The 281,370-nt window shown below is 46.4% G+C and overlaps 7 protein-coding genes, 2 long non-coding RNA genes, 4 other non-coding genes and 1 pseudogene across 23 annotated transcripts; 2 read left to right on the top strand and 12 right to left on the bottom strand.

Moving 5' to 3' along the window:
- Positions 1–46,351: 46,351 nt before the first annotated feature.
- Positions 46,352–49,762, bottom strand: LOC146199763 (uncharacterized). Its single transcript, XM_084595244.1, has one exon. It carries the CDS (start codon positions 49,570–49,572, stop codon positions 47,395–47,397), a length of 2,178 nt encoding a protein of 725 aa, XP_084451370.1. The 5' UTR covers positions 49,573–49,762; the 3' UTR covers positions 46,352–47,394.
- Positions 49,763–56,470: 6,708 nt separating this feature from the next.
- LOC146199762 (coenzyme Q-binding protein COQ10 homolog B, mitochondrial) lies at positions 56,471–68,228 on the bottom strand. Its single transcript, XM_084595243.1, has 5 exons — positions 68,151–68,228; positions 67,398–67,571; positions 64,489–64,681; positions 62,567–62,668; positions 56,471–57,524 (listed from the first exon to the last, which is right to left on the bottom strand). Exons 1-5 carry the CDS (start codon positions 68,207–68,209, stop codon positions 57,357–57,359), a joined length of 696 nt encoding a protein of 231 aa, XP_084451369.1. The 5' UTR covers positions 68,210–68,228; the 3' UTR covers positions 56,471–57,356.
- Positions 68,229–68,398: 170 nt separating this feature from the next.
- Atg9 (autophagy-related protein 9) lies at positions 68,399–131,451 on the top strand. Of its 2 annotated transcripts, XM_084595236.1 has the most exons (20): positions 68,399–68,660; positions 81,850–81,979; positions 84,214–84,259; positions 85,337–85,399; positions 86,985–87,131; positions 87,598–87,733; positions 88,456–88,558; positions 88,983–89,226; positions 89,625–89,819; positions 90,943–91,017; positions 92,545–92,830; positions 93,747–93,926; positions 97,392–97,511; positions 98,559–98,625; positions 101,048–101,139; positions 104,026–104,240; positions 105,127–105,232; positions 113,559–113,749; positions 114,253–114,269; positions 130,663–131,451. In XM_084595236.1, exons 2-20 carry the CDS (start codon positions 81,871–81,873, stop codon positions 130,716–130,718), a joined length of 2,448 nt encoding a protein of 815 aa, XP_084451362.1. In that variant the 5' UTR covers positions 68,399–68,660; positions 81,850–81,870; the 3' UTR covers positions 130,719–131,451. The 2 variants fall into 2 exon arrangements, with proteins under 2 accessions (XP_084451362.1, XP_084451363.1); XM_084595237.1 differs by lacking the exon at positions 114,253–114,269.
- Positions 131,452–132,289: 838 nt separating this feature from the next.
- On the bottom strand, positions 132,290–169,986 carry LOC146199760 (uncharacterized). Of its 2 annotated transcripts, XM_084595239.1 has the most exons (8): positions 169,817–169,986; positions 157,863–157,955; positions 157,064–157,101; positions 156,122–156,517; positions 154,240–154,556; positions 148,187–148,420; positions 147,427–147,634; positions 132,290–132,660 (listed from the first exon to the last, which is right to left on the bottom strand). In XM_084595239.1, exons 3-8 carry the CDS (start codon positions 157,079–157,081, stop codon positions 132,418–132,420), a joined length of 1,416 nt encoding a protein of 471 aa, XP_084451365.1. In that variant the 5' UTR covers positions 157,082–157,101; positions 157,863–157,955; positions 169,817–169,986; the 3' UTR covers positions 132,290–132,417. The 2 variants fall into 2 exon arrangements, with proteins under 2 accessions (XP_084451365.1, XP_084451364.1); XM_084595238.1 differs by lacking the exon at positions 157,863–157,955 and having other exon boundaries at positions 132,291–132,660.
- Positions 169,987–170,227: 241 nt separating this feature from the next.
- On the top strand, positions 170,228–211,476 carry LOC146199758 (coiled-coil domain-containing protein 149). Of its 8 annotated transcripts, none has more exons than XM_084595228.1 (12): positions 170,228–170,426; positions 185,986–186,144; positions 190,055–190,111; positions 191,011–191,115; positions 192,918–193,040; positions 193,747–193,922; positions 197,098–197,170; positions 199,277–199,343; positions 201,142–201,274; positions 201,857–201,942; positions 205,340–205,450; positions 206,891–211,476. In XM_084595228.1, the coding sequence occupies exons 1-12, from the start codon at positions 170,370–170,372 to the stop codon at positions 207,082–207,084; spliced, it is 1,341 nt and encodes a 446-aa protein (XP_084451354.1). In that variant the 5' UTR covers positions 170,228–170,369; the 3' UTR covers positions 207,085–211,476. The 8 variants fall into 8 exon arrangements, with proteins under 8 accessions (XP_084451354.1, XP_084451353.1, XP_084451360.1 ...); XM_084595227.1 differs by having other exon boundaries at positions 190,993–191,115; XM_084595229.1 differs by lacking the exon at positions 170,228–170,426 and adding an exon at positions 179,683–179,703 and having other exon boundaries at positions 190,993–191,115.
- Positions 170,968–173,680, bottom strand: LOC146199759 (uncharacterized). Of its 2 annotated transcripts, none has more exons than XR_014705115.1 (5): positions 173,159–173,680; positions 172,850–172,989; positions 172,552–172,698; positions 172,278–172,411; positions 170,968–171,161 (listed from the first exon to the last, which is right to left on the bottom strand). It is a non-coding gene; the product is annotated as an uncharacterized LOC146199759 (long non-coding RNA). The 2 variants fall into 2 exon arrangements; XR_014705114.1 differs by having other exon boundaries at positions 172,850–172,993; positions 173,159–173,679.
- Positions 211,477–214,562: 3,086 nt separating the features above from the next.
- On the bottom strand, positions 214,563–214,726 carry LOC146199757 (U1 spliceosomal RNA). Its single transcript, XR_014705390.1, has one exon. It is a non-coding gene; the product is annotated as a U1 spliceosomal RNA (small nuclear RNA).
- Positions 214,727–215,217: 491 nt separating this feature from the next.
- Positions 215,218–215,288, bottom strand: TRNAG-GCC (transfer RNA glycine (anticodon GCC)). The gene has a single exon. It is a non-coding gene; the product is annotated as a tRNA-Gly (tRNA).
- Positions 215,289–231,830: 16,542 nt separating this feature from the next.
- Positions 231,831–231,970, bottom strand: LOC146199755 (U1 spliceosomal RNA; annotated as a pseudogene).
- Positions 231,971–251,326: 19,356 nt separating this feature from the next.
- On the bottom strand, positions 251,327–251,490 carry LOC146199754 (U1 spliceosomal RNA). The gene has a single exon (XR_014705386.1). It is a non-coding gene; the product is annotated as a U1 spliceosomal RNA (small nuclear RNA).
- Positions 251,491–251,981: 491 nt separating this feature from the next.
- Positions 251,982–252,052, bottom strand: TRNAG-GCC (transfer RNA glycine (anticodon GCC)). Its single transcript has one exon. It is a non-coding gene; the product is annotated as a tRNA-Gly (tRNA).
- A 4,483-nt stretch (positions 252,053–256,535) lies between these two features.
- LOC146199752 (uncharacterized) lies at positions 256,536–258,154 on the bottom strand. Its single transcript, XR_014704773.1, has 3 exons — positions 258,005–258,154; positions 257,357–257,398; positions 256,536–257,255 (listed from the first exon to the last, which is right to left on the bottom strand). It is a non-coding gene; the product is annotated as an uncharacterized LOC146199752 (long non-coding RNA).
- Positions 258,155–259,157: 1,003 nt separating this feature from the next.
- On the bottom strand, positions 259,158–263,931 carry LOC146199751 (uncharacterized). Its single transcript, XM_084595226.1, has 3 exons — positions 262,336–263,931; positions 261,150–261,244; positions 259,158–260,662 (listed from the first exon to the last, which is right to left on the bottom strand). The coding sequence occupies exons 1-3, from the start codon at positions 263,530–263,532 to the stop codon at positions 260,491–260,493; spliced, it is 1,464 nt and encodes a 487-aa protein (XP_084451352.1). The 5' UTR covers positions 263,533–263,931; the 3' UTR covers positions 259,158–260,490.
- A 13,791-nt stretch (positions 263,932–277,722) lies between these two features.
- Positions 277,723–279,459, bottom strand: LOC146199750 (uncharacterized). The gene is made up of 3 exons (XM_084592190.1): positions 279,446–279,459; positions 278,429–279,242; positions 277,723–277,767 (listed from the first exon to the last, which is right to left on the bottom strand). The coding sequence occupies exons 1-3, from the start codon at positions 279,457–279,459 to the stop codon at positions 277,723–277,725; spliced, it is 873 nt and encodes a 290-aa protein (XP_084448316.1).
- Between the last annotated feature and the right edge of the window lie 1,911 nt (positions 279,460–281,370).

Raw genomic sequence — 281,370 nt, 5'->3', positions numbered from 1 at the left:
AGAAACAAACGTGCTTGTCGATTGTCGAACTCAGAATGCCTGTCGCACACATCAACGCTCAATTTAAAGGCGGCTCAGAACCATCTAGATAATGTCGCAAACTGTCACTAGTACAACCTGGAACATTGCAGAAAGATGCGCGAGTGGCCGGAATCTTCGAGACAGATCTCTGTGCATCTTGCGCGACAAAGGAATCAAAACGAGGAATCAATAAACCAATTCCAATTCTAATTCCCATAAAAGTTCGTCTCGCGACATCGAGCACTAAGAAACAAAGAATACCAAATTGATGCGCGTGCCAGAATCAGAGTGATAACGCCGCATGCCAGCGGATGCTAAAAACAACAAATAAATTTTTAAAGGTTTCGCGGCAATACAAACCCATATCCCTATTGCACGTTCAGCATTAGGGACATTGTGACATGAAACTGACCAGATAGCTCTAATTCAGGTTCACCTCGCTAAGGCATTTGATAAGGTCTGTCACGATCTATTGTTGGCAATATTGCAGCATGCAAATATTCGAGATATTTTGCTCGAGGGCATAAGGCTGCACTGTGAGGAGTCTTATACGAGGCTACTTTTTAACCAAGAGCTAACCCCCCCCCCCCCCCCAAATCGATTCCACTGAAATATTGTCACGTGGTGGTGACCAGGGTCGATGACACAAATGAAGACACAGGCTTGATGGTACGGAAATTAACTCTTTATTGGGGCTGACTTGCGCCCGCAAAAGAACTAAGCAACTCGGTGGCGGCGATAGCAATAAACGTGCTCGTCGGTCATCGAACAAAGAATGCTCGTCACACTCGTTAACGCTTAATTTAAAGGCTGCACAGAACAATCCAGATAACGTCGCAAACAACTACCAGCACGGGCTGGAACATTGTGGAAAGATACCCGAGTGGCCGGAACCTTCGAGACAGATCTCGGTGCATCTGGCGCTACAACAAAACTGATAAAGGTGTGACTCGCGACATCGAGCATTAACAAACAAAGATTACGGAACTGATACGCGGTCCAGAATCAGAGTGATAAGCCTGTATGCCGGCGGCTGTTAAAAAACAACAAATACTGTTTTGAAGGTTTCGCGGCAATATTTTGTTCGCATTCTCGTCCCATCGTTTCAGCATAGTTTACGCGGCGTGTTGTTGAGGAGAACATGGAAAAACGTGCGGCCTAGCTGCACCATGAAAGTAGGCGACAAGTTGGAAGCACACACAGCAGTGTTTTTACCAAAGCGCGAGTTTGCCAAAGCGGCGCCACCCGCTGGCGCGACGGACGACGACGGTCTCGTCGTGCGCTACTCCGTCGTCACTAGGCCTACATTGTTTCGCATTAAAGGGATATCAGATGGCGCTTTGTTACTGCTGAGCACTAGAGCAAATGGCGTCTTGTGGAACTGCCTTATTGTCGCTCCTAATGTATGGATAAAAGAAGCATGTTAATTTGAGTGACGCCTTAGCAGCTGAGCCGCAGCGTGCAGACGATGAGCCGCGCCGCACCGGAAGCCATCGGTTGTGTTCAGAAACTTGTTTGTATTACATTTGTCACTTCTACTAACAACACGGTACGGTCAGAGATCGTCCAGAAAGATGTTTTTGCAGTCGTTTATTGTTTAAGTAAACAACAAGTTTTAGCGCGATCTTCTGGCGCATGGTACAAGAGATCCACCGTATCTTTGGCGCGGTGGGCTTGCGGGAGTCACGGCCAGCGCGGCGTGCGCGTTTACAACGGCGGAGAAAGTAAAATGAGCATCATATTCGTTGATACCGAGTCTCTGTTTTACACAAAACGTTCGTAGGTTAATTAAATCAGGATCGACTAGAAAGCGATGAAGCAGAAACGTATCAAAGCCGCACTCGGACTTCCACAATGTCATCGTGTTTGGCACACCACGGGCGAGGGCCACTGCTGGATATGATCGAATGTAGGGTCGAAGGTAGTCAAGCTTGTAATTCGCAATATCATCACCCAGTCGAGCTTCTTCATACGCAATATCATCGTTTTTGATATATCGAGGACGCGCCACGCCTGGATAGGATTGAATATACTGTCGAAAGTACTCAAGCTTGTCCTTCACAATATAAACGCGTTTGACACATCGCCGGCGTGATGCACACCTGGATCCGTCAAATGTAAGGTCATAGATACTCAAACTTGTCCTTACACAATATCATAGCGATTGACACATCACTGGCGCGCGCCACTCTTAGTGTCAAATATAGGGTCCGATGAAGTAAACATTGTCTTCCGCAATATCATCACGTTTGACACATAAAGGCCGCGAGCCACTCCTGGATAAGCCTTAAATTATAGGACCGAAAATATATAAGCATACTATCCACAATAACATCATGGTTGACACATCGCGGGCGCGAGCCACTGCGCGGGGTAGTTAAGTGTGTCCTTCCGCATCACTGTTGACACAGTGCGGGCGCGAGTCGCGCCTGGATAGGATTAAATTAGGGTCGAGGAAAGTCAAGCTTAACCTTCGCAACGTTACTCCATTCCCCACATCGCAGGTGCGAGCCATTCCTGGATAGGCTAAATTATAGAGTAATCAATATTGTCCTTCAACAACATCATCGCTCGACACATTGCAGGCGCAAGTGCCTCCTGTATAGGGTTGAATATAGGGTCGGAAGTAGTGAAGCTTGTCTTTCACAATGTTATCCCACTGTGCACATCGCTTGGGCGAGCCACTCCTGGTTAGACTCGAATATACGCTCGAGAGTAGTCAAGCTTGTATTTTTCAATATCGCCCTATTGGACACATCGCGGGATCGAACCACAGCTGGATAAGGTTGGAGGTCAAGCTTCTGCATCCACATTATTATCATCACTGTTGACACAGGGAGGGCGCAATTCACTCTTGGATAGGATAAAATTAGGGTCGAGTAAATTCAAGCATACCCTTCGCAACATTCCGTTTCCCACATCGCAGGCGCGAGCCATTACTGGATAGGATCAATTATAGGGTCGGAGGTAATCAAGATTGTCATTCCACAACATCATCGCTCGACACATTGCAGGCGCAAGTGCCTCCTGTAAAAGGTCGAATATAGGGTCGGAAGTAGTAAAGCTTGTCTTTCACAATGTTATCCCACTGTCCACATCGCTTGCGCGAGCCACTCCTGGTTAGACTCGAATATGCGCTCGAGAGCAGTCAAGCTTGTATCTTTCAATATCGCCTTATTGGACACATCGCGGGATCGAACCACAGCTAGATAAGGTTGGAGGTAAGGAATTGTAATCTGAACCCTGATTTGGATATTCACAATTGCTAAACAGCTTTCGATAATAGTCAAAGAAAGCAGCGAGAATACGAGGAGCATCGTTGTATGTGTAATCACCATACTGAATTTCCAATATTTCCTTTGCGAGAGCATTCTCTCTTTCATCACTCAAGGCCCGACGTGAAGGTTGCTCGTCAAGAAACCTTCGAGAATTAAATCTTATCAAAGTGTCCTTGTATCTCCGCCGCTAATTGTTGAAGCTCTACTTTTACGCTATTTATTTATCTGACATAGGCACCCGGACTAACCCTCTCTAGCTCATGTAGCTCAGTTATAGTGCGCCCAAGCTCACGCAGATGGTATCTCTTCAGGAACGCGATTTTTTCATAAGCTTCAATTGCCAAGCTTTTGGTCTCCTGTTTAAACAAGTCCCACATTTTAAAAACTGACAGATCATGTTGTGAACATATGTCTTTCAGACAAGTAGGTACAGCTCGAGGAAAGATTTCAACTGGGAGCAGACAGTTATTCATCTTCCACAGCTCCCATCGGGGATAAAGTATGTGCCGACTGCACCTCCCTATTTGAAGAGACACCATACAGCAGTCACTGAAGATGGGCCGCACCCAGTAACCAAACACATTTGCTAACGTATCTACAGAAACGTAAATTTTGTCAGAGTAGGAATTAGAGAACTGAAAATGAGTGAAATTAATACTCACGCTTTTTGCCTGCCCCGATTGACAAAATAATATTCACAAGCCAAATCGTTAAGTAATGCAGCACTAGAGTCATATCTCTTATATAACACTCATCGATCGTCATCCCTACAAACAGAATTAAAATCCTAGCAATATAATTTTGCGATCTGTGCCCAAATGGGAACTAACAACATAAAGAAAAGCCTTCTATCTCGCTGCTTTACGGGGGCGTAAACACACATAATTCGCCACTGCACACCTGAAATTTAGAGGTCACAGCATATAAGCCGCCCCTCGTCATCTATGAAATAAGACATGGCAGACAGGAATAGCATACGCCCTCCGGATAAGCCTCTCGCGTGGCTAATAAACATGTTATATTCCGGCAAAAACGGCTCGAGAGCAGCTTGTGTCTTCATCTGAGGGAAACTGTTTCCTGGATGACTGTTACAGACACGCTCCGTTTCTTTGAAATTTATCTGTAAGGGTTTGGTCATATGTGCGGCGCCATTGGGACCGTCCGCTTTTTTGGGGGTCACTAATTTAACGCCCAGCTGCGACCGTCTCCCACTTACCCTCTGGCAGGAGTCGGGAAGGAACGCAGGACGGAAACGGAGGCAGAGAGGAAAAGCAGTCTCTTCTTCCGAAGACTTTGCGGTCACGCTCGAAGACACGGGGACAGGCAGTTCGTTCTCGCCGCCGCTTCGCGCGGAGGGCCTTTTTTTAAAAAAAAGCGTTACGAACTGTTTACACCGCCGACCCCGTTGTACGCCGACTGCACCCATTGCCCGGAGGCAGCGCAGCTTTGGATCGAGCGCTTCTTCTGGAAGGGTAGCATAGTGTTCAAAGAACAAACGCTGCCAGGATGAAGGGTGTAAGGCCCTCGTCCTTGACGGAGCGGCCATAAAAGTGGAAATTGGTCGGAACAGGCGCAGTGAGTGGGTCTCTGGGACGATTCTAACCAGACGGCGGCGCTGAACGGACATCTTGGCTCGTGTGTAACAGTGACGGATAAGATGCGGAATAGGAGGGCGTGGTTTGGAACTTCTGATGTGGTTCACAATGGTGCCGACCCGGACGTCGATAATTGCCTGTAAAAGGAACCGCCAAGGGCGCAACCCTCTGAGACAGTTGCGCACGTGGGACTGCGCTTTGATATGCTTTACGGTGTTTTCTTCTTTTTTACTAGGGGGAAGAGAGAGTGTGTAACACTGTGGAAGCGTGAGGCGTGGCAAGTAACCTAGTGAGCCAATCATTTCAAAAGATGAACCTTATGGAAGTGTAGAGACATGCCACAGTGTTTGTGAACCAGTTATGGGTGGGACTGTTGTGATTGGGTGATGAAACATTTGGGCCGGGCTCTGAAGGTGGAAAAACCGGGCCCGCGGCCTGCAGTATTCGTTCTGAGCAAGATCTTGATCCCTCGGCTCTTCGGCCATGCCGGAGAGTTTAGCGTTCCATGTTATCGTGCTTGTTGTTTCCCGTGTTGTAAATATGTACATTCCTGTATAAAGTTTTCAGATCATTTTTCCCCTCAAGTCAAGTTGTTGCCAGTTATCATCGACTATACCGTCTCAGACGGTGTGGCAATCATTCACTTGTAAGGGGTCGGTGATATGCGCGGCGCCATTATCACCGTCCGCTCTTTTTGGGGGTCACTTGTTCAACGCCCAGCTGCAGCCGTCTCCCATTTACCCTCAGGCAGGAGTCGGGAAGAAGCGCACGACAGAAACGGAGGCAGAGTGGAAAAGCAATGTCTTAACTGCTTTTGCCTCCGACGATTATGCTTAACCCTAACGTCAAGGGTATCGTCTTAATGTATTCTGCGACGCATGCTATTTTCGGTACCAGTCCTATTAAACACTATCCCCTGGAATGGGATGGCCCGGGCGCCTGCAAATTGACGGCCTTTCGGGCAGACATATACCCCTTCTTTAAAGCCGCTCTTCCCATGACCTCTACACAGTGTGCCTTCTGGTCAGCACCATCGATACACACCTTATCATCTACGGGACGCTTCAATAATGCTGTGTTGCCATGTCCTCCTCTGAAACACCCAAGGCCTCGGCCCACGAACCTGAGTGGAGTACGTCGCTCGCTGCCACACTGACATCAGACAGAGAACCGCACACGCCAGATATCGACGCCACACACGGCTCACTGTTACCTTCCAACTACGAAAGAAGGTTGACGAGCATCCATTGGCAGTATTGTTTCCACTGACTCCATAGGAGGCATATCCAGACGTCCTTCGGTGACAGGTGGTTCATGTGCAGCAAGCACAGCGCTCTGAGTGGCACTCACAGGCAAGCCCATATCCGTAGGTTTTGGCTCTTCAGACTCAGACTCTAGATGGCCAGCAGCTGCATATTCTTCTATGTTGATATGAGGTGCAAAAGTCGTCTGGTCGCTATAAATTGGGGTTCACGACTCAGTTCACCGGTCACATCGACAACCTCTGACAGAGTATGATATGTTCTGACGCCACGTCATCTTTTCGTGACCACTGGCTTTGACGCAGCCTGTCAGCATAACTGATCAAGACACAGTTGTCCACATTATGCCCAAAGCGCCGGCACTAGGTGCATCGAGGCGTGCGGCACTGGCGCCGTACATGTCCGACCCGGCTGCATCGAATGCACAGTGGAGGTCTGCCTGGGATAAGAACTATGCCTGCACACCATAAACATTAAGGATGTGTGGAATTGTGCTTGCTGACACTTCGTCCTTGAGCGTCAGGAAGATTTCACGGTTCGCTGTTTTCATATGCTCCATCCCTGAGCACCACCACTTTTTAAGTTCCACAGATTGAATTGTTCCATAACGCTCAAGTTTCCACAGTCTTTCGGTGCTCCATATAGCGGGAAGCCAAAGGAAGCTTAGCCTTGACATTTTATGCGAAGCATATAAACGTAGGTTTCGGGCCTTCGCGCGATGCCTGGCGGTGGCCACCATTGACCCTGAAGTGGGGTCACGTGACGTGACGTCACGTGATGACGTCACACCGGCTGCAGATGGGGCCTCATATCGCGCCGTCGGTCGCCTCCCGGCGGTGGCCACCATTGACCTTGAAGTGAGATCACATGATGTGACGTCACGTGATGACGTCACACCGGCTGCAGATGGGGCCTCATATCGCGCCGTCGGACGTCGCCCGGCGGAGGCCTCCACGCTTCGGTTCGCGCCGTCGCGCGCGACGCGGCGGCGGCGCCACCATCGCTGCATCACGTGATATGTGACGTCACGCCAGGGATGAGCCGAAATGTAGACACGGCTGAAGAAGTTGCAATAGCGCTCGCTTGCGTTGGAACGGAAGCCAGCATAGTTATTAGTGACAGAAAAACAGCTGTCTGGAACTTTGGAAAAGGGAAGGTCTCGACGGAGGCAGCCAAAATTTTAGAGAAAGAAAAACTTGAAAGATTCGAATTACTTGGACCCCCGCGCACGAGTCCACCACCGGCAACGAGGCGGCGCACGAGCTAGCCCGAGCTCTCTACTTCCGGGCAGCCGTAGAGCCGCCTGATTGCGATGGGATGGACGAGAGGCTGCAAACTTATAAGGAAATTTTAGAACACTACAGACTTAGCAGAAGGTCCCTGCCACCACCGGACCGAACGCTAACAAGGAGGCCGTCGCTTGGCGGCGCCTGCAAGCTGGGAATTTCCCAAGTCCCGTCTGGCTTTTCCACACGCAAGTGGAGGAAAAGGCGGACGATAAATGCGAAACCTGCGGAGAAAGGGGTACTCTGGATCACATAATCTGGCAACGCCTTGATTCCCCTGGCGCCAAGAAAAACATAAATAGTAGAGAAGCCTGGGAACTGCTACTGCGGAGCGAGTCCCCCGCCAACCAGCAGCAAGCTGTCCGCCTGGCGGCTGAAGCCGCGAAGAAACACTGTCACTTCGCCTGTCTTTAGTCGCGGAGGCCCCGGCCTCCGTCCCATAGGCCTGCGTGCCGGGGGCGGGGAGTAGGGAGCCTCCTACATCGGTGGAAAAATAAAGTTCATAACAACAACAAGCGGCGCGCGCCCGCCGTCGCGTCAGTCTCTGTGCCCGCAACCGCGCCAGCGTCTTTGCGCCGGGCGTGTATGCGATCAAGATGCCTCCAAACGCTAAGGACGTTAATAATAGGAATGCAAAACGAAGGCTGCAGCGTGCTACGGAAACCGATGAAGAACGCGAAGAACGCCTAGCCAAACGCGCTCAATATGCGGTTACTTAGCCCCATCCACACTGAGGCAGCTGCTTAACATGCTTCGCATCCACTGGGCTTAACCTTGATAAGCCTCCAATTTTTTGTAACCGGGTCAAACACCATGCACCTAAGTACTTTGACAGGAAACTGCTTTGTTAACAAGCTTCTGCTTCAAAGAACTACTCACGCAGGTAACCATCTACACGTGGCTCATTTGGTATTGACTAATGGACAAAATTTCCGGGAAGTCTAAAATCTGCGCGAGTACGTCTCGAACGTCTGGTGCTCGGTACGGGCGACCCTTAAGGTCAGCATACAGAAAAACGGTTGTGTGTTGTGTTTTTTGTTTTATGGCACATAAGCGACTAAGGCTATATCATGCATCAAGCGCAGGGTGTATTGCGATTTCTTGGTGGAGGATTAAGGCTGTTAGGTTATCACAGCTTGTTTAAAAGCATTGATTCTTCTAAAAATCTGAAAACAGTGGATATACTGACAAGCGCATTCTCTCTTAGGAGTAAGGTCGGATGGGATGGTATATATTCGATGCAAAACTGTCTAAAATATTTCTTCCTTGGTCTTTCCAGTATTCTACACAAAAATAAAACGTGGTTTATTGTAAGCTCATGACCACAGTGTTCACAATTTGGTTTATCTGCTTTCCTGAGGATACAATTGTGTGTTAGATGTGTGTGTCCGGTGCGAATGCGACATAATACCACTTCAATGAAGCGTTTTTGATGACATGATGATTTCCATTCTTCAATGGCTGGTTTTACAAGGTGGAGTTTGTTATTTACTTCAGTTTCCCAAAAACACTACCATTTTCCCATCAGATTTTTTTTTGTATAAACTTTATATCTTTATGAGGTATGTTTACATTTTCTATTTTAGAACGGTATTAAGGACAACATTACGGGTAGGCAGGCGTGGAAGGACAGCTTTATACGAGTCTGTAATATCCTCAGAAGTCGAAACACCTCGGCCAACAGCCGGTAAACTGTTTCCACTAAAGAACATTTTTAGGCACATCCGCACAGCACGGCTTTTTCATATTCCTCGACGCCCGGCACATGAGAAACACATCTTAGTTTTCCTTTTCTGGTATCCTGCCAATACAGTTGCCATGGGGATCACCGCCGCTCACGTCATGGCGCATCCTAGCAACAACTGCCGTCATGGGAGAGGGCGGCGGCGCGATCACGTCGTGATGAGAGAGACGTAGCGCGATGGAAAAAACCTAAAAATCCGTGCGCGTAGAATCCGGCTCAGGCACGTTCGGCTTGTGTCAGTTTCCCGGGACTATGAGAACGCCCCGCAATAGGAGCGACGCCACACCGCCAATACCACAGTTGATTGAGCATTGCAACGAAGGCGCACCAAAGAAAACTCAAAGGCGATAGCTTTATAGGTTCATGAGTACATCCGTCCCTTTGCAGAAAGTGTCCCATGCACGAATAAATGTTGTGAACCTCTAATGTCACACTTTTAGATCATTTAACAGGCGTTAAATAGTCAGTAAGCAATCAGCCACACTTCAGTAAAAATCGCGCAAAAGTCTCAACAACAACCGCGCAATAAAGGCTTTCGCCTAATTGCAATTTGGTGATCCAAAGTGCCCCTTCGAAATTTTTGTCAAAGGTAATTAAACTCTTCCTTCGCAACATCATCATGTTTGATGCATCACGGGAGCGAGCCACTCCTGTGTAATGTTCAGTTGCAGAGGCGGAGGTATTTAAGCTTGTCCTTCCACAATATCATCGCATGTGACACATCGCTGGCCCAGCCACGGCCAGATAGGGTAGATTTTATTTGGTCGGAGACGGTCAAGTTTTTGGCGAAAGTTGATAAAAGATCCGCGAAAGAAACCCGTGGTCAAGATAAAGACCATTTTTCATTATATGTGTATGGTTATTTACTCATTTTATTGCATCTGGAATTTTGGTTTGTTTCGCATTCAAGGATTGGCTGTTTACTTATTTGTGTATCTTTACTATATGTGCTAACCCGTGCTAACCGTGCACTTCTTCCTTGGGGCCCTCTTTAGTCTTCGTCATGATGCCCGGCTCACTTCTTATGGGCACCTCTGCCGATATATCTGACACATTTATTTTGAGAATTTCGCTAAGTGCTCTTCATTTTGTTAGTTTCTCGGTGCTACCTGGTAACATATTAAAACTAAATTACTTGGTTTCACTTGATAACAATATCAGTCAGATTTACGGGATGACCAAGAGAATCGTAGGTCCCAGAATTCGCTCATCACCATATTTATGTCCATTGAGTGACGTACAACGCCCTGCCGACCTTTGGAAAATTTTATGCGATACGGAGCAGCGTTTATAGATATCTATAAACGTTGATACGGAGCTACTTGCCATCACCTCTGGAGGAAGAAGAAGTGCAGAGCGCACGGCACACGCGCCGCGAATCTGGGCCGCTGTCCGCGAGGCTGGGCGGAACGAGAAGGTTATTTGTAACCGCAGGCTGCGGATGTACCCTTCGCTCATGGAAGGAATCTTGGAAACTCGACCGGACTCCGCAGGGACGGAGGAACAGCAGGCAGGCCCACCAGGTCCCCGGAAGGCGCAGCTTAAGGGCGGCCCTGCGGTGTGCAAGACAGTGGGGCAGCAGCAACAGCAGCAGCAGCCGGCTGTCAGAAAGAAGTCCCGCTCTTCTAAGTCCCACCGCCGCAAGCGCTCCTCGGTCGTCCACAACGCGACCACCGGCGACACTTCATCCCGCCCGAAACCGCCAGAGCAGGGTGAGCGACGCAGGGTGTTCTGGCTGCTAGGGCGTTCCTCGTAGGAGTATCTAAACATCTTTAGAAATGTACGGTCGTCGATCTCCGCTATGAATTATATCGGAAATCACTCTTCAAGGTGTGCCGCCCTTTTTACCGTATCTCCTTGACTAGAATTATGGGCGCTAGTGGTTGAAGGATTAGCTACAGAGCTGCTTTTCTGCTCTGCTAACAACCTTCGTCGGTACCAGCCGAGTTACCTACACTTGTTACGAGGGGCCAGGAATGATGGTTGAGAACTGTTTGAACGCAAATCAGTCTTGTTGAAGCTTTTGGAGGCTCTACGCTGTACGATAACGACTTCGTATTATTCTCTGGATTTTCAGGGCAGTTTCGTATATCTAGAAAGCATTTAGTGTCACACGATAGAATTGATCGTACCAATCGTAGTCACACACTCGTTGCTGCGGCAGGATGGCTTTAACGGCGGGGCTTTTCAGCCTCAGTTCAAAGGTTAGAGCCCTAATTAAGATTCGCATAAGATTGGTGTTATCAGAAGAGATACTTAAATGCCTTGCTCTAACGAAGGTACTTTCTTACCCAGACAAACCGGCAAAACATTTAAGCGTGCAAATAGTACAAGAAAAATGTCCTGTAATTATACATGCAAGATTTGAGCGACCAGAACTAATTGACCATGCAGGCAATTGAAATAGTCGCTCTGGTAGCGGTCTCCGCAATAGTTACTGCGACGTCCTGGTTAACATACCTGCCTTTCATCCTCATCCCTATCTATCTTTCTACAATGCCGCAGTCGACAGCCTCTCGTGCACCGGCAGAAAGCAGGCCCGCAGCGCCACGGATGCTGTCGGCAACAATGAGCACCCGGACAGAACTTTCAACGACACTCAGGTCACGTCAACCGTGATACTTTGTTCCCAAATAGAACTCGAGAAATCAAGGTGCCCTCCTTCCATGCCTCCGCCTTACCCACAAGTTGCCCCCGTCCTGCCATCGCTATCTTCGTTCTATGGTGCTGGCGGTGCTCTTAGTGAAGAGGACAAGGAGTCCGGCGGCGGCGTCCTGTCTTCCTGGACATCGGAAGTTGCGCAATCACCCGTGAGTGCCGCCACCCTTTTGCGCAATCAGAGCTGCTAGGACAATGATGAGCGCAGCTGGGAGGACGTCGCAAATTATTGTCCCAATCACGTTCACTTAGGTGTGTGGTACTCTCGGAGAACTGTACAAGGAGTCCGGTGGTGTCCAGTCATCAAGGACACCGGAAGTTTCTCAGTCACCTGTAAGTGCCGCCACCCTTCTACACAATCACAGAGTACAACATAGTGGGGCAGCCAGTTAGGAGGATGTCGCAAAGGATTTTTGTCCTCATCTTGTTCACTCTAGGCTGGCGGTACTCTCCAGGAACAGGACAAGGAGCTCGGTGGTGTCCAGCCGTCAAGGACACCGGAAGTTCCCCAGTCAAATGTGAGTACCGCCACGCTTTTGCGCAATGGGAGAGTGTAAGATAGCAGGGAGGGAAGTTGGGAGAACGTCGCAAATGATTTTTGTCCCGATCATGTTCACTCTAGGCTGGTGGCGCTCTTAGTGAACAGGACAAGAAGTCTGGCGGCGGCGTCCTGACTTACTGGGCATCGGAAGTTGCGCAGTCTCACGTGAGTACCGCTACCCCATTCTCCACTCACAGTGTAAGACGGAGAGGAGCGCAGTTGTTAGGACGTCACAAACGCTTTTGGTTCCTGGTACTCTCGGGGAACAGGACAAGGAGCCCGGTGGTGTCCAGTCATCAAGGACACCGGAAGTTCCCCACTCACACGTGAGTTCCGTCACCTGTTGCGCTATGCATGAAGATAGGGGGAGGGCAGTTGGAAGGACGTCGCCAATGACCCACTATGGTAACTCTAGGCTGACGGCCCTTTCGGGAGACAGGACAAGGAGTCCGTCGGTTTCCAGTCATCAGGGACACCCGAAGTTTCCCAGTCACATGTGAGTGCCACCATCCTTTTGCGCAACCACGGAGTGTAAGATAGTGTGGAAGGCAATTGAGAGGACGTCGCAAATGATTTTGGTCCCCACCATGTTCACTCTAGGCTGGCCGCACTTTCGGGGAACAGGACAAGAAGTCCAGCGGTGTCCAGTCTTCAAGGACACCAGAAGTTCCCAAGACACATGTGAGTGCCACCACCATTTCACGCAACCACGAAGTGTAAGATAGTGGGGAGGGCAGTTGGCAGGACGTCGAAATTGATTTTGTCCCCACCATGTTCACTCTAGGCTAGCGGCACTCTCGAGGAACAGGACAAGGAGTCCGGCGGTGTGCAGTCAAGGACACTGGAAGTTCCCCAGTCACACGTGAGTGCCTCCATCCTTTTGCGCAATCACGGTGTAAGATGGTTGGGAGCGCAGCTGGAGGTGATCGTAAATCACTTTATCCCTAACATGTTCACTCTAGTCCGGCGGTTCTCTCGGGGAACATGACAAGGAAGCCGGCGGTGTCCAGTCAAGGACATCGAAATTTCCCCAGTCACATGTAAGTGTCGTCATCCTTTTGCGCAATCATGCAGTGTAAGACAGGGGGAAGAGCAGTTGGGAGGACGGCGCAAAGGATTTTTGTCGCCACCTTCATCGGATTATGATGCCGGCGCTCTGGGAGAATGAGACAAGATGTCCAATGGCGGCGTTTTGTCTCCCGCGACGCCGGAAGTTCCCCTGTCAAATTTGAGTGCCACCACTTTTCGCAATGACGAAGTGCAATACCGCGGCCACTCAATGAAAACGCACTAGGTGCCTCTCCATAGAACGACCGTGGTAAGACGGTCGGAAGCTCAGTTGGGAGAACTTTGGAAATTAATTTTAACGCCACCATCTTCCTCGTTCCATGTGGATGGCGACTCTCCGGGAGAACAGGACAAGGAGTTCGGCGGTGGCGTTCTGTCTCCTGCGACATCAGAAGTTCCTCAGTCACATGTGAGTGCCATTAACCTTCAGCGCACTCACGGAATGTAAAACAGAAGGCAGCACACCTGGAACGACGACGCAAATGATTCACGCAGAAATGCGCAGCATGTAATAAAACTTCACTTCGAACAGTCAATATTTCTTTGTATATTCAAATAACTAACGGCATTCGCTTTTCATGGCAGTACTCTGTGCGTGGGACGCTATGCATGAAGTCTCAAAAACTAAGAGGAAAAACAAGGGATAAAAACAACCATGCGCACTTGTTAAAATAATTCTTTAGTACAACTTAAACTGTTTTCAGTGCTCAGTGTTTGTACATAAAAACAGAACATAAACTTGTTTTTAGGTAAACCTGTAAAAGACATTTGGTGCAAGCACTAATTTTGACACTGCCGCTAAACGATTTATTATTGATGAAGTACACCTTCGCCTTGATGAGCAGGAATTTTTGGCACCTTCAGGATCCCCGCAATACCTTAATTTTTGAGTTATATGTGGGCACAATGGAAGCGTGGTTGTGGCTGGTAGTGCTGGCTGTGATCAAGCGTCACGTGGCATTTAGCTCATAAACACTGCCCTGCTTTGGCGCGTAAAGTCTCTTGAAGAGGAGGCAAAGTGGATGGGAAATTTCAAAAAGATGGGAGAAGTGGGAAGCGATGGGAATGAGAAAGCCGATGTCGTCATTCTGGGTTGAAGCGTCTGGTGAGTGGAAAAGGGTTACGGCGTGTAAAACTGACTAATAAACTAGATTACGCTACCCGCTAGCACAATCTGAACATATCAACGAGCAGCTTCGGAAGTACATTGTAACGTGTATATGCGCGCCAAGATTGTCGGGGGCCGACTAACCAGACGGAGAAATTTGAGTGACGCGGATGAGAAAACTGGCCTCTCCTTGTCGAATAGTTCCTGCAGGCTGCGAGTCGATAGCACCCTACGACAGTGGTGGGTGAAGGCAGGTTGTGTTATGGTGGTGTCTTCCGCCGCTATAGTGAGGTGCTGTAAGGAGGGAGGCCTGGCGGTTGTCAACCTGTGTTTTGACGGGTTTCCGAGTGGGAGTGGGGCTTGCCGTCGTTCTTGAATTTCCTGGTGCATATTCTGGAGGAGTGGTTTTACAGGAATGAGTGCTCAGATTGGCGGTGAACGTACTCCCTTCCTTGTACCGGGCATTGCGGGGAGCGGCCAAGAATCTGATGCGGGCTGCGTCATGTAGTCAGGAAGAATTTCGGTAGAGTTAGGATAGCCAGTGTGGCTAATGCAATTGATACATGAAAGGTGTCGCGGATGCCGAGAAATATGGCTCGCTTTGTGCATGTGGAGAGTGAAAGGTTAGGGCCGGCACATTTGCTAAAATGTTTTCCCTGAGAGATCGGCGAGAAACAATACCCGAAGAGCCAACTTATCGATTATATAGACACACATTTTGACATTCAGGTGAGTAAAATAAGTCAGGCTCACGGGTAGGCTGGTATACTTCTGGTCAGGCAAGTCTGGCTACTGCAAAGGTTTTCGACTCAACAGACAAAACTACTGTTTGGGAAAGTTCATTCAAATTAAAGATCTGGCCTCCTTTCAAATATGGAATGAAGAAAACGTTTCACTAAACATTCAATTCATTAGAACCTTCGAGACTCCGCCGCACTAAATGTTCGGATGGGGAAAAGTTACTTTTGCCACTGTAGCAGATTACACACAAGCGACGTTTCGGCTAATTAATCTTCCTTCCGTAACATACTGCCCTCCGAAACACCATAATTGCCATGAACATATAAATGTCCCTTCACATCACTTCACCTCTGACTACGCAATCAGGGTCAGTGTAGCCTTCTGTGTGCGTTTGGGGAAGCTTGACGTCCTAGGGGGTTGCTTGTATTTCTTTCTGTCTGCCAGAAAATCAGCCTTCCCTACATTACTAGGGAAAGTCCCACAAACCCTCGTCTTTCTCCCCCCCCCCCTTACCCCTTCCATATTTTTTTGTTTCTCTGTTTATTACTTTTCCCATTTCCTAGTTAAAGCTAAATGCTATTGTTCGAACTATCGCTGATAAATATTCAACCTTTCTATCACCACATCTTCTTTCCTCCTTTCTTCTCTCCGATCTTCTACCTTATATTTCGACCTTCTCCTTGAAGCCTAAGTACACTGTCAATATCTCCACTCCTGATAAAGAGTAGCTTTTGCTTGAAGCATTCACTATGAACACTTCTTATAGGAGGGCAGTGTAATTTTTGGTTGTATCAAAAAAATAAACTGCAAATACAGAATCGCGCAAGTGCAGTGTCTTGTCATTAAGATACCAGCAGTAGTCGGTGGACTACCTCCTGCTACTGGTATCTTAATAATATCCCCTACTAAGAGCACACACACAGAGGGCCATCATCCCTGACACTTCGCAGGTCTCGCCTCGCTTGAAGTTCTCGCCAATTCCGGACGCTGACTCTACCCGACGGAGGTCGTCTGTTCGATGTGAGTTGTGTTCGTACTACAGTTGACGCGGTGTGATGCGCTGTGAAGTGGACTTCCAGACGCGGCAGGACAAAGAAGCTTGACAGGGCTAAAACCGTCAGTTGCATTCTAAGCAGTCCTACATGTCACCACCACTTTACAAGATACACCATCACGCGTGAGCCTCGTTATACCAGCAAGATTTATTTCACAGTGAAGTAATACATTGGGCTGTTTTTTGGTATTTCATGACAGGAGAGATGTTTGTGCTGAGAAAGACACACACATGTCATGCCCTTTTTATGTGCGTGCCTTTTAGCGCACGAACACTCTTCCGGTCGTATAATGAAAGTGTAAGAAGGAAGTTGAATATTTTCTTAAGATGCATTGAACTTATATAGGAAAGCAATGGGGGTAAGGAAGTACTTTCCATCATCCTGAAAGGACACCGTTAAAAAGTTTCCCGTCATCCCTCTCTCACGGTAGTTTTCCATCGCATGATTGCGCAAAGATCCTTTTTTTAATATGCATTGCTATTCACCTTACTTTGCATATTCGCACTAAGAAATTATTTTGCTCAAAGATGCAGCATATTAAAAGGCAAGTGATAATTTTTCAAATTTCCCGCCATCTCAGGCGGAAAGAAGTGCGAGAGATAAAAAAACAATCCCCCATTCCCATCTTACAGCATATTCGTATGATGGTTTGGTATGGCTTAGGGTGCTTAAAGTCCCGAGTAGTAGTCTATGAGAGACACCGTAGAGGACTCTAGAAATTCCGACCACCTGGGGAATCTTCCGCACGCTTAATCCACTCCATCGGACTACCATCTTAGATGTCACCTTGGACGACTCTCCGAATAACGCTCTCAATAACCACAAGATGTGGGGATGCTAGGAAGGTGAATGGTGGCTGGTGGTCAATGCCACTTGCGGCGGGGCCTATCCTGCCACCGAAGTTTTATCTGTTGTAGGCCGTCATTGCACCCGCTACCGCATAGGTGGTGGACGACGGCTGTTGCAGCGTGCGTCTTTCTCACCCTCTTCTTTTTCTTTCTTCTCTACTTTCTCTCTTATGTCTGCACGAAGCAGCGGAAGTGGCTCAGCTACAGAGCCAGTAGCAGGCCCGTGCATTTTTTTCCTTCTTCCTACAGCCACAACAACCACAATGATAACCACAGAGTTCGAGGCGACTATAAACTTCACTGAACATTGACGGTGGTTACAGTGTCGTTTAGTTTGTAAAAAAGGTAGCGTATTAGTGTCGTTAAAAACACTCAGAAAATCTCGTAGTGGCTTAGTCATTATCTCGTTCTCCTGCACACGGTTAGATTTGGGGCTTGCGTGGCTCATCCCACTGCTGACGCCAGTTGTTAGATTTGGGGCTTGCATCGCTCATCCCACCGCTGACGCCAGTCTTTGCATGCGGGTCGTGTCCCCATTGGTAGTGCTGGCCTGGCGGCTCCGTGGCTCGGCGAACGGCATCAACGGTCCCAGCAGAGACGAGGCGTCGCCCAACAAAACAACGTTTAATACATCATGAAGAAGCGGGCAGAGAAGCTTGCCCGGAGAGAAAACTGACATGGTCACACAGCTGGTGTCTGGCGTCGTCTCTACCAAATGGTCTCTACGACGTCTCAAGTAGTCTCTCTCGCAACGGAGTCTGCCACTGCTTTTTATACGCTTGTCAGTTCAGAGGGAAAGGAAGAAACTTCGTGTCCGAACAAGACGAGATGACTAAATCGTCGGTGGCGCGACAGAAATCTCCTTCACCTCCAGCAGACGGGCGAGGGCGACGCGCTCTCTCTCGAGCACCAGGCTTAGCCAGCGTTTGCACACACACGCACGCACACACACTAGGCACGTGTAACTTCGGCGTGCCGAGACACGCCCGCGGGAGGAAGCGTTGGCGGCCGACCAGACGGCGCCGAAATGGCCGTAACACTCGCTGCTTTGCCTGATACTGCGCTGCGGCCGCGTCGGTTGTCGCACATGGCGGTGGCGAATTGTAACAACACTAGGTCGTGTGCTTGGTCCTGGCCAAAGCTAACCTAACCGATCGACTGTTTTGTGGCGGCTCACTACACGATCAGGCATCACAGCGTACAAGGGACAGAGAAGTAGCAGCAGACACGAGGCCAGGGCCCGTATTCCGAGTTAGCGTCGTTATCGTGAGTGTCGCTATCTCCCCGACCTCTAGTCACCTAATTGGGGGAAACGCTGGAAAATGATTTTGCCACCTCTCCCGGTTCCGCGGTACAAATACCCAGTTCCGGCGTTTCGACCAATCAAATGACTCGAGGTCACGTGAGATAGCGACATTTCGATAACGACACAAACTCGGAATACGGGCCCAGTACTAATCCGTAGCTCATCATCATCATCAAAACATTTTATTTCCACCGAAATTACTCATTTTGGACCCCCCGGCATAAGGCTAAGGCAGGTGGCTCATGTAAACGCGGCGTTTGTATCCGCGGTTGTCGACGCGGCAGGAATAATCCGTAGCTCATCACAGAGATTCATGCGTCATAAATGCGGGGGCGTTACTTTTCTACAGCATGCGGCATGATTTTGTCGTTCATGAAATGAAATGACAGAGGCCACACTGTTCGCCTTCGAATCATTTACTGTGCGGTTGCCATTTCGTTTTAGATGACTTAGACCAAATTGGATGTTCAGTAACAGTCGGCGTTTATTTCAGAGGAAGGCAAATGTGACCACTTTATAGTCTCGGGGTCATACAAATGGACACAATACATTTGACGTCTTTTCTTTTCTTCCTTTATTTCAAAGTAGACAAGGGATAACATCAGGCACTGAAGGATCCTTAGCTAGAGGCTAGTCGTGGATCCCAAAATGGATACAAGTATGTCTACTGACGACTCAGGAAGAAAACAAAATACAAAAGAATACATATTTACCGGTACAAAATAAAACAACTATTATACAAAACAACATGATACAAACTAAAAATCTATTACATGACAAAAATAACGAAACGAGAAAAAAAAGGTGATTTCATATTTAAAATACTAGGCCACAGGTAGAGTATGCAAATAGCCACTTTATTGAGACACTTCTGTATAAGGAAAAAATTTTTAAGTGCTCTAAATGTATTAGGTGAGGATATGAGTATTCTAAATTTTGACACCACAAAAACGGAGACATCTATGGCCATAATGATTGTTAGATGTTGGAAGTAAGTACTTTCCATGTGCGGCTGAACGAGAACTGGACGGAGGAGACTTGAATGAAACTAAAGGAAAGATGATAGGGTTGCAAACCACGTCGACATCTATGCTGGTGTTTTGCTGGGTTGCCACATTTACTTTGGGCTCCCGGTTAATGAGTTTATTTATTTATTGAAGCGAAAAGCTTCACTACTAGGGTCGGAGCCGAGCTTTGCGTAAGCCGGTGGACAGATTTGCCAGTTCTACGCATGCGCGAAACCGAGTGACGTCACAGGCAGGCAAGCTGCGCAGCCCCCTCGCCAACCTCTACCGGCGTTGCCTAACAACGCTTAAGAGGTATGCGACTCCTCATTAAAAAGTCCCCATCCGGGAATCGAACCTCCACATCTTGGATCCCCAGCCGAGCGCTCTACCGCTGTGCCACGCCCCAGGTCGTGAAACGCTCTTCATAATTCGGCTTGTCTACTACGAGGATGATAGCGGGATTCCGCGAGTGACAGATACTGCGATTGGCGCCCGATTTGAAAGTACCAAAGACTAAAATAGTTAAATCACTCAATTAGGGTGACGTCAAGGATGTCACGTCACCCATCTGCCGTCAGCTATGAGGACCAAGCGCGAACGAGTGCGCTTCAACACCGCCGGGTGGCGCTTCTTGCCTTCCGCGAGTGACAGATGCTGCGCCTTTCCTTTCCTGTAAACGAATTATAGAACGGCAGTGAACTTAGACGCGCTCGACATGGAAGCCAAGGCGAGTTTAACTGCTGACGAACGGCGCAGAAGACTGGAGAAAAAATAACTTCTTCTGGTCCGAGGTAGTCACTGCTTTTCGCTACTTATATCCAGTCATATCAGAGCTAAACCATCTTACATATACAGTTGTCATGGATAGCGAGACATTACAGGAGAATGGGTATTTATGCAATGGTCATAATACAACAAGCTTGCAAAGGAGAAAAAAGTGCAGCTTGAGTGCGCGGAAAGGTGCGCACTATCATTCACAGCCGGGACGAAAAACGGTTGATCACAGGCGTCGATGAAGGCGGTAATCTATAAAACACAACAAACTTGAGTCAACTGCTCCCTGTGCCGCTGCCGGACTCAATTATGGATAATAAAGCTACGTATTTAAATGCATTATGCAAAATAGTTTATGGCTGCCGTTTGTGGCTCCCCTTGTGGGCCACCGTTCGCGTACATACATGCACTTTGCTAATCGATTAATCACTAATTCCCTGTTAGGTTTTATTATCCCATGCATGCTCATTATTGTACATTCGTAACGCCGCCCCATAAATATAAAGGCCACCCGGCCTAAATATAAAGCGCCGTATAAACCAAGCCGCTTGAACGTACCTGAGCAGCCTAAAGCAGAGACGTGTATAACTAGGAATCCGAGGGTGCCGGAGCATTGATTTTTCCCGCTTCAATTTCCTTTCTGAAATTACGACTCCGCTTTATCGGTGTTGTCGGTGCTGTGAGCAAAAAACCATGAACTCCTAGGTGACATAACAATTGCTCTGATTGTTTGGCAAATTGTGTGACGTCATGGTGCCACATCGCTTGACCGAGTGGACAGGAGCTACCAACTCTAGGGACTTCTTTGGTATAAGAAGGTGAGATGGAATCCGAACCAAAGACCCTTGGATCCCGAGTAAAATACGCAATCCCTATCCGCACAAGCACATTCGTAAAGCTCGGATAAAGCGGACCTTTATATCTACTTCGTGTAGTATTTGAGGTAAAGTGGTAGTTTTCGAATGTATGCTAATGAGCATGTGTGAGATATCAAAAGCACAAATTAAGAAATTGATGATCAAATGAGCAGCAAAATTTTTGTAGGCGAACGAGGATGGGGCAGCAAACAGGGTTCGTTAGCGATGTCGCGTTATACCTTTAAACATACAGCTGAAGTCCCCCTGAGAAGGGTCCAGAGCAACGCATGAACGTTTTTAATAGCGTTGAAGCGCTGGATGCTCCATTTGCGGGCGTCTGTTTTCACAAGATTAATAACCATTAAAAAAAAAGTTCAATAATTACCCTTACAATTCTGTACTTAAAACGTAGATTTGAAAGTTATGGTTTTGCAAAAAAAAAAATATTGCAGCTTTCACCCATTAAAATGAATTCTGAAATTCTACAGATGAATAAAATCTTGGTGTTTTCTTTTCTTCATGGGGCTTCCTACTGCACGCATTTATTAGTGCTTACGTCTGCGTATTGCTATTTTCGTTTCGCAGTTGGAGTGAACACTATCCGGGAGATTTCGGCCCTAACCGAGACTGTGCTTCACCACAAAGATTTCACCCTCTGCCTGCTAATCCTGGCCATTGCCGTTGGAGTTGTCGTTATCGTAGCCTTGCTGATTTTCAACAACGCCAAAGTGCACTACGGACCGCATCTCGGCGACTGCAGTAGCGAGACCTGCCAGCGGGCCTTACGCGACTTGGAGCAGCTGATAAACCCGAACGCGGACCCTTGCCGCGACTTCTACGGCCACGTCTGCCACCGCTGGCAGCAGAAGGCTGCGAAACTCAGCTTCCTCCGCTATGGCACCATCAAGCTCATGCGATATATCAATCATACGCTGAGCTCCATGAATGGCGTCAAGCCTGCCTCACTTACCCTCTACAAGGTAGCCAAATTTTATGAGTCGTGCGAACGCTTCGTGAGGACGGACACTTTGTCCGTGAGCGATATACTGCACCCTTTTCTCGACTATGGCAAAGAGCTACTCAAAATGAGCAGTTTTCCCGAAGTTATTCGGTACCTCGTGAAATTGTCACTTTCGCAAGGAATCCACACCGTGTTCGATATCCGCTTGAACAGGTTCATCGACACTGTCTTCCTGAGGCTCTTGCGGGGCCAAACCTTGTCCCGGAAGGTGGATGTGAAGCCCGCGTTACCTCTGAAGAACTACTTAGAACAACTGATGGATGACGTCTCCGGCATGCTCGGCCATCAGTTTAATGTTACCGCCGTTTTAGAAATAGAGCGCAACTTGAGTCACTATGTGACATGGGAGATTCGAGAGCAGCGCCAAGGCATCACCACCCTCGAGAACCTTACTGTCGACATGCGCCTCAGCGAATGGCTCAACGTTATAAATGCCCACCTGCCGGACAGGTATAGACTGAATGCCCAGTCTATGATATCCATTGACAGCGTGGGCCTGATTCAACAGCTTTTCAGCTTTTTTAGGGGCCTCGTTGACTACGGAGTGGTGTATATATACGTCCAGATCCTACTCGACGCATTTCGATTCGACTACTTGCGCCGACTTGGCTCCAGCAACTCCGAACACGTAGTGTCCTCATGCTTGAAAGCCACTCAACTAGTCCTGCGGAACACCAGGGACGTTGTCGAGTCTATACTTTTTCCAGATTCGGGAACTAACGTGCACATCTTTCCCATATTCGCCACAGTGCTCAAGTCCGTCTCAGTTCCAAGCACGTTCTCCTGGATGACAACATCCATGAGAGACAAAGTAGAGAAGACGCTCCGGAGTGTCTTTCTGCACCAGTTTAGCATCTACCCTCTGCCGCCAATTGACGAAGTTGATCTTAGAGCAGTGTCCAACACCAGCACCTTTCCGGGCTTTTTCGTTCACATGAAGAAGAGACTGCAGCCGAGCTTTTTGGAAGACCCTCCAACACCGCAAGATAGTGAAATCGATGATGCTTTCCTCTTCAGCAGCGACGTGTTCTATGACGGCCCGTCCAACAGAGTCGTCGTGCCAGTGTCAGCACGCCAAGAGCCCGTCCTGTATGCAGCGGAGGTGCCACCGGAGTACGTCATTGGCAGCCTTGGCGTTCTGCTCGCAAGAGCCCTTTTGCGAGCAGTGATTCCGACCAATGTGTCCGGTTTGTGGTCACCGAAAGAAATGTTCGCACTCTTCCATTTTGAGGAATGCATGGAAGGCCTTGCTCGCACGACAGCCAATATGAGCATCGACCGTCATGACAAAAATCAGCCTACTGAGATCTACATCTGGAGTCAGAGCGCCCGCAGCGCGTTCAACGCTCTCAAAGCAGCGTACGAACCAAAGCGGACAGCCACCAACTGGGATAGCTATTGGGTTTCGGCTCAGAAGACGTTCTTCAGGCGCTTCTGCCTCCTGTCGTGCGGCGTGAGAAGCGAGCAACATCACCTTGCCTCACGAGTGCTCTGTTTCCTCCCTCTCCTCAATATGGAGGAGTTTTCACGGGCTTTCGGTTGCCATTACCCTTCGCAGGCGTACCCCAGCGACTATTGTGATGTGGCGTCGCCGCTTGCCAGATGAATGTTGGTGCACTCATTTCTTTAACTTTTCAACCATAACCCATTTTATTTTTGCTCGTCAGTGTAGCATATATATTGTTTTCGTTTGATTGCCAGTTATGATCCAACATTTAGACTGCATATACCTTTACGACTGGTTGTTTGGAGAAAGAGGTAGGAGGGGAATTCCTGACATATACGTTCATGTTCGATAAGTCTTAATGTATTTTGTGAGGCTTATTTTTACAGTAAGGATAGTTTCTTCGTAAGTACTGCGACGCCCTGTGCTATCCAGGTCGGTGTGCTCGATACCTTTACGCCTTTTTGGTTAAAACTGTCACATGATCTCTATGTCAGCTACGGTTTTAGTAATATGTAATTCCTTGTCTAGTGGTATTGATTTAATAGCATTGGCAAATTTATTCACGCTTTTCGCCCAGCCAAGCTTTTTAAGGCAAGTTCCAACATGTACCGTATACCTTTGTAGGCTGATCACGAGAGCCCAGTTTCCGTGAATTAACACTTAGAGACCTCCCTTGAGCCACAAGTAGTATAACTGAGTGAAGTGTGAGTATTCAGAAGACGTGGTAGCGCTGCATCTAGAAAAATTATATTCTGTGTGGAACCTTCAATAATTTCAGTAGACACTCATTCTGGCCTGGCTATAATTCCGCATTTTAGGGATGTAAACAGGACATATCTGGTGAATTGGGCTCCGCAATCACCCAGTTGATTTCGCCGCTGTGGCTGGTCGAGCACCGGGCGTGACGAAGGGGACGATTCTGTAGAAATATGACAATCATGTGACAATCGTGTGTTTCTTCTGTTCTAAGCCTCATTTTATCGGGAGTAGTGGGTTCTTCGTATCCAACATGGCACATTTCAATCACCACAGAGACCTATAGTGCCGAGTGTTCTGTGGATTTATTGTGGCGCTTTGGACACCTCAGTATAGCTACCGTCATTGTGGTATTTATGGAATAAATGTATCTAACGTACATGTACGCAGTCAATAGAGTAGGTAGTTTGCACACTGCTTAAGAGCCTTTTTGTTTAGTCGGGGCTTTCATAAAGGCACTTCGAGGAGAAAACGCTGAGCACGACGCATGCATCTCAAATTGACTGAATAGTTCCCAAAACAAACAACGGCAAAAAGCTACATTATAGGGAAAACCTCGTTCAGTAGCATACATGGAGTTCGCGCTTTACTTTTTTGTGTCGGTACACAGCCTTGTAATATTATTCTACACGTGTGACAAGGCTTTGTTGGTAATGGAAGTTGTTGCGGTAGGGGCAATTATGGAACATTTCTACTGGCAGGGACGGCTTGGACGCACTAGCAGTTTACGTCGTGTGACTGCTCGAGAAAAGCTGCTGATTATTTACAGTTAAATTGCACAAGAGCAGCTCGGACCGGGAGCGCCATGTGACAAGCTCGGCCCACCTTCACAATTACTAACCAGTTACAAATTTTGCAAAATTTCATTGCACTGACGCCTGAATTTGCCCAAATTGTTCAGCACTGTGTCTACCCCAGAGCGATAGGGATAATAAACTATTATAAAGTAATTACGCGGGTGGTTACCTAGGTCCGGGAAACCATTAGTGAATATGGCCCTCAGTACTTCAGCTGGCGTTGAAGTGGCTGAGATCCTGTAACTGTACGCTCTATGTTGCTCAGGGCAGTTCCAAAACTATGTGAAAAATATCGGAAATCTTTCCTCAGGCCGGACATGCATTTGTGAGGCACTGCACTGGCCAAATCTTATTGCGTCGAGCTGTGCTGGCTTGCATGATTCGCCACTACACCAAACATCATTGCAGCTCTTGGCTTGCGTCAGCTACTCGGAGATAGGAGGTCGGAGCTTAGCCCACTTCCTTCAGTTCGCCCTGTGGGTGCTCAGGTATGGTTGCGTAAAGATAATCTTTGACATAGTCAAAGATAATCTTACCTTTCAAGGTTCAATTCATACAACGTCATTTCCACGGGCAGTAATAGGCGCACACCGCTTCGCCGAAGCATGGGAACCGTTCGGAGAGTAAAACAAGGTGACTATTGACAAAATTTCCATTGGTTTACATTGAGCTCAGGTAGTACAATCGCGTATGGACAATGATTTGGCGTTATTCTAAAATGTTGAAGCACCCTTGCTGTCAACCGTTCAGCACATACACAGCCGTCAGCAAGCAGACAGCTAGTTTATTTAGAGAAGGCGCTAACTTCCTTCGCAAGACTAACCAGACTGAATGGTTGGCTTCCGACTCAAGGGTTTACCGAAGATCAAATGTCCTCCTTACCTGACAGATTTAGAGTTTAGAGAGTTCCACAGGTTGCTCCTCGGAATCAAACCGTGTTACTTTGGTAAAGGCTGAGCATTTCAGGAGCAGCACAGTAACAGAGCCCCGAAGTATGTCATGAACCAGCCGATCCCTCAGGTAAGCCAGATTATTTTGTGTAAAATCTGGGGTGGAGAACGGGACTCCAGCCCACTCTGCATTCCAGGTTCTGATGACATTCGCTTCGAGAAGACACTCTGCAAATGAAACTCTATACGTTGATGCTGAGACGTGAACAACTGGTGGTGGGGTTTATCATCTTTTTACGAAATGTTTTTTGTTCCAGATCTGATGTAAAAATGCGTGCATGGCGTTAATAAGATAGTCTTATTTTATAGAAAGTCACGTTAAGTACCATGGGTCCCGAAACGAACAGGTCTGTTGAGAAAACACTCATTGTTAAAAATTTCTGTATTTTATCTCGTTGCCGAGAGTTGCAAATGCCAAAATCGTCTTCGGCTAGGTTCTGTTTGCCTTTATAGCAGCGCCGGCACGCTATGCTAGCTTACGCAAGTGGTCGCATGCCGCAGACGTTGCTGACTAGCCAAGCGCTTCCCAGAACGAGTCTCCAGCCCGCTCTGCATTCCAGGTGCTGAGGACATTCGCTTCGAGAAGCGAGCACCATCGATTGTTGCAGAAATTAGTGCCGCGTGAAGGAAGTTCAAGAGCAACTGAAAGCTAGGATAATGATTAGTGCTTTTCCCCATTGTTGAGGACAGGAACACATGTCCGTGGTGCGGGGCAACCCCCACACTATACCACATCACATGGGAATGCGAACGACACAGAGCCTTCCATAAACTAAATAACCCGAGTGCGGAACAATGGGAGGGTCTGCTGACCAGCAGCGAGCTCACGGCCCAAAGGGCACTGGTGCGGCACGCCTGCGAAGCAGCAAGACTCAGCGGTGCCCTGGAATAGGGGCGCCGACCTTGTGAAGAGGCCGAAGATATGAAGACATCGGCCCGCCGCTAAAACCAGAAACTTCTTAGAGCAATAAATGTTTTCTCTCTCTCTCTCTCTCTCTCTCTCTCTCTCTCTCTCTCTCTCTCTCTCTCTCTCTCTCTCTCTCTCTCTCTCTCTCTCTCTCTCTCTCTCTCTCCATTGTATGTCAATGTGGCATGCGTCGCCACCTGTGCTGTCACTATCTACCAGCAGCCTACGTTCTCAAGATGGGGCTAGTATTCAGTCTAGCTGACTCATTTCTATCAGGCCTACATATATCTATAACAAACCTTGTTTGCAGACTTGATCAATCGCAGAATACCGGCTATTATGGCATTGGAATTATTCAGAGAGTCCAATGTTTTCATGCGTTAGCACTTAGAGCCCTCCTTACGGATTTCGTTACTTTCGATGTCTGGACGCAGCCATCTTAGTTTGATGGTGACGCCCAGTATGAGCCAGACTGGGAAAATCAGCTACGGCTCCTCTTCACGCCATCTTGGGCTGCGCTTTGTGTGTTGATGCTGTGATGCGGCAGTGTAAAAGTGCTTTTTCGTGGTGTTAGAGAAAGCTATCCGACATCTTGGTGCTATTTTGTGTTTTGTTCGAGCGCGCCAGAAAGCCGCATACCATCCGTTTGGCATGGCGGCAGCTGTTGGAAACAGCACTAGCGAAGGACTGCGAAGGACTGCGCTCTGCTTCCGCAGGCAGAAGTCATCAGAGCTAACTGTGAGGATGTATCTGTTGTATATTTAACGATACATGCATTTTCAATTATATTTTACGATCGCAATGGTAACTGCGCTCACAAGCACACAGCGAATGAAACGTACGGGCAGCTACCGAACGTGGAGGAGGAGGAGGAAGAACATATTTTTTTTTGTCGATATTTATTGCCTCAGGGCATCAATAGGTTATGAGATGAAGGATGAATAAATGATTAAATGAATGGAAAAAGGTTGGCTGATTTTATGAAGTCCAGAAGTGAGCGATGATGAGGTCCCTGCGTCCAAGTGACGTATGAGGCAGGATTGGTTGCTGGAAGGCCAGCTATTCTCAGGTGCCGGATTCGTGTTGGCTTGAGTGCTGGGCAGTCCCACAGCAAGTGGTGGATGTCGGCCTCGACATCTTCGTTGTTACAGATCGGGCATCCTGGGCGAGGATATAAGTGTTGTAAGTATGACCACGTCCTAGTTACTGCTGGTGTAAGGGCAACACCGACCCGGATCCTCCTAAGCGCAACCTCCTCTGCACGGGTGAGACCGCGGGGAAGGGATATCGCACACGGAGGGATAAGTGCACGTGTGCGGCGCCGGAGGTGCTCCTTTCTTGACAAAAGGAGGGTAGCGTCGTCGACTTCGAGAAGCCGTGGGATTGACGCGTCTTGGTTCACGAGGCGGGTTGCAAAATCAGCTTGACTTTGGGAAGGCAGCAGATCCCGTGGGACCCACTCAATGCGTATTGACTGTGGAATGCGCGCCGCAAGCTGGTGGATGTCCTGGCAAATTTGAGGGCAGCGGCTGACACGTCGGAGCAGACGTACTGCTTGAAGTGCGTCAGTGCGGATGACAATGTGGGCTGTAGGGAGCATGGTTATAGAAGTCACGGAGCAGAGTGCCTCTTGAACTGCCACAAGCTCAACACAGAAAGATGTAAGTGGTTCCGAAAGCTGAAACGTAGTTGTCTGATTCAGGCTAGGCCTCCGTGGACAGTGGATTGCCGTTTTGGCTTCACAGCCTTGCAGGCTTCCATCTACGTACACTACTATGGAATCTTGAGGCAGGTTAGTATCTTGCTCTTCAAATCTCTGGCGTAGCAACGATGCAGAGTTGGCAGACGTCGGTCTGCGGATGTCAGTTGGCTTGTTGTCTCCTAACTGTATAAATTTCCAGGGAGGGAGAACTGGCGCAGGTGGCTGAAGAATAATGTGTGACGTTGCATACGCCCTCAGTGCTTGCGTGGAATGTGACAAAGTGGCCTTGAGTCTGCGAGCATCTCGGCGCTGCTGCACCAGCTCATCGATGGTGTTGAGCTGCGCATTCTCCTGTAACGCTACGACCGGTGTGATTCGTGGAAGGCATGTTATGGTCCTCATAGCTTCTCGATTTACGGCTTCAAGGCGATCCCATTGTGCCCTTGTAAGATGCTGGAACTGGGCCTGATAAACAATACGGGGCTGCAGAACCGCCCTCACTAACTGGCGTGCAACACACGAGCCAGCGCCACCCGTTTTAGGTGCAATTCTTCTTATTAAACTTATAGTTTGAAGTGCTTGCTTTTTTGCCTGAGAGAGCCAAGCAGTCGCTGATCCTGATTGGTGAATTGTTAAGCCCAGAATTTTCAGGCTCGAACTTTCTTGTATTGGGGTGCCTGATAGAGAGAGACGAATTGGATTTGAGGCAAGTTTACGCCGTCCCCAGCGGTTGGCGACTGACGTGTATGAAGTTTTACACACAGAAAGTTGAAGGCCAATGGAGGATGCGTAATCAGAGGTTACGTCTAATGCTGACTGAAGGGCGGCCTCTTGAGTGAGAAGATCATGGTGAGTGCTCCATACCGTGATATCATCTGCGTACTGCAAAAACTTGATTTCAGGGATATCATGTAAGCGCCACGCCAATGGGATGAAAGTAATATTGAATAACGTCGGAGACAATACTGATCCCTGGGGCACGCCACGTAGTGAAACGAATGAACCAACAGTGTCACCGCTGAGGCGTATTGCAAATTTTCGTCCGTCCAAAAATGATGCGACAAAAGTGCGTACTCTCGGAGGGAGATGGAGCATGTCAATGGCATTCAGGATTGCAGCATGACTGATGTTGTCATATGCCTTTTCAACATCCATTGCTAATATGGTACGTACATCGCGGCTGCGGGTAGATGACAGAACTGCTGAGGCCAAGACAGCCAACCCGTCCTCTGTACCTATGTATGGACGAAATCCAATTTGAGCAGGGTGATAAAAACCGTGCTGTTCAAGCCACCAAGAAAGTCGTGTGGCTAGCATTTTCTCTGCGAGCTTGCAAAGCGTTGATGTTAAGGAGATTGGTCGCAAGTTGGCGAGGTCCGTTGGAGGCTTCCCAGGTTTGGGAATAGGGATCACGACAGCGGTTTTCCAGCTCTCGGGTACGACACCATCAAGCCACACTTTGTTTATGGTGTCTAGTAGTTGAGGAAGTGCAGCAGTACTGAGGTTCTTGTAAACCTCATACTGAATTTTGTCCAGGCCGGGCGCTGTTTTCCGTTTCGCATCGTCAATTGCAGCCAGCAGCTCGCACATCGAAAAGGGGCTCGCAATTCCATCTGCGTCGGCAGCAGATGGTAATTTCCATGCGTCTGCAGGGATACCTGCCAAATTAAGGTTTACAGCTGAAGGAGGCAGTATATCGTATTTTGGGAAAAATTTTCGAGCAGCTTCTTTGGCGAAATCACCCGGCGACAGATTAGCCGCAAAGCATGCTGTTGCTGCTGCGTCAGTAGAACGACGACCATGTTCCATTGCACGAAACGTTCGCCATAGTGAGGCATTCGATGATTTATCAGAAAATTGTTCACACCATGCATGCCACTGGCGTCGCGATAGATCGCGTTCATATCTCCGAGCCTTCGCGGTAAGATAATTCAGTCGTGTACGTGCCTGCACCGAAGTAGGGTCTCGTGTAGCAGCCAGCTCAGCTTGACGACGGGCTGCCCACAAGTTAAGCAGGCCCAGATCTGGTGCCGGTCGACCTACATCAATCCAGGTAGCAGTCGTAGCGCTGTTTAGTGCTCTCTGTATACGGTCAACAAGGAGTGACGGCGAATCTGAAGACATACTGTCGAGACATGAGCGAAAGCTGTCCCAGTTTATCACAGAACATTTGCGGCGTAAAGGGCGGAGGCGGGAGGGATGAAGACCGATGAGGATAGGGTGGTGATCACTTCCCCAGCAGTCCGGCTCCATGTGCCATGAGGGAGTTCCTGCGCCCAACCACCACGTCAAGTCTGGAGCATAGGCAGCACTATGTATGTGACGCACAGGCCGTGTTGCTGTGCCAGGGTGATTAAGCAGAACAAACAGGGCATCAGTGAAGGCGTCCCGCACACGCCTACCACGAGGGCTTGCAGTCGGATACCCCCAATCTGGGTGAGGGGCGTTAAAGTCGCCTCCGACTAAAATTGGACACCCGGGGTATTGCCGACGAACACTTAATAACCAGCCAAGATTAATACGGGAAGAGGCGCCTCCAGCTGGTCGAACGTAATAAGAAACAAGAACAACGGTTCCTTTCAGAAATTTCGCAGCAACTGCTACTACCTCTTGGTATGATGTGCACCAGTTTTCGAGAGAAAGGCGTACATGAGGAATACTCGTTTCGACATATATCACCGCCTTTCCCGGGGGAGAAGCAGTCTGCACGCGACGGTCGGTCATTGAAGGGGACACGTAGCCGCTGAAGCCAGGAATAGATGGCAAGGCGTTCGTTTCCTGAAGTGACATAGCCCACACCCGAAGCTTGTTAAATCGCAGTCGGGTCCTGAGCTCGGCAACCTTCGTGGAAATGCCTCTACAGTTCCACTGTAGTACACCAGGACGACCGGATTTCGCCATTTTTGTGTGCTAGTCCAAGCGTTGTATATATTTCCGCCGAATATGGTGCAGCAGCCACCTACGAGTCCGCACGCAGGCGTCCGGGGAGGCAGTCTGTCACACCGCGGCCAGAGGACACCCGGCCTCGTCTAGGAGAAGAGGTCTTCAGCCTCGGCCTCCAGGCGGACGGCGAATCGCTGTGTTTTTTCGTCGGAGCTTCTTAGCGTGGTCTCCCATTCATCGCTAGTTTTAATCGCGTTGCGCCCTGGGGCACGAACGCATCTCCATATTATACGATCTAATGTTGCCACTTGGCCGCAAAATTTACAAATTTCGGTTTCTGCACCGTCCCTCTTCCGCCCTCTGGCACCCGTCCAACTCCTCCACAGGGGCGAAAAGAAATTTCGAGCTTGGAGTCTTCTCCAGTCGTACGATTCCTTTTTACTCAGGGATCTAACCGGTGGCGGATATATCCTCCGGTCTTTCTTCAAGTTGTCTGTTACATCCCTAAAGGTACCTATACATTCTTTGGTTTTAGATGTTGTGGAGGCGTCCGCAGCACCCCGAGGTAGCGAGGAGCGGGCGAGCATGTGGGCAGCCTCGTTGCCGGCGAGACCGGCGTGTGCTGGGGTCCAGATTATGGTCACGCTTTCGGCGAGAGACGACTCGTTCAGAAGTTTTGCAGCACGATTGCTGACTCTACCCTTGCTAAAATTTATAACCGCCGCTTTGCTATCGCTGATGACGTGTTTCACGCCTGGTCGTGTAATGGCAATGGCTATTGCAATCTCCTCCGCCTCTACCGGCGGTAGATCTCGATTTCTTTCTATTCCTATGGCGATCCCAGTGTCCAATAGGGCGACCGAGGTTACGTCGCCTTCTTTCCCGATCGCTGCATCGGTGTAGGCGACCGATCCCGGCGGGAGTTTGTCCAATTTGTTAGCGAGGTGCTTAGCTCTGCTTTTTCTCCTCCCCTCGTCGTGTACGGGGTGCATGTTCTTCGGTATGGGCGAGACGTATAGATGCTTTCTGATTTCTCGATCTATGCTTTCTCTGACACTTTCGCCTTCCCCGGGCGCTAGTAGGTTTACCCAATCGAGGATTTGCCTACCCGCCGCCGTTCCTGCGAGTCGCTCTCTCTGGGACAGCCTGACCGCCGCAGCCAGCTCTTTCCACTCATTATGCAACCCCATTTTCTCTACAATGTCGTTAGAAGTAGTTATGGGGAGTCCTAGAGCGCACTTCGTGCATCTCCTAATTATGGTGTTTAATTTGTGTTCTTCGGTCTTGTTGATATTTAGGAATGGAGTCGCGTAGCACATTCTGCTCGTGACAAAAGCTTGTACGAGTCTGAGTCTACTAGCCGAACGTGGAATGGTTGGTTGGTTGATTCACAGGAAGGGAAAGGCGCAGTATCTGTCACACTTGCTCTGTGGACACCTGAACCGCGCCGTAAGGGAAGGGAGGAAGGTGGGAGTGAAAGTGGAAAGAGAGAAAAGGGAGCCGTAGTGGAGGGCTACGGAGTAATTTTGACCACCAGGGGATCTTTAACGTGCGCTGACATCGCACAGCGCACGGACGCCACTTCGTTTCGCCTCCATCGAAACGCAGCCGCCGAGGTCGGGTTCGAACCCGGGAGCTCCGGCACAGTAGTCGGGCGTCTTACCACTGGGCCACCCCGGCGGGGCAACGCGGAATACACGAAAGACGCTTTTCAGTCATCGCCGCATTGACTTAGCGTAAAGTGCGACCCATTTTATATTGTGTATTTTCTCTCGACAGTGCATATTTATATTCGATGTTGCGCTGCTTTCATTTCGCATTAAAGGCACGGGCAGCGTTCACCGCGGTTACGCCGCTAACCGCTGCTATCGCGTAAAAAGCTTGGTGAATGCATGCGTGTATGTGGTGCGCCGGCGACCGAGTGCGAAAAGCATAGGATCGAGTTGTCCTGCTTCAACTATGTATACTTTCAAGTTAAAACCACGGTTCAAGAACAGCAGATAAAAGGAGCAGTGTTTAAAGTACCATCCGTCGGCGTTCTTATGCAGCCTTGGTGTACGTCCGGCGGCGCAGCAACAACGTATCTCCATCCCTTCGTAGCAGCATCGTTTGCACGGCGTATTGTGGAGCAAAACGTCGAAAAATGTGCGCTCTCAGCTGCACCATGAACGAAGACAAATTCGGAGCACATACAGCCACGCGCTTACGAAAGGCGGCGCCGCTCGCTAGCGCGGCGGACGACGGCACTCTCGCCGAGCGCTACGTTCGTCGCTAGGCTTAAATTGTTTCGCAGCGAAGGCACATCCAACGGCGCTTTATAATTGTTCAGTGCTAGAGTAAATGACCGCTCGAGAAACTGCCTTACTGCCGATATCATTGTATCAATAAAATAAAAGAAAAATGTAAATTTCGGTGACGCCTTAGCAGCGGAGCCTTCGGCAGCTGGTTGTGTTGAGAATGTTGTTTATATTGCAATTATCAACAAGACAGTATGGGTCGGAGATCTGCAAGAATTTTTTTTTTTTTTTTTTTTTGCAGTCGGCTTATTGTTTAAGTGATGCACGGATTTCAGCACGCACTTCTGCTGCTGTCGGAAGAGATTCATCGTATCGTTGGCGCTGAGGGCTTGCGGGAGGCATATATGGCCTGCGCGGCGTGAGTGTTTACTATGGCGAAGGAAGTAAAATGAGCATGATATTTCGTGAGTCCGTCATTGGTACTAAGCCTGTCTGGCATACACGAAACGGCGAATTAAATCAGGATGAATGGAAAGCGGCGAAGCAGAAACATATTGATGTGTGGCAAGAAACACAACAGCTGATGACGCGTGAATGCTCTGTCGAGCACCAACCTTCTCTTAACACCAACAACCGTTGCTACAGCTTCGTCTTCCTTCTGTCTCTCCGTTTTTTATCATCGTCTTCTTCAATGTTTAGAACATGTGTAACATTACCCCCCGCCGAAAAGCACAGTCCCAGTGCGTACTAGGTCGGTGAACTACGTACGGCAGGAGTAATACGCGTCTTCATACGGGCGATGTGAACGATCTCGGTACGTGGCATAGCGGATTGTCGTGGTGGATGCACAGAGGTGATCTCGTATGTCACGGGAATGACAGGCCGTAGAACACGGTAGGGGCCTGCGTAGCGTGGCAAGAGCTTCTCACATAGCCCAGCTCTACGAGCGAGAGTTCAGAACAAGACGAGAGAGCCCGGAGAGTAGTGGACATCCCGATGACGAGAAACATGGTGGCGTGTTTGAGAGTTTTGGGAGGCAGCCAGTCGGCGGCGAGCAATAGCACGGGCGGCGTCAGCTAGGGATATGGCGTCACGAACATAGGAACTGGCATTAGCTGTGGGAGGCAGTACGCTGTCAAACGGAAGTGCAGGGTCGCGGCCGAATAGAAGATAGAAGGCGCGAGCGGCCCATTGTATCGTGACGGGAGGAAATATACGTGAACGTTACAAATGGCGAAGCAATATCCCAGTCACAGTGATCGTCCAATACATACATTGACAACATATCCGTTAACGTGCGGTTAAAGCGTTCGGTGAGGCCGTTTGTGGATGGTAAGCGGTGGTGAAATACTGTTTTATGGAGCAGTACCGGAGAATTTCGTCGACGACTCGAGCAAGAAAGCAACTGCCACGGTCAGTGAGCAGCTGGCGTGAAGCACCATGGAGTAGATGACGTCGTGGAGAAAAAAGACAGCCACGTCAGTTGCATAGCTGGTAGGTATCGCTCGTGTGACAACGTAGCGCGCAGTATAATCTGTGGCCACCGCAATCCATTTATTCCCCAAAGCAGTCAGTGGGAAAGGCCCGAGGAGATCAAGGCCAACTCGGGAAAAGGGGTCTATGGGATGTCGATCGGCTGCAGGGATCCAGCAGGCACAACCAAGGGCTTCTTCCGTCGCTGACACCGGTCACTAGAATACACGTAACAACGAACAGAGCGGTAGAGGCCTGGTCAAAAGAAGCGACGGCGGACGCTGTCATACGTACGAGATACGCCAACATGGCCCGCAGTAGGCGCGTCGTGCAGCGGCTGAAGGACGGTGGCACGCAGATGTTCGGGGACTACGAGCAGACGCTCGGCGCCATCTGGTCGCACATTCGCCGGTATAGAGTGCCGTTGTGGAGCACAAACAAAGCAAGGGTAGCGTCAGGTTGAAAAGTATATGAGGCGGTTGATAATGCTGCAAAGCTTGGGATCTAAGCGCTGCTCATGGCGAATGTTTAAAAGGTCAGAGATGGCCAACGCACATGTGTCATTATCACACTCGCTTTCAGGAGGCGGATCTACCGGGTTGCGGGACAGGCAATCGGCATCAGCGTGCAGCCGGTCGGACTTGTGGACGACAGAAAAGGTGTATTCCTGAAGGCGCAGGGCCCAACGCCCCAGGCGACCAGTAGGGTCCATCAACGTAGAAAGTCAACATATAAGGCGTGGTGGTCGGTGATAACGGAGAACGGGAGGCCAAACAAGTAAGGGCAAAACTTTGCAATGGCCCAAACGAGGGCTAAACAATCCCGTTGTGTAATCGAATAATTCCGCTCAGCCGCAGAAAGGAGGCGACGGGCATAAGCAATGACGCGAATGTGACCCGTCTGCTGTTGGGCGACAATGGCACCAATACCGTGACCAATATGCATCTGTGCGAACCTCTGTAGGTGCCACGTGGTCGAAGTGAGCCAGGACGGGCGGGTTGGCTAGGGCCGCAATGAGCGCAGAAAAGGCTTGAGATTGTTCTTGGTCCCAGCAAAAGGGAACGTCGTTCTTCAGAAGAATATTGAGTGGACGAGCCGTCTCCGCAAAGTTGGGGACAAACCGCCGAAAATAGGAGCAAAGGCCAAGAAAACTACGCACGTCACTGGTACAGCGAGGTGTAGAAAATGCACTTACAGTACAGCACGAATTTTGTCGGGGTGAGGTCGAACGCCACGGGCGTCGACCATGTGTCCGAACACCTTGAGTTCACGTCGGCCGAAGCTACATTTCTTCGAGTTCAGCTGAAGTCCAGCTTTTCGGAAGACTCCAAGAATGACATCAATTAAGGTGATGGAGATGACTCTCGAATGTAGAAGAAAATACAATGACGTCATCGAGATAGCATAAGCACGTCGTCCATTTCAAGCCGCGCAGGAGAGAATCCATCATGCGCTCGAATGTTGCGGGCGCATACACAGGTCAAAAGCCATCACCTTGAATTGGTACAGGCCATCGGAAGTGACGAAGGTGGTCTTCGATCTGCCAAAAGCGGAACGAATATCAGTCGAAGAGAATTGGCTGGCACCGTGCAAGCAGTCGAGGGCATCATCTATCCTGGGAAGTGGATAGTAATTTTGTTGAGATGTCGGTAATCAACGCAGAGCCTCCAGGTAATGTCCTTCTTTTTGACAGGCACGACAGGCGACGCCCAGGGGCTGCTCGAAGGCTCTATAATGTTTCTTGTCAACATCTTGTCAACTTCATCTCGTATGACGCGACGTTCAGAAATGGCCACTCGGTATAAGATCGTCTGTGAATTGGGCCGGCGTCTCCGGCATCGATGAGATAAGTAACGAGGGACGTTTGTCTCAAAGGTCAGTCACCAAAATAAAAAATATCGATGTACGAAGTCAGAAAGCTCGTAAGCGCTTTAGCACGATCAGGACCCAAGTCAGGTGCAGTCATTCCTGATATGCGGGCCTCCGGCGGTGGGAATAGTGCAGATCGTGTCGACACTCCAGCATTAGGACTATACTGTCAGACGATAAGGTCAGTTCGGCCTTCAGGAAGAACTTGCACAAAAAGGCTGAAGTTCAAGACTTGAATAAAAGCGTTGACGATGTTGCGACATATGTAACAATATTACAGCCGCACTCGGACTGTCGTTGCATGCTTCCTGCGCACGCTTTCGGCAATCATCTTAAGATTACTTTGATTGTTTGTGCAGTCTACGATCATGCATTTCTGTCCCGATGACATTACCACTAAAAGGGGCGCTAATAAAGGCATCTAAATCTCTCAAACGACAATATACCGATGTGCAAGGTCGCTCTGCTATGCATGAAGCGTGCAAATGTACAGCCCACTCTGTACCGACAACAATGGGTCGGCGCAATGAACCTAGTTAGAGAGTATTTTTCTCCTCTCCTGCTTGTTTTTGGCAAAACGGTATGCACGTGACGCCATCCGCAAGGGGCGCTAGCGGCCGGCGCGGCATTCGCCATATGCGTGGTCGTGTGTGCGGGCCACGTTTATAGAGGAGGTCGTGGTGCGGGCGCCGCAACCAGCCGCAGTACTCAGCTTGTGACCCGAGGTGCGCTTTTCGCGTCTTGACGGAATTTCTGCGTGCGCCAGCGAAAACCGTGCGAGTGAGAGGTGCGTACTTACAGCCATAGACTTCGTGGAGTAAGAAAAACGTTGGTCTCGGTAAAATATTCGACTTTGTGAAAACATCGGCTTGTATAACTGCGGCAACTTCGTCGTAGAGCACGTCGTACTACAAGACCACTGCTTCGCGTTTAATTCCTCAACATCAGGGCCTGCTTTGAAGTGCAGTCTTAAGTTTAGCGATAGGTGAAAAAATTAAAACGTACAAATCCATGAAAGCGTTTTAGTTTTTTTTACAGGAGCCACATACGTGAGTGAAGGCGTCCATGGTCGACGTGCCATTTTTAGAGGTGAGTAAATTGCGACGTGTCTGTTCTTTTAGGTAGCGCTTGACCTGTAATGGCGTGTTACAATTGTATCAAGAGTTATCGCTGCACATCGCGTTGTTGTGAGCCTAGGTTCTATGGGTTAAGTGCATTTCAAGCAGAACTACGTTGCCGACACTAAATTTGTAAAACATGCTTGCTAGGTATGCCGTTTATGCTGCGAGCGCGTGAAAGTGTTTGGTCGAACTTCGGTCACCCAAATTAAGCAACTGCATTGCCTCGCTTTACTGCTGGAACAGCGCCTATGCAAGCTTTGATCAGCAGTTTGCCAACTACCGCCACTAAAAATGTGCCTTTCGCGGCCATGTCAGCTTTGAAATTAGAACATTTATAGCGTTCTCTTTTCGATTTAATGAGCTGCAAGTTGTGTTGGGCGAATTGAGCGGCCGGCCACTTCCTATGTACGGCGGGCACCTGACAGCGAACCTGATACTGCGCGAGCCGACGCTCACAGATGCCACCGGCAACCTCCGACATTGCGGTATGGCGGACGAGGCGTGACGATGCTCGCGCCATCTGGTAGTACGGCCTAAAAATTTTTTGGTTTGTGTTTTATCCTTTTTAATGATGCATAGTTACTGTACACGGATCACCACGTGATATCCGCCTACGACAGCTGAATAATTTATAATCGAATTTCTTTCCTCACCTGCTTCGGTTTCAACTATGGTCCCTGGATAGTTTTCAACCGTTGGTTTCACAGCCGAGCGATGGCAGTGACGTCAAAGTCTAGGTCACGTGACGGATGAAAGGAGCAACGATATAATCGTCCCTATGTCGTTAAATTACCTACTACGCTAAAGCCAGCCTGCCTCAAGAAAAGAAATCACAAGTGAAGAGATAGCGAGCATTTTGAAGCAGGCCATGTACACGAAGTGGAGAAGGTAATTTCGTGTGATGGGGTCCACGTAACAGTCCGGTGTGTTGCGCAAACAAGCATCAGTGCGGCATCGAAAAGCATCAAATTAAAGATATATTGATTTGCTGGCTTTTAGCATGCTAGCTGTTGTGCTGCAATGCAATGTAACAACCCACCCGGATTACAGAAGTGTGATAGACAGGAACGGCAACAAAAAAGGGAAGAACTTGTACAGGACGTTTCGGAACCTGCTCGGTTCCTTCATCAGGGCCCGCATTCCGAGTTTGCGGCATTATCGAAAGTGTCGCTATCTCCCCGACCTCGAGGCACCTGATTGGAGGAAACGCCGGAACATGATTTTGCCACCTCTTCCGGTTCTGCAGTGGCAGCACCCAGTTCCGGCGTTTCGATCAATCAGATGACTTGAGGTCACGTGAGATAACGACACTTCGATAACGACGCAAACTCGAAGTACGGGCCCAGGTGTAACTGCAAGCGAGTTCTTGGTGGTGGTGGTTTGTTAAAAATAATCAAAGAGGAACTAAAGGAATGTTGCCGGCCGCGGCAACTATCTGTCTTAAGCACCCGAACTGCGGTCGGCGGAAAGGGACAGGATGCAGGAGAGTTGCACAGCTTACCTTTTTTATTTTTTTTTCATCCCGCGATTAGTCATACACCGGGTCACTGAATGTAGCGTGTGGATGTAAGATGGGAGGGGAGGGCGGGGGTTGCTGGGTACAGTTTTATGTTTCCTTGCGTCTGCTATATGATTCCACTAAGAGTCTCTTTGTGTGAGCGAGCAGCTCTGTGTCTAGCACGGTGTTCTTTTTTTTTTATTCCCCCAAGACATTCTGTGTCGGAATGTACCGCAGTGTACGACCACCGCACTACGGTCTCTGCTCGTCTGTGTGCCGCCCATCTTATGCTGTTCCATGCCTTGGGGGAATTTCGCTCTTTTATAGACTGAGGGGAAAATACTTCGTTAGTAGGACGGGTGCCCTTTTTCGTTCGATTTTGCATTTCCCACGAAATGGCTGCTGCATATCTTCGATATCGCCTAAGGCACCCAATCAGTGCCATCCTCGCTGCAGAGGTAAACATAAAAGCAAATAAGCAACATAATCTGCTACGCGCATGCAACGAATGACCTACGGTGACTTTATCCTGCATGCCCGGCAGATGCCAATAAACGTCAATTTTGCACATTTTAGACTCCAACAAGTGCCTAATTCTACAACATGATGTCCATGAAAAAAAGAAAACGGAGCTTAAACTTACTTTTTGCAACGGACAAGGTAAATTCAACGCTGCCGCCGTTGTCTCCCAATGCCGCGTTGGGAAGCCATAATTTTATTCCATTAGGCGAATTCATGTAAGTATTGCTGTAACCTGCAACATAGCGGTGTGTCCGGCTGTTTTTGTGCGGCATTTGTGATAGAGAAGCGCAGAACTCATTCGTCACGACGCGCACAGCACGGCGCAGCATTACGGGAGCCGTCGTCTGCTCTCGCCTTCATGTTACGGACGCGTTTACTGCCGCGAGTGGCGCGCATGTCGCTCCGGAAAACTGGTTTAGAAATGATAGGCGTTTAGCCTTTTCGTGCTTACCCAATGCATCGAAATTGCTAGAGCGGAAAACAGACCTTTGTATTTAGCCTTACTGGACATAAACAGGGCATAGGTGCGACAACGTAAACAGGGAACTCCTGTGGAACATACCAAAAGAAGGTATTGGTCATGAGATATCAGATTTCCGACAGGAAATATACCGGGATAACAAAGTAGGAATTACATGGGAAGGGATATAAATTTCAGATGCTGTCAAGGTATTCAAAGGATTGAGACAAGGTTGACCTCTATCAACGCTGCTGTTCATGCTTTATATGGTAAATATGGAACGGAGGCTACGAGAAAGTAATCTAGGTTTTAATTAGGCGGAAAGGTCATAGAGTAGCGCCTCCCCGGTTTAATGTATGCAGACGATATTGTGCTATTAGCAGATAGCCAGAAGACTTGCAAACTCTAGTTAAGTATTGCGGAGACGAAGGGGAGGTTCTAGGTTCCAGTTTTAGCGCAGTTAAGTCGGGTCTGATGATTTTCAATGGCTTAACTGATCAGGGTCTTAAAATACAAGGCCATGAAATAACCAGAGTGGCAGAAAATAAATATCTCGGGGTATGGATAAACGAAGGATCGACATACATTGAAAAGCATGAGCAATCACTTAGGGCGAAAGGTCAAAGAGATGCCGGGATAATGAAGCATAGGGCAATGTGGGGAATAACAGGTATCAGGTGCTGAGAGGTCTACTTTCGCAAATAGTATCGTTTTGTGCCTAACAGCAGAGGTACAGTCGACATTAGAAATAAATCGGAGAGCGGTCGGGCGACTGGCAAAACCACAAATGAGGCGGTATAGGGACATACGGGCTGGGCATCTTTCGAAGTACGGGAAGCTCAATATGAGGAACGCCTGCGGAAATTGGACAGTAACAGGTGGGCAGCTAAAGTATTTAAATGCCTATACCTAAAAAGCATTGACTCACAATGGAGGAAAAGAACTAGGAAACTAACCAGTAATATACTGGTCACAAGGACGGAGAAATAAAGAGTACTAAACAACCGGTGAAAAAACACGAGGTAAAAATTGGATAAATTCTATGGAAAAGAAACACAGTGTAGAACTATACCGAAAGTAGAAAAGGCGAACAGGAAGGAAGCTTTCTTAGATAACTCAAGAGGCAGTGCCCTACTTTTTGAAGCTAGGTCAGACTTCCAAGCACGCAGCTACATGACATTTAACCAAGAAGATGAAACATGTGCAGTATGTGGTAAACCCATAGAAACAAACATCTTATACTCGAATTTGATGGTATTCATCTAGACATCGATACAGGCGCAGTCACTCTTCCCGAGGCCCTGGGGTTTAGAGGTACTAGAGGTCGGATGAATCAATCTGCGGTGGAAGCTAGCAAAAAGCAATTGGAAAATTAGTGGCTTAAAAGCAGAAAAGGGACAATGTTAGTAATACAGAAATAAAAGTTCAGTAAATTAAATGAATGATGGTAAGTTAACCGATCTAAAACAATATTCAAGATGTAGGAAAAAAATGAGCATGATAACAACTGCTACCACTCCGTTTCAAAGGGGACACTCCTTTATTCCATCTATCCATCCAATGTCCTACGCACCTTAACAAGAAGAAAAATGCCACCAAAATTTGGTCTTAACCACCTTTAAACCACCTTTCAAGCGAATTGTGATTTACCTTTGAAGCTGGTCAAGACGGTATTGAAATCTAAATTATAACATGCGCGTGCATATTCAGCTGCAAGTTTCATACAATGGTAAGGAGTTGAAAATTCCGCCTACATTCTCCTAGCAGTTCAAATAGAGAGCTGGAAAGGATCAAAGCTCTCAAACTGCGATGTGTTTATCGTTCACGAAACTTTAAAATTATTTGCTCCACACCACAGCCGTCACAGATAGGACGAACTGAAAAGAATTGCAAAATTGCAGGAGGTTGCGCACTTGTCACCAGATAACGGCCGAACCACTTAGAAGAAGTAAATTATTAGCTTAAATTATTAGCTTGAAAGAGACATTTAGTACATCAAATACGCATCTACAGAACGTCTTTGCGCCACCCGCGAAAGCTCGAAGAGTTCTTTGCTGCATTGCATGATAGCACACAACAGCAGCCTCCAGAAGAGCAGTCGTACAATGGCGACGGGATCATACCGCACTGCCCACGCTGTACAGAGCAAGGTAAGGAAAGGCAAGTCGAAGGCGCCCCGAGAGCTGCAAAGAGAGCTACATGGATTAGAACAAGTTGCAGGTTACATATCCCAATGGAAATTACAAGGAATGCTGAACTTGGGGCCGAAAATTCTAAGCAGAGAAGCGATCATCAGTGTTTTGTTTTGACTAATCGTTCGTTTTCAAAGGAAAGAAAAGCAAGGCCATCAGCAGCCAAAAGTTAAATGCATAGGTAATGAGGATCAACAGGAGAAAATCGAGTCAGTTGGCGCACCGCTTACGCAATCTGGCTTATGATGGCAAAGAAATATGAGATCCAATCGTCTATCGAGTACTGATGTGTACACTCTAGAGTTTATATCCGCAAACTTCAAGAACACAATTCGTTCCAAAGGTGCTAATTTATTGCTGTTCTTTTTTCGGGTTCAAAACTTGCCAGCTAAAGCAGGGTGCCAAAACAACCTTCACCCTTTACAATGCACCTTGCTATGCTGCATAATGCTGGTGAATTGTTTATGCTAAACTTCAAGACAAAGCTAGCACACTGTGCTCGATTCTATCTAATGGAAAATGCAATGCTTTCTTTGTTAAAAATGTCCATTTGACACTTGTCACAAGATGTGATGGGTCAGTGAGCATTGTAAAAACACGAGCTCTTCAAAATGAAACATGCATGCCCATTCCTAACAGAACTATCTCCTATCAGCAGCAAAGCACAAGTGCTGCCAATTAAAAAACACGAAACCCACAAAAGGAAGCCCAAAAACAGCTACATTCAATATCCGGCGTATCGGTGGAGGCGAAACGAAGACGCATCTGTGTGCTGTGCAGTCAATGCACGTAATGATTCCTAGGTGGTCGAAATTACTCCTTAACCCTCCACTACGGCTACTCTTTCTCTCTCACCTTCCATTATAGCACGGTTCAGGTGTCCAAATGTGACAGATACTGCACCTTTCCTTTCCTGTGATTCAATTATTCAATATGCGGGCCAAATTGCGCATTGTTATTTTGACCGTAAACAATGTAAGCAATAGTGTGGATATAAATTTTTTTTTTTATTCTTTAAGCACGTATTTCAGAATACAAATAATTTCATTCTCAAGAACATGCCATCTGCCTTCTGTAGTTTTAAACTAAAGCTGCAAAAGCACTTTCTGTCCAGACTACAAAGCACTGTATGCAGGCATTTTCACTAGTCTTCTGCTTAACCTTGGTTTTCTGGGCACTCTGTAGGAAACTGTCTCTTTGTACAGACTGTTCTAGGCTCGATTGCAGCACTGCTGCCACCGTGCGCATTCATATCGTGCTAATCCTTTGGCTCATATTACCGAGCATTTTGTAGTTTGAGCATCATTTACTCTGCCTTCAGAATCTGGCTGAAATAATTAGGATGAGATATGTGCTCTCTATTCACGTTAGGATCCCCGTTTACCTTTGATAGCATTTATGTGACTGAAGAAGCATTCTTTTTCTGCGTTCCGCAACAACAGCATCAATATGAAGAGAGCAAATTTTGCCAGTTCGAAGAACGAATTTTTATCGAACACATCCCTGTACTAGCTTTATTTCAGAATGCAGACGTGCTCCTGTGGCTGTTCCAGGTAACAAATGGGCTTCTTCCTTGCAGCTGACTGGCGGCAAATTTTTTTAATGGTGCTTATGACTTCATTAAGGGGCATTGACGGCTCTGAACTATATGAATAGTATTCACTTGCATTTTGGAGCTTTCAGCACCCAGTCTCGAAACTTAAGGTCCCGCAGCCACTCTTTCCTAAACTTCTGCACATAATTCGACAAGTCCCAGTCCGCCAGATGTCAGGCAACAGTACACTCGACGACTGCTATCAAAATGGCGTACAAATCAGTTCAAGGAGTACCGGAAGCATCTGAATATTTGCCACACTGATATCTCAGCGATGCCACACAAGCATAGCGACATTTTCTTGAAGAAATGAGCATAACTTTAAGAAACTTACACTATCCATAGCAATAATTGTAGGACCACCGAACACCGCCAATAGAAACCTAAAAACCGCAAAAAATCCTGCCTCCCACAATATATTTTTACCTGCTAAATTGTGTAGAAACCTGTTTAAAAAACGGACCCACAGTTGAGGACTCCAGAAATTTTGACCCACCTGGAGCTTTTTAATGTGCACTGACATCGCACAGTGCATGGGCACCTTGCTCTTCACCTCCATCGAAAAGCGGCTGCTGAGGCCGGGATTTGACCCTAGTTCTCAGGGTTCAGCAGTTGGGCGTATTGCGCATGTATATAAAAAATGAAGACCGACTGTTTCTTCCTGCATTCCTTGACAAAGGCCGGACCGCGGCCGAAACGTCGGATTAACGTCATAATCACCAAGGCACCGCGGCAGGACTGAAAAGTGGATTTGAATCCCACCAAGCTACAAGTGGGCTACAAAGGTCACCGCAATAGAGGGCTCTGGCTCAATTTCGATATCAGGTAATGAGCTTTTACACTGCACAGCAGAAATATATTTGCAGTTCACACTCGCTGAAATGAGACAACACAGTCAGTATTGGATACTGTGACCTTGGGTTCGGCAGCTAAAGCCCCAGAGCCACCATAAGTCCTTTCTGTGTGAATGTTTCACTGCACCCTAGACCTTTACTTTGTAATACTGCAAGTAGCCATGAAATTGACTTTTAAGGTGCCCATGGCAGGTTGCCTCTGCAAGGAAAACTGCCTTGCTCTCTCCACTTCCTTTTCAGGGCTTGCTACAATGATCTGAAATTAATTGCAGGCAGCACAGTCTACTATAAACCTACATATTCCCTTTCAGAGAACTCATGTTTTGTACAAGTCTTGGGACTCCTGCTTTCATACTAGTCAGCTAGAAAATGATCACACACAGTGAACAACTCAGGCGAACAAGGTGTGTCCGGAAAGTAATGCAATTTTCGGGTGCTGCTATGGGACCTACTGCACTCGGATTTATTGGGTTAGGTGTGGGGGGACTTCGAGCTTTTCATCACTGCTTAGTGCAGTATGCTACAAGGTCTGGGAATGTCAATTCAATAACAGTCTTGCCGACACCTACCAAATGATTAAGCCTACAGGAAATTTACTTTGCCATATTCTCAAGTTTTAAGACGGTTGAAGGTAGGCTGGGAAGACACTGATGATAAATCCCACTCCAGACGGCTATCATCGAGAAAAAGTGATGAAAATGTGTCATGTCTGCGATCTTTTGAACACCGACCATCGAATATGTGCGCAGATGACAGCAAAAAATTAATAGTCACAAAATCAATGCGCAAGCCATCGTTAGCAACAATTTGAACATGCAGAAAGTGTGCACCAAGCTGGTCCCCAAATTGATTATTGGCGGCCACAGCAACAACCAAGTGGGTATCACGAGCAACCTTTTGGAAAATTAGAAAATTGTACCTTATTTGTTGGGCAATGTCAGTACCAGCGATGAAACATGGCTATTTGTGTATGAAGTGAGACGAAGCACCAAAGTTCCGAACAGCAGACCTTCAGAGTCTTCTTGCCCCAAGAAGACATGAAGAAACAAGTCGAAAGTGAAAACACTGCTTTGCCTTATCTGATTCCACGGGTGTGGTTCACGAAGCATTCATATCTTAAAAGACAGACAATCAACACTGTCTGCTATGTGGACGTGCTCATGAGATTGAGAAAGAGAGTCCTCCAGGCGCGGAGATTGCCGATACCCGACAGTTGCCCTACCACAACGATGCAGCCACACTTCTCCACGCGTATGGGAGTCCCCAGACCAAGCACAACTTCGCAACGCTGCCTCTCCCCTCCCCCCATAGTTTTGACCTCACTCTGGCACTGTTTCTTACTAAGAGCGCCCTGAAACAAATCCGTTTTGGCAACACCAAAGCGATCCAAGCCATCTTACAAAGGCTCTAAACGAGGTTTCTGTCAATGTCTTCCAGGATGGTGATGGTGGCCCACCCTTTATAGAGGGTCACCAGTTAACTCCAAAAAGCTAAAGGCGTGGCCAAAAGTAAGGAAAAGAGGATGCATACAGTGCACAGCAGAGTTCATCGCAAAAATGTGTAAATGCAAAGTTCAAAAAAATTTAAATTCTTGAAATGATATCTTGAATAATTTTTTTTTTTTGCCAAATGAAATTGCATTACTTTCCGAACAAACCTGGTAAATTGTCCCTGTAAATATATAGTCTACAATGCAGCTTGCAGCTTGGCAGTGCATTAGGCAACAACCTCAACAAGTCTGTAACTGGACTGACTTTCACACTTGTGAAGGCCCTACTTTGCAGTCATACCTCCCATTTCATTGCAAGGAAGTAGGGGGTGTACAAGTGTGATTAAATCATAAAACATCACCAAGACATTAAACTTCGGTGCAAAAAATAAGAAACTTATAAACACAATCTAGAGAATGCGTCCGCATATTATATGACATCAACCCATCTTCTACAACTACCTTCACTGTGCTCAAGGTGGTGGACTGGTCAGAATGCGATTAAGATCTGGCACAGGGTCATACAAGGGCACCCTCTGCCCTGCACTGTTGTAGACAGGTGATGGTAAGGGACTCGGGTGCAGAAGGTTCATTGCAGCAGCATGTTGACCGCCACAAGGGCTGATACACAGTTCATGGTGGGCTGGGAAAGGACCTTGTGGGGCACAAGGTGGTGGCATCCTCATCTGCGGCATCGGCCGTCCAAAATTGAGTGGTGGAGTCCTCATATTTGGAAACACGGGTGGCTGGTTAAAAAACGGCCTGTTTTGCCGCCAGGTTGGCAACAGTCCCCCCGCAGCCACAGGTGGCGGTGGAGTGTTCCAGACATTGGGCATGGAGTTGTTGCCGTGCGGGCTTGCAGCCCATGGCGGAGCCTGAGAATTCGATGGTGAAAGCATGCTCGGTCGAAACCTTATGGCTGCCGGACTGCAGGACCAACGTTGCTGTGGGCCCTGTGATGGGGGCCAGTGCGGCCTGTGACTATCCTGCAAATGTCTAGGCGTCGGAGGTCCCTCCATGCATGGCCACATGGCCCCATTGGCGGTGTCTGGAGACTGCCTCTGCTGCTGATTTCTATTTGAGCCACCTCTTGATGCACCTCCCCTGGCCCTACCTCGGGGTGCATGTTGCCGCTCGCCGCCACCTATACGGTCCTCGAAGCCGCCAGCAGAAGCAGCAGGTGCAGAGCCACCGCTTCTGCTGGTACGCAGCTGCTTGCGCGCCTCGCGTTCCTGCTCGTCGTCCGAAAAGTCCAAATGCTCGGGCGGCGGCTCGTTGTTGTTCTCCCACGAGGCATCTGAGCCACGCTGCTTGCGTACTTCTGACTCCAGCACGTACTGCGTCACGTCTGCGTGTAGAGGCGCGTAAAGCAGAGGTTCGCCCGGTTCCAGCCCGCGCTCAGCTAATTCCTCGGCCGAGTTGAAGCGCATTGTGTAATAGGGGGCAGCGACGGGCCCCAGCACATCGAAGACGCGTCCCAGAGCCGTGCCGTCCGCACGGAAGAGCACCGAGTCTATGTCGAGCACCGGCTGCCCCGGTTCGCTCTCCACAACCAGCAGCTGATTGACAGCGTGCCGCACACGGCCGGCCTTGCGCAGCTCCGCGCACGGCAGGGTGATGTGCAGGTCTTCAATCGGTGGCAGGTCATCGATGTCCAGCTCCCCAGGTGTCTTGAGGCCTGCGCTGCGAGAACCTGCCGGCTTGCCGCGCGGGCCACGACGCTTGGCCGTGACCGGCCGGACGTCGTCACCCTCCGCGCAGTCGGAGTCGCTCACAGAAATGCGACGCCGCACCACCGCCGTCGCGACGACATCGTCGTCACTGTCCGAGGACGAGGAGGACGAACTGTCGGAAGAAGTGTCCTCTTCATGCACGCGGTAAGGAACGAGCCTCACCTTGGTAGGCACGTGTGCCTTGCGCGGAGAGCACTTAGGAGGGAAGCCAGCGCCAACATTTTTGATACTGACAGACTGCGACTGCTGGTCGAGGTCTATGGTCGACATCACTATCACACTGTCATCTTCTTCACCATTCTCTACGCATTTTAAAAGGTGACGCACAACGTCTGAGGCGGCTTGCTCCACGGTACAGTTTTTTGACGCCTCATCTGCACTTTCGCCACGACACTGTGGTGACGACGACTGATCTGACGGCTTCGATAAAGGCTCGACACCATTACTATCTTTACTTCCGGCCAGCGGCCTCAGCTCCGTCGCCAGCTGCTGGTCTGCCGAAAGGTCTATCTGGGAAACAGGTGATACTTCGATCGCGACAGCATGCACAGGCTCGTCGAAAGCGGGCTCTGCAGACAACTCATAATGCGCAGGCAGCGAGGCGCTGCTCACCTCGGCCTTCAAATCAGTGGAAGTTGTTACAGCCTCATCTGAAACAAGTGAAACCTGCGCCTCCGTCAGCGCGGCTGAAGGCGTCAACCCGATAACGCTTGCGTTATGTAGCGCTTGCACTGCATTGTGTTCGTTGGCTGCATCGTCCGTCGATGCATCGTCGATTACTATAGGGTCGCAACCATTCAGCACGCCTTCGCTGCAGACTGCGATGACTCCGGGGTTCGCCAGTTCGATTTCTTGGGTGTAACCACTTGAAGTTTCGGGATCGCCCGATGCAGGCAACTCCACTGATGCTGTATTCATTGCAGAATGCGAGCTAGGGCCGACGGTGTGTCGTTTGCGGATGGTCACTGAGTACTTGCGCAGCTCTTGGGAATAAGTGAAAGGTGCACGATGCAGATGGTCCAATGCAAACACATACTCAACTTGCTATACTTGTCAGCTCACGTCAATCGACCGACGCACGTGGGATGAAAGAAGGCATGACAACAAGCTTGGCTTGGCTTGGATACCACCATAACTACCTTCATGCTTTACTCGGATTGGCTTGGATCAATGTAGCTTGACAAACGGCTTTTTTTCTGTATTTTTAAGATTTGTTTTCTTCTCGAGGGAAGAGCGGGTGTTTGAAACATGGGGAATGGTTTGAACGATGTGCCGCGTTTCAGTTGTGATGCTGAGGGAGCTTGTGAGCAGAGAATATGGAGGTGTACTTGCAGGCACTAGCGCTTGTGATTATTTGGCTGCTAGGATATCTAGGCTGAAACGAGGAGAAAAATGAGTGTTGCGCACACACACGGATCCCGTCTTGTCATTTTTAAGGCGAAAACCTTTAATGGCCCATACTCACGGCGTCCTGTCCCACTATAACTGTCAATAATATTGCGTAAGATAAACCTTGTCTCCACCGGAGAATCGGACTTCATGCTTCCATCTCTCGAATCTTTAGCCGCGAGAATTTAGCCAGCTGCGCCACGCCCAGGATTGTGAAAAGCACATTTTAATTCTCCTTGTCTGCCGTGAGGATGATAGTTAGAAATTAAAAAATTGTCTCCACCGAGAATCGATCGATTCCCAGGATGGAGGTTCGAACCTCCATTCTTTCTTTTGTGGGTCAGGTTGAGCAGAGTTTTGCCAAATTTAGTTGTAATTGTAATCGGCGAGCATGCTAGGGCGATTTTTTGAAATCCTTAAAGAAGTGTGCATGGCATGTCATGTCTTGCAAACCCGATTTTCCCTACATTATCAGCTTTATCGCAAGAGAAACAATTTATAAGAGCAATGTCTTTCTCCCGATCCCATATTGTGCAGATTGTTGTACTGTGCAGTTCCATGGAAGCTCCATAGTAATACTCTAGAAGTCAGAACTTATTTAGAAATGGGGTTTTTTGTACCTTGGGGAAATTGCAGAAGCTATATTCGAACACGTTTTTTTAGATTGTTGGAAAGCCTTTTTCTTCTGGGACATCTACCCGTGGATACATTCGGTATTAGATTTTTACCAATTGAAAATCATGATGGGCTATCGCTGGACATGATCATGGTATTGGGCCTGCACAGTATTTGGCGATACAGAATGGCTTTCAGGCACGCAGACATTGCTGCGACAAAAATACGGCAGTACTTTTGAGAATCCGTTGCTACTGTCATTGATGTTTTCAAGACACAAGACCAAGTGCCTGAGTGACTTCCGAGAATAGAAGCGTTGCTACACATGCGCGAATTTTAATGGATCACGCAGCCCGAGCTGGCGTGGTTCTTAACCCATGTTGTGCATTTTTCACCATAATATTCTGTGTGTGCAAAACCAAGTTTTGAAGTTGGCAATAACGGGAAAAAAACATCCCTTGGATCCCCAGCCGAGCGCTTTCACGAACTGCGCCACGGCAGAGATTCTGAAACACCTTACGTCCTAATTCTTGTCTATCTTGAGGATGATAGCGATGACAAAGAAGCTACAATTAGTGATAATGATGATATTAGCAATGATAATGATGGTGCATTTAGTTGATAGTAGATGGTGCATAATGATAATGAGAGGAAACGTGATGTACCATGTGCACCAGCAATGCTTAGGCTTTTGCATTTCTGCAGTGTAGATTCCACAGTGCTCTCAGAATTTGTTTGTTCGTGTTTTGTGTATACTATATATACACTTAACACTGGGAGTATTACCAATATTGAAGTGAATACTAATACCTTACTCAGCATTTACTGCGTGAGGAGACAATGGAGGTTAGCTGTGGGATGAAGAAGGAATTAAATGAAGGACCAGGCAATGGTGATGGTCATCCGTTGCTACTGACTGCGCTGAAGAGCAAGGATTGTTTGTGATGGGCAGTGCAGGCGAGAAGAGGTTGCAGGCTACAAGAAGGCAGTGGTAACTGGGATGAGGACTATCAGCCAAGTTGCGTGTCAGGTAGAGCAAGGAGACAAAAAAAGCTCATCGTAGACGCCTAGACACATGAGGAGAGGGGCTGCCAAGAAATATGTTGAAGAAGAACACAGATTAAATTTTTGTGTACACAACAAATGCGCATGTTGATATTGTCTAACCATCAAAACTCCAGAACACACACAGCCATGTGCTGCGCATTACTTCCCATTCAATGTAGCAGGGAAGATGATGTCAAAACTATCTGTTTTGGTAGACATCACCAAGCTAGTAGAACAAATTAAAAATACCAACTTGGAAATTTCCAACTGTAAATTAGTATACAATTGGACCAAATAAAACTGACCTGATTGCACTCGTTAGGAACAATTTACAATATGTACCTGTATGTTAAGTTGTGCAAAATGTTCAATATGAGCTATATTATTGTAAAAAAAGGAAACGCTGATTTATGAATTAACACGACAGTACCTTAAGTCAACATTTTTATAAAAGAATAAAAATTATGACAACTACATGCTTTCATAGAAATCAAGCAAAACAAACAATCACACATCACATTCAAGTGACATTTGTAGAATGTCAGACACTGCTAACATCAGTTCAGTTGAGTCGTGTCCGACTCTTCGTGACCCTTATGGACCATGTCACGCCACGCTTTCCGGTCTCTCACTATCTTGACCCTCCAATGAATTTGACCCTCCAATGAGCAGTCAGGGTTTATGGTCGACAATATCGACTGATTTGATCTTCTGGCAGTCCAAGGAACTCTCAAGAGTTTTCGCCAGCACCACAATTCAAATGCGTCAATTCTTCGGCAGTCGGCCTTTTTCACAGTCCAACTCTCGCATCCATACATCACAACTGGAAAGACCATAGCACGAGTTATACGGATCTTGGTTGGCAGACTAATGTCTCTGCTCTTTACTAGGCGGTCAAGGCTAACCATTGCTCTCTTTTCCAGAAGCAGGAGTGAGTCTCCTAATTTCATGGCTGCAGTCTCCTTCCGAGGTAATCTTGGAGCCGAAGAAGAGAAAATCTGTCACAGCTTCTACTTCTTGTCCATTGATGCTCCAGGACTTGATAGGGCAAGACGCCATGATCTTTGTCTTTTTACTGTTCAGTTTAAGCCCAAGCTTCTCACTCTCTTCTTGTACGCGCATCAGAAGTCTCTTGAGTTCCACTTCACTTTCTGCCATTAAAGTGGCATCATCCACATATCCAAGGTTGTTGATACGTTTTCCAGCAATCTTCACTCCAGCTGAAGACTCGTCCAGACCGGCCTTCCTCATGATGCACTCTGCATATAGGTTAAATAGGCAGGGTGACAGTATGCAGCCTTGCCTCACTCCTTCCTCAATCGGAAACCAATCAGTAAGACCATGCCCAGTTCTGACTGTGGCCTCTTGTCCTTCATACAGGTTCATCAACCCAGTACTTATTCACAGAACACACATTTGCTCCTTCTTATATATCCCACATATACAACTTTCATACTCAGGCTTGTGGTGCCCGTCAGTAAAGTGTACTTAACTTTAATTGTGGAAAAAGTGAGACTGAAGTATACAGTTTAGTGGATTAAGCATCATAAAATGTGCAAGTGTTCACATTGATATATTGGGTGCACTTGGGAAGCCCAATTGGCAAAACCAACAACAATTGCCAATGTTCCAATTTTTAAGTCCTGTTGGGCTCAATTAGTTTCAATCACAACTCAAGGCATCAATTTGCCAATTGGTACAAACTCGGTCCAGTTCGTTCGACACAACTGGTTTCTCATCCGACTCATAGCTTATAGTTACCCGCGTAATGGCACACAGCCAAAGGAAGGGAGAAGGAAGAGAAGGATGGGCACAGAAGAGATCAAGAATACCAATTAAACGCCCAACAACTATCTCTGCTGAAGGATCCAACTGATTCCTATTGGCAATGTTAATTGGAGTCAATTGTTTAGTTCGACCGACAAGGGCAGTGAAGTGTAGAGGCTGCCATCCCAATAATTAGCGCGGCCACATAAAAACTTGTCTGGTGCTTTCTGGATACTCTGACGAGCTTACATTAGCTCCCCTAGAAGGTAAGCGAGTACTTGCAGTTCTTGCTACCACATTTTATCAACTCAATATGTTTACAACTGTCGCTCGACTAAAATGTTTCAGCCAACATCATGTAGGCCCAACCACACACGAAGCTTGGTACACACCAGCAACTAGGTGCACCTAGCAAATTTGATGTAATTAAGAGAACATTTTCTTGCCTCTCCGATGGAGGCAAAACGGAGAGGTGTCTGTGTTCTGTGCGATGTCAGTGCATGTTAAAGATCCCCAGGTGGTCGAAATTATTTCACAACTATCCACTATGGTACCCCTTTCCCTGTTTCTGCTTTCACCTCCACCTTTCTCCCTTCCTTTAGGGCGCAGGTCAGTTGTCCACTGAAAAGTGTGAAAGATACCGTGCCTTCCCTGCAAACCAACTATTATCCTTGACTTTACATGTTGCAACAATGGTAAGAATACTAGTATGCGCTAGCGCACATAGAAACAAAATGCCATGTTTCAAGGGAAAACCAAGAACTGCAACCTGTTGCCAGGTGTACGTCAACACACATCCTACACTCGTTGTGCATGCCTGTTTTAGACTAGGGCTTGTCTGCTGCTGAAAGCAGTGACTAAGAACTCTTATTTTCATGCAGACTGTGCTGAAAACTACAAGTGTCACATTCAACTGCCTGATGAAACATGCATGGTAACTGGCTCATCCGCCATGCAGGTATACATTGCGTCACAAAGTTTTCAGCCCTTAAGCATACATTCTTAAAATTCTTCCTCTGGTTGAATTTAGTCTCACACTCAAGTGCCTTTCAAGAGCACAAATAACTCCTGCCCATATATTTTGTAAAACTGGAGACAAATTTCATACAAGTTGCATGCCTGCTGTAGATACCGCCTTGTTATATCTCCTAGTGTTACCTGAAGCGACTCCAGGGTATTTTTACAAGGGCTCAAAACCTATTTAGGGGAACCATTATTTGCAAATAATAGTCTGGCAAGACTCCAGTGTTCAGCAACAATGTGCCCACATCAGTGGCCGCTACCCACTATTGTTTTATGGAAAAAGAAAGTTGACTTTTCAAAGCTCTCCTTAAAACTGAAGCAGAAAGTTTATCAAAAGGTGAAAAAAATTTGCTGTGGTTTAGCTTGTGGTTAAACCTGGAGTTACGAGAGCTATCTGCATGGCTAAGCTTAAGCTCGGCTTTAAAGTAAAGACATGGCTTTTGCACATAGTAGTTCACTCTATGGTTTCAGCTTTATGCCATAAGGGGCACTTTTGACCACTAAAGTGCAATGAGGCGAAAAAGTATGTTGCGCGGTGGTCCGAAGCCTTCCACAACGGCACCTCTTTCTCTGTTTCCACTCTCACCTTCGTGATGACACGCGTAAGCTACCAGCCAACATATAAAGCCCAGCTTTAACCACATGTGCCTGCGTAGCCTAGGAATAATGTGAATCCAAAAGTTTTGGCAGGCTGGTTTGATATCACCCTCCCATATGAAAGGAGAGGACCGAGTGGGCAGCTCCTGCCAAAAGTAATGCCAGGAAGCCCTGTGTCCAGTTAGTGCTCGGCCAAGTCAGCTGCCAGCTACCGCCTCCCACAACTTCCTCCTCCTCCTCTTCTAGTGGTTGCTCGGCAACGGCTTAAGGTCAGTGCGACCACGAAAGTGTGATCATGGCGAAATGGCTGGCGTAGTGTAGCTGTTGCTAAAATAATGAGCACAAGAATTTTGAAGTCAGTGACTTCTTTAATACAGCAAAACATGAGCTGCTTTCTATTCCTGGTGCAATTGGTTAACAGAGCAGCACGGTACACTATAGGGAACCTGCGCTGCCTAGGTGTCACTGCAACTGTTCTATTCGGCGACTAAAAACTGCTTCTGTCAGCCGCTTGGGTCACTGCAAGCGAGAGACCCCATTTTGGCCGATTTTGGCTAGATGCCCACGTTTGGCTAGTAACATGTTTGCCTAGCTTCCCTCAGCGTGACCCAGATAGCTGGCGCACGCCACGTGTGGGTTCGACACAGCGCGGAAGGACGTGATGCCGATTAACGCAAAAAGGGGGCGTGTGAAACCACTGAGTGCGTCAAAAACTGCTAGTTCCTTTTGCTAGGCTATATGTTACGGCGCTGCAATCGGCACGGAAAACTTCAGCGCAGGTTCCCTATGGGGTATTGGCTGCACATTCAATACTGCATGGGTCATATCCCTTGTTCATGCCGTGCAGTTATAGAAGAAATGTGACAGACGTTAATGCGTGATCCTCCTTCTTAGACATTGCAATACAATCTGTGCCACAGCTTCGTGCGACCCGTTCATGGCTGCACAGCATGAAAAAAGTGACACGACCTATGCCTCACTGAAATTAAATCACATTATAGTGAACTATGCATAGCTACCAGCCCCAACTCAATTCTGTCAGTGTGACTGAAGTGTGTCCCAATGTATTCAACATCTGTTAATATGCTTCCTGGCCTAACAGAAGCCACAGTTTTCATAGAGGGGCTATCTGTTACTGAAAGTTTGCTCAAAACATAGCTACATACTCCAGGCTGAAACTTACATCCAAGAATCCTCCTCCATGTGTAGATTACCCTTATTCTTGGCAGCAGTTTACACTTAGCCATGAAAGCAAAATGAACTGCAGCAAATGCAGTTCATTTTTTTTGCACTGCCGGGATAACAGCAATGAGCAAGACACTGGACTGCAGACATAATTACAAATTAGCTTGCAATTAAGCACCAGTCGAATCACAAAGAAAAGCAAAACTGACAACACTTTATTTCCAGTAAGTGCCGAAACAAAAATAAAACTTTCTCCCAGAGTTCTGCAACAGTGTGCACTCAGCATCTGTAAAATTTTTTTTTTTAAACAGCTAGCCTCTGCCAAAGTGCTGTGCGCCTTGTTTTTGTCACATTGAATATAACTATCCAAACAGCAATCGTAAAATAACTACAAAACCAGTCATCTTGATTGCTTACAGCACAACCACATCTTCAGCTGTTTGTTCCTGCGTCTTCAATATTCAAACTAAAAAAAAAAAAAAACTACCCTAGGAAAGCCATCAGCCGTTAAAATAAAAACAGCATAATAACGAGCTACTGCATTAAATACTAAGCCGACACTGCTCGAATATCACTGAAATTTTAATTCGCTGAGCAGGATCATTTCGTGGCTCTGCTTCCTATCAGTTTGGCTTCCTATAAAACTCAAAACTTGCCACTGAGGCAGCAATGGACAACACAGAAGGACATTCGAGGGACAGTGCCGAGATCACTACCATTAGGCCTGTTCCATCTTTTTGGCGAGCTCATGGAGTCACACTTCTCGTGTGCCCACAAAGTTCTACTGTCCTCCGGCTGATGGCTGCTCTGTAACTTCTTTGCGTGCTTCCACCATCTTCTGACAACAAGACACCCCCTCACCTCGCCTTCCATGCACGCTCACAGTTGCCCCTTGTGACTGCAGCACCACATAGTGGTTGGCCAGAGCACTAGAGAAATGGTGTTTACAAAACATGGCGGCTCTAGAGAGGACCAAAAAGTGGTCCGAATGATGCACAGGAGAAGCGCAGGTGAGGGGATGCTACAAGACGTTAAAGCAGTCCATGCGTGTCTAGATGAGGCTACTTGGGGGGCCGACGTCAGGGGGCACCAGAGGGCAGCACCTTGCTGCTCCGGCTGGGGATGGACTGCTTGCCATACAGGGTGGCTGCCCGGGCTAGAAAGGCGCGCGTCATCTGCCGCACCACTTCATCCAGGAACATGTGTGCCAGGTGCGAGTGCAGCCGGGAGCGGAACTCAAAGGACACCTGCAATCAAGAAATTCAACCTGAGCAACATGGAGGCAACCAGCGCAGTTAAGGAGAGTGCACACAATCAATGTTAGAGTGAGAGCTCTTCTTTACTTATGCCATGCCATGGTGGCTCAGTGGCAAGGGCGCTCAATGCTCGACTACCGATTCGTGGGAGCCAGGTGCGATCCCAGCTGGGCAGCTGCATTCTGATGGTGGCGAAACAAAAGTTGCCCATGTACTGTGTGATGCCAGTTCACATTAAAGACCCTCACTTGGTTGTAATTATCCAATGCCCTCCGTTACATATTCCCTCATAGCCTAGCAACGTTGCATAGCTTAGTAATGTCCCTCATAGCCCGACTTGCTTTGGGACACTAAACAGCATAAACTTAAATATAAACTTAACCTTCTTAGTTTCATTAGTTTCGAGCTGTCAATCACTAGAGACAGGTGATGGCTGTCATGAGGAGAAGTGGAGAGGATGGAGAGGGAGGGGGGTGAGAGATAACAGGTGGCCAAGTGGCTTAAACATATCCCTCGGCTATGAGAGGTGGTTAGTTTGAAATGCACTGAAAAACAAGTGTGTCCAGCGACTGCCTTTCATAGGAGTGTGCATTTAGAAGGTGTCTAGCAAACCACACTGTGCCCTTTTAGGACAAAATCCAGATTTGAACACCTTAGCCTGCAAAGGTGGTTCATGTTACCATGTTCACACGGAGGCTCAAGTTCAAGTTGATGGGCTCTAATCGGCGTGGCTAAGCAGACATACAGGTTGACTGTCCCTGCTGCAGGTGATTTTTCAGAAGATCCCTTCAGGGTATCGCTGTAGTCTTAGACAGGTCCAGATTCTCCTCGGACTCTCGGACTTTGCAAGCAAATAGCTTTTTCCTCGGCATTATTTCTTCAACAGCAATACAGCAGAAATTCAATTTGAAAATGCAGAATCTTTTCCACAAAAATCTTGGTTCAGGCTCAGATATCAAGGCCCAAAAGATCTGTGATCACCTTTCAGCGGAATTTTAGAAATGGGTGGAATTCCACACCAGCCTGACAGATCCACTTATAAGAATGGGCTTTGATGGCCTTGCTGTTTGCTTCAGACGCAGGTGGTAGTGGTGGCGTGTTTTATTTTTTATTTTTTTACATTTTCTGCCCTCTAAAGGTCTCTCTGTTCCAGTGAAAGCAGCCTCTGTTGTCACTATAAGGTGATATAGGCCAACTTAAGTTTGCCCTCAGCATTGCTTAAAGAGGAACAGTGACCACAACAATGGCAGCTGTCTATGTGGTGGCTTGTCAGTGGCTTAGACTGAATGAACTGCTACAGAGCCTGCTCGCCTTCTGACAAGCCTATAATGCATGAGGAAAGTGGGGCATGAACTCACCCACATGCTACACCATATACTGTGTACACCCTTGAAAGGGTTACTTTCATCAAGGAGAGCAGACAGACATCCTAACTTCAATGTGACAACCGTAAGCTGCAGGCACAACATGGTGCCGAGGCGACCACAGTCCCACCTTCTTGTTAGCCTGGAACACAAGCCGCTTATCAGTGGGCATCTCACAAAGCCTGCTCCAGCTCCAATGAATTTAAGTTTGCCAAACAGCCAGAAGGTGGTTATGAAAGACAACTTCAACACAAATGCCATAATTTAAGTGGTCAGACAATGGCCAGAGGTTCAAAATATCACAACATGCCTAAAGAAAGTTCCCAGGACAGCTTATGACTTTGTAACACAAATGCTCGAATGCTAGCTGGCAGAAAAGAATTTCCACACACGTTCTGTCCTCCCCCTCAACGAGCCTGCAGCAATATTTTGAAGTTGAAGTGAGCGTCTTTTGGTCACACGCAGCAGTGACAGCTAACCTGTATGTCTGCTTGGACATGTTGATCAGCATGCCTTCTCCATTTCACAGCCTTTGTCACAACCTTATCCTTATTCCATGGCAGCCACCTTCTAATTGTGCTATCCTCCACTCTCACCACAACCTCCCACGCTACCCCTGCCTCCCAACCTGTCTCTTTTATCTCCCCTAAAGGTGGAAGAGATTTCCCTTTCCATGCTTTGCCATCTGACAACAGTGACTGTTCGCTGTAGATGCCATTAACGTTAAACTGAGGCACCAGCTATTTAGAGCTTTTGGGCGTTTATGCTCACATTGACATAGAGGCTGCTCCACACTTTCCATCAATCTGCCAAGGAGATGCAGCGTAGGCGCTGAAACGCGAAGCGCGCTGTGTCAACTGCGGTTGCTTGTTGCTATAGTAGGCGTTTCTCTCACTTCAGTTCGTGTTTTATCGTCCTGAAACTTGCGGGGTAGTGCCAAATTTCCGGCACTAGCTAAGAGACAGTCGGCGCCGCGAGTATGTATGTTTTCAAATACATGCACTTTAATGGGAAATTGGAAAACTTTGTAATAACGAGGAATTCACTACATGGAGGTTTGTTACATAGAGGTTAACTGTATTGGCGCCATTGGCCGATTTCACAACTAAATGTGTGAGCTCATATCTAATTTTCAAGCACAGAGCCTTTATATTCAAAGTGGCGGCAGCCTTTCCTTTTCGACTGAGGATGACAGAAGTTTGGATTGACCAGCAGGAAGATTTTTAAATGGAACTTTCTCATGCTGTATCAGACGTCGAAATAGCTAGAAAGCTGGAGAATTATTCATTTCTACTGACGACTAATCAAATGAGGTTGAAACACTGTGCTAAGTTTCTCCTCCACGCAGGGCTTGACTGTTTTTTCAACGCATTTTTTTAACGCAGGGCATAAAAAGAGAGCGATCATAGATTTAAAACTCCACCTCCGGCTGCCGTCATCAAAACATGTTAGCCCAGTGCTATATGAACTATCTTGTGTCCAAGCTTCGTTGTTATGTTAAACTGTTCAAGGCAGATTGGAGCCCATGATGTCTATCATTACAGTTCCTGAAGGAACGTGAATTTTTTAACAGGAAAAGACCCAAGCTTTGAATTTTTCTTAACCCACAGCCCTCCTCCAGATTTACTCAAACGTAATGCAAGGCTTTGTGCCAAATACAGCGCTGAAAAGCCACTCCTCATGTTCTTATTACTTTCTCTCCTATTACTTTTTTGGTTTCAAACTCACGTGCTGCCATTAAATTTCCCAGTGCCTCCACACTTAGAACAATGACTAATTTACATATATTGCTGAGAATGGCCGCCAGCTTCCGCAATCCATGTCACGGTATCCCCCAGCCACCTCGGCTATGTTTTGCTACTGTCAAAGGCACGCCATTACTGGTAGCGTGGTTGGCGTGGTCGCACGCCATAGTTGCAGCTTTTGTGTGCTCTCTGCTTTATTTTTCTCTGAATTGCCATCGAGCGTTGCCATTCTAGCACGACGGGCAAGCCTATTGGTAGCGAGTGACGACTGAATGGTAACAAGTCACTACACGAGTGATGATTGAATGGCAAATAAACGCCACACTTTCACTGAATGGTCTGTTTTTACTGGAAAAAAGATGTGCGGCTCTTACACGCGTTTATACAGTATCAACTGCCGCACAGTGTTAAGGCTCAAAAGCAGCCTTGTCTTGATGTTCAACAAACCAAAGGAAATGGATTTTTCTAGATAGTCTGCCCATAAACTTTTACCCTGCTTGCCATATATTGCAACCTCGTTCCTTGCATTACATGCATGGACCTTTTCATCCTTGTTTTTTGTTGTACAAAGTCCACTCTCGTATTACAGTCGTGGGCTGATAACACTTGGGTAAACACGGTACTTTGCCAAGCCCTTGTATATATGCCAGTATGAAAAGAATTTTTGTATGCCTAAGTCACACTGTGTTCTGTGGGTATGATCTGACAAAAGATTAAGTTTGATAACCTAAGGCCCTTTAACACAGTGAACTCTCAGCGAGAGTTCTTGCATCTTGCCTCCTTCAAAGCATGGCCGCCGCAGCTAGGTTCGAACATACAATCTTGAGCTCAGCAGCAGAACGCCGCAGCCACAGAAGTGAGGTAGTGCCCATACCGATTCCCATACACCATGCAATATATTCCCTGCTGAATTCAAGGAGTAAAAATATCAGCACATTGTGCAATGAAAGAATGAGAGATATAGTTACTCAGCCATCCCATGAGTGAAACTACTGCTAGGGAGATGCCAAGATACTTTGTTGGGTGAGTTATTAGCAATAGATGTACTGCTAGGGAATAAGAAAAAAATAAAAGACAGGCCAGTGTGTATATACTGTGGCTGAAGCGACAATGCACACCACAGCGGCCCGACACATGTTGGAACGTAAGTGTGAAATCCGTTCACTAAAAATGGAAACTGACCACGTCTGTCCATTAAGAATTTAGGGGGCCACAATTCTGGGCTGAGACCAAATTTATCTGTCTTATACAGCAAAATACACTGTATTGGTCAGCGTTACATCAGCATCTTCAGCATTTCCATACCTTGCTGCACCTAATGCAACTTGCAAACTGAAGGGTAACTATATTTTGTGCCAACCTTTGTATATGATGCTTGAGTAAGTATGAGTAATCTAAGTATACACTGAAGAAAAAATCGCATGCATAACCAATCCTTCAAATGCTAAAACTGCCCAAAAGCAGTAAAGTATACTCAATGGAAAGCAAAAAAACCAAACAGTGAAAAGTATACCCCTATTGCTCAAGATTAACAGCATCATCATCAGCCTGACTACTCCCACTGCAAGGCAAAAGCCTCTCTCATATCTGTCCAATTAACCCTGTCCTGTGCCAGCTGCATTCACTTAACCCCGGAAACTTCTTAATCTCTCATCCGCCCGCCTAATTTTCTGCCGCCTCCTGCTATGCTTGCCTTCTGCTGGAAACCAGTCTGCCGCGCCCTTAGCAACCCCTGGCTATCCTTCCTCTGCATTACAAGCCTATATATTTCAACGCCCATGAACCATGAAAAATGAAATGTAACTTTCCACACCAACAAATAAAAAAAGTACTATGTGGGTGCAGAAACGGCTACGGCTGTCACTCATTGCAGAGTGGTTCCACAACCAAGGGGTAAAAGTAGTCACGGAAAGTGCAAGCTTGCCTTGAAGTCCAGTGTGCAGGTCTTGGGGTTGTCGTCGAGGCCAGGCTCAAAGGTCCAGACGGTCTCCAGGTGGTTGAATAAGCGCCCATCGGAGCACACAGACTGCAAGGCCAGAGACAACAACACCCAGGTGTTGAACATCCTTTGCTTAGTATGCTCACTGCGGGCATTCAGTGAGAGAAGGGACATCCTGCTGCTTTGGGATACTAGAGAAGTACTATTAGGGCAGCCAAACATTTTATCGTATTTCTACAGAATTTTCAACAAGACTGTTGTGGAACTGGACTCCCCCCCCCCCCCCCACACACACACACACACATGCACGCGCGCACACGCATGCACGCACACACACACAGGAAATAAAAAATGTTCTCAGAATTCCGTCACCGGTCAGTTCAAGCATCTTGATTAGGAACTGACCATAAAAAGCTATACAAAAGCTCTCAAGGTCTCTAATGGTTTGTCTGCTTGTAAACAGCAGCTAAATATCAGGTGTAGACATAAAAAAATAAACCAACAACTTTGCAAACAAAAAAAAGTATCTAAAGCTGAGTAACACTAACCAAGGAATCGTATCGTTAGAAAAAAGCTACCTGCTGAGGTGAGATGCAGCAATGTCTTTTGAGTATTGTCCCAATGGAAGTAGCCACTGAACCAGAAATTCCCTTCATTTAAAAACAGCATGATCATATGTTCATCAAAGCAGATAAACCTCTTTTTAATTACCTTAATTAGCTTGAAATCATTTATCACTAATATATTTCCATTATCTGCAGGCACTGTCCTTTCATACAGTCCCAGGAGAGACACACATGTACATAAACGCTGCTTTAACTCAAATTACTTAACTGTTAGTTCTGCTCCCTTCATACCTGGCTGCAATCTACAGTCTTTGTGAAAAGTATACGGAGCAAGGGATTTTCTCGCAAGCACTGTAACTGGTCTTGTCTTCTCATCTCGTCTTCACTCTACTCGAGTTTAGGTATTCTAAGAGCACTTTCAGATGCCCCGTAACAGGGTTTAAAAGCAAATTCACTGGGCTGCATACTTCTGAAAAGACTGCACATTTATTGCCCACAGCAAACATCATATTGTTCGTAACTCAATATTATCTAATTGCCCACTGCTATCAGGAGCTATATGAGCTGCACTATTAGATAATGTAACATTATATTCAGTAGTGTGGCAGGGATAAGGTCTGGGTTCACCATATACATGATACACGATAAAATAACAGTGCAGCAAAATATAGATAGGTAGTGTGTACATGTATATAAAGAATGCTGCATAAAGAGGATGTATTTGCTTTAATAGCATGGTAGCCTGTGTCTTTCTAAGACTTGCTCTTTAGTGCATTTGAAATAAGAACAGTTCTAGTTATGGATCCACTTTCCTTTTTGTAAGTGTTTTCTCCAGTTGACTCTAGAAAAATGACCTCACGGTTGTTGTCTGCAGAAGGCTTTGCATCTAACGGCTCTCATCACTGGTCCTGCACAGACACTTATTCTGAACGCACTCAACCACCACCTAACACTTTTGAGTTAAAATTATGGCACAACAACTCTGCCAAAATACCAAAAAGATGAGATAAACGCAACACAAGAATAACATTTTAATCCTGCTCACCTGTGACATTTTGTTCCCTATCATCATTGGCTCCAGCAGTCACTGAGATCAACCTTTCAGTAAGGCAGACGAGAGAACAAGTGGGCATAGAGAACCAGCATAAAGCTAAAGCACTGCAGAAGGCGCGCCATCTACAAGCGACCAAACAGGATTTCAATGTGCGAAAGCTGCATCTGTTACAAGCTCACAACAAAAAGTCGTATGAGTCAGCACCAATCTTAAATAGGTTGCCATAAGTGTTCAAAACAAAAGGCTGGCCAACTGCGACCAAAAAGGGCTCGGCGACAAACACGCACCTTGACGAGGGTGGGCCGAACCAATGTGACGTGCGAGACGTAGCTCTCGACGATGGGTGGGAAGCCCACCTGCATGTAGGCTGTCAGGGCCTTAGGTGAGCGGGCTGTCACGCGCGACTGGGTGCACCAGGGCACAAAGTCCCGGTAGAACTCCACCCGGGAGACCACCTCAAACATCTGGTCTGCCGAGTACCTGTTGCATCAACGGAAAAAAAAAAAAAAAAAGTGGGAACTTTCTACTTGAAAGACAGCGCAGCAACACTCACTGGATAGCACTGTGTCATTAAAATGGGCTGTGACATAACAGCAGTACAGACTCGATGCAACACAACAATAGGAGAACCAAGCAATGATAGCTTTCAGCCGCCATGTCAAGTTTCGATCAGGGCGACTTTGCATGGGCTGTCACAGGTTAACCATGAGGTAGCATGCATAAAAAACTACACCCCACACAGCTCATATTTTCATGTAAGGAGCCTGCTCTCAACACGTTTAAGGACAAAAGAAGGATAACCACATGTCATAAGTGAAGAAAAGTTAGTACTCATGAAAATAGTTTTTAACGCGGCTGCCTAATGCGTGCATTATGCAGAGTAAATGCTATGCACAAGTACACTAATGTGACCCAATAATTCACAAATAATCTTTAAAGATTACTCTTCTTGCGTTCTGTAGGAACCACCAGTCCCTGTCTTTTGAACATGAATGCCACCTTTGGAGATGGAAAGTAAGGCACGAGTGCCGTCAGCAGTAACATCAATGACCTCAGCAGATGAAGCAGTAAAGAAGACAGAGTGTACGGTCAGCAGGAAAATATGTGTCTCTCTTTCCATTTTGTTCTTTACTGTCAAGCCACGGTGAAGAGTGCTGGGGGAATGCTTTTATAGACAGAGTGCAGCCTCAGACTGTAATCCGTGTTTTTCCCTTACTTGTTCTGGTGTATGAGTTGGAAGAGAAAACACAGGAGACATTAATTAGTGATATCTGTGATGCTACTTAAGCCAGGTCAAATTTTTTTCCAGTTGCATGATAGGCAATTTAATAAAAATCAGTATTTCTGCCATACTCCGTAAGGCACAATTGCAGTGCCTCATCAAGTGGCAGGAAAAAACATTGGATATCTTTACAAGTACTACCTCCTGACCTGTAAAAGTCTATTCTTTGCCTCACAGCTCCTCTCATATGTTAAATCCCACAGATGAGATTCCAGCACACTAGTGTGCTAGACTTTCAGGTGACTCTCTGCTCTTTACAGTGTACTTAGCAATGTTATCTCCACTGATCATCCTTCTAGTCACAAGCAATTTCTTCCAGAAGGGCAGCTTAAGCTAAAATCCTCTTCACACTGAAGCTGTGCGCACTTTTTTCTATCATGGTGTTTTGCAATATCTAAATTGTTGCCACTTCAAATAACTGCAAGTGTTTTGCACAGTGCAGCCTAAACCTAGGACTTGCAAGACAATAACATTGAGCAGCAGGCAAGTAGTAAGGCTTTGAAAGGAGAAGTAATCAGAGGCAGGAACAAGAGTATTTAAGGATGGCTGTGCATGCGAGGCTGAGTTTTGCTACAAAAACGAAAACGTTGAGGTCTTATTCTCAAGATTTTGTGCCAGTACAGACATTTTCCACATCGTTATGAGGTGTCGATAGCGGGTACGCAATGTCTGAGGAAACCGAACAAGAGAAAGAGCGAGCACCTCAGTTAGCTACCCAATGTTTCATCAACTCGGCTTGTCGAAACGTCTTCGCTTGGGCAAGGCAAAGACAAGTCCAGTTGTCAAAATACGAGTGAGGCTCCTCTTCAACCCTAGTTCAATTCCCTTTGACACGGTACGCATGGTACACAGCTTGAAAGGTAACCACCTCATTTCAAAGACAGCAGCATAAATCTACCGTAAAAAGTATTATGGAGCAATACAGACAGCAGCAAAGCATGTTAGGCTCAAAATAGAATGACACGTGCCAGTCTACGACACATAGCACTGAGTTGCGACAACAAAGATTGGTATTCTCCTGGTCACTGATTTGAGTAGCTCATGTGTCTTTGACACATCAACAAGCCTAAAGCCCACATGACTACCCTCCCCTACATATATATGGGAAACTTGTTAGATTACATCATGCACAAAACTACAATACAACTGATGCTCTGCAGTGTGACAAACATGAATAACAGCTACTCATCAGAGGAAAAATACTAAGACATTCCTCACCAGCCCTCATTTAAGGATCCAGATACTGCGACCAGCTGAGAACAGAACAGTTAAAGCTCTGGCTGATGATTACATATGTGAACACGCATACATGATTATTTGAACACTGCAGTAGCAATGAGTACACACGACAGCGTGAGCCTGGGCTATAGAGATTCACAAATAACATAGCATAAAAGCATCAGCTAATGCAGCACGTCAGGGGCCATGGAGCATGTAAATAGCCATGTTAAGTGCCTAACCTATCATTTGTAGTCTTCATCTTTAATGCAAAGCATATACAATTGAAGATATGTATGACAGTGAGAGTTCATGCTCTTCTGTGCACTCAGCGTATGAATGAATCTCCTTTGTTGCATAAAATGTTTTTTTTGTCGCAGTATTTAGAACTTAGCGACCCATGTTTAGCGACTCGCGCAGTAATGTAACTGTCCATACCGCAATGCCAACATAAATTGACGCTCGTGCGCAAAGAAGCTAGAAGCGCGGCACCTGCGACATAGCCGCGGGTGATTTTCCCATCCAGCAGATACGCAGCGAGTGCTTACTGCGCCTCAGCCCACCTTACGCAACTCTACTGGCGGCAAGCAGCCAAATCCTTCCCACACCTATGCAGGCAAAGAACTCGCAAGTTGCACAACTAGCCATCAGCTGACCCCATGCATGACGTATCGGGAAGGAAAGTGATCGACTCACCCGAGAAGCTTCCGTTCCGAATAGTGGAGCGTGTTGCCGCCACCTGAGGGCTTGACGAGTCGAAAGAAGGTCCGCACCCAGGCCGCACTGCCGTGGTGGCCGATGCCTCCAGGCACTTGAGACGCTGCAGCGTCGCAGGGAACCTTGTTCCGCGCCGACACCATGGCCAGACCGCTGTACCAAGTTGGCACAAATGTCTCGCGCGCGCTCTACTTGCACTGCACTTCGTCGTGCTGCCACGCGCGACCTTTCGCGTCGACATGGCGATAAATATACGTCCTCGAGCGAGAACAGGTCGGGTGACGCGAATTCAGAAGGACAACAGCGACTGAAACTCTGACGCGCCGACCCCGAGGGTGAATATAACAACTACAATGAATAAAAATTGCAGTTTCGCACAAACCAGTTTCATTCATTCGGCCTCGACCATAGCGCGCGATCAGCTGACACGGTTGCGGTTTCTTCTTCGTCCAATACAAGGAGATCGCATATGTATGCACGTCAGGCACTCACAAACAAGGGTTTGCAAGAAGAGACCAAATAAAAGCGAAAGAATGATCCTGGGCGAGAAAACATAGTAAATGCATATTTGACTTCGGGATCAACATACAATGCGCTCTAGCTTTTTCTTTTTCTAACGGTGCTTCACGCATAACGAGCAACAACACTAATAAAGTTGTAATTTCTTTAATTATGAGGCTAACGCCCAGCAAATTTAATCAAAATGTGTACAAGAAATTAAAGGTTACGCACCGAAATCCATCGAGTTTCGTGCATGGTTTCGAGCAGCACAAAACCCGCAAGGCAGCCATCAGCCGGAGAGAACAGTCTCGCAATGGTTCACTTTCATCATAAAAACTTACGTTTAAAAAACTCTGGCATATATAAGCAATATCTTATAAATATTATATTATAATTTTATTTTACGAAAATATGTTAGCTTATACACTACAAATGTTTGTTTCACATTCTGCGGAGCTTTTGTATTGCTTGCACGCACCACTCACAAAGAAAAGCAAAAGGGCCATTTCGGTTTGTGGCTGACTGTACCAAAAGCGCCTGCTGCTTAGTCTTTCGGAGTGCACAGATTTGTGCGCTCGCTCCCGACGCCCACCACGTTTCTCGCAGATATGTTCATTGTGGTGGCACTGAAATCTAGTGCCTCATAGCGGCGGTGGTTTGCGAGGAATGGATACGCACGAGACTGGTACGACGGATGATGCAGCGGGGATCGCCTCCATCAGCTGATCGAAACCTCCGCACGTAAGCGTTCCTTGTTTCTCTCTCGCTTTTTGACCGATTCATTTGTACCGTACGTAACACATTCAGCTGACAAAGTTTGAACCTCCTCTGTCAGTCATTTTTTTGACGCTTGCATGCGGTCACATCGACTACGCACGCGACAGATGGGGGTGCTACTAGGCCGTTTCGCTTGCGAAATGTCCGCTGGCGCAAACTCGGTGGCAAGCCCGGGCGCGACCGTTACCAACGGCGCTCCGTTTACCAGTCTCGAGCTATCTCCTAACGCGAGCTCGTTTCCAAAGTACCGCAATCAAAAGGTGCGTGCGAAGCGGGTACACACGCGCACTGCGATAGCCGCGCGTGTACTCCTGTCAAGCTGCAGATCACTTGGCGGTCGCGCATTGTCCTTGCTCGCCCGCGTGTCCTATGTGTACGCTGCGTTTCCCCACACAACGAATGCGCCCGAGAAAGACACCTATTTTTAGCGGTTTGGGTCCAAGCCTTATGATCCGCGCGCTCGCGCCCCGAGGGCGAATCGCATCCGTTCATTTTCGAGCACGCGCACTTCTCGCGTAGTCAGTCGGAACGGTGCGTGGCTGCAGACGCATAACAAAACGTCGATGTAGACAACAGCTATTAACACTTGTTCTGTCTCTTGGATGTGGCTTTTGCTAGGCGCAGTGTTTTGGAGCCCTTGTTATGCTTCGATTTTCTTTGAACTCTCTTCCGGCTCGCGCGCATTCGACCGACTCGATCGAGTAACTACAGTCACGCGTGCGTTCAATGAACGCGCATCCGCTCATGACGGCGTCACTTGAGTCACGTGGAAAACACCATTACACAGCATAAGAGGGACAGGTGTGAATGGTCCGAGTTGGCAGTACCAACACCTCGGCTGTCACTACTAGGGTGCCTCGATGCGCGCGTCACTACCAACGCATCGCCTGCCTTCTAGCGAGACGAGACGAATGTGCAGGTGTTACCATACAGACATATCCACTCAACGCCTGCTGACTGCCGCTTATCCTTCGTTTCTATCCTCTCCTCTTTCGCCTGTGCACGCGTTTCGCGGTCCTCGCTGCCACCGACACTTGGGATGGGAGGTCCATCCTGCGAGTAAAAAGGGGTGCGCGCGGAGAGCCACGGAACATCAATAGAAGGGCTTCCCCGAAAACCTTGGGGGTGGAACACAATAGCCTTGTTCCCTCCGACGCACGGGCGTCCTTGAACTGCGGCTGCCGTCGCGGTAATTAAGGGGGGGGGGGGGGGGGGGGGGGAGGAGGAGAGAGGAGGAGTACTGGGAGTAGTAGTCTAGGCAACGCGGAAATACCTCGTTCACTTGTCCGCTGCGCTTAGCTAGCATTGCAACGCCATTATTTTCGGCCCTCGGCGCTTTTGCAGTATGGACAAGAAGCAGACCAGGTAGTTCGGTTGTCAGGATTATTTACGACCCCACCGGTCGTGGGGACATTGTGAGCCTAGTATTTTCACATTTCAGTTCTCTGAATCAAGGCACGGCTTCCAACTCCCCCCCCCCCCCCCCCCTTTTTTTTTTTTTTTTTTTTTTTTTTTTTTTTTTTTTTTTTTTTTTTTTGCACAGAGCAGAACTGGGCAGGGCTGAGTGAAGGTGCATGGTTTGTTAGGTGCCCAGAACAATAAAACATGCTTGGGGCTGAAGGCTTTCTTCCTTTGCTTTGAGGGACATGCCACTGGCAAAACGTTTGAGAAGGGACCTTAGGTCTCTTTGATTTGGCTTGCACTGGCTGCACTAGTTCCGAAAAGTGCTGCAGCAGTGCCAGGCGGTGTGAGAGTGTAGTGCCAGTTGACGACACTGGGGGGTGCAGCAGCAGCTGCCAAAACGAGTATGCAAGTGTAGCACTCTGCAACCTAGCAGACGTTTGTCCGCATCATACGTATTGCGTGCTGTAACATGATCACGTCCAATTTCGAAGCCAGCTGCCGTATGCCTACAGTACTTGATCGGAAAATGACGATGACTAACAGTGATGTTAACTGCGACCAATTGACCAACGTGCGCCTACTGCATAATCATTATATCGGCCGGTCTGCAAAGATGCCATTCATGCACCTGGGTACGAGAGAATTAAAGTTGTAAGCAGTTGCCGTGAGTATTATTTTAAGTAAGACTGCCTAACGAGACGCTTGGTTGGTTTCCGCAGATTTCTGTCCAAAAGCGCTAGCTGCTGAAAAGACTCGCATACCTCATGCGCACTCTCAGACGTCTATGTACTCCATGGGCGACAAGTTTGATGTCGCTGCGCATGCTATCGTGTTGCACACACACTTGGCATTACAGAAACTCGATCGATCGCGACTGATTTTTGTTCGCAGCTACCCGTCTTCTTGGGCCACAACACGATAAAAAAATACCACATAGGACAATGCGCGCGAAGGTGCCGTATTGCGGACTTCACCACTACATATGTTGCCACAACTGCATATAATACCAATTCTCCATCAACAAAATGCTAATCACCATCATGCAGCCCAACTACCTTGTATACGCAACCATTCGCAGATCCGTTAGCAGTGAACCGTCCGGGTCCTGAAGGAGACCGACTTTACAAAGCTCTGCAGAACGATGTGTAGCGCCGTCTGCTCATTGTTGAGCGGTGTGTACGCCATGCTGCACCTTTTTCTGCTCCTGCATCTTGACAAAATGAGGACGGTGGTGCTGCGCTACTTGAACTAGTGCAGCTGGTGCAGCCAAATTGAAGTGCAGTTCCTTAAGTGTCTGATTGTCAGTTTTGCCCACAGTGTATTGCCCACCCTTTTTTGGTTGGCAATAAACTGTAGTAGTGTGACGAATAACTCATGGGAACTCATTGTTAGATGTTCTTTGTTTGTGGAGTCCCTTTTATATACATTTTCGTTTCTCAGTATTTACGAAATTGCATTTTCTTGGCAGTGCTCCTGTATAATTTGCATTATTTCAGTATTTATCTTGGACAGCAAGTGGGGTCTAAGCTTAAAACGGCAATTTTAAAATTATTGTTTACACAGTTCAAATGCAATACTGCGTGAGTATGTATGGCCTTGTGGTTGAGGAGAATTTAATCAGCCTGTGATAAGATATGGCACATGTGTTATGTAAGCAGCCCTTGCAGATCTTGGGTAGCTGATGTGGCACTGGCAATACAAAAAGAAATATCTGCTTATCTTACAAACAATGGCTTGCCTGCTATAGTGGGTGCCGACTTTTCTATATGGAACTTGTACTGGGGGGGCACAAACTCTATGGCTATGGCATTTAGCAGATATTCAGCTTGGGGAAAGGGCTGCAATTACCACCATGCAGATAAAAGAAAAGGAAGTGCAATGTGGCATAAAGGGGTGCATACCACCTGGCCTGCAGAAGTAATCCATTTCGCTTTTTGTTTCCGGCAATAAGCAGTAATGTCAGTTGAGTTTTGCTCTGTTAGTGTGCACTGTGGTGTGTTCCCCTTTAATATTTTTCTTTTTAGATATAGAAAACATGCTGCTTGAGGTTTGAGCAGTAAGTAGTCCAACTGTCAGCTGGGAAACCAACTAGTTGCACACACAGGCATGTGCATGTTTTCCACCTTTATTTATTATACAGTTTTGAAGCACGTAAGGACATCAAAGACTTTGTGCAGATAAAGCCAAAGAATAACAATACATTGACAAAAAAGTAATGGTAAAAAAAAAAACATACACACAGAAGAAAACTGCACACAACGTAACCTAGCAAATATGAATGTGGAAAACCTGTCTACAGTAAAGCGTTGATTGATGCCAGCACATAGCTTGATCTTGTAATTGATCATCACTGGAAAAAAAACTGGTTCTTGAATGCAGCTGCACAACTTTTGATTTCTCGGATTCTCCACTGGCAATCATGTCATCAGTATCAGAAATAAGATCAGAGCAAATATTCATTTACACCAGCGTTGGGCGTTTGAAAGCAGGTACTATGCGTAATTTCCTGCCCGAAGCATTTTGTGTCTAGGAGAACTCCTTAGTGAGACAGTCCTCAAGAAACATGGCACTGGTCAAAAAGCTGTAATTGCCAGACACCTGCCTGACAGCATTGATTTAGATGCATTCAAGCATATCAGATATACAAGCAAAGAGAATAGGTATTGAATAAAATGGATGGATGGATGGAATATAGGAGCGTCCCCTTTGAAACGGGGTGGTAGCAGTAGCTATCATGCTCATTTTTCTCCCTATATCTTAATTATTGATTTAGAATGGTTAACTAAACCATCATTCTATTTATTAAATTTTTGTTCCTACATTACTAACATTATGTCAGTTCTATGCTTTTAAGCCACCAATCTTCCAGTTGTTTTTTGCTAGTTTCCACCGCCGGTTTATTCACCCGGCCACTGTTATCTCTAAACCCCAGAGCTTCAGGAACAGTGATTGCGTCTGCATCAACTTCTGGATGGATACCATTACATTCGAGCATAATATGGTCAATTGTTTCACTGGAGTTTCCACATACAGCACATGCGTCATCTCCATTGTTAAATTTCTTTTTGTAGCTGCGTGTTCTAAGGCACCCTGATCTAGCTTCAAAAAGTAGGGCACTGCCTCTTGAGTTATCAAAGAAATCTTCCTTCCTGATCTGCATTTTCCACTTTCGGTATAATTCCACACTCTGTTTCTTTTCCATCGAATTTATCCAATTTTTACCTTCTGTATTTTTCACCTGTTGCTTAATGCTCTTTATTTCTCCGTCCTTGTTACTAGCATACTTACTAGTTAGTTTCCTAGTTCTTTTCCTCCATTGTGAGTCAACGCTTTTTAAGTACAGGTATTTAAATACTTTAGCTGCCCATCTGTTACTGTCCAATTTCCTCAGGCGTTCCTCGTATAATATTTTACTCTGAGCTTCCCATACTTCGAAAGGTGCCCAGCCCATATCTCCCTGTACCGCCTCATTTGTAGTTTTGCCGTGGGCACCTAGTGCTAGCACTAGGTGCCTAGGTGCACTAGGAAATTAAGCATCTTGCAAGCTCTGCCACATAAGCTTAGCGCTGGCGGTGTTAGTGTGCAGGCGAGATTAACCTTATTTTGAGAATCGTGCAATATGAGGTAGTCGTCAACGTGTCTAAAAATTTTTGCAACGCCCATGCTTAGGCCTTCTTTTTAACCTGAAGTAGGGAAACACGCTTCCTTGAGAATGTCAGCTTTATGGCATCTAGTGCTTTGGCATTATATTCTTCCTGTGGCATAGCACAGAAACCCCTTCTTTATCACCATGGCATCATGGTTAAAAAAAATTTAGAATCGTTAGTGTTTTATCTGGTGTCTACTTTCACCGAATGGAGTGACTCTGTTTATTTACAAAAACGTGGCGTGTTCATTGGCTCTGGCTTAGCACCAGTTTTGAGCAACATCTTTGTTTGCAACCGAAGGCTTTGTACCAGCCTAGCAGGAATGGGCGTCGCAGGAATTGTTAGATATGTTGACGATTACCTGGTATTACATGATTCTTGTAATGACTGTTCTGCTTCCACTGCTAGTGTTGTTTATGTGTTTAGAGAATGCCTCCAACCTCTAGTTCTGACATTTGAAGCTGCTGAAAATGATAGCTTAAGGTTTCTTGACCTTTTTTGTCTGCTGGTACTTTGAGCCTAGGGCCAATAAGCCCCTCTTGCCTAATGCCTCAGCTCATTCTAAAATAATAAAAAGGGGTATCACCAGCCTGTGCTTTAGAAATGCAATTCAGAAGTCATGCCACTGCCTTCAAACCCACAGTTGTGACAGCAGTCTCGTGCCTTGTATGTGCTGGTTACAAATGACAGTTGCTGGCCTCTGTGGCCTGCAGTATGATGAAGCGTCACAATAGCGGAACCGATCGAGAGAACAAAAAAACCATCGTCGCTTCGTACATGCATAGATAGTACCAGTCATAGCCTGAAAAGGATTGCAAGCAGGATTGGCATCAGAGTTGTGTCCTCAGCACCTGTAAAGCTTAGTAGAATGTGCACAAAGGTAAATTCCAGAAAGGTGTCACCGAAGGGCTGCCACATAAAACACCGTGAACCTTTTCTACTGTGTGAGGTGGGCGTGGTTTACAGTATTCCGCTATCTTGCGGCAAGGAATATATTAGAAAAATGGAAAGGTGTTTTAACGAGCACTTGCTTGAACATCAAACGATGTGGGAAAAGTTGCCATAAAAGGGCACCTTGCTGCGCATTGCAGAGGGTGCAAAGATTGTACTCCCATGTTTTCTGACGCGCGCGTCATCAGTAAGCACAAAGATAAAGACCAGAGAGATCATTGAAGCATATCTAATAGAAAAAGCAAATGAAGATTGCATGAGCACGTCTTCAGTTTCGCTGATGGGAAAAGAACTTTACTTCCTGGCCGAGCGTACACAGTGATTTCACAAGCTTGTTGCCACAGAGTCATGCCGATTGTTCTTTTCTTTGTTTTTTTTTGTGCTCTTTTCATCTTGCACCTTGCTATAAGAGAAGTTTCAATTGCAGTAGCGCTTTGTCCGTGTATTTCTGTGTTTTGTTCTGTTCATTTTGCATTGCGTATCTACACTTATCGTGTAGCAACTAGGCCAGCAGTCTGTTCTGAAATTTTGAGAGCTGCTTTGAGAACAGTTAGAGATAAGGGATAAGTGAGAATATTTCAGTAACGTGAGATTCACTGATGACATTGCTCAGATTACTATTAATAACCAGACAGACAAGGTAAGATATTAAGCATAAAAATGAATCTGCAGAAAACTAAAGTAATGTTCAACAGATCTGGAAAGGAATGGCAAATTATACCATAGATATCAAGGTGCGGGAAGTGCCAAGTGAATACGTTTACTTAAGGCAGGTAGTGATGGCAAATTTGAGCCACGAAAAGGAAATAACTACAAGAAGGTGGGATGGAGCACATTTTGCAAGCACAGCACTCTCAGCACTCTCAGCCTTTGCCCTGCAGTAGGTGTATCAGGCTGCTGCTGATGATGATGGTGACATTTTAGGCTTTGGGCTTCCACATGCATACAGAGTTGAGTACTATGATGCCAACATTGCCTCTGGCTACTCTGACATAATTGTTGGCACGCAGCATGCGGGCTCGCTGCTCTTCAGTACCTGCAGTGGACTCAAGTGCCTCCATTGCGTGGTTCGCGTCCGTCACTCTGCTTTTTCTTTGCACTTCGTCATTTCACTTCTTCCTGCTCTCCATCCAGTGCTCATGCGGACGCTTGATGTTGGCTTTGAGTCAGACTACTATGCATAGGCCGGGAACCTTCGCCTTAGCAGCTGATGCCATAGGTCCATTCCCTTGAGAGAACATTTCTTTCTGGACAAGTCGCCTGGAAGCATAGTGCCTTGTGCAATGTGTGCTCTTAATGGTCATGAGGCATATACCTGGAGCCATACTAAAGTTTGTAATTTACCTGCAAATGCCGCTCTTGACGGCACTGCTGTTTCCCCAGACTCGATTTTAAAGCTCTCTGTATTGGTTTGCTCCATTTTGCTTTCCCCATGTCTGTTTATATTAAGCTCTTTTCTTCTTTTCTTTTGCAGTCCAGAACTACCCTGGTATCTCTGCTGTCATGTTATTCGAGCAGAGTTCTCAGATGAGCTCATTTCACGAGACTGCTTTAAATTCTGAACTGGAACTTGCGTAGAGTGCTTGAGCAGGGCACTGCCCTGCAGACATTTAGTCGCAGCTGGTTTTAGAGGCACTGCAGTTGTAAAAGTAGGGCAACATAGAGCTAGAAACTGGGTGGGCATGAGCACATTACTTGCAAACCATCAATTGCTGTGCAAGTTTTTTCTTCTTTTTTTTTTCTGCTGCACACTTTTCAACTGCTCTAGAGAAGTGCGACGCTGTAGAGCGGCGCAGCTAATGGCAGCCTCGGCGAACTTGCTTCACAGCATTGGCAGCATTGCAGGGAACTGCCGCAGGCGGTAAAACTGCTCTCCAAGTGGAGGCTTGGCTCCAACATAAGAAGAAATAGCAGCTTGAAGTAATGCACTGAAAGCACCATGCAGTCTTGATCAGGTAGCATTTTGGTGCATTGTATTTGAGCTGCTTACCTCTCACAAAATGAAGTAACTTTTTCTGAATTGCAGAGCTTGCAGGCAATGCAAGGTATATGTAGACATTTACACTTCCAAGACTTAATTTTGATGTGCCTTCATAGCTTTCTTGTTTCCCATTATATTATTTTTTAGCTCTTCTTATTTCAACTGAAATTCTTTTTGCCATGGAATTGCATTGCAACACACACAAATGCCAGCAAAGTATAGACCTTGGGCTTATCACTGATTAGGGCTAACACATTATGCAGAAAATCGGACTGCTGTGCTTTAGAGAGCAGCTCTGGGTTTTTTTTTTTTTTTTTTCCATTACGAGTAGAGAATAAAACATGTTGCTTGGAGTCCATTGTATTTGGCACAAAAATAAAGTGCTTTTCAAAATGCATAGTATAAATATTTTAAAACTGCAAAATCCAGGAAGCCAAAACTGAGGTCTAACAATGGCTTCATCCCAAGAGACGAACTTATGTTGTTGTAGGTACCATCACTGAACCTTTCTGGGGCATGTTGGCTCGCTTAGCTGGGACTACAATTGACAGCTCAAGTTGCCAAAAAATGAGCTTGAAATTTCGAACACATGCCGAATACCGATAGGCATGCGAACTGTGACCTCGCGCGTCCAAGGTTGCCCATCGAAAGTGCCTTGATTGATGCCAGAACATGGGAAATCTTGACCTAATTTGCAGCACAAGGAAATGCCACTGAGTTGAAAGAGAACGTGTACAGTGAAAGGGTGAATAATATCTGTGGAGGTACAAAAAATGCTGGAGTTTCCCTTTCAAGGTACACTGTGGGGAAAGATATAAGTTGGCTTATATTTATAGGGTACGGGGCTGTAATACAGGGACACTACTCGTTTTGAAAAGGGGTCTTTTATATTCTAGAAAAGACCACAAAACGATTTACAGTTGTTGCTGCTGGCCAATTTCACAAAATGTGTGTGAGAGAGAGAACTACTTGAACGGGGCACTCAGTTTTTGCTGCTTTGTTTTCGCAGTCTTGTAAAGATATTTTTCAACTTGCTGTAATGGAGGGAGTTGAGGGGGGGGGGTTGTATGCTACAAGTGGGATTAGCTTTGCTTATTCTGCCAGCAATTGCTCAACTGTAGCATCACTTATGTTTTTTAAACAAAAGTCCTAATATCTGTAAAATCTGTCCCACTATGTGTGCACAGTCACTTATAACAGTACATATTCTACTCCAGCAGTCACCATCTATGCACACATTCACTCACAGAATAACAGTCCACTCTAGAAATCACCATCTACGCACACATTCACTCACAGCAGAACTTAGTCCATTCCAGCTGTCACCATCTAGAGTCAAGATCAGTGTCCTGCAGAAATTGTTAAAGAAGGCACGAAGCTTCCCTTCTGCATATCTGGTTTCCACTTGGGTAGGCAATGTCCTGAAGGGAACTATGAAGGGCTTCTATCTTCTTGAAAGAAGTGAGCATCACACACCTTTCCGCACTGTACTTTGGACAGCATATAATATGATGTTCTATATCCCCTCACACACATATAGAACATAGCGGAGACGATGCCAGGCCCGTTTTATGCATCCAGGCAGGAGTACGAGCAGAGCCCATGTGAATTCGATGTAGTACAGTGGCCTGATGTCTTCTCAGTCTCTTGGTCACACATGGCTTGTGAGGCGCACTCCACAGGGTACTAAAATGTTTGAGTACCGTTTCTCTGAAGACACTTCTTTTTATCTTAAGGGACTTTTTTTGAGGAAGTATGTGACAGTGCTTTATGGCCGAGACTATCTCAAGGTTGTATGTTCAAACTGAGCTCAAGGTTGTACGTTCAAACCTAGCTGGGTGAGACTGCCTCTGACAGCTCTGTGTGAGGGCACCCATTGGAAATTTAAAGTAAAGCCACTGTTGTGCAGATTCTGCACCAAGTGTAGAGAGCTTACAGACAAGGCATCAGTAGGGAAACCGCACTATAACCTTTGAAGGGCAGATTTTGAATCTATTAGGATCACAAAAGGTTGAGCCGGACAAGACCCTAGCTTCCGTAAAGCCACCTCAATAGCAAAATTTTCGGCCATTGTGGAGAATACAACTTCAGTAAAGCGTGCAGACCACGTATAGTCCATAGAATTAATGTAAAAAGCCGCTGAGCTAGATTTTCTGACCTCTACAGAACCATCAGGGAAAATGTGCAGATTGCGGGCGTACTCTCTTTTCAAATGTTCAAGTACGAGCGAGCGTGTTGCCACTACAGGAGAACTGCCTTTTGTGCTCACATGAGGAATCGTGACCTTTCAGTCGAGGGTCGGAAACGACCAGAGTAGTTTCAACAGTTTCCTTTGTCTTCGAACATTAATGCCTAGAGAAGTAGGAATATTAAGTTGCGAGAAGGCCCTCGACTCAGGCCTCTTGCGAATCCGCTGAAGAAGGGATGCCCAGCTACAGTCTCTGAGGTGGCCAAGTTGCATTAGTAGTCTCTGTGAAGTGACAATGCTAAGAGGTTTCTATATTGACTCGTAAAGTACTGCATTGTTCGCTGCTGCTTGAGGAACTCCAATGGCTCTTCTTAGGCCCTTTCTATGCAAAACTTCGAGACGTTCAAGCTGTGATGTTGAGGGGGAAATTAAAGGTAATTGGTACATTATGCGACTGATTACCAGCGTTTCATGAAGTTTGACCATTGAAGAAGGATGGTTTCCTCATTGTTCTCTTGCGATTTTATGGATCACATTGAAGATAGAGATAAGACAATTGCGTCAACAGCTTTTTGCTATTGTAGACGGCAGTCAATAATGACACCCAGAAACCGTGTGTGATTGAATTGGCGAATGGAAGAGTGACCGAAGTCTCTTTAACCATACATGGTGTTTTCCTACACCTGGAAACAGAACAAAGCCTAATTTTTGCACTGATAGAGACAATCCCACATCTTGAAGGTAAGCTTATACCAAAAGTAGAACCTGTCGAGCTATCAGGGCTAATCGCTTGTGTTGGTAGCCAGTAATCCAAATACAAATGTCATCAGCATATACTGACATACACACTTGCCTGCAATTTTTTCACAATGAATCAGGAAGGCCAGCCATTATGATGTTAAAGAGCATGGGGAAAACTCTTCCTTGAGGCACACTTCGTGATACAGCCCTTTCGGTGCTTATGGTAGTCCCTAACTGTATTCGAACCGTACGACCACTGACAAACGAGTAAATCAACCTTAGCATATGGCCCTGTATGCCCACATCTTGCAATCTATGCAATATGGAGCTCTGAAGCACTCTGTCATAATCTTTTGCAACGTCAAGAAAAAGGGCTAAGGTGGAAAGGCTGGTGTTCAGTGTGCTCATGAAATCTAAGACATTATCTTGGGCACTTAGTCCTCAGCAGAATCCTTTCATACATGTTGGCAGTGCCGTGCCCTGAAGCCACCACAATAAACGTTCATTTGCCTGCTTGTCCATAAGCTTAGCCACACAGGAGGTCAATGACACAGGGCGATATGAGGCAAGGTCCATCATGTCTTTACCAGGCTTCAGCACTGGAACTACATATGCCACCTTCCATGACGGAGGAATGTCGCCAGTCCCCCAACCTTAATTGATGAAGTTTAGGAGCTTCTCCTTAATTTGCAGGGACAAGTTCTGCAGCATTTGGTTGATAATACAGTCAGGGCCTGGTGCACACCGGCACCGCAGACCACTGAGCGCAGTCGCTAGGCGTGAACGGGGCGGGGCATCCATGATAGACGTAGGGGAAGCAGGTAGTGTATATAAGACATTTCCAGTATTTGCAGATACAATCGAATCTGCAAACTCCTCTGCCAAGCACGTAGTGGGTTTTCCTTGTGTATTGCAAGAGCTTCAAAAGGCGAGGTTCTCCAGCAAGACGGCCAATAACTTGCCATATTCTCGTCATCGGTGAGAATACAGTCAAACTAGCACAAAATGAGGCCCATTGCGACCTGTGGAGCTTGTTCGTATATGGCAGAATTCAGCCTATTATAGTCTGTCCTAAAGTCTCTGTTCCCCTTCTTCTACACGAGTTGTCGCTCCGCCCTTCTTCTCGCTGCACAAAGGTTCCAGAGTTTTAAATCCGGGGCTGGAAAATGATTGGGTAACTTGACTGCTGTAGTTGCCGCCATCTTACTAAAAATCATTTTGTCAGTAACATCACCAGAAGCACGTTCTAGGTGTTCTCTGTACTTGTCCCAGTTGACGACATGGCTGATTTTAGGGTCGCCCATTCTCGGCAACAGCTCTAGACCTGACTTTGCATTCACCCGATTTTTGTGTTTGCTGTAACGGACTCGTCACAATACTTTAAGAAGCCTTTCCTAGATGTCTGCGAAAGGAAATAATTCTTGCACACTTCACAGCACCTTTAAACTTCTGTTATGCATATTCATATTTGAGAAGCTGCATTTCAGCCAGTAGTTTGCGTCCATCTGTGATTAATGAATGAAGCATGTGTTTTCATGTGCGGTTAGCTGAGGGCAAATCGCACGAGACACTAATGGCACTAATTTTTGTTGTGGATTATGCTATTAATTACCTGCGGGATGTGAGGCTTAGTTTATCTGCTGGATGATGCCTCAGGCACGCATGCTTGGATTCAGAGAAAGAGTGAGAAGGAAAGGGATAACTTGCATACAAAACAGTTGGGAGCAAGCATGCGTAAATTCAGTCGGAGACCGCTTGCCTCTCTCTGTGCCCTTGTTTTACAAACTTGTGGCCTTGTACAGGTCAGACGGTCAGAAAAGTTACTTCAAATGGTGCAAGACAACCTGCAGCAGAGAGCTGGGATTTAAGACAAATCAAGGGAACAGTAACAAACACTTTTAGCTGATTTATTTTTTTTTTCCAGATATTTGAATTGGCCACCACATTTTGTCTTTCACTCATTGCGAGTGGCTGTGCCTGCTGCAGACGAGACTGCAGGCACTGCTACTGTTAACGGCAGCTTTGTTTTATCAAGTGCGACTAAATGTTGTGCCAAGTCCTCGTGTGCCAAGATTTGGGTGCCTGTAAAATGGTGCCGGGTGGTTGAACACCCAGGATATTCTCCGGTGCTTGTGCATCGAATTTTCTGTGCCTGTCAGAGGGTGGTGTGTAGTTGGACACCTGGAGTCCTGTCCAGTGTGGTGTGAGCTCTGAAGCACAGGTGGTGAATCTTGGTGGCAGGTGGGCAGTGGCGGTGCCAAGATGGCCGGCCTGCAGACAGCCTACCGGGTGCTGCCGTCTGACGACACCGAACCGGAAGGGCCGCACGAGAGCAGTCTGCTCATCCACACCGTCCCGGACAGCAGCCGCAGTGAGTTCTGTACGCCACGTTGATGCCGGCATAAACTGAGGCCACTTCAATTCTGCGAACAAGTGGGCGGGGGTCGACATGCAGTGTTGTCTTCCTCCTTTTTCTTATGCTTTTCGCAGTTCTAATGGTTGTGTAAGTAGTTTTAACCTTTAACGCTCCCCCGTTAATCAGTCATTATTCTTGGTAGGGCTTATACAATTCACAGTGGCCATTTTGCAGTAGTCAAGCTTGGGAAGCGGAGAAGTGCAGTGCAGTTGTAATTGTTAAACTCTCAGGTGCCACAATGCAACTCACTGCTTTTGTTGCTGCTTTTGAGGCACAGATGCTACAGTATTACCCCCCCCCCCCCTCTCTTTTTTTTTTTGTCATTTCTTTAATTCGCTTAATGTTTGATTAGTGGAGGAAATTTTTTACTGTCGGTATAAACCCAGAGACTCAAAATGATGTTTTGTTTTTAATGCGAAAGCATTACTTTGCTATGTTCAGATTTCTGTCTACAGACCGTGTCGGCAAAATCGTGCCCGCAGCAGTAGTGAGGAATTGAGAAGCGATAGAGGTTAATGAATGGTGTTAATCTATAGAGGGTGATGTAATGTTGTCTGAAAAAATAATTAGGAAAATAGGTTAATTAGGTAATTAATTACACTAAGTGTGTAAAAGTAAAGGCAAAAATGGTCTCATTAGCCAATGGCTTGGTGCCACATCTGAATGTATCAAATACTTAAATAGTTAATCAATTCAAGTCAATTAGGCAGGGTTCCCCCAGCGGTCCTTGAAACCCTTGAAAACCCTGGAATTTACAAAAAGCATTTGCAAGGCCTTGAAAACACTTGATTATTTTGAAGTCCTTAAATATACTTGAATTTCTTCAGTAGGCTTTCATTTAGCCGGTTTTTATAAAAAACACAACCTGCGGCAGTTTGGCAAACACTCTTTTAGCCTAGACAAGTTCTACCTTAAGCTCTTGAAGTTTGACTCTTCCTATAAGCAGTCGTGGAAAGCTGTGCGAGTTCTTCTCGCCTTGAGCCACGGTCAGGCAACCGTTGAAAGAGTATTCAGTGTGAACCACCACCTCTCTGTCGAAAACCTGAAGATCTCATATGTGTCACAGCTAATCGTTTACGATGCAGTAAGCAAAGCTGGTGGCATGCTGAACATCGTAATAGCGAAGGAGTTGCGTAGAACTGTCTTGGCCACATACAACCGCTATCAAGCCTACTTGGAGGATAAAAAAAGAAAAAAGAAGCGATCGAGCATCCAAAGGCACCAAAGAGAAGCTGCATTGAAGAAGAAATACACGGCATGAAGATGAAGAGGAGGAGGCTGCAAGCAACAATTGCCAATTTGACAGCTTGTGCTGACAACTACGCTGAGTGGGCAGAAGCTACAAGCGACATCACCATCATTGTGAAGTCCAACAGTTTGAGAAAAATGGCAAAAGAAAACTCTGGAGCTTGCTGAATTGATGACAAGTTGAAGGGCCTTCAGGAACTGTTTGAGAATGGGCTTTTTTTTTTTTTTTTTTTTGGTGTGTGCAATACATCTGAGAAAAGAAGCTAGTTAGCTATTGATTGGGGCAAATGTGCCTACTTTTGTTTGTGTGCAGTAAACAATGTGCTTCCTTGCTGTAAAGCATGCTGTGGTCTTTTTCTATGACTTCAAAAAGTCTTGTTTCAAGTCCTTGAAAATGCTTTGTTAGGGCCTTGAAAGTGCTTAAAAACCCTTGAAATTTTTCCTTCATGGTGGCTATGAACCCTGTTAGGGTGATGCCAAGATGTATGAAATACTAAATAGTTAATTAAATCAGTCAATTAAGGTGACATCAACGATGTGACGTCACACAGCTTGGAAGTCTAGCCAAAAACGGGCATAGGTGGTGCGCAATTTGAAAGTACCAAAAACTAAAATAGTCATGTCAGTCAATTAGGGGGACGTCATGCAACCGGAAGTAGAGCCGAAAAAGGGCATAGGAAGGGATTGGCGCGTAATTTGAAAGTACCAAAGACTAAAAGGGGTAAACAAGAAGGGAATTAGGTAAACAACCAGAAGCAACCACCAGCAGCATCCGTGCTTTCGCATTACTCCAATACAGATTCTGCAATGCTCTTTAATTTTTTTGTTTTCTATGTCCATGGCACTATTTCAGTAGCATGCATTTTGCTCTGGGGAACACTAGTGTGACCATATTTGTCCCTAAATGTACTCGCTAACTTTTTTCTCTTTCTCATTTTCAGCGAGATGGAACCACGTGGAAGACCTGGACTCCTTCTTCACAAGGATATCCTTTCTGTTTTTGCTTGCATTGTTGCAAATATAGAAACGCAGGTCTTTTCGCTGTCATGATTGAATTTCGGAATTTGACATTGCATGGTGTGAATCCTATATCCTCAGATCATTATGGCAAATCCAGTTTTGACTTTAATGTCCATGGGCATGATCACTTGTTATGGCTAAGTGCAATCGTAAAAATATCACTTGACATTTTAGAATCATACCTGGCTATGTGTACCATAATTAACAAGGCTTTTCTGGAGCTCTCCGATATCCCCTTCAGGCATAAAATGTGAACCAATGGAGGGTGGTTTCTTGTAATTTCACATTTTTCCGAAGAGCTTGTCAGGATTGCTTTAAGAAAAATTTCAACCTTTCTTTATGATCAGTTGCACAACTTCCATCGGTTCCTCCTATCATGAACCATAATTGCAAGGCCTCAGTTCTACTTTTTCTACTTATTCCTTCCTTGTTATTAAGTTGTGTAATCGGATCCACACAGTTTAGGCAACACAAACAGTTTTTTCTCAAGGAAAATTGACACTCACAGGAGTCATATTTCATGGCTGCAGTACAAAAAGGAGCCATTCACTTGTATAAGGAAAAATTTATTCCTGCATTTTTTTTTTTTTTTACATATTTGACTCTGCATCTTTCTGAAAAAGATTTCTCAGACTTCAGTGGATTTATTGGATCAGTGTTTTTGGAAACTACACCATGTGTGGGAGAAATTCAGTAGTGTTTAAGGTTGCATGCAAGCTGGACAGAGAATATAAAATTTTGCCATGTTTTTGTTAGAGCAAATTCTTCTGCCTTGCGAAGCTTAATCGCATTCAGCGAGATTTAACAAACTGGGCTTTGTCGATTTATGTTGGGGCTACAAAGTCCTGTTTAATGCACTCACGGTGCAGTTTTCCTTTTTTGTGCACTCATATGGTGCCCGCACTCTTTGGGCCTTAATGAGTTTTACCGGGGGGCTTGTGTGCATGCGGTGCCACCTTATTGTGTGCTGTGCCATGGGTCGTCTCGAGCAATCTGCGCCCAGTTGCGTCATCTCCGTGTGTTCCTTGACAATGTGCTGCACATCTACCAGTACCATCAGTACCATGGAATGGCCTGCATGGCGCTCCACTTCTTGTTGGAGCTTTTGTGAGTAGTGTCCACTCTTGGGTTGCATCTCGGGAGTTGCGAGCTTCTTGATCGCGATGCTTATGGAGGAGGCCTAGACCCTTCTCAACTATAACAGTTTGGATCAGGCAAGAAAGTTGTAAAATAACAAATGCTCATCTTAACAATGTGTTCTCCACACTGCTCTTGTGTTTATCATCTACTTTACTTCCGCTAGGCAGTCTGCGCAGGCTTTCATTGTTTATGTCTGGAAATTATGAAATGGTAGCTGTGTCTGCATGCGCATGCACCACAAGTAAACTTGCCACAGTAGATCTGTTGAGTGCAAGACTGGTGGGTTCATGTTGTTGCATCAGTGGCTACACTGGCCGAGGTTGAGCAGTTTTGCGTGGCTCCTGGAGAGCCGTGCTGCTCAAGCGTCAGGAGCAGTCACGGCATGCAGCTGGCGTGCATGAGCCATGCGCTTCGAGCATGCGCCTCGCCACTCTGCGCATTTCGGAAGAGTGGAGTCTTAGCCGCGCAAATGCACTGGCACCGGCGCATGCCCAGCTGTGCGCCTCCTTTGCGTAGTAGCGAAGTCTGACGCTGTCCGCGCGCTCCGCCACCACCGCGCGTGCACCTCTCCAGTCTGCGCATTCCAAAGGAGTGACGTCTTAGTCGCGGCAGACGCACTGGCGCCCGCGCGTGCTCAGCTGTGCGTCTTCGTTGCGTAGTAGCCAAGTCTGACACTGCGCTACAGCCATTTGATTGCGCTGCGCATGCTCAGATTTATCAGTCGAGGTATATATATATATAGTGGAGTGTTTGCCAGTGTAGTATAGCCATGAAGAAGGAGAGCGGAACTGCTGCTAAGCAGTGCAGAAGAGCGGAGAAGCTTATCTCAGCGGATGCTGAAGTAGCTGGCGATTGAGCGTACGAAGAACGAACATAAGAAGGCTAAACGTGCTGAGAGAGCTAACAATAACCAGCTGAACCGTAGCTAACTCTATGTATATCCTGGCATAGCCGAGCTAAGCCATTGGCAATATTTTTTAAGACTCTATGCTAATGTCTCCCATGCTGGGCTCAATTGTGCTTTGTTACGCAGTTCCTAAAGGGACCAGAATTGATCTGGGACTTGTCGCTTAACTGACTCTGTCATAAATTTGACTTTATGCTGTGGGAGGTTACACACACAAATGCAGTGAGCCGCCAAATGAAGTGAGTGGCCGATTTTCAATGGGTGCATGTTTTCGCCTCTCCTGATGTTTAACTTCTTTGAAGTGCAATGCTGGGTGCTGTGGGGAGGTAGCCATCTTCATTCAGGCCGAAATCCACTAAGCCGGGCCACTACCTGGCCCAATTTTCTCCCTTTGTCATTCAGACAAGACTACCATTGAATGCGGTCAGGCACTGGGTAACCAAAAATGGTTGCCCCGCTGTCGGCTGTGATGTGTCATGCTGTTCCTTGTGCTTCTCATTAATGCCTGATTAACTTGACCCAATACAATGTTGATCAGCTTCCTGTGTAGGGCATGCAAGAATCGTGGCATGTTGCTTTATGTTCTCTCAAGGATGACTCTTGATGCCATGCATGGCCATGGCATTTGCTCCTGTCCCCATGCAGCAAGTTCCTGTTTGTGGTGGGGTTATCAACATACCTCATCTTTTGCGTGGACTACCAAGTGCTGTTCAAGAACAAGCCGCCACCCCACAATGGCACCAAGGTCACCCTTAGTGATGCAGTCATCCCCTGCGGCCAGTGTATCTCCAGGTCTGGTGCACATCTCTCTCTCTCTCTCTCTCTCTCTCTCTCTCGCTCTCTCTCTCTCTCGCCTTTCTGAGGTGTCGCTGCTTTTTTCATATGGGGCTTTGTGTGCGACACTTGTCAAGGACTTGGATAGAATTTGAAGCCGGTGCCATTTCTGTTGGGCGCTCTTTCTGATGTGTGGTGCCTTCATTTCAGCACATGTGGCACTTTGTGAAAGAATCAGGGCTTGAAGCACATCTGACAATTTGGAGTGTGTGGGGTTGCAACTAAGGGGAGTATTTTCAATAAAATTGCTGTTGGAGAGAACCTAAATACCATTTTGAAGTAAGCTGAAAGTTGCGATAAATAGGAGTCTGCTGTAGTTGCCCACCTAAGCTGGCCTAGTTGGTCCTTTTGTAGCAAACCAGTGGCATAAGAGGTATGTGAAGCCGTTGACGTCATTTTCGTGCTCCTCTGATGGCATGTGCAGCTTTGGGTTTTTCACATGGCTGAGCTTGGCGGTGGCCTGGCTGTACTGGGTGTTCCGGGCCATCCGTGTCGCCTGCCACCTCATCCAGTTCATCGGGATACGTGACTTCTACGTGCACGCCCTGCACATCTCTGACGTGAGTTTACTCTCTTTCGTTCATTTCGTCAGCGATGATAAACTGTTCTGCGACCTGCGGGACTTTCCGAGCATGTTCACTTCTTGACTTGCGAGCTGAATCTTGTGTGCTAACCCTGCAGCTAGGGTGCTCGACTGCTGTGCCCAAGGGCGTGGGATTTACGGAGCTCTCCAGTATAGCATCTCTGATAGCCTTAGTTACTTTAAGATAATTTTCATTTTGGTAGCACCCTGCAATGTGGCAAGGGAAGGGGGTGTCTTGTTGGAATGATTGGGGTCTGCATGCTGTGCTAAGTAGTACTACACATGTTGGCCTTGGTGCAAGATGCTCACCGCAGCAAGCCAGGCCGGCAGTTCTACCAAGCTTGCTGGCTACTATGGCACTTTTGTGTCCAGTCTTGCGAGCTTTGGTTACGAGTTGTGGCAGTGGTGGAAAGGTGGCACCCAGAAACGCATTGCGCTTGTTTTTAATCTTCTGCACAGCACCGTTGTTGCATATAAGTTGATGGAAAGGATGTGCCTAGAGCCTGCTTTTGTGCATGTTTCATATATTTGATTAGCTCAGTAAAGGTAAGAGGGTCTTGCCACCTCTTCTGCAGGCAGAATGTGATGGCAAAAGAAGCTTTTGGAGGGTCAGTAAGTATTTAACCTGCCCCCAATCTCTGCCATATTTCTATCCTTTGAGTGTAGCTCACCACCGTGTGTCCCACTGCTGTTGTGCAGAGTGACCTGGACAACATGACCTGGCATGAGGTGCAGCGACGAGTGCTTGAGGTGCAGAAGGAGCAGCAGATGTGCATTCACAAGCAGGAGCTGACTGAGCTTGGTGAGGCTTAGCATCGAGTGCACTGTACACCCCCCTTGACAATCAGATTTTGACCTGACTGATTTCAGAGGCAGTCTTATCTCCTCAAAGGCCAAGTGGTAGAAGCCTCGGATGGGGTACTTGATTTGTGCCTACTGTGTGCTACGAACCTGGCGTAGGAGTGCTGAGAAAGGTTGTGAAAGAAGCAACATTAGGGGGAAGAAAATGGCAAAGGCTGGAACTTCACGGTGGGGGGACATCGTGTAGGACAAAGGATCTGGTAGTTGCAAGTGTGAGGACGAGGTACTGTGACACAGCAGGGAGGGGTGTTGTTGCGTAGTACAGTGTAACAGAGAGTGCTAAGCTCTTGGAACCACACAGCATAATGTAAACATGCCCAGTTTTTTAATATTATGCGAAACCTGAAGGCTTCCTGCCTCTGCAGACATCTACAACCGCATCCTTCGCTACAAGAACTACATGGTGGCCCTCGTAAACAAGGATGTGCTGCCTCTGCACTTCACCCTGCCCCTGCTGGGCCCTGTGGTGTACCTGAGCCAGGGACTCAAGTACAATCTGGAGCTCATCCTCTTCTGGTTGCCTGGGGCCCCCTTCCAGAACACATGGCACCTGCATGAGGAGTACAAGCGGCCCGCCAACCGGGAGCTGCTCGCACAGCAGCTTTCCAGGCGAGTCCACCCCTTTGTTGACCACTTCGGTGTACCACTTTGGTCTTCACCTTCGGTCTTCACCTTCGGTCTTCCTTTTCCCCAGCATGCAGTGATGGCATGGCTGGGTCAGGCTCTTGTGGGAGAGAAGACTGGTGCATTGTGCCCTTATAAGCAATTTATTTTAAATTCTCTCCACCTTTGTGTTCCGATACCATGCAAACCATCGCACTAAACTGTCGACCATGTCACCTGATTATATATTGGCTGCCAGAGGCACGGCCATAATTGCATATGCGCATTAAAAGCAAAAGCTTTTACTCCTCCCCTCCGTAGCTTCTTTGCCGTGTGCGCCTGTTTGTCCTTGAACCGAGGAGAAACCGTGTGGCAACTATGACGTCACTCGTGTGTCAATGCAGGCGCATCCTGTGGGTGGGCCTGGTGAACCTGGTGCTTTCGCCCCTGGTGCTGGTCTTCCAGGTGATGTACTTCTTCTACAGCTACACGGACCTCATCAAGCGCGAGCCAGGGGTGCTGGGTCTACGCACCTGGTCCCCCTACGGGCGCCTCTTCCTTCGTCATTTCAACGAGCTTGACCACGAGCTTGACACCAGGTGCGCGGCAATCTGTTGCTTGCTGCTTGAGGGCTATTGCGAACCCTTCTTTCATGCATAGAGAAGTGTGTGGACTTTTACACGCATTGCTGTTCCGGTCACAGTAGCAAAAGGGCGGGCAAGTGGTGATGTTCTATAAGCTCTTTCATGTGCTCTGAATATGTTTTTATATATATAATGTGTGTGTGTGTGAATATATATATATATATATATATATATATTATTCAATATAGTGTTAAGACTTTTGTTGTTGTTATTGTCGTTTTGATACTATTCCTGCTTGGATAAAAAGTAAACTTCGTGCAAACCCAGTTTACTGCTGTATACAAGCATGGGAATGCTGAAACGTCATGAAAGCTCATGTTCGTCCCGCAGATGGCTTGCTTGCACTAGTGCTTCCATGCACGCTTCAATGGATCTTTCTTCCGTCTCATTTCTGCTGCAGCAGCGATAGTTCAAGGACAGTGAGATTTCTTTAATTTGACCTCCCAATAATTTCGAAATCCAGATGACACGCTCCAGTCCAACGTCCATATAAGTCGGCGACGTAAAACATATACTTGGATACTGCATGTCCTGCTCCATTCAATTGAGGCGTATCCAGACATAACCTGCATAGCCGGTGGTCATCCAGATAGTCGGCTCAAACCTGAATCGCATACAGCACAGCCACCCATACACCTCCGAGGTGCATGCAACGGCATGAGGGGCAAAGATAGTCCAACCACTTAGTAGTGCAGATCGGATGTGCATAAGCCAACCACTTGCGCCTGGCTTCTGTTTCCCATTCGCCGTTTGTGTGGCAAAGTCTCCTCACATGCAGCTCGAACATTTGTGAGGTGGCCTTTCCACTGCCACGTTGCACCGCAAAGGATCTCAGTGACGCCTTAAACCATTCTGAAGCAGTCCTGTTTTCACACCCCTGATGCTGCGTACTTGAAGTAATCATTGGTTTGCCATTCACATCTTAGGGGGTGACAATTTCTCAGTTTTTCACCAAATAAGTGTGCCATGGTGCACGTAGTTTAGTCAGTTTATCTTTCAGAATTAGTGACCTTTTCAGTGTATTTAGTGCTGTGGAAATGTTCAGTTTGTGTGATGTTGCCACGTGGATGTGTCCCAGGTTGTGCCGAGGCTACCGACCTGCCTGCCAGTACATGAGCATCTTCTCCTCGCACCTTGTGATCATCCTTGCAAAGTGAGTGCGTGTCCTTTCTGGCACAGGCAGGGCTGGATGCTTGCAATATACTATTTGTGACCTTGTATTTTCTAAACAATACATATTGGAGCTAGCTTAAAGGGGGAAAATGAACGAAGTGGAGTACTTGTTGGGAGTTTGATACCATAAATGTTCATCTGATACCAGACGAGATGACCGACCCAATTTTTGCTGAGCATGACCTGAAAGGCAGGTCTCGGCAGGACTGGAAAAATTGTCCAGTTTATAGGACAGACCAAAAGACCTTCAAATTAAACAAAAAAGCCATGTTGATATAATGACCACTTCGCTAAAGTCTGTAATCTTGCTTTGTGTTATGTTCCACACTCAAGCTCTTGTTTAGTGAATTGCATTTGAGTCAGTTATGCGCTTGCATGTCTGGTTGTCCTTTTGCAGTCACTGGAACCAAAATGCTGAACAATAACTTCAGAAATTGTCTCATCTTGCCGTCACTCATCTTCATATTTCCGTGATTAACTTTGGATGACGTGAAATTTGGCCTATCAAAACTGGAAGAAAAAAAAAAAAAACTGCCAATTTAGCCAGATACAAAATATGTGCTTACATGCCATGCTTGTGAGATGTACAGGCAATAGGTTTTTGCCTGTGTGGACACCTTAGTGCTAGTGTGCTAAAAAAAAGTGGAACCAGGGTGGGCTAGCCAGTGGTCTGTGTGTGCTGTAGGTCATGTCATAAAACATGACAAACTAACAGATGATTCTGCATTAGTCTACCATGGTGCCTGCCCCTCTCCATCAGTCTGTACTTTAGTGCAATGGAATACGATTATGAATGTTACATGAGGTGTACATTTTGTTTAGTTTTAAAAGAAATAAAATTTAAAAAGTATTTAAGTTAAAACATGAGCTCGCTATGTCATGGACAAGCATAGCAGCGGGCTGTGTGCGAACATGGCTTCCTTTTTTATGCTGTCAGGCAACACGTCATGACCTTGTATAACAGTCAGGTGCAGAAGAACCTTCCACGCCATAATGCTTGGCCCATTTTGGTGCAGCTCTTTAGAGTTGCATAGTTCCTTACCTGTTGGTCCTTGTTCTCCTTCAAGGTCATTGTTTCTGAGGCAGGCAGAGAAAGAACATACAAGGCCATGCAGGAAGTATTTGAAACCCTCCCTTCCTGCTTTGCCCCACATGGATAGCTATACTCTGTTCTTATGTAGGCTGTATTTCATATGCCACCATTCTGCTGCACAGTACCTTATAAAAGAAAAGAAGCAGGCCATGCTGTGGCCTCAAATGTCAACAGTGAGGCACATGAATTGCCGTGCCCATTCAAACCAGTCCATCTGGGCACTTTGCATTCGTTTGAATCCAAGAGGGCACCTTCCATGGTGGTGACAAGCCCACACATTTCGGCAGCAATTTATAGTTTGACAGGTCATTCACGGACCAGTGTCAGTCATTAACGTGCAGACAGTGCCTGTGAGGTACTACGTGATGCGTTAGCCTGCATTCAGCGTCTCTGTGTTGCCTTTGCCTGGTGCAGGAATGTGACATTCTTTGCGGGTTCACTGCTGGCGGTGCTGCTTCTGCTGACCGTGATTGACGAGGATGTGCTCGCTGTGGAGCATGTGCTCAGCGTCATCACGATACTGGGTGTGGTGGTGGCGGGTGCACGGGCCCTCATCCCCGACGAGCACCAGGTGTGGCGCCCTGAACGACTCATGACCAACATCCTGGCACAGATCCACTACATGCCGGACCACTGGAAAGGCCTCTGCCACACCACGGTCGTGCGAGACCAGTTTGCCCACCTTTTCCAGTACAAGGCCGTAAGTGACCTCCCCCCTTGCTCTTTCGTGCATTTGACAATCAACTCCTAAATTCACAGGTGCGCCTCGACTTGAGGCTCCAACTCCACTCTGTGAAATGGAAACAGCTGCTACTCCGTTCGAGGGATTGAGTTGGGATTCGTGATTGTCCTTCTGCTTTTGCTTCAACAGGGTCTTCTCGAGAAATCCCCCTCCACTTGAAGCAGCACAAATGGCAAATGGGGACAAGATTCCCGTAAAATCCCGAATATAGTAAATCCTCGTTTATCGGGATCTCATTAACTCTGAAATTCTGTTAACTCTGACTCTCTGCGCGGTCCCGGCAAGTTCAATGGTGGCAGACGCTCATCATCTCGTAGGCATGTCCGTGAATGGCGCAGAAAGGTTCAAAATTTGTGCGCGAAATCATCAGTAGCGGGCCGGAGAGTGGCCGTCAGTGTTCCGGGCTGGTTTCAGTGGTCAGTGGGGTCGGAGCTGAATTCTGATAATTTGCAGCATCTTCAGAGTCTCTTCTGCTTGAGTCATCGATAAAATCTCTCAGATAATGCGTAGTCATCAGATTTGCGACGTTTCGAAGCGCGCGTCATCGACGCGGATGCCGCCATTCTCGTATGCGACTGAGATGCTGCCGCATGTTCGGAACGTGGTCAAAAATAGTTTCGCGGGGGAAATGTAAACAGCATCAAAATCGAAGCTTCAGTTATCAGACTACGCACTAGATAGATAGTGTAGCGTGTCTGTGGGCAACGCGGAAGGGTTCAAAATCGGCACGCCAAAGCGTTACCAGGCCAACGATGCTCAATGGGCGCGGTAGGGAAAGAGTTAAGGGTATATCAATAAAAATGAATGAAGGGGCCTAACTTGAAACGTAACATTGTTTGTGGATTATTCTTCCTCTTCTGCCCACAAACCACAGGTGCGTATCATTGAGGAGGTGCTGAGCCCCTTGGTGACCCCACTGGTGCTCATCTTTGCCCTGCGACAACGCTCCCAGGAGCTGGTGGACTTCCTACGCAACTTCACGGTGGAGGTGGTGGGTGTCGGAGATGTCTGCTCTTTCGCCCTCATGGACGTGCGCAAGCATGGGAGCCCACAGGTGGGAGAAGATCCTTCTGCCGCAGCAAATGTTTGAGCACTGGGTGGCTGTACTCTTGAATGCGAGCGCCCCTTATTAAAGTCCGCATTAACGAGATTTTACTATCCATCATGTTATCTTGAGTTACCAGTTTTAAATTAAATCGGTGGTTTGATTTTCTCGCTCATTTCGCATAACATCACCGAAGTTGGGTACTTCTTATGCTGCGTAATTGACTGTATACATTCACGTGTCATTTATTTATTTTTATTTTTTGCATAGTGCAGTTGGTCTAGTTTGTACACGATATGGTAAAAGAAAGGGACAAAGTTGGCATTTTAATCTTTTCTGAAGTTTTTTTTTTATGCTGAACGGATCTTCCTACTCAGTGATTTCAGTATTTACGCACCCCTAGTTTATAATTTGCTCTTCAAGCACTATTTCTTGTTATAGTATTTATGTCTTGTGTCACAGGAGAAAAATTGTAGTCCTAATTCATTTTTTAATTTCTACAGGTTTTTGTTAATTATTTGCAGTTTCGGCTTTTACAAGAATTGATCATCAGTGTATGCAGCATTGTTACCCGCGGGGTGCCCCCCCCCCAAAAAAAAAAGCATCTGAGTACAGGCAACTGCCACACCTCTGCCTCACAAGGTTGAGCAGCAGCCAGCCTGTTTGAATTAGTTATTCCATGAACTGTTCAAAGGCTAGTGCCACTTTCGTTTCCTTGTTATTTTTTTATTCTTGTCAGGCCAACGATGCTACTTTTAATATCTGCCAATGTAAACAATAGTAACCTTCTTTTTTTTTGCACTGTGCAAGGGCCTGGCTTTATTTAATCGAAACTTACAATGCAACTGAAATTGAAAAGCAGTCTCTTCGCAAACTATTCGAAATTTTAAATATTATCATGCCTTTACTCTCTATGATCCAGTCCTAAAGGTTGCAATATCAATGGACACATATTTTTTCTTACGATTGAAACTGGTCATCCCTCATGCAGAAGTGCTTGATGAAGATGTTACCCCTCATGAAGTGATATAGAGCAAGGCATGTCTTTTTTTTTTTTTTTTTTTTTTTTTTTCGCATAAGGCACGGTCACAGTCAGTGGGCTGCACAGTTATGTTCCTTGGCTACTTATCGATGCACTGATCTGTCGTATTACATCGGCAACGACGTCAGCATGACCAACGGTCGCCTATCGCCGTACGAGGGGGTTTCCAACCCTGCAGCGCAGACGGAACTGATCAGCGGACGGTCGCCCGATCTGTTTTGGTCGGATGGCATTGGGAGTCCGAGCGAGAACTTGACACCCGATGAGTGAACGGCTTGAGCGGCTGCGCTCGTCTGTAGCTTAACTGTGTTATTATAAGGAAAACGAGCGGCTATACTTTATATGTTTCCCCTTCTCATCAGCAATGACCTTATCCAGAGATGTTAGTCGGCGCCAAACTGCCAGCCCATTCCGCGACGAGTAGACCTGGTGCGAGTACGCGGGGTTCAGGTCCAGAGTTACAGCGATTATGGAGCGCGCATTTACAAACTTTAGTGGTTGAATGTGGCCATCGAGTGTAGTTCCGGCAGTAGTGACTCCAAATCGACGACTGCTAACATTACAAAGCACATCGAGCGAGAAACGTCTATGTGACCCTGTCTGGCGAGCGCAGCCGGCAGCTGTCGTCACTGCTTGTGGGTAAACAAGCACGCTGGGGGCGCAGTTGTAATCTGCAAATCGGTGCATTCCTGGGGGAGTCTAGGGCTTGCACACTGAATACTAAATGGTGTGTGTTTACTGTGCTTACCTTGAAGCACTCGCGAGGCGTCATTTGGCTTGACAGTCTGTCGCAGTCGCGCGCGCGGCTGCTGGGGAGGCGAGACGTGGAGACGGTGAGAGATGGGAGGCTCTTGTTCAGTGCAGACAGTGTAGTGCATTCAAAATGCGGTGGATTTTGCGATGATGGAACTGAAGTGGCGGTGGCAGCGCATGCTTTTGTGTGCTGGCCGTGTTCATACTGAACATAGTTTTGCAAAAATATATATATATATATAGTGCTTTACCAGCCGAGAATAATTAAGTTCGACTAACACACGCATATAACAGCAAGTCAAGGGGTACCGCTTCGTTCAAAAGTTTTGTCTGCTTCTCTAATGCCGCAAGGTATGCTTTCGCGTCAACGTATGCTTGTTTGGGATTTCCTCTTAGTTTTGGATTGAAAGAGCGACGGGCAATAGCTCAGCAACACAACACTAACCCTTCCCCCCTTTCGCCGCGCACATGTCGGAAGGAAACGTTGGACATGTGCCTTTTTATATATGGGAGCATTTTTTTGACAAGCTAACTCTCATAGCGTAAGAATAATATGCTTCTGATTGTATGACCATCGATTTCGGCCTCTTCAACAATCTCTAGATGAAGCCAAAACAAGTCTTAGGATCATTAAAGTCGAATATTATAGGGAAGGCTTGTCAAAAAAAAAAAAAAAAGAATATGCGAATGAAATATTTTTGCTGAAGGAAAAAAAAGCTCTGAGTGACCACAGTCCACGGCGTACATGCAAGAGTGCAGCAGACCCCACGGGTAACAAACAGTATGGGAATGAGATCTGGTTTTGACTTCAGCGGCTAATGGTTGCCAGACCGGAAAGCAGTTTTCAATATTGATATTAAAGATTCAATTTAAAACTATCTACTGGACCGAATGAGTTCAAATTTCGAGGATTTATCATGTAGCGTGTGTGGAGTGAAACACAATAATCCGTTTATGCTCAAATATTAGCTGTCATGACCCCTTTAAGTGCGACATTCAGTTACTGTGCGTGCTTCTCTGGAAGAATTTTTCTTATTTAACTTTTACTGCGCAGCACGAACTGCAGCTGCAGGAGTGTCGATAATTTGCGGAAGAACCGCTGTTCGAATCACGGCGACGCTCCCTTTTTCCACGCCAGTCGCGTCTGGTTACGTGACACGGAGGCACTTCCGGGGAGTGTCGATGGTTGATGGAAGAGCAAACGCTGATCTTTCGTTGATTTCGCACTTTTGACTTTACATCTGGCTACATGCTTCATCACAAGCTCTCCAGTCCAAAACCTATTCGGCGCTTGTTCCATGCAGCTTTCAAGGAGGCGTCCATCATTTATGCCGAAAAAACAGCTGCACTGTGGGCCGCAAGTTTGAAGCTTCGAAACAGATTATGTGGGAGTGGCAGTGGCAGGGAGACAAAATTTTCATCTGTAATTGCAAGCGAAGAGCCTTTCAAGGGACACAGTTGGTATGCTATTCAGAGCTGGAAGCCAAGCTTGCCGCGTATATCACCGAATTACGTGGTTTGAAGTGGAGAAGAGTTGCACAGCCAGGCAATAAATTGCATTCACCGCGGTATAGTTTTGATGTGAGGGCTGTTCGCACGAGCACACCTTGAGGAAGAATGCATCGAAGCTGGTGTAAATGTGGCCCTTCCTGTCCTCTTCCCTGGTCCCCGAACTGCAGTGGCGGCCGGATGATGGTGGCGATGATGATGACTCCCAGAGCAGAATGGTCTCAGAGGTGCAGCCCGAGCAACAGCAGGCCCAGCACGGCAAGACTGAGCTGTCCCTCATGCACTTCACGGTGGGCCATCCTCTTGTCATCCTCTGTGTCACCTCTTTGAATTTGCCTGGGTCACCGTTCAATGGCTAGAATGGGAGCAATTGTCGTGGGGCACGTTTTGCCTGTGCTAGCGAACAATATTTGTGCTGTGTTATGTATAACCTACCCAGCAGTCGGGTGTAGAACAAGGTATTGAACTGTGTTTGTCACTTGTAGATTCCTTTGCATGGTAATATAAATTTTAACTATACAGTAGTTTGTTGTTTCATTGATTGCCGATTACAGTTTGAGTTGCGTACGGACACGGTCTTTTGCCTGGTTTACGAGGCATGATGTCAGGGACCGGGCAAGGTAGAGCGATTTTAAGTTGAAGGAGGTGTTTAACTACACGTTTCTGATTCTAAACAATATCTTTCACTCAACTTTCCTCTGTGGCCTACTTGGCACATACTTTTCTCAAGAGTGGTGTCTGGGGGAACCGGGATGACAGCCAGGGACAAGCAATACTCATCGAAAGTGCACAGACCAATGGGGTTTGTTTCTGAGGTGTTTAGCAAAACACCTTGGCAAATTTGGTAGTCCATAGCTTGGGGAGGAGGGAGGGCACACATGCTCTTTGGGTTTTGAGAGGTTGAGGCAGCTGTGGATGCAAAATGGGGCATGCTGCGAGACAGAAGCAAACTGCTTGGGCCACATACTTTTCCTGGAGGGTGTACAGTATGGTCCACTGCTGAAGAGAACGTGCGATGGTGTGTGGCCTAAGCCCTTAACAAAGCGCTGCCACCAACAACTGGCGAGAATGGGCGACGCCAAGTGCATGTTCGGGAAGAGCAGCCGGCCATGCTTACTGCGCATATGTCTTGTGCGATCGTTTGTTGCTGGCTCTCTTGGGAGTGCTTTGCAAAGTGCAGCAGCCACACGGTGACGTATTCCCTTAAACAGTGGACCGTAGTTGATGTGCTGTCAAGGTTTTTTTTTTTCTTTTTCGCCTTGTAATCGCCACTCCGCATGGGTTAGTACGGAGTTCCATGGCTGACATCCATGCATTCCTGCTGCGTGCTTTTCCAGCTGACCAATCCCAACTGGGTACCGCCCGAGGGGTCCACTGCCTTCATCAGCAACCTCAAGGACCGTGGTCAGTGAAGTGCTCTCTCTCTCTCTCTCTCTCTCTCTCTGGCACCTTTTCTTAATATTCAGATTTATCTATTTTTCTTCCTTCTTTCTCATACAGGCAAAAAGTATAGAAAGTCTAACATTAATTTTATGTGCACGTAATTCAACTTAATTTTTAGGCTCTTTCAAGGACACAAAATGTCCCTCACTAAACATTCTTGTCGAGAAACCGTTTGACAACAATGCACAGCACACAGTAAGTAAATGTTGACAGGACAGGGACAACACTTAGTATCTATATTTGTTGTGTGCTGCATGTTGCAAAATGAAGCACCGTATTTACTCGAATCTAGGCCAGCCATGGTTCTAAGCCGAGACCCTGAAGTTAGTTCACAGAAAAAAAGTAACTTACCTCGATTGTAGGCCGACCGAAAAACTGCGAACAGGAAGTACGGCACGCAAACAACATTTATTTACATTATCCTGCTCAGTCGTCGTCATTGCTGACTTCCTTATCGCTAGGCTCCTCGTAGAGCGCACAGTCTTCGGTGCCATCAAGTGCATTGGAAATGTAGCACTCGCGGAATGTGCGCACAACTAGGCTTTCCGGGTTATCATCCCAGGCTGCAGAAATCCAACTGTCCACGACTCCCAGCGATGCGCGCTTTACACGAGCTGTCAGTGTGAGCTCTCGCTCTTCACCAAGCCAGTCCACATATTATTTGCGCAGCCGATCCTTGAAAGGCTTATTAAGGCATACATCTAGAGGCTGTAACTGGCCTGTCATGCCGTCAGGTATGATAGCGATGTCTGTACCAGCTTTGGCAAGTGCAGCTTTTACGTCGTCAGGTTAGTGGCCACAGTAAGAGTGAATGTGTGGACGAGGAGTGAATGTGTGGCCAAGAGGGCCCCTGCACGCCACTCCCAAGCTATTTTATCCACTCCTCAATCATTTCGCTCATCATCCACTCATATGTATTAGCGCGGACGATCACATTCCTAGGAAACACTTCCCGAGCTGGAATCTTCTGTTTGAAAATTACTTAGGCGGGCAGCTTGTGGCCACCCGCCGAGCAGCGCAGCATCACCGTCATGCTGCTGCTTCTCATATCTTGCCAAGCGCACTTTTACCTCTTTCGCACCTTTCTCGTTGACGGTGTACGCCACTGGCATGTCAAACCATACAGACGTTTGGTCAGCGTTTCCCATTTGCCCTAGGGCGTAGCTGTTCTCCATCCTCTTCTTTATGATGGGTCCTGAAACGAAATCAGCTTCTTTTCGAAATTGCTGGCAGCTTTTGACAGATAGACGTGCGACGTCGGAGGCTGAAGCCAAAGCGTTTCATGGGCTTTTGCAACCAGCCCTGACTGGCTTTGAACTGGTCCCGTGGAATGCCTCGCACTCTTGCCAGCTCTCTTGCTTTGGCTTGTAGCACTTCTGTGGTCACTGAAAGTGCCACTGCTCTGTGCAACTTGATGAACTGTCAGTGCTGGCACCACTTTGGGACGGCGGCCTTTCTTCGGTCCTGTGAAAGTCTTTCTCGTTGTGGCACAAGCAAAAATTTCATCACGCTGCTTCCTCCAATGACGAACATTTTTTTTTTTTCATCCACGCCGAAGTCCCACCCGGCTTGAAGATTTGACTATTCTTCTGCATCGAGTATAACTTTTGCTTAAGGTGGCGCTATAGTGACACCTCCTCCTTGGTGCTATAGTGTCGGGGAAAAAAACCGCACATATATAATCTCCCGGAACGCACCTGAAGTGCCAGTGCTCGTGTGTGTGCTTTGGCCGGCGTTGGCTATGGCTTGTCTTTGGTTGCCGTTCCGTGGGGGCGCCACCTGCGTGCTTCTTTTATTTTTTCTTATTTTATGATTACGAGACCCCGAGACAAAATTCTCAAATCTAAGCCGACCCCAGAGTTTTATATCTCTTTTTTTAAGAAAACTATCGGCCTGGATTCGAACAAATACGGTAATCGGACCTTATTGTGAGCTGATAGCCCCTAAGCAAATGCTGCTAGGATTCATCACATTTCTTGTTTCTTGGTGTTCACTAGAGCAGTGAAAACCTGCACAGCAGTGGTAATGTTGGTGTTGACAATAAAGCTTTCGTAATTTCTAAAAAAATTAAAGTTAATCATAAGGTTTTTATCCACGAAGGAGTGCATTTTGTCTATCCAAATTATTGCACAGTTTAGAAAAATGCTGTGAGGAACAGAATTCACTGAATTGTGCCAAGATTCTTTTCTAGCCCTGTCACAAATGAGTCGAGCATTATTATAGCAAATGTGTAAAAAATTAAACAAAACTGTAGTTCAGAACATAAACTGAAACTCTCACTAAACAGGTGTAGTATTATCAGTGAGATAGTGAAACAACTGCAGTGCTTTTGTGGGCCTTGGTCTTTTTGCAGGATGTCATGATTCTTTTTCCTCTCGTGCAGTATGCTCCGAAGCAGCACGTCTACCAACCCTGTGCCGAGAAGACAACGTCCTGTTCCACTCCCTCAATTCGCTATCAGGCATCAATGTTGGGGTATGTTGTCAAATTGTAAAAGTGTTTTAGTATTTATTGTTGGGTGCGATATCTCTGCACTCTTAGATATTCGGGTAGGTTTTTTAATTTGACACGAAGGTGAAACAGTGTGTTAAATAATTTGATTGAAATAACTTCCAGTTCTTCGATATAACATATCAATATTCATATATGGGCTGCACCGCCTGTCGTCCTGCATGTAGGTCTGTCTACCTGGGACTGTCGGCCCATGGTGCCTCGGCAACCTCTAAGTCGCCTTCTGTGCTTGGCATTTTCACCAGAAAGAACGAGATTGTGTACTTGAAAATCTAAAGAAAAAATATTTTAGATTATTTTACTGAGAACACATCCCACTAAACCCCATGCTCCTTTTAGGTGAACAAGCACTAGTTTATTCTGCATATTTTCAAGTTCCTCAATGATGCAAACATTTTAAACAAACTATAACAGCCAAGGTATGCAATTATCAATCTATATAATCAGTTTTAACCTTATGTTTGACGCAGCATAGCCTTTTTTGCTTTGCGCCATAAAACCCAATATAACTAACTTCTTGCACTCAACATGTCCGCGAAGCCGTATGTCTCCCTTGCACTTCGCTGCTCCATCTTCACGTGTTCAAGACTACATGACTTGGAATACAGTCGAACCTGGATAATTTGAATTTTGGTTGTAACGAACTCGCTGTATATCCCCTTGAAAATCCCATGTAAAAGTATAGGAAAGCTGCATCGTATATCGAACTCAAATTCACCGGTCATGCGATATATCGAACTCCGCACCACGCACTGGACGGTGCACCTTCCCCAAAGATCATCGCATCACCTTCAACCGTTCGCCGCGTGACGTTTTCAAGCCACGCGCCGAAGGAATGAGAGGGCACAGCTCGGCGACGGCCAGTCTTGAGCAGCACTGCGCCTTTTCCCTGAAGGTGCGCATCTGCGGTGATCGTTTGTCGTGCACTGGCACATGACATTTGTAAATCATGTGCATGCAAGAACGAGAGGAAACCAATGCAGCCGTACTGTTGGGGAGAGGGGAAAAACTCGATAGAGCGAAGCGCAAGGGTGTGCCCACTCTTCTAAGCTTTATCTCTCCCTTTCCTCTTCCTTTTCTGGTCTTCCTTTGCAGCAGCGTGCACTATGCATGCGCGGACAAGCCAACTCAGCCAAAGCCACCTAGACTGCTCAGCCCATTGCAGATGCTTTCTCCAGTGTTTGTTGTGAATGCTCTGCGCGCGGCTGCTGGTACGATGCGCGTCTCGTGTCGTCATGCTGAAAATGCATAAGCTATGGCGGCTGCAGACGCTAAGCAGCAGCAGATTTTTTTTTTGCGAGAGTCGTTCATTTTTGCCATTGTGCTGAACGTGCGGCGTAGTGTATGCTATGGCGGCTACAAACGTTAAGAAGCGACAATTCTTTTTTTCCTTATGAGCTGACCATCGTCATTGTGCTGAACGTGCGGCGTGGCGTATGCTATGGCAACTGCGAACGTTAAGAGGCGGCAGCTTTTTTTTTTTTTTTTGTAAGAGTCGTCCACTCTTGCATCTGTGAATCAATGAAAGCACGTGGTCAGCTGCAATCATGACAGCGGCTTTTAGCATTAGCATTGTTCGCTTAAAACGGCATTTGCAGTTATCACGCTTTCCAATGATTTTGTGGCAGTGGTCTACGCCCACCTGATAAATTGAACCAGGCTTGTGCAATCAAGCCATCACGGGCACTCTGTCAATTTCGCTCCCCGCCACTGCGGGATCTGTCAAAAGTATAGTGAAAAAATAAACACGCTGCGACGTTATCGCTGCGCAGCATCTTGGCGTGCTGCCAATAAATGAGCTGTAGAAGCGACGGCCGAAACGGAGGGACGCGCCACCTAACCCTTTTTTTCAAATTCTTGGTGGCAAAAGTAGGGATTGGGTTCATTATGACTGTGGGTTGATTGCGGGAGAAGTACGGTATCACTTTTCACGATTGCGGCGTCTCAAGCAGATTTCTGTATATCGAATTATCGATATAGTATCGAACTATTTCGTGATCCCCTTCGAGTTGTATATATCCGGGTTCGACTGTAGTTGAGTTTTGCAACTTTTGGCTACTGTTGATGATTTTGGTAGTGGCAACTGAGAATGCTACACGTTCGCAACAGTGCGTGTATGATGTGTGAACCATTGAGGAACATCAGCACCACGGTTTAGGAGGGCTCTTTCAGCTTGAATTTTGCTTTAACTGATCAAATTTTCGACCCCCTTGAAGTCGCTGTTTACAGCATTTTATTGTATATATTATGAGGGCTTAGAAATTGGTGTCAATTCAATGGCAATCAGTTTCAATGTGTTGGAAATATCAGGCACTCTTTTCCCTTACTGCTAGGGGCATGTCATGGTGCTGCAAGAAGTCGGAATAGTTGAGCAGATCAGTGAAATCGGAGGTCCAAATTTTTGGTTGGAGACTGTGCTCAAGCCTTTGAGCTTCGCAATAGAAATTTCTTCATCTCTGGTGTGAATGCATTTAGTTTTTCACCTTGGGAATGGTAATTGTTTCCTTTCTGGTGCAAGCGCCTTGACTACATCGATGAGGGTTGAGCAATGCTGAGGAAAATTAACAAGCCAGGGTACACACGACATGAAAACATGAAACGGGCATTAAAAACTACACATTTTTGAGTGTAGGGATTGTGGGTGCTTTCATAACGCGAGTCGATCCAGTAAATGAGAAATACAATGTGAACTTTGTTCTTTGTACAGTGCACTGAATATTTGGCATTTTTTGCAACCATACAATAGAGGTGCATACCGAAGGTCCAGAAATGCTAGCAATGCACTTCTTGGCTGGGTCACTGCGTTATCTCTCCCGCTGCCATTGCATCATGCCTCCCACCTGTGTGCAGTACTCGGAACTGGTGTCGAGTGTGCTTCGGAACAATGGCGCCCTGGGAGGTGAGATCGGTGCGGGTCTGGCGGCATCGCATCTCATGGTACGCAGTGACTTAGGCTCGACGACTGTGGGTGCTCAGGGAGCGGCAGCGGGCGAGCGCATTCGCGGTGGCATCTCGCGGGCTGAGGGGCCCCTCACCGCGCCCAGCCACACCAGTCTGCTCAACAGGTGGGTCAGCTCGGTGTACTCCTAGCCTGTGTGGTGCTAAAGAAGGGGCGTGGGCCTCTGAGCACTTTGTCCACTTCAAGCATTCTTCTTTTGAAAGCAGCGTGCTGCACTACTGAGAGCTAAAGACTAAAGCAAGTGTGCGAATTGCAGCCAAGCTGTGACTTTCGTTTTTGCCAATGAAATTTCCCCGGCATCTAATTTTTTTGCTGTGGGTAACATGATGTGGCAGGCGGGTGGTACTCTTGTACTAGCATTGACGATGGTAGCAAACCGCCATGTACGGTAAAACCTCAATAAATCAAACTAGGTTCATTTGAAAATCCTGGATAATTTAAATTGGCTGCCTGCATGAGATCTAATTCATCCTTGTGCGCTTCGATGGCTGCATTGTTTCTTTTATTGTACACTATGGTTGGGGGGATGTCTGTTGCAGTGACCTTTTTATTTTAGCTGTGCAGGAATTCTAGTGATTTTGATCATAATAGTAGTACTTCATTCTACAACAGTGCCTGCTCTCGATTGCTGGTGTCCGTGCTGCACACCTCTTTGTTGTGCCACTCTGATCATTGTGCCACTCTGACCATTGCGCGGTTTTCCTTGCCGTCGCCAGTACCACTCCGGAGAGGAGACCGGCTGTTGGAATGAGGAGATTGACACAGGAAAGGATTGACCCGTTGGTAAAGCCTCCGAGTAAATGTTTTTATTGCGAATTAATTTTTTCAGACTGTCAGAATTTTTTCAGGGATTCATCATGCGGCGGAAAAGTTTCGACGAATTTTTTTCAGTCGAAATTATCGTATGTTTGTCCGTGTGTTGCTACCTCAGTCCCTCGTTACCTAGTCTGGGCTGCCAGGTGAGACATGCCTGTTCGTTTACTCCCTTGCAGCATCTGCGTCAACAATGACCCGTACAGTTCGTCCGTGGTGGGTGCCGAGGTGTCCCTGGAGTCCACCGCGGCCAACATGAGCTTCAGCACCCTCTACATGCATGAGGTGGGCACAACAAACTTCCCTGCTTTTCTCTCCAGCATGTGTAGGTGAAACTTGAGGCACCAACTTTTTCCCCTTTTTTTGAGATCCATTGACCTGAACAGGTGAGTATTGTTTGTTAAAATGCCCCTTTACCCTTGTTGTGTGTGGCCTTGCAGTTCTAGCATGCTCAGATTAGCGTGTGTGAACTATGTACGTATGAGCTATGTAAGCTTTGCCACAAATTCTTCCTCATTTGGCTAGATTTATCGATTGTTTCTTGGCTTATGTCCTTCCATTGAGCTTGTGACTTGCTAAGCTTGCTGAGCTACAATTCTGATTGCTTTTCTCTTGATAATAGCAAACTAACCTGAGTAGAGCCAGCAATAAATAATGGTGCTCTTGCAAATCTTTAGGGCAGTTCAAGAGAATGAAATTAGCTTTGACAGGCATGTGCAGTGTTTCTTTTTTTTTGTTTCTTTAGGCACATACAAACTTGTTGTTGCCCCTCACAGTTTTCACAGCTCGGATTATTATTCGGACAGCATTTTAATATTCTAACCTCGTAGGTAAACTCATTTGGGATAACTGATGAACTACTTGAAGTGCCACCTTTCGAGTCTAAAAACACTGGTAATATCTGCTACAGTAAAACCTCGTTGATACGTTGTTGCTTTTTTTAATGCTGGGGAAAACCTTATTATCTGGGAGAACGTATGATCAGAACTGCTTAATATTAAAAAAAAATTAACTGCTGAATGTATACAAAGGCATTTAGAATTTAGACTTTCACTGCTTAAAAGTGTAGATTAGCATTTGTAGATATGAAGTATGCACAGCTCGTTTTTTAGCGCTCATAGAATTCAGTCCATATTTGTGTTGTCCTAAGCACAGAAGAGAGTTAGCAACAGATTTGGTTGGTAGAAGAAATGACAAGCTGGGATCGCTTCCTTGGTTGATTTCGGTTGCTTCGTCCCCTTACACCAGTGACGTGGAGAAGCCATTGCAGTGGCACAGTCGCCGCGCTTTTGCTCATGCCCCTCGCGTAATGAACCCCCCCTCTCTCACACACACACACAGGCACTTTTGTCAGTGAGAATTTGAAGAAAAAAAAAAAGAAAAAGAGAGAGTTGGTTAGTGCATCCCCCTCCGTTTCGCGCCGTTACCGTCACATTCGCCGTGCATTTCCTGGCAGCGTGCCAAGATGCTGTGCAACGATAACATCATTATGTGTTTACCTTTTCACCATAGCGGTTGTGGGAGGGAAAAGAAGCAGGGGGTGGGGGGGTTGGGGGATGGGCAACTCAGCATAGTGCCAGTGCTCGTCTGGTTGTGCAGGCCTCCTCTTCACTTTGCCATGTTGCGTTTGGGTGGGTGCCATCCAATGCCACGCAATCGCGTGATATTGTCATCATCATCAGCCTGACTATACCCACTGCAGGGCGAAGGCCTCTCCCATATTTCTCCAATTAACCCGGTTCTGTGCTAGCTGCATCCACGTGACCCCTGCGAACTTCTTTACCTCATCTGCCCATCTAACTTTCTGCCACCTCCTGCTACGCTTTTCTTCCCTTGGAATCCAGTTTGTTACCCTAAGCGACTATCGGTTATCCTCTCTTCGTACTACATGTCCTGCCCATGCCCATTTCTTCTTCTTTATTTTCACACCTTTTTGAGCGAACGGTGAGCTAAAAGCCTGGCAAAGCTGCGAACGCTTAATCTGCGACATCAGGTTGCACATGTTCTGTAATGTTGGCTCTGGCAGCGCAACGACAGCTCGTGAACACTGGTCACACAGCATGCATTCAGACCTTCCGCCTTACGACTGGCCCAGCATAACGGTGACAAATCATTGACCGCTTGCTTTCGTTTGACTCATGGGTGGAAGAATGGACGACTGTCGCAAAAAGATTCATCGCGTGATGATTTTGCTTTTTATTCGGAAACTAGCAGCGCCCCTCCGACGTCATAGCCTTTCATGGGCATATGCTGGGACCGTGCTGACTGAAATACTTATCCATACTTCCGAATGAACGGTAGTCAAATTAACATTGAAGGTTGCGCAGAAGAGAGCAGGCACCCGCAGCCGCGTACGCTATTCGCCGGTGCCGCCAGCCGATGTGCCGGTCATGGTGCCATTTCGCCTTTATCCTCTCTTCCATGGTTTTATCTGGTTTCATCTTCTGCCCCCGTTTTAGATGTTCGCAGTCTCTAACTATGCCTCTCTATAGCGGAGGCCTTTATTTGGCCATGTGCTGGGTGCCAGGCTGCCCAGATGCGGCGGCGCATATACTCCATTTCATACATCAGGTGCAACGCAGCGAAAGCTACGCAAGTAGTCTGCAAGAAAAAAAAAAGGAGGCGTATCACTACGCGCTCGTTCTGTGGCCGAGTGGTTCCTGCGGAAACGGGCTCTATTCCGAGCATACACGTTTGCAATAACTTGGTTCGCATACCTAGACATCTTCGTAGTGCGGATCATGTAGAAAAAATGCGCGCCGAAGAACCATTTTCTCAAAAAGAAAAGCGCAGCGTGGAGGGCATAGCCAGCGCCATCTAGTGGCACAGCTGACAAGGTAGCGGGGCAGTGAAAACGCGACACTAACGAAAACGACATAAAAAACATACAAATTCACCGAATCTGATCCTTTCTCCCTAAAAAAGGTGCTCTTTATGAAGTTGATGGCAAATGTAGGATGTATTAAGCTTGCAGACAAAATAACTATTATTTCCTCTCGTCAAGAGCAGGCACTATTTTTCATCACGAATGCGGAGAGCGCAAACAAGAGCTGTAGCTTTGGCAGTGTTGCACTTGATGTATGAAACGGAGTATACAGTCGAACCTCGATATATCAAACAGCACGGTGATTGCAAAATAGTTCGATATAGCCGGAATTCGATATACAAAATCACGTAGAAAACGCGTCAAAAACTAGTACAAATCAATCAATGAACCAATCGTGGCACAGTGGCGCAATAAATACTCACTTGAAGTTTCAAACAAAGTATTTATTCCTTTGGCTTAAAGTACTGTAGCAGCGTAGCTTGCTTCAAATTGGCAACCGCGTGCTTAACTACGGCATCCTCAACGTAGCCTAAACGGTCCACAAGCGATAGTCCAGCGCCTTCTATTGCGCCGCAGTAGCGGCGTACAAGGTCCAAAGCAGCTACAGCCTCAGTTGGAGTCGGGAGCGGGGCAGCGCTTACGGGATCAACCTCGGCAGCGTCTTCGTTTGGCCGCTCAGCAGTAACTTCCGCCGCAATCTCTACATCTGTCAACTCCGCCACTGTTCCGGTGCTGTCATCACCGCCAACGAAGTCATCAATGCACATGCTGTGTGGCTCAGCACCGACAAAGCGCTCCAACTGGCTCCAGGTTTCTTCGAGCTGGCATTCTTCCTCTGTGCCGTCGTCCAACGCCGATTCTTCAGTTGCTTGCTCGGAAGCTTCTTCAATGCGGCTTACAAAACCCGCATGCCGAAAGCAGTGAACTACTGTCGACTGCTTGACGCTGTCCCACGAGGCTTTCAGCATTTGAATGGCACCCAAAAGGTCTATCTTTAGCTCTTGGCCCATCTGCAGCTTGAGAAGCAAAATGTCGATCAGCCGACGTTTATAAATGGATTTGAAAGCGCGAATAATGCCCTGGTCCAAGGTTGCAGCTTCGACGTCGTGTTCGGCGGCAAAAACTTAATTTCAATGTTGCTCAGCTGGACATCAGTGTGGTGTGCTGTGCAATTGTCAACGATGAGGCAAACCGTCCGGCCTTGACGCGCCAACTCCGAGTGCCATGCCTTCAACCATTTTTGGAATATCTCCCGAGTCATCCACGATTTCTTGTTCCATGCGTATGTCACCGGAACACTGGGGCAGTTGCGCATGCATCTCGCGGTTTGGAACTTGCCTATGACAAGTGGCCGCAGCTTCGTGCTGCCGTCCATATTCGCAGCCAACAGAACTGTAATACGAGCCTTGCCTTGCTTGCCGCCGTGGCACTTGTCTCCGCGCGTGTCGAGCGTTTGTCGCGGAAGCATTTGCCAGAACAGACCCGTCTCGTCAGCATTGAATATCTGATTGGGCTCATACTTGACGAGAATCTTGGGCCACTCTTCTTCAAGCCACTTCTTGATCTCGCCTTCATTGGCGTCCTCAATTTCCCCCGAGACTGTCTTCCCGACAGTGTTAAAGCGGGCCTTAAAACGTTGCAGCCAACCGCTGCTGGCATTGAAGTTCTCGGCACCGAGAATGAACGCAAAGTTCTTGGCCTTCTGTTGTATCATCGGTCCCGATACAGGAATATTCCGGGCCCTTGCGTCGATGAACCATTTGTGCAGCGCCTTCTCGTCTTCAAAGGCAGCTTTGCGCACCCGCCGCACGCCTGAGTGCTGGTTTTGTTCCGCCTTGGCCTTTATGTCACTCTTGTTTTTCAGCAGAGTGCTCAAAGTGCTCCTCGGTATGCTGAAAGCTTCGGCGACGGTTGACTTTTTTTCACCATTTTCAACGCGGCGGATCACTTCCAATTTCGCAGCAAATGTCAGGTTCGTCCGCTTCTTCGCGTTCGCAGCCATCACAACACCGACCACGCCGTGACAGGCCTAGGCCACCTAGGCTGCCTAGGCCACACACGATAACGACTGGCGCAGCACAAGTGACGGCGCCGAGACGCGGTTAGTCGTTGACAAACTAAATCATTCTAGCCACCCTAGCCCGGCCAAGCCGCCGCGTGCATACGCCGCTACGTTCAAATGGCGCCCTCGGCGCGACCGATGTATGCAGCGATCGTGCGCAGCAGTCGCGAACGCCCATCGCGCCGCCGCTATCTTCGAGGGCGTTGAGGGAAAGCTCGCCTCCTGTCAACAGAGTGCACATGGTTTGGGGTGGCGGAGTTCGATTTATCCATTTGGCAACCGACGCCGTTCGAAATAAAAAATTAAAAATGCATGCGATTTTCCGCGTGATATAGAAAGTGTTCGATATAATCAATAATTCGATATATCCATGTTCGATATATCGAGGTTCGACTGTAGTTAGAATTATCCGTAGCGGAACCGACTAGCGTTAGAATTAAAGGTCTTTTTTTGTACGCAGATCTCTATGGAGCTTGACCATGAATTATAGAGGTTCGAATTAACGAGCTTTCACTGTAGTTGTAGTTATCAAATGGTTTATCCCTATGCCCCTAAGGCACTATAAAAGGAGCCATTGCATTTCTCCTCATGAAGTCTTGTTCTACAGAAACGGGCGCCTCGTACGTTGGTATGCTTTGCCCCGCTGCACCTGTGCACTGAAGGAAAGTAACTGCAGTGGAGCGCCGCTGATAAATTTTTCATGGCGCGAACGCTCGTTAAGTTATGTCCAGTTGAACACAAAACGTATTATACGACCGTAGTTTGTCGGAATTTCGAATGTAGTAACCGAGAAATCGGGTTTTTTGGGAACATATTAACCGGGAAAAACAATAGTGTAACTCTGTGGGAGATGTTTTACTGGCCGCGATTTTGAACGTACGCAACTGGAAATTGTATGAACCGGGAACATATCAACGAGATTCTACTGTACATCACAGCGCTGCTACAATAATCTGCATGTAATGATGCTATGGTCGATTGCCTGCTTAGCCAAAACTGGTGCAACAAAGCACTACTACACAGCATCAGCGCACAATTTGAGTTTTTGGCAGCGGTTGTGCAACAACATTTTTCTTCTTTTTTGCCCAAGGATGTGGGATTGAATCCCGGCTGCAGCAGCTGCTTTTTGATCGAGGCAAAAAGCAAGGCGCCCATTTGCACACGTTAAAGAACCCCGAGATGATTAAAATTACTCCGCTACTCTCTATTACGGCACCTCTTTCTCTTTCCGCTTTCACTCCCACCTTCCTCGCCTCCCTTAAGGGGAGACGCGGGGATCAGATCGCGTAAAAAAATCGATTTTTAGAAACCACGCGTTTCAGTATCTACAACACCTAATCTACGTTGTATCAAAATGGTCTGGCTGAAAACGCACTAAAAGTGCCTGAAAAAAATAATTTGTCAGTGCACAGGGGCACGGTTTAGGTGTCCTCAGAAACAAATGACAGACTGCATTTTTCCATTCTTGTATTTATAAAGTGCAGTAAAGCCTCGTTAATTCAGAAATTCGGATAATTTGTCCTGCTCACTCCCTCCCTTCAAAAATGTACATATGTCTATGACAGCAAACTCATTAATTCGGCGCTAAATTGTGCGCGCACCTGTTAATTTGGACTGGAGACAGGCAGACGCTGCCACTGAAGCGAGTTTTCGGAACACGCATCGCTACGGCCATCATTCCCTCAGTATCAATCCAATCCAAAACTGAACCGCTATTTCAGTAACGTACGGAAGGCGGCGCTGCTCTACACTGAACATCAAGCGTGTGTCGCTACAGCCATCTATCCATCCATAACTGCATTCCGCTAACGTACAAAAGGCGGTGCTCGCTACTGTATTTTTTTTTCTTGGGTGACCAGAGCATTGGAAGCATCGGAGCGGCCATCTTTTACATTACTGTGACATCCTTTGTGTTGTGTCTGTGTGAAAAGTTCTGTGCCAGGGGACCCTAGTGCTACTGCTTTCCGTCGCGATGATGGTGCTGGCAAAACGTGCAAAGTATGCCGCTAAGGATCTAGCAACGAAAGTGAAGATTCCTAAAGCGTTGAAGGACTGGTTTTCCAGAGAGCAGGTGATGCGTCAATTCGATGTCAAAAGAAGCACACTGTCAACCTACGTAAAAAATGACGCACAGATAATGGAAGCTTTTGAAGGTGAGAAATTCCATTCAAGTCGGAAGCGTCTGCGAACCACAGCCCACCCACCCCTGAAGGGCGCGTTGTTGCTTTGGATCTTTACTGCACGTGATTCAAAGCTCCCGTTAAGCGGACCATTGATCTGTGCACAAGCAGAAACCTATGCCCTCTGAATGAATATTGATTCATTTAAGGCCTCAGAGGGCTGGTTTGCTCGTTTTAAGGACAGACATGGTCTTGTTTTTAAGGCTGTGTGTGGTGAAAGGGGTGAAGTGGACGAGAATGTGGTGAAAAATTGGCAGAACGTCCAGCTTAAAGAACATGTGGCAGCCTACGACCCGAGCGACATTTTTAACGCAGACAAAACTGTGCTCTTCTTTAAAGCACTCCCAGATAAGACGATTATGTTCAAAGGGGATGCGTGCAGCGGCAGAAAAAGAAGCAAGGACCGAGTGACCGAGCAAATATGACAGGCACACTTCTGGTCATCAGGAAGGCACGGAAGCCTAGATGTTTTTACAACGTTAAACACCTGCCTGTGGAGTACCGAGCTAATCGAAAAGCTTGGACTACGTCGGAGATATTCCGTGCCTGGCTGCAGGACCTTGACCGACGTTTCAGCGCGAAAAAAACGCAAGGTGCTTTTCGTGGTTGACAACTGCACCGCCCACTGCAACGTCTCCAACCTGCAGGTGATACGGCTCGTGTTTCTCCCTCCGAACACTACCGCCGCCCTTCAACCTATGGATCAAGGCGTCATCCAGTATGTAAAAAAAAAAATATCGCAAGCAAGTGCTGGAGCGTATGCTTCTTTGTATGGACCGGAAGCAGGCGTGCGTCATTACGCTTCTGAGTGCCATACATATTCTAGCTCACGTGTGGACACACGCCAGGAGAAGTGGTCGCGAACTGTTTTCGTCACTGCAGATTTGTGCACTCTGGCACAAGCTTGGAGCCTGCAGCGCTAGTAGCAGAGGCAGACGACGACGAGTCATCCATCGACCTGTTCCCCACCGAAGTGAACCTCGCCGACTACACATTCACCGATGACGGCGTTGTTGTCGCTGGCCAATTGAGCGATGGCAAAATAATCAGCGATGCCCTCGATGTGGCGGATGAGGTGTCCGATGATGAGGGCTCGCTCGATGAGCACGGCCCGTGTGATGAGCCCCCGGTGCGTCATACCGCTAGAGAAGTCGCGAATGCTCTCGCAGTTTTAGAGGACTTCTGCTACGGTGCTCCTGGCAACACGCTCGCCCTGGAAGGATTGTTCCATGTCCGAAAACTGGTCTTCACTACCCAGCTTTCCCCGAAAAAGCAGACATGATTACAAACTTCTTCACGAAGTAAAGGTATGCAATAAAAAAAAAAAAGATGATATGCAGTTTTTGTGGCACATTCGGATAATTCGGACATTTTTTTCACTCCCGTGAGATCCGAATTAACGAGGTTTTACTGTATGAAAAGTGTGGATTGAAAGGTGGTATTAATGGGACTATCGTGACTGCTCTCACAGCTTTCGCTCGTATCACTAGGTTCAAGCCATGCTTAAACCTCAATTTTTCGTTCTGCATCTCTCCTTGGTAGCTGCACCAGCGACTGCTGCGGGGCATGCCGGGGCGTGCCACCATGGGGCCCACGCCTCCTCCTGCCCTGGACCCAGAAGCGCACTCCCGCCTGGTTTGGCAAGGGTTGCCCCACATCCTGGAGTCCCCCCAGGAGGGGAACGGGGAGGAGGGTGCTAGGCATCAGGCGCCCCCGCCCCTGCACAGGCCATGGTAAGAAGAGAGGGAAAAACGGAGGAGATTTCGCATGGGCTTTCCCAAAAAAACGTCGGCATGTAGTGACCATTCTAGTGCAGTTCCCCCCTCCTCCCTCACCGCAACTTTTGTTTTTCAAGAACTTAGTGTAACGATAATGCTTAGCCTAACAATGCAGATTGCAGTGTCTTCATCAACCGGTCTTCATTTTTATAGGTGATTGGTCAGTTTGGTGAAAACGTTGAGAAAACTGTTTAGCGTTGCACAGCTACCGTGTGCTGCGTTGGCTGCATAATATGGCTGCATACAGGGCTAGCTTCACATGAGTGGAATATAGTACTGACTGCTGCATGGTCTGCGCTACTGCTGCATTTATAGGTGTGCTGGAGGTAGAGGTCACTACCAGCTATAGTGCCTTTTTCTTTGCTTTTTGTTGTGTATGGCTGACGACGACTGGTCTTGTTGCCTGGCACAAATTTTGACACTGTCTTGTACGTTCTCTCTTTTTTCTATTCATTTAGCACATCGTCAGTCGTCGGTAAGTTGACAGTTTTGCTTGCAGTGTGTGTCATGTGCACTTTTCTCTGCTTGTGCATGCATGTGTGTGCATGTGTTTTGTGTGCAAGGTCACTACAGTGGGACAGTGAGCTGAAGTTGAGGTGCCAGTGCCAGCATAAAGCTGGCATTTAGTCAATCCTAGATATACCGAATTATGACTTGCATCGAACAGTTAAACAACCTCTTTAAAAAGTCCCGTGCAAAAGTATAGCACCATTAAACATGTTTTACTGGACTCTCTTAAATGGAGCATTTGATATATCAATAATGGCACTCCTGAGATCACTTTTTGCATACGGAGAAGTGTTTAGTACATACTGGCTGTATAGTTACTGAAGCTAACTGGTAATAAGAGGACAACAGGAGTGCTACAGGAGGGCAACAACGCACATTTTGGCTTTTCTAGCCACCAGGAGGCACTGTAAAACAGCGTGATGAGGGGAACATATCAATTGGTTGAACACAACCTTTGGTCTGGCGGCACAGTCCAAGGCAATAGCATGTAAGGGAGGACGCGCCCTTTGAAAACCGAAAAATCTCTAAACAGTCTATTTTTAAAAGATTATATATTCCAGTAGTATGTCTTATAACCGATCCTTTCTGTAATTATCAATGCCGAACTAGTCTTAGAACTACAGGAAATTAATCCGCCATGGAGCTGCGAGCAAGCACCGAAAATTCCCAAACGTGGCACGTGCGCCATTCCTCTCCCATCGAACCGAGCGCCGCCATCTTGGTCTTCTTTTGTTTGTGAATTCTGGCGCCTTCTTTTACTTCTTTCGAGTTTCCTGCGCTCGAATTCCAAGGCTGTGATTGGGCAAAGCGCGCGCTCCACGAAAACCCGGGGGATTGGGCGACTGCTATTGGCTGCTGCGCCCGCTGATGTGATGGTCTCCGCCAGCTACCCCATGCGTCGTCTGCTCCGACTCTTTGCTCTCCTTATGGGCTGTCTTACAGCATTAGAAGCACCTTTTTGATATAATAAATATCAGTAATGTTATAGCATTTCAAAGTTCACTGCTCCAAATGTGGGTGCTGTGCTGTCTGATGTAGAGCAAAACTGAAAACCTTATGAAATGTAAATTGCAAAATCTGTTCGTAACATTGTGTGCTTTGCATTTTTAGCTACATGCCACAACAAAAATTACTGTTCTACTTCCAACAAAGGCGGAGATATCACTTCTGCAAATGAGGAAGAAGTCGAGAATGGGTGTTTTGAGAAAATGAGAAAGATTTAATTTTCTTTTAATCAAAAGTGCAGAAAAATATTGTGCAGTGAACTATGAGAGGATATCGCGAAGACGAAAATGAGAACGACGAAGTGCTACAGCGCTGCTCGAGCTCGCTTGTGTGTGCCTAGGCTGGCTGTATTCTTGTATTGTTCACTGTGCAGCTTGCAGAGGGCTATATTTCCTGTTGACACACTCAGTAAAACCCCTTTCAATTGCAATATTTTGCAATGTAAGTGACTAAAAGACACCAGGGATTTAGTCAGACTGACTGTGGCCACCGAAATGGCGCTTCTTGAAAGCGTGCTGCATGTCCGCAGTGGTCTTACACTTGTTTGCAGGTACCACTGCTCGGCGCTGGTCTTCCTTCACTGTTCGCTTCTTGCTTGGTGTTCCAGGTTTGACGTGCAGCTCTTTCAGTATTGCAGCAGAGATGCTGTCGCAGCCAGTATTAAATTGCACAACAGCCTTAGCCACAGTGGCTTGCACCGTGAACAGTGAGGCAGGCTGTTCTTTTGGTGCCAATGCCCATATCGGGGAGTGGAGACATTCATTGGTGTTTTGAGTGCTTCCCCGTTGGCACCGCTCAAGAAGCCCTTCATCACACAGATGCTCTTAAATGACCGACAAAGCCTCTCAGGCGTACTGAGGCAGATTGTAATGGCGCTTATGGGCTGTCTCACCCTTTGCCGGCACCCTGAGCTCGGTACTGGTGGCAATGGCTGTGGTCTGACACCAAGTCATTCGATGCTATGCGACGATAAGTGGCCATCACTGCCCTCTTCATTCCTTGCACGTCACCCTTGTGAGTCTTCAGGGTCCAGCCATAGTAGCTCATTAACTTTGCAACTGGGTCCACGGTTAGTTTGTCTTTACCACCAAGGCTCTTTAAACCAGGGCCCTTGCGTTTTGTGATGAGGTTTTGCAAGTTTGTGTTCATCCATTTCTGTACTTGATTGGTACAGTCTTCTTTCTCAACTGAAATGTACCCATACACCCGGGCTTCCTGCAGTGCAAGAAAAGCGCGGCTGTCACCATTGAGAGTAGGGTGATGTATGTCGGGTTGTGGCGTTGCAGTGATCTCTGGGAGAGGATGAGCGCAGCTTGAACTTCCATTTCAGCAGCCTTCTTGGTAGTGTCTTTCTGGCAGGCATGGCTCTCCTTCCAAACCGTGTACGGTAGATGATCTTCGCTTGGGGCACGCTTGCAACCAGTGCAGAAATTTCTCAGGACCACATAATCGAAGACCAGTCCAGTAAATAGCTCGATGACCGTGGCGCCGCCAATATGGGGCATGTGGCCATGCGTCATCCATGAACCGTCATATGACATGGCAATGTTTCCGGGATTTGCGCATGGAGCTGTCGCGAGCGCCAACATCTTCACGTGCCCCTGCCAAGTTTTGGTGTCGAGGCCACTGTGAGAAGTGTTTATTGTTGCAAAAATCATTGAGTGCCGCTTGCAGATTCCCGGTGGCTTGCATAGCGCGCGCAGCAAGGACGGTCATAACAAATGGGTTGCACTTCTCTTTTCTATTCACACTGGGCGAGCTCCACACCTTAGCAACATCACTGCAGCACACGCACGTAAGACTAATCTTCTTTATGGCGTGGCCATATTCACGTTCACTTTCCTACAGTGACGCTACCGCCGCATACTTTGCACTTCGCAAAAGACATCAACGCGTTCATAGAGTCCAAACTGACTACGAAGCCAGTGTCGATGTCTGTTGGCACGGCCGCAACATCGTCGGCGCAAGTGGCCAGCGTCGACGAAAGAACTCGTAGCTTTTCTTGGGCGTCCATTTTTCTCTGCAACAACTTTGTACGCTGCAACATTTCTGTATCGCACCGAACGCGTTCGTTTGTCGTCAATCCGGCACTTCATTGTTCAGCCTTGCCATGGATGAGGTGCGCGTAGGCCAGGGTGCGGCAATGCTTTGGTGCGGGCATCTTAACAGCCACGCTTAAGAGCTTACGCTCAGATAACTAAACTTCACCAAAATAAACTGCTACTTTTTTTTTTTTTTTTTTTTTTTTTTTTTTTTTTTTGCTACAATGTTTTCTTGCAGGGAAGCCTGCTTTCAGGGCAGTTCTGGCAATGTGGTGAAGCTAACTTGCTTGACTGAAGGCTACTGGTGTCTCACCATGATTTCCGTGCTTGTTTTGTTGCTGAAAGCAATGCTAGCTGTACCTGAATTGCAGTGAAAGATTGTGCTTATAGAGGACAGGTAGCACGATTGGGCCTCTCATTCTAGGCAGTGGCTAGTTGCAAAGCAGCCCGTGGAGGCCACTCTTTTGCTTGAGGATACATCAGCCGAGCAGGGACTGCCACCGCCTGGGGAGATACTCGCGAGCGCATGGTATCATATCACGAAATCTCTCTCCATTAACCTGATCTACGAACCATCTACCCAGTACATTCCCACCCCGCTTTAATTCATTCAGGACTGTTCTCGCCACAGTGCACCCTGTGCAGGGCATCTGAATCTGATTTCGAACATGTTATGAATAGATGCTCTGAATTCCACCCTCCAGCCTCTTTGCAACTCTCAGTCTTCGAGCAATGGAAGGCTGCAGTGTCTAGCTCTGACCCGGCTGTTCGAAAGCGGCCGACGGGCTAGGCTTTGGGAGTCGCTGGGAAGCACCAGCTTCCGGCCACAACACGTAGCCAAGAGCCGGCATGTCATTAGGATGTGCCCACTTAAGGCTCCCAACATGGCTTAGTTTTTCACCACCACCTTCTCTGCAAAGTGGGTTAGGCCTAACTACGTACAGTAAGCAGCACTTTCCTGCTATGCCAGTGGGCAGCGCCTCATCGCAAAAAGAGCTTTCCTAGGGTTAGTGCACTGTACACATACTTCTATGTCGCAGGTAATCTTGTAGTCACTGTCATGTTTTATACATTCGTGTGAAAGCACTGATCTGGAGGTTCACAGCCTAGCAATATAGTCTAATGTTTGCGTGTCTGCTTGTATAGTTCTTTCATATAATAAAAAATGAGAAAACATTTGAGTGGAGCGGATTCGAACCCAGCAATTTCTTGTGGGGAATGATTGTGGAACATTATAGCTATCGCCGCAGCTGATCACCCCGCGTCTAAATTGCAACACACTCTCTTGCTATGCATTGCACATTATCGTCTATATCAACTTTCATCTGTGCACAAAGCTTTCGCATGTCCTACTCGGTTTAACTGCATTGAAACTAGCAGTTTTTGGGTTATTGAACTCCTACTGTTTTGCAACCTGCTACAAGTTTGACATATATATATATGTTATCAACTGTACATTGTTATCGCTTCCAGTATGCTGCGGAAGTTGGCTTCTTTACAGTTGTGTTGTTGCTGGTTTCTTGCAAAACAGACCTGCATCTGGTGTGTATGCATTTTCGGGTGCCTTCTCCAATGATCTCTTCATATGCCCCCTTGCATAAATTAAGTCTCCAACCAGCTTTTCATAACCCTCTAGGTGCCTTGCAAACACCTGAAGAAATGTTATCAGGAAGTGAAATTTCACCAAAAAAGAAAAAATTGTATTTTACTTCAACTTGTATTGCTAGTGTGGTGAGGAAGCGCTGATTATTTCTGTGCACATTTGGAACCTTACCATAGCTCAGCATTCAATGGCTGTGCTGCTGGTGGCATGTTGCAGATCAATGCAAGGGATAGAGTGAAGTCCCAATGATGCCGCTGAAGGAACTGTGGTGCGCTCACCACGCAGTGGGCCTGAAACGGAGCAAACACTCCATTGGCGTTGCAGGCAAAGTGGCCAGAGCCCGAAAGCAACCTTGTAACTGGCAACATGATGCATATCGTCACATAGTGGTGGCGTGCTCAGTTGCTGAAAACGAAGAGACTGGTGTTGCACTTAATAAACTCTTTTTGGGGTGAACTTGTGCACGCAAAAAAACGGCAACGGCGATAACAGAAAGCGTGCGCGTCACTCGTCGAAGCACTAATGCCTGTTGCATTTGGCAGTGCTCAATTTAATGTCAGCATAGAAACATTTAGATAAACCAGCCTAGAGGTTTGCACAGGATCACATTCTGTGCCCGAGCCTGGCCTGGGCCCTACGCTACAGGCCTGAGCCCAGCCTGGCCCAACACCGAACGGGCCTTAGCTTGGGCTAGCTCAGCCCGGTGCTCAGACTTAAGGCCCGGGCCTTGCCCGATCCGAATCCGGATCATGAATCCAGCAGCGCTTGTTTCCCTCGCTGTTCTAACTTGTGGCTGGAATGACTAATGTGTTCTTAGCAAGAACAAGTTTTGTGTACACAGCTTTTTTGCCGAGTACTCAGTGAGCTCGTCTTGCGCACCATTTGCCTTTAACAGTGCCGGCAAGGCAGGTCATGACGGCATTGTTCAGGCTGAGCAATTACAAGGCAACTTAAGCACGGTGAATACTCTGATCATAGGAGTAATGTCCGGCTTCTACTGATGCAATATTGAGGCCAGGAGCAAGCCACAGCAGAGCCGCGAGAGGTGACAGCATGGTGGGAATCTTGAAATGGATAGTGATACATGAAATATCTATAACAACGGGGGTGCCTGGTGCACAGCCGGATCAATGTCAGATGAGAACTCGATCAGATGCTATCGCGTTGGCTGGATGCAGGAAAACGTGTACTCGGTATCGGTGTGTCCGGCCCAGCCTACCCGAAACAAATATATCCTGGGTCAGGCCGGGCCTGGCTCACGAGCTGATCCAAGTGCAGGGTTTCGGGCCGGCCCGAGCCCTTGCACAACCCTAAACCAGCCAAGGGATATTGGAAAAGTTCGGAATAATGCAGAAACTGTTGTGCTTGCCTGCAATCATTGAGGCTAATCTCGGTGCATCTCACGCTACAAAGATAACGCCACGTTTCGTGACACTAAGCTTGAACAACAGAGAGCACAAGTTCAGTCCATGTGCTGCAGTCACAGTAATAAGGCCGCATGCCGGCTAATGTAAACCAAGTCATTTCGACCATCATCAAAGCTCCAGCTGTTGACAGTGCTGTGGCAGAAAAGTTGGGGTGCAATATATTGTCATCTCCACGAAGGCTTCACTTCTTGCAAGGTTCTTTGCTACCTCTTTGCGGCATATTTTGGATGAAAGGACTCTGCACAGATGAGTTCCATGAGCTGCAATTATACTGCAATGAAATCTTGTTTACACAATCCCGCTTGATATCTTCTTTTTTTTTGTTTTGTTTTGTTTTTGGTTCCTGGTCGACACCGTATAAGGGTACTGAATATTTTTTACGTTTAATATCATGCAGGTTCATGTAACAGTAATGGTAACGCTCGTGGCTGATGTTTGACACGATTGATAGGTAGCGCATTTACTTGACAACGAGGCCGCTCCCAACTTTTTTCGTTATTTTATTTAATTTCGTAGTGCATCCCTCAGTTTTCAGACATTGTTGGCGCAGTCTGCAATGCAGTCATAACCTTTGGCAGTGTGCCAAGATGCTGCATGCCTACATGTGGACGCACTTACCTTTTGACCAGACCTTTAGGGGTGAGGCTGTCGACTAAGTTGGCAGAGTGCAAGTTTTACACTCCTTTCACAGCTTTGTCTCGGGTGTGGAACTAAGGGTTGAAACTGCTTACCCATTTCACGAGCCTCGCCATGGTGGTGAAGTGGTTAGGGTGCTCGACTACTGTTCCCAAGAATGCGGGATCGAATCCCACCCACGGCGGCCACTTTTCGATGGGGGAAAAAGCAAGGCGCCTGTGTGCTGTGCGATGTCAGTGTGCTTTAAAGAACCCCAGGTGGTGAAAAATTTCCAGAGCCCTCCACTGCGGCATTTCTCCTAGCCTGAGTCGCTTTGGGACGTTAAACCCCCAAGTCAAACTAATTGCTTCAAGAGTTTCAGAAAAGCTTGCTTGGACATTGAGGCACAAAAAGTCCAGCGCAGAGTGACAGGTTATTTCAATGCATTGTAATAAAAATAACTTCTGTGCAAAGTATTTTTCATTTGCGATCTTCTGGTAGCTCGTTTGGATTTTTTATTTTCAGCACCCGTGAAAATAATCGGGGAACTATGTGAACTCATTGCAACACTTGCTTATGTGACAACCCATTCAAAATATCAGCTCTGTCATTAGGAGGCTTTTTTTTTTTTTTTTTCTTTCTTTTTCTTTGTAAGCTTTCACTCTGCTTTGTCCAAGATAGTGTTTGATTCCTCTTGAAGCTCAAATTAACGAGCTTTCACAGTGTACATTGTGGGGCGGTTTGAATCTTGGCGGTAGTGGTGCAGTGAATTTGAATGAGGTCCGAAATTTTAGTCTCTCTTTTGGGAATGCCACGAAGAAGCCTGTCTAATGTGAGGGACCTCTTGATTCACTCTTATGTGTAAGACCATGGTTGTCCATTCTGCGACAGTGCCATTGCCAAGATACATATCCTGCAGGCAACACTACCCTTGTTTGCTACAGTGCAGACTTTGTAAGGAGCTCACTGTAGGTACAAGCTGTAGCACACAAGAAGAACTTATTGATTTCAGTTTGCATTTTAAATTTCATGATGGCAGAAAGGCTGCCAAAGCCGTGATTCTGAATGAAGGAATTGGAATGTATTCAGGAGCTGTTGCTGAGTTCTGGCTGGGTTGAAAGTGGCAAAAAGCTTGCTGAGCAGAGGCAGTGAGGAAGAGCCACTCCCCTGCCATCTAAGAATCCAATGAAGATAAAACCCGATGAGCGGAATAAAAAATGCTGGCATCTACTCTAGAGAACATCGTAGTGTGTAACTAGCATAAAATTTTCTCAGAAGTAACTTTCAGAAACTAGCAAAAGTAGAATGCCCATTTAATTTATTCTTCAATCCTTCCCTGTACATCAGAATCTCGTTTATACGATTCTCGCGGTCATCGATAATAAATATGTATTGTCCCAAAATCGTATCGTCCAAAACAGGCTCCAAAAAATTACAAATGATACATGCTAGGCACAGAGCTTAAGAGCTTAATAATCCATCACTCTTGCACATTACCTTTTGTCTCATCATGTCCGGAAACAAACTTTTTTTTTGAACTTGTAGAAACGAGTCACAGCTTCAGCGCTGAGCTTCGAACCTGCGACAAAGCCGCGAAGAGTGTCCAAAGCTTCAAGCACACAATCAATAGTTACTCGCTGATGATCGCCGTCTGAAATCCTTCTAGTCTCGGTTGCCATCATTGCTCTTGCTTTCAGCAGTGCATAGTTCATATGTCGTTAGGTGGTCATCCACCGATACGAACTCTTCTGGAGGCGCGTCCACATTGAGGTAACTCCAGTCCAGAATATCAAGTTCAGCGAAATAATCTTTATTCTCCACCATGCCGTTAGATGCACGGTTGCAATAAAGTTGCAGCCATTATGAACAAAGTTATTGCTAAACTTTGCAAGAACTGGCTAATTCAGGTCCAAAATGAAAACAAATAAGTTGGTTCAGAGGAGCTAAAAGAATAAGTTAACGACAACACAGTAGACATGGGTGCTGTGAAAAGATGAGACTTCATGTGCCAGCACTAAGTGTTACTCATGGTAAAGAGGAATTCTTACCTATTCATGCTAAAAAATGGTACTTTATGACAGCGAAACTGATCCATGATAAAATCTGTCACATAAAGATTTTTTTTTTTTAATACTTTTTTCGCTTTGTGTGAGCGACTCTCTGTGGGTGCCAGTGTGTGATACATAGTGACCTGAAATATTTGATAATATTGATTATTCAGTGGAATGTGCTGTCAAGTATTCAATATCAGATTTTATCCGAATTCTTGGAAATCTCTGAAGCATTCATTCTAAGCGAATGTTTATGGAACGCTCGCTTTGCATGATTTTGGTTTAACACACCTCCTTCGGGATGGCACCAGGTCGTGCATGTAACCCCCTAGACTTCTGGACATAGTACACATCATGCTTCTGCACAACCACACCTATGCCATTTAACAATTTCGGGACTGTCAAAGCGGGCAATTCTGAGTGTTCTTGGCAAAAACTTCTTTTATAAATGCTTTTTTATACAGTGGAATGTTGAGCTAGTTGGTCTGCCCATGTGATGAAAAACGCAGCCGAACATTTCTTTTGTGTAGCGTTGTCTCTTATTCTGCGTTTTTCATTGTGTGCTTCTATACAATTCTAGCCTAATTTTCTTTGCAAATACCGCTTGAGTTTTTACATAAACAAGATATGAACAGTGTTCGCTCTTTCAATTTTTGGTTTTCCTTTTTTTTAACTGATACGTTATTGAAATGCATTTTTTTCTCATGTTCGTATTAGATTCAATTTCAAAAATTTCAGTGTTCGCTCACCCCTACTTTATACATGAGAAAAATAAAAATATAGCACTGCGAATTTACTGAAAAAAAGAAAAACATTGCAAAAGAAATTAAGGAATGAATGGCAAAATAAACCACAACAATAAGAATAATTAAGACTGCACAAAATGTCTTCTCTTTATCTAGGTGTAAAAACTGCATGTGCTCATCTTAAGATTTGTTTCTTTAGTGCTGTTCGGAAGCAGTAGTCGACATCTGATCTCGTGACTGATATTGTGAGTCTCAGGTGTCTTCTCTCCTAACTGAACTAGCAAAGCCAAAGGGAAATGTAGCGAAATCACCAGCAAACTAATATACTGTTACATGATGCTAAGGGCATAACAATATATTGTGCTGAAGTCAATTTTGAAGAGGCATCAATCTCGTAATATCTCTAAATTAATAAAAATGTTCATTTTCAGCTATGCTCATGTCATAGATTAGTTTTTATGGCTTTTGGTTGGCACGTTTTGCAGAGGGTGGCAGAGTGCGATTTAGTTTGTGCTCAAAATCGATAATCTGCTCAAGGAGCTGTTCTTTGAAAGGTAGATGTTCAGAGCACACTCGATGTCGCTGAAAGAGCTTTCCAAGTTCTCTAGGAGCTGCTTCTAGTGCCAGAGCTTTCCTCGTCGCAGAAACCCTGTCGAATGGAAGTAAAAGGGCAGTTACGCAGATTGGCACATGTAAGTGCTCAAGAGCAAGCTGAAATTGAAAGTATTTTCCTTGGGCTCACTAGTTGAAGTTCCAGCCCGATATTTGCCCTATTCATTATCAGAGCTGTAACCAGCCAAATCATGTGAATGCTCTGAATTCGTAGTGCACCCTGATGTGAGCTAGACGCCATTTTTGTTGACACTTAATTCCACCCCACTTTGAATAGATTTTCTACCTTGCTGGCTGTGGCAAAAAAATAAACAGCAAGGGAACTGAAACTGCAGTTGTCACTCTTTGCTTAGGTGACGCTACATGTTCCAACTCGCAGAAATTTGCACAGCGTGTTGAAAGCCATTGTTTATATATAAATGATGGCTTATAGGCCGGTCTCGAAAAATTTGGAGTAGGGATGTGCAAATATACATAGTGTATCAATCAGACATGCTGCACGTAGTACTTGTTCACAGTGAAGCTTCCTGTAAATACAGGGAGTTTATATTATAACTCAAACAAAGGATTTAAAAAATCAACTTGTTGCTGGCCGAGACCAACGACATAGTGTTTGTCATCATGTTGTGCTCCTCGTAGTACAGTCGAGCCCACTTATAACAATACTCAAGTGCCAAGAAAATGTCATTGTTATAACCGGGTTTGCCAAAAAATGCAGTCAACATAAGGTTCAAAAATTTTAATCAAGCAGAAAAAAAGTTGTCCACTACTTAACAAAAAAAAACATAGTCCGTGAGCTTCGCTTGCTTCACAGAAAGCTTATTAACATTGGTCTCGAGAGCATCTAATTGTTCGACGTGCTCAAGTGGAAGGCCCCTTGAAAAAACGAAGACCCGGAGGGAATAAATCATATGCAGGGCTTCCTGTGAGGACACTACTTGGAGAGGCTGATCTGCAGTGTCGTCGTCGTCATCGCTGTCATTGCCCGCCGCTCGCACATTATCCACGATTGCCTCGTCAGTGAGGATTTCGGACATTTCCACATCATCATCTGCATGCAGAAACTCATCCAGTCCCGGATCTGCCATTGTACGACGAGAAAGCAAAACGCCACAGGCGTTGCACACACACCACGTGCACCCCACACGTATAAGCACTACGACGCCCGCCCGCACACAGCCGCCGCTATCGCCACACAGAGAGTCGGTCGGGACGGCGGCGGGGACGCGACCATGTGACGGAGCGCGGAGGTAGGGGGGGGGGAGGGGAGCAAGGGTAGAGAAACGGAGTGCTCTCCTCTCTTCGTATCGTGGGCGCAGTCCGCTCATCTCGAGGGGTGGAAGGGTGACATGCGGAGCGAAATGCGCTCGCTTTGCGCCGCTCATTTGGACACAGTCGCTGCATACATTTCATTCGTCCAAACATTGTTGGGAGTGCTTGCACTATTGTAACACACGGGCACAGTCATGTTTTACATTTTTTATATTTTGTAAGTTTTCTTCAAATGCTGGAAAGAATGGCCATGTCATAGGTACATTAACAGAAAGAACTGGACATGTTGTTTCCGAACCCCCTCTGCAACTTGATGAAACCGAATCCCCCAACCAAGCCGTATGAATGTGCTTCCGTGGCCTAGGGATAACAAGCGTTTTGGCAAGCTGGTTGTGATATCACCCTCCCATACGAAAGGAGAGGCCCAAGTTGGCAGCTCCTGCCAAACGTAATGTCATGAAGCCCTATGTCCAGTTAGTGCTCGGCCATGTCAGCTGCCAGCTACCGCCTCCCATGACTTCTTTCTTTGGACAGGCACGACGAAATGGTGAGAGTGTGGCCAATGTAGCTCTCTCTACAAATAAATATTTTGCAAAATTTATCTTAGTTAATAAACTAATTGAGTGGAATGTAAAACTACTCTGAGGAGCGCTACATGATGGCAAAAATTGTAGGGACACTTTGGACCACTAAAGTGCGATGAGGCAAAAGCATCTGTTGCATGTTGGTCCAAAGCCCTCCACTACGGCACTTTTCTTTTTTCACTCCAACCTTCCTCCTTTCCCTTATAGCTCGGTTAAGGTGTCCACAGAGAATTGTGACAAACAGAGGTGGGCAAATGTCCTCATTTTAGCTTTTCCTCCCTTGCCCTCACTTTTCAATCAGTGGCCCTCCCTCACTTTAAAAAATTTCCTGGCCCTCCCTCTCCTTCACCCTCACTTAAAAAAAAAAAAATTGATGGACCTCACTCACCCTCAACCACATTTTCAGCAGTTTTAATATTCCAGTTATTTTTCACTGCTTTCGATCTATGGCAATGTTATTGAGTCGAAGCAAGCACAAACTATTCTTTGCGTCCGCTTTTGGTGGTGTCGAGCCGCATCCGTCATTTATGCTTAGCAATCCGAATTTCTCAAAGCTATCAATGTACATAAAGAAATGGGGTTGCGTTCATGCTGTGGCGAATCAGTGGCAAGAGTCATCTGGTAGTTGTTCCGACAGCTGCTGACAATGAGATATGCACTGTGAAGGGAAACCAAGGGCTGTGAAAAGTGCAAAGAAAATTAATTCTCAGAGTGCCCGAAGCAGTCAATCAGATTCGAAACTGCGAGGAGGAAGGAAAATAGTCACTGCAATAGTTAACTGAGCAAACCTGCCCACCGGTTCACACTCACTTGTTCGAATAAGAGAGAGTGACGAAATACTTCACACCGCATGAGGAAGGGATTCGAATTTATAACCAGCCGTAGACGGCATACTAGACAACTGAACAATGTAATCTAATTCAAGTAACAGCAAAATGCTATCGCACAGATACTTGCATTTCTGGAGGGTGAGGGAGTCCTGACCCTCCACCGCTTAGAAGAAAAGGGGGGGGGGGGGGGGGGGGTTCAGACCTGCATGCATGGCATCATTTAAGAGACACCGCGTAAAAAGCAATTGCTTGGACATGGCGCCGCAGGTACCACCAATGATGTGCTGCGATCACATCCGACTTGACTCGATTCTCCCAGGAATCAATAAAGTTGTTACCTACCTACCTCCTCTAAGAACGTACAGAAAACGCAAAGTGAAACACGTAACTCTGTTGCGCTGATTTTCACGAGCGCCGCCTCAGTGGTGCCCGAGATCGTTTTTTTTTTTTTAATTTACTTTCAATTCTCAATAAAGTTATACGAGAGCAGAATGAGACAGCGCCTAACTAGAGCAGTACGATGTGCAATGTGAACAGGCCAATATTTTGTGCATAAGGTTTGATTATGCTTATAAAAAGAAGAGTAGCGCTTAGAATCGGGACTGAAAAGCAACACATGCGCCAACTAGCTCAAATCCGCTCTCTGCATCAGTTTGCCTATGTTCACATCTTCTGCTTTATTCCTGAGAGTACCCGCATATGCAAAAGGTGGAAACTGGATTACCTGCGCTTTGAAGGCAAGAGCCGCAAAAGAATAAAACTCGCCTCGAACTTGCGTGACGTCTTGCATACCTTTCATTTGGACCGCGCATGTCCCGAAAATATCTGAGGACGCTACCGCAATGGAAACTTATTCGTGCACATTGTACACGGACATCCTTGAACATATAGAATTTGCAACAACGCACCAAAGTGTTGTTTTCAACATAAGCGTCAACATCTTGAGCGGTCCAATCGAAAGCTACTCAGCAACACAAACTGAAGAGCTTGCCCAGCCGTTCCTGCCATTCGCTGGTTTTTTTTTTTTTTTTTTCGTTTTTATGAGACTGGGCTGAAGGAAGACCCTTCCTTTGGACAGAGAGAGCGCGGGAAAGGAACAAACAGCGGTGGACGCTTGTGTACCCGTCTGAGAGCAATGCTGCCACATGCACCCATGTTCCCACCCTGCACCTCGGGGAGATCTGATACGACCAGCCATAACTGCTGCTTGAGTCCGGTTGTGGTGCAGTGTTACTAGCTAAAAGTGCATGGTCTGCCCGCCAAGCGGAGGACAGCCTTCCTAATGACAGCTGCTAGAACATTTTTATAAAGTCGTAAGCTACCATATTACAGCCCGTTTTAAACAAACCCAACAAAAGTGCCTAAGTGTATTTGAGGCAAGCGGGTCTTACTCGAGGTTCAAGTGCCCTGGATGGCTGAATTTCGACGTCACCTTCCCATCTCGGTAGGTGAAAAACATTCCATAGCAGTTAGGGCCGGGCCCTTGCAGACCTCTGTCACAGAGTGGGAAGTGATGTTTTGTAGCTTTCCTTGAATCTAAACCCTGCTTTGTGTCAGTTAAAAATTCCAGTTCAGCAGTTGCGCTATTTCTCCAGCACTGAGCCACCATCACTTTTTCGTTTTATATCGTGACGTACCAAGCACAGGAAACCATGTTTTTGATAAGGAGCTGTTGAAGGCTAACATAAACGTGCTCCACCTCTACGGTGAAGCCGATCTTGGCAAAGTGAGAACACTGGCACACTGTAGTGTGTGGGAAAGCTTTCTGTCAAGATAGACTCCTTAAGTTATCTGATACGGCGACCGAGGGTTCAATTGCTAACACTAGGAGCGAACTCCATCTTGAAGCAATATGCTTCATTCTGCTGAGTTTGGACGCAAACTTCAAGATTGTCGTTTCATGTAACCGAGGCTTCTGTGAAACAGAACCACGGCAGTGGCGACAATGGACGGCCAGTTGCCCACCTCCCGCCAGTGCGCCTACTCCTGCACGGTGCTCCTGAAGTGTGACATTTCTGCAACATACAATTTGTCCTATGTAGCTTTTGACACAGGACAGCAGTATCCGATAGATGGCGGTACTCTCCCACGGGACGGACCTGCCTAATTCTGCACTCCTGCTTGTGCTTTCCCCGCACCATGCTGCAGGTGACAACCAGTTTTTTGGGTGCAGTAAAGACTACTTGGACAGCACCTTTCTGAGCCACATTTTTTAAGCGATGGGAGATTTGATGGTATTATGGAATGCCAACGGGTCTTGCATCTTGCGCTTCATCACTGCGGCAGTGCTTCTCTACACCCCTAGCATCACTGGTGAGGGCTTCTCAAACAGAGGTGACCACCTCACGGAGAAATCTTGCACTGATCAGTGTTTTCAGCCAGACACCCACGCTATGCGTCATTTCATATAAGCAGGATTTGTCAAGAGCGGCATGCAGTTAGCTTATGGCAATACCCTTCTTAACCAGCTTAGAATGAGTTGACTGGTGGTTTAAAATAGCGAGGCTGATACCTCTGCTCCAGCAGGATTGGATTTTGCTGCCAGCAATAGGTATAAGAACTGCGAGCATCCTTGTGCTGACATCTCATAGGTGAAACTAAACCTGAAAGCGCATTCAGCAAATATTAATAGAACCTGGTTCCCTGGTTGAGCATTGTGATACCCTCCATGCGTGAGTCTGTCAGAACATACGGCATTATGATGCATGAAACTTATTCCGACTACAGAACTGATGCTATAAATCGAATAAGGAATATTAATGAACCTTACTCCGGTACAGGACTTCACGAAATGCAAACACACTGGACTTTGGATATTGGAAATGAAAGAACTCTTTTGCGGCATTGTGCTCAATGCTTCCACTACTACTTCCCCAACGATATTAAAATATCTCGTCTTAAGAAGACAGAAAAAATTTTAATGCTATAGAAATTACGAAAAAAGAGAATGTGTTGTCATTACTTGCCGCACATATTGAATGCACAATATGATGGTTTTGCTAATTCACAACAAAGCGAAAAATGGTAAAAGATATATGAAAATTCTGCTTGTTTCTGCAAACACACAATAAAGATTACATTAGATGTTAAACTTCGGTTTATTTTGTTGGGGCTTTTAGCAGCACAAATTCACTGTTATTTCCTGTTGGTTTTGTTGCAAATTGGGATTTACACAGTTACATACTACACCACTGATGACGCCATAATTTATTTCAAGGTACGACATACTACACCACTGATTACGTAGTCAGACTAGAGTGTTGCGGAAGGACGGACACAATCTTGGCCGCGAGCATGAGCCATTAAAGCCTTTCGTATTAAAATATATGCCATTAGTTTCACCGAGCTTCGCTGCAGTTTTTTTTTTTAATCCTTGGTTCAAGTTGTGAATTTGCCTTATGTTGCGATGCCTTCCTTCAACCCCTCTTGGATGCCTTTAAGCCAGCATAATCAGTAGCATAACTATGTGTTGATATGTTGCGCTTTCATTATTTATGCCTGCTTCAAATTTCTAGGCTAGCAGCTCTGTGTGTCACAACTTTGTTCTGGGGTTGTTGTTTTTTTTTGACAGATGACAGCAGCAGGAGAAGAGGCTCTTCCGCCCAGGAGAGGACAGTGCTGGTCTAGTCCAAAGAAAGAAAGAAAAAAAGTGCACACCTCCACTGCCTTTCTCGTCGCATTGTGCCGCTCCACCAGACAGCAGCCACTCACAGGCAGCTCTGGTCACAAGGTGGCAATACGACCTCCTTTGCGAATGCCACCAGCCTCTTCTTTGGCAATGATACGGTGGCTTAACTTAATCGAGCCTGCAAGGAACTGTGCTGACACCTGTCACAAGTGCAGCTTGCTTCGATGAGCTCCCTTACAACTCATCGGGCGACTCATCATATACCAAGATTGCTTCGTGTCTGCTGTTTGTGGTGCCTCTGCATGTGTTTGCATTGGGACGAGTCGTCTGCTCATGTGCCCAAGCAGTCGGCGATGGTTACTGCGGCAATGTGGACTTCCCGGGCAGCAGTGCTGATGAAGTGCAAACGTTCCTGCTTGCCCCCCCCCCCCCCCCCCCCCCCCCCCCCCACCCAAATTTTTATGTGCCTGCCTGGCAGAACTTTAATCACGTGGCTGCAAGACGAAGGATATGCTCCTCCCGTTGTGTGAAGTTGTCCGACACCTATGGATATGCATGAATCAATGGGTGCTGCAAGTTGTGCACAAATCTGGAACAAGCGAGTGCTTCGCTTTGTGTGGCTGCTTCATCTGCAAATGTGTAGCGAGACGAGGATGTGAACCTCTGATTTGTGGCCTCCTCAAAGCATTGTAAATGCAAGTGACAATATAATTATTTTAGGCAGTTTTTAAAGGCCTTTTTTGCCTGTCTTTCGAATGCTCGTGATTTGTGCTGGCCAAGCATGTTGCTTGTTAGCTCACATTTTAGTCTTAGACTGGCGGACACAGTGGACCGAGTGGTTTGCTCCGCGCACATGTTAGCAGGACTTGTGACGCCTGTTGTGTGCAATCACTCTTGGTATGTACAAAGCTTTTATGCATAGCCTGCTTTCGGCAGACTCCTTTCGTCTTGATGTCACGTGTCACCCACGTCACGCCATTGTGGATCATGCAATTTGTACTGCACAGTCTTACAAAGCAAGCAAGAAATCCACTTACTTTTTTTCCAGTCAAGGCCTCCAAAGCACAGCATTTTGTGTGCTTCCCGTGGCTCACTGAAGGAAAAAACGGATCTGCACAGGCTTTTTCCTAATGTACCTTTTTTTAACTAGCTGCAGTGCTGATTTGCTTCTGCGGCTGTGCTCTACTGAAGCACACATCTGAATAATATAAAGTCAGTCTCTCTTTTGAAGGCACCAGCAAAGCAACAGACCTTGTAAACTAGCGTCACTTATTTAAAATGAACTATTTCAAAAAATAAAGACAAGCAAATATGTTGCCTACAACTTTCCACTTCGTTGGTCTTCAGGTGCTGGCAACAGCACCAGGCAGTTTCATTTTCCAGTCTCAAGGCTGGGATCTTTCGTGTGCAGGGGAAGTTTTAGCTGGTAGAAATGAAAAGCTGTTTACTTTTCAACGATGTGCATTGTTAACACAAGTAATTATGGTGGGAGTGGACTGAGCAAAAGGAGACTGCATGAACCCACCTTTATGAACAGTGCATCAAACTGAACACAACACAGACTACAAGCACATCTGTGCTGAAAGTTTTTGAATGAACTGCTGCAAAGACACTTTTATTCATGATTAGTGCACAGCTTGCACAGAACAGAGCCAGATGAAACTCAAATCTCGTTTGTAATGCTGTATGGACGCTGAGTCAAGGAGCAGCTCTATCACCAGGGTTACCTTCAGCCTCTTCCACGCAATCCCGCGCTTTAGCTGCCAAACTTAGCAGTTTCTCAGCGTTGAACACCTCTTGAACACGGTTTGCTACCTCTTCCATTTTTTCTCTTAGAAGTTGCATCGTTTCTTCATTCGTAAAAATATATTCACGATGTTCCTTCCGAACTTTATCGATTTCTTCACAAACACGTAGTGTAGCGGCTTCTATCTCTGCAACCTGTAAAGACACGAAAAATTTTCTTTTTATTTTCTTTTTACTCATTTTCTATATAAGGTATTTACGAGATATCAAGGATGACGTTATTGTGCGATCAGTGCCATCTTGGCGTCCTGTTTTGACTAGTGTGCATCTGTTTTCACTTTTGTACTTCATGCTAGCACTGATGTGATGAACACTCAGAGGTGGAAATGCTGTTGCCATTTGCTCCATCCTGCTCCAAACTGGCTGCAGAACACGGGAACAATGTCACAGCAGCGGGGGGGCAAAGATATCGCATCTTGCACTGGACTTAACACATATCAAATTTTTGTAAGGGAGGGAAGCATGGAGCATAGTAAATATTTGTTCGCACATAAATTTAGTATGAGCCACTAGCGAGGGAATTAATTGCAGAAAAAAATGCACTGTACATGTGAATAGCACCTCCTCCCAGCCTTTTGAATTGCTGGTGAAGAGAGAGGCGAGAGCAGCAGGCCGACGTTACTAGAACAAATTCAGTTTCACAGCTCCCCATACCGCCCAACGGAGGAGTGTGTCCCAAGTGGCGGTCGCGAGAACTAACGGCGCTGCAGTCAACTCTTGCTCCTTGCCGGACACGTCTACTACATGCGCCGCGAAAGCATGGAGCGGCCAGCACACACGTAGCCTTTGCGTGCTGCCGTTGCACTGTATGTGGCTGCAGTATAATTATACATTGCAACAGCTTTGGCTTCGAAGCGACGCATTACCATGGAGAACGCGTTTGTGTTATGCGAAATTCACTTGTGAATACTGTGAAATAAGTGTGAGCGCCGTCGGAACTCCCTGGCCTGCGTTTTGTGGTATGTTCTTTCAGGGCTTAGATCTTGTCGTGCAAACAAATTAGTCAAACTTTCAGTGCATAGGAGCACTCTAACCTTAGAACGTAATGCAGTGGGTGTCACGTTTACTACTGCGCTGTGCAGATTGCCTTCATTACAGGCAGAAATCTGCTAGCCTAGGCAGCCTGTTCATGCAGTGCATGAAGTCTGGCTACTCGCGTCAAACGATATAGCGAACACAGATTACAAATAAACAGCCTCTGTCGTCACCTAATCAGAACCGCTTTTCTTAATGTCTCACTTTCGAGGTATGGCGTGGAACATAGCTCCGAATCAGCACTATCGCACTCCCGTATATAGCAATGTAAAAAAAAAAAACAAAAAAAAAGTATTCCTTTTTCGTCTAAAACATCAGATGTGAAGAATTATTTAATGAGTTTACTGAAAGAGGAATTCATGAGAAGGGGCGTGTGCACTGCGAAAGGAAATGACTGAATAAGTGCATGAGTCTTAAAAAAACTTATATTGCGAGTAATCAAGTCGCGCCCTTAAGATTCCCCTCCCCCCTTTACACACACACAGAAAACGACAATTTTACTGATTGTAGGGGAACTAGCACTGGACTGCAGTTTTAAAGGTTTTTCAAGGTTTCTACAGAGCCATAAAGGGCATTAGAAGTGAATTGCATGAACCTAAATTATTAGCGCAACAAGAAAAATGAGCAAAAATGCAATATTATCAACAGCACTAATGTCGAATGCTAATGAAATGCAGCAAACAACCAGAACCTGACTTCTTCATCATAGACAAACATTGCAAGGTTACAAGCAATTAAGAGAACATTATACTTCTTTTGGGAAATGTTTGAGTGGGCAGCATAATCTTTCTTGTGTCTAGTGGGAAATGAGTGTTAGTGTTCCTAACTTCCCCTGACCGTCTTTTTTTTTTTTTTTTGCATGTGATTTCGTATTGCTTCAACAGCAAAAACCATATTTGCAGTGAATTCGCTTCAATGCATGCATTAGGAAGCTTGTATACTTGGCTGGTAGCATATTTTGAGCTCATACAGAAGCTTATAAACTTTTGCGCTTGCCCGCATCACAAAAATGCAGTTACGAAGCCGTTTGACATATTGTATACCTCAGTCCAGGCAGGAGCTTGACGTACGAGACATTACAGGTCTCGAAGACGTAGCTTGTAGAGGGCAATCTAGATCCTCTTCTGAGCTTTTTTTAGATACTTATCTTTTAATTACGGGGAACATCTCGAAGAAGCGATAAGCTACACTCTCATCCCTCCTAACTCCCTAATTACCCGAACAGCAGCAGAATCTCTTCCCTTCAATCAAATAAAGGCTTTATTCATTATTTTTTTTCTTTTTCTTGTCAGCTGCCGCAGCTCGCTGCATTTTCTACGCTGCATGCTCAGTTATTTTTTGAAGATGTTTTATTTTTGAATTTTTGTGATCTTGCTTGTCGAATTTCTATGCAGTTTTTATGATGTCTCCTCTCTACGCATTAGCTCCGAGTTGGAAGCCCCGTGCACTATTTCGCTTCATTGACATGCTTCAGAAGAGCTGCAATCAACGCTGAATTCACATGATACGAGAACTTTATGCACAACATATCATTGCCGTGACAACCGCTCAATGACAAACGTCTTCGCGTAGCAAACGACACGCTTGGTAAAGAGCAAGTCAACTGCAGCGCCGTTAGTTCACACAACCGCCACCGGGGACACCTCTCCGAGCAGAGCTGTGAAACTGAGTTTGTTCTAGTAACGTTGCAGCAAGCGAAGCAGATAGAGCCAACTGCTTTGAGCCATTAGGAAACTTGTCCAACTGCAAAAACTGCAGCAGTTATTCTAATGGTTCTGCGGTGTAAACGACTTCAACATCGAGCCTCTTTGTCAATGACAAGCTTGTCAGACCTACGGCAGATAAAATCATACGAAGCATTGTGCATTGGTACAATGCTTCACTAAGAAGCAATGTCAATCACTAGGAAGCTTCTCAAGAGTGTTGGAAAGCCATAGGGCCTAAGCCAAGATGTTAAAAATGTGCCCCAGCATTGTTCAAGCAAAGAATGAACTATTGGCAGGAGACAGTAAAGTAAAAAAGCTGAAGGATGAAAAGACTACCCGTCAGGACAATCTATCGTTCCTGAAGGCGCTACTGACCAGTGCTCGGGAATTTATCAAGCACAGACATAAGATCGAAAAGGATGTGCACAGGAGAGAGAGCGTGAATGTCATGCCCATTAATTAGTGGCACTGCTTGAGCGCATCGAAGTGGTGTACTCGGCATTTGACCAAGTGAGGTCAGAGTATGTATATGAAGTGCACCAGCAAGTGTTCCATTTGCTGCTAATCCGTCTTTACAAGCTTTGGCTGCTTGTCTTTTCAGAGATGAGTGCGAAGTTGAAAAGGCATTGAACTTGCTTGCATAAAAAAGAATCGGATTAAAGATTTTGTTTTTCAGAAAGAGAAAACTGCAATTATCAAAGGCGTTTGACCTTGGAGGCTTGCTCCGAATCATAATTCAAATGCTTCAAAATTCCTGTTTCATTGCTCCAAAGCTGCTCCAAAATGCTCGAGCCTGCTTGCAGCCCTGAACACTAAATCTACATCATAGTGACAGTTTGAACTACCTGGACAGTCTGCGCGATGCGGACAGACATTGAAAAGATGTAAACATGCAGCACCGAACAATTTGCAGTTTATATGCGCAGTCGGTGTGCGCGACTGCACGGTTCGCATCGACTTGTGGCTGCGCATAAATATGTGTGACATTCATGAGTTCCTTGTGCTATGGATGAGCTTCGTCACAAGAAACAAACGAAAGCCGATGTATCACTCAAAGCACACAACTACTTTACAAGCGGCTGGGTTGGAAGCTGAAGGCCTGGGTTCGTGGCTGAAGCAGACGAACCCACGCGTTGCACAGTTACATGCGTGCTGTAAAATGCTTCTCTCAACTAAACCTTGCATCTCAAATTTCGCATAGAAATGACATTTGGTCGTCAGCTTTTTTATATCAGACTTGTTTGGAGTACTTGCCTCATTTGATCAATAGAAGTCGGATCTGATGACTTCTGGCACTGCACTGTCCATCATATAAACAAGAGAGATCACAATGCAGTGCCGAAGTAATCAGATTTGTGTAACCAACTAGCCTGCACAACTGAGAAGTCGGATGTTTGCACTCAGTACGGCGGCAAAGCAATAAAAGCTGCTGCCCCAGTGATTGCACTGATGATGCCACCTCGTTGCGTAGCTAGCTCGACGAGGTTTATTGTGATGTGAAATGAAACTTGAAATTCAGTGCAGTTTTGGCGAAACTAAGTTTGGCTATTCATAAAGATCTTCAAACCTTTCGCAAAACAACTATGTCTGCCTGCCTGCCTTCGCCGAATCTCTATGACAGTGTTGTTGCTATAAACAACACTATATGGCACCACAGGTGCCATATAGAGAGTGTGTGTGTGTGTGTGTGTGTGTGTGTGTGTGTGTGTGTGTGTGTGTGTGTGTGTGTGTGTGTGTGTGTGTGTGTGTGTGTGTGTGTGCGTGCGTGCGTGCGTGTGTGTGTGGGGGGGGGGGGGCTGGGACAGCAGTTTGGTTTGCTTTGCTGCTGCCACAAACAATGCGAACATCCAATCTTTGATCGAATGAGGCAAGTACCCCAAGCCAATTTGGTACATAATAAAAATACGGGCAGCCAAATTGCCATTGTAGCGCAAAATTTGAGCTGCAATAATTCAGCGGTTTAGCTGGCAGAAGCATTCTACGGCATGCATATAATTGTGCAACACACATTATTTATGGATTAGTGAAGCCTACTGGTAATTACTCAATTGAAGAACCCCCTTTTTTCTATGATTGCAACCCTAGTGTGTGTGTGTGTGTTATGATGACGGTGCACATAGATTCTAAACACCTAAAATAAGACCCCCCCCCCCCCCCCTATTATCACGACAATATCTTGATGAGATGGGCATAAAATTTTATTTGCCAAACAAACTCTACAAACATCTCCGATAAACACAATTGCAGTTCGCTTCAACTTCAAGTTGAGGCGGCCCTCTTCACACTCATCTGATGTCTGTTAAATCAACGCAGGCCTGTGAAACCTGCCGAGCTCTACTGAATGGCCGTTGATTCCAGACCCACCCATACGACGTTGAGCTATTGGGGTTGCTTTCGGCTAGCTTTTGGCATTCCGAGCTGCCAGCTGTCGTGTAGGGTCAGAATGCAGCAACACAAGAAGCCGAAGATCGTGCCATAAAGACGCAACACCACCTCGGAACTCCGACGGCTTTGGCTCTATGCGCTCTTCCTCTCAAAAGGCGAGTGCTTAGATTCGCTTGCGAACATTTTTTTCATTTTCTTTCACGAACTTAGGGAGGGGTTCTAAGAATTGACAGGGACATAGAATTGCGAAAATACGGTAATTAGAAAGCTGACAGTCCTAGTGGCTCCTAAGCCTGGTGGCAAAGGTCACTTTAGCTACCCTGAAGAGCTAGATAAGAAAGGAAAAGAATTCACAATAACAGATCAGAATATAAAGCCAGGTGCATTCCAAAAACATATTTGCAGTCTGATTCTCAGTCTATGAAATTTTGCAGAATTTGAAATTTAAAGTTCAAGTTGGGCTATCTGTTGCAGCATTTGTAGCTCCACTACCTTTCCTACACCCTCGGCAGGAATTAGTATGTCTAGGTGGCTGAGGAAAACTACAACTAAGCAGCTACAATGTATTGGCATAAATCAGATCCATCAATTGTCCTCTGCACTTTACCTACACGACCAAGCATGTCTCCAGTGCAGTTGCCCAAGCAATGCAGTAATCAACCCCTTAGCTGCAGCTGTCACCCGTTATTCACAGAGACTAGTGCACTCGGCTCTCCATCAAGTTGCTCTTTTGTGGCCAGAGTGACCAGATTTAGGTTGCAGCCTGTCTGCAGAGTAGAGGAGATTTGAGAAAGACTAGTACCCTGTTTCCAGTTCCTGCAATAGGCATGTTTAATGTGACCAAAAAACTGCATTCCAAGAGCCCAGTTTTCTTTTTAATCAGCACAAGATTTAACCATGGTTGAACGGTTTTGCATGGATTAGCATTTGTTTTTGGGCTTGTAGTGCCCCTCGCGCCGCTTATCGCAAGCCACGACACAGCGCTGGACAAAGAAGAAGAGGTTGGCACTAGGCGCCTCAGCGCAATAAAAAAATCAGTTCGAACCCGAACGCTGTCGGAGCTGGTTATTCCTGGTCTTAGCTCCGACAGGCTCTACTAATTAAGACCTTTTCAATTATATATGACTTGACGTTGTAAAGTTCAATTCTTAATCCCAATTAACAGTAATTAAGCCCTGCAATTACTCTAGTGCAAATGTATTCAATATAAGCTATCAAACAACGCTGTCACTTGCCGATAACTCGATGCTGTAGTGTAAAGTTCAATTTTTAATCACAATTAACTAATCAATTATTTTATATGAAATCATAATCAATAAAACTCAATTGTACTCAACATAGGCTATCCAGCAATATAATACTTGTATTCGACATAAGCTACGCAACGACATAACAATTTCATTCCTATGGCTTGGCTCGAAGGTTTAACATGTGCGCCTCGTGCAAAGCGACAAACACGCCGCTAGTAGCAGAGTTGAAAATAAATCCGGGAGTAGAGCTGGCCGTGTCATCTGCTCACTGTGTAGTTTTCTCATGGCATTTGCACCATTGCCTAAACAGCATCCGCTGCCAGTTCACTGTAACATAAACTACGGCGCACCTCCAGCAAGTTTTTCTATAGGCAAATGCTCGAAAGCTATAAGGAATGTGCTGGAGATTGTATTTACTCGTCCCAACTCTGCAAGCAATACAGCCGAGAGCACTGCTGTTCGAGTTCACTTCACATTAACAAGTCGCTTGTCATTCCTGTCTTGTATTTTGTTATGAAAGCACTCTAAACAATAGCGGCGCATCATCGTTAATATTGCAATGATCGCTACAATTCTCGTTTAGGTACAGGAAAAAAAAATATGCTGGTTACTGTAAACTTGATAGTTCCTTTACTTATTGCAATGCTGCATACTTTTGGGGCGCTTAATTTTTGAAGCCATTAACCCTTTGAAAGTTTTTGCCGTAAATGCACGGCAGCGGCTTTTCGTCCTGCACGGTCTTTGCTGTACCAGTATGGTTTCAATTAACAGGAGTTGGCCACCCTGGTGAAGTAATTGGCCGCAACCTCTCATAATTAGTTCCATAATACCACCGCCCTCAGTCACCAGCGGCTGCGGAACGACAGGCCACGGCGGCGGTCAGGCCTGTGACGCAGCAGGGGGTGCTAAGAACTTTTGGCTCCGCTGGACAGGCCGCCATTGGAAACTGACCCTGGCAACGCTTAATGCTAGAACCCTAGCTAGTGAAGCTAGTTTAGCAGTGCTGTTAGAGGAACCAGAGGGTATGAAATGGGATGTCATAGGGCTTAGTGAGGTTAGGAGGCCGAATGAGGCATATACTGTACTGAAGGATGAGCATGTACTGTGTTATTGAGGTTTACAGGAGAGGCGAGAACTAGGAGTAGGTTTCCTTGTCAATAAGTATATAGCGGGCAATATAGATGAATTCTATAGTATAAATGAGAGGCTGGCAGGCATCGTAATTGGGCTTAATAAGCGCTATAAACTGAAGGTTGTACACGCCTATGCACCCACATGTAGTCATAATGACCAGGCAGTTGAAAGCTTCTACGAAGATGTAGAATCGGCAATGCAAAAAGTAAAGACACAGTATACTGTACTAATGGGCGACTTCTATGCCAAGGTAGGGAAAAAGCAGGCAGGAGACCAGGCAGTAGGTGACTATGGCATTGGCTTTAGGAATAGCAGGGGGGAGTTACTAGTTGAGTTTGCAGAGCGCAATAACTTAAGAATCATGAATACCTTCTTCAGCAAACGGAAGAACCGGAAATGGACATGGAAAAGTCCTAACGGGGAGACTAAAAATGAAATTGACTTCATGCTGTGTTCAACCCCCGCCATTATGCAAGATGTAGAGGTAATCGGGAAAGTGCGATGCAGTGACCACAGAATGGTGAGGTCCCGAATTAGCTTAAATCTGAAGAAGGAACGCAACAGATTAGTAAGAAAGAGACCCATCAATGAATTACAGGTGAGGGGGAGGGCAGAAGAGTTCAGGATCTCGCTACAGAATAGATATTCTGCTCTAACCGAGGTTGGCGACATTACCCTAGAAGCAATGAACAATAATTTCAGAGATATCATTAGTAAGTGCGCTGTAGAAGTAGGCGGTAGGATAGTTAGAGAGGATACCGGTAAGCTGTCTAAGGAGACGAAAGATTTGATTAAGAAACGCTAGAATATGAAAGCTTCCAATCCAACAGACCAGATAGAATTGACCGAGATATCAAAGCTAATCAATAAGCGCAAGGTGGCCGATATAAGGAAGTAGTATAACATGGAGAAAATTGAGCATGCTGTAAAGAACGGGGAAAGCCTTAAAGCGGTAAAGAAGAAATTGGGCATAGGCAAAAACCAGATGTATGCGATAAGGGACAAGGCAAGCAACGTCATCACGAATATGGACAAGATAGTCAAAGTAGCCGAGGAGTTCTATACAGATCTCTACAGCAGCCAAAGCACTCAGGACTGTAATGAGATTGGCGGTAGACAAAAACAGTCAGACGTTCCACCAGTGATGAAGGACGAGGTCATGAAAGCATTAGAAACTATGAAAAGGGGGAAATCAGCTGGAGGGGATCAGATAACTACAGATTTGTTAAAGGACGGGGGAGATATCGTGCTAGAAAAACTGGCCACCCTGTATACGCAGTGCCTGGTGCCATCGACGGTACCGGAACCATGGAAGAATGCAAACATCCTCATTCATAAGAAAGGCGACTCTAAGGACCTTAACAATTACAGACCAATCAGCTTACTGTCTGTTACATATAAGGTATTTACTAAGGTAATCGCTGATAGAATCAGGACAACCTTAGACTGCAATCAAGCAAAGGATCAAGCAGGTTTTTGGAAACGGTACTCTACTATCGATCATATCCATACCATCAACCAGGTGATAGAAGAATGCTCGGAATATAACCAGCCCTTATACATAGCATTCATTGATTACGAAAAAGCATTTTACTCGGTAGAAACCTCGGCAGTGATGCAGGCATTGCGAAATCAGAGGGTAGACGAGCCGTACGTGAAAGTGCTGGAAGATATATATAGTGGCTGCACAGCAACCATAGTTCTGCATAAAGAAAGTAACAAAATTCCCATAAAGAAAGGTGTTAGGCAAGGAGACACTATCTCCCCAGTACTATTCACAGCTTGCTTAGAGGAAGTATTCAGAGACTTGGAATGGCAGCAGTTAGGGATAAGAGTAGATGCAGAATACCTCAGTAATCTGCGATTTGCTGATGACATTGCCTTGCTAAGCAACTCGGGGGATGAACTGCAAATAATGATTGGTGACCTAGACAGGAAGAGTAGAAAGGTAGGCTTGAAAGGTAGGCTTGAAAATCAATATGCAGAAGACTAAGGTAATGTTCAACAGCCTCGGGAAGGAACAGCAGTTTACATTAGGTAGCGAAGCACTGGAAGTAGTAGGCGAATATGTCTACTTAGGACAGGTAGTAACCGCAGATCCGGACCATGAAAAAAAAAAAAAAATAACAAGAATAAGATTGGGATGGAGCGCATTTGGCAAGCACTCACAGATTATGACTAGCAGCTTACCGGTATCGCTCAAGAGGAAAGTATACAACAGTTGCATCTTACCTGTACTCACCTATGGGGCCGAAACGTGGAGGCTAACCAAGAGAGTTCTACTTAAGTTGAGGACAACCCAGAGGGCTATGGAACGAAAAATGGTAGGGGTAACATTAAGAGATAGGAAGTGTGCAGAGTGGGTCAGAGAAATAACTCAAGTTACTGACATTCTAGTGGAAATTAAGAAGAAGAAATGGGCACGGGCAGGACATGCAAGTGCGAAGAGAGGATAACCGATGGTCGCTTAGGGTAACAAACTGGATTCCAAGGGAAGGAATGCGTAGCAGGGGGCGGCAGAAAGTTAGATGGGCGCATGAAGTTAAGAAGTTCGCAAGGGTCAAGTGGATGCAGCTAGCACAGAACCGGGTTAATTGGAAAAATATGAGAGAGGCCTTTGCCCTGCGGTGGATATAGTCAGGCTAATGATGATGATAATGGTTTCAATCCTCCGTTTGAAATTTCGCGCCCTAATGACAATACATGCTCACTGGGAGGTGCGCCTCCTCCTAGGGAGGCGCACGGGTGCACAGGCTAGGTGAAGGTCAAAGAGAAGCAATCCATCGGTGCTTGACTTCTGCAGTGAGTAGAGCTCTAGCTTTCAAACCTACGTGTCCAAGGCGTTTAGTTCAGCAGTGATTTTGTTCAAAGTAGTGTAGATGACTCTTATCGAGAATTTTTTTTAATTGTGGAAGTGCCTGTTCTGATGCATCACGAAGATGGAAACTACAGGCAAACGTGACAAACTAAAAACTAATCCAGTTTCGAGCATAAGGCAAGAATTGGCGAGTTTTAGCGTCCATTCATGCTGCTTCCACCTTCAAAGCAATATATACCTCACAGATCACAGCTTTGAGTGGTCAGTGCTTCAACTAAGAACAGAAAATATTGTGGCAGCATCTGGCATTCAAAGTTAAAACACTACACCAGCAAAGAGAAGAGGAGTATTTCTTTTTGCCATAGGGCACACTCGAGAGAGCGTCAGTTCAGTTCAGTCGTGTCTGACTCTTCGTGACCCTATGGACCATATCACGCCACGCTTTCCGGTCTCTGACTATCTTCCGAACATCACATAACTTCACCTGCAGCGCCTCGAGGATGCCATCTAACCACCGCGTTCACTGCCTACCCCTTCTCCGGTGACCCTCAACCTTTCCCAACATCAAATCTTTCTCCAGCGACTCCTCTCCTCATCAGATGACCAAAGTAGCTGGGCTTTAACCGAGACAGCGTAAACCATGATAAATTATGATGAAAAGACATATAAAAAGAAAGATACGCGCTTTCGTTAAGCAAGCTATGCAATCATGGCCAAAACTGTGCGACTCAGCCATCTGAGGCCATCAATGTGACTGATTTGGCAAAACGCATTAGCAAGCACCTTTTTTGCTGCAGCATTCCTTGTTGCTTGATGTGATTAGATGCTGCATCACCACAATAACGATTCGTTTGTTACGCTGTGCTCTCTGGAGTCCAAGTGTCCACCCAAAGAAAATTGCACACCCTGTTCTGCACGGGCTCCCTAAGACTGCCTAAAGCAATGGCCACTATTCAAACGACACAAAGTGGCTCCATTCATTGTACTGACTGTTGCAATACTATAGGCAACCTGCAGTGGCCAGGCGGCGCTAGTGGAGCGCAGCGTTCAGCGCCGCCAACGGCGGCGCCGAGTAATCTGAGTAGGCTGGCGCGGTCGGGTTGCGTTCGCGTTGTACGGCTAGAAGCATCTCGGCTCTCATTTTCTGCAGTTTTAAGGCAATCGAATGTCTTGAGAGCTACTTCCGAAAACCAATACTGACGAAAGGACACCGCCTGTTCGAGAATGCTCATGTTTAAAACGTGAACGGTGTCGACGTCACCGCGAAGTGCGCGCCGCTCGCGACGGAACACCCGCGCGCACAGCTTTGAATGTCGCGTGAGTAGACGGAATTTTTTTTAACGAAATTTATTCTCTCAGGGCATTAGTCGGATATGTTATGATGAATTAAGAAATAATTAAATGAATGAAAAATGTTGTAAACGTAGCTTTTCATTCACCTATTGCGTTCACACCTCATACCCAAACATTGAAAGTGCAGAGAGAACCTGAGAAGAGATTGATCGCCGTTTCTTTTTTTTTGTTCTTGCTGTTTGATTACAGCAGCATAATAATTTCCTCGCGGTTTTCTTTAAAGTTTAATACCATGACGAACACTTTTGTTCGTGGTGCACCTTTCGACAGTGCCGCGGAAGTTACAGGAGGCATGGTGCGGTACCCGCCACGGACGTCGTGGCGATTGCAAGCACTGTGCGGTTGTAGCGTGCGTCATCAACGAAAACTGTGCGTGCCGGGGGCGGAGAGTAGGGGGCCTCCTACACCGTTGGAAAAATAAAGTCCTGAACAACAACAATAACTGGCATGCATTTTGTATCTCCGTACCTCAAGCTTGGGGAAAGCCGGCGGGAAATGCTGGCACTCAACGGCAAAGCTTTCGTAACGGAGGTCGTTAAGAGTTAGAATTTTTTACTCTTGTTACTAATGATGAAATATTCTATCGTCTGAGACAAGAGACTCTTGAGTAGCTTGAGCAGTCGGTGAAAGAAATATTTGGCGCGGAACAATAGAACGAAGTTCCATTCTCAGCGTACACAGTATCACGGGCCTCTACACTCCGCCACTTCAACTTTTTCAGCACCTTAAGAACTAATTTACAGATAAATATGCTTATTGAAATCTGTAATTGGAAGTTTTGAAGATATTTTGGCTTTGTGGTTCCGAATAGACACCGCATTAGAAATCCGGTTCACAGATCCACGAACATTTTTTTTTTTTTATTTCGCCTCCGTTGAAATGCGGCTGGAATACGATGCTGCGGCTGCACGGCATTGTTGATTTTCTGGACGTATGCCACTCGATCTTGCACAGCATATACCAGTACACGCCAAATTTTACAGCGCGTACTGAGTAGTGTGTTCCAACCAGCGTGCGACTCCCCGAGTCAGAAGTTTATACCGTTTCCTCCGCTCACGGGCAATCGTCTTATTTTAGCGTCTTGGCGTCTGTACGCCAATGGCCCCATAACAAAACAAATTTCAGTTACATTACTCTCTTGCAGCCAATATCTCCTTCTCTCATCATTCTCCCCAGGTTCTCCCAGCAAGCGGTACGCTTAGGTCTCCTTCGTGATTGTGGTAGTCTTTCTAGCCGCCCTTGCGCTTATTTTTATTCTTGTTCACATCCGTAGTAGTTGAAGCATCGCACGAGACCACTGAAGTCACTAAATGAGTAAATCATACTCACTGGGATAACAAAACGCGAACGCAGAAAGAACACAGCGGCCGCAACATATACGGCGTCAGCTTCTGCGCCGACTCAGTATTAGCTCCCGTCGGCCGCCAGGTGGCGCCACATGTCTCAGCAAACTCCATTGCAGGTTGCCTATACCTGAACCATAAGACATTTATCAGCTAAAGCGCTCACCCACTAGCGCTGAAATTTGGCGCATAGATGGCATATGACCGTCTATCCTTTTCCATGCTAAGCTTAGACGACATACTTGCCCTATTTAATCAGATTTAATCAGATATCCATGTTGTCTGCAGCATCAGCTTCCTAAAACAATCAGTCCGCCATCTCATGAATATAAGCGCAACATGAAAGAATGAATTTTTTTTTGTGTGCAAGAAACACAGGACAAAGCAAGGATAAAGATGCCGGATAAGCGCTGAATCCTGAGGGGGTGGCAGGCGGCATTGAGCAGCGAGGCTTGCTCGACTACATCAACAAATGCTGAGCGTAGGAAATGTTTGCACAAGTTACCCTAAAAGGCAGTTTTGTTTCGTGCCTGACAGAATTAAGTGATTGAATGCAGCGGCTTTTGAGTCGCTGCATTCGTCCTTCTGTCATCAGTGGCAGAGCACTGTTTAGATGTTGAATAAAATACTGTGGCTTTGTTTTCTCCTGCGAAGTACGAGCACGGTATCTTTGGTATGAGACTACAGTAAGGAACAAGCCAAGTAATGGCTATGACTGTGACTTGGCTATGTGTGCTTCATGTGCACAAAGTTCCAGGTAAGCTTTCACCTCTCCATCATCTGCAGAAGTGGGAAAAGTGGATGAAAACATTTCAAATCATTGGTACTAATGGCAGGGTAAAGAGGCGCGATGCCAAAAGCTTCCCGAGGTGGCTATTCGCAACATCATTCATTCGAACCTAGACTTTCGTGTAGATGTGCTGCACCGATGTTTCAGTCCTCAGCCCTCAGCCTTGACCCGAGTCGAGCTTTGAAAAGAACAGGTCTTTTTCAAAGGCACATCATGGCACCCTAACTCAACCATACGGGAGTTTCAATGAGCCATACGGTTCAAATTATGAGGATGGTTTCACAACACGTGTACCAAAAAAAAAATTCTAACGAAGAATTTTCGTGTGACATAGAGAGGCCTTAAATAACATTTATAGTTTGCGTATAATTAAAGGTGACATTTTCATGAATGCTTTCGATTATCTCTATAAAAAAAAAAAAAAAGCCAGCACTCACAAGGTGTAACTGGATTATGCTATGACCTCATAGCAATTTCCTAAGCTTTAAATGTTCATTTAGTTGAGCTAAACACAAATCAAACTGCAAAAGCCCTCAAAATTTCAACAAATATAAATTCTGAACTGTGGGACTTAATGTCCCAAAGCAACAAAGTGGTTACGAGAGACACAATGATCCGATACTATTTGAGCAAAATGCAAGCAGCAAGAAAAGCAAGACTTCTTGCTCTTCCTCAGACAAAGAACAGAGAGCAATACTTTAGACATATTGGCATCTTAGAAGAAACCTCAAAGCCATGTGAACTTCTGCTGTCTACACTAAAATCCTTTTCAATCCAAAAGAATGCTACATGTATTACAATTACCCAGGTTTAAAAAACAAAAAATAAACTAACTGTGATATGCTGGCACTTATTCACAGCTTGAGAAGACTCAATACGAACATAACAACATATGCCATGACATATGCTCAGTGTCTGACAACTAAATATGCACAAACATGTCCGTGAACCAACAACAAACATACACATCAAAAAGGCGACCCAAAAGCTGGCATTTTTCTATACAAGAAGATGCAAGATGAGCATACCTGCAGCACACGCAAAAGTAAACTGCGAGAAACAATTGCAAAAGCAATGTAAACGGTACCTCTGGATCTTTAACAGCTACGGCAGCCTTGTAATCCTCTGTAAGCTCCTTTAACTGGGCCCGCGCTTCCTTGTTTCGCTGCTCACGAGACTGAAGGGCCGCATCTTGCGGCTGTCCTACTGACTTACGGCGCTGAAGATGTTCTTCCTCTCCGCCCATGAGCTCCAGCTTTTTTTGCAGCATGTGTTTTGCGTGTTCCGCTTCAACCCTGCAAGTGCAGAGTAGTACAGCATGGTTTATAAAATTTAGTCACAAAAAGACACCAGCTATGAGGGAGGTCACGGTGGAGGGCCCGAATAATTTCATCTTCTCTAACACGCATGACTAACATCGCGCAGAACACAGGCAACACTGCTTCCATCAGAACGCAGCTGCTGCGCCCAAGATCAAACCTGCGTCCTCGGGGCTCAGCAGACAAGAGCTCTAACCACTAAGCCGCTCCGGCAAGGCTACTTGAAGCACCAGCAAGCACCTCTACCCACATTTATGCGCATGCCCATCAATTCTCTTTTGCACTACATATATGGAAGACAGCCAGTTACCGAGCAGCGCATTCGTACTGGCACAAGAATGCAGATGGAATGCATTGAAGATTAGCGTCCTCACGAGGCATCCTAAAGGCAAGTGCTTTTCGTCAGTTCGCTGAAATTTCACAGCACATAACTACCAAGAGAAGGCTTTGCAAGCTCATTTAAGGCAAACTATGGAAAAGTTAAATAAAAAAAAGGACTATTCCTACTAATCAGAGACCTGCACTCACCGCTTTTTTTCTTGGGCTTCTTTGATCTCCTGCAGATCCGTTAGCTCAGCAATCTTGGCTTCAAACTTGTCTGTAGTTGAAAGAATTTTGTTGTAGGCGTCACTCATTTCAGGCACTAAACTGAGCTTTTTCTCGATGGCAGACAGCTTGGTTTGCAAGTCTTCGATAGCCGACGTAAGCCCAGTCAACGTTTCTGTGTCGGCTGCGATGCTCTCCTTTCGAGCAATTGGATCCCTGGAATCGGATTGAATTGCATCCTACAGTTTACTTTCCCAGAATAAAAAGAGCACGCTTGCGCAGAAAAGAAAGAAGTGAGCCACATGGCGCTCAAGCTTCAGCCAAGCCTGCGTTAGATGAAATATGACTCAATTCAAACAAGCCAATGCAGCAAGTAAGCTCTCAAAAAGATGTTTAACTATGCAGCACTCGCTTACGTATACCAAACATTCCGAACAAATACAAAAGAACTTTGTTGCAGTGAAGACGGCTGTAACAAAACAGCAAAGTTTGCTTAAAATTAAGAAGCCTCAAAAACCACAATACATTGCCCAGCCATCGCAGCCCCCATTTTATACAACTTGCTCCAAATGTATGAGGGCTAAATAAAATAGCATCCAGATGCTAGCCTAAGCAGTTTCAATATTCAAAGAGAAAAACCTGCAAATTAACTTACCCCAGAGTTTTCTAGCACTAATCTAAATGCTTCTGTCAATCATAAGGATACTTCTTAGAATACTGATGATGTATATATTGGCACTGCCTTTATACAAGGCATCCCAGCTAAAATAGATCAAGATTTTGTTTTTGTTTTATTGAAAGCACTCTTCCAAACTGAAAAGAAGTCAGTATTGTCAGGAGTCACGTAAAGTGCCGGCTACCATTTTTTTCATTCGGCTCACTTGAGTAAATTAAGTGACATCAACAACTCAAAATTTTAAATACAGCCTTAAATGATAAACTGAATAACAAGGTTGTTGCGTGTCATGAAAACACAAATCCGGCGGCACCCTAGCAAGGCATGCGATGAGAGCGTGGTAATCATTGAGCACTCATGTGCATGGAGAATGGTATCAAGTGGTATTCTTTAAAACTTTTCTAGCTTTCACTGTTTCCCAATAAAAAATGCTATGCTAAGGCTGCCTTGTTGGAATCGCCTTGGTCAGACCACTTTTATGGCGTTCAACCACTTTCCTATTCGCATCAGAGCGTTTAAAGCCATAACTAAAGACTTCGTTAAATCCAATGAGTTATTCAAGCAGACATATTGACAAGAAAACTGGCCCATAATTTACATAAATCCTAACAAGATTCATTTGTTTTCAAGCTAGAAGAACACTTAGAGTTTCCTTCTTTTTTTTTAACCTTGGCCCATTTTATCTGAGACAAGCGTGGCGGAGGGTGCCATCTAAATTTAATCAAGCTCTTTAAGAAAGCTGGCCACCCCAGCCCAGTGAAGCCAACAACCGGCTGTTAAGGGTCACATGGACTAGCCTACAGTATTCTTTTAGTTCCCCGAGATTAATTACTAAAGTATATTTAGTCATTTTTTTAGTTATTCGCTTTAGGAAGAAGAGCCAATGAAGAAGTTGTGGACCACCTTGAAAAACAGCTGGATGAAATGTTTGCACCAGGGCATTATTTAGGTGCTCTTTACTGGGCCATGGCCAGACCTGAGCGGCGGCGGCAGCGCGAGTTTTCGTGTGGCCTGCTCACTGGCTGCGTATACAACTGCGGATCTAACCAACTCTGGTTGTTCGCTTCTGTGGCGGCGGGTGGTGCGTGCCTGGTTTCCTGTCTTCTTAAAGTGCTCATTTGTGAGATACAGGGTGCCTAAATAAAGACAAAGCAATGTTGAGGGTTCATATACTTCACGAAATTCAAGCATGATAAGATATTTTCGTTATAAAGTTGGCTGCTAAAAACTACAAAGAAAAGAAATCACCCTCCCATTTTATAAAACTAGGCAGAGTACACAATATAAACAGAGGCCTTAAATGAAGAAGCTGTACTTTGATTTATTTCATATGCTGATCCTTCGCAGAAAGTAAATTGAATGCGAATGTGGGCCCCTGCCGGAATGAACAAGCTTCAAAAGCAAGCTGAAGTGAATGTGATCATCGGTAAATACAGACTAAACAGGTGAAATCTTTGGCTTCCTCTCTCTAGCTGCAGTGTGCGTGCAGATTTTCTACATTAATATTATTGGGTGCAGACAGCCCACAATATTAATGAATGCACTAACAGGTAATATATGCAAGTTATTCCTTCTGGCACAGCCAAAGATTAGCATGCAAATGTTTTTGACATATATTTAATATGAATCACCAGTGATTTAACATGGTTACACTGAACTGGGACACCCGTTAAATGTTTTACATGCATGGCAATATTAGCGAACGCTTCTACAATATGAGTATGGGAGATCAAGCTCACTGAGCTTCAAAAATGCACGGTCCCTTAGTTTTATACATTTAATGTAAATTCTGATTTAAGTATCTCTTTGCAGCACAGAGTGTTAATAAAACAGAGAGAATGTGACAGTTAATGATGTTATGGACATCAGTTAGAATGGCACGACAGCCCTGTTATTAACAATTTCCATTCTCTTCCGAGCACATGAGCAAGCTAGTTCATCAAGTACAGTGGATCAGGCAATGTACACGCACCCTTGTTATGGGAAGAATCAAGACCTTATTAGTGCATTTCAAAATAAATATCATTTGCAATACTTCCCGAGGATATTTTAATTTCCTGGCTTGTATTCAGGAAATTTTAAATGTTCGACCACAGCAAACCAAGGGCCTTGGGTCACAAATGCCCTCACAAGAGCCCACATTATTTTACTGAGAGATGGTTCTCTTCAAGATGTCAACAATTTGCTTAGAAGCCACATTACTTTACACTTTCCCTTAACCTTTACACGCGCAAGTTCTTGCACAAACTAATTAAATTTAGGAGAAAAGTTAGGATGAAGCTCAGACAAACTTCAGAGTACTTGGGGTAGGATTTAAACATACGCGTTTGCAAACTTTTTCCAGACCTTAAGTTTCACTGCACTATAGGCTCCTTTTGTCAGTTGTCTGTAAGACAAGACGGGCATGCAGAACCTACAGCTTTAGGAGAAAATGCTAACAACCAAACAATGAATTTTATGCTATACTCTTTCATTATTTTCTGCAATCAATGGAAATGGACATAGCGATCTTGCAAGAAACTAATGCAGTAATCTACCCATTTACCATTTTTACATAAGAATTTGCACACTACACGGCTGATAAGGTACACAGCGTAAGGTTACATGGCACTAACGTGGCAAATACTGTTTTTTCAATAAAGTCACTGCTATTTACCAGCTGCCAAAGGCACCAGGAAAATCAACATTTGCCAAAGCAAGAGACACTTGTTTTCTTCTATGAAATGCTCATCAGTATACATGGCTGAGCACAAGCCAAGGCGTGGTAAATAATTTATCACTTCACTTCTTATCTAATGTTCTGGCTTCAGCTAACCAGCTCAACGGCAGCTTGTGATGTGAAAATTAAGTTTCGGTTACATAAAGCTTACAAAAACTTGCAGTATAGTCACTGCTCTTTCATTTTAATTCACTAGAACTCTTGTGTCAGCCTGCCCCAAATGCCAGAGTGACAAATAAGCAGCTAAAGATTGCTGCTTTAACATGTCTCATGCAGCCTAAGCTAGTCTTTGAAAACGTGGCCATTGCTTGGTTGCTTGAACTGTAGTAAACATTGAGAGAAAGAATTCATCACTTATTTGCTACCCATAAGCAAATTCCAAGTGGCAATTTACATTTGCCAATACCTTGCGCATCACTGCAAAAGAAGAAAACACAACCAAAATTTTGTGTTTGTAGTCCCCTAAAGGAGCAAACTGTTTTAAAATTGAAATTGTTCTATGAAAAGAAAAAGAACAATTCGAACATGAAATAACTGGAGCATCCCATGTTGATGAACTAGATAACACTTATCAGCCACAAGTACACAATCCTCGTAGCCAAGGAGAATACAAGTCTTTCCAACACACGGTTATTTGCGACTCCACTTTTAATGCTGCTCTTGGCAGTGTTACCTCAGCTGCTTAGTGCCTGGGTGCAGTTCATTTTTCATTTCTGACTTTTTTAATAAGCTTTTCATTCAACAATCTTACATTTTCAGCAACCCTTTACAAACAGGATCAGCATGTGATCCTGGTATCAAACATAAATTCCAAATTTTGGATAATAAAAGAGAGCTTATCATCAGGTTAAATTTGTGCTAGCTTCCACTTATATTCTTTTTTTTTTCACACTAAAAATTAAAAAAATCCCCACTAATTCAATCAACCATGTGGTCTAGTGCATGCGTTAGAAAAGTTTTACAGTGATTGATTATCAATATGACAGGAATGTAGAACATAGCTTGTTTCCATGACTAAACCTCCTCGTAAAGTGCTCTTGTTTCCGCTTTCGTCGCACTAAAGGTCAAAGCCGCTCTACTCTAAGCTCTAATCTGAAATTCAGAGCCTAGCAAAGTCATCTAAAAGTTTGTATGTCCACTTCGTGCAGATGTCCACCAAAGAGTGAGGCAGATACTGCACTTCTCCAGGCATGAGAGATACCGCAGTAGAGGTCTCTGGAAATTTCAACCACCAAGGGATCTTTAACATGCACTGATATCGCGCAGTACACAGACGCCTTGCAGACTCTGCGTAACTTGTAAATTGGTATACGGGAAAGGAAGAACCACAGCACCTTCCACACTTTTTGCTGGAGACCTGAGCAAGCATATGGGGCGGAAAGAGGTACTAAACTGGAGGGCTGTGGAATAATTTCCACCACCTAGGAACTTTTACGTGCACTGACATCGCTGTGCCAGTTTCTCATTGCTAAACCGCCAAGGAAAACCCTGCCAAAGGTAGCTTTTACATTGTAAAGGGACAGAACATTTGCCAAAATATGTCATGATTTTATGGTGGTAATGAAAAGACATTTCTTCATATAGTAGAGATCGAGCACTACAATATCAAAGAAAATAGGCTTTACAATTTTAATTTCCCATTGAAAATTGCATAAATACAACTGAGGCGCTATCTAGCAGAGAAACCCTATTACTTTCAATGTAGTACCCCACGTGACTACATGTCAGCAATTTTCGCAAGTGCACACTGTTTTCTTTTCTTCTAGTGCTTGTCATAATTCATTATATTTTGCACTCTCTCCACTGAGTCCTTAAATAAAAACCACCCCTTCTTTCGCACCGCAAAAGGCGTTTTCAAGTTTTGCCACTAGAAGGCGCCACAGTGTTTGGAATTCCGTGAATGAAGCGATGATAGTGCCCATTATAACTTTTGTCGATGAGGTGTGCGTTATTGTGTCATAACAGCCTTGAGTGTGAAAGTGAAAAGGGTGTTACTCTAAGCAAAAACATGTCTAATTACTCTCTGGCGGGTGAAATTTATATTTGTTTTCGGTATGCCTTTTTTGTCGACCACCAGTCGTCATCGCGGTCGCTGCTCATGGTTTCCAGCATCGGACTACATAAAAACGGACATATGAACTAACCGAGAAATTCGCAGTAAAAATTTTATACAGCGTTAATACCAAAATCGCTATGGAATCGAACATTTTAGACCTCAATCGTTCCATTGCGGCAAAAAAATTTAAAACCTAAATTCTCGCTTTCTGTCCCTTTTTACAGTCTAGGGGGAGCTATACCCCTGCTCATTTTTTCCTAGCCTAACACGCTTTCTGCTCTTCTACTCAGGTGCACACTTTCTCCTTTCCTCTTTTCCTTTCTTTTCTCCTACTGTTCTTTTTCTACCTAAAGCATGCTGCCCTTTCCCATTTCCCCACTGCTTTTGCACACCATCCGCTGTCTTTCTCCACTGGTACTGGTTCTCGCATGTGCTCTCTCTCTCCACTTTTCTTTCCTTCTCGCAACCTCACAATAATTCCATGTTTTATCGACATAGCTGCTCTAAAGCTTTGCACTAGAAATTGCATGTGGCATTCCTACTTGACCTACTGGCCATAGATGTTAACATTCACTTGCCCGTACCTGCACACTGCGGCCCGCTTTTCTTCTATGGCTTCCTTAAGTACCACAATGTCCAATTCTGCCCGTTTTATTGCCTCGGTAGAAGCATAGAGGGTTGTCTTCAGCATTTGGTAGTCGGACATAATGGCAGCTTTACGCTCACTGTATGCTGCCAGAGACTGCTCGCAGGCAACAAGTTCTTTTTCAATCTGCTCTGCTTCCTCAGAAACCTTGCCAAGCAAACCAGCAAGTTTGTTTGCCTCTTCAGTCTTGGTTAAGAGTGCAATTGCAGTTTTATTTGCTTCATCCTTGGCCTGCAGCTGCTTCTTTTCCTTTTCCTGGGAGGAGGGAGAAATAACAGACAATTGGATGAGTGTCACAAGCTGTGCATAAGTCCAACATCAGGTAAAAAAAGAAAAAAATGTATCAAGCACTGACTGACTTATATGCCTAGAATCAACCAAAACGACAATCTGTGGCAAAACATGAAAGCGTATCATTAAAGGGGTGGGACACTAACGTTTTCCTGTAGTGTTTTTGTTTTAAAACAATGTGTATAACATTAGTGAAAAGGATCACCACCTAGAATTCACTAGCGTTTAATAAATAATTTGTGGCAGAATGTTTTTATTTAGTACTTTCAATTTTGATTTCAGGTTGCCAAACAATGGTTGCAAAGTCACAAGTGAGTATGAAAACACACATGAGGATTACAAAAGCTGCAATTTAATCACTACTAACTCACACCAACTCTTAAACTAGCGTAAATTCCGAGCAAGTGCCCTTATCTAACTTCACTGCTAATTTCAGTGTCATTCCAGGAAAGTCCCCTCTCCCCATGCGACACTGTCCACTCCCATCCAGTTCAAGAACTAAATCCAACCCTGCTTCGCAGCTCCATTAGAGGCACGGTTAAATCATAAGTGATTAGAGGAGTGTGCCGTGCTGGTTTTGATTGGCGAGATGTGGTAGTCGTGTCTAATGCATACACTGTCTGAGCGTCTCGGATGACCACCGCGAGCGAGACATCCGATGCGCACACTAAAGAGCAGATGGCAGCTTTCTAAGAGAGAGTGTGTTTAAATGATCCGCTGAAAGAAAACGTTGGCGCCGCAGCGATAACGCTCTGTGGTGGCGCACAGACGTCTCGAAGCACACCTCTAAGTGCAATAAGAAATTTTAAAAATAAATCCATGTGCATTGCGTCCATTTTTTCTTTTTCTGTTGAAAAAATTTTGCCACCGCCATCTTAAATTTTCAGTGCCATTCCGGGACAGTGCCCATTCTCGCTTTGCCAGCAGCTTGTGTGGATATGACTGACTGAATAACTTTTATTAACTGAAATACGGAGGTTAGGGGTAGTGGGTTAGGAAAGAGCTGGTGAGAGAGCAATTTATTGGCAATTCTTTGTCCAGGAGTCCGTTGGCCTCAGCTGTGGCCTTTTGCGCCTCTCCTTACACGCCCGGATTGTTTCCCCATATGTTTCTGGTGGTGGCAGTGAAACATGCATGGAGGGAGGCGCTATCTTGGAATTGTAACGTAAACTGTTCCAGGAGCCACAATGGCAATGACTGGATGAAGGACTATGCTGCAGCTTTTGTGTGCCTCACTTGATCTCATATTCACTTGTGATACTGCAACCCTTCGGCTACTGAAACCACAACAGTATGAGAGAAGAAATTTGTGTTGGCAAGATGACCAGCCCAACATTCTAAAGCTGAAATACACTAAAAAAACTTTGGTGCCTCTACCCATTAAACTGCATTATAGTAGTGAAACTATAGGCTAACTGCGAACATGGACGGCTACAAACGAGAAATTTGAAGTTTTCAATATCAATCACGATTTCCAAAGGCACTTACAAAGAGATTAAAAGTAGCAAATCCCAAAAGGGGCAACCGACCTTATATTTGGTGTAGGTGGCAGTCATGCGCAGCCAACTGTTCACCAGAATCTTCAGAAGCTTTCGGGTGCGTTTTGGCTTTGGGTTCATTAGGTCTGACAGGCCAATATCAGCGATGCCCAAGGGGTGAAATAAGGCTTGCATCAGCTTCAGATAGTGAAGCACTGGCACTGTGTTCTCAAGGTATGATGTCTCAGGTGGCAACAGGAAAAGGGGCGCACCCATCGTTTCCGCGTTCAAGCCAAATGGGATCAAGGCCTCATGCAGTACACTGACTATTAAGCCAGACGTGGGGGCATCCAATTCCTGAGGTGTGGTTCGAATGTTGAAGCACCTTTCCAACATGTCCACCAGAGGGTCACGCTCATTACTGGCCGACTTGGCTGCTGATACTCGCTACGAATGAACATCAGCACAAGACATGATCAGTTCACTGTACCAGACTCAAACAGCATGCAATTGCGCATATAGGCAGTGCTGAACTCTCTACCCAATTTGTCCATGCTTTTGAAACCAATTAAGTAAACAAATATTCCAAGCAGTGCACTTAAAAGAATAAATACAGATTACTTCGGTCACCATTGTTATTCACTTAAAATTCAATAAAAGTTTGAACATGACTTCACCTAATAAAATCAAATGTTCACAAGTTTCCTACTACTCTGCATACCTGTCTATCATTTCGGTAAATTAATAAAATACAGTGGCACGCGGAAACTACAAAACAAATCTTTTTTCTTAAGCCGACAATTCACCAGTAACTGCACGAAAGAAGTACTACATATATACACCCTTGATTAAGCTCGATATTGCAGTGCATTAAGCTTGATTCCACGTTTTAAAAGCAGCAACCAGTGCTCTTCCACAAGCCATCAAAATTTGTATCGGAGAACATACACTTTTTTGAACAACAAAAAAACAGATGACTATGCAATTACGCACCGGTGCACGACCTGCCATCTTCTTTAAAAATGAGCCTCCTGCAAAAGTGGTGCAGAAAAATAAGGTTATTAAATATTCAACATACCTAAACTACACTGCCAGCTATCAGCAGCACAACAGTTTAAAGCTTTACACTAGCTTCAACCATTGAAAGCTCTTTGCTACCTTGAGCACTGCTGCTCTAAGCTTTGCATACTGCTTCTGTGTCAGAAGGCAAAATCTAGCCCAATAGAAACCTAAAGGACAGCCCATCCAGGAAGTCATGAAGATATGAATCCATGCCGGTGGCCCCAGAGTTCTCTCAGAGTAAACTTCCCATTTCATACTCTAAACACAACCACAGAGCAGTTCACATGGATGATTGGGTGCATCACCAGGAGAAGGAAGGGGATGAGAGCAGATACATTCAACCTCAATCAAGCCCTGGCTATCAGTAGGACTACAGACTCAAATAAACTTGGTGGCAGTGGACTTCAGCACCGGCCAGAGACCAATGCTCAAATTCTCCATTTCTGTCGTATAGGTTCGTGGCAAATGCTCGGTTTCCTCAGTATGAGACATAGATGCAACTGTCACTCCAACTGGACTACAGACTCAAATAAACTTGGTGGCAGTGGACTTAGTGGACTTCAACACCACCAGAGACCAATGCTCAAATTCTCCATTTCTGTCGTATAGGTTCGTGGCAAATGCTCGGTTTCCTCAGTATGAGACAATGATGCAACTGTGACGATGCTACAGAGTCCACAATTTCTCCTAAGCATGTTTTGTGACTGTAACAGTGTCATTAGGCTCTTACTGCAGGCATCCCGTGACACTGGATTCAATCCATGAGCTAGCTCAGAATCAGACTCTTGATGGCCATCCTAGCAATGAACTACTCAAAAAGATTCTGAAAGAACAAAGAAAAAAAAAATCACTATCAAAACTTTGAAAGAACTAGTTACAAACTTGAAGCACATTGAGAAAACGGTTGACAGCTTGAAGTTGAGAATTGAAACAATTGAAAACTAACTGGAACAACTAACAAAATGCAAAGAAAAACTTGATGAAAGTAAAAGGTTATGCAGAAGCGCGAACAAACACATTCAGGGCAGGTGCAATCTTTGTCAAGGACTATGAGCGTGCAGATGAACCTGCAGTTTTAAATGTACTTGAGTATAGTTTTACCGAATTCAGCGGATTGAAGGATGCGTGTCGAATGTGGTCCTGTTTCAAAAACATTGTACATACTACAAACTTGCAATAAGAGATTTGTGCTGCTTTGATGAAAAAAATGCATAAACAGGCAGTACCCATGGATAATGCGGGAGACAATTCAACTTAAAAAAAAAAAGTAAAATCACGGTGAGAGAAAGGATACCAGAATGGCACTGCGTCTCATCAGCAGTGTACAAAGCAAGGTTCGAGAAGCAAAAATTCGCTTCTGTGATATTACACTGTCTTCCTTAATGGCCCACAGTACCACAACCTTCTCTAGTTTTGATGGTACTCATTAGAAGAACAGGTAACAGTTTCCATTATTACAGATTTCAGTGAAACCATAAATGAACCTGATGATGTGGCAAATGAATTCAATAAGTTTTTCGGTGCGTTTTCACTAGAACAGCCTCCCGTACTTTGCTACCCGCTTACAAAATCAAAGAACTCATGACAGAAATAACCATAAGTGAAACTGGAACCCTTTCTCTTTTACGAAAGCTTGACAAAAAAATCTCCGGGTCCTGACTCTATCTCAAACACATTTTTTAATTTGATATGCTGAATGGATATCTAAATATTTGCATATAATTTACACAAGATCTTTACAATCACTTGCAACACCAGATGACTGGCGCTGTGACAAGCTAATTCCTATACACAAATCGGGTTCTAAAAACTGAAAAACTATTGCACAATATCATTAACAAACACAAGCTGCATATCGATGAAGCACATAATTTTTAAAGCCATTATCTTATATCTAGAAAATAATAACCTCATTTACGAAAAACGGCATGGCTTCAGAACAGGGCTTTCGATTGTAACACAGCTAGCTGAAATTACTCATGACACCACTAAAACGACCAATGAAGGCGACCAGATAAATACTATATTCTTGGACTTTTCTAAAGCGTTTGATGTTGTTCCCCACGATGACCTGTTAACATTGATGTTGACACTGTGTCATAGATTTCCTGCTATATACGGAATAGGAAACAATGTGAAAACAGGTTGGACACGTCTCGCAGAACCTGGAAGTGTATTTGGGTGTACCCCAGGGCTCTGCAGTACCTGCAGCCCTTATTTCTCATTTACATAAACAATATTCATTTCCGTGCAAGTTCAACAGCTCAGCTTTGCCTTTTTGCAGACAGTTGTGTCGTATACATTGCCATGAAAAAATGAGATCAAATTCTCCTTAACAATTTCCTAGAATCAACCCACGTTTGATGTATGTCTTGGGGAATGAAGCTAGACGCAGGAAAAATAAGTCATCCCCTTCACTAGTGAGAAGCAGCCTCTAAATTTTACTTTCAAGTTTACATGCTTGGTGGCACACAGGTTAAAAAAATATGATCAGATGAAGTATCTGGGACTCATCTTAACATCTAACTTTCATGGGGAACCCTACATCAAATCCATTTGTTCTATGCTGAAGGTAAATTAAAAGCTGTGCAACACACTGGCCTATATTAATTTCAATGCTTACAAAACTCTTATCAGACCTATCCTAGAATATGCAAATATAGTCTGAAGCCCCCATCAAAAAAACCTTAATCAACAAATTAGAGTGCATCCAAAAACTAGCAGTAAGGTTTGTTTACTTAATGTATTTGCACCAAACTAGTGATACCAGTCTAATTTAATAACTCAAGCTAATTTACAAACCCTGTCACAGCGAAGGATAATTTCAATGCCTAGACTTGACTTTTGACATCACAGCCATCACTCAGCTGTTGAAACTGAAATAGGTGAGAAAAGAAATTTGGTTATAAATTATTCAGCAGTAGCAGGCGAAAATTGCATGGTGATCAGTCTACAGTAATGTCTTAACATCATTACAAAGGATAATACACGAACCCAAAAATTAGATGTCTATACTCCTTTACAACTTCTTGGCATTCTGAATCTGGAAAAAGCAGTCAGTTGGAATCTCTACCAGTGAATTCAGTCAACATTCCTAGAATTAGCTGTGCACCAAAATTTTTCGGGGTCATTGGTAAGCATATGAGGTAAGGCGTTGTTAGGGAAGTTACTCTTGCCATTTTTCAGTGCCCAGCAGGTATCTGTAGGGATTGCAGAGCAAGTGTTTTTTTCTTGTTATACAGTTTCTAGGTGAGGGTTGTACCAAGGTACATTGGAGTAACAGAAATTATTCGCAAGGGAATGTGCTTGGCAATGACTTTACGCACTTTGGTAGTGACCATGCTCCAGCACGGCCGGTCTCGAGGGAGAGCGCGCGCACTTTCTTACGGCCTTCTCAATCGCCGCGGGAACAATGGGAGCATTTCTCCTTGAGTTACACTCTCCGCTGCCACAAGGGGCGCGGCCTGCTCACTGTTCGCTCCGCGTCTGCTTCAGCGGTGGCGGGTGGCTTCTGCCTGGTTTCCCGCTGTCGCTCGCGAGTTTCGTGGTGGGTGCAGCCCCGAAATTAAAGAACACAGAAGGTAGATGCAGCAGCGGCATGTCGTCAACGCACCACACACATGAACGGATATAAAAAACACTGTCGTTTAGCAAACGTTCGACAAACATGGCATACATTGCGGCATGGTAGCTACTTTTGTCCATTTTAATCCGAATTTTTCCCAAGCCTGTACAGGAATAGGAACAAAAAAAAAAAAAAAGACTGAATGAGCAGTGATCACATCGAAGCTTCTTCAAGGCTAACATTGACAGCAACCCACCTGCAACAGCAAAACTGTCTTTCAGCGCTAGATGCGAAACCATTCATGTAGCATCGAAGATGAAAATATTTTCATAAAGATGTAATGTAAATTGCAAAATGCTTGCATGATATAAAGTATTAGTATAACAGTCAAAATAAACGTTGTAGGGTTGAGTTTTAAATGTTATTACAGTTCATATATTCGTCAATGTGTGGTATTATAAACATTATTTTAATTTTGCAAATAAACGTTGTTTTAATGAAATTTTTACACAATATTAGGCTTATTATGAAAACAATAAAAAATGGCTTGATATTCATGACACCACTTGAGCTCGAAGTGGTAAAAAGAGGCCAATAAATGATGAAGGTGATACTCGATGCAGTGACTTACAAATGAGTTCACCTGCTATATCGAAAGTATGCAAGAAACTTCTAAAGCGTTAAAGAAGGGCACTCTCACTGAAGACACATTTCAAGCCTTATATAGCGACCCATTGAGGCTCTCTTCGGGAAAGTAAGGTTAATGTGCGGAAGAGAATGGCATATGCTAGATGCGAGGGCCGTAACAGCTAGCGGCACATGACTATATTGTCAAGACAGACATTTCATCTGAGAGCAAAATTAAGGCACTGAAGGAAGTGATGGCATCTCCTACTATCCCATTTCCCACTGTCACATATTCCAGTTTACCTTACGTCGCTGGATATATCGTTTAGTTAATCAACTTCGGGTGTGACGCTTGCGCTATTCTTGAAACTATAGCGAAAGAAGCAGCCCCATGTAGTACGCTGTTCTACGAGGACAATATTCTAGTGGATTGCATTACCCAAAACCAGAGCTTGTTGCCCTATTAGACAAGCTTTTTGTTTTTCCGAAAAAGCTGCCATGCACCTACTACACACAAATGTTCTCGAAGTACTTAAGATCCTGATTCAGTCAGCATTTCAAAATTCAACACTGAGTTGCCCGAAAGGAATTGACAACAGCTATGATATTTGGTCCGCTTCTTTGATATTTGAAACATTTCTCAGAACTTTTCTTCTCAATTAATTATACCAGGAGAGTGACAGAGAAGACCGAGAGGCCAACTCCTTATATGCACAAGCGGTGCAGGAAGATTTTGAGACTGAATTTTCTAGACGCAGGTCGCATTTTGATGAATTGATGAATATATAGTGCAATGTGTAACTTTGAAGGACAATTTTTTTATTGTTTGCCGCTCTTTTCGATTCTGCTTAACTTTTTATGCCCATTTCCTTGATTAAAAGTAGTCGCGAGACTACCTATACATCTTCGGTCTTTCAACCGACTGATATGTTTTGAACGAAGCTAGAACAGCCCACTCCACTAGACAAGTGAAATTTTGTTCTTTACTCTGAATCTGAGACGCGCCATGTAATTTTGCCGGTGCCTTTTCTGATCTAAACGAAAAAAGTATTGGTTGACAGAATCTCCACCCAACAGTTCACCATGCACTCACGTCAGGGCGCGACACCTGCCTAAAACATTCAAAGGCACATTGCATAGCCTGGTAAATTTATTTTTGTACAAAACTTAGGGGTAAAAAATGTTGAAGTGTACCCGAAGCTTCATTCGACCGTGCACGGCCGCACTAACGAAGGAGCGCACGCGAGCGGATTGTTGACTGTATTTTATTCCTCATACACGATAATTGTTCGATGTTGATTACGGACTTTGTATAAACCATAAGGAGCGAAATGTCAGGACCTGCCGGTTGCAACTAACGCGGGCGAGGCTAAAAGCGAGAGCGCGTTTCCCTTGCACGTGAACGGCTGTAGCGGAGGAGCAGCAGTGGGGCGGTGGCGACCCCACCGAGGCGCGGCGGGCGGTGGAAACAGACCCCATTGGAGAGGCCGTGAGAGAAGAGAAGCGCTCTCTCCTTCAAGACTGGCCGTGGCTCCAGTTAGTATTTACAGACTAACTTTTGAAACCACGCAAGAAAATTTCGAGGAATAGGTAAGGCTAATCATTAATAGCCTTGAAGTCTCCTCTGCTGCAATCTCTGATAACTTTCATTATCTTATTAGTTTCCTGGAATGAGGTACATAACTGAAAATGGAGAGATAAATAGCCATTTATCCCGGATAGATATGTTACATGTTAGACTAGTTCGGGGATGGTCCATTTTATCATGAATGCCGCCATTATGCGTAGGCGGTGCCATATAGCAGCTAAGTTGAGAACTACTGCCAAGGTGGTGCATGCAGTTGCATGCACGGAACAGGAGAGAAGTAGTGCGCATTGGCATTTCGGAGCTTTTGCATTCAAATTTTTGCATTCTGAAAGAACCTGACCGAAAAGAAAAAGCTTTTCAGCAGCAGTGAAGCCATTTGGTCAGAAATGACCAGAAATTATGAGCCTGATTGAGTCAGCCAAGAACTACAAGCCTTATTACAATTTGTGTGTAACTTGCATGTGGTATGGAGAGGCAGTGGTGTACCAAAAGGCCGCGAGAACGGTCAAGCAAGCAACGCAGCGCAGGTTTCTACCTACTTTTCATGCTCGAATGTTACTAGAGATGGGCTACCGTAACAATTTGAGCAGTGAAAGCAAGCAAACGTAGCCTTTTCGAGAAATTTTCGGAGAAATGCTAATTTCACTGCATTTGCTGGGCCCACCGATCATGTGTGTGTGTGTGTGTGTGTGTGTGTGTGTGTGTGTGTGTGTGTGTGTGTGTGTGTGTGTGTACACACACACACTCTGTTGACTGTTGAGTGACTGCTGCGTGGGAGCTCTCACAACTCTACTGGAGTTCTATTCTATAAGGATCCATTATCCATTTCGGATCCATTCAGTCGACCCTAGGTCACTGCTGTTGGGTAACAAAGCCATGGTGTTCAAGCATCCATAGCATTGGCCATTTGGCGATCAGATTTCAGCATTGGCTGCATGACTCAGCCACCGGTTTGTCGATGCATGAGGCAAGTGGCTGTAGTCGACAACGGGACCTGCTATCCTGAAATATCTGTGACTGGCCGCTAGCTGCGTTCATCTGATGCTGCCGTCATGCTAATGAACAGCCCGATGAAACACAAAACTGAAATTTGATCATTATAGACTAGTGACCTTATGCAATAACATCCCACAATGACCTCAGCGAAAGTTTCTATTAAGTACCATTATTTTATAGTCCATTTGTTGTCACCAAACTTGCTTACTTTAAGAATTTACTGAGTTTTTTTGTTGTTGTTTTTTTCAGCTTTACAGCTGTGCAGCGCCCTTGTCTGCGCTCGTTAAATACTTTCCTTAGTTGCTTGCTGGGCGTGCCTCTTCGTGTAGGCCTCGTAATCCATCTCCAGCCTGTTGAGCACTTTGGTTAGTTTGGCTTCTAGTGGTGCGAAAACGATGTACAGAGGTTACGTGCTGTGTTTTAGTCAATCCAAGCTGCTATTTCAGTTTACCAACTAATCTGCTGCTGCCACGGCCCAATATTAGCCTTTTCTTTCCGTTTTTCTTTTTAGCTGTCTGCTATTCTCTTCGATAGCAAGTCCCTTTGGCCAGAGAGCACGAAAAACAAGCATTTTAACTCGTAGATACACTCCGCGTTCAGTTACTTGCCTGCTATGTGGCTGCATCTTGAAATCAGTGTTCATAGGCGCTTTTGGTGGTGAGTGCACCCACCTCGCAAAAAAAAAAAATTATTTTTTTCTACTATGCACATGACAATCAAATTTAGGGAGAAGTTTCTTGAACACATGCACAATCCAAAACAACCAAAATTTTAAAACGCAATTTTTTGGGGCAAAAATTGTGATTTTAGCTCTGAATCCTCCTTAAAAAGAATGTGCTAGCCGCGGCACTTGTTAGCACCTGATTTGCGGCCGGCACAAATGTCACAAGAAAAGGAGGAGATAGAGGAAGGAAAGATGGGGGCAAAAGGAAGAAAGGACAGGAGTAGGGGATGCGAAAAAGCACACAAATTTAAAAAATGTAAATATAGCGCATCGCCCACTATTGTTGTATGACTGAGCAGCTAGGACGATGTTCGGCTATTCAAGATGCTTTGTGTGCAAGAGACTGCATAATGCGTACACTTTCTGTGTAGTGGACTCTGGCGACCCCACAGCTGCTGCTGCACCCCCACATGCCAAGGAGGAGCAGTGGTGCTGTGCACTCAGAGTTTGAGGCTACTTTCCTCCTCACTACAAAAACGGTCTATAGTACAAAATGTAAAAAAAAAAAAAAAAAAAAAAAAAAGAAAAGAAAAAAAAAAGAAAGAAAAACAGTTGCTATCTATAGGCAATCGTTCCCGGCAAATGTTATTACTCCAAAGAACAGCAAACGGAATCACTTTTTTGATATTTGACTACACTAAACCCAGATGAATCAAAATTCTTGATCTTATAACATGGTCTGACTGTTACCTTTTTATATAGATCACCAGAAGAGCCTTAACAGCTGACTGCCTTCTGTGAAAGAGGAATTGTGGGTGGTGGCTACTGCTGACTTGGGTTGCATTCGACTACAGGATTAAAAGGCTTTAGCAGCTTAATTTGCTTAGTTATCATTTGCATCATCACTACAGTCATGATCAAGAACAATAACATTGCACAAATAACTAGCACTACTTGGCTTCAGGAGGAGGGAACAATGAAGGCAGTATATAAGCTTGAAGACAAATTTTATGTCAGTAAACATATGCTGTTTTGTGTTCCCTTTTCATGCATCCCTTCAAATTGTGTCATGCAAGCTTGCCTGTGAACAACTTGCATTTGACCACTCCAGCTGGGATCAAGAGCTAATCTTCTAGCGAGTCTGGTATGCTGCAGTTTCAGCAGTAGATGCGGCGCCATCTCAGAGCTACCGTGTAAAAGATTGTTTGGAACAAGCGTCGCCGGTACCATCAAAGCTGTGCTCCGAACACATCTTGACGAAAAATATGCTGTGAAACACGCAACTACATTTACTCTCGCACTTCTGATTATCACAGTACCAACAAGAATGTTGTTAAAAAGCTGCCCAAGATCAACGTTTTTTTATTTTTATGAAACATATACAAGACCAGAATGAAACAGCATTGAGCCGGAGCAATACAGCGCACAAGGCGAATGTTACACGTATAAGGTTTGATTATGCTTTTCTAAGCATGTGCTTAAATCTATGTTCACACAGCAAGAAAGCAGCGTTAAGAACGGGGCAGAGAGGTCAGCACACACGCAGACTAGCCCAAAATGGCACTCTGCACCTGTTCGCCTATATTCACATCTCGTATCCGCTTCATTCCAGACAGGACCCACATTGGCAACATCGAGAACTGGATTTCACGCACTGTGAAGAAACTAAACACAAATGAATGAACCTCAATTCCAACCTGCATGACCAGGCATTACCTGAAAATATTAGAGGGTACTGGCCCACTGAAAACTTATTCGGCCATATTATACACGTCCTTGAGCATATGGAATTTGCATCTGCACACTAACCTGTTGTTTTCTGTTTTCAAAATGTGTCAACATTTTCACTGGTCCAAAAGCCGCATAGCAGCACACTCTGAAGAGCTTGCCCAGCCATGCCATTTTTTTATTGTTTTTCCGAGACTGCACTGAAGCGCACCCCTTTGTTTGGACTGAGCCAACGGCAAAGAAAAAGAACGGTGGTGGACGCGGGACCGGCTGGTGGATTCCTACGGAGCTCAGAGCAATGTTGCCGCATGCGCTCATGTATGGCACTTCAAGGAGATCTGATATAATCATTACCAGGAATGCATGGTCTCCCTGCCATGGGAGAGTTTTTTTCAAACAGCTTTCCCGGTGACAGCTGCCCTCTATGCTCGCAATGGGGAGTGGTCTAGCTTGTCGGCATACTGCCACTGGGAGCAAAGCGCAGCGCACACTTGCTTTTGCTTAGTACATTATCACCTTCTATTCAGTGTGGCATACTGTTCGTGTGAAGATTCAGTCTTGAAACCAAGTGCCGCCATCGAAAGCGCCTGTGCGTGTAGGCTGGGCGCACCCCACCAAACAAAAAGACCTCCCAGATGAATGAGTAGTGGCTATAGGTGCTGTGCTTTGTTTTTCATGTATTTTGAAACCCACACACAGTGTATGCATGCGTATGGTGCAATGTAGAACAGCAGCAGAAAGAACCTCCGCTCTAAGGCAGTGACGCTACCCGAAAGCCGACGCCTCACTGGTCCTCTCATTGCCTCACACAAGAAGACAACAGCCTTTTATCGTGTGAGCCGCACGTTAGGTGGTACCCCTTGTTCAGGAGCAATGACACACCAGGCCCATAGGCTCCAACTAAATGTCCAATCTAATTATTCCATTTGGTTCAAAACACACTTCTATTCAAACTGGCATCCAAATACAGTCGTGCCTCGTTAATATGGACACTTTGGTTCCCGACCAAAACTGTCCATAAAGCGAGTCATCCATAATAACGAGTCATGAATACAATAAAAACGAAAAGGATTTTATTTAGAAAAGAGAATTGTAATTAACGACTGCTTTTGTACATAACGGTGTGCACTGGACTCAAAATTTCACAGAACACCAGCACATTTGAGTGCATTATCCTTGTCATTGTTGTCTTCGAAAAATTGTAGTGCAGCCTGAAGCGACTCGCTTACCATGACACCCGTGAAGCTGCAGCTTTGTGTTGGTCGAACTTTCGAGCACGAATTCCCCACTGGGCGATGATTCAGCGTCTGATTCTCTACTCACCGCCACTTCCAAAATGTGCTCTTCACTGAGCTAAGTAGCCGCTAAGTAGCTGCTTGAGATTCTCCTGAGGCGAGGAAACAGCTGAGCTGTCGATACTAGTCCCTCGCAGCTTGGATTGACTGAGATGGCTTTTGCCGCTTGTATTCACAGATTTCTTCGCGCCTACGTTCAGCTCTGTTCTTTTGCGTTTAACTCCCGCCATGCCAAAAGCCAGACTCAAGTTCAGGGCTACAGGCTCCTGATGCTGTGCACTTTTTTGCCTAGTTAACCTTTCTGCCTTTCCGTTCTTCTGATTCTTTCTTTTTTTGCCTTGTACTGTTTCTGTAAAAAAGCGAAGGAGTCAAGCTGGCAAGCTGCTATGCAGAGGGCAAATCGAACATCCCATCTTCTTGGCGCCGTTTTTATGTGTTCCCATAAAACAAACACTGCAAGCTGAAGTACAGTTTAGAGCGATGGCTAGCCGACTACGAAGAGCTCAGACCTTGTCAAGGCCGCATCGTTGACTCAAAGCGGAGCCGACATACGGACCGCCTAGTGGGCAAAGTTTGGCAGTTCGACAGCGCAACAAGGATGAAAACCAGGAGCATGAGAGGGAAGCGCGTCCAGGACGGGACGCCCGGTCCCGGTTGCGTGTTCGTACGTCGCCTCTTTTGTCGCTGTACTTTGTGAGCGTGTCTTAACTCTCACCGAAAAGCGTTAACGGCTTCATGGAACACACATTGCGCTTTGGGAAAGAAAACTTCAGTTCCCACCGCCACTGTAGGCACTTGTCTTTCTTCCTGTCATTTCTTTTTTACGCTTTTACCGGCCACTCTGTTCACGTTCAGCAGAATTTATTGCAACCACATGTTGCTGTTTTCCCGACTGCGGCGGCACTTCCGCTGCACCCAGAAGCCTCCTGGTTCCCCCTTTCGGGGTCTTTCTTACGCTGGCCCTCGGTTTGCTGTGTACGCTCCTCTCCGCTCTTGCGCTCCCCCCTTCCTTAAAACGGAGACACGCCGGCTTTGGTTCTTTCCAACCCCACAGGACTCGTTCAGGCATCCCGCCATATCGGCTGTCGCGTAGGTTCGCGGGCGGCGCGCCCTTCTTTAACTTGCATTCGGACTACTGTGCTTTTTTTCAAGCATTGTCCATATTAACGAGACAAAAATACATGGGCCCAAGTGGGGCGCGTGCATTCTTCCCCTGTCCATTGTCCGGACAGCGAATTTCCATATTAACGAGGCATAAATACATTGAAAAGGTTTCGTCCCCAGAAAAACTGTCCATAATACGGGTCGTCCATATTAACGGGGGTCATATTAACGGGGCACGACTGTAGTTCCAAAGACATAGATGGGGATTTTTCTGGCAAAATTTAGACTCAATGGTCTAATTTCATCTAGGTACCAATTTTCTACACTTGACTTTTAGCACAGATTCATGACAGCTTTCTTTTACTTAAAAATTTAGGCGCACAGCCAGACAAGGAGAGGAGACATATCAGTGTCAAAAAGGCAAGTCATGCCTTGACATCAAACATGAGCAGCCAGCAAAAAAATATGACAACACAAGTACTGTAATTAGAGCAAAAGGAGGGCTTGGCACCTATCTATCAATAATCTCGGCCTTTATTTCATGCTTTAGTCAGCACCTGCTTTCTTTTTTGACAAAGGTGCATGCTTAATGTGTCCAAGCTAGTTGTTTTTTTGTTTTTTTTTCTGCTTTATGACGGTATTGCTGGTATTGCCAAACTTGCGTTTTTTTTTTTTTTTCGTTTTTTTTTTTTGCTGGCTGCGCAATGGCATGCGTGGTCAAGCCCCGACATGCCTTTGTACCGCTTTGTGGTTCACAATAAATATTTGCAAGTTAGCGCAAGTGTATCCCCCGTTTTGTCGGTCCTCGTCAGACTGCGCTCATATTTTTGTCATGTCTTACCAATAAGCCAAACTGCCACGTTAGCTTTCCTTTCTTCGAGTTTCCTTCTATCCTGACGAAAACCCACTTCTTCAACTAACACATCCAAAAAAAATTTCGTGAGCCTTTCGTTAGCAATGAACATGAGATCAGGCCCCTTATTATAAAACTATTATTTGACTAGTGCTGCCTGAAACGAATACGATCGCATCGTACAAAAGTTATCAATCCACCAGCCTTCAAAAAGTTTCTTCTCACTGCACGATAACTGAAGAGGTTGCGACAGACAGCTCTTACCACGATGACGGCCTAGCTTGCTTCGGGTCCGTTACGCTGCCCACGCTATCAGACGGGTTCCGACGTTCCGTTGGCACCGTTATTATTGTTCTGCCAACTTTTTTCTGCGTCTACCTTGAGCGTTGGCCGTTGACTCAATGGAGCAGCACGCTTGTTCGTCGCGCCTTTTAATATAATGATGATGATGATAATACAAGGATACAAGATAGATCACCATGGATACCATGAATTACCTTGATCATAAGCGCCATTATCTCTGCACTAATTTCATATTACAAACAAAACATGATCCCCACACTTTACAACAAATACGAAGAAAAATTCAAAGTACGCTTTGTGAGATTCGAATTTGTGTAAAGATATTTAGTTTCAGTTTCGATATTTTGTTGCCAGGTGGTTGTGTGATGGTTGCGCAACCGTTGCGGCCGCGGCGTTGCGGCGGCACGGACGGCGGTGCATGGCTGGCGCTGCTGTGGAGTGAAACCGCCGAAACCGCTATCCTTGGTTGTGCTGATATGCTCCTCTCGCTTTTAGATTAGTAAAGCAGTCAATAATGTCGTCGTCCAAGTACGCAAAACTCGAGCAAGACTACCAGAAACTGGTCAGCGAGGTGAGTCGCGCCTTTATCCGGGCCTGAACGGAATCGCCGATTCCGGCTCGCGCATATCCGTTGCTTCAACAGCTGTACGCAGTCACGGCTGGCACGGCTGCCCAAGCAAAAAAAAGTGTGTGGCAAAAGATAGGGCCGACCTTTCTCGCCGACCAAAAAGTGGCCGGCCGACCTTCGGCACCCGAATGAGGGCCGGCGTCGGGGATTGACACTGACCTAACGTTGGCCGATTTTAGGCAATCGACTACGGCCCAACCTTTTGGCCCGACGTGACCGACCACCTGCCGCACGTGGGCCTGCCGTCTGCCAGCGTTACTGAATGGTCGGCCGCTCGTCTGCCCTAGCATTTTGCTGACGAAAGACCATACGTCGGCCGGTTGCTTCCCGACGCCGGTTAGTGGCCGGCATCGCCCCTCGTGCAGGTATCATGCCATGCATTTAATATATCGTGGGCCATGCATATATAACGGGGTAGCACATACAAATGCATCAAGAAAAGCAGTAGCTTTTCTGATGCCATGAAGAAACAAAAGCTGCAGTATTTGGTGAAAAATTTATTTGTCAACAGCGTTCAGAAAAAGCTCGCGATTTGCTTTTTAATAAGCGTGGATATATGACTGCGCGTGTGCCACATATGGAAGATGGGCTTGAGGCTTGGTCTCCTTCTTTTGGCAGCCTGTCGATCACTTGATGTCTGCGACTGGTCGGATCTGCGGCAGGTTCCATCTTGGTCAGCTGTACGAAGACAAGTGTTTTAATGAAATATTTCCTTTTCGCCTAGACTTTTACATTGCAGGCAAATATAGGGTGAAAGGTAGAAAAAATAATGTCTGCTCACTGCCACCAACTGCACTATCACATCAATATATTTTATGCGCTTGACTTCATGCGACCCTACTGAAAACGCATTAGCGCAAAGCCGCAATAGGTAATCAGGATCCGTGAATCCGCGAGAAAGGCGCGATCACTTCGTTTTGCTGGAGTCATGATGTTGCAATTTGAAACCGTAGCGCAGTCAAACCTTATCCTCCCGAAGCGCGTTCTTGAATGCTAATGCTGCAATTTAATAATTCTAGCAAAACCAAGTGTCCGCGCTTGTCATAGAGCGCGTATGAGGGATTCCAACGCGGCTGAACAAACAGTTTCCGCGATATTTACATGAAACCTACAATAAGTTTATTCCGTAGAATACAGCTTAATTTTCTCAAACTAGATGGAACTTTTACAGCAAAAGCGACCGGATATTTAACGATAAGTCATCTGATTTATTTTCGTTATTTAACAACCGAGCATTATTTTAAAAATTCGGCTATTTAGACAGCCCAACTCTTAGAAGCTTATAGAACCCGTTGTAAATTTTTAAAGCTTGAAACAGGTTAGCTGAACACCTCATGAGCATGTAAGCACCAGGAAATAATCCGCACGATGAAAATACAACTGCTTGCCCAGAAAGCAAGCGCACAGAGCAAAATCAATGTGAAACGGCTCAGATCTGTGTGCATCACATATATAATTCCAAAATCCACAAAATGAACGCACTGGCTCACTTACCTTGCCAGCATACCGCATCACTCAATCATCAATTTTCACGTATAGACATCATTACAGCAGCAAAAAAAAAAAAAAAAAATAATAATAATAATAATAAACACGGCATAAACATTGTACTCAGTCCTGGCACGAGCTTGCTTGGCAGCAGCGATGATGCTTGTACAGCTTCTGATCGCTCCTATGGCGAGGGGTGCTGCAATATTTATATCAGTGATAGCATTTGACATTTAACTGGGTTGCATGCGTCCCATCGATGTGAGTCGGATAATCGAATTTTTCAAACAAAATCAGCGCTAATACCTGTCCGGCAAGTGCACCGCCATAAAGAAGTGAAAGGCCAGCGTTTTAGTGTAGAGGAGACCAAGGACTTCGGGCTTCGGCGAAACGAGCTTCCACTGTCGCAGCCAGTTTCCAGATCAGCTGATATCGCCTCCCTGCACGATCAGCGCAAGGCGCGCATACCAATTACAAAATATGCATTTACAGTAACAAGATGCGCATAAGTCTCAAAACAATACATAATTAGTTGCAGTTCATTATCGTATAGAAGAAAATCAGCGCTAATTTGACTTACCTGATGGGTATACATGTCAGTGCATGCACTTCGATATGAAGTGAAAGACGGGCGTTTTGGGGCAGAGGAGATCGGACCTCGGACTGCAGCGAAAAGAGCTAATTCCACCGCCACAGCATCGTTTCCAAGTCGGCTCAGCACGTCTTCCTGCGCAATCAGAGCGAAATGCGCACACATCGATTATAAAAAAAAAAAAAAAAAAATGCACGTAGTAACAAGATGCGCATATATATACGCGCTCCAGAAACAATTGCAGTATATTGTCGTATCGAACAAAATATGTGCTAATTGGACTTACCTGATCGGTATAGTGAGTGTCCCTCCATGTTAAAAGGCGAGCATTTTGGGGCAGGAGATACCGAAGGACCCAGACTGCAAAATGAGCCAATTCTGCCACCGCAGCCAGCCGCAGCCTTGTTTCCAAACGGCTCAGCAAGTCTTCCTGCGCGATCAGCGCCCACACCAATTATATATATATATGAAGAAAGATGCAAGGGGTATATAACAAGACGAACATATGCTCCAAAACAATACATTATTATGTTCAGTATAATATCGAATCTAGCAAAAAGCTCCTCTGATCAAGACCGAAAGATCATGTACTTACGCATGTTTTGGTGAACTTCGGCACGAAGAATCTGTACAAGCGGCTGCAATCATCAGCTGCATATATGGGCTGTTCTTTTCAAACGCTGACTGCACCAGGAGGTTGAGACAGATTGAATTTGCGCGAAATAAAAGCGGACGATAAGATTAGGCAGTACGCATCGCGCCCACACGGAGGCTGGCCGTCGACTGAGTGACGCCGCGGCCGCGCATCTTAGCTCGCGCGGGATGTGTTTTCCCGCCATTTGGACATGTGACCTCAAGAAGGGAGGAGGGGGGGAGAGAAGCTGCAAAAAGCAGCGAGAATCTCCCTGTGTGCGGTGCATGCAATTCTTTTTTTTTTTTTTTTTCGCGCTATCTCTCTCTGCTTCGGCATTCCTGTCGCCCCCCGCGGTAGGGTGCCTCGATGCCTTTCGCCTCCCCGTGGTTCTTTCCGCTTTGCCGCAAGGAAAAGAGATGGGCCGATGGGGGGCAGCGGGTCCCGCGCAGCGAGAAGCAGTTTTCTTTCTTTTTCACGTACTCCCCCTCCCCCCTCCCCTCCCTCGTCGTTCAAGAAGCGTCGAGGTAGTTTCTTTTCTTTTCTTTTTTCTACGGCTTCTGTAAAACCCCCGTCTTGATACCAGCGGCTGTAGTTCTTTGCATGAAAAAAATATGGCTTGGAGTGAATGTATGTAATGTTCTTTTAACCGAATATCTTCCACATAAACCAAGTGTGGGGCAGTAGAACACCTGCAGCTTCATTTAGCCAAAATAGCAAGACCTGGCTACGTATATAGTGTTCAGTAACTTTATCGGAACCGTCTTGGAAACTTTTCCAAGACGGTTAAGTTGCAGAACACTGTATATTATGAGTGCTTTTGCAGAGATTACATAGTCCATGCGGATTTATACTTCCCAAAGCAGTACGTGGGTTATTTAGAGTCCCTCGGGCTGTCATATTAATCGCAAACCACATTTCCGTTTTCGCGTTTGGTTTCCATCATAATGCGGCTTCTGCAGCTCGACTAAAGCCCGTGACTTCGAGCTCAAGCTGGTAAATAACGATTGAATCACATAGTAACTGCTGCAAGTTTCTGACAAAAATATATTTTGTCCATTTGTTCTAGGGATGCATGAAAATCAGTAGAAGGTCGCAGGGCGAAGTGCACCGGATCCGGATGAAAGCTCATAAAAGCTCACCGCCTCTTTTCTTGACCCCGTACGAAATGTAAACTCACGGAGGCTGCGAAACGAATTTAAGGGCGTTTAGGATTGATAGGTTTCGAGGGCACTGGCAAAAGTAATTGACGGTTAACATATAAACCTTAAAGGCACGTGATCTCTTCGGTTTACCGTGGGTTTGCTTAGAGTTATGTTATAGGTTAACTTTATGATGAGGTTGTTTAAATTCAGAGGTTACCATTTAACCATAAAAAAAAAATGGACAATTACATTCGTAGGTTCATAGCAGTTACCGCGCAAATCTTAGGCACTTAATACTAAGTATGCTTCAAACAGACAATCAGCGCCTACCAGTTCACAAATTCAAGCATAAGTTCATGACAACTCGCGATCAACCACAGAGTGTACCATACCCGCCGCGGCTCAATTAGCGCGCGGTTAAAGCGTTATTTCAAAATATGTATAAATAACAGTTAATTTCACCTCCTGTTGCGCAATGTATATTTCTATCAGCAGGCTCAAATGATATAGTGTCAATATATATCATGCACGCGGTATAACTCAATGTTGCATAAAAATAGCTGTTTCAATGATACGAATTTTCCACTTTTCTCCTGCTAAGCCGACTGCCTCATGGAATGTAGAGGGGAAACCTGCGGTATTGCAGGAGACTTTACTTTGATATGGACAATGTTATTTAATGATATATTATAGCAGCAGTGAATACGCGGCTGGGGAAAAGGGGATTCGAGGAACTTTATATATATTCTGGCATTTCATACCATATTTCTGCGTGTGAGGCTGACGTTGAAGAATTTAACAATGTAGACCGCCACTGGTGCAGGAACCGATCGATCCTCGTCATGTTGCGCGGGATTCTCAAAACGCAATCCCTTTGAATTTTCTCAAAAGAACCAAATGTTACTTTTTGCACAATGCTTGTGTTCGCAGGAAGTTACGTTCGACAGGCGAATCGTCCGGGCGATCGGCTCTTTGCGTGCCTTTCATTTTTATTTGAAAACTATCAGGACCACATTTGTGTTCTGGATAAACACAGTCGGCCTCGGCATATTGATATATAAGGAATAAAGCTTTCCTAATCCCCGTGTTTTAACTGAGGCGGGCAAATATTTGTCCCAAGCTGTTCCATTTATCCTCATGTCGGCAATATACCCGAGTTTCGTCTATCGAGAGTGCAGCATATATATGCGAAGCGTTACAGCTCATTTGGTCCAAAAGCCACCTCGCTAACCCGGTTTTCGCTTGAGTATCGTCGAGTTTTGTCTGAAATATTCGGAATGTGGTAGTAAATATGCAGATGCGGTCCAGGTTCCCACCGGGATCTGTGACAGATGCTGCGCCTTTACTTTCCTATAACCAATTTGCAATTAACTGCGGTTGTCCACCGAAATAGAGAGATAGAGAGAAGAATGAGAAGGCGTTGTATCCCGTCAAACGTTAAGGGGAAGCTTGAGCGTCCCCCTAATTTTTATTTCCTTCTTTCAATTATTATTAACTATTCCATCGTACCACTGTGTAAGGTCGTGGAACAATTTACTCTGTGCGACTGCAGACGTGCGTAAGTGCGTGCGTGCGTACGTGCATGAGTCACAATAGTCACACTAGGGATAGATATTAACTCAATAATCTCGGACATCTTGTTCATCCTAAAGTTATAGCTAATTAACGTATGCGCGAAACTTTTGATAAAGCCTAGTGCACACAGGTGCCAACTTTCCCACATCTGTGTTCCTTGATTGTTTATTGATCCAGCCTCCCAATGATACGACCCTGCATGGCTTAGCACGTGTTTTCTTGTGTATTCCTCTTGCAAAGTCAATCTACTTTGATTATATTTTCACTATAGCTAGGTGGTGGCGCCTATTTGGGTTCCGCCTTGTCTTCATTATGCCCTTTGTTGTGCGCTATTGGGTATCCGAGTTAGTGGATCACATAGGTTACGTTGGGCGGCCTTAACTTTTATACTGGCTTGGAAGTAGAAGGCAGATGTTTGTAGTGCATGGTCAGGGGAAGCAGGCGCACGTGTTCGCATAGTTAGAGGAGATGTTCGTAGACGGAGCATGGATAGCCATAGCAGTATCTAATCTCTGCGAAGCGCTCTGCTATTCTGCGCCCCTACACATATGTGCCAAAGGTATGCGAAGTGGGAGACGCCTGTTGCACCCAATCTCCCGCATGCTGTAAGAGACTTTCGGTGGCGCACTGAGTGTGGCGTATTCGATCCCCACCAAATTAAACAGGCTTTACAGCTGGCATATTGATCTGCACTGTATCAACTTTGGTCAGGTCGAGTCTCACACACGTGTCCTTAAGGACTGTGTCGCAGCTTGGACATTCCGCTGCCTAGCGCCGTGAGCTTTTTCGTCGCAAAGTGGAAGGCCGCGCGAAGCGTTCGAACAACGTGTAGTGAAGTCCGTGGGATTGATCATTTGGCAGAATAGGAACGCGGTCGATCGTATTCTTTCGGTGACCCCGTTGTCTACTGTTCCCCATGCTAGTGCGTCTCACCTAGATATAGCCATCTGTTAGCTCTTGGAGAGCAAAGCTTTATCCGGAGGTTGTTGACGCGGCACATCAAACTCAGGAAGGTCACTTGTACATCGAAGTGATTTGAACTCGGTTCTTGTCTTGAAAGACGCAAGCCTGCGGCTCACGCGTATATGTGTGAGCACAAAGGATCGAGCAATCGACTGTCTGGAAATTTGTTAGGTGGTCAGAGCTCCCGAGGGAGTCCTGTTGCAGCTGCGCATTATTGATATACAACGTGTGACCAGAAACTCACTGCATTATATATTTCTTGCCGCTACCTTATATGTTCGGTACTGTTTGCTGTTTTACTGAAACATTATTTATTGTCCCAGTGTGCTTTGCTATTTCCATGTTTATCAATAAGATTTCTTTGGTTCCCTGCTAAGTAAATGGTTGAAGTTCACGCCTATGACGTCATGATCGTTTCTACTCTCTTATCCCGGTACTTTTCAAGCAGAAGTCTTAAGTTTCTGGACCTATGCAGCATTCCTTCCACATGCAGGGCTAGTCTACAAGCGATCTCTCGGCTTAGTACGTACGACAGATAATTCGCTTTAATCCCTTCCGATACATGTTCACGCCTTAAAACTAAAAGTTCTCCATATTATTAGTCTGAAGCCACAACAAAAACCCGAAATTGCGGCAGCTGCTTCAGGAAAGAATTCTTTTCAATTAGCTTCTTTTATTGCGCGTACCTCGTGTAGCTCTCAATAAATATTATTAATTTTCAATCACTCTGTATAACATAGGGGTCTCAAACTCATATTGATATGCAGGATGCGTTGAGAAAATATGTCTCTCGCGGACCAGGAGTGGACAGTAACAAGCAAGAAAATATAGAAGCCATAATTCAAAACAATCTGTAAAACAAAAGCGAAATACTAATAAAATAAATAAAAATCAACTGTATCGTTCCTATGAAACCACACTCCCATTATTGAGCAAAAAGAAAAAAGGAAAAAACAAACAAACAGAAAAACAGAAAAAGCGGAGCATCTTCGATTTTTTTTTTTTTTTTTGTCCAAACGCGCCGGAGGAGCGCGTTACTTCAGGATGGCTTGGCGGAGTTACTGAAAGGATACAGCGGTTGAAAACTATTACAGTCACTTGTCCTGACAATATATAAATGCGAATGAAAAAGAGGTCTGGTTGTCCAGCGCCTAGTTATTGAAGGTAACAAAGTTGACTGTCTTGTAATTTTAACTAATAACGCGCAACTTTGGAAAAGCGCTTGCATTTCCAACATTTCGTTCGCACGTACAGCGTCCTCGCGCGCTCGAGATCGTCTCTTGGTCGCGCTCTACACTTCTGCAACGAACTTGAAAGCACGCACGCACCCACGAGCACAAGCTGCCGAGTCTTCCAAGAACTGTTGACAAGAAGCGGGGGAGGAGAGGGGGTTAGTTTCCGGTGTAGAATCGGACCGCTCGCTGCGAAAATGCGCCCCTCCGACTTCCGAAAAAAAAAAAAAATGAAAAGAGCCGCCCGTCCCACCCCGGCAGGTCGTAAAAGAGGATGAATGGGCCACACGCAAAGAAACAAAACCAAATGACAAGGACGCTGGCCTGTTTTCTCGCGGCTCTTAGCTTTACCAGACTGTTTTGAGAAAAACAGTATGCGATTAATAACCTGGACAATAATCATTTTCCTTCGTTTTTTTTTCTTCATGTATTTGATCGTAAGACAACTTTGTTCGAAAAGAGCTCCTTCAAAAATAGTATACAAATACCACAAAACTGCATGCTCTCTTCAAAGTCGGCGTGTATACATTTCTTCTCTCGCCCAGTCAGGAACGCTCGCCACCAACTTTCGAGCTGCGGGGGTGACACAGTTGCCCCGCCCTTCCCATTTTCCCCCTCTTTTCCGCCCTTCCTTCGAAACGTCCGAGCGTGAGGTCGGTTTTGTTTCGTCCGAGTCTCCCTCCGTGTACGCATTTCTCTTCTCCTGCTGCGAAGTAGTGTTTTTAGAATTTGTCTCTGCTTGCCTGCTGGAGCGTTCGCCGCGGCCAAGGCTTGCCAGTGCCCTACGCATAATTTCTGCCCCCCGTGGGCTTTTTCTCTTCTGTCCGCTTCTTTTATTTTACACAATAGAGTTCTCCTCCCTTACAATGCGAAGTTGCGTCTACTCAAGTGCCCAGCTGCCATATAGCGAATTTCAGTGAGTGATACGGGCTAAATGGGGTGTACGGGAGCTTGTGCGCCAAAAATATAACTGATGTTACATCACCTACAGCTGCGCTTCGTAATAAGCAAACAGTATAATGTATAATGACATGATCTACACATGAAATCGCGGTCACCTTGTGGCGTGCTGTTTATCAGAACTCGGTAAATAATTTTACTAACAGCTATAAGGTTCACTAAAAATGTGAGCGACAAGTTAAACAAACAATAGCATTAATTAATGTAACAAAACATTTACAATAAATAGCATGTATCATTTTGTTCCATACTAAGCGCAAATTACATAACATCGCGAAAAACCAAAGCCGAGTAACAGGCAAATTTAAAAGAAAAAGTAGCAGTCATATGCTCTTCATAACCTTTTTTCAATGTACCGCCTCAACAGTCGGGCCGACGCATTGCCGCACTCTTGCCATTAACCTGGCGCCGTGCCCGGCATTTAGTTCGGCCAAAAAGTCGGGCCAAAGCCCGCTGCGAACTACTTGCCGAAATGGCTAGCGGCTACCTCCGGGCCGACCGCTTGCCGTGGTTTACTAGCCGACTAAGTAGGCTCCCGACCATTTTCCGAACGTCGGCCACACGTAAATGGTCGGCCAAGGATGCTTGGGTGGGTGTGCGATCGCACATCGTCGCACTGCTGCTTCTCTGACATGTAAGTGCAGGTGTCGAAGCTGGCCGCTCGGTCCGTTCGCTGACCGCGTTCGGCAACGCGTAGCGCACATCTGTTAGCATCTCGCTCAGATGGAACACATGGGGACATCTGCAGTGCGGATCGATGTTTGTGTCATGCGCCCTTTGCGCCAACGTAGAGGCATCGTCCATGTAATCCCGAGGAGCTAAACTTTGTCAGGAACATAGTTAAGTCTCTTCAAGCTCGTGTGTTGTGCAGCCAAAGATTGTGCACAGATCCTCACGGCGATCGAGGGTGCACAGTGTCAGCTTGTACAGGAGGCGGGAAGAAGGAACGATCTTGCACCGCAGGCGGCCCTGCGTCGGTATTGTTGGTGACCTCAACAGCAGTCGCGTTAAACTACATTTACACTTCTTTTGTGAGCCGCTTCTGGCTATCACAGAACTGTCACTTGCGGCGTTGAATTTGTTTCCTGTACAAAGTGAGGCATATGTAATGCAGGAAAACTTAATTGTTTTGAGGATTAATATGGGCTCGGAGAAGTGAGAAAAAAATAAAAAAGGCCGAAATTAACCAATAAAACATTTAAGTGAGCGTGCGTGCGAAGGGGGTTTAGGCACATCGTAATATGCAATTAATCATGGTCAGCGTTTTCAGACTTCGCGTTATTGTACTTATTTGTACAATGTAATTTTTGCGACTCGATCGTAATAACTAAGGCATACCGTGCTCTGACTGTAGCAATGGGAGAAAGGGCCATTGTGAAGTATGCTGAAAATATAATATGAGCAACTTGACGACAACATTAGCGCAATATTTTAACATAGTGGTTACTGGCACAAACAAAAGGTATTCTATGTGTAGACATATTCATCCAAAAGCAAACAGTTGAGAGGAGCACCGAAATCGGTTTATGGTTCAGCATATGTTTGCAAACAAAGAAACAAAAAAATTGAGAAATGATGCAGAAGTATATTTAATTATTTGTCTTGAAAAATAAACTGTGAAAGAAATCATTTGGCATAGAGATACTCTGATACATTTATGTGTAGTATTCAGACAATTCATTAGCACACAGCACCTTGCCCAAGAGTGCCATATGGCCATGTACCATGATCAAGGGTGGAATCGCTGCTCCATTATACTCCAAACTACTTTTCCTGCTTCATCCTGCTCCAAAGCTGCTCCAAACGGCTGCCGCAATGTTTTGCTATCAAATGTATCTGAACACGAGAATGATGGCAGTGTACTGGTGCCAGAGGTGTAACACTTATTGCGCTGGGCTTAACACAAATAAAATTTTGGAAACCTATAGAAGCATGAAGCATAATAAATATTTGGCCGCATGTGAACTTAATATGCGCCACAAGCTATTGAAGGGAATTGCAAAAGAATGCTTAGTGCATATGACTTAGCACCTCCTTTCTGCCTTTTGAATCGCCAATGGCATAAACTACCGCTAGCCGCTAGGAAGCTTGTTCTGAAAGTAGTACTGATGAATTCGCTGTGAAAATAGCTCGGTACTTCATCATCAAGCCCTGTTGTCCATGATAAGCATGTCATGCCTACATTAGACAAAAGCACACTTGTACTTTAAGCATTATAGGGTGGTCCAATCACTAGAAAAGCGAAGTAAAGAAGCTGAGATGAAAAGGCTGCTCTTGAGTGCCGTCTATCCTTCCTGAAGGCACTACTGATCAGCACTTGGGAGTTTATCAGCAGGGGCGTAGGATTGAAAAGGATGGGCACAAAATAGCGAACAAAAATATGCTGCTCATTGATGTAAGCTCGAATCTGCAGGTTTTCCCTCTGAATTTAATCCTAGCGCCAGCGGAAATAATCTGAGCGCCGACTGATATAATCTAAGCGCCATGTAATTTAATTCGAATGCCAAGCATTTAATCATAACGCCAGCATATTTAATCCAAGCGCCAACTCGAATAATGTCAGCGCCAACCAATTTAATCCGAGTGCCAACCCAGTTAATACAAGCGCCAGCGAATTTAATCCGGGTGCCAACCAATTTAATCCACATGTGATAAATGAATGTGGTGAAGGGCTCCAAAGCACAAAACATGAATTCCAGAAATAGTAATTGAGATCACATTCCAGACCATGCGACGAGTAAGCATCACATCTGCATGCACTATTTCGCTTTGTTCTTATATTTTTGCAACAACCAAGAACTGCGTGCAGCTGAAAAAAAATGCGGTTTATGACACGTCTCTTGCAGTTTTAGCTTAGACGCATGACAAGTGAATAAATATACCTGTCATCTTCTAATTGTTTGGTTAGGCAATGCTTATCATGGGTTGTCATATGCACTGAATCTGCATGCTGATGGCAAGTGCGGCCTTCACACAACAGCCGGCTTTTTTAGAAATTGCAACCGGCGCGGAAATGTATTTGTGTTTCTAATCATGATTTAACACCACTAGCAGAAAAGGATCAGTGTAACGCACAGTTGGTTTCGGCGTGAAGATTTAGAGTAACAGAGAGCGCGCCCCTGGCCGCGACACGGTAGAGTGAATGAAACTAGGTACAGCGGAGCTTACAACCGAGGCCAGTAATAGCTACTGGCTTCTCACTATGGTCAACTTAGCAGCAGTACTTAATTTGCCTGGGCAGCAATCCTAACGGCGTAGGTTGCCAACAAAATATAAGCACGTACAAGCGCAGAAGTAGCTGACTGAAATGCAATTTTATTTTCTAGGAGACATTAGGCAGGTCTAAGTGTAACTCGGAACGTTTTACATATCGTCTTCATGCAAAGCTGCCCGTATAAAAGAAAAGTTATGGCGGTCATAAGCAGCACACTCTACCCTTTGTATTTGCTGCATAGAGTGTCGGGCAGCGTCGAGCAACAAACTGCGCCGATGGTCCTTTTTAGTCATTCCGGGAGGAGTGATTAGCATCAGGTCTCTCCGCTCGCTGAGGAAAGCTTTGACTTCCGACTTGAACTTCGAAAAGACTTCCTCTATAGGGTTGAAAAACGGGCTGTAAGAAGGCAGCCGCTTGATCAAGTGCGTCTGACTGGCCAGGCTTGCCTGTTCCGCACGACTGTGAGCTGGAGCGTTGTCAAAAATAAAAACCGCTTCAGAACCAGGTTCTTCACTTTCGACAAGGGCTGATATGTCGCTCAAAAATTCATTGAAAACGACCCAGTGAACCTTCTCTACGGCCGTCCAATGAATGACACCATTTGCGGACATCAGGCGAGAATGTTAAGGTTTGCTCCTTTGGTGCCAATCGTCGTCTGCACCGCAGGCTGTTCCTTCACTGCACGGCCGAAGCTCCTTGAACACCATATGTTATAGTTGGTCTCATCGATGTAAAACCTGCACAAGCGAGGTCCTTCACACTGAAACCATTGCGCGTATGTTTTGCGGCTGCGTTTCACGTCGTCTCTGTTGCGGTCAATCGGCCTCTGAGTCATCAACTTCATATCGTAACCGTGCGAATCCAGTAGGCGATCAATGCTACTTGTGCTGATGGCGATTCCCGGCAATTCTTCTTCCATTGCTTGCTTTATTTGCTTTAGCGTGAAAGCAGGGTTGTTATCCACAATATTCTTTAGAGCCGTTACTACCTTATTTCCGAATTTATTCGATGTTCTTCAACGCATCTCTATCGCTCGCTGCAATGGATCTCGCCGTCTTTAAATTGATGCCCAGCGTGTCTGCCAAGTTTTTCACATCTCCTCCACGCCTCGACACTTCGAGAATTCTGGTCCTGTCATGCTCGGAGACTTTGCTGTTCTTTCTTCTTGGTGCACCTGGAGGCTCGAACGGTGGTCCCCGTTTTTGGTGCCCGATTAGGATGTCAGGACACTGCTCGTCAGCTTCCATGGAAGAAAATAATGCGCGTTAAAGTTCATGCAAAATTAATGAAAACACGCAGACTACCACCTGCCTATAGTATACGAGTATGCACCACCACCGTCCGGCTCTACTCCGTCGTGCAAATGCAGACAACAACGCGGCACACACAACAGAGGCGCGAAGATTGCCGCCTGCTTTGAAATCTCTTGTCTTCTGCGTTTCTAGCAGTTTTTGTTTTATGCTCTTGAGAAAACATTTCTATTTCTTGCAAAAGAAAGTACACCTATTTCTAATGGTGGATTCACGTGTCTCTGCTTTCATCCATTCTCCTAACATAGCGCAAAAACAGACGACAATTCGGCACCAAGTAAACAGAGGCGGAAAACTTCTCGTCTGCTCTGGAACTTTTTGGCATTGGCTGTGTAATGTTTGGCTGATGAAATTACATGTAGCTAAATTAGATACGGTTGATTAAAACGTTTTTTAATTGTGTGATAAAATAATTGTGTGTTTCATCAAAGACATTTTAATTCTGTATATATTCTGTAATCAGCAGTGCGCACATTTGTGGGATAAATTGTCCTCTTGGAATATAGAGCCAGTAAGCCACAGCTCTGGGACAATTCAGTATTTCAGTGCCGAGAAAGTGCGTTTGTCATGATATTGACGAAAGTCATCCCATAAGCTGACGCTTCGCTTACTTGTCGCATGGTCTGGAATGTGATCTCAATTTCTATTTATTTCTGGAATTCATGTTTCGTGCTTTGGAGCCCTCCACCACATTCATTTTTCACATGTGGATTAAATTGGTTGGCACCCGGATTAAATTCGCTGGCGCTTGTATTAATTGCGTTGGCACCCGGATTAAATTGGTTGGCGCTGACATTATTCGAGTTGGCGCTTGGATTAAATATGCCGGCGTTATGATTAAATGTTTGGCATTCGAATTAAATTACATGGCGCTTAGATTATATCAGTCGGCGCTCAGATTATTTCCACTGGCGCTAGGAATAAATTCAGAGGGAAAACCTGTAGTGACACTGCTTGAGCACACATAAGTGGTAGACTCCACTTTTGATTAAGTCAAAATAGGCAAAACCTTTAGGCCAAACATGATGTTCAGCTATTCCTAGCACAGTTTATTCCTAATTGTTCCTTAGGTCAGCATCTATTATTTTAAACATATTTACATGTTTTGACCATTTGTCTCTTTTTCAGGGATGCATGCATAGTCGGAAAAGCGTAGAAAGGAATCAAATTAGTGATTTTGGATGTCAGGAATAGAAAACTGCAATTATCAAAGGTTGTTGGCTCAAGAAAAGTGCTCCAAAACATAATTAGATTTCTCCAAGACTTCTATTGCTTCAAAGCTCCTCCAAAATGACATTATCACTGCTCCCTGAGCTGCTCCAAAATGCTGCAGCCTGCTTCCACCCCTGAATGTAACATGCTTAGCTTTCCACTGCAATGTGTTCTGCTGATGCTGCGAAAGAAAACAGTGCCATGGGTTCATGCTAGGACCATTCTAGTGAGCTAAAGTTCCTCCCGTATTTAGGAGAGTTTTTCATAGCTATAGTTTTTCATAAAGGATGAAAATGAGTTCAAGCCAGTTTTCTTATGAATAGCAAACAACTGTACATCATGCGCCAATACATATTGCTCATTAAAAATCTTCCAGTGACTGAAACTAACATGATTCCACATACTATATGGCATGCTGCATATAGTTGAAATGTTAAAATTTGTTAACTGTTTTGCCAATTCTTGAACTGGATGGTTAACCGTTCAGTCCAAATCAAATTATGTGCTTGTGCTCTATATCTTTGTCTCGTAGGTGATAATGAACTTTGTGTGAGTAATGTCAATAGAACTTTCTATGGTTGTCGATAAAATGTTTTATTGACATCATTGTCAGAACTAAATATAAACGCTGGAGATGAGGTTTCAAGTACACCTTCCTGGGGCCAAAAATGTGGTGATACGCATGCCCACATGGCAGTTTTCATAAGCACTCAAACTCATCCTTCCATGGCAAAGAATACATTTCAGTTGCCTCCGCAAAACTAAGTTTCTAGCCACATCAATATAAGTCAGCCTTGTTCACAACACTGGGTGCAGTGATGAAATTAGTTTACCTGAAACGTTAAATGGATGAGGGTACAAGTGTTTACTCATGCCTTAGTTTAGAAAGGGATTTAGCGACAGTACCTGGGGTGTAACATACATGGCATTTTAGAAAATTGATGCCCAGTTGCTGGCTAAAGTAATGTGCATTAGCCACATGCACACATTTAACTAGATCGCTTGGAAGAATGACCTTGAAGTTGAGCTGATAGACCAAACTGTTTCATGTCTGGGTTAGCATTTCTCTGTACGGAATGTGAGGTCGATTAGGGAACTGCAGGGATTATGTTAGCTTGTGATGAACTGTCATTGAGAAGTGAAAAAGCAGGTCTGTTCAGCTGTGTGTGTGTGTGTGTAGATGGGTGTGCTGCGGTGTCGCCTGGAGAGCAAAGCGGAGGCCCTGCTTATCCTCACCCGTGACTTGGAGCAGTGTCAGAGTGAGCGCGACCAGTTCAAGCTCATGGCAGACCAGCTGAGGGAACGGCATGGTGAACTGCGCAAGCGCTTACAGGCATGGGTGCGTGAGGACGGGCACACCTTTCTTGCATTTTCTCTATTTTTCTCACACACATTCCTCATCGTTTCTTTAGAAAATGTGCCTCTGTCTCCCCACATGCTAATGCGTGGAGAACACCTGTTACCACGCTAACATATATACTAGGTGTAGCGGTAGATATTATCTGTCTGCCAAATATATATATGGAGTTATTTATTGTGGGAAATTTGGCAACACAGTCAGGAACGCACAACACAGCTTGCACCAGCGCTGTCTTCCATGTTTCCTTTGTCCCAAGAATTAAGTTACAGCAGCATTTTCGTCATCTTGCAACTGCATATCGTAACACAACAGTGTTCAAGTAGGAGAACAAAATCTTAACTACTATTATACTCGCGTCACACGGCACTTAAAGGTGTTTGAATAAAAAGACACCTTCCCAAAAAGAGTTTCATCTGCGGACGCACGACAGAGTTCAATCGCGTTTCCAGAAGCGGTCTTTCCCGCAAGCAGAGATCACCGATCTTTTTTGCGGCTGGAAAGGGGTAGCCTCTAGCCCAGTGAACACCAATGATTATCTTTTAATAAATAAAATAAGCAAAAGTGAATTTTCGTGTCACGTTTATACATTGTAAAATAGTTTTACGCTTTGCAGAACTTGCTGAAAGATTGCTTAGGTGAAAGAATTTTTGCTTGCTCATGTGACACGGGTATTAGAGACATTTCTTTGAAAAGATGAATGCATTAGTAATATGTAATGAGGCTTTACATATAGAGCTACTTCTCTGAGAAAATGAGTGCTGTAATCCTTTCAGCTGCTCGCACCAAAAGTGAACAGTATACAGCTCTGTGGTCTGAGTGTACTGGCTTCTTGGCCATTAGAAATTCTGGAACGCAGTATGGTAGTGAGAAAGTGTGCTGATGAAATCCTCAGGTACAGGCAAGATACGCCTTTTTAAGTGTTACGAAGTGCTTCGGTCTCAGAACTGTGACCAAGTTACCACAGCTGGAACAAGTGCTAATTTATGTGTGTAGATGAGATACTTGTGCACACAGAGTAGTTGGCATGAGGCTGTTCGCATTTTCCAGGCTGTTAGTCAGTTTGGTGTTGCGCTGCTCTCAACTGTTGTGGTGCTTGCTGCGTCTGCAGAATGACTGCTTGTGGGGAGTTTTATTTCTAAATAGGGAGAAAGGGATTTAGTATAGCGTTAAATCTCATTTATGAGAAGCTATATAGCTAGCTTTTTTGCTTTCTAAACAGAGCAACGTTCCTGAATGATTTTCTGGTGTCTCGACAGCATGAAGTGATGGATAAAACCCATATCGGTCGTAGTGCCATCTTCTTTCTCTGCTGTCTTTACTCCTTTGAGGCCGTTTTGCATTGATTGTTATTGGCTTGCCCAGTTTAGTGCCCTGATAAACTACAGTTGATTCTATCGAGGCCTGACCTCGTTTCTTCTCTGTGAGAAGTGGAGCTTCCAATACAAAACGTATGCATTTACAGTAAAATCTCGTTCAAGGAGGCACAGTTACAAGAGACAGTCGGCTATAAGAGACATTGAAATTGGTTTGGTTAGTTGGTTTTCCTGTTTGCCATATTAACAACATTGCATACAAGAGACACTTGGTTACTAAGGACAACTTTTTCAGGTCCCTAGAGTAAATTCTTCGCTATTTAGAAGAGACACAACCCAGATACGCTCATGCAATGCAGCCAACGCGTGTGCTGCGCTTTAGATTCCCTTAGCTAAATTTTGTTCCATATCAGCATTCTTCTTTTGTTGAAATATGTCAGGAACTGAAAAGAAGGTCCTCCTCGTGATTGGGAAGTCAAAACGACTTCATTGCTTCAGCCACTGGCATCACATTCCTGTCACTTACGAAGCAAACCAGAATGCATATCTATTTATTTCCCTCACCATTCTTTTTCAATCTTTTCCTCCCAAATTCCCCTTCCTACACTGAGTAGCATGCCAGCGAAATCTAAACGCCAGCAAAATTCTCTGTTTTTCTGTTAAAGAGTCTCTCTCACTCTCTCAGAATGCATAAATGACATCCAGCATTTTCTTCTCTTCTCTGCTAAATCTGATTGCAAGATGGAAGCTCCAAATCCTGATTTGCTTCCCTTTGTGGGCAATGCTTCTTGCAACACGAAAGTTCGCTTGCTCGAAGCCAGCAAAAATATTTCCCCCTCTAAACTACCTATCTTCAACCAATAGACCAGGGGATTATGCGCTCTGTCAAATTGCAGTACAGAACAAGTTTGATAGAAATTCTGTTATTTGACATGCAGTATGGCAATACTATAGTAATTGGTGTGAAGTTTGCTGTTCAGGTGATTTCAGGTGCTTGGATTAGCCTGAGAAGCAAAGCTGTGAAAAACTGTTTCAGACAAGCAGGCTTTAAATGTGGTGACATGATGTAAGAAGGGTTATATGTGGATACCGTGGAAAACTTCCTTGAAGATGAAGCTTGGGCGGGCATCCAAGAGACTGCTGAGGTACTGCTGAGAATCTTTTGAGGAATACGTATCTGCAGATGTGGACCTTGTGTGCTCCAAAGAGCTTACAGAGCATGCAATTCTCGCACAAGTGGATGGCATATGTGCCATAGAGAATGAACCTGAGGCGAAGGAAGTGGATGACAATGAGGATGTTGCAGGGAAAAAAAATGTCGGCATTTAAGGCTGATGATCATATAAGAGCGCTTAATTCAAAGGTATTGTGAGCAACAGAAAGGCTTGCAAAGCGAAGTGCTTTACCTTCAGAAGTTGAGAAGGAAGCTAATACACTGTGCACACACAAAAAGACATACTACTATGAAGGACCTCTTTAAGCCATTATGAACAATTTTCTTTTAATGTGCGTTAATGCACACATGCTGATGTGCAATAAACTTATGTACATAATGCTTTTAGAATTTTTGGTTACAAGAGACCTTGGTCACAAGAGATCTTTTTTAGGTGCCTTGAGTGTCTAGTAACAAGGTTTTACTGTTTGTATGATGTGGCAAATTTTGTGCAACCTTTTACATACGCTTATTCTTCCATCATGCAGTAAGCTTAATAGCAATGTAGAATGAACTGTTCACAACTTCAAGAATGGCATCAAAATGTATGTGCATATCTCTGATGAGTGGAAATGGCATTTCGAGGTCACCACGGTTCACAGAAGAAAATCAGCTACAATAGCTTATCAAAGCAGCCCATTCTTTGATTGATCAGTTTTTCTTCCTGTGTCACCCATAACAGTTATGCTTTGCTAACATGTCTTCTAATGTAAAAGCATGCTGAACTGGGCAAGTTCGTTCTGCTTCATGGTTGAACTTCGTTGCAAAATGAGAATGTTCACACGCTTGTTTGAGGTCATTGAAGTCCCAATGGAGCAACAGCAGTCACTTAGAAAACACCTTGAACACCCTGACCCATTTTGCGTTGTTTTTTGCCCATTTGTCTTTCCTTTGCTTGGCAGTGACAGCTCACTTGACCATAATGAATGGAAAATATGTTCCACATTTCGCAAACAGTTGTCAGCCTTGCAAAACATTCCCATATTTGCATGTTTGCAACCTGTCTTCTTGATGAGTCTGAAAACTTGCAGGTACATACTTCAGCAGCGATAACAAAGGACTTGTGAAGCAGGGGATGGCTCCCATTTTGTAGCTGAACATATACAAGACTTAACACTGAGGCTTGTTTCATCATACTATTTGAAAAAAATTCAAGGCAATTTCATTTGTAGAGATAGCAAGATTAGGGTAAGCTTTTAGAATTTGAAAGAGAAATTGCAGTGACATGCAGGAACAAAGTTTAACTGTGAAAATATGCACATTAGCAGTGCATGAATTCTATTTGGGTTACACATAAGTGCTAAGGGGGCAGATTGCATTACGAAATCATTTGGCATGATGGCTTGTTTCAAAACTTGTGCAGGGCCCCACAGTGGCAAGTGTGTATGATGCCAGGAACCTCAAAGGCCAGACAGAGAAGGTGAGCCTGTTATGCCAACAGTTTTCAACAAGAGCATTTCAAGCAGTTGGATGAAGTATTATGGCAGCTGGTATAGCTGCTATTGATTTTAAACAATTGAGTCTTAAATTTATGGGACGCCCTTTAGCTAAATAGCTACACATTGTACTGGGACGTTCACTTTTTTCGTCTCTGACATCTCTGAAAGTGCATTGCTTAATCACAAGTGTAGAGAGTTTCAACTGTTATTATTAACTGTATACGAACAATGTGCAATGCTGAAATTTACTCGTATTTCCTAGCTTGATTAGCATGCAGCATTACATGTTTAAAATAACACAAGAACTAAGCTACTTAGAACCAAATAAGCCAAGGGCATTAAAAAAGGAAAGCCTATAACTGGCATAGCAGTAAACTAGGTTACCAGGAAAACTAGGGTTTAAAACGCTTTGAAATGCAATACATTGGGTGTGAATGGCAGAGGTGCTACTAATGAGCTGCCCATTTTTGTCACTTATGTCCTGCTTTCTTTGCAAAGTACTCCTTGAGAACCAGAAAGTGGATATCCATATTTGATGCTAGTGTTCCAATTTTTTTTTTTTGTCATCTTCTCACTCAAATTGCAAGTGTCATTTAAGGGAGAGTACTGTTTCAAAGTACAGTCAAAGCAAAGCAAATTACTTTTGTCGTTGATGTACATTAACAGGAAGCTTTTCATTCGAAATGGCCGAGATGACAGAGGTGTGCTGTCATGCGTGCACATTGGATGTTGTTATTCACATTGGGTTTGTTAAATGCCTGTTATTGTGGAAGGTATAGTGTGTCTATTGGTAGGCAGAGAAACAGCTAAAGGGACAGGGGCACGAACCAACCTATCGTGCTCTTAAAAAGAAGAAAAGCAGGCTGCCTATTTGTTGCAGAGCCTAGCCCAGCTGCTTTGTGACCTGAAGGAGCAGAACCGGCGGCTGCAGTCGGAGAATGAGTCTCTCGCCCAGAAACTCCGAGAAGCTCTGGAAGATGGCAAGGCACGAGACTTCCCGTCTTTGCATATACTGCTGAGCTAGCAGCTACTGTTGCTGTCAGGCAGTGTGCATGATTACTGCTTGCCACTACTTCCTCGTGCCTGCAAAAGCCAAGGCATCTCAACATATAGCTTGATGCAGTTGTATGTAGCGCGAACACAGCATAGCGGATACAAAATTGTTGTCAGAGCTTTATACGTCTGGCGAAGCATAAAACTGCACGGGTAGTCCCAGCGGATTACTCATTGATTTTGCTGGCCTTGTGCTTACCATAAATGCAGGCATTTACTCTATGGTTAATGTTTATATTGTTTTTAAGTTTACGTCTCAGAATTAGTTTTAAAGCTAAAATGGTGCTTTCTGCGTCCAGTGTGGTTTAAGTTATCTGCGAATCTTTTCCGCTTTTATGGGTTTCACCTTTCTCTTGCTTTTCTTTATTGGGTAATGATTTGACTCAAACGTTAATATTTGTATATGTTGTTTTTCCTTCCGCTTTGCATTTAATGCTCTTTATTCCAATAATCAACACACGACAACATTCCCGTAAATGTCAACAGTATGAATAATAAAAAAAAAAAAAGTTTGCCTTGCACTTTGAGACTGTTCGCTCCTTTAAATGCTATATATATGTGTATATATATATATATATATATATATATATATATATAACATGACTAATCATTACGCCATTTGTTCAATGGTTGAACTAGCAGACGGTGAGAGTGAGCACACTGTTGTCTCACTTTCCATCACGTTTTCTAGTGCTTGGCAGCATACTTTCACAGCACTCCTGCTTCATAGGATTTTTGCCGTTTTATCTGTCTACGTAAGCAGTGCCATCTCTTTTGCTTTTTGTGGATCAAAGAGTTCTAGACTTCCGTCTGAGACGTAAGTTTACGTCTCAGAATTAGTTTTAAAGCTAAAATGGTGCTTTCTGCGTCCAGTGTGGTTTAAGTTGCTTTCTGCGTCCAGTGTGGTTTAAGTTATCTGCGAATCTTTTCCGCTTTTATGGGTTTCACCTTTCTCTTGCTTTTCTTTATTGGGTAATGATTTGACTCAAACGTTAATATTTGTATATGTTGTTTTTCCTTCCGCTTTGCATTTAATGCTCTTTATTCCAATAATCAACACACGACAACATTCCCGTAAATGTCAACAGTATGAATAATAAAAAAAAAAAGTTTGCCTTGCACTCTGAGACTGTTCGCTCCTTTAAATGCTATATATATGTGTATATATATATATATATATATATATATATATATATATATATATATATATATATAACATGACTAATCATTACGCCATTTGTTCAATGGTTGAACTAGCAGACGGTGAGAGTGAGCACACTGTTGTCTCACTTTCCATCACGTTTTCTAGTGCTTGGCAGCATACTTTCACAGCACTCCTGCTTCATAGGATTTTTGCCGTTTTATCTGTCTACGTAAGCAGTGCCATCTCTTTTGCTTTTTGTGGATCAAAGAGTTCTAGACTTCCGTACTGCAGTACCTGATACTTCACATTCCTCTTTTTTGGATTTGAAAAGGCCATTTTATTTTCTGATAAAGCTTTAAAAATTCTGAATCTTGGGAAGCCAGCAGTTATTGTTGGGGTCATTGTGAGCCTCAATATTAGCTCACAGTTTTTGCCTTAAAATATATTCTAGGAAACAGGTTGCAACAGCCACATTTCCTTTGCATGGGAGCACTCTTGTTGACAACAACAACCAGGTCCCGTACCTAAAAGCCTTTCATGTGCAGTGTGCACGACTGTGAGTGCCTGCGTGTCTTTCTGTGTGCGTGCAGCTGTTACGGGAACAGCTCCAGGAGCAGGGACGCAGCCGCCTAGTGACCGAGCCCTGTGCCCAATGCTCTGCCAGGCAGGACCGGCAGGAACTGGTGCGACAGCTGGAGGTGCTGCAGTCACGGGTCAGTGACCTTTTGCCGCAGTGCGCAGAGGTGCACCTGAGTGTCTTGGGAATTCTATCTCTGCTTAAAGATTTTGTTTGTTTCTTATTATATGAATGTCATACAGGTATTTTTCACAACCTTGCGAGGTGTTCAGTGTAGGAGCCCAGCCGCTTAAGAAACACTAACTTTCCACATCTTTTCTTGCACAGCACTTCAATGTGTCTTCTTTACAAGGCCACTCTGTGCATTCGTGCCTAACCTCTTCTTCCCTCTCCGGAGCTGCACCAATTGAAAACAGACCAACAAATCGCCCCACACATGAGCAGCTAGCTTGTATTGGTGGCAGGTGCAAATAACAGGTGGAGAACCCTGCCTGGCAGTTTGCATGCACAGTTGGCACCTTAAGGAAGTAAACAGTACCCTGTGCACTGACTCGCATTTGTTTTCGAATAGTTTTCTGTGTACTCACCAGATAGCGCCACTCCTTGTGACAAAGGACTGAACAGTACCTTAACAGCTGTAGTGCAGAGGGAAAAGCCAGACGAAAATAGGCTGCAAGACCACAAACTTTTCAACTGTGCACGTTTCCACCACATATGCGAACTACCCACAAGGTCACACATGGAAAATGCTGATGGTCCGAGAGGGTTTCTCAGAGCATTCACACATTAGTTCTCGTTTCCGCTCATGCAGCTTGTGTAGCTGTGACGTCTGTGGCTTGCAGTGCTTGATGCTCGAGGGAGACCTGCAAGCGGTGCTAGACGAGAAGGAAGAGCTGGTGCGGGCAGGAGATGCGTACCGTCACAAGGTGGACCGTCTCAACCTGCAGTTGAACCATGCCCTGCGCGGGGGTGGGGACTACGTGCCCCTGGACGTCGATGCCCTGCTCATGGAGAACAGGTGGCCCTCTCTCTTACTCTGCCCGCCACTTTGAGAAGGGTAGACAAATGCCGGAGTTGATGAAGTGGAATTTTTCAGCGTAGACAATATAATTTCCTGATGGGAGAGCAAGCAGCAGGCCTAGATGGGATGAAGGCCTCCATTGTATGATTACTAGTGACAAAAAAAAGAAAGCAAGGCTCACAGATAGTGCAGTCAACAAGGCCAAACTTGTATTTAATTTATGAGTGCATCTGTGTGGTTTGCAAAGGGCTGGTACATGAGAGAGGATATAACTCATGGCTTTCCACATACAATTTGGCAGTTTGAGCCAACGTTTATAGATCCTTTTCAATTCCGCATCTCCTCGGCACGCCCGCAGGGAACAGGCGGCCCGCGGCTGCTCCCGCCACCGCGGCGCTATTGTCAACCTTTGCGCCAGGGAAGAGCATCGTCTGCTACAAAAGCGCCGCGCGCCATTCTGCTTACCAAACTGCTCTTAAACGTTGCTCGCGCTTTGTGGCGTCATTATCTGCTTTATGGACTTGAGTGCCGTGACAGTAAGGACGATTGCTGCTTAGAAAAAAATGGGCGTCTGTGATAATTATCGCTTTGGGCAAAATAGTCACTTTCTTGCGTGTGCATTTCACCTTGTGCTCCAACACTTAACGGTGATTCAATCTTGCCAGTCGTGTTCGGTGCTCAGCGATATGCGAGTACTCCGGTCAAAAAATCATCGGCGTAGTAGTTGTAGTCCGCACCACGCTTCGGAAATAATAGGCGGACTGAGTAAAATAAATCGTACCATGGTAATCCTTAGTTCTAGTGATTGATGACCGATTGGTTTGTGGTAGACGATAGTCAGCAAAATCACTGAAGCTAATTGAACGGAGAATTAAAGGAATTGATAATATATGTATATGAAAAATGGGGGTTCAATGGTGTCAGAATGCTCAGAATGAAAGACAATGCTCTATATAATAAGTAAATTTCAGAGAGTGCAATTGTTCGATTAAATAATTAAAATAGCTGAAAAAATGAAAACTACATAGGAGGTGTACTGCTGAGAATGGAAATGCAGTGTTAGCAGGTGCTAAGTATCGGTGAGTAAAAACTGTAAAAATAAAAAAATATGAAAAAGTGACAAGCATTGTCTGTATGTGCGAAATGCTAGAGTCTTAACAGCGGAGCATCAGTGTTCTCCTTATTTTTAGATTTTCCGACGTGACCTAGGTAGGTTGCCTTAGAAGCGAGTGCGTGCTCACTATGCTCACTCCTTTTTCTTCACGTTCTGTACAAATGAATGTTTTCCTCATTATTTTTTTTTAGCAATAACAGACACGCCACCCCGAAAAAATATTTGCGAGGCGTACATTTGAAGCCTCTGACAGTTGATGCCATTTGAACCCAAGGCTTGAGGGGATTAAAGGACTGCCTTATAAAAGATCGACAGACCTCATGTTATTGAGAGATATTTTAACCTGGCAGGTCTTGTATACTTTTACTATAAGAGCTTTTGGCGCTTTCTTTGCCCCCTTTCCCACGTTGGTTAATTTTTTTTTTTTTCTGCTGGCTAAAACGGCACTAATCAGCCAGCCTCTTCAAATTACAGCAGCAAAGAGCGCTTTTTTCATGGGTTAATGTAATGCACTTTATATTTTCTGAACCTTCATTATTTTCAAAGGCTTTACACCCTTTTATCTTTAATAAGAAATTCATCCTGTCTGAAGTAGGCAGTCCCTCCACTGTTAAAGGTCCAACAAGCCTTGCATAGTTTCCAAAACGTGCACAATCGTCTCTACATCTCTTAGCGAAGTGATCGTCAGATCCATATGGGCATATGGGTCGACACCAGTTGTCCGCTGCCAGATATTCCACAACTAATGACTTTGCAGACTGCGGCACTAGATCTTAGTAATATTCCTGCATAAAAAAAATAAGCCTATGATCAATGCACTTTTTCATCCAGAGCTGCCGGTCTCCAAGTAACCATAAAGCGCTAATTTTTTCACCATCAGTTGATTAAATTTCACTCGGCTGATTTACTCGGTATCTTCCGCACATCGCTTTGCGTTGTGCCACTGAGTGCAACTTTGGTGGCTCTTCTTTTTAGATTTTTGCTGTTCTTGATGTAGACACGTATAATGTAGATGATTAGGTCATATGATAGGAAATGCATGACGCCTGAGGGACCATGCCACTCGCTAGATTTTGACCACTTCGGCGAACACATGTTTGTAGAATTTAGCAAATATCCTCTTCCCAGAAGTGTGTGTTGCACACGCTTCATGCTGTTCTCAACAATTTGGCTCTCCGGGGTACCGTTTTCTTCCAGTTGCAAGGCAAACGGCCATTTGGCGATGGAGAGAAGTGTCTTAATTCTCCCAGCTACGCTGGTTCCTGCAGGAATATTATGGCTCAAAACGCATTTTTGTTTCCTCAGTCCTGACACATTCTGAAAAAAAAAATAGCTGAAAGATGCCACCTACCTTCTGAATGATTATTTTCAAAAGTTTGCACTCGATAGACGTCCGTCAGCGCATGGTACTTAATTGTAAATTGATTAATAATTCATGGCCAATGCCGGCACCCACATTAAACTGCAGGGTAACTTGCAGTACAGCTGAGGATTCGCAGGCACGCGCACAAAAAAACAGGATATTTGTATGAAAAAAAACAACACTAAATTAGTGCACGCAGCTACTGCAGCATCAGTCGCGCTGCGATCTCAGTGCCTAGGCGCAAAGCGCAGGCGCTTTTGGAGGCGCAGTTTCAGAACTGAAAAGGATTTATAAACGATAGTTTGAGCAATAAATGACCACGATGACTTGCCGCTGACTTGTATGTCAGATAGGCACAGCTGACCGTGACACCTGTGGTACACTCTGGTTTGTGCAACAATGCCTAATTTGTGTGGCATCAGCAACAGTGATCACCTAAGATGATGGCTGAAGATTGAACCAAAACTTAGCATTTAATCAATAAACATCAGGTCCTCTCCCTGTGTGAAATCTGAGCTTAAACTAACCAACACGTAGACTATCAGGAAAACAAATAGTATTCCTTTTCTGGAAAGCACTCCACTGGTAAGGGCACCTATGCATTGACTTATGCTAATGTGCAGCCATGCCTTTTGCAGTTTAGGAAATGCAGCAATCAGCTGGCCACCTTGGTCAACACAGTGTTTTTCACCCAGGTACATGCATGAGCGCCTGCAGCTTGCCCAGGAAGAGAAGGCACTGCTCACAGCATCGCTCAACAAGTTCAAGGTGAGTAGTTAGGACCCCAAAACATGTGTGTTGTGGCTGTTTTGTGGCGAAAAAGGCCAGTTGGCATTTGATCAGTTTCTGAGGCAACAGGCTGGTTTGTGGCTAAAAAGTCCAGTTTGCATTTGATCAGTTTCTAAGTCAACAGCTTTAAAAACTATTACTAGGTGATGGGCTGTTTGTTGCTAAAAAGTCCAGTTTGCATTTCATCAGTTTCTAAGGCGACGGCCTTAAAAACTATTACTAGGTGACAGGCTGTTTTATGGATAAAAGGCCAGTTTGCATTTGATCAGTTTCTAAGGCAACAGCCTTAAAAAATATTACTAGGCGACGCTAAAAAGTCCAGTTTGCAATTGACCTGTTTTTAAGGCAACAGCTTTAAAAACTATTACTAGGCGGCAGAAAGTTAGGTGGGTGGATGAGGTTAAGAAGTTCGCAGGGGTCAAGTGGATGCAGCTAGCACAGAACCGGGTTAATTGGAGAAATATGAGAGAGGCCTTCGCCCTGCAGTAAGTATAATCAGGCTGATGATGATGACTAGGTGGACAGGCTGTTTTGTGGATAAAAGGCCAGTTTGCATTTGATCAGTTTCTAAGGCAACAGCTTTAAGAACTATTACTAGGCGACAGGCTGTTTTGTCGCTAAAAAGTCCAGTTTGCAGTTGATCAGTTTCTAAGGCAACAGCCTTAAAAACTATTACTACGTGGCAGGCTGTTTTGTGGCTAAAAGTCCAGTTTGCAGTTGATCAGTTTCTAAATCAACAGCCTTAAAAACTATTACTAGGCGACAGGCTGTTTTGTGGCTAAAAAGTACAGTTTGCAGTTGATCAGTTTCTAAGGCAACAGCCTTAAAAACTACTAGGCAACAGGCTGTTTTGTGGCTAAAATATCCAGTTTGCATTTGATCAGTTTTTATGATGAAAGCCTTATATGCTTCATTAGTAATAAACCTGACTTAGGGCATTTATGGGGTAAAAACTATGAGCTTGCCTCATGCTGATGGTAGTGCGCAGATGGCGCGGCCGGTACTGATTGGTCAGCGGGCTGGGTGATGTCAAGAGTTCACAGGGTATGTATGGTCCAGTTGGATCTACCAACTCCTTTCATATGGAAGGGGGAGATGAGAATCAAACACATCACAACACTTGTGCACCCCTTTTGAAGCCGGTAGGCCACATCATAAAAAAAAGAAAAGAAACAATATAACTGAAATCACGTACAGAGCAGGAGAAAAAACAGGAACGGACATGAGTGTTACTACCAACCGACGTTCTATTGCATGCGAGCGGTACAGAAGGAATACAAAGCACGTCAACCAAGTGCATCAACCAAGCGCACACCTACTCAAATGCCATGTCGGGAAAATTTGTAATTAGAAAACTGGTGGGTACCAAATGGCATTGGTGTTCGAACCCCATACCTCCCATGCAATACGAACGCTCAGACCAGCAGGTTAATAGTGGACGTTAGCGATAATGCTGTGCAAGTAAGTTTGTCATTCACAACTGAGAGCACGAAGCCGTATTAGAACAGTTGGCTAATTCATGCCACCTAATTAACAATTTAGCTACAGTGCAAAATAAATAGCAGTTGCCACCACACCTGGCGCTCAACGTTCTCTTAGTTTTATTTATTCAGAATGTTCAGAGTTCCTATCAATCATTTTTTCGTGTTGACTTGCACACCCTGTTATTACAAATTGCAAGGTGCCTTCACAGTAGTCGCAGCCAAGCTAATAAGGCTTCATTTTTTTGTTTCCATATTTGTTAACATTTGTGCTGAGCACACATTATTTATTGAACTTATTGACACTCTGTGTGTACTGTGCCAGAAGCAGCAGCAGCAAAACAGGAGCTTGACTGCCACCCATCTTTAGCAGTTTTTCCACATTTGATTGTATTTTCTTGATTTATGTAATGGGAGGTGAAACTTCATTTCCATGAAGCCTACACATGAACATATTTGTCAAAGCAGTTCATTGTGCTGATTGGTAAGTATACCGTGGAAGGTTGCCTGTGCTCCTTCCATGCTGCGTGCTGGCATTTTTGTAAGTTTGAAAAAATCGGCTGGGTGAGCTTACTTTTTCTTCCCACTTCCTCTACTGCAACAGAACCTGGCAGAGAAGAACCGGGGTCGTGCAAGCATAGCTGCCTTGACAGGCGTGTCCAGCAAGCAGCGTGAGTGCCACACTTTGTTCACTGCTATGCCTGCCTCGTTGCAGACGCACTTAATTGGCACCTTAAGTGCATTGCTGGCAAGATTTTTAAATGCCATTTGCCTTTTTTGTGGCTTAATACCAGCTCTCTGAATTTAATGCTAGGCAGTGTGGAAACTTCCATATTTGCCTCCATTCGAGACCAACCTACCGCGGCGGTTCATCCACTTTGGCATTCAATTGGTGACGCCAGGATTGGGATGCATTGTTGTTGTGGCCGTAGGAAGAAGGGAAAGAAAATGCACAGGCCTGTTACTGGCTCTGTAGCTGAGCCACCTCCGCTGCCTCGTGCGGACAGAAGAGAGAATGTAGAGAAGAAATAAAAGAAGAGGGAGAGAAAGGCGTGCGCCGGAACAGCCGTCGCCCACCACCTAAGCAGTGGCGGGTGCAATGATGGCCTACAACAGATAAAAATTCAGTGGCAGGCTAGCCCCTGCCACAAGCGGCGTTGACCTACCAGTCCCAGCCCCGTAGGGCCAGGAACAGCCACCTTTCACCACCTCCCCCGATTGATTCATCCTTGGCTGCGGAGACCGCATTTTAATTGCATTTGCTAAAGAACCTGGGGGGGGGGGAAGGTTTGAATATAGTCTGGAGCCCTCCATTACACTGTCTCTCGTATATCAGCCCGTAGTTTGCATCAAGACGTTAAACCCTGCGTTCCATACCGCTTGAGACCTTGCTTGCACTGAAATTCAGTGTTTCAGAGAGTTGCATGACAAGCTTGAAAAAAATGGATGTGGCATACCACATCTTTTGTTTACATGAGAAAAGGCAGGAATAATACAGGTGGCTGGGAATGTATGTTTGTATAACAAATAACTACCATATTCTGCCTAAGTGATGGAAAGGATCCTGTGCACTGAGTATTCAAGACTGTTTCCGCACCTAGCATTTGAATCCATAAACGAAACTTCAGAACATGGCTTGTATGCGATGTTCATGTCTGTGTTGAAGAAGCAGAAGTACCGCTCCAGTTGCTTCTCGGAACCTTTGGTGATCTTCATCTGTCTAGGTCGAACCTACGAAAGCTATCAACCTTCATATGTGAAAATGCAGAAATGCTGTTATGTCCGAGTGAACCCTCGGGAAGTAGATAAGGTAGAGTGGGTGAAGAGGATGGGGACAACAGCTTTGCGCCAGCTACTGCCAGTGGAAGGCGGGAGCATCACACCAATTTCAGCTGGTGGAGGGGTAGAGGGTGTCGCATGAGCTGCATCTTTTATGCATCTCGTCGCACTTTGGCTGGCGCTTGTTTCATTGCCTCGAACACCTCAGAGACGCACAAGGCTTAACGATGTAATTGAATGAAAAATAAAAACAGACAGAGGTAAACAAGTGCAAAACATGTTGGGGCACCTAAGTCGCATTTCACATGGCCAGGTTAATTGGGAGCCATTTCTGTCTACATCTTTTCACTTTGCCCACAATTTGCAGAACTAAGGTTCCCCCTCTGTTATTGGCTAGTTTCATTATTCTGTAACTGAAGCTGTGTTATCCAGCTTTCAGCTTGATTTTCCTGGAGCCCAAATAAAATTTAGAAAAAAAGCTTCACTCTTTGTTTAAATACTCTCAATTTAAGTACCATGACCTCCATCTGTGGTAACTCATGCCAGCGTATACCAGGGTATACTTGCTTTTCTTTTTTTTAGAGTTGGCATGCTGATAACTTGGTTTCCTAGTTCACTTTATCATTCTAGCTTAAGCAAGGAACTTTAGGTGAAAAGAGCGTTACCTTCCTCCCTGGGTGGTCTGTGCAGTCCAGCAGTTGCTGAAGGACAGCTCTCTGGACCTGAGCACGGCAGGTGCTGACATGCGGGGCCTGGTTGCCCTTCTCCTGGAGGCCCTCAACGACCGCACCCTGGCACTCAGCCACCAGCGCAAGGCCAACAAGTGGGTCCTTAAGCTATGCCTCGGTTACTGTGCTCTATGCAGCCATCTAGACCACCTCAATGGCGTGCCCCACTGCGAGTTGGTAGCATTTTTTACCACTATTTTGACTCGGGGGCAGCTTTCCGAGTCGCAAATTTCCAGGACTATTCTATACTTTCCCTTTAATAAAATCTGTGCAACAGTGAGTAACATTCTTTTGCAGCCCATCAAATTACTTTTTTTTTTTTTGGCATTCATTGTGAAGGTACTGTACCTTTTGCAACTTCTTAGCCATGCATCGTGCATTGATTTTTACAGAGTGAAATCATTTGAATACAGCGACATCCTTTCTAACTGGTTGGGGGAAGCAACATTTAAGTGGCTGGTTTACAGTCATGCTTCTACTATATAATATTTCATTTGCTAGTGACTTGTCTATGCTTTTATTTTAAAGCTAATGTGGTTTACCTCCATAGCCATGAACGGCCAGAGGTCACTGAAAAGGATGTGTCGATGGGTTGCCTTTGGTGTAGCGCCTGAGTGCTTATGTGTTGTTGTTGTTGTTTATTTTTCAATTTGGTGCTTCAACTGCCTCGATTGCAGAGTTTTGGGCAAGCGTGTTACAGAGCTCGAGAACAGGCTTAAGTGCGACGGTACCTGGAGAGTCAGTATGCCCCTCTCGGCAACGGGTGAGTACTTGTTCCATGCGTTCTGTAAAAAAGGGGGAAATGTCAGAAACATGGATGTCGTGGCATGGAGTAAATGACATTTAAATATTTAGTCAATGTTTTGAGCTGAGGAATCCGTTCAAAAAGTTTAAATCTTTTTAACCTCTCTAGTGAGTCCTCTGAATTGAAAGAACTCCTGGAAACAGGGACAGGGGTAGAAGTGCTGCTCCAATTGCTCTATCCTGCTCCAAACTGCTATCCCTGCTCCATCCTGCTCCAAAATGCAAAATTGCTCCAAAACTGCTCCAAACTGGCTGTTTTGATATTCTGCCATCCAATTTAGCAAAACATGGGAACAGTGTCATTATACCAGTGGCAAAGATATAACGCATCTTACACTGGTCTTAATACAAATAAAATTTTTGTAAGGGAAGGAAACATGGAGAATAATAAATATTTTTTCTGAGCCACCGACGATTGGAGATAATTGAGAAAAAAAAAAGAAAGAAATGCACTGTCTATGTGACATAGCACCTCCTCTCAGCAATTTGAATTGCCGATAGACAAAAAAGCGAGATCAGCAAGCAAAGCAGGTAGCGCAAACTACTATGAGCTGTTACAAAGGAAATTTGTCAGACTGCAAAAGGACTCTGCTGTGAAAACAAGCAGGTACTTCATCATCGAGCCTCTTTGTCAGTGACAAGCTTGCCAAGCTTATGACAGACAAAACCATACTTGAAGCATTACGGCTTGGTACACCAAAGCTGTCAATCACTAGGAAGCATCTCAAGAGTTTTGGAAAGACATACGGGGCCTATCGCCAAAATATTAAAAACGCGCCCCAGCATTGCTCAAACAAGCAAACGATGAACAATTGGTAGCAGGCAGTGAAGTAAAAAAGCTGCAGGATGGAAAGGCTGACCTTCAATGCCATCTATCGATATCCCAAAGCTGCTCCAAAATGCTCGAGCCTGCTTCCACCCTTTAGACCTCCGCCATATTTACAAACGGACAAGACGATCGAGGTCATGCTGCAGCCGTCTGCGATCCCATGGTAGGCAAAAAGCACGGGAGCGGCACTAGCGCCAAGCTTGTCAAGACACGTTATTGTGGTTTCAAGGTACCTTTTTGACAGACAAAATAACCATGTGCTCAGAAATTTATCACTCCAGGTATAGGATCAAAAAGAATCATGCAATACCCCATATCTCGTTGCTTTGAGGTGTATTCAAAATAAATAAAATAAAATAGATATGCACAAGATAGGGAACGGAAATGTCATGCCCATTAATCTGAACTCCAATTTAGTATTGCTGCTAGAGTGCATCGAAGTGGTAAACTGGACATTTGAATCTATCAAGTCAAAATAGGTAAACACATTAGGTCAGACTAGATGTTCAGTTGTGAAGCGAACCAGCAAGTGTTACATTTGCTGCTAGTTCATTCCAAGTTTTTGCTAAAGTCGGCCTGTGTTATATATCTTTACATCTTTTTCCATTTGTCTTGTCAGAAATCAGTGCGAAGTTGGAAAGGCATTGAACTTGAATAAAAAGGAATCAACCAGACTGGAGATTTTGCATTTCAGAAAAAGAAAACTGCATTTACCAAATGCTTTGACCTTAGAAACATGCTCCAAAGCATAATTCAAATGCTCCAGAAGGGCTTTATTGCTGCTGCCAAAGCTGCTCCAAAATGCTCGAACCTGCTTCCACCCCTGCGGGGAGCATGTTGCGTCACTGAAGTGAGTGTAGCATAATAATTGAAAAAGCTTGCTTTTCCTCTTTTTCTTTTATTTTCAGAGGAAGGCATTGCTATGTTTATGGTAAATATTTGATGGCAGTACCTTGCTCAGTCATTTTGTGTACTGGTGCTAAATAGTTATGTACTCTGTTTCCAATAGCCACCTCACACTGATTTCCTCCTGTGGAATTGCTTTCCATTCTTGCTGTTCCTACTTGAAAATGATATGAGCCAAGAAAACTCTCTATTGTTTGTCATGCTAGATAACAGTAGTTTAACAGGTAAAGGCACCGCTAAGCTATTTTTAGCTTTGTGCATGAGAACTAGATTTTGTAAAGCTGCTAACTGGTTTAAAGTGAGTAATTTATGGGTACTTTGTATTTTTGAAGCTGTAAGCACAGTTTGGGAAAATTGTGTGGTTGTTGCTTGTTTAAAGAAATTCGCTTTTTGACTTGAAAAATGAAAAGTGTAGTGAAGATATACTATACTATAAAAAATTGGTTTTTCAAGCGGACGTTTTGATTACAAAAACTATCTCTAACCCTATCAGGCCAGATATGTAGCCAAGTTTTGGCTTATTAGCATGCACGCTTTGCATTACGTCGGTATCCAGTGGAGCCCTTTTTATCACATCTCTTCATGGGCCGTATCGGAGCAGGTATATGCCTGATAAGTTTTGTGGCATCCAGTTCCTCATTTGTTTGGCCTGTAATGTGTTGTGCATGTCAGTGCAACATGCCTAGTGCATTTTTTTGCTGGGTAAGGCATAGAAGTGACCGCGGCATTAATGGGACAAGTACCGGCCACTGCACCATTCAGAAAAAAAAAAGAAGTTTTCTTGGCCTAACCGCTCGATTGTTTTGAAAAATTTCTCAGAGGTGGCATTTAGCGATGATGTTTGTTTTATATCATGTTTGGTAGGGGCGCTTGCCTGATTTAATCAAAGCAAGTCGTAATCCTCATCGTCTGTGGTGGCAGCGGGCCAAAGCATCAAACTTTTGCAGCACTGGTACCAGTGCTGTCATTTTGCATCCATCAGAAGAGCACACTTTCCGCCATAGAGGCGGTGGTGATAGAGCACTCGTTTCTCCAATGGGTCCGAGATAGTGCTACCGATACCACTGCTGTGAATGTTTGATGTTTTGGTATGCCGTTGCCACAGATGAAAAGAATTTAATGATTACTTCTGACCAAATCTTTCAAATACTTCTCCCAATCGGGGTGTGAAACTAAAGTTACCACTAAATTCCACCACTGTGTAAAATTTGAGCCCAAACAAGCGTGTGGCTCGGCCAAGAGAGTATTTTATTCTATTTTGTCCAGACAATGCAATGGTCACTATCTGCAGAACCTCACGCATGATACAAAACTACTAAAGCCATTTGTGTATTCACACTCATGGACCTCTTTCTTCTGCGATATTAGTCTTCTATTGCATTTCGTATGCATATTTGCTGACCCCTTGTTTGTTCCTTTTCCACCATTATAGATTCCTCTTCCTTTCCTCTCTTTTATTAGTCTTCTATTGCAATTCTTATGCATATTTGCTGACCCCTTGTTTGTTCCTCTTCCACCATTGTAGATTCCTCTTCCTTTCCTATCTTTTACTAGTCTTCTATTGAAATTCTTATGCATAGTATTTGCTGACCCCTTATTTGTTCCTTTTCCACCATCTTAGATTCAGCGAAATTTACGAATGGGAGCAAAGGCAGCTGCATGTTGGAAGATACTGGCTCAATATCCAGCGGTGCTTCAGAGTCTTCTGCATCGAAGGCAGCACCAGAAAAAGGTCCCTTTTGCAATCTGTCTTGTCCACATGCGCATTACAGTCAGAACGAGAATTAGTTGAATCTGTTGCCCTCAATGAGCATGGTGCTATAGCAACAGCTTTTGTGGGGAAAAGCTGCACTGTGTATAATTGAGCCAGGTCGTCAGCACCAGGTGAGATTGCACAGGTGTTTACGACAATGAGGCCAACCTGAAGACTTTGTGCTGTTCACCAACACACGTGCCTGTCACCATGCGACTTCACCACTCTCATTCATAGCCGAATAGAGAAAAAGCATTTTAACGCAGGTGCAAGTGTATACTATCAGGCCACAGTGCTTTTGTTGCATGCTGTTATCTGTCTCTGCTGTGAGTGTTCTTAGAGTTAGCCGCATTACCTGTCAGGGTAATTGTTCACTCCATTTTGTTTTGCAACTAGCACTGGTCACCAATCCTAGCACTGGTCACCAATCCTGAGGTTTTTCCCATCATTGATGTTACCTTCTTTGACAAAACAGAAGGCTATAAACTAGAGATGCAAGTAGTGTACTGACCAATTAGTAATAAAGAAAGAATTTCACTTATCATTCCTGCAACTTGAGGTATACACTTGGACCAGAATGGAACACAGGTGGTCGATCACATGGCGTTCAGTGCAATGTGTGCAGACTAGCAAACAGCAGTAAGCATAGAAGTTCATGCTTGTGAAGTGTCTTAAGCATTGTTCAGTTAGGACTACTTCATTTCATTATATACTTGGCCCATTTGTTGGTCGCGTTCCGGAATAACACTAACTACAGATGCTAGCAAGCTCTTCTGAGCACTCGCAACTGTTTAGACCTTCGACGTTGAGGCAGTGCCCGCGATCTTACATCATCATCATCATCATCAGCCTGACTATACCCACTGCAGGGCGAAGGCCTCTCTCATATTCCTCCAATTAACCCAGCCCTGTGCTAGCTGCATCCACTTGACCCCTGCGAACTTCTTAACCTCATCCACCCGCCTAACTTTCTGCCGCCCCCTACTACGCTTTCCTTCCCTTGAAATCCAGTTTGTTATGCGAGGTTACATAAGCTAGCATAATTATAAAAAGCAGTAACCTTTCTCTCTTTTTTTTTTTTTGATGGCCAACACGTGAGCTTGACTCTTCGCTGAGGTGGCTTGTCAGATTTTCGTGGTGACATTGTTTTGCTCCCCACCTTGCTTGGAATGGATGGGCCTTGAGCTTTGACGAGGTGCTGAAAGAACTCTGTTACCTTTCGAGTGTGTGCTCGTGTTTGAAGTTTCTAGTGGGGGCACGAGCATTTCACACACTCAAGAAAACAGAGTGAACATGGGCAGCTCAGTATGATGTCCTTTTTAGGTTCAGTGTGCTTCTGTTCCTTGACCTTAGTACGACCTGCTGTGTTCACTGCATTGTAATTGCCTCCCCCCCCCATTACAATGTCCCCTTTTGCAGAGGTTCGCCATTCTGTGATTTCTCGCGAGAACTCACGGGATGAAGACGACTGTGTGGCTGGAGACGAAGACCTACCCCCTGAGTTGCAGCGGCTTCTCTCAGCTGCCATGAAGGAGCTCAATTCACCTCAGCACCGAGCACCCCCACCGCTGGCCCCCAAGAAAGTGGATTTAGCAGCTGACCTTCCCTGCTGACACAGGGCACCCCCTGGCAGCAGCAGCAGCAGCACTGCCGCACTTCGTCGCCAGTCCAGTGTGTGAACAACATGCACAAGGAGCACGAGGACGACCTTGTGCATTTTGTAACGGCTATAATGACAGTCTACGGGGTGTAGAACAGTTTATGAGAAAACTTGTGCTGGGACCCCAGGAGATGCTTCTTGCATTTCATCCCTCCACTGGAGGCACGTGAACTTTTCTTAAAATTAAGGGACGTTTGGTGGACAGTTTTTCGAACAATATTCCTTGCGCATGAGTGTGTTAGGTGCTACGACTATTCCAGTACAGTGTTGTTGCCAGCAAAGTTGCTTTATTATTGAGCATGCGTCTGTTGATTAGTGAAACCTTTATTTATATACATGCAAAGAACAATATGTTATTCAAGTGTGCAGCAGCGTGGCGCGCTGAAGTTCACGCACCTTACGAATGTCCGAGCTTCATTGCTGAGCGGAGCGTCTACGTGCGATAGACAGGCTTCGTGGACATCAGCATGGCCATATCCTTAGTCGAACAGGAATGATGTACCAAATGGGGAGCTTTTTTATCGAGGTGATGGCCTCGCATCAGTGTGCACAACGTGTGTGTGGGCTTAATCAAGAGCATTGGAGTCGTGCAGGCTAATAAATGTAAATTGCAGGCTGCACAGCATTTTTATTAATGTAAGCTACGTACCTGGCTTGCCGAGAATTGTTGCTGGTAAAGATGGATGAGCTGTTCAAAATAGCCCAGCAAACAATTTTTACGTTATCAACAAACTGACTATGGTTAGCTAAACCCGTGTTTCAAAGTCTAGTGACCTCCAGCTCATGTTGGTGAATGTAAATCTACCTGACAAGTGGCAGAACACTCCTCTTGGGTGTGGCTGTGATGGTAAAAGCATTGGGTGTTGACAGGATTCTGAGATCAGCATTAGCTGCTGCTGTGCGAAGTAGTATTTGTCGGACCAGCTCACGGTGTGATCCGCCAAGTGCTTTACAGCCATGCTCTTTGCATGCAAACTCAAGCTGCAAGTATACAGCAGGGCATGTAAGCATTGCAGTGGTGAACCGCTAATATTGTAGTTACGCTAGGTTACGTCCATAGGAATTCAGAGCACTGCCAGGGGTTTTATGTTTGCTTGCTAACTCATTTCTGGTAACAAAGGTTACTCCATTTGACAGCAGTTGTGGCCATGTAGTATTTTGGAAATTTCAGACATTGGAGCAAAATGCTGCCCCTTCTGTGTAGTCCCTTGCAAAGCTGCCAAAGCTATGAAGTATGTAGAGGCAACATAGTTGAACTATGTAATGTATTCCCAGTATAAAAGTCCCCTTTTTGACTGCAGAATCATGGCATGTAGTGGAATTTGTAGGAGCATTGATAAACTTTATGCAAGCAGAGAGGATGGTGGTTTATGTACTATAAATAAATTATGCATTAAAATTTTATCATTCAAGGGCGGTTGCATCTAGAAATACTTCCCCACTTTCTCCCACGTATTCAAGGAAGCAGTGGCATAACAAATGTGTCATTTAATATATACTACCATTTCAATTTAGTGTGTAGAGATCATCAGAACAAAATTTTTCAAGTTTAATTTAAAAAGACCAGTACATGTCCGCAGCTTCGCAGAAGTCTACAAGGGGCAGCAATTCAGCTTTCCTTATCTGCCACACACTGCAGGGCCATCACTAAAAGGTTTAGTGGTACCTGTAGCTTGCAGCTTAATTCCTAGAGGGTGTCACTTGTTTTAAGACCTGTGCGCTCTTCCAAATGGTGGTGCTGCGAAGAGCGTTGCGAAGCAACATTTATTTGTGGTGCATCTAGTGCATAATGACTGATGAAAATCATTAAAGCAGACATGCAGATGTCCTCTCCCCACATTTCACATTATAAGGGGAGTGTGCAGAAGTGTGGACAGTATCCATAACAGTGTGTTGGTGCACATTCTTTAATTGCCTGACTATTATTTGAGCACTATACTCGCATACAACTTTTTCTTGCTATGCGACCAAGGCTGCAGAGACAGAGCTTTCGTTAGTGTGTTACTACACCATGTAGTCCTGGCATATTTGGCCTCAATTGCAGTTTCGGTTTCAGTTGTGCGTTTACATGAAATAGCTTTCGTGCCACCAAAGAAGCAGAAATTTCTTTATTTCGACGACTTAAGGCATAAGTGAACTTAATTCACGGTTAATGAATAACATGCGCTACGTAGGTTGCCAAAACAAGTGCATTCCAAGCGTACAGAAACCGGCAGGTAAGACATAGCAGAAGCAGCTCACGTACGCTTCGGGAGATCCCTGACAGATGGCGCAGCCATTCCGTTTGCACGACGTAGTGTACTGATTTTAAAATGCACTACATTAATTTTGTACTGGCTTGTATTGTAGTAAAATTGTGATGTAACAATAACGTGAATATTTTTGTAATGGCATAATATTCCAGAGCACGGTTCACGAAATTTATGAAGGAACTGTATCCTGCTGCGCAGTGAGCCGATGCATTTCGGCTCTGTAGCTTTGGCTGAATGGTCATACAAAGTTGTCTGGGAGTATAGTAACTTTCAGTTCAGCGTCTAGAGCGGTCATATCACCTTTTGCATAAGACCTGACTGGCTGTTCAGTGAAAAAGGTTTCTTTTTTCTTTTACCATTCATTAAGTTAGACCAAAAACATCTGCCACTTGATGCAACACTTGGTATGGGTTACTCTTTATACTGTGAATTTGAAATACCATGAAATAATTTGTGGCTTTTCTTTTGCCATCTGATCTGACTTGCAATGTGCAGTAGGTATCCTAACAGAGATGGCATCGAATTCCATCTCGAGCTGTCAGTTATATCTCCATCATAGAACAGTAAGGCATGAATTGGCTGTGCGAGTAACAAGCCCTTACACAATCTATTTAGTGTAACTCATTAGTGGAGGCTGAAAGATGTGACTATGCAGTGTGGGGGTGGAACTGATATACATAATTGGTTGGTGTAACTGCCATTGTAGGGCTTTAGTCATCCACATTGGCAGTGGTGACCTATACAACTTCAAACCACTTACGCCTCTTTCCTCGCACATATGTCTTGCCATCTTTGACTTTTTACTCATGCTTAGGAGCACATTCTATGGAAGGAGCAGTCAGTTCACAAAACTTGGTTTTGGTGGGACCAGAAATGTTGACACTGGCTGTATAGTACTGTATAGTAATGTGGCATATAGGCAGACATCCAGACTGATCTGAGGTTTAGGTGGTGAATTGTGCCTGGGTTAGTATACAATCGGCCTCCAAGTGAATGCAAAAGGAAGAAAAACTGACACGTACAGGTGCGGGCATAAGTAAACGGAGCACGCTTTTTCAGTCAAATTAAAATAACGCCTTCCGCACTGCTGATAATAAAACAATATTTGCCCTAGTGAAAGGGCACTTGCGTCTACTTCTGGTTCACACATGCCACGACTACCAGTTTCAAATATAAACCGAGTAAAAAAATGGTAGAAGAAAAATGCGGGCTCCGTTTACATTTGTTCGCATCTGTACATCCGTGCTCGTGCTTGTCTAGTCTATCCAACCTCCATGATACCCTTTTATGCTGCACTCAGCAAGATGCACAGGACTCTACATAAGGGGAAGGGGGCTGCAACGTTCATTGGTATATTTGTCTTCTGGGTGGCAGGCAACGATAGGAGACAACAAATTTTGAGCCCGATCACTATGGCTATTAATTAAGGGGGCCACTTCGCCCTTACCACTTCTCATTTTAAACATGCCTACGACAAAGATATCTCAGCACACTCAAAACATGCTTTTCTAGTCTACTTGAGCTTTTCTTGTCATTCATGCCTGTCTAGTCTATCCATGCTTGTCTAGTTTGATGAACTTGACACGTGCAGTGTAGGAAATCTGATCTTAAAATAGTCCTACAGTATGAACGTTCAAGTCTATTTCTATGGATAAATGATCTCGCAGTGTGATATCTGTGTCACTCGATGCCACTTTGGTGTTATTATAGCTGAGCAGTAACTTTCATTTCAGCACAGTTGCTAAAAGAATGAACACTGAGGTTCATGTGTTTCGAGAGGATATGCATTAGTCATCAGCATACACTGTACTTGATGCTGCTGCCAATGCTGACTGATGCAAATAGTAGCATATTGTTTACAAATGTGGTTAAAGATGAGCTTCTTTACACTACTGGAAGCCAGAGTGTTTTGGCTTGCTAAACAAAAATGAAATGGAAGTGTTGCTTTGTGGCAATGTGGCAATGACAGCATGGTTGTGACCCAGTAATTATACTTGCTTGAGAAAAAAAAAATGTGCTTTTCCATTTTATCTAGTCCTTTTTTTCTTTTTTAAAGTGGATTCTTCTCTAAATAAACTATTATTTCTTTTGTACATTAGGTGTGGTTATGGCTTTTCAAAGTGACCAAGCTTGGTATCATTCATGTTTGGGTTAATTCAGTGTCAGGGGCATCATTATATTCCTGATCCCTTGATTGTGCTGGCACGTGGGGATGAGATCTTGGAGGGAGTGTCTCCTAATGCCTTCTTTTTTGCAGTCATAATGTTCACTGGTCCAAGCAGTTGGCCTTTGAGCAGTGGAATGTCTCTGGTCTCAGCAGTGAAATGTCTCTGGTCTCAGCTTCTTTCTCGTTCACAATAACGGCCTAAAACTTGCTGACTCCGACGCATACACGAGTACCAACAGTAGCGGAAAAATAGGTGGCCGATGCCACAGCTTATGGAACTCATAATTAACACCTGAGATCCAGCATTCACAGTCCTTGAGGAGCACGATCAACATCACATTTTTAGTGGGAAAGTCATTAAAGGAAGGATTCCATAGTGTAGGCTGTTGGTCGCATGTATATTCACGGTCGTGTTGCCGCTTGTTCACCAGCTCCATTGCTCAGGGGGAACAAGGACCCTTTTGTTTCCATTTTCGCTTTAGCTTTTGTTGTCGTGGTGCGCCGGAGGGGGACCAAGGACACCAGCTGCGCACTGGTGTTGTGTGAGATGTGATGCATTCCAAGAAGTCACGCATTACAGTGGCGGTGGAGGTGTTAAGTGCGCGCGCCCTGATCATGGGCAGAAAAAGCGAACGAATGGAAAGACTGCGACGTGTGTGTGTTCGTGTTTGTGGATATGTGCGTGCGTGCAAGCGAAGAGGCCGTGGATGACGCCTCCCTGTGAAAGGTCCGAACTTGGGAGGAAGTCTGCGGGCTGGCTCCGCACGGCCCCAGACTTTCATCCCGGAGATCTCGTCGTGCTCGAAGCCGGCGCGCGGAACACACTTGACGCGCGCTACGGAGGACCCTTTGAAATTACAGAAGTGATTGAGCCAAACCTAGTAGTAGTCATTGAAAGACTACACCATGCACCTGGTAAAATCAACCAAAAAAACAGTAAACTTTGAACAACTGCGAAGATACAAGGAGCGCGATCTCGCCGCTAATGAGCTTATGCCATCTCCCCGAAATGCTTGCACCTGAGGACAGGCGCTAATTCGGGAGGGTCGTGTCAGCGCTACGCCGACCAAAGCTCCCGTTTAGGCATTGTCTACCTTGACCGTCGAACGATGACGCCGCTATCCGACACCATGCCCAGCCAAGGCTAAAACAAACTTTCTCACGGCCGTCGCCGCAGCCCACGAAACACGAAACCGCAGAGCAAGATCACTGGATGAGAGAGAGCGAGCCGTCTCTGACGTGTACAGCTGTGTGTGCGTGTGCGTCGGTACCAGGGGTTTGACCATGGGAAAAACAGATGTGAAGGTGTGAAATGCGAACTCCGAGAGAGACAGTCGAAGCTGGACCTTCGAAGCTGGACCAAGTGCTTTATTCTTCTTGCGGACTGACATTCCACTAATTTCCTAATGCGACCTCAATAAATTAGTTCTCTTAATTTCTTTGAGTGTCTGCTAACAGCTGCTGAACCAAATATTGAGCGAAAGCATTAGCTGCGGGTGACCGAGAGTTCTCTTTTTCTTCTTCCACAGCCCACATTTAAAGCCCCGCTTTAACAAAGCCATATGAACGTGCCTTCCAGGGTCCTAGCAGGCTGATTCTGACATAACTGCCACATGTGAAACGAGAGACCCAAGTTGGCAGCTCCTGCCGACCGCTTGAGTTGGTAGCCCAGCTATGGTGGCTAGCCCAGCTCCCAACCTAGTCTCACGTGGAGTGTGACGTCACAGCGGGTAAGACGTGGCTACCGGCCGCGCTACGCTGAAGGCTCGAAACCTCCCCTTGCGTCACCCTCCTTGTCCCTGTCTCCGCGCCGCCTGCAAATGCCTTGTTTTAAGTCAACAGCAGAAATAACAGAGATGACATTGATATTGGCAGACGCTCCTTATATTTTGTTTCCCGAGGCTATAGTTGAAATAAAGATATTTCGAAATTCGATGCGTTGAAAGATCGGCTTGCTCGCACCCGTAACATTTAATGCGCTACCTCCGGGCCTCATTTTTTATTCCTTGGCATTTCATTGTTCCGCCAAAAGGAGAAGGTAATGAAGAATGTTTATCGTCAAGCAGATGCATGCACTAATTTGGACATCACTTCTCTGTCCTGCTGGATCAGGAAAGGGGCCACCGACTACGCTAGAGGGAGAGGAGGTAGGCAGATAACAATGGGCAGCCTTGAGAAATAGTAAACTTGTTTACTTATTTTGCGCACTGAAAAAGGATGTATATGTGCGAGCACGTAATAGACCCAAAAGTAGAAATATGTACCGCGCTCTAAACCGCCAGTTTGCGGTTTACACTTCATAGTCGCCAAGTGCGTATAGCTAGGTAAGCCAACTGTTGATTAGAGTCCTACTCCCCCCCCCCCCCCCCCCCCTTCCCCAGCTGACTACAGACACATTACCGTTACCGTCATTAAAACAGGCGTTAAGTTCGCAAGGCATAAGTTCATAACAGCCCAAGTGACCGGTGCGCGGATATCTGTGTTGAGTTTAACTAAATATATACCATTTGTACCTCTTTTTGTTTTAAGTGAGAAAGCGATGTAAAGCAGGTATACATCACCTCCAGTGGCTATCGCAGTTGGCATATATGATTTCTCACGAAGACATTTACAGCGAATTTAAACAAAAATTACAGTTCACTTAATCTAAAATGTGGGTAATACAAAGATGCATTAAAAAGAAATAAAAAAATGCGGCTATTTCCTTGTGGTTCGTTGTGACTGACGTTTTCGATTTTTCTACTATTAGCTTATACAAAAGAAATTCGAAAATTACAAAGACAAACTAATACAAAATAAATTTTTCAACAAAGGGGGAAGGCAGGTGAGCCAAAAGTTAGCGAGCAAATCGTACCCACGACCACTGCGAGTTGCCAGTGTGAACAAGCCGAACATTAGGCGCTAACTAGATAGCATTTATTTTCAAGTGTAAAATACCAAGCAAGGAAATGCAGCTTTCACGCACTTGCAGACAGTGTTATTGCATCTGTTCTGACTTTTGATTTAATAACGAGGGGGATAGCGCGAACGCAGTCCCCCACTACCAAAAATTGCATGCCCCATCTGCCCCAGTTTGGGGTAGTGGCAGGGGTCAGCACGAGCGCAGTGCAATGCCCGCGCCTCTCCCTGGGGGCACCGCCTCGCTGATCACGGTAACCCCGGCACCAGGTAAGTATGCCGACAAATCGTTCAAACGCCCGTACCCACCTCGAGCGGGCGTCCAAACGACGCCGGTTACATGTGGCAAAAACCTTCACTTTTGACGGCGAAAGATAAATCGAACGTGAACACTACTCGAACCTGAGCCATTGTCGCCATCTTTGCCAAAACACTGTATTCTGAAGCAATGTTGATGCCGGTACAGGGCAAGATAAAACAAAAGAGACTGCACGTTATGGTGCACAGCGCGCCGCTACGGGCCATGGCAGGCTGTTTACTCTCACAGTCGACCGGTGGCGCCAGTGTCGATGATGGCCCCACATCAGCCCCCCACCGACAACGTGCGCGCCCGTAACACTTATGACGCAAAGCACTCTATCGCTTCCACATGAATGCTCTTGCTGGTGACCTTGAGAAAAAAAAGGAAACGTCTGGTTGAAACACTTGCAAAGCAAAATCGTAAACGATCGCAACACATAACAAAAAAAAAAAAAAAAAAGTAATAAATTGCGTCGGCCGGGAATCGAACCCGGGCCACCCGCGTGGCAGGCGAGTATTCTACCACTGAACCACCGACGCTTTCAAGCGCACTGCTGACTCGGGTCAGGAAGTAGCCATGCCGAGCCCTAATGACTGCTCAGCGGTGCTCTGTTTTTTAATAATCAATCATGCTTCCTTCCTCATCTGTTTTCCGAACTGAAATTTATCAACATCGTACCCATTTAGCTTCGGTGCATCAAAATTTTGATGCCGTCCTCCTGAACAGACATCACCTTCTGTTTGTCCCCCACCTGCCGCCCCCCTCAAAAGTCATACTGCCGGTACTTCGCCCGTCTTCGTTTCCTCGCTGCCGACACCTACCGACACTGACTGTGCAGCGCCGTTGGCTACGGCAGCCGCGCTGCGGCGCCTAGCCTGTCATTACCGCCTACTTTAGGCACGCTTACACAGTTTGTATTTCTAAAATCAATGAACATTTACCAACGTCGACTACAAGGTCTTTTAATTATGAAGGCCTTGACGAGAATATTATTCTGTCAACAAAACAAAAAACTGATTGCACGTAAGCGTCTGTAAGCGGTAACTTGTTGAAGCTTGGCTTCGTCAACAGTTTTTTGGTATTAAACTTGTATGGGTTGTGGGAAGCTCATCAGTAGCTAGGACAGTAATGACTCGCGCACAGAAGATTCCATGAGACCCATGCATTTAAGGCTGCAGCGATGTTAAACTCGATCCTCATAATTAAAAGGCAGCTCAGGAACTTATGATTGTGTGATATGTTTAGTTTGTCAATAGCTTTTCAAATTATGATGTCTCGCAAGAGCTGTCGCAACTTCAAGGTATATATCTTTATTCAGGCATAACGGACCAAACATCTTCCCGAATACCAGATTTCTCCGGTAGTCAGTGCCCAGTTATGAATAGTGATTTTTTAAAGCACGGACCAGAATGGTGGTTGTGTGATACGTTACCCCTTTTTAAGGTGTAGATTCAAGATCTATTTGCCTTTTATGCTGAACCGCCAGCGTAACTGAGTTCCACAGGTAAAAAACGAATCCGGCGAATTGTGTAGCCTGCTGCGATGCTGAATACACTGTAAACCCCTCCCTCACCCTCTCCCCGCTCTAATGGCGGCGCCAGGTCGCTGTACAGCGCTGTTTTATTTAGTGGTGGGGTGGCACATGGGTGGCACGGAGAGGAATGGGGGGAGGATGATAAATACTGGATAGGCATGAAGCCTGCGCATCGAACACCGGAGCGACATGCGCGCCACTCGCGGCGGCGAGCGCGTCCCTATCAAGAAGGATATAGCAGACGACGGCGAATACTTACATGAATTAGCCTGGTGGAATAAAATTCTACGGCTTCCCGATGCGACAATGGGGGACGGAACGACGGCAGCGTTGGATTCGCCTTGGTCGTGATCGTCGCAAGAAGTACGTTTAAAGGTATATTCTGAACACCTTTCTTAAGACACGATTACACTCGTACAGACACATAATTCGGTTAGTTTTGAGCGGATGGCTGTATTTTTGACGTTTTCTGAGCGGCCACCGGGTCAGGGGCAGCGCACTCCCGACTGTGAGCCGGCGGGTGTGACGTCAGAACTACCCTCAGTAATGTCATGGACCCGCGATCCCGCTTCCGCCGCCCCCACACCTGAAGTTGGTTGACCGGCTACACGCAGTGTCGGTTCCCCCGCGTCGCACCGTGCACAATACTGCGAAGTGTGGAATGCTGCAAACGAGGGACGTCGAGGCGGACGCGTATGGAGGGCACGTATTGCGGACAATTGTTTGCGCGCTGGGAGGGAACGATGAATTGTGCTCAGGAACACGAACAGCAAAAAGAAAAAAAAACACGTCCATCCCTGCGCTTTGTGAGTGCCACGGGGGAAAGGAAAAATGAGCAGGTGCGACCGGCCGCGATCAGAACCACCTAGACTAGCCTAGGTGGTTCTTTCCACCCCAATCCCCATTGCCCACCTCCGCCACCCCCTCTCTTTCTCTCTTTCCCTGCTCGCGAGCGCTGCTGCGGAAGCGGAGGCGTTGGTAAAGCAGGCAACGAATGCCGCTCATTTGGGCAGAAAATTTTCATACTGTCAGCGAAGCATACGTGCCGCAATGCAGTTTTAAGGCCATATTCTCATCCTGAAACAGTGTTCGTCAACTGTGTGCTCTACTTTTGAAACTCAGTTTACAGGTGTGCTATGTGCGCCTCAGCGAAAGAGTGTTTTTTTGGTCCAAGAAGCAGCGAAAAAATCTGGAGAACATTGTGATAGCTCGGCCCCGATTACATCCACTCTTATGACAATGTAAGGCGTATGAAACAAGAAATTGGCAGTCTATACAATGGATTTTGACGACAAGATTTCATTAAGATTTTCCTAAACTCACATGCGCGCAAGTGCTCGCGAAACGCGTGCGATGCGCTTGCGTTGGCCGGCGCCGGGTGCTTTTTGCCCCTTGCAATATGGCCGCCGTTGGCTCGGCCGGCTTCACCCGCTCGCATTGGCGTCCATGGGGGACCGCCACTCCAGAAGTTCTATATAACCTCCTTGCTCCCAACCTAGTGTCACGTGGGGTGTGACGCCACAGCGTCACGTGGGTAAGATGTGGCTACCGGCCGCGCTACGCTGAAGGCTCAAAACCTATAGAGTAGTATTGCTTTCGCAATAAAAAGGTGTTTCTTGGCATCTGCAATGCAGGCTGCACGTACGTATGACGTTGGATAAAAATAAGATCGTTCATTGCATGCGCGTAGCAGAGTATGCTCCTTATTTGTTTTATGTTTACATATGCCGCGAAAAATGGCATGGATTGGGTGCCTTCGGCTAAATCCAAGATATGCAGCAGCCCTAATTCGTGGGAAATGCAAAATGAAACGAATAAGGGCACCCGTCCTGCAAAAGTATACAAAAGAGCGAATTTCCCCCAAAGCATGGTACAGCACAAGGCTCGGAGGCCACACAAGAGAGCTGAGACCGTAGAGATCCCAACACACGCTTGAGGAAAAAGATAAAAGAAAAAAAAAACATTGTGCTGGACACAGAGCCGCGCTCACACAGGAGACTTGCTAGAATCACAGCAGGCCCAAGGAATCATAAAACTGTTCCCAGGATCCCCCCTCCCATCTCACATCCGCGGGCTACATTCGGTGACCCGCCGTATGACTAATCGCGGGAGTGAGGGCGTCTCTGCCGAAGACTCACAATGCGCGAGCGTCACTGCCCTCCCCTTGCATCGCCCCCCTTGGTCTCCGGTGCCGCAGGCGTCGGCTCGGCCTAATGATTCGGCAAATCAGGCCAATCATTAGGCCGAGCCGACGCCTGCGGCACCGGGTTCCGGGGCTGTGACTTGTGGTTGTGGGCCTTTGCGAGGCTGAAGACAATGGAGTACTCCGTTGAGGGAGAATCTATAACGCCCGAAGAGTTCGAGGTGGGAGAATGGACCTGGGTTTTGAAGGCGCAAGATCAATTCAAGAAGTCTGTGTACGGGGATCACTCCGAGTGTAGGCCTACCGAGAAACAGACGGGCAGCGACGGGCGCCAGACGCACGGAGCAGCCCAAGTCAAGCAGGGGAAAGCGCCGGTGTAGAAGAAACGGGGACCGTTTCTGCAGATGCCAGCCAAGGATTTCAAGGTTGTGTGCCGGCCCAAGAATTGGGACTTGAGTATAGTGACGCCGAGGGAGCTTGGATGTGCCTTGAGAGCGGCAGCGAAGCTGACGAACGCGACTGCGGTGGAAGAAGACCTGGTGCGGGTCAATGAGACAAACAACACGAAACGGTGAGCACGCCGTGTATGAATCGTAGTGGGGCATATGCGAATGTAAAGACGCTCAAGCTGGACGGTCGTGAACTTGAGGTTTCGGCGTACGTGGCGGCGCCAGAGAACTCTGTGCGCGGAGTAATTTACAATGCGTATAACGGATGCCCATTGGCAGAAGTTCGCGCAGGATTCTTGAAGAAAAACGAAGACATGAACATTTTGGATGCCAGACCTTTGGGCAAGTCAAAGGCGATTCAGATCACTTTCGGCGGGAAGCGCGTTCCCCGGCAAGTTATTTATTGGAACTGTCTGTACGCTGTGATCCCGTATAGAGAGTTAGTCGAGACTTGCTATAACTGCAGACGAGTGGGACATCGGGCGGACGTTTGCTATCGTCCGAAGACTAATCTCTGTCGCCGTTGCGGGAAGGAACATCCTGCACCACCGGAAGGAGAGTCGCTGACCTGCACGCCGGACTGCATCGTGTGCCATGGGGCGCACAGCACGGGAAGCCGCAGCTGCAAGTTTCGCCTAGCCCGTCAGCAGCCGACGGGTCTGCAGCACAGCAACGAGGACAAGAGCCAAACTGGCAAGGAAGAGCGGCGTTCGAGGCCCAGGAAGCGGTCATCTAGCAGTGCGAGAGGCGATAGCAAGAGAAGGGACCGGTCAGCTTCCTTCCCGTCACTGGCCGGACCCGAGCCTGGCAAAGGAGGAGGACTAGGTTCCGTTCATGGAAGAAGTCCAAGTGCCACAAGGAAAAAGGTGAGCTGGCCAAACGCGGGCTCCCAAAATGAGGCTGCTCGAGAGAAGGAGCTACAAAGGCAGGTGTTGCAGCAAGCCGAAACTATCAAAAAGATGGAAGCTAGGATGGCAGAGATGGAACGCGCGCTTAAAACCGGCAGAGTAGAAAGGGTACAGACGCCGCTGGCCCAGGCCCCACAGAAAGCGGCGCAGGCGAACGCTTCTAGCGTGGACGATAACTGTACAGCTATGGAAGTGGAGAATCGGGGGACGGTCAAAAGGCCGCCGCCGGCAGATGAGGGAGCTCATGCAAAGAGAATAGCAAAAACTTCGGCGGCGGACACGCCGCAGCCAGTAGTTAGTCACTAGTCTTAGGAGGGACATGCTTATCCTTGCGGAGAGAGTAGGAAAACTGGAAGAAAGGCAGGATAGGTTGGAAGGTCGGGTCGGCAGGATTGAAGCCAGACTAGGCAAGATTGAGGAGCGTCTTGACGCCTTCACCAATGACTTGCGGGGCTTCCAGACCCAAGTAATGGGCATGTTTAAACACCTAAATGCTATGCTAGAGGCTAGATGGCCTCCCGTAGTCGGCCAGGAGCCAATGTTAGTGAACCTAGTGCCTCACCATGGCCCCTCACCAGTAAATTGAGGTTTGGCAGTGGAACTGCAGGGGCTTCCGTCGCAAGCGGGGGAACCTGCAGTTGCATATACAAAATCTAGATAGTAAGCCGGACATTATAGCTTTGCAGGAGGCTAGCGGCTCGGTTAAAGTACCGGGATTTAGGACATTTACACCACCAGAGATTGATGGAGGGGGCGTATCGAGCGTCTTTACGGCCATGCTAGTCCATCGTAACACCATAGTGATTCAGCATACCATAGATAGCAGCAGGGAGGATTACGTCCTGCTGGAGATTTTACCCAAAAGAAAAGGCGATAAGAGTCTCTTTGCTCTTAATGTATACTCTTCTCCAAAAGATAAGGGGGTGGGCTTGCCAGACCTGCTGATAAAGACGCAACGGCTAGCAGCTAGGTCTCAACTCATCATGGTGGGAGATTTCAATGTGCCTCATCCGGAGTGGGGCTACATCCGAGCCAGCCCGAAGGGAAATAAACTTTGGCAGGTTGCCCAGGACCTGCGACGGACGATCTTGAACAACCCTCTAGATCATACCAGGATAGGCAACAGCGTGAGCATAGACACCTCTCCAGACCTCACATTGGTGAATGGTATCAGGGATGCAAAGTGGGTAAACACGGGACAGCCACTGGGAAGTAATCACTATATCCTTTCCACGATATTTAGTGCTACTAAGGACAAAGACAAGGTGAAAGGAACTCGAGTGACAGACTGGGACCGATTTTGGAAAGTCAGGAATGACACAGTGAACGGGGAAATCGAGGACTTAGGAGCCTGGGTTGAGGCACTCAAGCAGGCCGTGAAGAGTACCACACAAGAGGTTCCAGCGGAGGAGGAGGGCTCTACGGCTGACTCCAGATTGTTACACATGTGGGAAGCACATGCGAGTCTCCTTCGGAGGTGGAGGAAACAAAGGCATAATGGTGTGCTCCGTAGAAAGATGGCCAAGTTAGAACGAGAAATCGAAACGTATACATTGGAGTTGCAGTGCAAACAGTGGGGACAGATTTGTGACCGGATGAATGGGCAATTCGGATGCAAAAAAACATGGCAGTTGTTGAGGCACCTTTTAGACCCGACGGCAACCAAATCTGCGCAGAAGGGGCAAATGGCTAGGTTAGTGCATCGGTATCAAGGCACGACTGGAGAGTTTATACATGAACTCCGAAGACGTTACATAAACGCAGAGGCGGGCGGTTGCTTGCCGGATTACTCGGGAGAGGAAAACGTTGAATTAAATGCAGACTTTACCATGGCGGAGGTGGAGTTTGCAATGGGCCAGCTTCGTACCACGTCAGCAGCGGGTCCGGACGGGGTTACTAATAAGCAAAAAGAAAAAAAAAACACGTCCATCCCTGCGCTTTGTGAGTGCCACGGGGGAAAGGAAAAATGAGCAGGTGCGACCGGCCGCGATCAAAACCACCTAGACTAGCCTAGGTGGTTCTGACGCGATGAGGGTAGTTGTGACGTGATATCCGGTTTTGTCAGAGCTTTCACAGGAGCCCGCTAGGTGCGGCGATTTGAGAAATATTCATTAAAGTACTTTCCGCTCATTTCTGTTCATTAAGTGAATTGTTTCGGTCACTTCCAATGCGATAGCTGCCATCTGTGCTGGACATCTCGGCGGCAAGTTTTTTTATTCAGTATACCTTTAAGCTCCGTTTCGTTTATTTTTTTTATTTTTATTTATTTTATTTTTTTTTACGGACATCATGTTGTAGAAGCAGCCATGTGTTGAAGTTCAAAAAAACATTACAAGGATTCAACGCTGCTGAACAAACTCTCGGGTGACCGAGAGTTCTTCTCTTTATTCTTCCTCAGCCCACATATAAAGCCCCCACTGAAAGCCCCGCTTTAACCAAGCCGTATGAACGTGTCTTAGTGGCCTATAGGTGTAACCTGAATGCCAGGTTCCTAGGAGGCTGATTCTGACATAACCGTCCCATGTGAAACGAGATACCCAAGCTGGCAGCTCCTGCCGACCGCTTGAGTTGGTAGCCCAGCGTATTTCTGGAGTGGAGGCGGTGCGTGAGAAGTGAAGCCGGCGTCCGCCATCTTGCAAGGGGCAAGAAGGAGGTATCGCCAAGGGGCGCTTTCATATATAATGTCTCATTTGCGGCTCTACGCTACTTTGCACTTGTCTGGATATCTTCACGCTCTTTTGGATCGCATGGAATAAAACTTGAGCTAAAATGTTCTGAAAAAAAAAAAGTATATATTAATGAGCAGCATTATTGGATCCTACGGCCCAGCACATTTATACAGTGTGTATAAATGTGCTGTGTTGATTATCTCGAGTATGAGAGCCTCAAGTGTTATGTCGTTGAATAGCTTATGTCGAGTATAATTGCACTAGACTTATTGTATGTCTTAATTGCTGTCAATAATAAAATAAAATAAATAAAAAATAAATAAATTAGTTCTTTGTATTAAATTCAACTTTCCGCTACAGCATCAAGTCATATATCGTTAAATAGCTTGTATCGAGAACGAGATATTGCACTATACGATTTGCTGGTATTATTTAATGAGCTTTAATTAGGTGATTTCATTAACAATTGAACTTTAGGCTACAAAATCAAGTCATATATCGTTTAAAAGGTTTCTACGAGTAGAATTCAAAATCAAATGGTAAACTACGCAAAACGATGAAAAAGCCTAACGGGGGTCTCACTCGGTTGAAATAAACGCGTGATAGAAGCGAAACTGTCTCTACGTTTACAGATTCACAGCACGTAAGGAGTGCTATTGGGTTCCCGATAATTTTTTTTTGACCGCTTGAAAGAAACTAACATCTGGCGTTGGCACGTGCGTTCCCTCGGTTAGCTATTGGCAAAAACATCTGAAAGAAGACACGATCATTCGTTTCTTTCCCGCTCTTCATAATAATTCTTAACATCATCATAACACTTTCGCCGCTTAAAACATTTTTATTAAAAGGCTGTCATTTTTTCTCACAGTAATACCCAAAAGAGTTTGAAAGATGTCGCACTAGTTCCAGAAGTCGCAGTGTTAATATAGTTTTCAAATGTTATTAATATCATTAAAGTAACAGATTTAGTGGACGAGCGGAGATTCGGAAAGGCAACGCGAAGGCGGCGCAATCCAAATTCGGAGCTTTCCACCCCAATCCCCATTGCCCACCTCCGCCACCCCCACCCCCCACCCCCTTTCTTTCTCTCTTTCCCTGCTCGCGAGCGCTGCTGCGGAAGCGGAGGCGTTGGTAAAGCAGGCAACGAATGCCGCTCATTTGGGCAGAAAATTTTCATACTGTCAGCGAAGCATACGTGCAGCAATGCAGTTTTAAGGGCATATTCTCATCCTGAAACAGTGTTCGTCAACTGTGTGCTCTACTTTTGAAACTCAGTTTACAGGTGTGCTATGTGCGCCTCAGCGAAAGAGTGTTTTTTGGTCCAAGAAGCAGCGAAAAATCTGGAGAACATTGTGATAGCTCGGCCCCGATTACATCCACTCTTATGACAATGTAAGGCGTATGAAACAAGAAATTGGCAGTCTATACAATGGATTTTGACGACATGATTTCATTAAGATTTTCCTAAACCCACATGCGCGCAAGTGCTCGCGAAACGCGTGCGATGCGCTTGCGTTGGCCGGCGCCGGGTGCCTTTTGCCCCTTGCAATATGGCCGCCGTTGGCTCGGCCGGCTTCACCCGCTCGCATTGGCGTCCATGGGGGACCGCCACTCCAGAAGTTCTATATAACCTCCTTGCTCCCAACCTAGTGTCACGTGGGGTGTGACGCCACAGCGTCACGTGGGTAAGATGTGGCTACCGGCCGCGCTACGCTGAAGGCTCAAAACCTATAGAGTAGTATTGCTTTCGCAATAAAAGGGTGTTTCTTGGCATCTGCAATGCAGGCTGCACGTACGTATGACGTTGGATAAAAATAAGATCGTTCATTGCATGCGCGTAGCAGAGTACGCTCCTTATTTGTTTTATGTTTACATATGCCGCGAAAAATGGCATGGATTGGGTGCCTTCGGCTAAATCCAAGATATGCAGCAGCCCTATAATTCGTGGGAAATGCAAAATGTAACGAATAAGGGCACCCGCCCTGCAAAAGTATACAAAAGAGCGAATTTCCCCCAAACCATGGAACAGCACAAGGCTCGGAGGCCACACAAGAGAGCTGAGACCGTAGAGATCCCAACACACGCTTGAGGAAAAAGATAAAATAAAAAAAAAACATTGTGCTGTACACAGAGCCGCGCTCACACAGGAGACTTGCTAGAATCACAGCAGGCCCAATGAATCAAAACTGTTCCCAGGATCCCCCCTCCCATCTCACATCCACGGGCTACATTCGGTGACCCGCCGTATGACTAATCGCGGGAGTGAAGGCGTCTCTGCCGAAGACTCACAATGCGCGAGCGTCACTGCCCTCCCCTTGCATCGCCCCCCTTGGTCCCCGGTGCCGCAGGCGTCGGCTCGGCCTAATGATTCGGCAAATCAGGCCAATCATTAGGCCGAGCCGACGCCTGCGGCACCGGGTTCCGGGGCTGTGACTTGTGGTTGTGGGCCTTTGCGAGGCTGAAGACAATGGAGTACTCCGTTGAGGGAGAATCTATAATGCCCGAAGAGTTCGAGGTGGGAGAATGGACCTGGGTTTTGAAGGCGCAAGATCAATTCAAGAAGTCTGTGTACGGGGATCACTCCGAGTGTAGGCCTACCGAGAAACAGGCGGGCAGCGACGGGCGCCAGACGCACGGAGCAGCCCAAGTCAAGCAGGGGAAAGCGCCGGTGTAGAAGAAACGGGGACCGTTTCTGGAGATGCCAGCCAAGGATTTCAAGGCTGTGTGCCGGCCCAAGAATTGGGACTTGAGTATAGTGACGCCGAGGGAGCTTGGATGTGCCTTGAGAGCGGCAGCGAAGCTGACGAACGCGACTGCGGTGGAAGAAGACCTGGTGCGGGTCAATGAGACAAACAACACGAAACGGTGAGCACGCCGTGTATGAATCGTAGTGGGGCATATGCGAATGTAAAGACGCTCAAGCTGGACGGTCGTGAACTTGAGGTTTCGGCGTACGTGGCGGCGCCAGAGAACTCTGTGCGCGGAGTAATTTACAATGCGTATAACGGATGCCCATTGGCAGAAGTTCGCGCAGGATTCTTGAAGAAAAACGAAGACATGGACATTTTGGATGCCAGACCTTTGGGCAAGTCAAAGGCGATTCAGATCACTTTCGGCGGGAAGCGCGTTCCCCGGCAAGTTATTTATTGGAACTGTCTGTACGCTGTGATCCCGTATAGAGAGTTAGTCGAGACTTGCTATAACTGCAGACGAGTGGGACATCGGGCGGACGTTTGCTATCGTCCGAAGACTAATCTCTGTCGCCATTGCGGGAAGGAACATCCTGCACCACCGGACGGAGAGTCGCTGACCTGCACGCCGGACTGCATCGTGTGCCATGGGGCGCACAGCACGGGAAGCCGCAACTGCATGTTTCGCCGAGCCCGTCAGCAGCCGACGAGTCTGCAGCACAGCAACGAGGACAAGAGCCAAACTGGCAAGGAAGAGCGGCGTTCGAGGCCCAGGAAGCGGTCATCTAGCAGTGCGAGAGGCGATAGCAAGAGAAGGGACCGGTCAGCTTCCTTCCCGTCACTGGCCGGACCCGAGCCTGGCAAAGGAGGAGGGCTAGGTTCCGGTCATGGAAGAAGTCCAAGTGCCACAAGGTAAAAGGTGAGCTGGCCAAACGCGGGCTCCCAAAATGAGGCTGCTCGAGAGAAGGAGCTACAAAGGCAGGTGTTGCAGCAAGCCGAAACTATCAAAAAGATGGAAGCTAGGATGGCAGAGATGGAACGCGCGCTTAAAACCGGCAGAGTAGAAAGGGTACAGACGCCGCTGGCCCAGGCCCCACAGAAAGCGGCGCAGGCGAACGCTTCTAGCGTGGACGATAACTGTACAGCTATGGAAGTGGAGAATCGGGGGACGGTCAAAAGGCCGCCGCCGGCAGATGAGGGAGCTCATGCAAAGAGAATAGCAAGAACTTCTGCGGCGGACACGCCGCAGCCAGTAGTTAGTCACTAGTCTTAAGAGGGACATGCTTACCCTTGCGGAGAGAGTAGGAAAACTGGAAGAAAGGCAGGATAGGTTGGAAGGTCGGGTCGACAGGATTGAAGCCAGACTAGGCAAGATTGAGGAGCGTCTTGACACCTTCACCAATGACTTGCGGGGTTTCCAGACCCAAGTAATGGGTATGTTTAAACACCTAAATGCTATGCTAGAGGCTAGATGGCCTCCCGTAGTCGGCCAGGAGCCAATGTTAGTGAACCTAGTGCCTCACCATGGCCCCTCACCAGTAAATTGAGGTTTGGCAGTGGAACTGCAGGGGCTTCCGTCGCAAGCGGGGGAACCTGCAGTTGCATATACAAAATCTAGATAGTAAGCCGGACATTATAGCTTTGCAGGAGGCTAGCGGCTCGGTTAAAGTACCGGGATTTAGGACATTTACACCACCAGAGATTGATCGAGGGGGCGTATCGAGCGTCTTTACGGCCATGCTAGTCCATCGTAACACCACAGTGATTCAGCATACCATAGATAGCAGCAGGGAGGATTACGTCCTTCTGGAGATTTTACCCAAAAGAAAAGGCGATAAGAGTCTCTTTGCTCTTAATGTATACTCTTCTCCAAAAGATAAGGGGGTGGGTTTGCCAGACCTGCTGATAAAGACGCAACGGCTAGCAGCTAGGTCTCAACTCATCGTGGTGGGGAATTTCAATGTGCCTCATCCGGAGTGGGGCTACATCCGAGCCAGCCCGAAGGGAAATTAACTTTGGCAGGTTGCTCAGGACCTGGGATGGACGATCTTGAACAACCCTCTAGATCATACCAGGATAGGCAACAGCGTGAGCATAGACACCTCTCCAGATCTCACATTTGTGAATGGCATCAGGGATGCAAAGTGGGTAAACACGGGACAGCCACTGGGAAGTGTTCACTATATCCTTTCCACGATACTTAGTGCTGCTAAGCACAAAGACAAGGTGAAAGGAACTCGAGTGACAGACTGGGACCGATTTCGGAAAGTCAGGAATGACACAGTGAACGGGGAAATCGAGGACTTAGGAGCCTGGGTTGAGGCACTCAAGCAGGCCGTGAAGAGTACCACAAAAGAGGTTCCAGCGGAGGAGGAGGGCTCTACGGCTGACTCCAGATTGTTACACTTGTGGGAAGCACATGCGAGTCTCCTTCGGAGGTGGAGGAAACAAAGGCATAATGGTGTGCTCCGTAGAAAGATGGCCAAGTTAGAACGAGAAATCGAAACGTATACATTGGAGTTGCAGTGCAAACAGTGGGGACAGATTTGTGACCGGATGAATGGGCAATTCGGATGCAAAAAAACATGGCAGTTGTTGAGGCACCTTTTAGACCCGACGGCAACCAAATCTGCGCACAAGGGGCAAATGGCTAGGTTAGTGCATCGGTATCAAGGCACGACTGGGGAGTTTATACATGAACTCCGAAGACGTTACATAAACGCAGAGGCGGGCGGTTGCTTGCCGGATTATACTCGGGAGAGGAAACCTTGAATTAAATGCAGACTTTACGGTGGCGGAGGTGGAGTTTGCAATGGGTCAGCTTCGTACCACGTCAGCAGCGGGTCCGGACGGGGTTACTAATTAGATGCTGAGGAACCTGGATTTCAAGTCAGTAGGGGCACTCAAGAATTTGATGAATAAATTTTGGGTGGCCGGGGAGATTCCGCCAGAGTGGAAGCATGCTAGGTTTACATTTATTCCTAAAGCAGGGAAGAAGCTCTGCATTGAGAATCTGCGTCCCATCTCGCTAACGTCGTGTTTAGCCAAATTGATGGAGCATGTGGTTCTGAACAGGCTTCAGAGTTATGTAGAGGACAAGGAGTTGATACCTGAAACAATGATAGGTTTCAGGGCTAATTTATCAACGCAAGTGGTCATGATACAGCTCAAAAAAGACGTGGTTGATCCTGGGTACGCCACGGGCACCAAGGCTATCTTGGGGCTCGACCTAACTAAGGCCTTTGACAATGTTACCCATGAGGCAATATTGAGGAACCTATCGGACATAAGACCGGGGGGTAGAACCTTCCGGTACATCAGATCGTTTCTGGAGGGTAGGACTGCGGAGATTATAGTCGGAGAAATGAAATCTGATCCCTTCCCATTGGGGGCAGGGGGACACCGCAAGGGTCGGTATTATCTCCGTTCCTATTTAATCTCGCCTTGATCAAGATACCACCCAGGCTGCAAGGATCGGGACTTAAACATAAATTTTATGCGGATGACATTACTCTTCGGGTAACAAGAGGCAGTGACGCACATTTGGAGGAAACTCTACAGCACGCGGTGGATATTATTGAGGAGCTAGCAGGGGAAGCAGGACTCTCGTGCTCTCAGCCCAAGTCCGAGCTTTTTGTGCTGAGGGACAAACCAAGAGGGATACATGCGAGGCACTATGTGCCGCCACCGCCTTTAGAGGTCAAAGTGGGGGGCGTACCGGTCGCTGAGGTCCAGACGATCAGGATCCTGTGTATGTATCTGCAGACTAACAGGAAGAGTAGCGAGTCCTTGAAAAGGCTTAAAAATACGGTCAATGCTACCGTGAGGCTAATCAGGAGAATCGCCAATCGTAAAAGAGGTGTTAAGGAAAAGGACTTGTGTAAGCTGGTGCAGGCGTTTGTGCTCAGTAGAATAGTGTATGCGACGTCTTATTTGGAGTTGGATGCGGCGGAAAAAGACAAGGTGGAGGATATATGATTAGGCAGGCGTATAAAGCGGTCCTTGGGTTGCCTCACAATGCGTCTACCGAAAGGCTGCTGGGATCAGGGGTGCACAACACCCTAGAAGAACTACGGGAGGCGCACTTGGTGATGCAGCTCGGTAGGCTTTCAAAAACAAAAGCAGGAAGGGACATATTGGAAAGGATCGGCATTGGAGTTGACGCTCCAGCTGGTGACACTAAAATTCAGATTAGGCGGGAAATGCACAAGGGCTTGTACATAAAACCTTTACCCAAGAACATGCATCCAATACATCACGAGGACCGCAGGAAGGCAAGAGCCAAAGCTTTACATGCTAAGTACGGGAAGTACAACGGGGCAGGCTATGTAGATGTCGCCGAGTATAAGGACAAGGACGCATTTGCAATTGCGGTGGTGGACGGGCGGGGACGCTTGATCGCCTCCGGATCAGTCAAAACCCGCTCCCCAGAAACTGCAGAGGAAGCGGCGATAGCACTAGCTATTACTAGTATTAATGCTGACTTGATCTTCAGCGATTCCAAAACAGCCATCCGAAATTTGCCGAGGGACAGAATATCTGTCACAGCGGCGCGATTACTGAATCGGGCCACGGGGCGAGGGACTACGGAGGCGGAAATTGTCTGGATACCAGCACACTCTGGGAATCCTGGGAACGAGACGGCTCACATGAATGCTCGAGGTTTCGTCAGTCGAGTAGGTGAGCCGGACGTTCCGGGAAGGTCCACGAGAGATGGGCTGGTATCCTTTCATGACATTACTAATCATTTCAAACTTGAGCGGAGGATTTACCCACCCCCGGACAAGCAATTGGTGAAGGCGCAGGAATGCGTCTGGCGACGATTGCAGACTAGATGTTTCTTCAACCCATACGTGTTGAGCAAAATCTACCCGGACATTCAGCCGGAGTGCAAATGGTGTCAGGAATTGGCAACCTATGACCACATATTATGGAGCTGTAGCATAGCACCGCCACCGGCGGATATTATGCGTGATCCTTCCCTCGAGCAGTGGGAGCCTGTGTTGGCCAGCTCAGACCCGGTCGTCCAGACCAGGGCCGTGGAGTGGGACCCAGGTCGCCGTCAGCCATGGGTTGATGGCCATCTAACACGGAATCGCCCACACATGCTCTCTGACGAAAATAAAGTTTTTCCATCCATCCATGTCCCCGTCCCCGCGCCGCCTGCAAATGCCTTGTTTTAAGTCAACAGCGGAAATAACAGAGATGACATTGATATTGGCAGACGCTCCTTATATTTTGTTTCCCGAGGCTATAGTTGAAATAAAGATATTTCGAAATTTGATGCGTTGAAAGATCGGCTTGCTCGCACCCGTAACATTTAATGCCCTACCCCCGGGCCTCATTTTTTATTCCTTGACCTTTCATTGTTCCGCCAAAAGGAGAAATTAATGAAGAATGTTTACCGTCAAACAGGTGCATGCACTAAGTTGGACATCGCTTCTCTGTCCTGCTGGATCAGGAAAGGGGCCGCTGAGTACGCTAGAGGGAGAGAAGGTAGGCAGATAACAATGGGCAGCCTTGGGAAATAGTAAACTTATTTACTTATTTACTTCTTTTGCGCACTGAAAAAGGATTTGAGTATATATGCGAGCACGTAATAGACCAAGGTAACCAAATGTAGAAATATGCAACGCGCTCTAAACCACCAGTTTGCGGTTTACACTTGATAGTCCCCAAGTGCATATAGCTAGGTAAGCCAACTGCTTGACTAATGCCAACTCCCCCCCCCCCCCCCCCCTCGTTCTTTTTCTCCAGCTGACTACAGACGCATATGTGGGCACACATGAGAAGGAATATTGGCGTCTTGCAGTCGCGAGCTGTTTTATTTTGTTTTGTGACGACGCCGTACGTCCACGCTGAAATGGTCCTCTGCTTCTATCCATATGGAGAAAATGCCGTCGTGGGAAGCAAGGGATCTGACGTGTCCCTCTGTAATTTTTCAAAACGGAACGAAGAATTGTTTTTGTCTACCGCCGCTTGGTTCAGCCGATCAAGGGAAGCGGCCAGTGTCTTCCGCGTCATATTGCTGTCGCTCCTCGGGAGCGCAGTATTACCGTTGCCGTCAATAAAACAGGCGTTGAGTTCGCAAGGCGTAAATTCATAACAGCCCAAGGTGACCGGTGCGCGGATATCTGTGTTTGTTGAGTTTAACTAAATATATAACATTTGTACCTCTTTTTTTTTTTAATTGAGAAAACGATGTAAAACTGGTATACATCACCTCCAGTGGCTATCACAGTTGGCATATATGATTTCTCACGAAGAAATTTACAGTTCACTTAATCTAAAATGTGGGTTATACAAAGATGCATTAAAAAGAAATAAAAAAATGCGGCTGCTATTTTCCTTGTCGTTCGCTGTGACTGACGTTTTCGACTTTTCTACAATTAGCTTACACAAAAGAAATTTGAAAATTACAAAGACAATAATACAAAAGAAAAATTGTTCAGTAAAGGGGGAAGGCAGGTGAGTCGCCGCCTCCTCAAAACAAAAGTTAGCGAGCAGGCGACTCCCTCGTTGACAAATCGCACCCACGACCAGTGCGAACCAGTTTCTAGATCCTTGAAAATTGGGCACAAATTACGTAACTATCATTTCAAGCGCAGCAACTAAAGAACGATATACACCCACTGCAGCTGTTACTCAATTTAGGGTAACATATGTTCTGACTTTTGATTTAATAACGAGGGGGATAGCGCGAACGCAGTCCCCCACTACCAAAAATTGCATGCCCCATCTGCCCCAGTTTGGGGTAGTGGCAGGGGTCAGCACGAGCGCAGTGCAATGCCCGCGCCTCTCCCTGGGGGCACCGCCTTGTTTAAGAGAATTTTATTTTTACTCAAGGTTCTGGTACAGGACAAGGCTTCATGATTATCTCTGACACAGCAATAAAGGGCACTTACAAAAATGTTACAACAATACAATGACTCGCAAGGAGAAGATAAGCATGTAGACGAAAATACAGGCAAACACTCGTCCACCTTCCTAGTAAGGAAGGATGGACGCTGTCACTTTTCCATTAACAATGGAAATGAAGCGCGTTGACCAATGCAGGAGGAAGGCCTCCTCCCCGAGTATTACAAGTTCTTCATTTAGATGCCTCAATAAAAGAGTTCTGAAGCGATGGAGCAGAGGGAACATGGCTCTCTGCGGGCGTCCCCGCAGACACGCATATCCTCTCCGCTTCCAAAGTACGAAAGCGCCAATGCACATGATGAGTTCGGCAAAGGCATCTCGGTGACGGCTTTGCCACTGAATGTGTGTCTGAAACATGCTGGTTACAAGGCGCCAAAAAATGCGCGCAACCTGACATTCGTAGATGGCGTGATTTAAAGTTTCGGTGCGACCGCATTGCGGGCATGAGGCGGAGGGCGCCACGCCCCACGCTGCAAGACGATCGGCCGTGGGTAGCGCTTCCCATTGCCGAAGCCAAGTAAAGCTTCTTACATCTGCTGGGAGGGAAACAATGGTGCGATTCATCCGCCTCCTTTTGCGCATTTTCCTGCATTGGTCATCGTCAAGAGCTTGGAGCGCTACACCTTCACAAAGCTCGCTCGCAGTCATTTCTCTAGGGTCACATTCAGGCATCGTGTTATTAAAGAAATGCAATGAGTTAATTACATACATGTAAAATGGTGACGGTCTCTCGGCCGCCGGGCCCTTCCGAACAGGAAGGTCAAAGAAACGACGCGACATACCCATTAGGTATGAGGACAGCTCGCTGCCTCGATACATTGTGTCAGAAATCAGGTCCCACATGGTTTTCAAGGCCAATGAGCGACACATGACATCAAGATCTGGGATGCTGAGGCCTCCCATGTTGGTAGGGAGTCGAACAAAAACTCTTGCCACGCTTTCCGCATGACCATCCCAGAAAAAAGAGCCACACAGGGTGGCTAAACTCTGAAGTACTCGACGAGGAGGACGTGCGACCTTGGCAACATAGAAAAGAGATGCTATGATGGAAGTTTTGATTAGATATGCGCGTTCTGAGAACGGTAGGTGAAAGGTTTTGGCTATTTCTGTTCGCTTCTCAGCATTGCGTTTTATTTCCTTCCAGGTGGTGCGGGCTACTTCTCCGGACGCTAAAAACGTGACACCCAGGACTTTGACACCATCTACAAACTGCACTCCGTCTGGGAAGTCACCCCTAAAGGACCCAAAGCTGAGAGCTTGGCTTTTAGCTGGGTTGAGACGCGCTCCCGACAGGTGGCTATATGTGTGGAAGAGCTGCAGGAAGGCTCTGTAACTGTCAATATCTCTGATGAACAGGGATACATCATCTGCATATGCTGCAACCTTGATTTCGCCTTGGCCTGGAAGGGGAAAGCCCCGTATTGACTGGCAACATTGTATCCGGTGGAGCAAGGGTTCTATGCAAAGGACAAACAGGATCGAGGACAATGGGCATCCTTGTCGAATGCCGCGACTCACGGGGAGGGGTTCAGTGATTCGATTGTTAATCACGAGTCTGGCTTCCAAGTTTGTGTACAGGAGTCTTAGGACATTGATCAGATCCGCAGGGAAACCAAAACATTCTAGTACTTCAAACAGATAGTTTCGCTCTACCCGATCGAACGCTTTTTCTTGGTCTAGGGAAACAAAGACGCCCGAGACCTGCGTGCGTGTGGCATACGTGAAGAGGTCACGGGTTAGAGCTAAAGAAGAAAAAATTGTGCGCTCCGGCACGCAACATGTCTGGACATTGCTTATCAGTTCAGGGAGACAGGATGATATGCGATGCGCCAGTATGGCGGTAAGTATTTTATAGTCTGAATTGAGTAATGAAATGGGCCTCCATGCTTTCGGGTCGGATGGTACGCCTCCACTTTTCAGGAGGAGTACAACTTTGCTTTCACGAAATGAAGCTGGCCGAAGCCCATCAGTAAGGAGTCCATTAAGCATAGATAGCAGGTGGGCTTGTATTTCGGTGAAGAAAGTTTTGTAGAAAATAAGTGGTAGCCCATCAGGGCCTGCGGCAGCAGAGGCATTCATCCCTTGGAGCGTAAAGTTTAGCTCCTCTAGGGTTATTGGGCTACACAGACTATCACGACTCTCCTCAGGAATGCGGGCTATGCCTGTGCAAAAATCGCTTATGGTAGTATTTTGGCTCGCTGAATCCCTGCACTCCGCTGTAAACAAGCGCGCAAAGTGCGCGCTAAAAACGGCCTCAATGTCATCAGCCTGACCAGACTGTGTTCCGTCCGGCAACTGAACGAAAGGGATCTCCTCTCGCCATTCCGACGAGCAACAGCGAACACTGCGCAGTACAGAGGGGTCTGCGATCGGTCTTCCATTAATGTATGTCTGCGCTGCAGTTCGGGAGTTGAGTCGAAGTAAGAGTTGATAGCGGGCTTGCAATTGGTTCAAATAGTCCTGCATTGTGAACGTGAGGGGCGCGCCCCGTCGCACAATGCGTGCCCTACGAAGTGTATCATTTATTTCGGCAGTTAAACGTGCCCTTCTATTTCGACCTGCTTTAATGAGCTCCGTTCGCCATATGGTTTTTAGAGCGTCCCAGCTACTTGGCTGAGGAGCGTGGCTGCACGTTCCTGCTAAGGCTTCTTTCAAGGAGGCTACACTTGGAGGGTCGTGGGCCAATGTCAAGTCCATTTTCCACTGGTCCCTAGGTGGGACAGGGTGATTGAAGTGGAGTGTCACTAAAACTGGGTAATGGTCGGAGATGCGCGGGACATCGGGTGGGAACGTAAGAACTTCACAATCAGTGACATAATAAATGAGATTCTCTGGGAAGTAAAAGCGGTCTAGCCGACTCTTATTCCTGCCCCGTTGCCATGTGGCAACGAACGTTTCACCGTGCAACTCTATCCAGGCATCTCTCAGTTTGAAATTATGTACAAGCTGTTTTAAGGCTCGGGCCCCGCTGTAGGGCCTACCTTGTCGCCTACCGCTAACATCCCTGTAAGGGTCTTCAACACAGTTGAAATCACCAACTATGAAGGTGGGATAATTGTCCAACAAAAAGGTATCCAAAGAATCGAAAAACTCAGAGGTGGAAGATCGCTGGGAGGGAGCATAAACCACAAGTGCGCGCACACGTCTGCCTTGCACATTGAAATCAACAGCCAAGGTGCGACCATCGAAACCATATACGCAGTGGGCACCACGACGAAAATGTGGTTTAAGAAAAACAACTCCAACGCCAGACATATGTGAATCAGTAAGTGTAAAAAAGGCATGAACAAAAAAGCGATCACAGAAAGATTGAACATCATATGGACAACTAAAATTGCACTCTTGTAAGAAAAGAATATCCACATTGCGAGCACGGGCAAAGTTTACAATCTCTCTCTGTTTGTTCAGGTTCCTGAAGCCCTGAGCATTCAGAGTTAAAAGATGAATTGCTGCCATTGTTATTATGAAAGTGCGCACACGGATATTCTGAACTAAGGAGGGGAAAAAAAAGGACATAAAAGACTGTTATCTATGGAAAGTCGTGCCCAGACTGCGCCTGGGCACTGGGAATTTTGTTGGGCTTACTCAAGTTGGACGAGTCGTCGCTGTCTGCCGACTCGGGATGTCCCCTTTTCGCAGTCTGGCGGTCGTAATCCATAAGGTTGTCGCCCGTGAGTGATCCGACGAGGAGGTTGAGGGGGTTTTTCAACTCTATTTTCCGAGAGTCAGTCGCAAGTCTGTTCACTCGAATGTTCTGTGGAACACTTTGTGGCATGTGGTGTCGACCCGTCGAGTCGTCGCTTCCTGTCGCTCGGGAGCCACGTGCAACCGGGTTACGTGGAAACTCGGTGAGGTCCGAAGTGTTGCTTGCACTGGAGTGGAATGTTGAGTCGCTGGATGCTGAAGCGGCGTCATCCGGCTGCTCTGTGTTCCGGCTGGCGTCTCCGCTCGACTCGTCAGATGATGTGGAAGGAAGTTCTGGGAAATCTTGTGGTGAATCTATGGTGCCCTTATTGGTGTTAGAAACTTCATCGTCGGTTTTCTCGGCTATGGTGAGTTCTTCTGTGTCGGAAGCTGCTACTGAATCAGCCCCCGGTGTGACTTCTCGTCGCTCTACTGCTGGAGAGCGCGCTCTTTGTTCCTCGGAGGCCGCTGCTGCCGCAAAAGACCTTGGCCGCACGCAGTCAACAGTTGCGTGATGTCCACCGCACCTGCGGCACGGTTCTTTGCACCCCTCCGTGGCATGTCCGAAGATACCGCATCTGGAACAGCGGGGAGTGTGGCAGTCTCTTCCGATATGGCCTGACAGGCGGCATTTGGAGCACACCTTCTGAACGCCCCGATAATCACACATCACGGTGTGACCTTGAACTGAAAGGAAATTGGGGATGGGCTTCTTCATTTCTATTTTAACAACTCGGATTCCTGTGCCAACGCCGGGGCGTCCTTTAAAGACTGGTTCGTGTACATTCTGGACGTTGCCGTACGCTGACATCACTGCAGCAATCGTTGCGTCGGCCACCCACAGAGGCACTCGGAAAATGGACACGTGGACGATTTCGGGGCCGACACTCGCTATCGGGACAGAAACACCATTGATAAGAATGCTGCCTTTGGTCTTGATTTTCGATGCTGCGCTATCAGAAGACGCCGCTACACCGAACTTGGCTCCTCCGATATGTTGGAGGGACTTGACGCCGGCAACGCCGGTAACAGATTCAAGGGCATCGATGATTTCATCAACCGTGCTGCCCTCTGGTGCTTTAAAAATGAAGCAATGCGCTTTGGGAGGCGGGGTGGCGTATGCCATCAGGATGGTGGAGCGGAGCCCTGGCTCCCACGGCGAAACGCAGTGGTGCCCGGGCGCAGGCGGGTTGTTGACTGGCGGATCCCCTGGACGATCCGGTGGGCGGAATCCAGGGCCCGCCTTGATGCTCGAAGATCTGGTCCTGGTCGGGCAGAGTAACGGCGACGCTGATCACGGTAACCTCGGCACCGCCTCGCTGATCACGGTAACCCCGGCACCAGGTAAGTATGCCGACGAATCGTTCAAACGCCCGTACCCACCTCGAGCGGGCGTCCAAACGACGCCGGTTACATGTGGCAAAAACCTTCACTTTTGACGGCGAAAGATAAATCGAACGTGAACACTACTCGAACCTGAGCCATTGTCGCCATCTTTGCCAAAACACTGTATTCTGAAGCAATGTTGATGCCGGTACAGGGCAAGATAAAACAAAAGAGACTGCACGTTATGGTGCACAGCGCGCCGCTACGGGCCATGGCAGGCTGTTTACTCTCACAGTCGACCGGTGGCGCCAGTGTCGATGATGGCCCCACATCAGCCCCCCACCGACAACGTGCGCGCCCGTAACACTTATGACGCAAAGCACTCTATCGCTTCCACATGAATGCTCTTGCTGGTGACCTTGAGAGAAAAAAGAAAACGTCTGGTTGAAACACTTGCAAAGCAAAATCGTAAACGATCGCAACACATAACAAGAAAAAAAAAAAAAAAAGTAATAAATTGCGCCGGCCGTGAATCGAACCAGGGCCACCCGCGTGGCAGGCGAGTATTCTACCACTGATCCAACGACGCTTTCAAGCGCACTGCTGACTCGGTCAGGATGTAGCCATGCCGAACCGTAATGACTGCTCAGCGGTGCTTCGTTCTTTAATAATCAATCATGATCCTTCCTCTTCTGTTTTCCGAACTGAAATTTATCAACATGGTACCCATCTAGCTTCGGTGCATCAAAATTTTGATGCCGTCCTCCTGAACAGACATCACCTTCTGTTTGTCCCCGACCTGCCGCCCCCCCTCAAAAGTCATACTGCCGGCACTTCGCCCGTCTTCGTTTCTTCGCTGCCGACACCTACCGACACTGACTGAGCAGCGCCGTTGGCTACGGCAGCCGCGCTGCGGCGCCTAGCCGGTCATTACCACCTACTTTAGGCACGCTTACACAGTTTGTATTTCTAAAATCAATGAACATTTACCAACGTCGACTACAAGGTCTTTTAATTATGAAGGCCTTGACGAGAATATTATTCTGTCAACAAAGCAAAAAAATGATTGCACGTAAGCGGTCTGTAAGCGGTAACTTGTTGAAGCTTGGCTTCGTCAAGAGTTTTTTGGTATTAAACTTGTATGGGTTGTGGGAAGCTCATCAGTAGCTAGGCCAGTAATGACTCGCGCACAGAAGATTCCATGAGACCCATGCATTTAAGGCTGCAGCGATGTTAAACTCGATCCTCATAATTAAAAGGCAGCTCAGGAACTTATGATTGTGTGATATGTTTAGTTTGTCAATAGCTTTTCAAATGATGATGTCTTGCAAGAGCTGTCGCAACTTCAAGGTGTATATCTTTATTCAGCTGCATAACGGACCAAACATCTTCCCGAATACCAGATTTCTCCGGTAGTCAGTGCCCAGTTATGAATAGTGATTTTTTAAAGCACGGACCAGAATGGTGGTTGTGTGATACGTTACCCCTTTTTAAGGTGTAGATTCAAGATCTATTTGCCTTTTATGCTGATCCGCCAGCGTAACTGAGTTCCACAGGTAAAAAACGAATCCGGCGAATTGTGTAGCCTGCTGCGATGCTGAATACACTGTAAACCCCTCCCTCACCCTCTCCCCGCTCTAATGGCGGCGCCAGGTCGCTGTACAGCGCTGTTTTATTTAGTGGTGGGGTGGCACATGGGTGGCACGGAGAGGAATGGGGGGAGGATGATAAATACTGGATAGGCATGAAGCCTGCGCATCGAACACCGGAGCGACATGCGCGCCACTCGCGGCGGCGAGCGCGTCCCTATCAAGAAGGATATAGCAGACGACGGCGAATACTTACATGAATTAGCCTGGTGGAATAAAATTCTACGGCTTCCCAATGCGACAATGGGAGACGGAACGACGGCAGCGTTGGATTCGCCTTGGTCGTGATCGTCGCAAGAAGTACGTTTAAAGGTATTCTGAACACCTTTCTTAAGACACGATTACACTCGTACAGACACATAATTCGGTTAGTTTTGAGCGGATGGCTGTATTTTTGACGTTTTCTGAGCGGCCACCGGGTCAGGGGCAGCGCACTCCCGACTGTGAGCCGGCGGGTGTGACGTCAGAACTACCCTCAGTAATGCCATGGACCCGCGATCCCGCTTCCGCCGCCCCCACATCTGAAGTTGGTTGACCGGCTACACGCAGTGTCGGTTCCCCCGCGTCGCACCGTGCACAATACTGCGAAGTGTGGAATGCTGCAAACGAGGGACGTCGAGGCGGACGCGTATGGAGGGCACGTATTGCGGACAATTGTTTGCGCGCTGGGAGGGAACGATGAATTGTGCTCAGGAACACGAACAGCAAAAAGAAAAAAAAAACACGTCCATCCCTGCGCTTTCTGAGTGCCACGGGGGAAAGGAAAAATGAGCAGGTGTGACCGGCCGCGATCAGAACCACCTAGACTAGCCTAGGTGGTTCTGCCGCGATGGGGGTAGTTGTGACGTGATATCCGGTTTTGTCAGAGCTTTCACAGGAGCCCGCTAGGTGCGGCGATTTGAGAAATATTCATCAAAGTACTTTCCGCTCATTTCTGTTCATTAAGTGAATTGTTTCGGTCACTTCCAATGCGATAGCTGCCATCTGTGCTGGACATCTCGGCGGCAAGTTTTTTATTCAGTATACCTTTAAGCTCCGTTTTGTTTATTTTTTATTATTTCTTTTACGGACATCATGTTGTAGAAGCAGCCATGTGTTGAAGTTCAAAAAAATCATTACAAGGATTCAACGCTGCTGAACAAAATATTGAGCGAAAGCATTAGCTGCGGGTGACCGAGAGTTCTTCTCTTTATTTTTCCTCAGCCCACATATAAAGCCCCCACTGAAAGCCCCGCTTTAACCAAGCCGTATGAACGTGTCTTAGTGGCCTATAGGTGTAACCTGAATGCCAGGTTCCTAGGAGGCTGACTCTGACATAACCGTCCCATGTGAAACGAGATACCCAAGCTGGCAGCTCCTGCCGACCGCTTGAGTTGGTAGCCCAGCGTATTTCTGGAGTGGAGGCGGTGCGTGAAAAGTGAAGCCGGCGTCCGCCATCTTGCAAGGGGCAAGAAGGAGGTATCGCCAAGGGGCGCTTTCATATATAATGTCTCATTTGCGGCTCTACGCTACTTTGCACTTGTCTGGATATCTTCACGCTCTTTTGGATCGCATGGAATAAAACTTCAGCTAACATGTTCTGAAAAAAAAAAAAGTATATATTAATGAGCAGCATTATTGGATCCTACGGCCCAGCACATTTATACAGTGTGTATAAATGTGCTGTGTTGATTATCTCGAGTATGAGAGTCTCAAGTGTTATGTCGTTGAATAGCTTATGTCGAGTATAATTGCACTAGACTTATTGTAAGTCTTAATTGCTGTCAATAATAAAATAAAATAAATAAAAATAAATAAATTAGTTCTTTGTATTAAATTCAACTTTCCGCTACAGCATCAAGTCATATATCGTTAAATAGCTTGTATCGAGAACGAGATATTGCACTATACGATTTGCTGGTATTATTTAATGAGCTTTAATTAGGTGATTTCATTAACAATTGAACTTTAGGCTACAAAATCAAGTCATATATCGTTTAAAAGGTTTCTACGAGTAGTATTCAAAATCAATGGTAAACTACGCAAAACGATGAAAAAGCCTAACGGGGGTCTCACTCGGTTGAAATAAACGCGTGATAGAAGCGAAACTGTCTCTACGTTTACAGATTCACAGCACGTAAGGAGTGCTATTGGGCTCCCGATAATTTTTTTTGACCGCTTGAAAGAAACTAACATCTGGCGTTGGCACGTGCGTTCCCTCGGTTAGCTATTGGCAAAAACATCTGAAAGAAGACACGATCATTCGTTTCTTTCCCGCTCTTCATAATAATTCTTAACATCATCATAACACTTTCGCCGCTTAAAACATTTTTATTAAAAGGCTGTCATTTTTTCTCACAGTAATACCCAAAAGAGTTTGAAAGATGTCGCACTAGTTCCAGAAGTCGCAGTGTTAATATAGCTTTCAAATGTTATTAATATCATTAAAGTAACAGACTTAGTGGACGAGCGGAGATTCGGAAAGGCAACGCGAAGGCGGCGCAATCCAAATTCGGAGCTTTCCACCCCAATCCCCATTGCCCACCTCCGCCACCCCCCCCCCCCCCCCCCACCCCCACCCCCTCTCTTTCTCTCTTTCCCTGCTCGCGAGCGCTGCTGCGGAAGCGGAGGCGTTGGTAAAGCTGGCAACGAATGCCGCTCATTTGGGCAGAAAATTTTCATACTGTCAGCGAAGCATACGTGCCGCAATGCACTTTTAAGGGCATATTCTCATCCTGAAACAGTGTTCGTCAACTGTGTGCTCTACTTTTGAAACTCAGTTTACAGGTGTGCTATGTGCGCCTCAGCGAAAGAGTGTTTTTTGGTCCAAGAAGCAGCGAAAAAATCTGGAGAACATTGTGATAGCTCGGCCCCGATTACATCCACTCTTATGACAATGTAAGGCGTATGAAACAAGAAATTGGCAGTCTATACAATGGATTTTGACGACATTATTGCATTAAGATTTTCCTAAACCCACATGCGCGCAAGTGCTCGCGAAACGCGTGCGATGCGCTTGCGTTGGCCGGCGCCGGGTGCCTTTTGCCCCTTGCAATATGGCCGCCGTTGGCTCGGCCGGCTTCACCCGCTCGCATTGGCGTCCATGGGGGACCGCCACTCCAGAAGTTCTATATAACCTCCTTGCTCCCAACCTAGTGTCACGTGGGGTGTGACGCCACAGCGTCACGTGGGTAAGATGTGGCTACCGGCCGCGCTACGCTGAAGGCTCAAAACCTACAGAGTAGTATTGCTTTCGCAATAAAAGTGTGTTTCTTGGCATCTGCAATGCAGGCTGCACGTACGTATGACGTTGGATAAAAATAAGATCGTTCATTGCATGCGCGTAGCAGAGTACGCTCCTTATTTGTTTTATGTTTACATATGCCGCGAAAAATGGCATGGATTGGGTGCCTTCGGCTAAATCCAAGATATGCAGCAGCCCTATAATTCGTGGGAAATGCAAAATGTAACGAATAAGGGCACCCGTCCTGCAAAAGTATACAAAAGAGCGAATTTCCCCCAAAGCATGGAACAGCACAAGGCTCGGAGGCCACACAAGAGAGCTGAGACCGTAGAGATCCCAACACACGCTTGAGGAAAAAGATAAAATAAAAAAAAAAACATTGTGCTGTACACAGAGCCGCGCTCACACAGGAGACTTGTTAGAATCACAGCAGGCCCAAGGAATCAAAACTGTTCCCAGGATCCCCTCTCCCATCTCACATCCACGGGCTACATTCGATGACCCGCCGTATGACTAATCGCGGGAGTGAAGGCGTCTCTGCCGAAGACTCACAATGCGCGAGCGTCACTGCCCTCCCCTTGCATCGCCCCCCTTGGTCTCCGGTGCCGCAGGCGTCGGCTCGGCCTAATGATTCGGCAAATCAGGCCAATCATTAGGCCGAGCCGACGCCTGCGGCACCGGGTTCCGGGGCTGTGACTTGTGGTTGTGGGCCTTTGCGAGGCTGAAGACAATGGAGTACTCCGTTGAGGGAGAATCTATAACGCCCGAAGAGTTCGAGGTGGGAGAATGAACCTGGGTTTTGAAGGCGCAAGATCAATTCAAGAAGTCTGTGTACGGGGATCACTCCGAGTGTAGGCCTACCGAGAAACAGGCGGGCAGCGACGGGCGCCAGACGCACGGAGCAGCCCAAGTCAAGCAGGGGAAAGCGCCGGTGTAGAAGAAACGGGGACCGTTTCTGGAGATGCCAGCCAAGGATTTCAAGGTTGTGTGCCGGCCCAAGAATTGGGACTTGAGTATAGTGACGCCGAGGGAGCTTGGATGTGCCTTGAGAGCGGCAGCGAAGCTGACGAACGCGACTGCGGTGGAAGAAGACCTGGTGCGGGTCAATGAGACAAACAACACGAAACGGTGAGCACGCCGTGTATGAATCGTAGTGGGGCATATGCGAATGTAAAGACGCTCAAGCTGGACGGTCGTGAACTTGAGGTTTCGGCGTACGTGGCGGCGCCAGAGAACTCTGTGCGCGGAGTAATTTACAATGCGTATAACGGATGCCCATTGGCAGAAGTTCGCGCAGGATTCTTGAAGAAAAACGAAGACATGGACATTTTGGATGCCAGACCTTTGGGCAAGTCAAAGGCGATTCAGATCACTTTCGGCGGGAAGCGCGTTCCCCGGCAAGTTATTTATTGGAACTGTCTGTACGCTGTGATCCCGTAAAGAGAGTTAGTCGAGACTTGCTATAACTGCAGACGAGTGGGACATCGGGCAGACGTTTGCTATCGTCCGAAGACTAATCTCTGTCGCCGTTGCGGGAAGGAACATCCTGCACCACCGGACGGAGAGTCGCTGACCTGCACGCCGGACTGCATCGTGTGCCATGGGGCGCACAGCACGGGAAGCCGCAACTGCAAGTTTCGCCTAGCCCGTCAGCAGCCGACGGGTCTGCAGCACAGCAACGAGGACAAGAGCCAAACTGGCAAGGAAGAGCGGCGTTCGAGGCCCAGGAAGCGGTCATCTAGCAGTGCGAGAGGCCATAGCAAGAGAAGGGACCGGTCAGCTTCCTTCCCGTCACTGGCCGGACCCGAGCCTGGCAGAGGAGGAGGGCTAGGTTCCGGTCATGGAAGAAGTCCAAGTGCCACAAGGTAAAAGGTGAGGTGGCCAAACGCGGGCTCCCAAAATGAGACTGCTCGAGAGAAGGAGCTACAAAGGCAGGTGTTGCAGCAAGCCGAAACTATCAAAAAGATGGAAGCTAGGATGGCAGAGATGGAACGCGCGCTTAAAACCGGCAGAGTAGAAAGGGTACAGACGCCGCTGGCCCAGGCCCCACAGAAAGCGGCGCCGGCGAACGCTTCTAGCGTGGACGATAACTGTACAGCTATGGAAGTGGAGAATCGGGGAACGGTCAAAAGGCCGCCGCCGGCAGATGAGGGAGCTCATGCAAAGAGAATAGCAAAAACTTCGGCGGCGGACACACCGCAGCCAGTAGTTAGTCACTAGTCTTAGGAGGGACATCCTTACCCTTGCGGAGAGAGTAGGAAAACTGGAAGAAAGGCAGGATAGGTTGGAAGGTCGGGTCGACAGGATTGAAGCCAGACTAGGCAAGATTGAGGAGCGTCTTGACGCCTTGACCAATGACTTGCGGGGTTTCCAGACCCAAGTAATGGGTATGTTTAAACACCTAAATGCTATGCTAGAGGCTAGATGGCCTCCCGTAGTCGGCCAGGAGCCAATGTTAGTGAACCTAGTGCCTCACCATGGCCCCTCACTAGTAAATTGAGGTTTGGCAGTGGAACTGCAGGGGCTTCCGTCGCAAGCGGGGGAACCTGCAGTTGCATATACAAAATCTAGATAGTAAGCCGGACATTATAGCTTTGCAGGAGGCTAGCAGCTCGGTTAAAGTACCGGGATTTAGGACATTTACACCACCAGAGATTGATCGAGGGGGCGTATCGAGCGTCTTTACGGCCATGCTAGTCCATCGTAACACCACAGTGATTCAGCATACCATATAGCAGCAGGGAAGATTACGTCCTGCTGGAGATTTTACCCAAAAGAAAAGGCGATAAGAGTCTCTTTGCTCTTAATGTATACTCTTCTCCAAAAGATAAGGGGGTGGGTTTGCCAGACCTGCTGATAAAGACGCAACGGCTAGCAGCTAGGTCTCAACTCATCGTGGTGGGGAATTTCAATGTGCCTCATCCGGAGTGGGGCTACATCCGAGCCAGCCCGAAGGGAAATAAACTTTGGCAGGTTGCCCAGGACCTGCGATGGACGATCTTGAACAACCCTCTAGATCATACCAGGATAGGCAACAGCGTGAGCATAGACACCTCTCCAGATCTCACATTTGTGAATGGCATCAGGGATGCAAAGTGGGTAAACACGGGACAACCACTGGGAAGTGATCACTATATCCTTTCCACGATACTTAGTGCTGCTAAGCACAAAGACAAGGTGAAAGGAACTCGAGTGACAGACTGGGACCGATTTCGGAAAGTCAGGAATGATACCCCGGTCAGACGAGCAAGTTTCGTGTCACTTTCAACGAGTGCACTCGCCTTTAGTGTCATTCGCATCGTGCCACACGATGAACTTTAATGACACTCGCTGCCGAACACACTCAGCGCAAAGTGAGTTTGGGGAACTCACTACACTTTGTCCGGCAGGCGAGTGTGTAGTCTCGACAGCAGGACACTTCATATTACTCATACATTTTTTGGGAATTACAATGTTTTGAAAGGTTTATCGTAATTTTATGAGCGTTTCTATTATTAGGCAAGGGATTTAAGCTGTCACCAACTAAAAACAATGCGTACACTTGAACAGCTACCCTCGCTCTAAGTGCTTGCGCTATGAGAAAGGCGTTCGTCTGCTGCTGCACCTCGATGGTATGCGGTATCTCAAGCTGCATCAACGAAGTTGGAGTTATTTGTAACCCAATCTCTAGAACGTCGTCACTTGACACGGCAGCATTTCGCTCAAGCGCCGGCCGAAGACAGCACCGTTTTTGCTCCCGCAAGCCGCCAGCTCCAAGCTAGCACCTTTACGGCGCATCCGGCCCCGCTGTCACCGGCGTAAGAAAAGTGTGCGAGAATTAGTTTTTCCCGTAAATATTAATCCCTGGAGTAAAGCAATGTCAGAAATTAATCCTTGTTGGGGATTCGTTGACCCGTACCGAGTCGCTAGCAGGAGTAATAGCTGCGATACAAGCAAACTTCTGTTCACTACTTCAGAGCCATCGTCGCCGGCGGCGCGGCGCAGCTCACCCTTGTAGTACACGTATACGCTAGCTACGCTCCTAAGGAGTCGTCGATTTGAATTGCACGTTTCTATCATTATTCTCATTTCTCTCAAGGCAGTGCCACAAGTGAGCCATATATCCGATTAAGCTGGCCATACGAAAACGCCGCCCACTGATACTTCGATGCGAAACAAACTATAGGCCTAGCGACGACCACGGAGGAGCGCACGGCCAAGCGCTACCTGCCCCGCGCGCTCTGCCGTTCACGGGCGCTCACGGGCGGCATACAGCGGAAAGCTAGTAGCATCCGGTGCTGTGAACGCTGCGAACTTCTCGCCTACTTTCGTGATGCTGCGGAAACTGTACATTTTTCGACACTATGTTACAACTACACGCCAAGCAAACGCTGTGAAGACGAGACGATGCTGCCGTGCGTGGGAGCTGCGCAGCTGGACATTTTAGGCTGCATATAGAAGCGCCGTCGGAGATGATTTCGTGTGAAAAATGCACGCTACTCTGAATCATACAACTCGTGCATTTTTCGCGCTCGAACACCGGTGACTCCGTTCCATACCTAGGCGCTATCGGTTAACGATGCAAATCAAAGTCGCAGAGCTACGTTCACGATAACCACAGTTATAGTAGCGCAACTATATATAATAAACGAGGTCGGTTTTGCTTGTAAACAGCAGTAACCATGCATGTTAGCGAAAAGTGCGTGTGACATCGCGATGCTTTTTTTTTTTTTTGTGAAAACCATGTACTGAAATGCACAAATAAACTGAATATTAGCTTAAGGTAATTGTGCTTGCAATAAAATTGAATTTTAAGGTATTTTTGTGAAAACTAATTTCCACATAGGGCTGCAGCATCCGCATCGGCACTGCCGTCATTTCAAAATGACACTTGATTTTGCCGTGTGACAGCGAGCACCGAAAGTGTCACTCTTCCTATGTAAGTGCACTTCGTGAAAGTGTCACTAAACTTGCCCGTCTGACTGGGGTATGACACAGTGAACGGGGAAATCGAGGACTTAGGAGCCTGGGTTGAGGCACTCAAGCAGGCCGTGAAGAGTACCACAAAAGAGGTTCCAGCGGAGGAGGAGGGCTCTACGGCTGACTCCAGATTGTTACACATGTGGGAAGCACATGCGAGTCTCCTTCGGAGGTGGAGGAAATAAAGGCATAATGGTGTCCTCCGTAGAAAGATGGCCAAGTTAGAACGTGAAATCGAAACGTATACATTGGAGTTGCAGTGCAAACAGTGGGGACAGATTTGTGACCGGATGAATGGGCAATTCGGATGCAAAAAAACATGGCAGTTGTTGAGGCACCTTTTAGACCCGACGGCAACCAAATCTGCGCACAAGGGGCAAATGGCTAGGTTAGTGCATCGGTATCAAGGCACGACTGGGGAGTTTATACATGAACTCCGAAGACGTTACATAAACGCAGAGGCGGGCGGTTGCTTGCCGGATTACTCGGGAGAGGAAAACCTTGAATTAAATGCAGACTTTACGGTGGCGGAGGTGGAGTTTGCAATGGGTCAGCTTCGTACCACGTCAGCAGCGGGTCCGGACGGGGTTACTAATTAGATGCTGAGGAACTTGGATTTCAAGTCAGTAGGGGCACTCAAGAATTTGATGAATAAATTTTGGGTGGCCGGGGAGATTCCGCCAGAGTGGAAGCATGCTAGGATTACATTTATTCCTAAAGCAGGGAAGAAGCTCTGCATTGAGAATCTGCGTCCCATCTCGCTAACGTCGTGTTTAGCCAAATTGATGGAGCATGTGGTTCTGAACAGGCTTCAGAGTTATGTAGAGGACAAGGAGTTGATACCTGAAACAATGATAGGTTTCAGGGCTAATTTATCAACGCAAGAGGTCATGATACAGCTCAAAAAAGACGTGGTTGATCCTGGGTACGCCACGGGCACCAAGGCTATCTTGGGGCTCGACCTAACTAAGGCCTTTGACAATGTTACCCATGAGGCAATATTGAGGAACCTATCGGACATAAGACCGGGGGGTAGAACCTTCCGGTACATCAGATCGTTTCTGGAGGGTAGGACTGCGGAGATTATAGTCGGAGAAATGAAATCTGATCCCTTCCCATTGGGGGCAGGGGGACACCGCAAGGGTCGGTATTATCTCCGTTCCTATTTAATCTCGCCTTGATCAAGATACCACCCAGGCTGCAAGGGATATCGGGACTTAAACATAAATTTTATGCGGATGACATTACTCTTCGGGTAACAAGAGGCAGCGACGCACATTTGGAAGAAACTCTACAGCACGCGGTGGATATTATTGAGGAGCTAGCAGGGGAAGCAGGACTCTCGTGCTCTCAGCCCAAGTCCGAGCTTTTTGTGCTGAGGGACAAACCAAGAGGGATACATGCGAGGCACTATGTGCCGCCACCGCCTTTAGAGGTCAAAGTGGGGGGCGTACCGGTCGCTGAGGTCCAGATGATCAGGATCCTGTGTATGTATCTGCAGACTAACAGGAAGAATAGCGAGTCCTTGAAAAGGCTTAAAAATACGGTCAATGCTACCGTGAGGCTAATCAGGAGAATCGCCAATCGTAAAAGAGGTGTTAAGGAAAAGGACTTGTGTAAGCTGGTGCAGGCGTTTGTGCTCAGTAGAATAGTGTATGCGACGTCTTATTTGGAGTTGGATGCGGCGGAAAAAGACAAGGTGGAGGATATATGATTAGGCAGGCGTATAAAGCGGTCCTTGGGTTGCCTCACAATGCGTCTACCGAAAGGCTGCTGGGATCAGGGGTGCACAACACCCTAGAAGAACTACGGGAGGCGCACTTGGTGATGCAGCTCGGTAGGCTTTCAAAAACAAAAGCAGGAAGGGACATATTGGAAAGGATCGGCATTGGAGTTGACGCTCCAGCTGGTGACACTAAAATTCAGATTAGGCGGGAAATGCACAAGGGCTTGTACATAAAACCTTTACCCAAGAACATGCATCCAATACATCACGAGGACCGCAGGAAGGCAAGAGCCAAAGCTTTACATGCTAAGTACGGGAAGTACAACGGGGCAGGCTATGTAGATGTCGCCGAGTATAAGGACAAGGACGCATTTGCAATTGCGGTGGTGGACGGGCGGGGACGCTTGATCGCCTCCGGATCAGTCAAAACCCGCTCCCCAGAAACTGCAGAGGAAGCGGCGATAGCACTAGCTATTACTAGTAGTAATGCTGACTTGATCTTCAGCGATTCCAAAACAGCCATTCGAAATTTGCCGAGGGACAGAATATCTGTCACAGCGGCGCGATTACTGAATCGGGCCACGGGGCGAGGGACTACGGAGGCGGAAATTGTCTGGATACCAGCACACTCTGGGAATCCTGGGGACGAGACGGCTCACATGAATGCTCGAGGTTTCGTCAGTCGAGTAGGTGAGCCGGACGTTCCGGGAAGGTCCACGAGAGATGGGCTGGTATCCTTTCATGACATTACTAATCATTTCAAACTTGAGCGGAGGATTTACCCACCCCCGGACAAGCAATTGGTGAAGGCGCAGGAATGCGTCTGGCGACGATTGCAGACTAGATGTTTCTTCAACCCATACGTGTTGAGCAAAATCTACCCGGACATTCAGCCGGAGTGTAAATGGTGTCAGGAATTGGCAACCTATGACCACATATTATGGAGCTGTAGCATAGCACCGCCACCGGCGGATATTATGCGTGATCCTTCCCTCGAGCAGTGGGAGCCTGTGTTGGCCAGCTCAGACCCGGTCGTCCAGACCAGGGCCGTGGAGTGGGACCCAGGTCGCCGTCAGCCATGGGTTGATGGCCATCTAACACGGAATCGCCCACACATGCTCTCTGACGAAAATAAAGTTTTTCCATCCATCCATGTCCCCGTCCCCGCGCCGCCTGCAAATGCTTTAAGTCAACAGCGGAAATAACAGAGATGACATTGATATTGGCAGACGCTCCTTATATTTTGTTTCCCGAGGCTATAGTTGAAATAAAGATATTTCGAAATTCGATGCGTTGAAAGATCGGCTTGCTCGCACCCGTAACATTTAATGCCCTACCCCCGGGCCTCATTTTTTATTCCTTGACCTTTCATTGTTCCGCCAAAAGGAGAAATTAATGAAGAATGTTTATCGTCAAACAGATGCATGCACTAAGTTGGACATCGCTTCTCTGTCCTGCTGGATCAGGAAAGGGGCCGCTGAGTACGCTAGAGGGAGAGAAGGTAGGCAGATAACAATGGGCAGCCTTGGGAAATAGTAAACTTATTTACTTATTTACTTCTTTTGCGCACTGAAAAAGGATTTGAGTATATATGCGAGCACGTAATAGACCAAGGTAACCAAATGTAGAAATATGCAACGCGCTCTAAACCACCAGTTTGCGGTTTACACTTGATAGTCCCCAAGTGCATATAGCTAGGTAAGCCAACTGCTTGACTAATGCCAACTCCCCCCCCCCCCCCCCCCCCCCCCTCGTTCTTTTTCTCCAGCTGACTACAGACGCATATGTGGGCACACATGAGAAGGAATATTGGCGTCTTGCAGTCGCGAGCTGTTTTATTTTGTTTTGTGACGACGCCGTACGTCCACGCTGAAATGGTCCTCTGCTTCTATCCATATGGAGAAAATGCCGTCGTGGGAAGCAAGGGATCTGACGTGTCCCTCTGTAATTTTTCAAAACGGAACGAAGAATTGTTTTTGTCTACCGCCGCTTGGTTCAGCCGATCAAGGGAAGCGGCCAGTGTCTTCCGCGTCATATTGCTGTCGCTCCTCGGGAGCGCAGTATTACCGTTGCCGTCAATAAAACAGGCGTTGAGTTCGCAAGGCGTAAGTTCATAACAGCCCAAGGTGACCGGTGCGCGGATATCTGTGTTTGTTGAGTTTAACTAAATATATAACATTTGTACCTCTTTTTTTTTTTAATTGAGAAAACGATGTAAAACTGGTATACATCACCTCCAGTGGCTATCACAGTTGGCATATATGATTTCTCACGAAGAAATTTACAGTTCACTTAATCTAAAATGTGGGTTATACAAAGATGCATTAAAAAGAAATAAAAAAATGCGGCTGCTATTTTCCTTGTCGTTCGCTGTGACTGACGTTTTCGACTTTTCTACAATTAGCTTACACAAAAGAAATTCGAAATTTACAAAGACAATAATACAAAAGAAAAATTGTTCAGTAAAGGGGGAAGGCAGGTGAGTCGCCGCCTCCTCAAAACAAAAGTTAGCGACCAGGCGACTCCCTCGTTGACAAATCGCACCCACGACCAGTGCGAACCAGTTTCTAGATCCTTGAAAATTGGGCACAAATTACGTAACTATCACTTCAAGCGCAGCAACTAAAGAACGATATACACCCACTGCAGCTGTTACTCAATTTAGGGTAACATATGTTCTGACTTTTGATCTAATAACGAGGGGGATAGCGCGAACGCAGTCCCCCACTACCAAAAATTGCATGCCCCATCTGCCCCAGTTTGGGGTAGTGGCAGGGGTCAGCACGAGCGCAGTGCAATGCCCGCGCCTCTCCCTGGGGGCACCGCCTCGCTGATCACGGTAACCCCGGCACCAGGTAAGTATGCCGACGAATCGTTCAAACGCCCGTACCCACCTCGAGCGGGCGTCCAAGCGACGCCGGTTACATGTGGCAAAAACCTTCACTTTTGACGGCGAAAGATAAACCGAACGTGAACACTACTCGAACCTGAGCCATTGTCGCCATCTTTGCCAAAACACTGTATTCTGAAGCAATGTTGATGCCGGTACAGGGCAAGATAAAACAAAAAAGACTGCACGTTATGGTGCACAGCGCGCCGCTACGGGCCATGGCAGGCTGTTTACTCTCACAGTCGACCGGTGGCGCCAGTGTCGATGATGGCCCCACATCAGCCCCCCACCGACAACGTGCGCGCCCGTAACACTTATGACGCAAAGCACTCTATCGCTTCCACATGAATGCTCTTGCTGGTAACCTTGAGAGAAAAAAAGAAAACGTCTGGTTGAAACACTTGCAAAGCAAAATCGTAAACGATCGCAACACATAACAAGAAAAAAAAAAAAAAGTAATAAATTGCGTCGGCCGGGAATCGAACCCGGGCCACCCGCGTGGCAGGCGAGTATTCTACCACTGAACCACCGACGCTTTTAAGCGCACTGCTGACTCGGGTCAAGATGTAGCCATGCCGAGCCCTAATGACTGCTCAGCGGTGCTCCGTTCTTTAATAATCAATCATGCTTCCTTCCTCATCTGTTTTCCGAACTGAAATTTATCAACATCGTACCAATCTAGCTTCCGTGCATCAAAAATTTGATGCCGTCCTCCCGAACAGACGTCACCTTCTGTTTGTCTCCGACATGCCGCCCCGATACTGGTTTTCTCGCGTCTCCTCTAAAGTCAATCTCCCTCCGGCATTTCGCCCCGTCTTCGTAAGTTCGTTTCCCCGCTGCCGATACCTACCTATGCAGCGCCATTGGCTACGGCAGCCGCGCGGCGGCGCCTAGCTACTGTTTCGCACGATGAGCTTCCCACAACCCATACAAGTTTAATACCAAAAAACGTTGACGAAGCCAAGCTTTAACAAGTTACCGCTTACGAACACAGATTATAAAATCTTCATGAAAATTATAGCTAAAAGGCTTCAAACTGTAATGGAAGAATTAGTAGGACCGCATCAGACTGCAGCATTAAAGGCCGAACCATATAAGGCACGGTCTGTGCTGGAGTGCTGCGACGCCTTGCATGAGAGCGTTGTTATGCTCCTGCTTGACCTATAGAAAGCCTTCGACAAGGTGCCGCATGATGTCTTGTTATCAATTTTAGAGCATGCAAATGTGGGCTCAGTTATTTGCAAAGGAGTCGCAATGGCGTATAGAAAGGTGCACGACGCGCCTGATAGTAAATAAGAAGGTGGGTGAGCGCATCCAAGTGCAACGCTCTGTACGTCAAGGCTGCCGCCTGTAGCAATTGCTTTTCTGCTTGTATATTGAACCATTTTGTCTGAGCATTATCGAGAGCAGCAGTGTCCGAGGTTTTCGTTTGCATGCAGCAGAGGTCCGCAGTCCGCATATATACTCGCGTATGCCGATATGACACTGCCGTCTCCTGTACAAACTACGAAAGCATTCGCAGTGTTGTCAAATTGGTGAAGGACTTCTGTTCTGTGAGTGGTAGGGCTGTGAATTGGAATTAGTGTCTGGGTTTCTGGCATGGAGAATGGCACACAATCCCTGCGAATTTCGTGAACATGCCTTGGGTAACAACCCCAGTGAAGTATTTAGGAGTGCCACTGGAAAACTACCGAGACAGTGAGTCATATTGGAACCAGCAGGTTTTAGAAGTATACGTGAGAACGCCGTCAGACTAAAAGGATTCGGTTGGTCTATGTTTGCACGTGCTACGATTTGTAATTTATATCTTGTTACCAAGATATGGTACGCGTTACAAGTACAGCATTGTTCTCGTGTGAATATGCAGAGATTTCACCGTGTGTTCGCCATGTTTGTGTGGAGAAGTACAATTGGGAGCGCACCTTCCAAACCAACTTCTTTCATCGCGTCCGCTCTGAAGGAGTTGGTTTGGCGCATTTGTATTTGCGCAAAGTGGTTAACCTTGTTATGTTCTTTCATGATACAAAGGACCCATTTTTACGAACCGTGTGTCAGGTCAGATTGAACAAAGTGCTACCAAATTTTGTTGTAAGTTCGGCGAGCATGCAAGGGAGGATTTTCGGAATCCTTAAAGAAGTGTACATGTCATGTCGTGTATTCCAAGCCCGTTTTTCGTTTCAATATTTATCAACTGTGACGCGAAAGAAACTTTACAAGGACTTGTGCGATGTCTTTCTCCCGATCCCAGTGTACAGATCGTTGTACTGTGCAGGTCCATGGAAGTCAGTCTTTAAACGAGTTAAAAATATGGCTTTACCAGAGGGAGCAAAAACTTTCTTTTTCAAGCTCCATAGCAATACACTAGAAGTTAAGGCTTATTTAGAAATGAAATGGTTTTTTGTACCTTGGGGAAATCACTGTTTCATATGCCGCAAACCGGAAACTATACCCATCCTGCAACACTCATCTGGACTCCAGCTCACACGCGTAGGCTTCCCGGGTCACGAGGAAGTCCTCGCCTGAGGTCTCACTTTCCGGGCAGGAGTCGGATACCCTACACCAGCCCAGTAGCGCTTGCAATTCCTTCACAGATATCCTTATCAGTCGGCGTGTTTATGCACCGCCGGCTCCCACCCTAACTATAAATGAGGCCTCCCACTGGCGCCGACTCCAGATACTGCTCGATCCCTACCCTATTCTACTTCATGCCTGCTACTCTGATCAGTTCCTCGCCTCCTGTAAGGTCTGCGGGAAACCGGAAAACTTTTTTTACGTCCTCCTCACATGCCCTACCTTCTCACATCCTCCATCCGCAACCACAGTGGAGTCAGCGGAGTCATACTGGGAGACTCTCCTGGCCAGCTCCACTGCTGCAGACCAGCGCTGGGTCATATTACCAATGCCTTGAATCGGAAGGGCTGTCCTTGCTTTGTAAGGGCAGCCTCCTAAGGGCTGCCTCGTGCCATGTAAGGGAGGGGGGTCTGCCCCCTCTACATTTTTGGCAGTAAATGTCTTTACCACTACCACCTAGCTCCATCTCGCATCGCCGGCACTTTCCGCTGTTCCCTCTACCAACGTGTGAGAGTCGTCATCTTTGGAATCTAGCAATGTGTGGCAGCAATGGGCGAACACTCTTCGCTCCTTGCCCCTTTTTTTTTCTTTGGCAGGTCTTTTTCGCAGCTTTTGGGAATGAACTATATTGCCAAATTCAAGCGATGTTGGTTCAAGAAGAAATGAACCAACATTTTGGTTCATGGCCCCTTTTTCCCAATCATTTCACCCCAGAGAGCCGAGCACCAGGCCGTGGGAAATCTTGTACCCATTGGAAACTGGTGGGTACCCGACGGCACTGGGGATCAAACCCCGTACCTTCCGAATGCGAGGCGGATGCTCTACCACAAGTTCCAATGAGTTTCCTGTGGCCACAAGAAACTCATTGAAAATAATTAAGTTTCTTCAAAACAATCAGCAAGTTAGGCATTTCTTTTCTGTTGATGCCAAGGACCTTTTTTATTCCATTCCCCATAAAGAATTGTTCTTAGCCGTTCGCGAATGCATAGAAGAGAACGGGATCGTGCCCTTTCAGAATGCAGCCGGTGTTTCGCTTAAAAGTTTTATGTCATTGCTAGAATTTTACCTAAACGCTACAGTTGCACAGTTCGAAGGCGGGTTTTTCATTCAGAGAAAAGGAATATATATTGGCTCCTGCGTTGCATCTGTTCTGAGTAACATTTTTCTTTCAATGATTGATCGCAGGGTGGAAGAGCATTTAGATAAAGAAAAAGTATTGAAGGTTTTCAGATTTGTAGACGATTTTTTGATTATTTTAAGTAAGCAGGATAAGCGCTCCTACCTAAGCTAAGTTAATGAAAGTGTTGAAATATTTTGTAAGCTTGGAGAAGGATTAGAATTTACGCGAGAGCAGCCTAAAGGCTATAAGTTACAGTTTTTAGACCTGCAGCTATCTATAGTAGATGGTATGTTATGCTGGATGTACCACCCACGTGCGCAGAAAGGATTTTTATCCTATGAATCAGCGCACTCAAAGACAGTGAAGCGAGCCATTGCAACATCAGCCCTAGAGGCAGCCATTGTAATGTCATGTCCCCATACTATGCGAGCAAGTTTCCAGCAACAGGTAGCCAGGCTTGAGAATGCAGGCTTCCCCCAGTCAGTCATGACGGGGGTGGTGGAGTCGCTTCTTCAAAAAGTAAAAGGAAAGAAAAACGAACAGTCGAATCCTGAAACCGAAATAAATAGGCCAGTGGTTATTCCCTATAGCCATCGGGTAGCCCATAACTTGAAAAAAGTAGCCTCCAAGTTTAAGGTACCAGAAGTTTTTTTCTGCCCCCTGTAAGCTGGCCGCGTTGTGTCCTCGTATAAACTCAGAGAAACAGAAAGACAAAACATGTGGAACAAAGCATGGGCATAGGTACGTAGAGTGCAATGAAGAGGTTATATATCAGGTTCCTCTCACTTGTGGTAAGACGTACTTTGGGCAAACGGGGCGCTGTTTGAATGAAAGGTTAAGGGAGCATGAACGGTCAATGAACACTGGAACGGGGTACAATCTGCCGCTGCATTGTAAGGACTGTGATCGCCAGTGCAAACCCATTTTAGAAAGGACGGTGGTTTTGGACCAAAGCCGTGAACTTGTTGCCCGCGAACTAAAGGAAGCTTTTTGGATTAGAAAGGCCAAAATTGTGTTAGCGATGCCTCGGTTTCCCTGTATAAGAGTGAAGAAAGTTTTTTGGAAAAATTTGGCTGAACAGAACAATTAAGAATACGAGGTGTGCTACTATTAGCCCCGAGAAGTTTGAGTGGCGCCCTCTGGCGGTCAGCCCGACGTGACGTCACGGCAAGGACTGCCTGCGCCGATCGCTCTGGCTTCTCCGGGTTTCCGCGTAGCTTCGAGTCTGCGGCCTCGGTTGTTCTCATAACAACAGCGTTATGAAAAACGCAGACAGCACCGATCGAGTGCCAGGAAAAAAAAGTATTTAATCATGATTCCTCTTGCTTTCAAAACACGAAACATGGGCTCGTCGCGGTGAGCGCAAGAATCGCGTGTGCCCGAGCGCTCGCCGCGACGGGCGCAGCTGGTGCCGTCGCCGCGGCAGGAGCCTTTCGTGCGTCGTCCCTTGAAACTGATGATGTGCGTGGAGTCACTATCTTCATGATTGTATTACGAATGTAATACAACCATGAAGATAGGTCTATATGCCTGCGATGCGATAAATTTGTACCGTTTTGCTGTGGACGTTGCTTCGAGCGCGCATTATGGACTGCGCGCTGCGAAATTTGTGCACGGATTTTTATTTAAAAACGGCTACTGATTAAAACTTTATTAGAATCATCTTACTTGTCGAGCATTTTTGAGAAGCAATTACGCATGATTTGCCAAGAGCAACGTGCATTTTGATGGCCAGAAATATGAGTTATTAACCATGTCGTAAACATTTCCGTCATTCCGTTCGCCTCTGCCTATTGCGCCGCAGCCGTGCGCGCATGGGATGTCTTGGGGGCACTGCTAATTTGCAAATTTGTCTCCCTTTCACTGAGGAGCATAAATTCCTATGTGGACAAAGCGTGCGAAACAAGTCGCTGCCGTAGTGAAGCAGAGAAATCACTTTCATCAATTATTTTTGCAACCGTTATTAGCTGTTTTTGCTTGAAGATGTCATTCGCGCTGAGCTGGATTCCAGCGTCCTTGAAAAGCTTCTGAACCTTCACGGTAACTCCTGAAAAGAAAAAAACGCAAGCTCTGTCAAAAAAAAAGAAAATAAAAATAAAACAGCTGCAGGTGAAACAGGCAAACAGTGTATAAAACTGTATTACATACCTTCAGAACTTCCTGTGCGTTGGTTAGCGCTGTGGGTTGGTCCTTGAGAAAAAAACAACAGAATTATTATGCCATCTAAACCACTCTTTACAGATACAGAGATATCACTAAATTTCCGTCACGCATTGAAAACTTTTTCGTTTTGTTAAGTACTACAAACAGCTCATTGAATCCATATGTGAAGAGGATGAAAAGTGGGTCTTGTTTAAACAGGTATAGTATGTCCTTCTCTGTTCTTAGGGTAACATTATGCTTAGAGTGATAAGGTTGAAATGCAGTATTTTCATGTACATTTGGTGACGTGGCTAGATAAAAGAATATTCCTCGTGTATCTACGGATGACTTGTGGTTTCATTACTTCATTTTTATGTTGTAACAAGCTCTCCAGTCGAATTAACTGCAGTAATAGAGATTGTTTAAGGTATTAACTGTTTGTTTTAATCAACAGTAGTGGTGAGGAAGCAAAAGCTGATAATTTATCACGATTCTAGCTTACTCATGTATTTCAGTTTCATGGTCAGAACTAAAGACAATGCGGGATATATAAATGTTTTTCTTTTTCCTGAATGCTTGATAAAAATCATTCACGACAATGTGAATCATCACAAAGGAATAGTGGCCGCATAGTGTATCCATAGGTAAACATACCGTCTCAATCTATAACTTCCACCTCCTCTTCTAGTCGTGCAGCATTGTCTATGGGAACGGCGCTCGAATTTTCACTACTGTCCCCATTCTTGCGTGTCGTCAAAGCCTCTGCGTGTGCGCAGAACTGGTACGACTTTGCGGGAACGCCTCTTTCACCTGGAATCAGACAGAGTGATTCAGGCTACAACCTCAAAAAACACTGAAACAAGGCCTTAACGAAGTTTGGGCATTACCTCAGAAAAGCGCAGAACAGCTGCACATCACGTGCACTTTAAAGTCACGCTTGTTGCATAGCACACAAGTCTGAGACGTAGCTAAGGCAGGGCTTCACGAAGCCCAGGAAAAAAAAAAAAAAAAAAAAAAAAAAAAAAACCTATCACAACCCTTACTGAAATGCTGTTTTTAGGGACGCGTTGCATTGAATCTGCGCCCCATGTCTTGGAAATTTTGAAAAATATCAGCATTCAAACAAAAAGACCAGCACAGCTGTGCGGGCTGTGTCAAATTTCGCGGCATGAATGAACACGAGAACACCACTGCCGTGAGACACATTTTAAACAAAAACTTAAGCAGGGTCTCAGTTGACTCAGCTTGGACATTCCGCTACTGAGCAAAATGTCTGAGCACTCACTGACACAAAGATCGAGGAAACGAAAGTTTGAGCAATGGCTGATTTACTTACGCCGTCGCTTCGTCGATCCCGGGGGCGATCGCCTTGCATCGCTAGGACGCACGGGAAGGTTGACGGATGGAACAGCGTCTGGCAATAGTTTTGTTCTTGTACACTGATAATTAAAAAAAAAAAAAAGACTAGTTGACAAACAGCCCGTAAAAGCGTCGCTACACGTACGGCTCACCGGCTACACAAAGTCTTCCTTTTTGAAGTGCTTACTGCACACTAGTGGCAATGCTGACGGTTGCCTTTATCAATCTAACCTCCTTCATTTTGAACAACTTTGGGTAAAGTGGAAGCTTACACCGGCTTTCTTCCGTGATTTTCACTGCGCACTGAGCAATAAGTCACCATGATTATTCACGAGCGAAAACGAACGAAAGGAACCGGCATCGTCCGGGAGGCTAGCAGCAGCCCGGCTGGTGGAGTCCTTGCCGTGACGTCAGACTGCGGCGATCGCAGCGGCGCCAGTGTTCGCTCTCGGGGCTAATATACTGTGTGTATTCAGAAGACAAAACCTTTGGTGAATGCTTACGCTGGTACATGTGTCCGTTCTGGTTTGTATGTTTTCGCGTGCTTTTTATGTCGTCTTCACTTTTCAGCATTTCGCTGGGTCCCATCATCATAGAAGTTTTGTTTGCCTGTTTTTGATGGCACAAGGTGCTTATAGTGCTTAAACATTGAAGAAGGTTTAGGATGTTACATGATTTCTCGGGGTTTTTTAAGTTCCGCTCACTTCTTATTCATTCCAACATGTTACTTTGGCCCTTTACACCACGTGTCATTTTGTTTTTAAAGTTATCGGTGTTTTTATCGATTTTAGTCCACCCTATGTTAAACATGAAATTTATTGTTTATTGTTTTATTTTTTATGTTTCTTTGGCCCTTTAAGTACCACGTGTCGATTTGTTGTTTTTAAAGAGTAAGGTGTTTTTATCGGGTTTAGATCAACCTGTAAGGTTCCGTGAACGGTGAAGTGACAGGCAGACATCGGGAAGGCGAATGGCCAGCCTTTATTCCGTGCTCTGTTATATAGGCCCCGGCCAGCCCGATTGGCGAGGGCAATGATAAGAAGCGCGCCTTGTGCCGAGTGGCACGAGTGACGCAGCTTACGCTGGCCCACGTCTTATCGTAACGCGATACATCTTTTTTTCTCTCGAAAAAAAAAACAAAAAAAAAAAACTCATTACTTCAGGTGACTTGATTAAAGTTACTGTCGTACTGAAGGCGCTGTGGAGGTCGTCTCTGCCTACTGGATCGTCTCGGGGGAGGAGCGTGCGCTTGTGTTGTAGACGGAAGAGTGGCGCTCGAAGTTTCAGGAACTGTTGCAGGCGGTGTGGTCCGGTGATCAGCTTCTTCCACGAGATCGTAGTCAAGTGCCTCCGGATTGAAAGGCTCGCTTGTGGGAAGCAGATGTTACCGGTTCCGCCTGAGGACCTTGTTTCTTTCGGTTAAGATGTTGTACGACCTTGGGTGCGTTGTGGCGATAACTTTCGCTTTGTGCGACCATATTTTCTTTTTGAATCTGACAGTTTGGCCCTTTTCAAGGGGTGGAAGTGGGCCTCGTGAATGATCAGTCTGAACATGCTTCTGTACTACAGTCTTTGTTTGGTCTTTGAAATCTGGCAAAGTTGACCTCAGCCGTCTTCCTTGTAACAGCTCTCACGGAGACCGTCCATCTTCTAGACGAGCCGACCTGTAACTAAGGAGGCCAAGAGAAAAATCATCACCCGCTTCCATTGTTTTCTTCAAAATCCGTTTGATTATCTGTACTCTCTTCTCCGCTAAGCCGTTGGAACGGGGAAAGTGTGGACTAGATGTCACATGACGGAAGTTGTACTTGCTTGCGAAAAGGCGGAAGTCTCGACTGGCGAACTGGGGCCCATTGTCGGTGCACACTTCCATCGGGATTCCATATCGTGCAAATATGGCCCCCAGTTTTGTTATGACTGACGCCGACGACGTGTCGTTGAGCTCCTCGACTTCTGGAAAATTTGAGAGAGCATCGTACACAGACAGATAAGATTTCCCCCCGTAATGGAATATGTCGACGCCAACCCTATACCACGGATAGTCTGGTACCGGCCTCATAAGCAGTGGTTCCGCAGGTTGGCTGTACGCATGACGTCTGCACACCGCGCATTTTTTAGTCATAGCAGCGATTTGTGCACTCAAGCCAGGCCAGAACACAAATCTTCGTGCCCTCGCTTTACATTTATTGATGCCCATGTGGCCTTCATGAATGCGTTCCAGCATCTCTTTCCGCATGCTCGCCGGCACTATCACTTTGCTGCCTTTTAGCACGATACCTTTCACTACAGAAAGTTCGCTGGCGAAAGGTTTCAGCTCTCCTTGTATGCGTGTTCCAGCATAAATACTTTCTTTTACTGCACAAAGGTACGGGTCATTATTAGTGGCGTCCACAAGCCGCTTTAGCGTGGCGTCGCTCACGAAAGCATTCACCGTACTCACAGCATGGATTTCGATGTCACCTTCACCTGCTGCGTCATCTTCTGTAGTGACTGCTGCGGCTCGTGACAGCATGTCGGACAGAAGGAGCTGTTTTCCTGGAACATATTGCATAGTGAAATTGTACTTCAGCAATCGCAAAAAGAACCTTTGAAGCCTTGGTGGCATGTCCCCAATTTATTTTTCAGCGATTGCAAGCAGGGGTCGGTGGTCGGTCTCTAAAATAATATGTCGGCCATAGATGAAGTAGTGAAATTTCCGACAGCCGAACGCCACTGCCAAGGCTTCTTTTTCGATTTGCGAGAAACGTTGCTCAACTGAAGTGAGCGTTCGTGACGCGTACGCCACGGGCCGCCAGTTATCTCCATAAAGCTGCAGTAGGGCCGAGCCCAAACCATTCCGTGACGCGTCTGACGCCACTTTTGTTTCTTTGCTAGCGTCGAAGATACCAAGCAGTGGCTCCTCGCTCAGGCATTTGCAGATTTCTTGCCATTCTTGCGCGTGGTTGGGAGTCCATTCAAAAACTGCGTCATGCTTAAACTGCGCAACTGCGCGGTCTTTAGTGCCAAAGAAGGAATATATTTCGAAAAATAATTTGCCACGCCGAGTAGACGTTGCACTCCCTTCTTATCTGATGGAACAGGTATCTCAGTTATGGATTTGACGAGTGCTTGGTTAGGAGTTATACCCTTTTTCGAAATTATGTCGCCTAAAAATTCGATTTCCTCGACTCCAACCTTACCCTTCTCTGCATTTAGTGCGAGGCCGGCCCGCCTCGATAATCCAAATACAGATTTTAAGAGTTGATCGTGCTCCTCCCTTGATGTTCCCCATACCAAAATGTCATCCACGTAAACGTGCACACCCGGCAGCGACTCGAAGATTTCGCTCAATATCTTCTGAAAGACTGCAGACGCGGGAGAGATGCCAAATGGCAGCCTTAAGAAACGGTACCTCCCAAATGGTGTTGCGAAAGTACAAATGAGCGAAGTCTTATGGTCAAGAGGGATTTGATGGAAGCCAGCTTTTGCGTCTAGACGGCTGAAAACTTTCGCGCCGGCCAACTCTGCTTCTATGTCTTCCCTCCGCGGCATCTCGTAATGCTCTTTATGCACGCATTAATCTTTCTCGGATCCATGCATAGCCTTAGCTTTCCGTCTTTCTTTTTAACAATGACTAAAGGGCTCACCCAGTCCGTTGGCTCATTGACTTTTGTTATGATGCCAGCCTCTTCCATCCGTTGCAGCTCGTGGCGCAGGGGCTCCCGCAGTGCCAAGGGTACACGCCGAGCGGCTTGAACGGTTGGGACGGAACCTTCACGGAGCACCATCTTGTATTGGCGTTGGACGCACCCAATGCCTTGAAAAATGTCGCTGTACTCTTCAAGCAGTTTTTCGGAGCTGTTCTTTATCACAGAGTCCACTTTTCGGGAAATCAACCCGAGCCGTTCCGCTGCCTGAAGACCAAGAAGCGCTTGACATCCTTTCTTGACCACGAAAAATTTCAAGCTGCAATTTTGTTCGCAGATAGCCACGCGTTGGTTGATAACGCCCAAGTGCTTGATTGTGCATCCACTGTAGGATCGCAGGGTAGAACTGCTGTGCTTGAGCGGTGGCGTAGGCTTGATGTTCTTGTAGACAGAGTAAGGCAATAGGTTTGCTTGCGATCCCGTGTCCACTTTCAACAAAACGGCTGCATTACCAACGTTTGCCTTAACCATCCAGTCCCGTCGACTTGCCACGCTGTCCACGCAGATGTCTAAGATGTCGAAGTCTTCATCATTGTCATCTCTCAATTCACTTACTTGTGCTGGTTTTCGGCAGCGTACGGCGAAGTGATTCTTTCCCTGGCATTTACTACATGTCTTCCCATAAGCAGGACAGTTGAGTGCCTTGTGTTCTCTGCCACACTTCGAGCACCTTACTTTGTTTTGCAGCCTTGTTCCTTTTTGAGTCTCCTTCACAGGATCGACCCGTTTTTCTTTCTGTCCCCATGATTCAATCTGAAGAGCTGCTGTTTCGAATGCTTTGCAGATTTGTTCCGCTTTGGGCAACGTCAGCTGATTGTCCTGAAGAAGTTTTGCCCTGAGGGTCTCATTACTGATTCCAATTACTATCTGGTCGCGGATCATGGAATCAGTTAACCCTTCAAAATTGCAGTGTCGTGCCTGTTTTTTCACGTCCCGTGAAAACTGCTCAAAGGTTTCTCCTGCATCCTGGAATCTTGTCCGGAACAAGTATCGTTCGTACACCTCATTCGTCTGTGCGCCCCAGTAGCTGTCAAACTTTTTTACGACGGTCTTATAGTCCTCTTTGCTTTCGCCATCGTTGAATGTAAAATTATTAAAGACCTCGATAGCGTCGTCACCGGCTAAAGTTAAGAGCATCGCAGTCTTTGCTGAATCGCTCAACGACTGTCATGTGGCTTCACTACGGTAAAGTATAGTTCCAGCTTCTGTCTAAAGAGCTGCCAATTCTCGGAAACGTCACCTGTGATGCGAAGTGGGTCTGGGGGTTTCAGAAGCTCCATCCTTGCAGCCTAGCGTCGAAGTCTTCTGTCTGTTCAGGACGCTGTCGAGGACGGGGGACCACTTCTGACACCATGTAAGGTTCCGTGAACGGTGAAGTGACAGGCAGACATCAGGAAGGCGAATGGCCAGCCTTTATTACGTGCTCTGTTATATAGGCCCCGGCCAGCCCGATTGGCGAGGGCAATGATAAGAAGCGCGCCTTGTGCCGAGTGGCACGAGTGACGCAGCTTACGCTGGCCCACGTCTTATCGTAACGCGATACACAACCTAGGTTGAACATGGAATTTTATGTTAGATAATAAGTCACAGATTTGCGAACGTAGCTGCCGGGGAATAACTAGCAACCACTTTCGGCCATCTGCGCAGTAGTTGCGGCGGTAGAGGAGGTTAGTGGGAAGCATGGCGGCAGAGAGCACGTGATGGAGAAGCAGCTGTAGGATTTGAGATAAAATTGAGGAGAGAATTTATCCAAGGATCTCGCCGTTGCGCTGACGGCATGTCATTGATGTGAAGCGATGGCGGGGAATCGTCGGAAGAGGAAAGGCTCGCGACCTCAGCTATAAGGGGGCAGCGGGAAAGTGCGTCGGCGTCGTGATGCTTGCGGCCGGAGCGGTAAACAACGCGGACGTCATATTCCTGAAGGCGAAGAGCCCATCTTGCTAGTCTGCCGGACGGGTCTTTCAGAGAGGAAAGCCAGCAAAGCGCATGGCGGTCCGTCACTACGTCAAAAGGGCGGCCGTAGAGGTAAGGGCGAAATTTAGTAAGAGCCAAAATAATCGCTAAGCACTCTTTTTCAGTGACAGAGTAATTGGATTCAGCCTTCGTGAGTGTACGGCTAGCATAGGCGACCACGTATTCAGTATAACCCGATTTACGCTGAGCGAGCACAGCGCCGAGACCACGTCCGTGTAGACATCAGTAGGGGCTGTGGGGTCGAAGTGACGTAGGACAGGCGGTACTGTGAGAATGCGGCGTAAAACATTGAAGGCATTGTCGCACGTTGACGACCACGACGAAAGGTCGAAACTGCCGGACATAAGGTCTGTCAAGGGAGCAGCAATTGAAGCAAAATTTCTAATAAAGCGGCGAAAGTAAGAGCACAGCCCGAGGAAGCTACGTAGATCTTTGATGGAAGTCGGTTTAGGAAAGGCTGCTACGGCACGAAGTTTGGCAGGATCTGGGGATACACCTTCTTTGGAGACAACGTGGCCGAGAATGGTGAGCTGGCGGGCGGCAAAACGACATTTTTTTAAATTCAGCTGCAGTCCGGCATCAGATAGGCAGGTCAAAACGTGCTTCAGACGGTAGAGGTGTGTGTCAAAGTCAGGAGAAAAGACGACAATGTCGTCGAGGTAGCAGAGGCACGTCTTCCACTTTAGGCAACGCAAAATGGTGTCCATCATCCGCTCAAATGTTGCCGGAGCATTACAAAGACCAAACGGCATAACTGTAAATTCGTACAAGCCGTCGGGAGTTACAAAGGCAGTTTTTGGGCGATCAGCCGCTTCCAGGGGAACTTGCCAGTACCCGCGGAACGTAAGTCTAGGGAAGAAAAGAGCTCAGCGCCTTGCAAACAATCGAGAGCATCGTCGATGCGTGGGAGAGAGTAGACGTCCTTTCGCGTAATCCTATTAAGGCGGCGATAATCGACACAGAAGCGGATAGAACCATCTTTCTTTTTTACGAGGACAACAGGTGACGCCCAAGGGCTGCTTGAGGGCTAAATCACGCCATACTTAATCATTAGGTCGACTTGCTCTTCGATAGCCTGGCGTTCGGTTGCAGACACACGATAGGGGCGCTGTCGCAGTGGTGCGTGGGTGCCGGTGTCGATGCGATGAGTGACTGTAGAAGTTTGACCCAAAGAACTTTGATGAGAGTCGAAGGAGGAGCGAAAGTGATGTAGTAGGTTCAAAAGCTGAGTGCGCTGCGCTGGAAGAAGATCGGCGCCGATGGAACGGAGGAACAAGTCTGTAGAGGGGGAAGCGGGTGCAGGTGAAGGGTGGCTGAGCGCATTCACGGCAGAGTGCGGCGCATCGTCAGGATCCTCAGAGATCAGAAGAGATGCGATTGGCTGGATACTGCCGAGGCATTCACCATGGCGCAATGCAGTAGGGGAGTTAAATGGGTTAGAGACCCATAACATTGAAAGGCCAGCGGAAATAGCGAGCACAGCGTAGGGCAATGGTAGGCACTTGCGGCGCAGGAAAGTATGGGCTGGTGTGAAGAGAACGGTGTCATCGCTAACAGAGGCACAAGCGACGCGAACAAGCACAGAAGAGCAGGGAGGAAGGTCGATATCATCGGCGACGAGGGCTTTAGCACAGGAATTTGGTAGATCAGCGTCATGGTAAGGCATCGGGCAAAGTCGAGAACCCCACTTCAGCTCGAGCACAATCGATAATAGCAGCGTGACGCGATAGGAAATCCCAGCCTAAAATTACAGCGTGTGAGCAACTTGGCAGCACGACGAACTCAATTGTATAAAGGCAATTCTGGATAACTACTCGAGCGGTGCACGCTGCTAAAGGCTTGATATGCTGAGTGCTGGCCGTTCGCAACGAAAGTCCCGCAATTGGCGTCTTCACTTTCTTTAAAGAGCTACATAGTTTTGTGTCCATAACCGAAATCGCAGCACCAGTGTCAATTAGAGCCATGATAGCAACACCCTCGACGAAAACTTCAATAAGGTTTGCCGGCGACAGATGAGGACTTGGGAAGTTCGACGGGGTCGCAGTTATCGATCGCCTCAGGAACTGCGGCCTCTAGTTTTCCTCAAGTGAAGCGTTCTGTCGATGTCGCATCGGAGAGATAGACCGGCGTCGCGGCGACCGTGAACTGCGGTCGGACATGGCTGAACGGTCTGGGGAGAAATGACGGCTCGCTGGAGGCTCAGTAGGCGCGGAATACTGAGGCGTCGAAGACCAGTACCTAGGGCCATGAGTAGGTGGTGCCGACACTGGGAGACGGTTTCGGCAATAGCGAGAATTATGTCCAGCCAGCCCACAAGTGTAACAAATTGGCCGGTTATCTGTCGTGCGCCAGGGATTGCGTGGTCTTGGAGCCGGTCGAGAAAACTGCGCAGGTTCTCGAGCAGGACTAGGAGGCGGCTGAACGTAGGCAGGTTGCGGCGGAGCATACGTAGGGGGTGGTCGGGCAGCAACAGCCGCATATGTCAACGGGGCTGCGACAGGCATGGATTGAGGGGCTGGAGGAAGGGATTCAGCTACCTGTTCTTGAATGATCTGGCGCAAACTGGGAGCGAGGTGCGCGGAAGGCCCTTCATTGCAGGACATAAGGGAGAGCTGTCGAGCAACTTCTTCCCGAATGAAGCTCTTGATTCGTGGCAGGAGCGCAGAATGTTCAGCTGCATCTGTCAGGCCAGCAAGCGACTCAGAATGCATGGTGTTCGCGCGAGTTATGGCCCTTTGTTTGCACAGTTGATCCTAACTTTGACACAGTGTGACCACTTCTGCGACGGTGCGGATATCTCGAGCATTCAGCATCTGGAAGGCGTCGTCATCAATTCCTTGCAGAATGTACTTAATCTTGTCGGCCTCTGACATCTGAGCATTCACGTGCTTGCACAAGTCGACGACGTCCTCGATATAACTCGTGAAATTTTCGCCAACCTGCTGAGACCGCGCACGCAAGCGCTGTTCAGCGCGGAGTTTTCTCACAGCCGGACGGCCGAAAACTTCCGAGAAGCTGGCTTTGAACACGGACCATGATGGAATGTCCGCTTCATGGTTCCGAAACCATAGATTGGCTACGCCGGTGAGATAGAAAATCACGTTGCTTAATTTCGTTTCCGCGTCCCATTTGTTGTAAGCGCTCACTCTTTCGTAGGACGTAAGCCAGTCCTCGACGTCATGGTCGTCAGTGCCGCTGAAGATGGCGGGGTCTCGCTGGCGGAGAGAGCCGGAACAGATGATGGCCAAGCCAACTTGTACGGCTTGGTGGTTAACGTCCTCAGGCATCGCAGGAGGTGGTAATGTGCGGCTGCGGAGTTCCAGGGCGAGAGGATAGATCTTAACCAGCAGCTCCACCAAATGTAAGATGGGGGTTTATTCAGTAGATCAGCAGGACTGGGCAGATATATATATATTGTCACGCTAATGACGACGATGAGGGATGGTGATGGTGAGGCAGAAGAAGAAGACGAAGCGTTGGTGCCTGGGGCTAGTAGGCTTCACCTTATCCCACTGCCATATCACTGTAAATAAACACCCCTTTGCTATTTCATCGTAACAACTTGGTGGAGGTGCTGGGTGGAGGGCACGCTGGGCCCTCCGGTTACAGGAATATGACTTTGCCGTGGTTTACAAAAGCGGGAGGCGTCATGCAGACGCAGATTGTCTTTCTAGGATGCCAATGGCCACGACTGGACCTGAAAGCGACGATTTCGACAATTATATATCGACCCTCGAGCCAGCGTTCCCCGACACGAATGTTTTCAAAACGGAACAGCAAAATGATACCAGTCTGCAGCCTCTCTTTGCCCAAGCCAACGTACCTACAAGCCGTTCTTGTGTGCATGATGGCCTCCTATGGAAAAAGAGTTATTCGCCTGTCGGCCAGCGATACCTACTCGTAGTTCCCAAGACGTTGTGCACGGACGTATTGCGTGTTATGCATGATAATCCAACTTCTGGGCATTTGGGATCGGTTAGAACACTCCACCGTGCTCAAGAAAGATTTTACTGGCCCAGAATGCGCTCGACGGTTGAACAATACGTTGCCAGTTGCAAGCAATGTCAACGCCACAAACGTCCAACTGCAACTCCGTCTGGCTTGCTGCACCCTGTGAAGACCCCGACAGCACCGTTTGATCAAGTAGGCATTGACCTCGTAGGTCCGTTTCCGAAGTCCGTGGATGGAAATCGCTGGATTGTAATCTGCGTGGACTATCTCACACGTTACTGTGAAACCGCCGCTCTTCCATCTGCTACGGCGCATCAGGTGTCGCTTTTCTTGCTGCACTCAGTCATCTTACGACACGGGCCGCCACGAATTGTCATCACTGACCGGGGCCGACAATTCACTGCTGATGTTGTTGAAGAGCTCATGCGTTTATGCGCCGTAACTTTCCGACACTCGACGCCATACCATCCCCAGACAAATGGCTTGACTGAGCGCGTCAACAGAACGCCTATCAACATGCTAGCCATGTATGTGGACGCAGGGCATAAGAACTGGGACACCATACTGCCCTTCATCACGTATGCGTTTAATACCGCCACGCATGAGACGACTGGGTACAGTCCATTTTTTCTGCTTTACGCCAGACCGCCACGCTACTCTCTGGATACTATCCTGCCCTTCACAAGCCGTGAAGACCCCTGCCTGGCTGAGACCCTCTGTCTCGCCGAAGAAGCTCGGAGAATCGCCCGATTACGGTCTGGTGCTTCACAAGAACGTTCCAAAGTGCGATACGATTCCAGTCACCGGCGGGTCACGTACTCTGTAGGTGATTTAGTCTGGCTATGGCGTCCAATTCGGCGCCGTGGCCTACATCAAAAACTCTTGGCCCATTATGACGGCCCATATGTGGTTATCAAACGCCTTAGTGATTTAACTTATGGGATAGCCCGCCTGACAGCATCGGGTCGCCGGTCTGCCAAAACCGAACTGTGTCATGTTGCCCGCTTGAAGCCGTGTCAGCCTCGCACGACTCACGAACACGCCCAGAGGGCTTCGTCTGAGTAGGGGGGAAATGTCACGCTAATGACGACGATGAGGGATGGTGATGGTGAGGCAGAAGAAGAAGACGAAGCGTTGGTGCCTGGGGCTAGTAGGCTTCACCTTATCCCACTGCCATATCACTGTAAATAAACACCCCTTTGCTATTTCATCGTAACAATATATATATATATATATATATATATATATATATATATATATATATATATATATATATATATATATATATACATATATATATTGTTACGTGGAAACTCGGTGTATTTAGAGTATATTGACAGCACAGTTAGAACTGGCACAGCAGCGAGTAGCAACACGGAACCAGTCCCACTGCTTCTTCTTCACCTTGTCCCTTCCGCGAGGCAAGAGGACACTCCGTCGTCGTCATCGCGTAGCATGACCCCCCGGCGGTGCAAGCGTCGTCCCGGCGCTAAATTGGTAAAGAAGGCATGAATTTGTATGGCTTCAAGCGCGAAACATGGACAATGTCAGTAGTGGGGTGAGAGGAGGTGGACGCGGGCACAAGAGGGGTAAGTTCATATGTCACATCAGTGACTTGGCGCACCACCCGATAAGGGCCACTGTAGGGGGACAGAAGTTTCTCCGAGAGACCAACGCGGCGTGCAGGAGACCACAAAAGAACCAAGGACCCAGGGTCATAGGTTACGTGGCTGTGTCGGCTATCGCAGGCAGACTTCTGAGAAGTCTGAGAGGCGAGTAGCCGACTACGGGCTACTTGGCGCGTTTCAGTGGCTTGCGCAATGGCGTCACGTGCGTAGGTAGTTATGGGGCGGCCAGCATGCGGAACCAACGTGTCCTAAGGTAAAGCGGGGTGCCTGCCAAAGAGCAGGAAGAAAGGTGAATAACCCGTCGTGTCGTGCTTAGAAGAGTTGTAAGCAAAGGTCACATATGGCAGCGCTAGGTCCCAGTCGTGGTGATCAGGTGATACATACATAGATAACATGTCTGTAAGTGGGCGGTTGAAGCGCTCGGTAAGACCGTTGGTTTGGGGATGGTACGTGGTTGCGAGCTTATGCTTCGTAGAACATGAACGCAGGATGTCTTCAACAACTCAGGACAAAAAGTAGCGACCGCGGTCGGTGATTAATTGACGAAGAGCGCCGTGATGGAGAATGACGCTGTATAGAAGAAAGTCAGCGACATCCGTAGCGCAGCTCGTGGGTAAAGCTCGGGTGATGGCATAGCGTGTTGCATAATCGGTTGCCACTGCGATGCAGTTGTGACCCGACCGTGACGTAGGGAAGGGGCCAAGAAGGTCAAGCCCAACACGATAAAATGGTTTTAAGGGCACGTCAATAGGTTGGAGAAGGCCAGCGGGTGACCGCGATAGTTTTTTCCTCCGATGACACGTGTCAGAGGCTGCGATGTAGTGCCGGATGCTGCGGTATAGTCCCGGCCAAAAAACGACGCCGTACCCGGTCGTAAGTGCGAGACACACCGAGATGGCCAGCTAGCTGTGGGCACGTCGTGGAGTTCTTGAATACCAGAGCAGCGGAGCTTTTTGGGAATCACAAACAGGAGGGGAGAACCGTCATTATGAAAGTTACGGCGGTCCTGTACAACAAAAAGCTTGAGAGAAGAATCTGTTCTTCCAGATGCCAGGCCTTCAATGATGGCCCTTAAAGATGGGTCATTGCGCTGCTCGCCTGCTATGTTGGCAAGATTGGAAGGGACGAAGACGCAGGGAATCGCCTCTGCGTCGCCGAGATCAGGGGGCTCTACAGGATAGCGAGACAAACAATCGGCATCTTGATGAAGGCGCCCCGACTTGTAAACGACGTTGTAGGAGTATTCTTGAAGGCGCAAAGCCCACCGACCAAGACGGCCGGAGAGATCTCTCAGAGATGACAACTAACAAAGCGCTGGTGGTCAGTGACAACTGAGAAAGAATGGCCGAATAAGTAAGGTCAGAATTTAGCGACAGCCAATACAAGGGCGAGACACTCGCGCTCAGTAATCGAATTCCGGAGCAGTCCAGGACGCCGTAACGTTGAGCTGCAACTAACTGCCTGCTTCATTCTGTGCAGCCTGTCATCGGGAAAAAAATCCTCAAGCCATCGCCTGAAATCCTGCTTATTGCCTACACCGAGCGTCCACGTTCTGCGTCCGCCAGATACCTGTTTGTGCCTGCGCTTTGCTGTTGGACTGTTGGAGGGCCGTCGGCGACACTTTATCATCCGGCAGTCAGCTGCGCTTGCGCAGCTCGAAGGGCCATCGACGTCACAGGAAGGCTATAAAATCCGCTGTCTAGCCCATCCTCAGCACCATTCCGGAGCAGTCCAGGACGCCGTAACGTTGAGCTGCAACTAACTGCCTGCTTCATTCTGTGCAGCCTGTCATCGGGAAAAAAATCCTCAAGCCATCGCCTGAAATCCTGCTTATTGCCTACACCGAGCGTCCACGTTCTGCGTCCGCCAGATACCTGTTTGTGCCTGCGCTTTGCTGTTGGACTGTTGGAGGGCCGTCGGCGACACTTTATCATCCGGCAGTCAGCTGCGCTTGCGCAGCTCGAAGGGCCATCGACGTCACAGGAAGGCTATAAAATCCGTTGTCTAGCCCATCCTCAGCACCATTCCGGAGCAGTCCAGGACGCCGTAACGTTGAGCTGCAACTAACTGCCTGCTTCATTCTGTGCAGGTACGTGTGTGAGCCTTCTTTTACTTAAGGTGCTTGTTGCTATATAGCGGCTCTTGGACTGCTCCGTCCGTCTGTACATGATATTATGGGAGACAAGGCACCTTCGACTATAAAGGAAGTCGTGAAAGCACTTGCTGACATGTCAGCACACTTTGAGACAAATCAGCTAGAGCTGAAAGAGGCCCTCAAAAAGGTAATTGAAGATGAGCTTGAGCCAGTGCGGAAATCCATGGAGTTCATTAACACAATTTTTGAGGAGCTTAAGGCAGAAATAGCTGAAATGAAAAAGGAACTGAAATATGTGAAAGCTGAAAGCGTAGAAATAAAAAAAGACAACGATCGCCTCTCAAAAGAACTAGAAGACGTGAAGAAAGAGGTGATTGACTTGCAGCAGTACAGCAGGAGAAGTAATCTGGAAATCAAGGGGCTTCCTGTAGTCCAGGGTGAAAACCTTGTCGCTACTTTGACAGATATATCACGCCATTTGCAAATTGAAATCAGTGAGAGTGACATTGATGTCGTTCACCGAGTGCCATCGATGAACAAAAAAGAGTCAAATGTGGTGGTCAAATTTCATTCCCGTGCCGCTAGAGACAAAATGCTGAAAGCTGCCAAAAAACAAAGACTAAACACATTTCACCTGGGTTTCAACAGCTCAGAAGAAAAGAGTTCACCAGTCTATGTAAACGAGCATTTGTGCCCGGCAAAAAAAGTGCTGCTGGGCCACGCTTTGAAGGCAAAAAAAGAGAAGGGTTGGAAGTATGCCTGGGTCATAGAAGGTAAAATCTTGATGCGCAAGACAGACAACTCGCACGTACTGCAGGTGACGCGAATGGCTGACCTCGCCCAGGTACAGTAATAAATAGGCTACCCTGTAATCGCTGTATCTCCGAATGACTTACACTTCTGCTCAAATCGAAAACAAATGGCTTGGGCGCGGTCAGGTATCTGTGTTACACTGCAACATCCGGAGTGCTAGGAAAAACCTCGATCATTTGGTTGCTTATCTGTCACATTACTCGTATCGTTTTGATGTTATTGCGCTGACAGAAACATGGCTCAAGCAAGGTGAAACTGTTGAAATTCCTGGGTACAATTTCCTCTCGCGACCGCGGGACAGTGTATCACGTGGTGGTGGCCTCGCACTTTTTGTTCGAAAAGGGATCGACTACTGCTGTAAATGCAATGCTAGTTATGAAGCAGGTGTAGTTGAAACACTGTTCATTGAAATGAAGTGTGGCATCATTATAGGTGTTGTTTACCGCCCACCTAGCGCTTGTCTAAACAAATTCTATTCCGTAATGGAAACTACGCTATTATCACTTGCGACGGGTAAATCGTCTTTGATTGTATGTGGTGATTTCAACATTGATTTGTTGAAAGATGATTGCCGTGATTACCTCTTGCTGATACAGTCCTTTAACTTGACAAATGTTATAGATGAGCCAACTCGAGTCACTAACCAATCCGCCTCTCTGATTGACCATGTGCTTTGCAACAAGGACATAAATGTGTTTGCTGGTGTGTGCGACATTGCCATCTCAGACCACAATCCCATCTTTATTCTTTATCCCTGTGACCCTTTGCTTTATCCTCCCAAGCAGTTTAAAAAACGTACCACCCGAATCGATTACGCTCAAGTGCGATCGCTGCTTCAGTGCACAGATTTCGAAGGCGTGCATGATGATGACATAGATATTGAATATCAATACCTGATAAAGAAAATCACAGACGTCATTGACCGATCCACTTACACATACACTAGGCGTAACTACGACCATGGTATATGCCCTTGGATGACAAAAGCTATACTTGAAGTCTTGAAAAAGAAAGATTTATACTATCATAAGTGGAAAAACAATCGAACTAATAGGTATTACCGGGAACAGTTTCGATGCTACAGAAACAAATCGGTCGCCATGATGAGGAACTCAAAGAAACAATACTACACTAATCTAATTATGAGACAGGAAGGAAATTCCAAAAAGATATGGGGAATTGTGAGCGATGTTGTTGGATTAAAGAAAAAAGAACATATCCTTCCAGACTTAATCTCAGAGGAGATGGCTGATACCTTCAATAATAATTTCGTCGATCGAGGAAAAAAACTGGTTAATGGCTTTCCTTCAACAACGCCTCACCTAGGAAGACCTATTGCAACAAATAATACCTTTGCTTTCCGGGAGATAACTGAAGAAGAAATGAGGTCAGTAGTTAAAAATCTGCGAGAAAACAAAGCTTGTGGTTATGACGGAATACCATCGAAGGTGCTAAAAGACAATATCGACATTCTTCGCACCCCCTTATGCAACATAATTAACCATGCGATGGTTAGCTCTCAGTATCCAATAAGCTTGAAGATTGCGAAAGTTGTGCCAGTCTACAAGACAGGAGATCCCAATGACCCCAGTAGTTACAGACCCATATCTGTGCTTAGTATAATCAATACTGTTTTTGAAAAATTAATATCCTTACAATTGAACAAGTTTCTGCTTGATAATAATGTAATCTGTGCTGAGCAGCATGGCTTTATCTCAGCCAAATCAACAACCACTGCTGTCACATCACTTTCTCACCATATTAACACTGCTCTTCACAAAAATCAAATTGCAATAGTAATATTCCTCGACATAAAAAAGGCATTTGAGTGCGTCTGTCACTCAGAGTTATTGGAAAAATTAAAATCGTGTGGTATTACTAATGCCTCTCTCCAGTTTTTTGATAGCTACCTTTCCGCTAGAAAACAAAAAGTAGTGCTGAGTGACAGACACTCCACACTACTACCTGTGACTTGCGGGGTCCCGCAAGGATCTGTATTGGGTCCTGTTTTGTTTTCCATTTTCGTGAACGACCTACCGCAGGCCGTTCAATTTTCAAAAGTCTTTATGTATGCAGATGACACTGCTCTTTTGTTCACATCTAAGTCACTCTTGGGCCTAGAAAATACGATAACGTCCGAACTGTTTAATGTTTCAGAATGGTTTCGTGCTAATAAACTAACAATAAATGTAGATAAAACTAAATATGTAGTATTCCACTCCAAGAGAAGAAACATTGACCCTAGTACGATTCACATATCTCTAAACAACGATTGTATTCAGCAAGTTTGTTCTTTCAAATACCTTGGTATCATCTTTGACCAACACTTGCACTGGCAAGAGCAGATAGATAAGCTATCTAAAAAGCTAGCTTTCAGTTGCTACGCGCTTACCAAGGCGAAAAGGTATTTCCCGTACACCATACTACGTTCCCTGTATTTTTCGTTATTTCACTGCCACATCAGCTACTGCTGTGAGTCTTGGGGACAAACGTACAAAACTTATCTACTTCCCTTACAGAGACTGCAGAAGAGAGCATTGCGTATAATATACCGCGTATCTTTCGACTGCAGCAACAATAATTTATTTCTAGAAAATCGAGTACTTTCTTTAGAATCAATGCTTAAATACAAAATCTGTGTATTGGTAAATAACATCATTAATACTAGTATTCCTCTGCCACTTGATATTTTCTTGTTGCCATCTCGCAATACAAGACACGCATTAAATGGCAATTTCAACCTCCCTGCCTGCCACAATGTGTACGGAGAACGTTTAGTACAATTTTCTGGAGCAAAACATTGGAACACGTTGCCTATTAATGTAAAACTTGCAGGTAACTTTAAAATGAGTTGTAAAATGTTCTTTATTAACAGCCAAGGAGAGTTATGATCCCCTCCCCCCCCCATTTTTTTTTTTTGTGTGTGTGCGCTTGCGTTTTGTATTAATTGCCTATGAATTGCTTGCTGAAAAGTATTTTTCTCCGTGCCTGTTGATTCTTTTTGCTTGTCTGTTTGAGTCGTTTTTTTTTTGTATGTTTGTGTGTGTGTGTGTTTGTATGCGCTCATTACGGCTGCCTGACCAAGTTTATTCTGTACTGGACCGTCTACTAGCCCCCCGGCTATCGGTCCAAATATTCTTTATGTATTTCGTTTCCTACAAATAAAGATCACTTTGATTGATTGATTGAATAATTTCGTTCCGCGTTGGAGAGAAGGTGGCTAGCATATGCAGTGACGCGGTCGTTGCCATGTTGGCGTTGAGCCAGCACTGCGCCGATCCCATATCCGCAGGCGTCTGTTGGAACTTCAGTGGAAGCTGAGGGATCGAAATGAGCCAAGACAGGGGGAGACGTCAGTAAGCTTATAAGCGTTGGAAACGCACCTTGCTGGTCAGGGCCCCACGTAAAAGCGGTGTCTTTCTTAAGTAGGTCGGTGAGGGGATGAGCGATACGGGCAAAATCTTTGATAATGCGGCGGAAGTAAGAGCAGAGGCCGACAAAGGTGCGCACATCCTTCGAAGACTGGGGATGCGGAAAGTCTTTGACGGCTTGAATTTTAGCCGGATCAGGTCGTACTCCGGAGGCGTCAACCATGTGTCCAAGAATGGCGAGTTGGCTGCGACCAAACTGACATTTTGATGAATTGAGCTGAAGGCCGGCTGTACGGAATACATTGAGTATACTGGTAAGGCGTTCAAGGTGCGAAGAAAAGGTCGGCGAGAAAACTACGACGTCGTCGAGGTAGCACAGGCAGGTTGTTCATTTAAATCCGCGAAGAAAGGAGTCCATCATTCGTTCAAAGGTCGCCGGTGCATTGCAGAGACCAAACGGCATGACTTTAAAGTGGTACAAGCCGTCTGGTGTGACAAAGGCTGTTTTTTCACGGTCCTGCTCGCCAACAGCGATCTTCCAATACTTGGACCGTAAATCGATTGAAGAAAAGTATTTAGCTCCATGGAGGCAATCTAAGGCATCATCAATTCTGGGGAGAGGGTACACATCCTTTTTAGTGATACTGTTGAGATGGCGATAATCGACTCAAAAGCGCCAGCTGCCGTCTTTCTTTTTAACCAGAACGACTGGGGACGCTCAAGGGCTCGTCGAGGATTCTATGTCTTGAGCGAGCATCTTGTCAACCTCCTTTTGTATTACTTGGCGTTCAGCACCGGATACGCGATAAGGACGGCGATGAATAGGGCAGAAACAGCGTCGCCGGTGTGTATGCGATGTTGCACAAGAGCAGTTCGAGACAATGGGCGCTGATCAAAATCAAAAATGTATCTGAAAGATGCTAGCAGACGAGAGAGAGTATGAGCTTGTGGAGGAGAAAGGTCCGGAGCGATCATCTTGGCGTAATCTTGAAGATTGGATACTTCAGATAAACAGCAGTTAGAGGAGGGCGGTAAACCGGTAGTCACAGCAGAGAGATTACACTCATTTACAGGACACAAAGTGGCGAGCAAGATGCCTTGCGGGAGGGGCTGGATTGGCGAACGAAAAGTTCAGAACAGGAAGGCATGTTTTGTTCGCGGTCACTGTGACGACTGTATGAGCAAAGGCAATTTGCGTCGGGGTAGGGGAGCATCAAGGGTTGGGGTAACGATATACTGTCCATCGGGAATTGAGGGTACAGAGCAAAACGTAACATAAGTTGCGGCTTCAGATGGCAGGCGGGCAAAGTCGACACTACAAAGGCGGTGCAGAACACGAGAGGGTGGGTCTAAAGGAGAGGGCGATCAAGTTTAACGACGCTGGTAGCACAGTCTATGATGGCTGCATGGTCAGAAAGAAAGTCGAGGCCAAGAATGATGCGAGGACAATGCTGCAGAACTGTGAAGATGAGGGTGGTATGGCGGCCAGAAATCGTTACTCGGGCAGTGCACAAGCCAATAACCTTTGAAGTTGCTCCATCTGCAACACGCACAAGCTGCATAGGGGCAGGGGTCAGCACTTTCTGCAAGCGAGAACGGAGTTCTGGGCTCATGACAGAAACTTGCGCACCAGTATCAATGAGGGCTTGAACGGCTGTGCCATCCACGAGAACGGTGAGCAAATTACGGCGTGCACGAAGAGCTAGACGAGGATTTGAGGTCGTGGTCCCTACTGCAGCATCACCTCTAGACGCTGCAGCGCCTAGTTTTCCGTCGGAGAGCGGCCATATGGACTGGGAGGTGAAAAGCGACGGCGTTGGGGCGAACGGGACTGACGGCGGTGGGGGGAAGGTTGAGGCGTGAAGACTCGGTATCAGCGGCTCTGCTTGAAGGGTCGTGACGAGGTGGGAATATGGACGAGAGTGGTCATCGTAGATAGAGGAGGGTGGCAGGCGGAACCTTTTTGGCTGGAACCAACGATTTCGGCAATAACGGGCGATATGGCCGACGCAGGAACAAGTAAAACAAATAGGTCTGTTATCAGGTGTGCGCCATTCGTCAGGATTGCGTCGACGCTGGGCAACATAGGCAGGTCGGACAGAATAAAGGATGAAAGCGTCAGGGTTATAAGCAAGTCGGCCAGGATAAACTGTGCGAACGTCGGTGTCATGAGGAGGTCGACCAGGATAAACTGAGCAAACTTCGGCGACAGTGGGCGGGTTGACGGCAGCAACAGAGTTGAGTCCCAAGGTGGCGAGCTCTTGGCGGACAACGGCCTGAATTAGGGGAACGTCCGGGTGGTGGCTGTCGGCCAAATGTGGCGGCAAGGTAGCGGGAGCTATGGCCTCGAGTTCGTGGCGGACGATACGGGTTACATTTTTGGTCGAAGTTGGCTGGTGTTGGGACGGCAAATTTTGACACGAAGAAGTCGGAGCAGTATTTGGAAGGCGGGCAAATGAGTGGGCTATGCAACGACTTTTGGCGTCTTCAAAATGGCGGCATTCTTTGATGATGACATCAACTGTGTTGCAATCTTTGTACACAAGCAGGTTGAATGCATTGTCTGCGATGCCCTTCACGATATGACCAACTTTGGTGGACTCTGACATGTTGTGATCTACTTTGTGGCAAAGGGCGAGGACGTCCTGGATGTAGGCCACGTATGACCCAGTAGCTGTCTGGAGACGGGTCTCGAGGGTTCGCTGTGCTGTAAGCTCTCGACCAAGACTCTTTCCAAAGAGTTCGCGGAGCTTCTCTTTGCAAGTATCCCAACTGGTGAGCTGATCTTCATGAGTCTCGTACCAGGCGAGCGCAGTGCCCTCGAGGTAAAAAACAACATTCGCTAGCATGAGGGTCGGGTCCCAGCGATTATAGGTGCTCACACGTTCGTACTTGCGTATCCATTCGTCTACGTCCGTAGTGCCGGTACCAGTGAAACTGCCAGGATCGCGCGGGTGGGTGAGGATGACTGATGGCAAGGCCCCCGTTGGTGGGGTGGACGGTATCTTGAGGCATCTTTGGGCAGGAAAGCATGCGGCCGCTGCGGAGTTCCGTCGTGCGGAAGCAAACGCCGGGATCAACGGCCGCACCTCCACTAAGATGTTACTTTTAAACTCGGTGTATTTACAGCACAGTTAGAACTGGCACAGCGGCGAGCAGCAACACGGAACCAGTCCCACTTCTTAACCTTGTCCCTTCCACGAGGCAAGAGGACACACTTCGTCGCCGTCATCGCGTAGCAATATATATTGTAAGCACTGTGAGTGAATTTCATCGTCATCTGAATGTAATCGTCACCGGTCATCGTGTCGTGGGAAGAAGACGAAGTGTTGATGAGCTGTGACTAGTCGATGGATGCTGCTTCGGCGTATCTGAAATAGAAAGCTGAATTTGCTGTGCGTCCTTCTGCGTCACACTCACAATACATATAATATATATATATATATATATATATATATATATATATATATATATATATATATATATATATATATATATATATATATATATATACCGTCGACTTCCCCTGACCGATCTACGACAGCATGGCCATCGCGTCGCCGCTCTTCATCACCCTTTCGCCGGACTTCGTCGCCCCTTCACCCTCCATCTTCAGCTTCTGCCCGCCACACGGAAAACTAACCTGTGAAGTTTCCGGAGGTAAAACTGCATCGCCTGCCGTCGCTCCAATTCCTCCTCTGCTCCCATCCAACATGTTGACCGTATTCGTTGAAGGAAATGTACTGGAAGCTTTAATTGATACCGGCGCCGCTATTTCTATTATGCAGATTAAGTTGTGTTTAAAACTCCGAAAAGTGCGCACTCCTTTACGTGCTGCAAATGGAGAGAATAACCCTTGTGGAGCATGTACAGCCCGAGTCACCACTGACGACATCTTGCACTTCATTGAGTTTGCTGTCCTATCCTCCTGTGTCCGTCAACTCATGTTCGGCTGGGATTTCCTACAAAACGCCTCAGCAGTAATTACGTGTTCCCCTCCCACTATTGAGATCACTGAATGCAACATTGTTGCCGGTAGAGAACCACCTTCCTCCCGCTTAGTTATGTTTGCCGATCACGTCCTCTATCCGGGCAACGAAGATATTCTTTCTGCCACTTCTGACGCCATCACCGATGGCGACGTCCTGATGACACCCAGCCCTCGTCTCCTGTCAAGAGGTATTATCATCAAACTGTCACTTCGCTTCTCCAGCGGTTCTTCTCTTCTCGCCGCTTTCAGCACCACATCAGAGCCCATTCTTCTGTGCGCGGCTCTGTTCCATCAGTTGCTTCCACCCAGCCTGTTACTCTTCTTCCCATTTCCACCTCCGATCGCTCTGATTCATACCCTGCCTCGCTCAGCGCAGCAGTTCGCCACACGATCAGCACCGACCTGACAGCAGACCAGACAGACGCATTACTCGCTGTATTGAAGAAACCCGCAGACTCGTTCGACGTCGATTCCGACGAATTGGGTCAAACCACTGTAGCAACGCATCGCATTCACACAGACGGATCAGACATAGTTAGACGCCGGCCATATCGTGAGTCTTCAACCGAGCGCAAGGTTATTCAAGAATATGTTGCTGACATATGCTTGCACGCAACATCATACGACCATCGTCCAGTTCCTGGTCATCGCCTGTTGTGCTAGTGTAAAAAAAAAAAGACGATTCGGTTCGTTTGTGTGTAGATTACCGTACTCTAAATAGAATCACTCGCAAGGATGTGTATCCCCTCCCTCGAACTGAAGACGCCCTCGATTGTTTACAAGGTGCCCAATTTTTCTCCAGCCTTGACTTAAGATCAAGCTACTGGCAGACCCCCTTGCATGAAGATGATAAAGAGAAAACCGCCTTCGCAACACCGTACGGTTTATACGAATTCAATGTAATGCCATTTGGACTCTGCAACGCTCCTGCTACATTTGAGCGAATGATTGACACAGTTCTCCACGGCCTCAAGTAAAAAATATGTCTCTGTTACTTAGATGACATCGTAATTTTTTCTTCGTCATTTTCTGATCACCTTATTCGACTCGATAAAGTGTTGACAGCACTTTCCAGCGCTGGCCTACAGCTGAACACTAAGAAATGCCGTTTTGCATCAAAATATATTAAAGTTCTTGGCCATCTCTTAAGCA

The sequence above is a fragment of the Amblyomma maculatum genome, chromosome 2 (assembly GCF_055883805.1).
Source record: "Amblyomma maculatum isolate TAMU_Amacu chromosome 2, ASM5588380v1, whole genome shotgun sequence".
In the NCBI taxonomy this organism is placed as follows: Eukaryota; Metazoa; Arthropoda; class Arachnida; order Ixodida; family Ixodidae; genus Amblyomma; species Amblyomma maculatum.
This window is presented reverse-complemented; position numbering and strand designations above follow the sequence as displayed.

What these genes read in the sequence shown, in the direction of transcription:
- LOC146199763 (XM_084595244.1), bottom strand. Translation starts at nt 49,572, where the DNA reads ATGAATACAGCATCAGTGGAGTTGCCTGCATCGGGCGATCCCGAAACT.
- LOC146199762 (XM_084595243.1), bottom strand. Translation starts at nt 68,209, where the DNA reads ATGGCTGCCTTGCGGGTTTTGTGCTGCTCGAAACCATGCACGAAACTC. An exon ending in TCGGAACGGAAGCTTCTCGG is followed by an intron (nt 64,682 to 67,397) that starts GTGAGTCGATCA and finishes TTGATGCAACAG; the next exon opens with GTACTCGGCAGACCAGATGT. An exon ending in TTCGGCCCACCCTCGTCAAG is followed by an intron (nt 62,669 to 64,488) that starts GTGCGTGTTTGT and finishes CTGGCCTTGCAG; the next exon opens with TCTGTGTGCTCCGATGGGCG.
- Atg9 (XM_084595236.1), top strand. Translation starts at nt 81,871, where the DNA reads ATGGCCGGCCTGCAGACAGCCTACCGGGTGCTGCCGTCTGACGACACC. An exon ending in CGTCCCGGACAGCAGCCGCA is followed by an intron (nt 81,980 to 84,213) that starts GTGAGTTCTGTA and finishes TCTCATTTTCAG; the next exon opens with CGAGATGGAACCACGTGGAA. An exon ending in TATCAGGCATCAATGTTGGG is followed by an intron (nt 101,140 to 104,025) that starts GTATGTTGTCAA and finishes ACCTGTGTGCAG; the next exon opens with TACTCGGAACTGGTGTCGAG.
- LOC146199760 (XM_084595239.1), bottom strand. An exon ending in AAGCGGGCCGCAGTGTGCAG is followed by an intron (nt 148,421 to 154,239) that starts GTACGGGCAAGT and finishes ATCCGATTCCAG; the next exon opens with GGATCCAATTGCTCGAAAGG. An exon ending in TAGCTGTTAAAGATCCAGAG is followed by an intron (nt 132,661 to 147,426) that starts GTACCGTTTACA and finishes GTGTCTTTACAG; the next exon opens with GTTGCAGAGATAGAAGCCGC.
- LOC146199758 (XM_084595227.1), top strand. Translation starts at nt 170,370, where the DNA reads ATGTCGTCGTCCAAGTACGCAAAACTCGAGCAAGACTACCAGAAACTG. An exon ending in TCAAAGGCCAGACAGAGAAG is followed by an intron (nt 190,112 to 190,992) that starts GTGAGCCTGTTA and finishes GAAGAAAAGCAG; the next exon opens with GCTGCCTATTTGTTGCAGAG. An exon ending in CATCGCTCAACAAGTTCAAG is followed by an intron (nt 197,171 to 199,276) that starts GTGAGTAGTTAG and finishes CTACTGCAACAG; the next exon opens with AACCTGGCAGAGAAGAACCG.
- LOC146199751 (XM_084595226.1), bottom strand. Translation starts at nt 263,532, where the DNA reads ATGCTCTTAACTTTAGCCGGTGACGACGCTATCGAGGTCTTTAATAAT. An exon ending in TCAATGAGCCAACGGACTGG is followed by an intron (nt 261,245 to 262,335) that starts GTGAGCCCTTTA and finishes AATATGTTCCAG; the next exon opens with GAAAACAGCTCCTTCTGTCC. An exon ending in GTGACATCGAAATCCATGCT is followed by an intron (nt 260,663 to 261,149) that starts GTGAGTACGGTG and finishes CAAATTTTCCAG; the next exon opens with AAGTCGAGGAGCTCAACGAC.
- LOC146199750 (XM_084592190.1), bottom strand. An exon ending in ACCCGCCCACTGTCGCCGAA is followed by an intron (nt 277,768 to 278,428) that starts GTTTGCTCAGTT and finishes TGCGTGTTGCAG; the next exon opens with ATGGAGCAACTTCAAAGGTT.